Here is a 288,358-nt window from a genome sequence, read left to right on the forward strand (position 1 = left end):
CCTACTGATCTGTGAAGCTGGTTGGACTGTAAGCCACAGTGGGACACCAGGACTGAACCTGAGGACAACTTAGCACACAAATGAATGTAACATTGAAGTAGTGGCTCTGCTTCAACATTCAGTGTCATTTGTACCCCTGTCTGCACTGCTCATCAATAATTGTCAGGATCTGATTACAATTTAAGGAGCAAAGTCCACAGATATAAGGTGAAACAAAATCAAAATGTTAAAAGAAAGTTGATTGTTTAAAACACATTTCTGAATTTCTTCTAAATGCAAATATCATACTAGAACAACTTTCTAAATGCAAAATAAGAAATGCTAAACCAGTAGATTGATGTGACCCACTGATTTGTGAAACTGGTTGGAATGAAAGCCCCAGTGGGGCACCAGAACTGAACTTGGGAACCCCTGATGTAGAGTTTATCATCTGTAGTTATTTTGGCAGACATGATTTAATTTGGGGGATGCCATATGTAGGATTTCCTAGTTTTTATCACACACTAATGTATACTTCAGCTTCATTTCCGTTTCTGTAATGGACATTGAGGAGCATTCTATTGTTCTTTCATTTTCCAATAACCTATGTATGCTTTTATCATTTTGAGCTGCCTAACTTCTTATTAAAGTATAATATAGCAATAAATAATTCATAAATTTTGTAAACCACTTATGTAATGCAAGCTTATGGGGCATATAATCCAATGCAGAAAAGTAATACGTGATGGTGGCACGGTGGCACAGTGGGGAGTGCTGCTACCTCACAGCTCCAGGACCCCCCAGGGTTCGATCCCCAGTTTATAAAACTCTCCGTGGGTGTTATGCATTGTCCCCATGTCCCTGTCTATTTTTTGACTGGTGACTCTAAGCATGCAATTAGTGTCAACAGAGAAGGACATGAAGGACTGGTTAATACCTGCTTTATACTTTATTTGTCCTCAAAGGGAAATTAAAATGACTTTGTTCCCAGTGCTACTGGAAATGGCTTTGGCTCCCTGTAACCTTGGAATAAACTACGCAGATTACTAGCCAGATAAATAATAAATTCCAGTGGTCTGCATCAAAATCCTCCTCTGCAAAAAATACATTGTACTTTATAGATTTAGGTGTGCTGAATCCATTTCTGAAATTGGAATTTCTTTACCACAAACATTTCTGCCATATATTGGATTCAGTGAAAAAGGCCATTTTGATTTTTCAAAAATTCATTACATTTGTTTTATGGCATAAGTATTTTTTATGCTCAGAATATTATTTGAAATACATTGTGACCTGAAAAATGTCAGTCTTCCTCATTCTTAGTGTTAGTTGAGGTGTAAACAACCCAAAGTCAAGTATTTGCTACACATTTTCTACTCTTTTTTTTTTTCTCACTATTATACCTTCAAAATATCCAGGGATTTATATTTAGAAGGTTAGAAAGATGCCCTTTATTTGTGCAGAAGAGAGAAAGTTGTTATTTAGATGGTTTCTACAGAAATATGTATGGTCAGGTTGTAGCATCCATTGTCTTGATCAAGTAACAGATAAGCAATCAGTAAAAGAACACAAAGCCTTCCTTTACGGAAAAAAGTGTGTGCCAAAATCTACAAGGAACGAGTTGAGGAGCTTCTCTTTCCTACCTAGCACTTGGGTGCAACATGTCCATCCATCCATCCATTGTCCAACCCGCTGAATCCGAACACAGGGTCACGGGGGTCTGCTGGAGCCAATCCCAGCCAACACAGGGCACAAGGCAGGAACCAATCCTGGGCAGGGTGCCAACCCACCGCAGGACACACACAAACACACCCACACACCAAGCACACACTAGGGCCAATTTAGAATCGCCAATCCACCTAACCTGCATGTCTTTGGACTGTGGGAGGAAACCGGAGCGCCCGGAGGAAACCCACGCAGACACGGGGAGAACATGCAAACTCCACGCAGGGAGGACCTGGGAAGCGAACCCGGGTCCCCAGGTCTCCCAACTGCGAGGCAGCAGCGCTACCCACTGCGCCACTGTGCCGCCCTGCAACATGTCTTTAAAATTTAATTTCCTACACTCTCATTTGGAATTTTTCCCCAAGAACAAGGAAGTGGTCTTTGATGAACATGGGAACTTCGTTCAAAATGGAGAGACGCGATAGTGGAAAGTGCAGTGAGTCTCTTAGCAGACATGTGCTGGGAATTACAATGTGAAAAACCTTTGGAGGATTATAAGAGAGAAACAAAAAACTACTTTTTGTAAATAATTGTATTAAAAAGAATTATATGTGTAATTTATATTTTTTTAAGTCTAAATAAGCTTTAAAATATTGTACTTTTATGTGACTACATTTTGTAAATAATTCTATTTAAAACAATTATATGTGTCATTTATGATTTTGTTAAGTCTAAACAGTTAATTTTACAAATATTTACTTTTGTTCTATCAAAAACTTGATGTGATAGAATAATTTTGTTACCAAATTTGGATTCAGCGCACCCAAATCTGTGAAGAACACCTATAGCTTCTTTGTTTTACAGACCAGTGTTATTGGGATATCTAAGCCCACATGTCATCTTTTTCCACAATGGCGGGTTCATTTGCAGCATAATGTAAGGTTTTATACTTTCCATTTTGAGTGAAGGACAGTCAAAAAGGATATTCTATACTAAACATGGCTTCTTTCTTTCCATTTCAGTCAGTGTTTTTATGCTTACCCTTAGATGAGGATATATGCACTCCTCAGCTGACTCTCTGGGAAAATGGCTTGTGATCATCTAGCCTAGAATACAAATGCATAGAAACAAGGCGGGGGGATTGAGGACCTGTTTGTGCAACCACTGTCTGGCTTAAAAATAACATTGGCAGCAATGGAAGCTGATAGCATATGGAATTAAATTCAGGACTTGCTTGCCCACAGACAATCCAGACATGAATCTTGTGAGAGCCCTGCACAATGACCAGCATCGGTGAAGAAGACATTGAGGCGATTGTCTGCTCCAAGCTGCTTGGAAAACGATGGCAGCACAGCTGGCAGACTGTTTGTAAGAAAACCGTGAGGAGGCTAACTTTGTGGAAGACAGGGAGGTGGCCGACTGCTTTGATTGGCTCTAGATGGGATCATCTACCTATCAGAGCTTTTATAATATCATATTTTTTTTCTCTGAATGTTATATTCTATTTTATACTGCGGCAGAAGTGCTGCACATCTGCGAAACTAACTACTGACTGGTCTTGATTGTGATGTGCATATGAGTGCTCCTATGGTGTTTCCACTTGTGCGGAATCAATCAATAAAATAAACAATTCTGAGTAATTAAGGAATACAATTAAGAGTGTTATCCTAAATGGCAGCTGTGTTAACATATTCAGGTGAAAATTATTTCAGTTCTTTTTTGTCACTCTTTAAGCAAGCATCAACGTAATTTTTCCCATAAAGGTGCAATATGCGCATTCTGTTATACTTTACATAAGAAAATGGTACTATTGTTGTCATATTTTAAATTTTGTCATACTATCAGCCTTTACTACATTTGATTAACGTATATATATGTTTTTTTTAGCTTCAATCATTTACAGTAAATGCAAAATTTGAATCGATCCACTCAAGGCAGTATAAGCAAGTACTTTCATCCGCGCATTGAAGAACAAATCAATAGCTCCAAGAAAAATCAAAAAAAAAAAAAATTCCATTGGATTAAAAAAGACATTACAAAGTAAGTGTGCGCTATAAAGTACAGTACATAATTACACTGAGAAGATATAAAAGACAAAGCCAGTTAACCCTTTGTAAATATGTCAAACATGTACTGTAATAGGCATTTTCTGTCCCTGATACAAATGTTGTGATTTGAAAAGCAGTGGCAGTTTACAGTATCACACTTTTAATGTTGAAGCACTCCGTATGTGCTGCAAAATGAAAACCTCTCTCACAGTTTGTGTGACACCCTTGGCAGTAGGTAAATCAAGGACAATTCTACTTTCATACAGTCAAAACCACATTTACTGTTCATGCTGTACATCTGTTTATCAGTATCGGAGGTGCAACACCGCTCTGCACATACGTTCCTAAAAAGGCACAACATTTTCCAGGCCATTCTAATATTTCTTTGAGTTCATTTCTAAATTCCACTTTAGGCTGAACATTTTTTTTTCCTAACTCTGTGAAACAGATGGACTTATCTTTATTTTTCCGAGACCTTTAAAGTAAATTAGTTTCAGTTCGGTCTGTTCGTTTTACTGCTAACAGCAGGTCTTCAACAAACAATGCAGGGAAGTCAGCTTTCCTCCTGGCCCCCTTCTTGCTCGGATGCTGGGTGCTGGTCTGAAGACGTGGTGGTGCTTCTCTCAGCATCATCTCCTTCACCTTGTGAACAAAATCAAAACTAATTGAGTACATTTTAGCATGGCAAAAAAGGAGAAATCACACATTATTAATAAACACATTTATATTTATATATTTCTGTGCATTCTATCAATTTTCCACCTTTGATTTCATGACCCATCTCAGTATAATTGACAGAAAGGAAGACACCAGCCTCTTTGCTTGTAATGAGCAAACAGAACTATGATGCCCTGTGCAATGGAACCACTTATACTGACTCGGACTCCCGGCATCTGGAGTCATAAAAGAACGGATCAGTGGTGAAGAGAAATGAGACACAAATATTTTGTGAAAAACAAAATATAGACAAATTACTTACAAGAAAATATAATTACAGTATATAAACAGCTCACTGCAAGAACATGAATAAAAATAAGCAAAAATAAATGCAGAGGCTATATATTGTAGCGATCCTTTGAAGGAACAACACAGGACACCAGGTAAGCATTAGTGGATGCTGGAGCACTTTACTTTAATTATGCAACGCCATCCCAAACGCGGTTTCACTCTTGTCAGCCCGATGCTAAGGTCCCGGATACACCATCAAAGCAAGAAAATTACTAGCGCCTATGGCCTCACTCACTGCTCAAGCTAGCACTGTTCTTCACCGATCTCTCACTATTCTGTCTCCACTATCCACTAGAATCTCTTGTGCTACTCAGCCACTAGATCTTCTTGTGCCCCTGGGCCCCTCCCCCTCGACATTTGCCGTTATTTTGTCTTATATCTGAAAGGCTGCAGTTCAAATGCTTCTTTTCTGCTCGTGCTGTGGAAGCACAGGGAGGGGAAGCCCAGCCCAGTTGCACCACATTAATTAAAGTGGCTCCAAATCATAGGTGATGAAAAAGAAGAAAGACAAAAGGAATCTTCTTCCTCCTTCCGCTAACACAGTTCATGAAAGGACAGATAGCAAAGCAATCAAAAATCAAAAAGTGAAATAAACAGCCACAAAAGTAATCTCTCGATTATATCAAAAAATCTTGGGACGAGACTTTTTCAGAGAGACGAGACGTGACTTTCTCAGAGAGACACTTTCACGTCCCGCGAGAAAAAGAGTAGATGACAAAGTAGAACGTCGTAAAGAATTCAAAAACGTTGGTGCGATACACATGAAGAGCAGGTTAGAGATAATGGAAGTACGAAAATTCGAAAGTCTCCAAAAAATGATAGTAAAGATCGCAATAGCACAAACAAACAAAATTATTACTCCGTGAAACAACGGAACAGCGAAAAGAGATCGAATATATTGTTCAGATTTAAACTTTAAGTCAGAGACTTGTAGATCGTCTAATTCATGTTGCCATCAGGGAAAAGCAGTGTTTCTTCCTAATGAAGAGGCGTATGCGCGAGAATTAAAAGATTTGCTGTTTGGTGAAAGTGAAATCCACATACGCTGTCACGCTTGGATCACAGAGTTGCACAGATACACAGGAGATTTTAGAGACATTATTCAAACACTTCAAACAAACATAAGTCTCTTTCAGGAGTGAATCGAGCTCCGTATGTAGTCAGAAGGGACAGTTCTGTCTCTCATTTAAAATAATAGAAAATCTCCCTCTTCATAGGGGAGCGCCTCGGAAGCAGGACCCCTCACAGGAGCAGAGGATGTCTGGGGGACAAGAGAGACAAGGCAGTGAGACAAAGAACAGCTGCTGTTTAGGCTTTTAAATATTTGAAGTGCCGCGCAAGATGCAGATCAAGCGGAATGATAGCAGCAGCAAGCCAGGAGCTGATCGAGCAAAGAGGAGGTAAAAAAAAAACTATTTTATTTCCCATTGTATCATCGTTTAACAGGGGGTTTCGGAGGAGCTACCGCCTTTCCATGGGGTGCGTTCAGCCCCCTCTTCACAACATGAGCGGCAGAGACACGAAGTGGCTGGCGCGTAGCGCAGGTGGGAGTTAGGGGGTTTGGCGAGCGAAGCAAGCAGGAGGAAAAACCCTCCTGTTACTGCGCCAAACACTAACGTAGCTCCATTTTTCTCACCAGAATGACAAAAGACAAACTCAGCTGGTAGCTCTTCTGTTTTATACTCAGACCAAGGCCTGAGTATAAACAGTCCCATTAAACTTCTGCCATCCTTTGCTAATCATCAAAGAGATTGCAATGTCACTGTCACATAACCTTCTTAGCAGGTGAATGCATTCTATATCTTTATATCATCATTCATGCATGCATACATGAGAAGTACTACTTCTCTCAGGTCAATTTTCATCAACTTCTCCTGGGACCTGAACTTACAATCGGTGTATGTGCCCTGTCCTTGCCAGTAAATATGTGAACTACACCGACTAAGTGGACATTCTTTCTTCTGCAGCAGCAGGGAAATTTTACTCAGGGTACTTGCTACCCAGTAGGCCTCCAAAACTCACATGAAGGCTGAGTGTCCCTCCACCTGAAGCAGGACCTTGTATAGCTGCCCAGCTGTTTCTTCCTTTTCAACACCACCTCAGTTACCCAAGGTAGGTGCTGCATCAATAATTATACATGGAAAGCAAATCTATAAATAATTAATGCTCAACAAAACTTAGGCCCTAAAAACTATGGTTTTTCTCAGGTTTTATCTATAAACTTGAATGCTAAGCCTATCACGGCTGTATATCTGAAATACGAATTGATGAGCTCATGCATTGGGATGCCAGTGATCACATGGTAGCAGTACACAACACAACCAGATAAATAAATAAAGAAGATTACGACAGTGAAATCAGAGAAAAAAAGCCTAACAGACAACATAATTGATGGTCTAGCACACACATATATAGGTTACATGAGCATCTTGACAGAGAAGTAAACTGAGAGAAGGGTAATAAAGTCAAGTAGAACTAAAAGCCTTCCTGAACAGATGAGTTTTGAGTTGTTTTTTAAAAGAATTCATGGAGTCAGCTGACCTGATTAATTTTGGTAGGTCATTCCAGAGTCTGGGCGCTATACAGCTGAAGGCCCTGTCACCCATGGAGTGTAGATTAGTGTGGGGTACAACAATATTACCAGAATCAGAGGACCTTAGTGGGCGGGCAGGCACATAGTGATGGAGAAGGTCACTGATGTAGTTTGGCGCAAGGTTATTTAGGGCTTTGTAGGTTATTAGTAGGATTTTATATTCGATTCTGTAAGACACAGGGAGCCAGTGAAGACGGAGCAGGATGGGTGTCATGTGCTCACTCCTGCTGGTTCGAGTAAGGACTCTTGCAGCTGAGTTTTGAATAAGCTGGAGCTGTGATATAAAATTAGAAGGGGCACCTGACAGTAGGGAATTGCAATAATCGATGCAGGATGTGATAAAAGCATGGACAAGTTTCTCAGCGTTAGAAAAGGAGAGGAAGGAGCGAACACGGGATATGTTACGGAGGTGAAAGTAAGAAAGTTTCTTAATGTGATTTATGTGGGCAGAATAAGAGAGAGAGGAATCAAAAATGACACCAAGAGGGCAGAGGACAGAGCCCTGAGGAACTCCTTGTGTGACTGGCACTGAGCTGGATCTGCTGTTGCCAAGACTAACAAACTCTCACCTGTCAGTCAGATAGGACTTGAACCACTGGAGGGCAGTGCCAGAGATACCCAGCATGTTCTCCATTCTGGACAGTAGAATGTCATGTCTGACAGTGTGCTGCACTGAGGTCTAATAGTATTAATATGCTGGTTTGTCCAGAGTCTGCTGCCATAAGCAAATCATTGGTTACCCGTAGCAGAGCAGTTTCACAGCTGTGCCGTGCCCTGAAACCAGACTGAAAGGGTTCCATCAAGTTATTAGAGGTCAAGTAATTGGTGAGTTGGGAAGCTACAACATGCTTGAGAACTTTTGACAAGAAAGGTAAGTGGGAAATAGGCCAGAAATTGTTAAGATTGTCAGCATCAAGACCAGACTTTTTTAACATTGGGGTAACAGAAGCAATTTTAAAAGTGAGCGATACAAACCCAGTGTCGAGGGATGAGTTTATTATTGTTGTAACAGTCGGGATTATGGCATGAAGGCAGGATTTAAGTAGTGTGCTGGGGATGGGGTCCAGTACAGAAGTAGTCAGTCTCATCTTACAAAGCAGGTCATTAACAAAAGCAGATGTGACTGGTGAGAACTTAGAGAAGGAGCTGGATGGAGTGGGAAAACAGGGAGAGATATAAACAGATGATGTATTTATGTTAGTTGAATTATTTAGATCGTTAATTTTGTTACGGAAAAAGTGGAGGAATTCCTCACAGACTTCAGTAGAAGAAGTAGTTGGGCCAGATGTGGGTTCGAGTAGTTTATTAACTACAGAGAACAAAACCCTTGGGTTACTTAATGATACGTGATTCATTTTTCTACCTTTGTGGATCTCCAGCTGCAAATATATTTATATATATATATATATATATATATATATATATATATATATATATATATATATATATATATATATATATATACAGTACATATACACATATACACCTACTATATATACTGTGCATAACATATATATTTGTTATTATGACTAGATGTTCAGTAACCTTATGCTTTTGATCCGTGGCTAGAAGCTCTCCCTGAATCTACTGGTGTGTGTACCACTGGCTTTGTACCACTTGCTGAAAGGCTGGAGTGAAAAAAGTGACTGTGCAGGATGGTTGACCTCTTTAATAATCCTCCACAGATTTTTATTATTTTGAGCCAAACAGGTGCCATATTTTTTCCTCTTTTGTCATTATTGTGTATGTGCTAAGAGATACCAGTTGAGTATTTTCCTGTTACTATATATACATATGGCTAGAAACCAAAGAAGCATTAAAACAATGGCACAGTAGACAACACCACTGCCTCTTTGTGACTGGGGCCCATGTTCTACTGTGGTCTGTGTCATTTTGGGAGATAAACTGTCCGTGCTCCTTGTGTTCATGTGTATTTTCCTCACACTGTCCAAGAACACGCTCACGTGCAAGTGTGTATTTGTGAGTGTGTTTTTGTATGGTTTGCAAAGGAGTGGGTGCCCATTGAGGGTTGTTTCATGTCAGCTCCCATTGTGTTAGAAAAGTCTTTTTTTACTTGCAATCCAAACATGAATGATGTAAACATGTCAAAAATGGTAAAGGGTTTCCAGGACATACACACCATTAAGATAGCACAGAGAGGATGAGATCCCTTGGGGTACTTCTAGATGGCATACAAAAATTGTGAGAGGGAGAGAAAAAGAGACCTGTACCTTAAAGAAGAGAACAATTCAAATAGGAATGCCAATGTGGAAAGACAGAAGCTGCTTGCTTGAGTATGGGGTGTAAAGGAAACCAGTACAACCAATGGAGTGCAGTGGATTGGGTAGAAGTATGCAATGTTCACTTTGGACGCTTGAGGGCAAGCAACCCAGATGATATTAGGAATGATAGACACTCTGATTAGAACATGGGACAAAGGAGAGCTAACAGAAGGTTGCAATAACTTTGTGGTAGGTTCTATTGAGGAGCACCTTCTCCTATAGGCCTAGTTCATTTTTGCATGGGACCACCTCTGACTGCGTTGTCTTATAATGCTATCAGGTCACCTAAAACAAAAGGTACTAACCAACCTGTCAGGTGCTTTTCTTAATGAGAGATAGGAAGAAATGTCAAGATCCGTTATAAAGCTGTTATCAATCTCACTCTACATATTATACCCAGTGTATTGAACCCTAGGGACCGCTAATAGCACACTGCCTGTCTTTTATCTTCAAACCTTTACTTCAACCCACCTTTAACATCAATAGAGTACAACACCTGAGTGTGCTCAAGTGCCTTTAAAGGAGTGCAGCAGGACAAGAAAAGGACAGTCCTGCACTATGCTACACTGAATGATAATAATCTATTTTTAAGCTTTAACATGTAAATATATTTATTTGCATTAAAACTAATAGCAGTAGATATACGGCGATACACAGAAGCATACAACCTGGTGCTCTAAGTCTTCATTCAGTCCAAGCAGAAGTGGTAAGATGCTGGATCTTAAGAGGCATCCTCTATTCTTGCTGGTTATGTGTTCTCAAACAAAGCAAGGATATAGTGAGCAAAGGAGAGAGGAATCTTTGGTAGTTTTAAAACAGCAGCTGAAATAGATGGGAAATCTGGTCCCTCCAGTATTAGCTCAGGCCTTCTCTCACCCAAACAAGATATACACATACCCATAGCACACTCTGGTAGCACAGCATGTTGGCATTAACAATTCCAGTTTCTAACAGCACATGAAAATGCTTCTTACATTGGTTTCACCAGAAGGCTGAAGGTTAGTTTTCTGAGATTCTCTGGTAAATAAACTCTAAAATCCTGCTTAGTGTTTCCAACTCACCCAGCAAACACTGAACTTCTGTTCATTGACCAGACTTGAGACAAAGAAGCCAAAAGGTCTCATACTTGAACAGTTCGAAATATCTCCTGTACGCTATAGAAATGAGGGCCTGGCAAAAAGTGACCCAGAGAGAATTTTTAAAACTGCTTTAACGCAGACAAGAAATGTACAGTAACATAATGCAAGTTGTGTTTTTGTGCAATATTTAGCTTGTTAATACTGACCTTTTTTAGCAAGATCAAGCTCTGATAATTTCAATGACAAGTCCTCGGTGTCTGTTTCACTTGAAGACCCAAGAATGTCATGCAGGGCATTCCTTCTTCCTGTTCTTCCAGATGCAATGAAATCTGCATATGTAGACTCAACATCAGTCATTGCTGAGACGTTTCAACATAGCAGTACCTGTAAATAAGGTCAAAATGAAAAATTGTATGATTTTTTTTTCAGTGAGACTTGATTTGATATACTTTATTAATCTCTAAGGAGGAAATTGTCTTTTCACATGACCTTTTTGGAGACAGAGCATTGGTTCAGCCATTGTACAGCACCCCAGAGCAATTTTTCAGGTTAAGGGCCTAACGGAGGTGATACGTTCTTCTTCAATTACTAGTAAATTATGACTTTGAACTATACACAACAATGGAGTATGTTGAATAGTCATCTTACCAATATATGCTCTTACTGTAGAAAAAAATTCATTGTCCAATAATTTGAGATTTGTTAGTCACTTTTCCAAGTAAATAAATGTAGATAAAGCTGCTTGTCTTTGCTAGTTCATAATCTATATTATATAATGCAAAGCTGGCTGACTGACTCACTAATTCATCAACAAAAACACTCCTTCCCATCTGCTTAAAGAGCTAAAATTTGGCAGGATGGTATGTCCAGGGCAGTAGGTATTCACTAGGAAAGACCATTTCGATATATCAATATTCAGGGGTAACCCCCAAAATGTAAAAAATTCTTAGCCTGATTTGATTGAAATTTGGTGATGTTACAGAAAAAAGAAAATTAGCCAAGCAGTGTTTTAGTATTTGTTGATAATTATTAATATTATGCTAACATACCAGCTCTGCAAGGGGCCTCATGGTGGGGCAGTGGTAGCGCTGCTACCTCGCAGGTAGGAGACCCGGGTTCACTTCCCGGGTCCTCCCTGCGTAGAGTTTGCATGTTCTCCGCGTGTCTGCGTGGGTTTCCTCCAGGTGCTCCCACAGTCCAAAGACATGCAGGTTAGGTGGATTGGCGATTCCAAATTGGCCCTAGTAGGTGCTTGGTGTGTGTGTGTGTGTGTGTGTGTGTCCTGCGGTGGATTGGTTCCTGTCCTGTGCCCTGTGTTGGCTGGGATTAGCTCCAGCAGACCCCCATGACCCGGTGTTTGGATTCAGCGGGTTGGAAAATGGATGGATGGACAAGCTCTGCATTGTGCTGAAAGTGGGTGGACGATCAATTGAAAAATGGGTGGTGTCCTGGACAAGAGAAAAGAGACATGACTACATTTGGTGTGTACAGTGAAACTTAAAACCAAAGAAGAAAGTCTGATGAAGCTCAAAGGTTAGCAAGCGCGCTATAACTCTCCAGTGCGGGTGTCATGTGCTGTGGTTGTGAGCGTAAGTGTGGCTTTACAGGAAGCAGAAAGGGAGAGAGAGAGAGAAGTAGAGGTGGAAGTGATGCCCTCAGATCCATGACCAGCCAGGAGCAACACAGTAGCATAGTGAGTAGGGTAGAGGCTTCACAGGCTTAACCACCGATCTATTGCGCCCAGTCTCTGATCATTTTCTCAATTAAATACATGAGCAAATAGTGTTAAGCCCCTGATCTTTATACAATATAGCCCCTTATGAATATTACACCATTATATAACTATGTGCGAAAGCCCAAAAGAATACCAACCCTCCCTCTCTTCAATTAATATACAAGTAACAGTAAGGGCTAAGACATTGATACCTGTACATTGTAAAAAATGCTCCTGGATTTCAAGGATTTAAACTTGGTGGGTCCCTTACAAGCTACTCCATTGAAACATATTGTATATTGGAATCCATAGACTTTGGAATGGAACTCTCCCTCTGAAATGTTTTATATTTACTTGCATTGAATGGAGATGCTCTACCATCCACTCCTCTCTCAAAATTCACATCTGCATACTTTAGAGGAAGAGGGCCCTCAATCATTTAAGAAGCCACCAAAACATAGTACCCACAGTTATCTTCTTCTATTTCAAGCACTAGAGAAAACAGCCCCAACAATAAAAACATCCAAATCATTGCTTAGGTCACCTAAACAACCAGCCTGTAAACATCATTGCTGTTTGTTAGAAGTTACAGTAAAATGTGATTCCCTATTAGCACTTTATTCTCTGAATATTATTATAGCAAAATAAAATACAAGCTTGAACATGCAACTGAATAAAAACACAAAAAAATACTTGACTGAACGACATTAAGCAAAAGAAAATTGTAAACAACTAATGAGGATAATACTATGTACTCAAATTTCACAATATTCCTACTGATTACCTGTTTCAGTTCAAAAGAATACACCCTCCTGTGTTTTACAATGACCATCAAAAAAAGCCAAGTCACTAGGAAAAGCAGAAACTGGTCTGATGCAGGAATGTTTTACTCCTGTGCAGTAGTCCAATGACCTAATAAAATTATTATTATTTCACTAGGGAGCTCCGCCTCCTGCTCGCTTCGCTTGCCCACCCCCAGGTTTGGTTTACCAGATAAACAATTGAAAGAGACTGTTATTTTCATGGGAATTGTTACGTATGCATTATTTTCACTTTTACTTTAAAACTTTAGTAAAAACAATATTTGGAATGAACTTTTCTTCAAGATCACATTGAATTTTGATTCTGTGTTTGGACTTACGTTGTGACAACGCAACGTATAACTGCCTGTGAGTGAATATCGTTTCTTTCTCTCTAATAAATAAAGCAGCTTTTTCGAATGTTTGTCCATGCTCTTTCTTCTTCGCTTTGTCGTTTACGTATCATCAAGAACATATAAAATGATTGTCCTGATAAAATTTATAAGAGCTGAGAGTGCAGGAAGTGTGTCTGCCAAAAACATTCATACAACCTAGGTTAGATGACCGTGATCTTGTTTGAAAATATTTGTAAGTAGGGCGTGACTTGAAAGAATCTCAAGTTAAAAAGTCTCCATCTCACGGGACTTCATAACACGCCAACATTTTTGGAATCTTTTAATTCTCGCTGGAAACACAAATTAGACGATCTAGAAGTGTCCGACTTAAAGTTTAAATCTGAACAATGTATTCGATCTCTTTTCGCTATTCCGTTATTTCACCGAGTAATAATTTCCGTTTGTTTGCGGTAATGCGATCTTTACTATCCTTTTTTGAGACTTTCGAATTTTCGTACTTCCATTACCTCTAACCTGCTCTGCATGTGTAGCGCGCCAACATTTTTAAATTCTTTATGACGTTCTACTTTGTCATCTACTCTTTGTCCTTTATTTCCGGCCCCGGGCGTGGTTAAATCTCTTTCTCGCAGGACATTTAAGTGTCTCTCTGAGAAAATCATGTCTCGTCTTCTTCCAAGATTTTTTTTTTAATAGAGAGATATTTGTCTGGCACCTTTATCAAAGATGACATTTCAGATACAATTGGTTTAATTTCTTTAATTTGTCCAATTGGAGCACCGGCAGGTGAAGCAACTTGTTCATGGTCACACAGTTTCGCTACCAGGATTTGAACCCACATCCTCAGGGTAAAATCCTAGGATCAAAGCTGCGCCACACTGCCTTCCAATAAAATCAGTCCTTGGTTAATGACAAATATTCTATACCAAAAGCACTTAGTTGGATAGTACTTCTGATACATCCAATTAACCAATGGTGCCATAACTGAGGCCCACTGTCTTAGGAAATTTCATGGGCAAAGCCAGATAACACAACTATAAAATATAATTTTGATCAGGTTACAAGATACTTTTTTTTCCTAGACCTATATTTTAAAGACACTCCTGATCATTGGTAGCCATAGGTGAGGAACACTGAATAGTCTTCATACACATATTAAACTACATGTTAAATAACAAGACTGGAGGTATAAGAGAATTTAGATTTTTAATAAATTTGCAAACCTTTCTGAAAACATGTTTTCACTTTGTCATTATGGGTGTTGAGTTTAGACTGATGGTCAAAAATGCAAAATTATCCATTTAAAAATAAATCCACCATACAATAAAGTGTACAGAAAGTGAAGGGGTCTGAAAACGTTCAATGTACATAGGAAAAAATGTGGTTAGGACTGCTAAAGGGTTAGAAAACGAGATCAGGATGATCAGTAAACCAACAACGAAAGGAACAAGACATGAATAAAGAGTCAAAGGCAAAAAAAACAAAAACAAAACCTGATGCTAACACCTACTAGGAAGTAAAGCTACCAACACAAGAGAGAATTTCAAGATGTTGTGTATCCACCGAGGGACAACCCATTGTGCAACCACCACCACATTTAAAGTGTTATTTCCGTGATGTCATCAGGGCAACAGTCATGGTCACGTGAAGCATCTAAAATGTCTCATGAAAACAAACAAAATAGAGACAGAAATAAAGCTAAACTTTGTCAAAAGAATCAAAGTGAAAAATAAATTGGAAAATCAGAACCCTAATAGCCAATAAAAAAAAACTCACAAAACATGCCAAAATAAACACATTAAAGGTGTTAAATATCACAGGAGTCCCAAGTGGTGTGTTGCCGGTTGAGTATAAAGTAGGAGATGTCTCTGAACATATTGAGAGGCCCCTTACTGTTCATGTCAAAACAAATCATGTTGTTCAAAACTTATAGTGCAGGACAGAGGGGCACTGTGACAGTCCAGGTCAGGTCCACCTTTCCTGGTTGCTTCCAGGAGCCTCTTGAACCACTGATAACATACCTGAGGACGAGCTGGGCAAATGAGATCACACAGCCAGCAACGGTTTGGTGCAAAGTGTTTTGTACTTTTATTTAAAAAAAAAAAAACAAGCAAACACTGTCCCAAGAGTGCAGTGCAGGTCTTCTTCATAATAAATAAATAATTCACTATAAAAGCAGTGTCCATGTGCAGGTTATCCAAATAAATATTCCAAATAAAAAGAATTACAGCAGGAAACCATTCTAAAAACATAAAATCCCAGGGGCATCTTATTATCTCCTCAGCTTACCCCAGATGGGATCCTGCAGCCAGAGGAGAAGTCCTTCTGTCAGGCACAGCCAACCTTTTCACTGACTCGAGCCCCGGCCGCTGTCAAAGGCACCCAACAGGGCGCTATGCCTCACCTCACTCCTCCAACTCCTGCTGTCACTCCTCGGCTTTACACAAGAACCCTCCTGAGCAACGATCACTCCAGCTACCACAAGATGATTAATTGAAGTGACCCTCTTCGGCCTCCACAAGCGTCAACCATGCGCTCCTTGTCTGGGCTCTCTACCCATCTGCCTACCTCCTTTCTACAGCATGCTAGGATCACCCAATCCTTCTGCCTATGGCCTTCTTTTCTTTCAACCTCTGTCTCTCTTTTCTCTCTTTCTTTTTTCTCCCCATTTTTTTTATATAGGCTCCCTTTATAGCCCCATTTGGGTGCAGGTGCTGTCCTCCACCTGTGAAAGACCCGCTCATATTTGCACATGAATACGCGATCAGCCAAGCACTCCAATCAACCTGCTCCGGGACTCGATTATTTATTAAAATCATGCTTTGCCACAGACCTCTTATCACAAGCACACATTTAAGGAACACTTTTAGGAACAGACTGGGTCTGTACCTTCCAGATGATGATGGAAGATGATGGACACTGATACTCTGTACTGAGAAAGAGTGCAATCAGATTAGACAAACGAGAGGATGTGAAAGGAAAGCCTTAAGACATGTTAGGTTTACAAGCTCAGAAACTGATAGTAATATTAATGAATATGTTCAAGGTGGGAAAACTTACAATAAAATGCACAAATATCCAAAGAATCAGTCATTAGGAAAAAAAAAACAACCACTGAATCGGTGTAGTAATTAAAATTTTGGTATCTTTCAGTGAGCTTATGAGAAGCTAAGAAATATAAACAAGGAGGCCTCAACTCGAAGTGTTACAAATTCTTCTCATTTTCATGCATTGATAAATTTCCAAAACTAAAAACTAACAGTTTCGGTTGTCTTCATCAGGCTCCTTCTTAACTACTTTAAAGCTTTGTACTGACCTGAACTTTTCCGTCCATCCGCCTGATCAAAAGTAAACAGCTTCAGGCAGATTTCTCCCGAGTGATTCTCTCTGACACTTGTATTATATTACATGGCAGATCCAATCGTGTTTTGTTCTTTTGTGCTCTTATGTTTCGAGCCAAGTTTAAAGTTCTGCATAAAAAAAATAGACTAAAAGTTGACAGCTTAGAGCGTGCACAGGTATAATAATCGTGCACTTCTAAAATTGTGACTTATATTTAAGGGATTGGTTTAGCTTAATTCTTGTACAGACATTACTTTTTTATGTTACTGCTGGCATCTCCCACAATCCAGTGCTCATTTCTATTTCGGGACGATGGTATCACCCCCTTTCTCAGCCCCGACAGCTGTCTCCATAAGTATGCTTCAGACCCTGAAAACAGCAAAGCTTCCATAGCAAGCTTCAGCTAAAATGGACACCAAATGCCTCTTTTTAGGACTGATGGTAAAACACAATATACTGTTATCATTTCATATGAAAAGACACTCCTTATCTAAACGCTGATTTTTCAGTGGTTGGCACAATTTACAATCTCTGACACTCTGACACCTAGATCAAGAAATATGTGCCGAAAAAAGCTGTGATTATGAATGTTGAAAACAGTTTTTGCAATCCTTTATATATAAGCTCAATCATGGGAAAAAGAAAGTGCACCCTCCTTAAGTTCTGTGATTTTATTAATTGGGGTCTACATCACAACTGTTTTATCATCACTGATTTTTATAAACAGAGAAATCTAAACTCTGGTGACACATACAACATGAAGGATAGCGCTTTGAGTACTGAGAAAAGCGCTATATAAATGTAATGAATTAATGAATTAATGAATTAATTAATTAACAGATTCCAATAAGTTGTTTTTTTCCCCAAATAAATAAGCAAATTTATATTTTAGCAACCACCTTTTTAGATACAATTTTATTAAATTGTCCCCAGGGGGTAATTCGTTTTTTTCTAGAAGCTCTTTAAATAAATATATACATACATACATACATAAAATAACAGATAAATAAAAAATATTTATTATATTATTTATTATATTTTTAATATTGATATATGTACTGTTTATATTATTATTTAATATATATATGGTCTACAGAAGGAATGTTTCACTCATGGCCAGTTGTATCAAGCAAAAAAGTAAATAAATAAATATTGCATGCAGAAAAACATTCAATTAGTTACATAGTATTTGTGATACATCTGATTAACCAACAGTACTATAATTGAAGCCCATTGTCTTAGGAAAAATTCCCAGGTGAAGTCAGGTAACAAAGCTGATAAAGTTATAAAATAAAACCTACAGATTTCTAATTTTGTGCAAAAGACGACCTTTTGCATTTTGTGAATTTTCTTTTTTTCCAAGTAAATTCACACAAGCAGCTGCAGCTTATTCTGTCAGAACTGACTAAAAACAAGCCAGCAAATGGGATTTAACAGGTAATGCTAGGGAACACTCATACACACACGCATGCACACACAGGCGCACACCCACGCATACACGCGCGCGCATGCACACACAACTTATAGGTGGCAGCCACTAAATGGGATTTAATGGACAACGCTAGGGAACACTCATACACACACGCACACACACACACACATAACTTATAGGTGGCAATTATCCTTACATCTGAATAAAAGTTAATTCTACCCATACTCCCAGCTATACTTTTTCATGCTTTAAAACACAGAATACAAATTGTCAAAAGCACAACTTTAAAAGAATATATAATTATCAGAAAAGACATCTGAATAACTCATCATAGGTGCAGTACGATTAATTTAATGATAAATACATGCTTTAAGTTAAGTACATAATTACAGTCAAATCAAATGTAATTCCAAGACAACTCCACCTTTATTAATGCCTACAGTATTAGGTTAATAATAAATATAAATCACATACTTTATACATAAGAGCTAAAACAATAATTATGTTATCTGTTTTACCTTTTCTATAGAAACCTGATATTCTTAAGGTTTGTATTATTGTTCAATGAGTTTTAAACCCATAGAGTAGCGGCGATTAATTCTACTTAATAGGAGACCTGTGTGGAACTTGACGGCAGGGCACGTCATCCCTCCAAGCTCTCTGCAATCATTTTGAATGGCTGAGGAATATGGCAGTTTCAACTCGAGCTGCCCACCTCTTTGTGTCAGTTCTTTTCAGTGGGATGAGACAGTATCGATCGACTACAAGCTTCAGCCTGTTAAAATGACCAATGTTGTCTGCCTGCAAAGACAACTGCGGAAAAACTTCATTGTCCAGATGTGCAAAGCTAATACAGAGGGAGATCTGTGCACACAGACTCAAGGTTGTCATGGCTGCCCAAGGTGCACCAATCAAGTACTGACTTTAAGGGATGAATACTTTTGTGCTTTATACTTGTAGTTAATTTAGATCATTTTCACACCACGCCAGTTTTGACCCGTCAGTCTAACTCACCCACATTGTTTTCAGGATGTGGAAACAAACTGAAGTACCCAATGTAACCCCAAAAAGGAAGATAGAAAGAACATGAAAACTCAACTGAAACAGTGACTAGGTTGGGCCTTGAACCCAGTTTCCTTTAGCTGTGAGGCAGCACTGAAGTCCCCAAATTGATGAACAAGTACTGACGACAGAAAATGGTGACAACACCATAAAAACACCACAATAACTCCAAGGAGAATTATCTATACTATTCCATTAGATACTCCAAATCTGAATGAATGGGAGATAACTGGAAAGTGTGTCGTAGGATTAAAAAGGCTGGTGAGCTCTACTCAAGAAGGGCTTAGAATGACTCAGAAGAATTTCCAGAAATTGCAAGCTACTTGCCTACAAGATAAAAAGAAAAGCCAGTCAAAGATCACGCCATTGATTCCCACACAATTTAAACATCAACAGGAGCAGAAAGCACTGTATAGACTAAAAGGAATGCTTATGAGGGTCTGCATTAGAAAGACAATTTTTAATCATCATGAGAAGAGCTATTTCTTTAACATGTCCACAAAATAATGTGTACTGAATGTTTTGGAAATTATTATTATTTGTGAAACAGGAACAATTGTCATTTTAGAAATACTTAAAAAAATGATTGTGGCCAGGTGCAGGAATGACAGGTTGCAGAAAGGAGGAATAGATGGGACACCAACTGGGTCATCCCAGTTAATTGAATGTCGAAAGTCCAAGAAAAACACGCTTCTTGGCGTCTGTAATATGGGCAAAAAATGGGCAAATAACAACAAAAGTATTCGGTTCTTTGCCATAAAATTGAAGGTCATTTACTAGAGCCTTATCATGGTGGGTCTCTTTGTTTGCCTCCTTCCAGGCAGCCGTGCTTTTTATATCACACAAACCAGAAGGTGTGGTGCTAAATGCCCTCATTGGGTGGTTTCTTGGAACTACAAAGAGAGAAGGAGAAGAAAATGTTAGTGACAGCGCCCCCCTCACTCTGGTGGGTCATCACATACCTCGATTGAGCCCGAGAGGAGATGCTGTGACACACATGAGTGATGCAATACATACGGAACATGAAGCAAAGTTGGAAGAACAGAAATAAGAGTGAATAGATAGATGTGTGGAACATTGCAGATTGAGAGGAAGACAAAGAACGAATTAAGAGAAGGACATGGAGTGGAGATGACTGGAGTTGTGCTGAGGAGAAACAACTAAGGTGTTTTGCACCTGTGGAGCAAAGGGCAGAGGTGAAAAGGTTGGGGCCAAGAAAGTGACCAAAGAAGATGTGGTTGGAGGTGGTGTCAGACAATATGAAAATAATGGATCTCATGCCCTGGACTGTGGATAGTGGAGAAAAAAGACATGAGGGGCAATCAGCTAACATGGCTAAACCCAGAAAATGGCAGTTAATCGGGTGATGAAGATGATAATGTTGATGAGACTGACGCTGCATTGGACAACAGAACTATATATCTAAACTTATGGCCAGACGATTCTCCAGGAGCTTTTTAACAGAGACAGAGACAGCCATGATCAGTTTCTTTTGAATTAGGTAGAGTACAATACTCTGGAAATACACTTCAATAAGATGGCATTGACCCTAAGAATATTACAGCCATTGTTTTTCTAGTTTTAAGATATTTTTTAGCTTTAGTTTTTAATTTTATTAAATTTTATTTATTATTTCTTATTTATTATCCATCCATCCATCCATCCATCCATTATCTAACCCGTTATATCCTAACTACAGAGTCACGGGGGACTGCTGGAGCCAATCCCAGCCAACACAGGGCGCAAAGCAGGAAACAAACCGAGGGCAGGGCGCCAACCCACCGCAGGGCGCGCGCACACACACACACACACACACACCAAGCACACAATAGGGACAATTTAGAATCGCCAATGCACCTAACCTGCATGTCTTTGGACTATGGGAGGAAACTCTTATTTATTAATAAGTTTTTATTTAGCATTAGTTTTCTGACATTTTCTAATTTTAGTTTTTATTTGGTTATTTATTTTTTATTTAAATTTGTGTTAACTTTTAGGTTTTGTCACATTTTATTAGTTTTGTATTACTCCTCAAAATTAGATTAAATTAGATAAACTTTATTAATCCCAAGGGTAAATTCAGATTCATACGGCAGCAGAAACATAAAAAACAAGGATACTGACACTTGGGACAAATAATATAGTCAATAAATCAATCGATTGACAAATAAATAACTAAATATCATATAAGGATGTCCAGATGAAGCATTGAACTACCTGACAGCAGTGGGCAGAAAAGACCCCCAGAGGTGCTTGTTAGCACAACGTGGTAGAATGAGCCTGTGGCTGATGGAGCAGGATTTCCTGTTAATTTTGTTCAGACCTTGTGCTTCTTTTCACCTCAAGTTGCTTCCCCATGAGACTGCAGTCTGGTACACCACACTGGCTGCTATGGATTGACAGAACATTTCCAGCAGTTTGCTGAACACATCAAAAGACCCGAGTCTCCTTATCAAGTACTGTGCTCAGGTATTTCTTGAGCAGCACCACTGTGTTGTCAGACCAGTACAGTTTGTTGTTTATGTGAATATTTTGCACGGTTTTCTTTATAGTTGTCAGATAATGTGTCATTCATATTGAACCTGCTAACTTAATACATACAGTTTTACTATCTATGACAGAACTAAATTTTCATATGATATCATGACAGGTAAGGTCTTCCACTATACTAAAAAAATGCAAGAATCAAATAACAAGTGTGCTTTGTTGCTTTAATCCGCAACAAGTTTAAGCAAATGGTTATTCAATTTCAAAAACATTTTACATTTTTATTTTTGAAATCCCCCTAGAGAGCAGGAAGATCACCACACACATACACTTTTGTCATATTTATTTTTGATATTTCCTGATGTCGACTATATTTCATCTACCTATTTCAAAAATTTCAAAGTGTATTTATTTTCAGGGAATTCTAACTTTGCTTATTTTTAGAAATAATGTTGAAGTCACTACTTGAACAATGCTGATAAGAGTAACAGCAGAAATAGAGATGAACAATTTTCTGTGTGTATACTGTAGCTCTGCAAGCATATTATTTACACTAAATACTGAACTTCTGTTATAGCAACACCTCAGATCATTCACTCAATGAGGAACATGCAAAATCTGGCAGGCTCCCTTGGAGCATAAACTGGGAGGATGTAACTACACGCATAGAAATAAGCAGATTTCTGCAATTGAAAGTGGTTGATGAAACACTGCGAATATCCAGTGCAAATGTTTGACCGGATGGACTGGCCTACCGACTGGGACAGAGTGTGAAATCTTACCCAGTCAGGAGGCCATAGTGGATGGAGTATGTACTGTAAGTGGAGGTGCAACCTGGTCAGGATAACTCTAAGTTCCTATCCTAGTCAGGACAATCATATAATGAATGGATGAGGAGAGGCTGGCTATCAGAGACAGTTTATCCCTCAGGACAAAAGGTGGCAGTGTTACTCTGGCATAGCCCCAGTTTGGATCATGCAGGGCTACATGGTGCCTGTAGTTCAGAAAGGCAACTCTGTCGGGATCCCTGGGTGTCACAAGAGGGTGCTGCTAGGAGAAGGTCGCTCTACTTTGGGGAGCTTCCTCATGACCTGGAAGTGCTTCCATCACACTACGCCGTGACATCAGAAGTACTCTCTGGTACAACATAAAAGGAGCCATCTCACGCCACTTGACTAGTCAGAGTCGAAAGGCAGTCGGCAACACTCAAAGGTGGAATGGGAGGAGAGAAAAGGGAGACACTTGTTTTGATTATAATTGTGGTTAGTGATTACTGTGCATTTGGTGACTTATTTATAGTAAAATACTTTATTTGAACCCAGGACTGTATGGAATACTATTGTGTTTGATGTTTGGGGCTCAGTGGCACCCCTTGTGGCCACACCAGCTATAAAACAATATCTGAACACACAGTCAGTCCAGATACACATCGGGAGAACATGCAAACTCTGTACAGACTCTGATGGCACTAAGTAATAATAATAATAATAATAATAATAAGACACTTTATTTATATAGCACCTTTCCCATGCACAAACAACTACACAATATTCAAAGGAATATAGTAGGAATAAAATCAAAGATAAATTTAATAACACAGGTTACAAACTAATATCAAACATTACACACCAATACATATTTGAAAGTGTACAATTACATGTAGCAATATAAATACTGATGTTACAATCACCCACAATGAGGATAAGGAACAATTAATAGAATTAGTGCTGATTTTGTTATCAGTTTTACAGCCATACGGTCAGATGGAGTTTCCTCAGTCTGAGTTGCAAACTCCTGAGGTTTTTTGTTTTGTTTTTGTTTTCATGTGACATATCATGATTGCAGTTTGCAATGAATCACACGCTTCTAGTGCTTTACTACCGATGAGCCGTATGCTAAGCAAGGCAACGTTAGATGAAGAAGTTTATTCTAATACTATCCACTGTGACCAAATCCCAGACAAAATAAAGCCCAAACACACTTTATGCTCACACTTTATTGAGCCGACACACCATCTTCACAAGATCAAAAACCAAAAACACAGTAAGCACAATTCTCCTTCCTCCTCCAAGAGCGTTGCCATCCTGACTCCGACTCTGACTCTATTCAAGTGAGGCATCGGGTTTCCTTTTAAACTGCTTCCAGTATCCTGTCCAGGTCATCCAGAGTATGTCCCAGTTGTATGGAAACCAGGGAAGTACTCCCTCGGCAGTTCTCTCTGGTGGTCCCCAAAGACCCCGATAGGGCTGCATTTCCAGACTTGAACTCCCATGCCACCCTGCGGGTGTTCTGATCGGGTTTAACTCAGAGGGACCGTATAGGGGAATGATCTGCTCCTGGTAAGCCTGTTCACCTGCTCTTTCCATTATGGCCTCCTGTTCTTCCTCTCTGGCACTTGCCTGGTAAAGACAGGTAATAGTATAAATGTAAAAATATTTAATATCTCTTGCCCTTGCCCTCAGAATCCACATATGTTTGAATCTCTCTTTATCCTACTCCCTCTCTCCTTATGAGGTTCCTCAGAGGTCTATTCTTGGCCCTATTTTATTTTCCATCTATATGCCTCCTCTAGGTTCTTTAATTAAAAACCACAGTATGTCTTTCCACTGCTACGCTGATGACACCCAAATTTATTTACCACTTAAAAACAGCTCTGTATAGTCTCTATTAAAATGTTTGGGTGACATCAAGAGCTAGATATCCTTCAATTCTTGCTGGCTCTCTCACAGTCTGTCCACCGGTCACAAGGTCAAACACTCATTTGTTTATTGAAATGGATGACAAAGAAGAGTCAAACTTGTAAGGGATGGTGAGAGACCAGTCTGTAACTCTTCAGGTGGAAGAAAATTATACACATTTTCAATTTACACACAGGCTTTAACTTGGCCAGAAATTAAATTAAAATCCAAATAACCTAACCCATGTTATGGCTATGTTCTGAAACTATCTTGTTGAATTATTAGAAATTTTCTAGATGCTGTTTTGTCAATCATTTACTTTACCACAACCAAAATCTTGACTTTCTCAGAGGCATCTGTGACGGACAACCTTGCCCCAGCCGGGATGCCCCTGTATCAGGAGGACTGAAGGAGAGACTATTTTCTAGGCATTACCGTCCCCAGAACACTAGAAGGCTTGCTCTACGACCACAGGTTTGGAGCTTGGAAGCTCCACCATGCTGGGGTCCGAGGCCACCGCCAGAGGGTGCTTGGACCTGGTTGGAGCCTTGTATTGCAGCACTTCCACCATACCTGGAAGTGCTGCCGGACTCCATTCAACCAGCACCTGGAGCACTTCCGGATGACTCATAAAAGGAGTCAACAGCCACTAGCTCCAGAGGCCACAGTTGGGTGGAAGAGGACAAAGCTTGCAGAGGAGGAGTGGCGGCGTGTAAAGGCGAAAGGAAGAAAAGAACCTGGGGTTCTTTATTGAAGAGCTGTCCTGTAAGGGTGGGAAGCAGGGGGAAGCTGTTCCCACATTTAAAAATAAAGGTATGTTGCACCTGCACTTGTGTCCATGCCTGTCTGTGTTAGGTAGGGTATATGGTACGCCCCCTGGTAGGCCACACATCCTGTTTCCAGTAAGGTAGGAACAAACATTAATAGACAGAACCACAGTGAAGGAGGATTCGTCCAGCAATGCCCACCTGTGTTTGAAACATTAAAGTAATAAAAGGTCTCCACCACAGCATGTACAGATTATTGATTACATGATCCTTTGAACGGCCCTATTACTGAAAGCCCAGGAAGCGTGCTCTGCAGCAAAATGGCACTGATCTTATATCCTTCCTGTACTCCAGCAGTCCCCAAGCTAAACAAACAGAGTTATAAAAAAATAAATAAGTCCACTGAATACTAAATCTCTTTGTATTTTCAGAAATGCAAAAAAATAATTTTTGATATTTTAGGATTCAATATTTAATACGAAGTTTCCTATTATATCTTGTTGGACATATTATATAATTCAGTAAGATCTTTTGCGGCCATCCAGAGTAGTGATATGCTAGCATGGTATCTCAAGCTAGTTAACAGCAACTTTACTTCAGGATGCCCACCTTCTGTTTATGCAGAATAGGGTACAGAATTATTTGTGATTTTGCTTATTCTCATTTCCTACTCATTTTTTTAGTGTGTGTGCACTTTATAGATTTGAGTATTAATGTATGGTCTCATTTCCTCCGGGCGCTCCGGTTTCCTCCCACAGTCCAAAGACATGCAGGTTAGGTGCATTGGTGATTCTAAATTGGCCCTAGTGTGTGCTTGGTGTGTGGGTGTGTTTGTGTGTGTCCTGCGGTGGGGTGGCACCATGCCCAGGATTGTTTCCTGCCTTTTGCCCTGTGTTGGCTGGGATTGGCTCCAGCAGACCCCCGTGACCCTGTTCGGATTCAGCGGGTTGGAAAATGGATGGATGGATGGATGTATGGTCTAGTTTCCTCCAGGTGCTCCAATTTCCTCCCACAGTCCAAAGACATGCAGGTTAGGTGCATTGGTGATTCTAAATTGTCCCTTGTGTGTGCTTGGTGTGTGGATGTGTGTGTGTGTCCTGTGGTGGGCTGGCACTCTGCCCGGGGTTTGTTTCCTGCCTTGCGCCCTGTGTTGGCTGGGATTGGCTCCAGCAGACCCCTGTGACCCAGTAGTTAGGATATAGCAGGTTGGATACTGGATGGATGGATGTATGGTCTATCTGTTGTATCCATAAAACAGACAAAAAAAAAAAAACTAATTTCCTAATTTATACATTTTTATGACATATTAGGGACCTACTCATTTAAGGTCACACCGGTTATGGCACAGGGGACAGAATCAGAATTGGCTGATGTTAAGAGTGGTGCTCTGCAGGGGTCAATGCTAGTGCCACCACCACTTTTAATAGATATAAATGATTTGGATAGGAATATAAATGACAAGCTGGTTAAGTGTGCAGCTGGTACTAAACTAGGTGGATTGGCAGATATTCTGGAATCCACTGAATCATTACAGAGGGAGTTGTACAGCATACAGGCTTGGGCAGACTTGTGGCCTATGAAATGCAATGTCAGTAAAAATAAAGTATTATACGTAGGAAGTAAAAAAAGTTAGGTCTGAATACACAATGGGCGGTCAGTAAATCGAGAGTACTACTTTATGAGAAGGACTTAGGAGTCATAGTGGGCTCGACACTATCAACTTCCAGACAGTGCTCAGAAGCCATTAAGAAGACAAACAGAATGTGAGGTTATATAGCGCCTTGATGTGTGGAGTACAAGTCCAAGGAGGTTCTGCTCAACCTTTATAATGCACTGGTGAAGCCTCATCTGGAGTACTGTGTGCAGTTTTGGACCCCATGTTACAAAAAGGACATAGCAGCACTAGAAAAGGTCCAGAGAAGAGCGACTAGGCTGATTCCAGGGCTACAGGGGTTGAATTATGAGGAAAGGTTAAAAGAGCTGAGCCTTTACAGTTTAAGCAAAAGAAGATTAAGAGGTGACATGAGTAAAGTGTTTAAATTATGAAGGGAATTAGTCCAGTGGATTGAGACTGTGACTTTAAAATACACTCATCAAGAACAAAGGGACACAGTTGGAAACTTGCTAAGGGTAAATCTTGCACAAACATTTCAAAGTTTTTCTTCACACAGAGAACTTTAGGCACTTGGAATAAGCTACCAATTACGGTGGTGGCCAGTAGGACTTTAGGAACTTTCAAAACTTGACTCGATGTTATTTTAGAAGAATTAAGTGGATAGGACTGGCGAGGTTGTTTTGCTGAATGGCCGGTTCTCATCTAGATTGTTCTAATGTTCTAATTTTTTTTAAGAGCACATCGCGACCCTGTTCAGGACGAAGCAGATTAGAAAATGACTGACTGACATATGAGTTTGTTCTCTAAATATAAAAAAAAATGTAATCCTTCAAGTAAATTCATGATCCTGACATAGTTTTATGAATTAATCTAATGAACATTCAACCTCTATATCAAGATGTTTGAAGATTCTTTTCCATGTGACACACAAAATAAGTTTATAGTATTTTGGAAATGAATGTCTTTAAAAGTGAATTCTTTGAATGCTTATAGCTCAATTACTGCAGGACTTTTATGCAAGTTTAACTGGGTAGGAAAAATAAGTATCAGTCTTCATCAGTCGAAATCCTAAAATAAACTAATAAACTAAATTACATGAATTAAAACCATTCATTACTATAGCAAGGGAGGAAAAACATTACATATGATATTTAGCTTTCTTTTCAGAGCTGTTGTAAAACATACATGGGGCTAGAAAGACTCCTTTCTCGCTCCTCGTCTGTGCTTAAGTTCAAGTCACGTATTTTTGTGCCAAAATAAAATGTACAGTATTCATGACAGCATGACCACCATTAAAGATTTCTTGCATTTTTCTACTTTCATTATCATTCCTATTAATACGACTAAAGACATTTTGCTGAAATTAATTTTTTATACTAGTGCAATAATTCCCTACCTCTTTATCTTCAACATTATTGTTGCATTTACTTTACATAAACTTGAATTATATTAGATAAAAACAAGTGATAGGCAAAATCCTCACTGGAAAAGAAAACACTTGGTACTTATCTGGTGTAAATCATCTTAGTTCAGGCATGCTGAATAAGAAATAACAATGACTAATGTTTTGGCTAGGGAGAAATGCTTCCTTGCCATAATGAAATAGTTTACTGTGGCAAAGATTTATTAAAAATGTTCTACAGACGTCCAGTACAACATTTCTAGAATTTGTTCATGAAGGCCTTCTTCTTCCACAGACGTTTTAAGGGGTGCGCTTACTACATCATGTCATGTGAAGTCAAGTTTATTGTAAAATGAAATCCATACTTCAATGCCTCATCAAAAAGTTAACAAAAAATATAGTACACAAAAAATACATATAAATAGAGCTATTCAAAGTGACTTACAAATCACAAGTACAAATTATGATTAAATCCATTATAACTTTCACCCATTCCATGTCATCTTAAGTGACAGGAACAGAGGGCTTGGGGTGCTAGGTCAGCAGAGTAATACTTTAAGCTAGTTAAAATAAGTAAATAGACAAATTAATAAAAATAAATAGAGTAAAAAAAGAGGGGAGAGAATCTGCTTCCTCAATTAAAATGCTTATTCTAAAATGTTATTAATTAGTTCCTGCCAGGTTTTGAAAAAGTTTTGTACAGATCCTCCAAGTGAGAATTTGATTTTTTCCAATTTCAAATATTAAATAACATCAGTTACCCACTGACTTTAAAAAGGAGAGTTAGGATTCTTCCATCTGAGCAAGATAAGTCTATGTGTCAATAGTGTAGTAAAGGTAATTACAGTTTGTTTGTCCTTCTCCACTTTAAGCCCCTCTGTGAGCCCACCAAACACAGCCGTTAGCGGATTAGGAGGGATTGTGACACCAAGGCTGTCTGCAAGGCGTTTAAAGATTTTGGTCGAGAATGATGTCAGTTTGGAGCAGGCCCAAAACATGTGACCCAGTGAGGCACGAACTTGATTGCAAAGTTTGCAGGTTGGATTTTGCCCTGGAAACATTTTGGACAATTTTAAACGAGACAGTTGCACTCGATATATAATTTTGAGTTGAATAACTGTATGCTTTGCGCATATGGAGCTCGAGTGAATTCTGTGCATGGCTACCTTTCACTCCTTTTCTGAGATGTTGAGTGAGAGATCCTTTTCCCACTGTACTCTGGAATCTTTGAAAGGGAGGGACAGTAAGAAGTTTTTATATATTATTGAGATGCTGTCTGAGTCCTCGAGACTGAGAAATATTTCTTCCAGAATAGAGGTAATAATAATAATTCATTACATTTATATAGCGCTTTTCTCAGTACTCAAAGCGCTATCCACACAGGGAGGAACCGGGAAGCGAACCCACAATCTTCCACAGTCTCCTTACTGCAAAGCAGCAGCACTACCACTGCGCCACCTGTGATAGGTGAGGGAAATTGAGCAGGTTTTGTTTAACAAAGTTTCTAATTTGAAGGTAGTGAAAGAAATGTGTTACTGGAAAGTTAAATTTGGAGTGTAATTGTCCGTAGGATGCAAAGACGTTGTCTGCGTACAGATCTCTAAGTGATTTAATCCCGAATGTTTTCCAGACATTCAAAACTGCATACGTTTGACAGGGTGGACAAAGGTGGTTCTCACGCAGAGGTGCCACAGAAAAAAGCTTCTCTTTCATAAATGTAGTTTATAGGCAGATGGCTGCAGGAAGTTCAAGGATATGGAGTGGGTTAGAAATTGTATAAGAGAGTGGAACGCATCCTGACGGGTTTGTCTATGTGAGAGGTAGGTGATAAAATGCAGTTGAATACTGCAGAATTGTGGTTTTCTGATTTCAAGAAGTTGCCCAAGGCCCTGACAGTAGACATTAGTGGGGGTTAAAGATAAAAATAAGAAATTAAACCTAGATAACTAGCAGCTTAATAACGCCTACCTGTGCCCATTGAATTCTTCTGAATGTTATACTATATTTCTACTGGCAGATTCCAACAATTTCTATGAGATACAGACTAAATGAAACACCTTATTCTCTAGGCCACACCAGCTGCAATACCGTAAGCTTGCTTCCTTCAGTTGAACATGTAAAGGCAACAAACAGGAGCTGTAGATGTTAGTGCTAAAGCAAAAAGGAAGTGCCACACAGCTCTTGTTGTAAACATCTTGAATGTGGAAAAATACTGACTGGGAGCAATGTCTGTCTTCATCTTATTGAACTATATAAGAGTGTACTAAATGCTTCTAAAGGCTAATAAATAATTACCAGCTCCCAAAATACCATAACGTTATATTATAATTGTACTTTGTAAACACAATGTTATGACATTTTGTGAGATAGTGAAAGATCAGAAATTGAAAAAACTTAGGCATAGTTATAGTCAGGACAAGCAGAGAGTCAGAGCCGGGAAATTGTAAATGAAAGGCAAACAAAATCAAGAGAGGGAGAAATGAGAGCTGAAAGTGAAAAGTCAAAAAGAAAGGCGAAACAAAAAGCAAACTTGGTAATAAAGCTATCTGAGCTCCAGTTTTCAAAAGTTTTCCACCAACAGATAATGTAAACTGAAACCATCGGCTTATTTATATCACCACTTCCGTGACGTCATGAAAAATGATGATCACGGTCAGAGGACATATCCAAAATAAGTTGACTAAACAAAGAAAAAAAACTGAAACAAAAAAACACCTCAGAAAGAGAATTTTCAAAATAAAAAGCCCCATTAATAACTGGTTTCCTGGGTTAGATTAGCTAGTAACTTATTTACCTCAATATCTCATGTCAAGTGCATTTTAAATAAAATTTTGAAAGTATCCAACAAGTCCATTTCTTTGGATTTCTGTAATGCATTCTTGTATCCAGCAAATATCATATCTAGTGTCCTAGTATACAATTGAATTGCCATTAACTTCCATCATTGTCCTTGAACATTTTTTTCACTCATTTATTATAAAGGGGTAGTTAAGGTCAATATCATTTACAAAACACACGACATATGCTGTAACTGAGATCATAAGCATATTATCCGAGGCATTAAAAAGCACTAAAATCTTTGGAAAGAAGATACTCACTGGTCAATATGAATCAATCCATACACTTTTAAGGAGCAGCATAAGACCGCATGGTATGAAATGAGGCAATGACAGCCTAAGAATGGCATGGGAATGTCACGCATCAGCGAAATGCAAATGTGCGTATGTGAAAGGATTCATTGTACTTTACTTCAACAAAAATATGATCTGAACAAAAGAATAGCTCACCAAGACATACCACAGCTATGATTTCAATATTTGCCTGTTACAGAAAAATTAGAAAACAGCATTACATGCTTGAAAATGTGTTTTTGCAACCACTCTTTACATTAGATGTCACCTTGTTGGACTTGGTGGACTGAATGGTCTTCTCTTGTTTATCAGATTTCATGAGTTCTTATGTACCTTTCCTGGTACTCAGAGGCCAAAAAACATTTAGCAATTCAACACAATGTACAGAGTGATTTATATCAGAGTGATTTATATCTATATCTTTTTTCTGTATATACTGTATTTATTTATATACAGTATATATATATATATATATATATATACTGTATATATATATATATATATATGTATGTATACAGTATCTTAATACATAATTCGCCAGTCTCCTCACTCACTCACTCACGTCTGTCCGAAGCTGAATGCGCAGTTGCCTTCTGCGCACGTCGCCTTCTGTGCATGTCCGAAGTCGAATGCACAGTCGCCTTCTGCGCAGCTGCCCGAAAAACCTTATGAGACCGACATCGCGGCAGGCGGTGGATTTATGGCCATGAAAATTCAAAGAGAAAGACGACTACGGCCGTGAAAATTCAAAGAGAAAGACGACTACGAGCGTGAAAATTCAAAGAGAAAGGCGACTACGTCCGTGAAAATTCAAAGAGAAAGGTGACTTCGACCGACATCCAACCCCAACATCGTGGGAGGCGGCGGATTTACGGCCGCAAAAATTCAAAGAGAAAGGTGACTTCGATTAAAGCTCTAGAGGCCTGAAAGGCGATTTCGACTACAGCTCAAGGCCTAATTACACATTCATTCAATACACCTATATCAGGTTTGTGATGCTTATACTTATTATATATTATACTATTCCACTCGTGCCCGTTTCATCTTACGTTGTCGAAACGGGCTCTTTGTCTAGTATATATATATAGTTGTGCTCATAAGTTTACATAACCTGGCGGAATTTGTAAGATGTGTACCATACTTTAAAGAAAAGATGACTGACTAGGCAAAACATATTTCATTTACTTTTAAAGGAATCCAAACTAAACTATAAGGCATCACAGAATAGCACAACCATTTAACAAAACATAGTAATAAGGAAAATAATGAGATGGTCCCTGTTCAGAAGTTTGCATACCTTTAGTTCTTACTACTGTTTATTGCCTCCTTTAGCATCAATGATGGCATGCAGTCTTTTGTGATAGTGTTGGATGAGGCCCTTGATTTTTTCAGGTGGTAGACCAGCCCATTCTTTTTGGAAAAAAGCCTCCAGGTCCTGCACCTTCACTGTTTTCTGCTGTAGCCACTGGAGGGTCAACTTGGCAGAGACCTATTAACATCAGTAATCCATTCCTATTTCACAAATCTGTTACCATCTATTCACGGTTATTTATCAAACCTGTTACGGTTCTAAACAAATAAAGGTTCTTTCTCAATCTTCCATGTGGAAGGATCTTTTGAGAACCCAAAATGATTCTCCTATGGCAATGCTGTGAAAAACCACTTTAGTTCCTTTATATTTAAAGTCGATTTCAAACTTAGTCTATATGGAGCAAATTTTTTAAACTCTAGTTCAATTTTTCTGAAAGTTCAATTCATTTAGGTAGATATGAACATGCCAATCGCACTCAAATGTGGACCAAAACAACCAGACCAAGAACATTTGGTGGTACCCTGGAGTGGTTCACATGAGGTATTACGGTAATCCAACATACTATGCATTATGGGGTCAGAATTAGGGAATTTCATTCACAGTATAATGAGTCAAGAGTTAGCACAGAGCATTAAAAATCAACAAAAAGGTAAAAATATATAAGCAAATCTGTACAAATATGACACAATTTACATAAACAACTACATAATTACCAGTCAATCAGAGCAACCCTACCACCTGATTTAGACTCATAGCCTCTTGTAAGCGTGATTATACAGCAGTTAACAAAAAAAGTGTAAATTCACTTGTGCTCAGGTCACTCAAAACACATACAGAGGTGACGAGAAACAACCAACAGTGAACTGTGAGGCTGACAATCAAACCCCTTAATCTTATACCATGGAGTTGGGTTGACCTCTTTTTGAGGGTGATGTAGATAAGGAGGAACACTAATTTTCACATGCAGTATGTAGTAAATGTTCATCAAACATTTCAAAGTGAACATCATTAACAAATAGTAATAAGAATTAGGACAGTAGACATGTGATCTGAGATAAACTAAACTGATGTTACGTTCATATGGTGGCTACTGGGGGGTAAATACACAACATCATACAGTTAATCGAAAGTCGCCATCTGATATGCCTACTGTCATAAAACTGAAGCACATCACTGTTTGACCTCAGCAGAGCTTGTTGTACACTCGCCCATATGAAAGGTGCCCTTCTTGTACCATGCTTAGTAGCACATACTTTTCAAGTATTTTTCCACATATTCAGTAACAGTTGCTTATAGAACTGTGTTTGGTAAATAAAGAAAATAATTATGGAAAATACAGAGTTCCTCAAACACAACCCTACTTGTTATACTTTTTTTCACAGGAAAAAAGTGTTTCTGCCCAATGAATGAAGTTTACAACATGCCAATGGGGTGTTTATCGATATGTTTAGTTTAAATGAAAGTTTGCAGTGTGAAATGCAACCAAACTAACTGGAAATTGAAACAAAGGAATAAATCATCACCTGATTCAGAACAAAGCAGATTGACTAGGAGTGTGAAAATGCATTTAAAGTGTAAATCACCCACACCACATTTCAAGGTGGTCTGAAACAGACAGTGAACACATTTAACACAAATATGAATGCAAATTCCTTTTATATCCACATACAACAAACATATAATTAGAAGCTGATCTGAAATATGACACTGGATATCCATCAGGTCACAATGTTAACACTGGAGATACGTTATAATACCTGATGCAATGTACTCTGAATACATTATACCCAGATATAATCTGATTTACAGTGCAGGTACCAAATGTATGTTGAAGCTAGGTTCTTTGGAAAATAAACATGGCCAGAGACAAACTACTTAAGAACATTACTCCATTCACTCAAGGCATCTAATGACACTGGTCACAATTAAGAGGACAGAGGTCACGTAACATAGCAGTGATGTTACTTCAGGCAGTGAACCACGTCAGCCTAAGGGAAAAAACAAAATTTGTGCGGCTGTCATTTTATCTAAAACTGAGTATTATTTATGAGAAATACTTCCATTTTTATTAGGGATGCTCCAATCAGGCTTTTAAAGGCCTATACTGATTACCAATTTCATGTTACTTGATTGACTGATTCCAATTTTTTTCCTTTATCCCTTTAAAAAACATTTTACACTAAGTGTTATGTCCTATATTAAAGTGTTAATTTTAGTGTTTTTTTTAATTAAACTATAGACCACAGGTTTTAACTGTTCTTTTTTTATTAACAGAATTAATTCTGTAGGTCTTACTGTTCAATTAAATAAAATTTCCTTATAATACATACTTAAAAAATACACAAAAAATATTTATCCATAATACATATGGCACAAAAGAAAAGAAAATACTTCACATAATTACAAGCTGTCATATTGTTTAAAATTTTCTGTAATATACTTATCTGAAATAATGTTTAATTGAAAAAGGTAGTTTTCACTATTTCATACAACCAAATCATTGATATTAGCAATTAAACACTGCTTAAATGTAAATATATATGTGCTTATAAATTTTAATCCTTTTAAATCATTAATTGCACTAATGCTGTTTGCTGTTAAAATATACATTTACGACATTTATACGGGTGTGTTTTTTTGTTCTGTGTATCTACCAGACATTTGTAATTCTTGAGGTTTAATTATAAATATGGAGTACCATTTTAATCACATGGTAATTGTTTTTTATGACACAGTAACAAATAATAAACACAGTACAAATCTTTACAAAAGTCTCTTGCTTACTAAGCAGAAATTTCAAATATGTCTTTATCTTTTTTTTTCAATTAAAAGCGTAAGCTGCTGCATATTAAATACGCTTGCTGTCCAAAATCAAATGGTGTCCATTTTAATTTAAAGGACAAAATAAAAAGGCAAGAAACGCTACTTTAATGAATTCAGACCATCTCCAATTCCTTTTTCTCAGTTTATTACTCCACTTTCTTTAATGTAAGGGCTATTCCAATCATCTCCTGTTCTCTGATAAAACAAGCTACCACTCACTGCTCTTTGTTTACACTGCAGGAAGTTTGCTGCAAAAAAATAAATAAGAGAGAGAGATGCACACTTAAGTAGCCCTCGTTTTGCACACTGGTTCAACTATTGTAATACCATGCATACAGCTAAATTACTATAATGCTTAGAAATGAAGGAAATATCAGTTTTTGTGATCGGCCAATTTACTGACCTCTGATCGAGTCTTTTTTTAGTAAAAATCGGTCATTTTAGATCAGCGGTCAATCGTTCAGAACATCCCTAATTATTATATATATTTTTGGGTGCCTTTTCCTAACATTGGAGTACACCCACATCAGGCCAATTTAGGAATGTCAATCAACGTAATCCACCCTTCTTTGGGCATTGGGAGGAAAATTTTAGCATGCAGATGAAACACATACAGACACAATGAGAATGTGCAAACACTATACAGACCATGGGTAGGCTTGGAAATCAGATGCAGAAAGAGATAATCACTGCATTGCTGTGCTGCACACTTTTTTTTGCAGTATGCCATGGTATGATCAAGAATACAAATACAAATATACTGTAATATGAAGTGCGGGGGCCTCTTTCAGAATTGCACTATATACTATACTAACAAGTATACCAAAACCAATGAATTTCCCTGGATAGTTATACATAGTGGCATTTTAAATTACCTAGATGCCCCTCTTATTCTAAATTCTGGGCTATTAACTCCAAAAATAAAGAATTGTATGTCTTAATTCAACTAATAAAGCATGATTCAGATTATTAGAAAAAAGGGCGAATTTGGAAGCTGGAAGGTCCATAAAAATGATTGGATGCCTAGTTTTTTTAATAATTTCTTAAAAAATATTCAAGGGTTCTGTATTTATCAAATGTTTGTATCTAAATTTCATGTTCTAAATTTCCATTAACTGTAACCCTGAATCCTGTAATGTTGACTCAGTCATTGAGAAACGGTTCAAACATAGACTATGCTTTTACTCAAACGTTGTGAAATGCCATGGCCAGCCTGATTACCATTATTGTGTTTAAACACACTAACCCATGCATTCACCTCTCAAGTTGCTAGCAACCCATAATGTCATGTTGACAGCTCTCATGGGGTCATATGATACAGCATGGATACAGTTCCCAAGGTATGTCTCTGTAGGACAAAGTGGGCATTGCATTCCCCATTCTGTTAGGCTTTAGTGGAACACCAGACCTGTAAGGCAGCAGATTTAGCAGACATCCAGCTGCTATCCACTTGCATTTAAGTGACTGAACTCCAACTTGTCCCAGAATCTGCCTAGACTTCATCTAATAACAAAGATGCAAATTACAGTTGAACTGACATCTTTGCAGAAGCCACTCTGCAGACGTCTTGGGCCAAAAGGTACAAAATAGACAAAAGCAAGAACAAAAAGCTGTAAATCAATGAATGACAACTCTAATAGACAGAAGAACTTGCCAACATTGATGTTGTAACTGGAAGTGACTTTAATCCAGTCATGAGATGTTCCAACACTCATCCCATCTGGGTAATTCAGGACACCTCTGGATCTCTCAGGTTGTTCACTCATTGGCATCCCAACAACACTCTGCCCAGGGCATTCCTGAGCACACTCTCCAAAAGTAACTGCAAATCTCTGAAACAATCTCTCTGAAATTAAAATCTGATGAGCTGCTCATTCTCTCTTTGGGAAGCTGAAATGAATAAATGGATTCAGTCTGCCAAGCCAAAGCTGCCTTCCAGTAGCCTTTACTTGAAGAAGGAAACTTCAGCATCTAAACTCTTATGCCAGATAGAGTAATGGTTTTCCTAATGAAGGTGCAGATGACACAGCAAAGGGCCTAACTGCAAAAAGCAAGCTGAGGAAGCAGCATCACAGAACACCACAAACATGGAGCAAAGAGAAAAAGTACACACAAAAGAATCCTCCACTTAAACCCAATACAGCTACAAAACAACAACTCCATAAAACATCATACATCACCTTCACTTAAACCTATTTATCTGTGCCAAGATAAATCAGAAATCTAAATTGTAAGTAAACAGCTAGACTCTTTATGTTATATGTTCATCGGTCTAGTCTGACTGTGTTCTGACTTATATGTCAATATATATATATATATATATATACAGTACACCCCCAAAATTTGTGGGGGTTACATTCCTAGAGCACCCACGAATTGTGAAAAACTTCAAATTTTGGATGTGGTTAAAAATATGCCTATTTTTATAGTTTAAACCCTAAATATGCCCCCAAAGCACTTTAATTTCATTTCAAACTCAGCTTAATGCATTACCTAAATAAAAAGAAAGTAAAGCTAAACCCGTATACTGCACAGTACTGTACTGCTATGTCTCCCACAGTGCTAGAATGTAAAATACCAATGTTGCCACTATATGTACTGTAATTCATGCAAGCGCATTTTCATTGCCAGAAGCCTTAGAAGGTGCAGGGTGTTTCGACGGCATCTTGGGGCTTTAAATCTTAAACTGCCACATACTTGGGAGTTAATGCATCCCTGGACACCAAATACTTTTTTTGCTGCACTTCAAGTAAACGCCACAATTCACAAAGAAAAAGTTACATTTTAATGGAACACTTTTTTCATGCAAAGAGCATCACAATTACTGCAACACTGATCATTTTACACACTGCTAATGAACTGTAAAAACTATTTAAAAAACTACTGGAACAATATGTACATGGTACAACTGACGCCATGGATGAAATCACTGAGCTAACTGCGCTTGAACTGGCTGCATGCAAGCACACAGAGGTAAGCGCTGATGCTGGCAGGCTATAGTGCCCAGAGACAGTCAGGCTACAGTGCTGAGGGTGTCATGCTTGGGTCACAGAGTTGCACAGAATCACAGGAGATTGTAGAGACAGGAACTTTATTCATACACTTCAAACAAACATGTTTCTTTCAGAAGTAAAACAAGCTCAGTATGCAGTTAGTTATCGATTAAAAGAATAGGCAAACATCTTAGGGGAGCACAACTGGAGTGGGACCCCCAACAGGAGCAGCAGATGTCTGGGGGAGGAGAGAGAAATGAAGCAATCAGCCAAAAATGACACGTGCTGTTCAGGCTTTTAAGTAAGCATAGTGTCGTGCGAGAAGTATATCACATGACACAGCAGCCGCAAGTAATCCCAGCAAGTAAGGGAGCAATGCGAAGATAGTCTATGAGCGTTTTTAAGAGGGTTTTTTTGAGGAGCGTCTGTGTCTTCTAGGGGTGCCTTCAGCCCCCTGCTCACAAGGGGCTGGCAGTGGTCATGAGCTGGCTGGTCAACGAATGTACAGCACTGACTGATCAGCTCCTGTGTGCTCGCAAATGCAACTGGGAAATGGTTGCGGCAGTTTAAGGGTTAAGGGGAATTTAACGGAAAACACAAGAACACTCAGCTGGAGATGCATCACACAGTCAATGAGCAGCAAGAAGAAATGAATAACGCTGTAGTGGTCCGGTGCCACTAAGATTCACACTGTCAAGAAGACGGCGATTAATTTATTTTTATGGTGGACATTCCAGGGACGCACCCAGTCTTTGCCGGACCCGCACGCACTCACAAACAGAGACAAAAACTAAGCAAACCGGTAATCAAACAGCAAATAAAGAATGCAATGAAAACAAATAAAATAAATGAAAACAACGATACCACCCCTGTTCCCCTTACAGTGATCACACATTTAATACAACAAAGCACAAACAAAACACACAGAGTAAATCATGAAAAACTTTCATGAAAAACTGAAACGGATGAAATGTAATGATGAAAATAGATAATCCAGAGATCTGCACGTTGAATGGGAATATAAAGATAGTCCTACCGCTAGTTCCTGAAATGGTGAAGACGGGTGAATGGGTTCAGGAGCGCTCCTTTCTTTGCAGAATGGCCATGAATCCACTTACAGTCCTCATATACACAGGCAGATGGCAGACAATCCAGAAGCACAAAACGATCCAAGACAAAACGAATAAGTACAGGTAAACCAACAGAAGGCAGGCAGACAGGAACTTGTAACACAAATTACAAAAACTTTTTTTTTGCTTTTGGTAACCAGCCCCCTTTTTAAAAGCCGCGCTGACATCCTTTGACCCCAACAGCCCCAGCACCCTCAGCAGAAGACCAATCAGAGCCACTGCAGGGACTGCCGGGAGTTTCAGTTTCAAATTCTTTTGGCTACTTTCATCATCCCAAGATACGTTTTCCAATACAGTTGCTTCCTGGTCTCTCTACAGTGCAGTATCGCCACGATAAAAGCTACAAAAATTGCGGAGGATATTTGCGGTTTCCGCTAATAATTATTAGATAGGTTCCAAGGAAAAATCCACGAATGACTGAGGCCACGAACTCTGAACCGCAACTTCGTGGGGGTCTACTGTGTGTGTGTGTGTGTGCGTGTGTGCATGTGTGTGTGTGTGTGTGTGTATATATATATATATATATATATATATATATATATATATATATATATATATATATATATACAGTTATGATATTTCTATAATCCTTGTGTTTAACAAAAAATTGTATCATTCCGTTTCTTAAAACAAGTGTGCTTCAGTTACCTTGATATCAGACTAAAGGCAGGAGATCACCTCCTACTGCAGACAAAGGTAAGGTAATAAAGTAGGAGTCTTACCAAATTATTTAATCAATTACTGGCATTGTAACAAGGCAGAACTAATAATTAATTAACTGAGCAACATTTCTTACCTTTATTATAACTGTCTCTGGGTGGCAAGTTAAAATTCACTTTCCATCCATCCATCCATCCATCCATTTTCCAACCCGCTGAATCCGAACACAGGGTCACGGGCGTCTGCTGGAGCCAATCCCAGCCAACACAGGGCACAAGGCAGGAACCAATCCTGGGCAGGGTGTCAACCCACCGCAGCAAACTCAGATCTGTGAGGCACAGCAAAGCTGCTGCGTTCTAAGAAGCAAATCTTAGCATGCTAAGCCACGGAAACTAAATTCACTTTCCATTTCCAATATTTATTGGCATCCCTATGGGTGGCAATGATAAATCACACTCTCTCTCCTACACTCCATACTATTCATTCACAACAATTTAATTAAAAAAATATGCCAAAATAGTTTAAAATTATTTTATTATGAAAATGTATTTACCTAAACCAAATCGGTAAAGTGTCTGTATTTTTACATGCACAATTTAGGTGCTTTATTTATAAAGAACACTCAAACAAAACATGCTTTTTACAAAGTTGTTCTGTATTTTTATATGTTTGTTACAGTGACATTTCCATTTTGTCACATATTATGGAGGTATTTACAAGTTTTTTAGGGGTAAGAGATAAAAGAAATGTCACAACATGACATAGCACAGCAAACCTTTGAAAGAGTTCTGTTGCCAATGCCGGAGGATGAGTCAGAGAGTGACAAGGAAGCAGACATAATCTTAGCTAGTCGGTACCACAATCCCGTGAATTCAGTCATCTAATCTGGCATACCTAACAAATGTGTCTGTGACTGGCTGGGATAAAATCGAACAGGTTTGATTTCCTTTTCGGTCACAGGGGCAGGCTCTTTGTGTGTGAGAGATGAGAACCCATGAGAATTCAGCCAGCAGTACAATGCAGAGAAAGTTGCGACGAGGAGGCTGAACACACCACAGCCATTAACCCTTCACAAAACACCAATACATCGCTGGCTCCATCAGTAAGCACAAGGACTGTGGATCTCACACATAGAAAAAAGTTTATATGTTTGATGTTTTTTTTTTACGTTTTCCATTCCATAACAGAATGGAAAAAAAGAAATAAAGGGTGGAGATTGCTGCTGAACTCACTGCGACTGTTAACACTTCGAACAGCACCGGCTCCGTCACACAGAATGCTATTGGCTGTCAGAAAACAAGAGCAAGCACAACTGTTCTGGACAATCACTGCTCAGTTGGTAAATGTGACATGGTGCAGCAACTGCGGCTGTCCATGAGAAAAAGTTGTGTAATGTGACATAGGCTTAAGCAAGTACAATAATACAGGAATATATGGAGAGATTGTTTTAATCCATCCTCTGAGTCTTCTCTTAACTTTTCATTTTTAGATCTATGTCTCTTAATCATTCCTTAAAATATTATATCCTTCCATATGGTTGCTCAGCTCTAAATACTTTCTAATGCCAGTATATTCCTGTCATATGTAAGTGGCCACAGCTGCACAAAGTATTCAAAATGTGGCCGCACATGTGCAGCATACTGTATATTGTACTTGGACTCAACTGGCTAGATTAGTAATCTCACCAAATGATAGAAACCAGAAACCTATTTTCCATTTTTAACCATGTCTGAATGTTCATATTGCAAGAATAATAGACCCTCAAGTAATCCTAGATGTTTGCTCTTACATAGCATCAGCATGTAGTAAATCAGGAAAGATTGAATAGAAATGACAATAAGATAACAGGCTAATGACAGAACTATTTCTAACAAGCAGGAGCAGGAGACCTCCTTGACAAAGGCCTTTTTGGAAAGAGATGTGGTCAAATGTATAAAAATTGTCTGTAACAATTAACGTTGGCAATGGGGGAAATTTTTACCTAACAGTAAGAAAATGATTAATGAATCCATTATTTTTTTCCCTGGTGGCCACAACAGATTGAGAAAACTTTAGCCACATATGGTCCTGCAAAAGATTTTTAAGGATGCGTGCACACCGAGATTCCTTTATACTCTGATCAGCCACAGCATTAAAACCAATGGCCGGTGAAGTGAACAACATTGATTATCTTGTTACAATGGTGCCTGTCAAGGGGTGGGATACTAGGCAGCAAGAGAACAGTCAGTTCTTGGAGATGATGTGTTGGAAGAAGAAGGAAAAACAGGCAATTATAAGGATGTGAGAAACTTCGAGAAGGACCAAATTGTGATTGCTCATCTGATTAATCCCATTTTCTTCTGGGTCATGTAGACAGCTAGGTGGGTGTGCGTCTTTTACCTGGAGAAGAGATGAATGCAGGATGCACTATGGGAAGAAGGCGAACCAATGAAAGCAGTGTGATGCTATGAGCAGTGTTCTGCTGGGAAACATGTGGATGTTATTTTGACACGTATGACCTACCTAAAGTTTGTTGCAGACCACATACACCCCTTCATGGCAACAGTATTCCCTGATGGTAGTGTCCTCCTTCACCCTGCTAAACTGCAAAAAATATTCAGGAATGGCTTGAAGAACATGACAAAGAGTTCGAAGTGTTGACTTTGCCTCCAAATTCCCCAGATCTCAATCTAATCGAGCATTTGAGGGATGCGCTGGGAAAACAAGTTCCATCCATGAAGGCCCACTGAACAACTTACAGGACTTAAAGGATCTGCTGCTAGTGTCTCAGTGCCAGATACCACAGGACACCCTCAGAGGTCTTATGGAGTCCAGACCTCAACTGGTCAGAGCACAAGGGGGACCTAAACAATATTAGGCAGGTGGTTTTATCGTTGTGGCTGATTGTTATATGTAAACTATTGTATATGCAGTATTCCATACATAGTACTGAATGTGATAGATAGATAGATAGATAGATAGATAGATAGATAGATAGATAGATAGATAGATAGATAGATAGATAGATAGATAGATAGATAGATAGATAGATAGATAGATAGATAGATAGATAGATAGATAGATAGATAGATAGATAGATAGATAGATAGATACTTTATTAATCCCAAAGGGAAATTCACATACTCCGGCAGCAGCATATTGATAAAAAACAATATTCAATTAAAGAGTGATAAAAATGCAGGTATAACAAACAATAACTTTATATAATGTTAACGTTTACCCCCCCCCGGTGGAATTGAAGAGTCACATAGTGTGGGGGAGGAACGATCTCCTCAGTCTGTCAGTGGAGCAGGACGGTGACAGCAGTCTGTTGCTGAAGCTGCTCCTCTGTCTGGAGATGATACTGTTCAGTGGATGCAGTGGATTCTCCATGATTGACAGGAGCCTGCTCAGTGCCCGTCACTCTGCCACGGATGTCAAACTGATATGCTCCGTGCCTACAATAGAGTATGTCATCCTCACCAGTTTGTCCAGGCATGAGGCGTCCCTCTTTTTTATGCTGCCTCCGCAGCACACCACCGCATAGAAGAGGGCGCTCACCACAACCGTCTGATAGAACATCTGCAGCATCTTATTGCAGATGTTGAAAGACGCCAGCCTTCTAAGGAAGTATAGTCGGCTCTATCCTCTCTTGCACAGAGAATCAGTATTGGCAGTCCAGTCCAATTTATAATCCAGCTGCACTCCCAGGTATTTATAGGTCTGAACCCTCTGCACACAGTCACCTCTGGTGATCACAGGGTCCACGAGGGGCATAGGCCTCCTAAAATCCACCACCAGCTCCTTGACAAACTTACACATGGCAAAGAAATGAGAAAAATACTGTTTTTAAGAAGTTAAAATGTTTCAGCATCCAGCCTGGCCCAACAGAGGTTTATGGAATCCAGAGCCTATACTGATAGCTTCATGCACATGGCAGTAACCCACTGTGGCCGGAATTCCAGCCCAATGTAGGGCACACTCTCTCCCACACCTCCATTTACTCACATCAGACTAACTTAACCTTGCAATGTAACGTAATAAGCACGGCTATAAAACGTGAAAGGAAACCAACCAAAAAACAGGGGCAACGAGTAAACTCCTTCCAGCCATTAAACTAGTGCAGAATGTCTCTCTTTATTATTGTAGAGTGAATAGGTAACAATTTCAGACAATGCCTCCACATGCAAAATGGGGCAAACCTGATATTTGTGTAAGTATAAGTATATTGTGCATCATTTATTATGAAATGGCTGGGTGGTGCTTCATTACGTTGCTTGGTTACATACCTGGCGTCCTGGATTTGAAAATCACAACTGCTCATTGTCTTTGTGGATTTTGGAAGTTCTCCCTTTTGTCGGTCAGTTTTTCTCCACTCACTCCGATTTTCCTCAAATGTCCCCAAAGACATTCAGTATTAAGGAGACCTTGTGTGGATATTCACCAGAGACAGCCCTAAGATAGACTGGCGCTCTGTCTAGAGTTGGTTCCTGTCTTGCATATACTGTTGCCAGGATTGTCTTCCACCCTCGATGGCTCAGTTTATTGAAGTACCAAATCACACACATGTAGCCCCACAGGACCAGTTTAGATTCACCAGTTAACTTAACCTGCACATCTTTGGAAATAACGGGAGAAAATCGGACAGGAACTGAGGAAAACACAAGCACATTGTGAGAAACAGATAATGAGGGAGTGTGGGATACCAACCCAAATTCTCGACCTGTGAGGTGCCAGTACTGCCCACAGTGCCACCCTGCTGAATAAAACTACTTTTTCAAATTGCTGCCACACTTCTCATATTGCTGCCTTTCTAGTTTGAGGTGAGAAATGAGCCAAACCTCAACGGAAATCCACAAACTCTCACTTTAATAAACTAGCACTCAGTGCACTGCATTAAGGTCTAAGCCACTTCTGGCTCACAGAGCATCGTGAATGTCTTCCTTCTTTTCACTGTCCCTTGAGCTTTATACCAAGTAGACAATGCTTCATTCAAGATGGAAAGGCAGGAGAGGAGTTCATTAACAGCTGCTATCCATTTACTAGTTTTACAGTCGGAAAAATCAATAAAGATGCCATTTGGCTACTCTGTACTTTTAATGAATTCTACATTTTCATGCCAGTGACACAGTGGTTAGCACTTCTGCCTCATGCATTCAGCCTTGTGGCTTTAAATCAAGTATCTCCCTCCAGTACTCTAGTTTTCCTCCCACATTTCCACAGATGTACTTGTTACCTTCCCTGGCAATTCTACAGTGGCCTTGCTGGTGTCTGTGTGAGAGGCTAAGCTCTTTTGGGTAGACTGGCACTCTATCTACAGGAGGGTTCTGCCTTGTGCCCACTACCACCAAGCTAGGCCTCAGCTTCCAGTCAACATGAACTGGATTCTATGTTATTTTCAGGCCCTCAACAAAAGCATGTTTCCATTTATATGCCCTTCTTACGTCTAGTGCAGTGTATACCTCCCGAGAAGCATCACAAAACGCTTTACAATATGACAATACAGGAGAGATTTTCAGACTGGGTTCTCAAGAACCCTGGTTGGTTGTTGCTTCTTGAGGCCAGACCTTACTTTCTGACCTGCTTAACCCAATTCAGAGTAGTGTAGAGCCATGGTCTGTTCCAACAACAAGGAGCACAAGGTTGCACCTAAACTTGGTCATAGCACCAGTCCATCGTTGGGCACACTTAGTCACCCATTTACAATTGCTTATTTGTGAAAATTTAAAGTCATCATGCAAGGAGACAGTCCTGAAATAAGTACACATTGAGGTACAAGTAGGGAATGTGCAAAGTCAGTACAGGCAGAGATTAGGCAGGCTAAGATTTGGACCAAAATCATATGAGTTATGAGACAGAAGGCCCAACGGCTGGGCCACTAGACCTCCAGACCCCAACCACACCATCGCCTCCCTCTCTCCAGCTGTGAGGCCACACCACAGAATACAGCAGCATTATGTTAAGATTAAACAGATAAATAAAATACGATTAAAGATACATTTCTTTTGACTAATGTCTTTAATATAAGCTGTATCGGACTATATTTCTTAGAGACGTAAAACACAAACTGCAATGCATGCCTGGCTTTTCTGAGACTAGGCCATCTAATTAGGTACAAAGTTCAATTAACAACAGGCACCGGCCTCTAAGTGATAAATGGGTTGAAATGACAACCAGAAGACACATGGGGACTTTATGAACCAGAATTAAAAACTCTAGCAATACATTCAAACAAAATTAAATGTGAGCCACAAATAGAATCAGAACCACAGTATTTATAGGCACAATGAGGAGTATGGAATAAGGGTCATGAAGAGCAAGCAGTAAAGGAAACTGAGAAATGAGCTGAAACAAAACCAGCATGGTGAGCCAATGGAGTCATTTAACTTGAATACATCAGCTTTTAGATAGATAGATATGAAAGGCACTATATGATAGATAGATAGATAGATAGATAGATAGATAGATAGATAGATAGATAGATAGATAGATAGATAGATAGATAGATAGATAGATAGATAGATAGATATGAAAGGCACTATATGATAGATAGATAGATAGATAGATAGATAGATAGATAGATAGATAGATAGATAGATAGATAGATAGATAGATAGATAGATAGATAGATAGATAGATATGAAAGGCACTATATGATAGATAGATAGATAGATAGATAGATAGATAGATAGATAGATAGATAGATAGATAGATAGATAGATATGAAAGGCACTATATGATAGATAGATAGATAGATAGATAGATAGATAGATAGATAGATAGATAGATAGATAGATAGATAGATAGATAGATAGATAGATAGATAAATATGAAAGGCACTATATGATAGATAGATAGATAGATAGATAGATAGATAGATAGATAGATAGATAGATAGATAGATAGATAGATAGATATGAAAGGCACTAGATATAGATAGATAGATAGATAGATAGATAGATAGATAGATAGATAGATAGATAGATAGATAGATAGATAGATAGATAGATAGATAGATAGATATGAAAGGCACTATATGATAGATAGATAGATAGATAGATAGATAGATAGATAGATAGATAGATAGATAGATAGATAGATAGATAGATAGATAGATAGATAGATAGATATGACAGTGAGTGAGTGAGTGAGTGAGTGAGTGAGTGAGTGAGTGAGTGAGTGAGTGAGTGAGTGAGTGAGTTAATCAGTTGATCCATGAACCTATTGATAAAATGACAGCTGTGAAGGGCACTGCACAACTGATGGATATTAAGTGGTGAAGGCACTATATTGATCAATCAATAGACAGATTTCAAGACTAATGAGTCTGAAATGCATCTTTCTATATCTATTAAAATGACATGTCTAATTAAAGTATATCCAAAAGCCCTTCCATTTTTGTGGAGTGGAGAATTTTCCAGTTGCCTTACCAGGCATCATCCCAAACTGAAATCTTCTGAATAAGGCCCAAACTAATTTGTGAGCTCTAAAAGGAAACAGCTCCACTGAAATATATATCAAGAGACAGCACATGTATCTCAGTAACAGCAATACGGATTTTTTCTTCCGCTTTTTTTTTATTTTCGATTATTTAAAGATACATTTCAGCACTTTATTAATAACCCTACTGAGCCCAACAAAGGACGGGTCGCCTATAGTACAAAACACGTCTCTACTCAGCAAAAGCTTTTCATCAAACGACATCGGGGCATTTGGCTCAGGCTCGGCTTCTGCCTCAAATCTCGAGAGTCGCTCTTCTGTGCTCATGCAGTGCTCAGTATGGCCTACAGCAGTAAGACATCTGCATTTCCACGCTGTTTCCTGGTTTCAGAACGGTGCAACCTTTCCAGTGGTAGGCACTATCAAATCAAGACTTTCTTTTTTTCAGGCTGACACAAGATTATAATCACACGACTATGGTACCGCGGTGACCCGCACACCTAACCTGAAAGCCCGTTTGCGAATTTATAGAAAATCGATTTGACTCGTGACATGCGACTACCGAGGAACTGGAGTATCTTCACGTCAAACCGCAGGTACAGTTAAATGGGAAGAGAGAACAATCAGATGCAACAGCAGAAGTGCCACACAAAGAAAAAACGAATCCCCCCGCCTCACACTCTGTTCCTCCCTCCACATACATATATACACACACCCAAAGCCCATCGCCGCACGCGTGCAGGTAACTTCAGATAAGACTCACCTGTGCACTGATGCGTTAGATCTTTGCGTGCGGCTCGTGAGTATTTACATTGTGCGAAAGCCGGGGGACGAAGAACGCGGCAACAAAGGCGCGTTACATCATTTCAGATAAAGGCAGCCTCTTTTTTTCTTCATTCATTTGTCAGACGTTGTTCCTGATATGCGATCCAGAATTAATTATTGACGGCGGACTGAGTCTATCAGGTCCGATGCTCCTTTGTTGCTGCCACCGCCGAGATCTGTAATCACTGAAACGGAGGAAAGAAAGCAACCCCCGCTCGTCAAGCGCGCTGTCCTCTCCGCATCAGGAATCCATCCTTAGCAACTGCTTTCCTGCCTTCCCAGTGATGTCATGCCGGATTCCGCTCTCGGTTTTCTATCGCACATTTGTGGCACAAGAGTGCATTTCTTTCTTTATATGTTTGGCTCAGGAGATACTGGGGCTGAAGTTCTCGGAACGGATTAAAAATGCGTGTAGGTCCACCTGAATTGAGAAGCAGTAATACAAAAGACCACGATACGACCTCTCGATGACTTCAGCGCTTTCAGACATAGGTGGTATGCTATGAAGGATGAAAGGGAAAAATAAAGAACAACAAAGAGAGAGAGAGTTATTGGGAAATCAAGTTTATCGAATTGCACTCAGCCTTTCACGGAAACTAACATGTTTTGGCCGTTAAAATCCAAATTAGAATGAAGAGTGTCCAGATCCTCTAAGTGCAAAACTGGGTTCAAGCCACACGAACCTGAAGTTGCTACGTTTTTTATTCCAGTCAACCACTTGTTCTTATTCACACAGCCGGCTTGTGCAAACCAAATACTTACTGAACGTTAATAGAAGGACAAAATGTTGTGCATTTTTTTGTGTTAATTTGCATCACTAAACTTGATTGATTAGTTGGGGAAAAAATCAATATTCCACATTTTAAACCTGCACCTGTAAAAAGGGAGTTACATCATGTCGAGCCAAGACTGTTGCCTTTGCCCAGCTCAACGTGGGCATCTGGATGAAACTGATTGGAAACGATGACTCACTTCCATACCTAAGGGGATAAACTGTGATTGTAAAGGCACTTATAAAAGATTAAGTGGTGTTGGACCACCCTAATATTCAGACAGATGCCTTTCTTAAGATGCAGTTGGGTTTTGCCTGGCCCAACATGGGTACCTGGGTAACATTGACTGGCAAATTTGATATATTATACTCTTACATCTAATGAATAATATTTACTGTGAATTTTAATGTGCACTGCCAAACAGATAAATGCTAAATATAACAAATTTGCCAGTCAATTTTACTCAGTTGCCCATTTTGGGCTTGGTAAAGCTCAATGGTATCTTTACAAAGGCATCTGTTTTTCTCAAAACTAAAAATTTGGTGGCCCAACAGTGCATTTCATGATAACATGCGGTGTTCAAACATGGCATTTAGTCTGTTGGCCAAAAAATGTAATTTTAGTGCCATTAGACCACAGAACCTTCTTCCAGCTAACAAAGTTTCCCATGTGTCTTCAGCTCAGATGTCATGCGTATTTTTTTATGTGATTTTTATTTGCCCCTCCCATAAAGCTGTGACTGCATGGCAAAGCACCCGGGCAACAGTTGCTGTGAGTCCAGTTTCATCACTGTAGCTTGTAACTCCTTCAGTGTCCTCAGAGGTCTCTTGGTGGCCTCCCTCATTGGTCTTCTTTTTCTTGCACCATCACTCAGTTTATGTGGATGGCCCACTCTAGCAGATTTACAGCTGTGCCATACTCTTTCATTGCCTTCATTCATATATATATATATATATATATATATATATATATATATATATATATATATATATATATATATATATACAGTATATATATATATATATATATATACAGTATATATATATATATATATATATATATATATATATATATATATATATATATATATATATATTCATGGCATTCGAAGTCTGTGTCACAATCTGATTGTATGGGTGGTTACCTATCAGGTAACGCTTGTGGTTGGCCAGCAATCTGCTAACATCCGCCACGGTGCCCTCAGTTTGTGAAGAGCAGATCATAGAATGGTTGAAATAGTTAACTGTCAAATAAATGCAAAGAGTATGCGACACGTGTTTCGCCCTCATTCTGGGCTCATCAGGTGTACACACTCCACTGCACTCCCTCTCGGGAATCGAACCTCGGACATCAGCGCCAGAGGCGATGCCCCTAACGTTGCGCCACGGCGTGTGGTTCGTTTATTTGACAGCATGTAGATCGGGGTAATTACATTCATTGCATTCGAAGTCTGTGTCACAATCTGATTGTATGGGTGGTTACCTATCAGGTAACGCTTGTGGTTGGCCAGCAATCTGCTAACATCCGCCATGGTGCCCTCAGTTTGTGAAGAGCAGATCATAGAATGGTTGAAATAGTTTACTGTCAAATAAATGCAAAGAGTAGGTAACGAGGTGACGTCCGAGGTTCGATTCCCGAGAGGGAGTGCAGTGGAGTTTGTACGCCTGATGAGCCCAGAATGAGGGCGAAACACGTGTCGCGTACTCTTTACATTTATTTGACAGTAAACTATTTCAACCATATATATATATATATATATATATATATATATATATATATATATATACAGTATATATATATACAGTATATATATATATATATATATATATATATATATATATACAGTATATATATATATATATATATATATATATATATATATATGTATAGCTATATATATATATATATATATATATATATATATATATATATGTATGCCATAATATGTATATATATATATATATATGTATATGTATAGTATATATATATATATATATATATATATATATATATATATATATATATATATATATATATATATATATATATATAATAAGAAATTTATTTAACAAAGATGCCTTCAAAGTACCCCTTGCACCTTGAGATATAATCATGGGTGAGCGAACAATCCTGTTAGACAAACCCTTTATAGTGTATGAATATATAAAAGCATATTTTGTAGTGATGTGCAAAACGGTTCTTTTTAGTGATTTGACTCATTTCGTTCAGCTCAAATGATTCTAATCTTTGAATCCCTGATTCGTTCACTTCAAAAACAACAACAATGTATATTCTAGTTTAAACTCTAAACAGCAATGTATATTCTACGTTAAACTCTAAACAACAATGTATATTCTAGTTTAAACTCTAAACAGCAATGTATATTCTACGTTAAACTCTAAACAACAATGTATATTCTACGTTAAACTCTAGATTAGTATCATAACTGTGTAACAACTTTAACCACCAAACAATACAAACAATCTAAAAAACAAGAAACAAAATAATTCACATGTAATAATAATAATTCTAGTAATAGTAAAATAATAATAATAATCTTTGTTGAATTTTGACAATAAATACAATTTCAACAATAGAAAAAAAACAATCATACAATTAAAACTTTAGAATAGTGCACACATCACAATAAAACTGTGAGAACATTGAACTAAATAAAATTATTTTCAGTTTTGGATTGATCTCTCACAATTTCCTTCTTTAATATCTTGTCCTTTCTGATGCAATCTGTCGCACATATATAATCAGTGAACTGAACTGCGATTCAATGTACTGCAATTCTCTTGTCTGCATGAGCTGATTCTTTTGGTGAACTAGTTCAGCAGTTTGTTCAGTACATGAACTGATTCTGATTCAGTGTACTGTGCTGCGAACTTGCAGTGGCTCTCCAGATCAGTAGGGGGCATACTGGTTCATTCTGTCAGTCAGTCAGTGTACATACTGAGATGGTCATATTCACGCAGTCAGAGTGATCTGATCAATGGGAGGTGCCTGGTGTCAGCTACCAAGTCAGTCATTGGCTAGTTGTCGTCATGACTATTTTGCTGAAACAGTTTAGTGATAGGCTCTTTCCCAAAGACAGCAACAATTTTAGTGAAGTTAAGATGATAGCTACAGACTGTTACAGAATGCTATATACAGTAAAATGTAGGATGCACTGCACATGCCTCGAAAAGATTTGTTCTTTAATGTCAGTGAACCAATATGTTCGTTCAGAAACCAAGTCTAGTACAAAAGAACTAGTTTGTTCGTTCACTGCACATCACTAATATTTAGTGTAGAGCTGATAACATGTTAATCTAATATAATTAAATGTCCATTGTCAAGCTTGTGTCACAAAGTTGCACAGGAGACTGGAAAAGGGATCAGGTTTCCAAGAACAAAATCTTTATTGCTGAACTGGCAGGTACAAGCAAAAGACCTTATTCAGAAGGGGTTTGTCAACAGCAGAAAAGCACACAGGTTAGAGATTTCAAATGTGGTGGTCCAGCTCCCCTCTCCAGGTCAAAAGAACACAAAGTCCTCCTCATCAAGCTGGTTCAACAGCTCGGAAGCAGCGACTGGAGTAGACACAGTCTGGGGGAGAGAGGACAGCATAGTGATCCGTTAGGTTGGTTGGGGTTCAGTTTTTGAAATGTTCTAAACCTTGTGCGAGAAGCATGTTGCGTGGTAAGCCTGATCCTGCAAATAGGACAGGTAAGAGTGTGTTTGTTTCTCAATTAAATACTGTTTTAGAGGGAGTTTCTGAAGGGCAGCTGTGTTTCTTTGCCATAGGTTTACTGTTTAACAGAGAGACAGCTCACAGTTAAGAGTGTAAGATATGTGTCCCTGGTGGCACTACATGGGAGGAAAAATGGAGCTGGGGAACTACTGAACTGCACATGAGCAACAGTTATGGGCAACTAAAACATCGGCGACATCAGTCACACTATATATAGGACAATAGATCCTCCTGTATTAGGTTTCATAGAGAGATACCTGAGGCCTCCTGCTGAAGGTTTGGGGCTAGCTTAGGGGTCACAATACTAGACTGAACTCATCCCACTAAGAGCAGTTAGAAAAAAGGCAATATAACTGAAAAGCTTAATTGACTGAAAACGTTACATAAAGGTACACTTGGATAATTTCTTGTCTCCATCCCATGACTTGTGCCTTTCAATCTTCTTTTTACAAAGTAGCTAGAAGTGTTTTTTTGTCTACATTGTGTAGGTTAGGCCACCATATTGACTCGCCATAAGTTGGACCTTCCACATATAGTCAGGCCCATTTATACGATAATCAACTGAAACAGACAGATGATAAAACAGGGAGATTCACTTGAAAGAGGCCCCAAATATTCTGTAATAACTCTCGCTAGGACAAAGTAATCTGAACAAAACAACATGCAATGTGCTCCTCAGTATATGGAGCTTTGAACAAGCCGGGATGCCCCTGCACCGGAGCGATGAGGTAGGCGCCGGACAGTCGTTGCAACATTTGACCTCCGTTTGCAGCTTTTGGGTGCATATCGCCCGTACCACTTTACTCAGTCACTCAACTTCTCATCAGGATGGTGGTGTACAATATTGAGCAGCACGTCTTCATGGTACAAAGCTATTGGGTCACCAATTCATTTAAGCAATGTCAGAATCAACTGGATGATAGTGAGTTAATGGAAGGTTACTTCCAGCAAGACGGAGTAACGTGTCACACATTGGCAAGGAGCATGGCAGAAATTGAGTCCTTCTTCGGCAACAGGGTAATTTCAAAGTTGGCTTTGGCCACCACTGTCACCAGATCTGACACCACCAGACCTTCCTTTGGGGTATGCTCAAAGGAAAAGTCTATCGGAACAAGCCTTGCACTGTGGAAGATTTGAAGGAACATATCCAATGTGAAATTGCTGCTATTCCGCCCAAGACACTTGCCGATACATTCAGGAACATGGAGCGCCACGTCGAAACATGTCTGGCAGAAAATGGAAACCACTTCCAGCATCATATGTAATGCAATCAATTACACATATGTCAAGGTATATAGTGTATTTTTTTGGTTCAGATTGCTTCATCCTAAAGGGAGTTACAACCGAATATTTGGGGCCTCTTTCGAGTGAATCTCCCTGTAATAACAATAATGAAGTACATGTAAACTGTGCTTTTCTTGCTACTGAAAGCTCTTTAAATAGACAGAGGGTAACCACTTCATCTACTAGGCAGGCAATGTGGTGCAGTGGTTAAGGCTTTGCACTTCAAACCCTGAGGATATGGGTTCAAATCCTGATGCTGAGTGACCCAGAGCAAGTCATCTCACCTACCTGTGCTCCAATTGTAAAAAGAGAAGAGATGTAACCAATTGTATCTCAAATGTTTTAAGTCATTTTGGATAAAGGCAACGGCCAAATAAATAAATGTTAATGTAAAGCTGCTACCATAGCGTAACATCCACCCGGATGATGTGACACCAGCCATTCTTGTGCCAGTATGCTCACCACACATTAGCTATTAGGTGGTGTTGTGATTTGAAATTTTGCATACAAGTTGATAAATATTCTGTATGTCTTTATTTGTAACTTAGACAAAGTAATGTAATATTAGTGTTACATTATAGATAATAACAGCAGTGGTTTGATGGTTTAAGAACCCTGTGACGATGCGGGTTCCCATTCAGCTTCTAGAAGCCCTTGAACCCGACACCGTCGGTAATGTCACTGATGAGCTAGGCAGTGAGGCATGACAATGAAGCAAGGGGATGGTGCAAAAGTGCCAGGTACTTTTATTTAAAACAACAACAAAAAACAACTGTTCAAATAAATAAGTGCAGTGTCTCAAAATCTTTTAAATAAATAATCCATAAAAACGGGTGAAAGGTGGAGGTTAAAAAACATAATAGAAAAAAAACAATCCTTTAAATCAACAAGGTTAAAACAATGGCATGAAGCAGTCACTTTAAAAAATCCAAAGCACGGTGTGACTTCTCTAACGCTGGCAACTCTTCTGCTTCTCCCTTCTGGGCCCCGCAGCAGGGAGTCGCCCAACTGGCAAAATGCAGCTCCATCAATATAGGTCCAGTAGTCCTCCGATCCCAGGCTATGTCGGGCTCCATCCGAACCGAGACTTGGGTTCTTTCCCCAGCGGCCAGGGTGCTCACGCTGGGGCTCAACCAGCCTAAAGCCTCCACGACTGCCGCTGCCTTTTGACAGCCAGTCATCTTCATCACCGGTCACTCCAGCTCCTTGATCGCTCAGCTGGAGCGACCGCTTCCTTCAGCCCTACCTAGTGTCGGCCTAACACTCTTTGTTGGGGCTCTCCTTCTAGCTGCATCTGCTCAATCGAGCCTGTTCTCGCTCTCTTTCTCTCTCACTCTCGCACACACGATATCCTCTCCCTGCTTCCTCTTCCCTGAAACCTCTGTCTCTTTCTTTCTTTTTTTTCATTATCTCTTTATCCTTCCCACAAGCCGCCTCACGCTTCTATATATCGTGGGGACATGGATCAGCTGTGGCAATCAGCAGCTCCCGGGAACAATTTTGGATGCGGACGACTCCTCACCTGTGCACTTAAGTGACAACCGCCCGCATCACGAATTCCCCAGAAACCGCTCGGCCACACACACACACCACGCCCCCTCGCTAAGCCGCGAGTGCGGCGATTATTTAGTTTAAAAGTGGCCTTTTTGTTGTGAGCTGTGGACCCGCTACACCACAAACCCCTTCCCCCCTTTTAGGAATGAGTCTCTTTGTAATTTTACAACAGGGTTGGGGGAAGTGCCTCAAACAAGTTTGACCAATATGTCTCTGCTAAAGTCTCTCAATCAACCCCCATAGGAAAGCCAGACTGCCTAACTGGCAAGCTTCATGGAGGTAGGTGAGAAGGTGTTCTGTGCCCCATTGGTCTGAAGTATGGCTGTTTGGAACTGGCTTGTATCAGACCCCTTTAAGTACCACACCGCTCTATTGGCTCTAGGGGTTGGAACCTATAAATTTGTTTGCTTTACCTCACTCTCTCTCTCTCTTATCAAAATGATGAAAGACCATCACACATCATGAACTGAAAAGGACAACACAATGAAGAGCACAGCTCGGCAGCCATATTGAGACAGGCATGAGGCCTGCTCTGAAGAAAGCTGACCACAAATGATGCCTTAACTAGAGACATTTTAAGTAACTAACAAGTTTGTGTGCCGCCTGAAACTACACATCACCATTTATCAGGTTGTATGGTTGCCAATCTTCAAATGTACTTTGCATATTGTTATTATTTATGAATATTATCAATAATACATTAATTAAAGTGTAACTTAACTCCTGCTTGTCTTTTACTATACCGAATTGCCTGAGGTTATAAATGTAGAAGGGAAGGTTGGGAGAAGTTATATGGTACAGTACCTTATAAACAGTGGTAAGTCTGTGAGATCTGAGGCATTCTTTCAAAGGCTAAATATTAATAATACAAAAGGGGAAAGTAGAGTAAAATATTACTCTACCGAGACAAAACAGGTAGTGAAGGAGTAAGAGACTTAGCCAATTAGAGACAGGGGGTGATTAGGGGTCAAGAATGGATGAGGCCAAAATGGGCAATTTAGCCAGAACATCAGGAAACACCCTACTCAGTGATGCCCAGGGATCACTAATGACCACACACAGAGTCAGGACCTTGGTTTTTCATCTCATCCAAATGAAGGTGCCAATTTTTACAACACAGTGTCCTTGTCACTGCACTGGGGCATAAAGACCCCTTACAGATCAGAGGGTAAGCACCCCCTGCTGTCTTCACCAACACCTCTTCCAGTAGCAATCCAAACTATTCTTAAATGGTCTCCCATCCGAGTAGTGGTCAGGCCTGAACTTACTCAATTTTCAGTGGGTGACATCTTCTGAAGTACATGTGGCATGGCTGCTGAACTCCATTGAGTTAATTCTCTACAACCATAAGGCTGTGCCAGTGATGATTTAGGGTGTCATATTAAAGGGTGCAAATGCTTATGAAATCAATTGTTTTGTATTTTCCATTTGCGATTAATCAACAGACATCTGTTTCACTTTGACATTAAAGAGTATTTTTTATTTACTTTCTTAATTCATCCATCCATCCATCCATCCATTTTCCAACCCGCTGAATCCGAACACAGGGTCACGGGGGTCTGCTGGAGCCAAACCCAGCCAACACAGGGCACAAGGCAGGAACCAATCCCGGGCAGGGTGCCAACCCACCGCAGACTTTCTTAATCCCTGAGGGGAAATTGTGTTTTCTGCATGACCTTTGGAGGTCAGTCATTGTACAGCACCTCTCCAGCAAGTTTCAGATTAAGGGGTTTTGAACCAGCAACCTTCTAGATGCCAGTGCAGATACTTAGTCACACAGGTACCACCCTATCAAATTAAATCAACTGTGATTCAATGTTGTGTGACAATAAAATCTGAAAGCTTGCAATTGGGTGAAAACTTTTTCTAGGCACTGTATATACAAAAACCCAAGTGATGCTGAACGTAGCTGACGTCCAAAAGGCTAACCACAAGATGGACCTTCCACATTCAGGTGCATTTATGCCACAGTCAGTTGAAACTCCTTGACTAGAGACAGGTGATCTAAATTGAACTAATCATGCGATTTCTAAAAATAATTGGCTACAGCAGTGATGTACAGTCATATGAAAAAGTTTAGGAACCCCTCTTAATTCTTTGGATTTTTGTTTATCATTGGCTGAGCTTTCAAAGTAGAAACTTCCTTTTAGTATATGACATGCCTTATGGGAACAGTAGTATTTCAGCAGTGACATTAAGTTTATTGGATTAACAGAAAATATGCAATATGTATCATAACAAAATTAGACAGGTGCATAAATTTGGGCACCCCAACAGAGATATGACATCAATACTTAGTTGAGCCTCCTTTTGCTAATATAACAGCCTCTAGACGCTGTCCTCCTATAGCCTTTGATGAGTGTCTGGATTCTGGATGGAGGTATTTCTGACAATTCTTCCATACAAAATCTCTTCAGTTCAGTTAAATCTGATGGCTGCCGAACATGGACAGCCTGCTTCAAATCATCCCATAGATTTTCGATGATATTCAAGTCAGGGGACTGTGACGGCCATTCCAGAACATTGTACTTCTCCCTCTGCATGAATGCCTTTGTAGATTTCGAGATGTGTTTTGGGTCATTGTCTTGTTGGAATATCCAACCCCTGCATAACTTCAACTTTGTGACTGATGCTTGACCATTATCCTGAAGAATGTGTTGATATTGGGTTGAATTCATCCGACCCTCAACTTTAACAAGGGCCCCAGTCCCTGAACTAGCCACACAGCCCCACAACATAATGGAACCTCCATCAAATTTGACAGTAGGTAGCAGGTGTTTTACTTGGAATGCAAAGTGCTTTTTGTTATGACCAAAGAACTCAATTTTTGTCTCATCAGTCCAAAGCACTTTGCTCTAAAATGAATCTGGCTTGTCTAAATAAGCATTTGCATACAACAAGCGACTCTGTTTGTGGCGTGAGTGCAGAAAGGGCTTCTTTCTCATCACCCTGCCATACAGATGTTCTTTGTGCAAATTGCACTGAATTGTAGAACGATGTACAGATACACCATCTGCAGCAAGATGTTCTTGCAGGTCGTTGGAGGTGATCTGTGGGTTGTCTGTAACCATTCTCACAATCCTGTGCATATGCCGCTCCTGTATTTTTCTTGGCCTGTCAGACCTGCTGGGTTTAACAGCAGCTGTGCCTGTGGCCTTCCATTTCCTGATTCCTTTCCTTACAGTTGAAACTGACAGTTTAAACCTCTGAGATAGCTTTTTGTAGCCTTCTCTTAAACCAGGAGACTGAACAATCTTTGTTTTCAGATCTTTTGAGAGTTGCTTTGAGGATCACATGCTGTCACTCTTCAGAGGAGAGTCAAAGGGAAGCACAACTTGCAATTGACCACCTTAAATACCTTTTCTCATGATTGGACATATCTGTCTATGACATTCAAGGCTTAACAAGCTAATCCAACCAATTTGGTGTTGCAAGTAATCAGCATTGAGCAGTTACAGGCATTCAAATCAGCAAAATTACAAGGGGACCCACATTTTTGCACAGACAGTTTTTCACATTTGATTTAATTTCATACAACTAAATACTGCTTCACTAAAAATCTTTGTTCGGAAAACATCGCAGTACTCAGATGTTCCTAGGAAATGAAAGACATACCACTGTTATCTTTTTTGTTGAAGGGAGAGTCAATTATTATGCAGGCTGAGAGGGGTTCCCAAACTTTTTCATATGACTGTATTAAAAAGGGTAAATACTTATGCAATCAGTTATTTTATGTTTTATATTTGTGATTCATTTAGACCACTTTACAGAAATCTGTCTTCACTTCGACATTACAGAATTGTTTTCTGGTGATCATTGTCAAAAGGCCAAATTAAATTCACTGCAATTCAATGTTGCAGAACAATAAAATCTAAAAACCTCCAAATGCGTTAATACTTTTAATCTACACACACACACACACACACACGCATACACACACACACACACACACACAAATCTCAGCACTTACACGGTTCACTTTTGAGTGGTAACTTAACCCAAGCTACATTATGTGGATATGAGGAAGGAAAACTGGAATACCCAACTGAAAAGCCACCCAAATCAAGGAGTAATTGCTAATTCCATGGGGATAACAAAATCGAAGACTGAATCTGTGAGGCTCTCACACTAACCACTGCACCACCACCATGACACCCATAAAATATGGTGCTTCGCTAAATCGTTGAACCCCTGGGTGGACTTTAAATGTTCTTAACCCATTCAGCTTGAAGGACTCCACTTTCTTCCCCCAAACCACTGACAGAGTTTCAGATTGACTGATGACTTTGAAATGGCTGCTGTTTATGTGTTTTATTATACCAGGTTATGGACTGCAATTCTGTCGTGCTGAGCTCCTGTTAACCGTGGTTATCTACTCTGATTCATATTCTAAAACTAGAAGGATGTTTTTTTTGAGATACTGTGTATCTCATTTTCTCCTCCACCTCTCATTGGCAACCTTGATCTGCCCAAACCCAGGTGTTCTGCTCAGTCAGTCATTCCTTGTTTTATATTGGACCTTTAACATCATGCACTATTGCCAGCCCTGTAACTAAGTGGAGCGGGATAGGAAAACTCTCACAAGCCTGACAGCTTCATCTGGAAATTTTCAAAAATGTTGCACCATCAGTACATTTCGGCTTTGCATTTAAAATATTGATGACACTCACCTTCATCTGTATTTTGCCATCTGGATCATATCATGGTATAAAGCAATGCCTGAAAAAGCAAGCATGTCATTGCACTTGATGCATCGGCCAACAAAGCATCTTGAGTCGTGTATTGCTCCTAAACTGTTATGCCCTTCTGCACAACACAATCTGTCATTTAGTGTGACCTATTCATCTTATTCCCCAGACACTTCCATCATAATGGCAGTGGGAAGGGACTCTTTATCTCTTTCTTGTCTCAGAAACCTTTTTTGAGTAACTTGAAGTTTTCTTGAGATATATTTTTTTTAAATACATAAAGTGAATAAAATGAAATTCACTTCCTCAGAGGAACAGTTCAAGATTTCTTTCTTAGAATTTGTTATCCTAAAACAGATTTACTGTTATTTTCTTCTATATGAGGAATCATGTTGGGCCTTCTTCCAAATAGCTCTCCAATGTAGGGAAGGGACAGGAGGCTGTGTGTTTTCTTTTAGTTTGTTGGATTTTATTTTTGCGAATGTTTCTTTGTTTTTTCCTCTTTTATTGGGCACAATGCTTGTACTGCAATTATGCTCGTGAGAGTTTATCTTTAACTTTATTGTGTGTTAAGGCTATGGACATTACACTTAATTCCAAGACATTGATAGTTATGAACTGAGGATGGACCAGGGCGAGTGGACAGACAAACTTAAATGAATGGCAGTTTATTTAAAATAATGACAATTCAGGTGCAAAAATAAAAAAAAAACTGTACATTTCTATAGTCTATAAATAGCAATTACAATTATTTCTATAGCACATTTTCATACTATAGTTCAAAAAATAAGTCCAATAAAACCATGTCATAAAAATCAGTGCCCTTGGGTGCTTCTAAACAAATGAGAATAAATAAATTAAAAATCACTGTTCTTCTGCTTGACAGTCAGTACTTCTTTGTCAGGATGCCCCTCTAGATGCACCAGCGCAGCCCATGACATACCCGCCTGCCACCTCTGCTGGTCACCACAGCTCCTCCAGGGCACCTTGCACTCTCCACACTCATTCCTATAGCCTCTCTCCATCTGTGCTCCCTTGTTCAGAATACACGGACTTGACCACACACTGGAACCTCCACTCAGTCATCGTCCCTGCTCCCATTAAAACTGCTTAACAGAGCCAATGCAGCCTGTGCTGTTCCCAAAAGTCTAAAATGCCCAAAGTCTAAAATGAGTAATCACTTTCTGTGTTTTAGTTTCTCATTTTCTCCTCTCCAGCACCAATCCACCCCCTTTAATGCGGCTTGGCTTGCAGAAGGCACTCACTAATTCTCCATTTTCCATGAAAACTCAAAATCCAAAACATTTCTCAGCCAACACTACCAACCACGTGGGGCAAATAATATGTTAAAAAAATTATTATTGGGTTGAGTACTTATGAATTTGCAAATAAAGTTTTAAAACAATAAATTATTCTTATAAATGTCCAACCTTAAATTTTGTAATTTGTATTATTCTTTAGAACATTAGAACAAATTACGAGATTAGCCCATCGTAGTTCACCAGTGTGCCCTCACCAAGCTCTTGCAAAACAACATCAATTCAAGCTTTGAAGATCCTCAAGTTACTGCTGTCTGCCACATGGTTTGGTGACTTATTTAATCCATCCATCCATTTTCCAACCCGCTGAAACCGAACACCGAGTCACGGGGGTCTGCTGGAGCCAATCCCAGCCAACACAGGGCACAATGCAGGAATCAATCCCGGGCAGGGTGCCAACCCACCGCAGGACACACACAAACACACCAAGCACACACTAGGGCCAATTTAGAATTGCCAATCCACCTAACCTGCATGTCTTTGGGAGGAAACCCACACAGACACGGGGAGAACATGCAAACTCCATGCAGGGAGGACCCGGGAAGCAAACCCAGGTCTTCTAACTGCGAGGCAGCAGCACTACCACTGCGCCACCGTGCCGCCCATGACTTATTTAATGCAACTATGAATGCTGATATAAAGAAAAACCTTCTACCATTTCTTTGAAATGTATTCTTGATTTTAAAACACTGTACTAATTCCATCATAATTTTGAACACTTCAATCGTGTCACCTTTACTTGCATAAAAGTTCAAATCAATTTTTTCCTCATAGTTCCTATTCTTCAGTCCTGGAATCAGCCCTGTTGCTCTTCTCTAGACTTTCTCTAGTGTTGTTAAGTCTTTTTTGCAAGATGGAGACCAAAATACTACAGATGAAGCCTCATTAATGTGTTCAAAAGCTTGAGCATAACATGTACTATACACACTAACCTAAATAACCCTTACTAACCTAAATAACACCTTCTTTATGGCTTCTCTACACTGTCTGGACATAGAGAGAGAAAATTATTTATCCCTAGGGGGATTTGGCTTTTTGCAGAAGCTCTTTAAACAGATAGATAGATAGATAGATAGATAGATAGATAGATAGATAGATAGATAGATAGATAGATAGATAGATAGATAGATAGATAGATAGATAGATAGATAGATAGATAGACATTAAGGCCTGAGTACACACCAGAATGATTAAAAGAGAAGAAAATTAAAAGGAAAGAAAAACATCTGCCTTGGCTGTCCCAGTCCCAGTGAGGCTTTATGCAGGTGTAATGCCTTTTGTTATAAAAGAGTCCTAGTAGCATTTCTTGACACATTTCTGCTGAATAATTTGTTGGCTGAAAGTCCTCAGTGTTGGTGTGTCAGAGAGGGGATGTACAGCATTGTTCATAATGGCAATCAGTTTTGTTTTCATTCTCTCCTTTGCTACGACCTCCAGGGGGGTCCACAGAGCATCCTATAACTGAGCCTGACCTTTTAATTCGCTTCTTCATTTGGTGATCCTCTCTTGAAGAGATGTTACCAGCCCAGCACACCACAGTGTAAATAATCACATTGGTCCTCACAGAGATGTATAAGGACCAATGCAGTCTCATATGGAAAAAGAGCTTGCTTTGTCCTTTCTTATTTAGTTCCTCTGTGTTCTGAGACCAGTCCAACTTGACATTGATGCAGACCTCCAAGTACTTGCGGGAGCACACACCACCTCTACATCCACACCTTGAATAGTGACCAGACACAGAGTCTCATCGGTGTGGTGAAAAGTCAATAACCAGTTCCTTTATTTTGCAGATGTTAAGATACAGACAATTCTCTATGCTCCAAGAAACAAAGTTCTCAACCTGACTCCTTTACTCTGTCCCATCTCCCTTATTATACCTCATAAGTGCAGAATCATCTGAGAATGTCTGCATGTTTCATGGACTGGTGTTATATTTATAGTCAGAGGTGTACAGAGTAAATAGAAAACAAAACGGGACTATTCCTCTTGATGCTCCAGTGTTGCTCACATCCATATCAGAAACACAGACCTTGAGCCACACAAACTGTGACCTGCCCAACGCGTAGTCCATTATCCAGGACACCATAGGCTCATCCATCTGCATATGTCTGAGTTTACCCCATAACAGCAATGGCTGAATGGTACTGAAGCCTCTGGAAAAATCAAAAACAGAATTCTCATAGTTCTGCCAGGTTTGTCCAGGTTAGAATAAGCTTTCTGGAGCAGTCTGATAATTGTATCTTCCACATCCAATCTTTGTCCAATAGGGCATCTGCAGTGGGTTCAGGTGGTCTACCATAAGACCACCCATATAGTCCAGGACCAGCTTCTCAAAGGTCTTTAAGTGCCACTGGTCTGTAGTCATTAGGTGAAGAGTCGTTTGCACATCTTTGGCAGAGAAACAATGCAGAAAGTTTTTCCACAGCTGCAGCTGTTTCTGAAGCCTTAGGGACAGATTGAATAGGTGACAGAATAATGAAGAGTCCAGTATGACTCCTGGGTCCTTTATACAGTATAAGGTCTACTTCTAATAATAATTAATTTTATTTATAAGCACCTTTCACCAAATTCAAGGACACTGGACATAAGTAAGTTAAAACAAAACATAAACAGATACCTAAATAAATATACCACAACCCCCAACAGGAAAAGCTGTTTTGGAAGATTAGATGAGATAAGATAAATAAATAAGAAAACGCAGAATATAATATAATTCTGTTAGGGCATAAAAGTCCGTTTAAAATGAGAAGTGTTTAAATTAGTTTTAACCGCAGCAATTGTAGAAGACGTTCGAATTCAGTTTTTCACTTCCAGAACCTTAAATATTGCCTTATTAAATGTTAGAGCATAAACCAACAAAATGTTTTCCATCAACAATCTTATTAGTGATAGGAAAATCAATTCTATTGCATTAAGTGAAACATGGCTTAGCTCTGATGGTGAGGTTGTTCTAATCCAATCTGCGCCTCCGAATTACAGCTTTACTCATGCAGATTGCCAAGGAAAGAAAGGAGGCAGTTTAGCAAACATTTACTCGAGCCGGTTAAAGTGTAAAGATGTTGGCCTTGGTACAATCAAGTCTTTTGAGTATCTTGAGTTTCTCAGTCTCTAGTAATGTCCATATATAGACCTCCTAAATATACAGCGTCATTCTTTGAGGAATTCTCAGATTTAGTGTCAATTATAATTAACAGCTATGACAGATTCCTAATAGTTGGAGACTTTAATTTTCATATCGATAACACTGGTATACAGTGATTTTGATACCAACGATGTCTGAACGGTTTTATATTAAGTTTATGGTGCTGATTAAGAATATGACTTTGGTTTTGCCAGATTGGCTCTAGTTTCTGAGATATTTAATAGTGTCACAATAACAAACATGAGACATTGCGAAGGGTTGGGGCAGCCACCCATTTAATAGTTCCCGGCTGCAAAATTGATTCAAAAATAGCGACATGTTTATTCAACAGAGTCCACAACAGAACTGATTCTCTTCAGGCAATATGGCGGCTTTAAAGGCAAGCAAAGGAAGTGATGTCATCAGCACTGGAACCGGAAGGGACGTCATTGGCTGCCCCAGAGCCGGGCGGGATTTCCCTAGATAGATAGATAGATAGATAGATAGATAGATAGATAGATAGATAGATAGATAGATAGATAGATAGATAGATAGATAGATAGATAGATAGATAGATAGATAGATAGATAGATAGATAGATAGATAGATAGATACTTTATTAATCCCAGGGGGAAATTCACATACTCCAGCAGCAAAAAATATTAAATTAAAGAGTAATAAAAAATGCAGGTAAAAAACAGACAATAACTTGAATAATATTCAACGTTTACCCCCTCTGGTGGAATTGAAGAGTCGCATAGTTTGGGGGAGGAATGATCTTCTCAGTCTGTCAGTGGAGCAGGACAGTGACAGCAGTCTGTCGCTGAAACTGCTCCTCTGTCTGGAGATGACACTGTTTAATGGATGTAGTGGATTCTCCATAATTGATAGGAGCCTGCTGAGTGCCCGTTGCTCTGCTATGGATGTCAAACCGTCCAGCTCTATACCAACCTAGACTGGTCTGCAAAAGATTAAGAGGGAAAGTTAGTGCACTTCGCCACCCCCTGGTCTGGCATGGAATTACATGTATTCAAGCCCTTTGGCTGTCTCCAAAACACACGTGTGTGACAATAGTTAATTAATTAATTAACGCAACACGTTTGAAAAGCATTCAGAATTGCTAGAATATTTTTATTTTAGTTACAACTAGTAAGTAAACAGTCTAACATCATACAAAAAATAAATTAAAAATAGCTAACAGTGCCAGGAATAAATTAATGTATGATTTGATTAATTAATACAATATTAATTAGTTATTATTGTCAATGCTTCAAAAAACACTGCTTATGCGATTTCGTTTTATGTGTGTCATCAGGACAATCACGTTTGAGACTCCAATAGTAGTCTGCCATCATGTGTATGTCCCATCTGCCTTGATATCTCTCCTCCATCACCTTCATATCCTGGTGGAACCTCTTGCCTTGTTCCTCGCTGAATTCTCCAAGGTTATCTGGAAATCTGTTTAAATGGCTATGGAGATAGTGCATTTTTATGCTCATATTAACTCCCAAATTTCTGAAGTTAGCAAACATATCTTGCACCAGTTCTTCATAATTGTCTGCTCTGTGATTACCCAAGTAGTTCTTCACAACAGAGACAAAACTCTTCCAGGCCGAAACCTCAGTGTCATTCACGCATTTGATAAAATTGGAATCGTTCATGAGTTTACAAATCTGAGGACCATCAAAGATTCCAGCTTTTAGTTTTTCCATGCTCAGTCCAGGGAATGATCTACAAATGTACTTGAAGCAATTACCTATTTTGTCCAAAGCCCTAACAAATTGCTTCATCGATCCTAGCTTGGGAGAATGATTTTGTTCTTGCCCACCAGCGGCTTGTTGATAATATTCGCAGCACCAACAATCATTTCTTCCCTTGTAGGCCATACCACTTTTGTCCAATGATCTTGCTTTGCCCTGCTATACCAGAGACACGTGAAGCATGGGTATTTTGTGTAAGCAAGAAGTTCACCATCTTCAGATCAACACAAATTGACCACCGATGTTCATGATAACGGATTTTCTGTAATACGATTTTTACATTTTCATATTCTTCTTTAAGTTTTGTTGAGTGAGCAATGAGAAGAGACGCATAACGGTTACCATTGTGCAAGAGAACACATTTCAAGCTTCTAATGGAGCTGTCTATAAAAAGCCGCCAGTCTTCTGGTCATCCCATTTGAAGTACAATTCCTGGGATATCATTGCAGTATACAAGTTCTTCCTCTTGGTTGAAATATGGGAGAAGCCTCTCTTGTCTTCATTCATTAAGTCTGGACGCTAAAAGTTCAGATTCTTGCTTGGACAGATGTAAGTCTCAAATCAGGTCATTGAGTTCTTTTTGGCTTAATGGTTGAGGCGTCGAAGAGCTTCCCTCAATTTCACTTCCACTGCTACTACCTGCCATACACTCCAATCCCTGCCTCTCTTCAGAGTCTGACAGTGACTGGTTTGGTAGTCTGGTAAACACTGGTATGGGAGCGTCATTGCCATGTGGAATAGGTCATCTTGCTGATTCGAAATCAGGATAATCCCACCGAGCTTTCTTATAACGATTAAAGCCTTTAATCTTTACAACACAAAAATAACAATCGTCATGGTGGTTTTTCGGTTCTCTCCATACCATTGCCACACCAAAGTTTAAACTTTTTCTTTCACCTTTTGTCCACTGTCGTAGGTGCTCCACACATGTTTTGCAAACCATATGTGGAGTCCAAGACTTATCCTGGTCTCCAAGCTGTACTCCAAAATAAGCCAGGTATACTCGATGCACAAAGTCTGTGATATTTCTTCTTTGTTTTTCAACCATGTACTCTCCACAGATGTAGCAGATACATCAGGATTGTTGATGCAGGCTCTTCATGATGAAGTCATAATTTTTACATGTATTTATGTACTTATTAAGACCAAACTTTTTGGGTATAAACCAAGACTAGATTGACAAACTTATACTGTAGCTGACTTCTTTCCTCTGCAAATTCACAGTTGAATTCTGGCTTCAAAATGTCGCTTTTATAGCATTGTAGGCCTACAAATTGAAATACAAAATAATTATATGGGATATTTCATTACCTAAGACACTGTTAAAGAGTCAAAAGACAGACCAAAAGCTATTGCATTTGTTATCACACACAAGTCGCATTGGAGGAATGCATTATTTTCATGGATGTTCATTATTTCAAAAACTAGAACCAATTCAGAAATGTAATGGGATTTTTGAATTCAGCACCCTCAAAATACCCTAAATCCATTCAAAAAACCTTGGCACCTGAAAAAAAAAATTTTTTTTGTAGACCTGTGTAATCAGTGTGACCCGAAAGCAAAAGAATTCATGAACCTCCTGCTCTCTTTTGATCTGAGCCAGCACGTTAGTCAGCTAACACACAAAGGTGGGCACACGCTGGATTTAGTGATTACTAAAGAATTTAAAGTTGATGTGAGGAAAATCGTGGATATCGAGGTTTATCAGACCATTTTCTCTTACAATTTAATATAGAAATACTGACAGATAAAATGAATGAGAAGCATATTGTCAAAAAACGCTTCTTTGATTCATCTGCAGCTTCAAAGTTTATAAACATTTTAAGCAACCAGTCTGTTTGTAGTGCTTACTACAATAGTGATAATAATGTAAATAGCAAGGTGGCAAATTATAATGTTAAAGTGAGAGCTGCCACTGACATAGTCACACCTGAAAAGACAGTTAAAAAATCCTCCAGCACTGTTACACCATGGAACACTCAAAGAGTGTCTGATTTAAAGAAAGCATGCCAGAGAGCTGAGCGTAAATGGAGGAAAACTAAATTGATTATCCACTATGAGATATTGAAGGCTAAAATAGCAGAATACAACAACATAGTCTGTCTTGAGAGGTGGTGCTATTTCTCTAAAACTATAAATAATAATGCTAGTAATCCGAGAGTTTTATTCTCTACTATTGATCGTTTGCTAAACCCAGGTCACTCAATGGAATGCCTCCGAAAAACTTCCAGTGAAACTTGTGAGGCTTTTGCTATATTTTTTAATCACAAAATTAATGATATTAGAAATAATATAGTACACCCCCTCCCCAATACTGATCCTCTTAAACCCCGGTATTCCATTTTAAGCAAATTAAATTCTTTCACCAGGATAGATTTACCCAATTTCTATAAAATAATTTCTCAACTAAGACTCTCCTCCTGCGTCCTTGACCCAATACCAACAAGTTGTTTCAAAGAAGTATCTGATGTGCTAACGGAGAGTGTTCTTGACATAGTAAATTCATCATAACATGACATATGACATGACATAAAGTCAGTCATCATGCAGCTAAATGATCACCTGAATAAACATGCTATTCTTGATATGTTTCAGTCAGGTTTTAGAACAAATCACAGTACAGAAAATGCACTCCACTTGTTAAAGTAGTGAATGACTTGCAGGTAAATGCAGACAGAGGCCATATCTGTTCTCATCCTCTTAGATCTGAGTGCCGCATTCGATACCATTGATCACAATATTCTTATAAATCGCCTTAGGCAGTGGGTGGGCCTCTCTAGCAGTGTCTTAAATCGGTTTGAGTCCTATCTGGCAGGTAGAAAATTCTCTTGTTAGTTGTGGTAATTATACTTCAAAGGCACATGCTATTCTATAGGGTGTTCCACAAGGATCTATCCTGGGTCCACTGCTCTTTTCGATCTACATGCTTCCATTAAGTCAGATTATCTCAAGGCATAACGTAAGCTACCACAGCTATACTGACGACACACAACTGTATTTATCAATAGCGCCTGATGACCCCGACTCTCTTGTTTCACTGACACAATGTCTTACTTGTGTTTCTGAATGGATGAGTAGTAATTTTCTCAAACTAAATAAGGAGAAATCGAAAATCTTAGTGATTGGCAAAAATGGATATAATGAGGGTATTAGGATTAAAAGTCAAGATGGAGGTAAAGAATTTAGGGGTAATTATTGACTCTGACTTGAATTTTAAATCACGTATTAATCAGATAACAAGGACAGCATTTTTTCACTTAAGAAATATAGCAAAAGTTAGATCCCTTATAACTTTGAAAGATGCTGAAAAATTAGTTTACGCTTTTGTTTTTAGTCAACTAGATTACTGTAACACACTCCTCTCAGGACTACCCAAAAAAGATATCAATCGATTGCAACGAGTCCAGAATGCAGCTGCTAGAATCTTAACTAGGAAAAGAAAATCTGACCACATTTCTCCAGTTTTGATATCACTGCATCAGTTACCCGTGTCATTTAGAATTGACTTTAAAATACTGCTTATGGTTTACAAAACCTTAAATAATCTGCTCCATCTTATATTTCAGAATGCCTTTCACCTTACACTCCAAATCGTAACCTTAGATCTTCAAATGAGTGTCTGCTTAGAATTACAAGAGCTAAACCTAAAAGAAGTGGTGAGACTGCTTTCTGCTGTTATGCACGCAAATTTCTGGAATAGTTTACCAACAGAAATTCACCAGGCTAATACAGTGGAGCATTTTAAAACACTGCTGAAAACTCATTATTTTAACATGGCTTTCTCATAGCTTCATTTTAGTGTAACTCTGATATTCTGTAAATGCATTTATTTATCATTTTTTTCATGGCTCCAAAATCCATACTAACCCCTACTTTCTCTGCTGTTCCACCACCACCACCTGATCAAAGCACCGTGCAGTCCCTACATTGATGGGTTGAAGGCCAGGGGTCCACATGACCATCATCATCTAATTCTTCCATGTGAAGAATGAAAACCATGAGGACTGATTGAGGTCATTTATGTTAGGTACAATGCGCAGTGGGGGCTGGGTGGTCTCATGGCCTCAGAACCCCTGCAGATTTTGTTTTTTTCTCCAGCCCTCTGGATCTTTTTTTTTGTTTTTTCAGTCCTCCCTGACCATCAGACCTTATTGTATTCTTATTTTCCTAATTTGTTGATTTATTTATTTATTTTCTTTCTTCACCTTGTAAAGCACTTTGAGCTACTGTACATCATTTGTATGAAAACGTGCTATAGAAATAAATGTTGTTGTTGTTGTTGAATGCAGAAAGGTAAGGGATTCCATAACCTGGGAGCTGCAGTATTTAATGCTCAATCACCCAGTGACTTGTGTTTATTGTGGGGGGCAAGAAATATTTTTCCATCAGATAACAACATAGTACCTAATCCTGTAATGTGCTAGAAAGATGGCCGGGAACATTGCCATATACATGTTAGCTAAAGACGCTTGTAAGTGATTCAAAATTTAACAGGCAGCCAGTGCAAACACTTAGGTGAAACAGTGATATGTTCCCCTGGTTCACAGTGGGTCAGAGTTCTGGCTGCAAAGTTCTGTGCATTCAGTAATCTGTTTAGTACTTTTCTTAAAGCACCAAATATTAAAGCATTACAGTGATAAAGCTGAGGGGTGACAACAGCAAGAATTAGCATATCTGAGTGGAATGATAAGTAAGACAAGGTCTAAAATGTGAAATGTTCCTCAGCTAAAGGGAAGCACATCAGGTAACATTCTTAAAAAGAGACCCTAAGGATAAATTGGAAATTAAACTGACACCAGATGTTCTTGACCTCTGAAGAAGGAGATACAACTCAGCTGCTAATATGAATTCTAAGGTTTTGGACAGATTTAAGTAGATCCCTATCCCACAGTGGATTCAGAAAGAATTCGTATTGTTCTGTCATGGGAGGGTCCTAAGGTGACCCTATTCGACTTTATGCTTTTTATTATGTAGACCTTAACAGAAAGCCTCTTACCACACTGTCAGGTACTATAGTTCAAAATGTCCCCCTTCCTGTAACCTCAAGAAATTCGACAGACCACCACAACTGGCAATAGAACAGTTACACATTTATTCATGTATTATATATCAAATAGATAGTGCCATAAAACAAAAGCAAAATTAAGTATGAACATCATACAACCAGCAACTGCTAGATGTTAAGTCTTTTGCAGGCGGCCCACTTCTTGTGTTGCTTGAAGTGTCAGCCACAAGTCAGACCATTCTTGGACTGACTTTCCCCTTCTATCTTCTTCCATGATCAGCTTTTTACTGATCTCATAAAGCTAATCTAGATATGATGTGGTCATCCTGTCTCCAGGAAAACTTTGTCAAAACTTTGTGTCCGAAATGTACTTTCAGAGCTCATTTGCTTCTGCTATTCGACTCTGAAGGCTATAGTGAGGCATGCCTGTGTAATTTAGAAATGGTTATAAGAAGTGTTCTTGTTCCATCATCCAAAGTTCATATAAAACTAAAACATATTTCTTAAATCAGCTCGAGCTTCTGACATCAGAAAATGGAAGCCAACAGTGTAACATGTTTATATAACAACTTTTGAAATCATTGCAGTATGGCAGCAGTTATCAACAAAAACAAGCAATATCTTAGGCTTACAACGTAGCTGAGCTACCTAAATGAATTACCAGCTAATTCTTATGCAAATACCAAAGCATTAGTGAACAAAGAGGTAAAATTAAGTATCCACTTTTTGAACAGTACAAGTAAAGTTCTGCACATTTGTCCAACACAGACCCCTTCACTTGTTGCACATTTTGTTACGATGCAGCCTCGTGATAAATTCATTTTTCCCCGATTTCAATCAATGTGTCACAGTACACAGTTTCACTTAAATATGGAATAAAACATTTTGTATTTTGTCAGATATTGGGAAAATAAATTTTTAAAAGAACACATTTATTTGAATATATACATACTAATAAATGTCTTCCCAAAATTACCATAGAATATTAGTTTAACAATGGCATTGGAATTCTGAACTATTACCTCACTTTTTCTTAGAATGAATTGTATGAAGTGTTTTTTCCTTAATAATACAAAATGAACAGATCAAAGGATGTACTACACAGTGTGGAAAGACCAAACTCGGCACAGACAAGCAGACACCAATGTTCAACTTCACAACACGTTTATTTACAGAATATACAAAAGTCCAAGTCCCGAACACAACCCAGTGCCCCTGCACCACACACACTCAAGTCTTCTCCTAAGTCCTCTCTTCACCACCTCCACTCCTCTCCTCCGAGCTTTGTCCTCTTTCACCCGACTCCAGCTAAGGGGAGGCAGCCCCTTTTATCTCCACCCGGATGTGCTCCAGATGCCCCCGATGAGCTTCCTACGGCACTTCCTGGTGTTGCGGAAGTGCTGCATGAGCACCCGGAAGCACTCCAGGTGTCCCCGGTAATACTTCCACCAGCACCTCCGGGTGTGGTAGAAGTGCTGACATCCAGGGATGCACAATCTTCTGGGCACCCCCTGGCGGTGACCATGGGCCCCTATAGGGTTGAGCTTCCGTGCTCAGTTCTCGTGGCCCCCATACAAACCAGGGCGGCTGCACTCTTGTGGTCCGGGGGAAGCGTAATCCCTCTCCCGATCCCTCTAGGCACCCCGGCTGGCCTGCCACAACAGTTAATAAATTCTTCTTCATGCCGTTAAAAAAAATGAATACTTAAAAATAAGGTCAGTGTGTTATTATGAATACACATTGATTTTTGTAACTATAGCCTTGATTACAAAACACCATTATGAGTATCCTTTAACATCATACAGCTTAGAGTGTCCTGTAATAAGACCAACTGCTTCAATGAAGCACGTAATCAATAAGCTTTGAAACCTCCAGACCCCATGAAAGGAGACATTCTTTCTGAAAGAAAAAAAATCTCTCTATTTGGTTACATTTTACTTTATCAAATTCCTCACTCAATTTGGGAACTGAAGTACGACTGGAATTTTTTGTTCTGAACTCAGCACTGTGAAAAATGCATATATGGGCATCAAAAGACAAACTAATCCTAGCAACCCTACTAAAATGTGTCACCTACCATAGCAATCCACAAAGAAAGGTGACTGCGGTGTGGTTTTGACCTAGCATGGGAGACAGACAACAAGAGAAGGTTGACATATAGCTTGAAACAGGTAGAAGTTGCTACATAAAAAATGAAAAGTAAATTACAGTTCTTGGAACCAGAATATAATAAAAAAAAAAAAAAAACATGAATCATATTGAAAACATTGAGAGGATTACAACTCTTTAGCAAAAGGAAACACCAATTCTGAGCTACAGTAAGTCAAACATAAATCTTTGAAAAGTATCAGTGGGGGCAGAATTTTCAATTTTTTCTTACACCAGCAGAGTGTTGTGGTGAGAAATTTTGCCTATAAGTTGTGTGAGAGACGCCCACGTACTTTGCCCCACCGGGATGCCGCGAGAAGGGAAGGACTGGGAGAAGGGCAGTGTCTTCCCTGGAATGGAAGAAGGCAGCCACCCTGGGTTGTATGGGGGCCATGGACCTGGGGAGCTCAACCCTCTGGAGCGACGTGGCCACCGCCATGTGACGCCTGGGCAGCTCCGGAACTGGAGAAAGACTAATCTGATTCCAGGACTAACAGGTATGAGATATGATGAGAGGTTAAGGGAGTCAAACTGTTCAGTTTAAGAAATGGAGATTAAGAGGGGACATGAAACAATAACAGTTGGAAACTTGGGCAGATTTGAAAAAAAATATCAGGAAGTTTTTCTTCATGCAAAGAACCACAGAGACATGGATTAAATTACCAGGTAGTGTTCTGAAGAGCAGATCTTCAAGGACCTTCAAATCTCAACCTGATGTTATTTTCAACACTCTAGATCAGGGGTGGGTAGATTCAGTCCTGGATGGCCGCAGTGGCTGCAGGTTTTCGTTCCAACCCAATTGCTTAATAGAAGCCCTCAATGCTCAAGTAACACTTCTGCTTCACTTTAGTTGTCTTACTCGTTAAGATTGATTTTGAACCCTTATTGCTTATTTTAGTCTTAAACAGCCATATTCTTGGTTTTTAGTTGTTGCTTATTAGAAACTAGACAAAGAGCCTGTTTCGACAACGTAAGATGAAACAGGCACGAGTGCAATAGTAATAAGTATAAGCACCACAAACCTGATATAGGTGTATTGAATGAATGCGTAATTAGGTCTGGAGCTGTAGTCGAAATCGCCTTTCAGGCCTCTAGAGCTTTAATCGAAGTCGCCTTTCTCTTTGAATTTTTGCGGCCGTAAATCCACCGCCTGCCGCGATGTTGGTCGAAGTCGCCTTTCTCTTTGAATTTTCGCGGCCGTAAATCCACCGCCTGCCGCGATGTCGGTCTCGTAAGGTTTTTCGGGCAGCTGCGCAGAAGGCGACTGTGCATTCGGCTTCGGACGTGCACAGAAGGCGACTGTGCATTCGGCTTCGGACAGATGTGAATGAGTGAGTGAGTGAGTGAGTGAGTGAGTGAGTGAGTGAGTGAGTGAGTGAGTGAGTGAGTGAGTGAGTGAGTAGACTGGCGAATTATATATAAGATAAGATGCAAATTACAAAAGAAACCAGCATTTCTCCATTTAGCTTGTTTCCATTTACACTACTGTGTGTATTTATCATGCACTATTGCAGGGGTAGGCAACGTCGGTCCTGGTGAGCCGCAGTGGCTACAGGTTTTCATTCCAACCCAATTGCTTAATTAGAAACCAATCATTGCCAATCTCAGACCTTATTTAATTTTATGGCTTGTTAGTCTGTGCAATGTAAGGCTCTTATATCGTAGATTTTTTTTCCTTTCCAAGGATATCATCCAAATGATATGAAGCCTAAAACAGATCATTTTCAGTCTGTCACATTTTTCTATTAAGTGTTTTATTAAATCAAACAGTGCATGATGAACACACACAGATGTAATTGGAAAAAAGCTAGCTGGAGAACTGCTGGCTGCTTTGTCTTTTACATCTTATTGCTAATAAGGAGCAATTAAAACACTGAATGCAGCAGTTTAAGATTGAAATAAGCAATTAAGGTTGGAGAACCTTAACAAGCGAGACCACTAAAATGAAGCATCAAAATGTCACTTAAGCAATATGTGCTTCATCAGCAATAATTGAGTTCTCGTTAAGGAACTGGGTTGGAACAAAAACCTGCACATACTGTGGCACTCCAGGACCGACGTTGCCTACCCCTGCACTATTGGGTTTAATGAAATACTTGGAAGGAAAGCAAAGAGAAAAAAGTGAAGCACTGAGAATATCGTCTGTTTTAGACTTCAAATCATTTGGATGATATCCTTAGAAAGGAAAAAAAATCTAGGATATGAGAATGGCCTGACATAGCAGAGTTAAAGCACTAACAAGCCATGAAATTAAATAATTGACAAGGATTGTTTTTTAATTAAGCAACTGGGTTGGAACAAAAATCTGCAACCACTGCGGCCCTCCAGGACTGACTTTGCCCACCCGTGCTCTAGATGAATAAGATGGATGAGCTTGCTGGACTCATCACAATTTTCTAATGTTCTATCAAACATCAATTAATGTCTTCCAGTCTCTCTGACTTCCTTGCACAATCCAGGGACTTGCTGCCTGGTTGACTAGAGCAGGGGAGTCGCTTTCCAGTCCTTGAGGGCCGCATTGGCTGCAGGTTTAAATTCTAACCATCTTCCTAATTAGTTTTTGCTGCTAATTAACTTTTTTTTTGCCTTAGATTTAATTAACTTGACTCAGACCCCTTAGTTGTTTCTTTTTCCTTAATTAGCAGCCAAACAATAATGAGACACGAAACAAGCTGCCACATGAGCAGCTCACCTGTGCCCATCACACAATATCTGAAAATGAAGAAAGGTGATGGTCTCAGTAATGTTGATCTCTCGGGTCACCAAAACATTTTGACGATGTTCTTAGGAAAAACAGAAAATCAGCATTTTTGGAAATGTCTGCTATGGCAGAATGAGAGCAGCAACAAGGTGTGGAATTAAATAACGGGTTTAATTAACAGCAAGAATGGGCTTATCATTAAGAAACTGGTTGGAGTGAAATTGGCTGGAGTTTGAAGACCCAATTTAGCTGGTCATCTGTTGGCTCTATTCACGTCTCATTTCTTTTTGGCTGTCATTTAATGAAGAATCAATTCAGAGAATTGAATCCTTAAAAACAGAGCTACTAAAATAAAGGAAAAGGAGTTAATTAGCAGTGAAAACTGCTCACTTAGGAAAAGAGTTAGAACGAAAACCTGCAGCAACTGTGGCCCATCAGGACTGGAGTTCGACACCCCTGGACTAGAGGCTGTAAATGACCAAGCATTCAAAAGTCTGGGCATCATTGTGTCATGTTTTAGATTGATGTCTAACCTCTGTTCTCGAGTTTAACTGAAAGAAATAAGAAGCACTGAAAGTGTAAAATAATCTATTACAAAAACAAAGAAAATAAGGCTTTTTGAGCCACAACATTGAATTCAGGCAAAGTGACATTTTAGCACTTACTTTAATACTTTACGCTCACTAAGTGCAGACCTGAATGGAAATGACATGCAAATGTGTGTCTTTAATGGATATCAATATTAAAGTGTACTTCCTCTGTTTGTCCAGTAAATCGAACGGCTCCTTGAGGGGTATCAGTTGTTACACTGATGAATATCAGAGGCTTCAGAACACACTATAATCAAAGCCGATCTATTCAGCATCATGGCAGCTGCAGTGTTGTCTGTGTTACCAGAATGGGTAAGGTTTTTTGACATATTCTACTTTATTATTAGTAAAATCTGCTGGCAATATTTTAATACTATTGATTGAACAAATAACTAATCTGAAATTGAATAAATAGCTGTTTTGTCAAGAAATGTAAGGGTTGTATCCATATAGTACAGTAGTTTACTGAAGCTGATTAACAACTTATTTGTTGATTGAATTAATTAATAAGGTACATAATATTTGCAACAACGTAAAAAGCAATACTGTAAATGCTTAAAAGAAAAGTGTAAAACTGTCATACTAAAAGTTTTTATCTCCTTAGTCTTCTTTTTATTATTTAGAAGGTGCATTTAACCAAGGTGACTTGAAAAAACAAATCAAAATACATACAACACTAGAAAATGCAAAGTTAACTTGCAAAAGAGAACAAAAGAATGGTGTTATTGTAGATTGCAACCTTTATTTTATAGTTTTATTTTGTTTGTTTTTATATTGCTTATGAATATTCATGAATATCCATGCACATATATGTAGTAGTCTTTATAATATATACAATTACAAGGCTTTTATTTTAAAATGTTTCTGTCCTGTGATCTTCTTTGTTTTGAAGTTAATATTTGAAACCTGCATTTCATAATCAGAGTTGTGTAAATGTAAAAAAAACAGGATACATTTGCTTCCTAAACACAGTAGCTCTGTTGAATAATTGAATTTGATCCACAGATAATACAGGACAAATACATGCAGATACATACAGTACATGCCTGCATGCAGACACTAATCAAGTTGTCCTCTTAATGATATTTAAAGTGGATAAATGATAGATTGATATCCGGTATTTTTTTTCTTACATTGTTATTATAATTTAGCAACAGTCATAGCTTTTCTAAGGGGGTTAAGTCATCTTTTTCTTTCATTTATTTTCAAATGAATGCCAGGAACAGATATTACACCTTTATATTTTTTGAGAAACCGGACCCTCTTGGGCTTTGAAGTAATACATGGCCTTCATTAAATCCAGATTTTTATTTTGGGTTTAACAAAATTCCCAGAGATAGAATCACTGATGCATTATTTCTCATTTTCTTATCTTACTTATTTTGAATGATTTCTTTTATTAGAAGAAGCAAAGTTGTAGTCAATCTCAAAAAGACTGCTTTCCTCAAAATAAACCCTTTTTTTACTAAAGCCACATATGTAATTTTGGGGGTACCACATGCTGCACCCACCAGCGCTGGACTAAAAGCCAAAGACCATCCTTAATTAGGAACAGTCCACTGCAGTGTACATTCACGTACATACAGTTGCACAGGCAAATTTGGATTTGCAGACTAAGCTGAAATGTATTTGGGATTAGAAGACACTGGAATTGACATTTGGGAACTGCTGTTGCACTAATAGTTGTAAATATGGAGAAATTCAGTCTAAGTCTGTTTAATTATCTGATGACTTATAGATCTGACCAAACCCCTCCATACTTTGGTTAGAAGAACAATGGTAACACTTGTGAGAAATATGTCCTTTACAGGTTTTCATCTGTGTCTTCATGTTTTTGTTCAGGAATTCATTTTAAAGTAATAGTTGAGGATGAGTGACAGGCGTGAAGAAGTCCAAAAGTAAGTTGGAGTGCTAGCTCATTTATTACTGAAATAAAACTTGAAGATGAACAGGTGAAAGATGCTTCTTAAAAACCAAACTGGAGCTGGTCAGGCTTGGGGAGTGCTCCACTGTACAGAGGCTCAAGTCCAAAATGCTACACCTCCTTCCAGGGACATCCGGCTTTATACTGTCATGACCAGAAGGGTTGGGGATTCTCCTGATTAATTGCCCTTACTGGGCGTATTCTTGGGGACTGTGGAATGAAAAACAGATGATACCATTATAACGACAACACCCCCCTCTGACACCAGGGTAGTATTGCATACCTCAGGATAGCCCGGAAGGCGATCTTCTGACGCACATGCTTCACACAGTCATCCATTGCACTAATTCCATTAGTAATTTTAACCTTTACTGTGTCTTTGGGAAAAATCTGACCTGTTTTTGTGTTAGAAATCAGTAAATGCACCCAACATTTAATCTGTTCAGGATGGAACTTTGTAATTTGTCCTTCCTTTCACCCAAATTATACATTAAACAAGAAAAAAAAATCCCATAATTTGTACAGCTTCTAATGAATTTTTACCTTGCTGTGCCTTTCAGGTTAGGTTTGACCCCTCATGGACTTTAATAGATTTTCCACTGCATTTAGAGTAGTTTGTTTCTTCACAACCCATAAAAACCTCCTAAAATGGTATCTTTGCAGTTCAGAATTAAGAAGATTTCCAGGGCCTGCTACAGAGAAGCACCTCCATAGCATGTTGCTGCCACCAAAATGCGTTACTCTAGGGACTGTGTGTTGCTGATTGTGTGTTGCTGTGCAGTGTTCAAACATGGTGTTTAGTCTGATTTCCAGAACGCTCTGTTTTGGTCTCATCAGACCATAGAACCTTCTTCCAGCCAGGTGCCTTCTAACAAACTCTAGTCAAGATGTCAGGTGTATTTTTTGGAACAGTGCTTTTCCCGTTTCCACTCTCTCATAATGCTGTTTCCGGAGAAGCACCCTGGCCTACACAGTATCTCCAACCTTAGCTACTGTAGCTGAAAACTTCTTTAGTGTTCTCATAGGTCTCTTGGTGACCTCCCTCACTGGTCTTTGTCTTCTTACTCAATCACTAAGTTTATATGGACGGCCTGCTCTAGGCAGATTTACAGCTGTGTCATACTCCTTCCAGTTCCTAATGGGGTATCCATTGACTTGGATATCTTCTTGTCTTCGTCTTGTCTCAAACACTGTTTCACAAAGTTGCTTGGAGTGTTCTTGTGGCCTTCATTGTGTTTGTTAGGCCTCCATACTGACGCACTACAAGTTGGGCTTTCCCAATACAGGAGGACTTGTACGACAAAAAAACGAAACTCCAGACTGTTGATCTCCATTAAATTAACTGTTGTGACAGATAGGGACGCTCTCGACCCCTGAACCCACAGACAACACGTTCTGACACCAGGTAAAAGTCCAATAATTGATTTATTATAACAAAATGTGCACAAAGCACCTCCACCTCTACTGTATTCAATAATAAATCAATAAGCAATCCCAATAACAATAAACAAATCCTCCACTCCACCCAGCGGCTCTGTCACACTCCCTCCCAACTCCGGCTCAGCCTGCTGGGTTACCCACAGTCCTTTTTATAGTCCTTGACCCAGAAGTGCTTCTGTCCTTCACTTCCGGGTCAGATGAACTCTTCTTTTTCTTCAGCCCCGAAGGATTTCATTTCTTCTGTCCCCGTGACGAGGTAGTACTTCCGGGCTATAATAAAAACAGTTGTGCCTCCCTGCAGCGTCCCCTGACAGCCCCCATGGCATCCAGCAGGGCTGTGCAGCCGAACTCCATTGTCCATAATGCCCTGCGGGAATTCGGGGCACCTCTATGCTGCAGGGAGGACTCCCTCTAGTGGCCTGAGGGTGTTGGCCGGGATAAACTGCCGGCCATCCCTCACATTGTATAACTCCCAAACCCAATTGGATGCACCAGTGATGCTTTATGTCTGTCACATTAAAGGGTGTGAATACTTATATGATTAGTTTTTATGTTGTATATCTGTAATTAATTTGGACCGCTTTGTACAAATCTGTTTCACTTTGACATTAAACAGTCTTTTTCTGCTGATCAATATCAACAATACCACAGTGAATCAACTGTGATTAAATGTTGTGTGACAATGACAAGTAAAAAACTTCCAAAGGGGCTGAATATTTTTTATAGGCTCCATAGGAACAAAAACTCAAAGTGATGAGGAGCTTAGCTGTCTTCTGTAGGCTTTTGAAATTTCATCCATTGAAACTTGTTTTTTGCCATGGAAAGCTGTAATGGCTGCTCTGTGTTTCACAGTTACAAATAACAGACACTGGTAAGAGCACAAACTCATTTATTATGGTAATTCCATCCATCAATTTTTCTAACTTTGATTTTACCAGTAAGTGAACACAAGCAGCTGGAGGATCATCTATAAGGCAGTAATTAATCCTAAAGGAGAGAACAGTCTATCATGGGCACACACAAACACCAATACACAGTAATAGCAATGAAATTCACATTTGGAGATTAACCTGACATACTCATCTTTGTGATATGGAGGAAACTGGAGAATCTAGAGGAAACTCAAGCCACCATTACACAAACATGTGATCACTACATAGTGACTGGGCTGTGAACTGAGTCCAGGAAAAGAGCAGCACTAAACAAACTGGAACCATGATAGTCACCAGTCTATCCAGGCACCAAAGTCTACTCCTGCATACATCCACAATCTGTCAAATGGGAACAGTTTAGAGTTGCCATACACAATTTTTGAGACGTGGAAGCAAAGGAGAGAAAGAATCCCATGTAGACATGTCAGTGCCGTACAACAGAGTCTGAGCTGGGATTTAAACTCAGTCCTTAGGAGCAAGACTACCCACTCTGTCACATTAACAAACCTTCAGTTATTAATAATGGCAAAGATAATCAGGAGGAAACCTGGATTTCTTTACTACTAGTTATTAATCTTTTTTAAAATTCAAAAATACTTAATTATGAGGAAAGTTATGCTTAACTCAAATAAAATAAAGTGAAACTGGAAGGGGTTCAAAAATCCTTTCATCTTTAATGTAAGTGGTAATCTATTACTGCATTTCAAAGCAGTAATCTTACAGGGATTCATAGGTAATTGAATAATCTAGCTTTCATGCACAATGAAGAAATATTTGCAGGCATTCAGCCATGTTTTAGTCTGTGTTGGTGAACTATATGAAGTGAATCGAAATAATAACCACAAAACACCTGTTATTCAGTGAAATCAGTGATTCTTAACCTTTTTTTGAGTCACAGACCCTTTTAAGAATCTGATTAAAGCTATGGACCCCCTTCCCCAGTAATATTCCTATAAACATAACTTTGCATGCAATGAATATAATGTACTTCATTTACCAAGATTTGACTGTCTCATACATATATGACATATACAAAGTATTACTAAAGTTTAAAGTAACCAATCTAAAAAAACACTCATTTTTATGTAAAAAGTAATGGCCACTCATTATAATTATAAAATACAATCCTCTTGTGCAAATTAAAACAGATCTACTACTGCTATGTTTTCTACTACCATTACTACTACTACTACTATATCTACTCTAAATCAACATTACCAGGTTGTATAGTGAATATAAATGTTAAATTTTATCTGACCCTCACGGACACCCTGAAACCACCCAGACATGGACCCCCTAGTGATCCGTGAACTTCAGGTTAAGAACCTCGGAGTTAAATGATATTCTCAATTACTGTACAAGGAGCTTAAATATGTCATATCATAAGATGTTATGCGTGCAACTATAATCAGTCTCACTTAACTGAATTCAGGGTCACATGGGTTGTAGCTTACCCAGGCATTCTTTTGGCACAAAACAAAACCCAATCCTAGATATGGTGCCAGGCTGCCACAGGGCTCATTCTCCTACAAACACCCACACTCATTTGTTAGTGTTAGTTTGTATTTGATGTGTTTGCGATATATTGTATTATTTACCCAATACAACTCCAGGCAGCTCACACGCAGATAAGGAGCCTTGGCTTGAGCTGGGAGAACTTTTTGCCCGAGTTGATCTCCATCCAGGTGGGGGATGGGACAGCAGGCTGATTGCTGCTTGTGCTGATCGACACATTTACAAAACGAAAGACACTGATGGAAGGAATTTAAGGTGGGCCGGGATTATGAGTTTTTTTGTAGGCTTCAGGGATTCTAGTGTTATTTTAGTCATCGAATACACCTGAATGTTACACCATGTATACATTTTCTGACTTGCTTGTTTACTCTCTCTTCACCATTCCTTTATTAATGCTGCTATGCTATTTCTGTTAGGGCCAAAAAGAGAAGATTAATTTTCCAGAGAGATACCATAAGTGCAAGCATGATTAGGAGATGCAGTAACCTGCTTAGTTTAGGATTAAATGTGTTTAATCTCGAGCAGAGGAGACTGCGTGGTTACCTAATCCAGGTATTTAAAATCCTCAAAGGCATTGATAAAGCAGATACAGCTGAATTCTTTCAGCTTAACAGTGAGTCATGTACTCGAGGACATCAGTAGAAATTAAGGGAAAGTGCATTTAAGACTGAAGCCAGGAGCATTTCTTTACATGAAGAGTTGTGGGAAGCTGAACTACCGAGACATGTAATTGAAGAAGAAAGCTTGATAGCCGTCAAGGATAAGATCCATCCCTCCATCCATTTTCCAACCCGCTGAATCCGAACACAGGGTCATGGGGGTCTGCTGGAGCCAATCCCAGCCAACACAGGGCACAAGGCAGGAACCAATCCTGGGCAGGGTGCCAACCCACCGCAGGACACACACAAACACACCCACACACCAAGCACACACTAGGGCCAATTTAGAATCGCCAATCCACCTAACCTGCATGTCTTTGGACTGTGGGAGGAAACCGGAGCGCCCGGAGGAAACCCACGCAGACACGAGGAGAACATGCAAACTCCACGCAGGGAGGACCCAGGAAGCGAACCCGGGTCCCCAGGTCTCCCAACTGCGAGGCAGCAGCGCTACCCACTGCGCCACCATGCCGCCCCAAGGATAAGATATTGGAGCAATTTAGCAATTAGGTAAACAAACGAGCTCAGTGGACTGAATGGTTTCTCATTTGTCAAATTTCTTATGTTCTTACGTAAAAGGGACAAGCAAGTTCTAAGCCAAGAAACAGACTGGGAAGATAGTCAGAAAGCCGTTGTCAAAGCCAGTAAGTCAAAACACAGAAATTATAGTCAAAAAAGGTCCTAACTCTCTCTTATATGCACGTCATCGTTATTTGGTAGAGAATCCAAAACTTGCACATGAAGCAGCATGCACTGCCATATTTTATAGGTGAAGTGTCATCCAACCATCACTATGCAGAGACAATGAAAATTTATTCAGGCAAAGGTACCGTTTGCAGAGCTGCATCAAGTTATAATTCTATCATTTTTCCAAAGCAAATTATCCTAACCCCAATGACAGATTGTAACAATTACGGCTCATAGTTTTTATCACTTTCTATTTGCTTGCAGACAACACCCCTCTTCTGCAATGTTCCATGTTTGCTTTGCTCATGTTGCCCAACTGGGAGGAACTCCGTTATCACAAGGCTGCTGTACTCCTCTATCCTGTTGGTCTCCACCTTGATTGGTTTGATTTTTTCTCTGCCAGCAGTAGAAGAAAACATAAACAAGGTAAGACCATTCAACTTTTCATTTCCTTTTTTAGCTTCTGTTGAAAAGGTATACCTTTATAATAAGAGAAGCTGGATATTCTTCCATACCTAACTAGATAATGCAAAGAGTGATGTACTATCAAAGTTCACCGCTTGTCTTCTTGCAAATTAAATTTGGATGTGTCTTGTTTTTTTTCAAGACTGGGTGGTCTATAATTCAATTGCTGATTCACAGCTGAAGGTTTTCTATTTTCACTCCCAAGAGCATTTTCTAAGGGTGGTTTAATGGAAAATATGTTTTTAAAAAAAATAGATGTGTTTAGGAACATGGTGAGCATACAACTTGACAGCTTAACACATGGATTATCCATCCATCCAGCCATTTTCCAACCCACTGAATCCGAACACAGGGTCACGGGGGTCTGCTGGAGCCAATCCCAGCCAACACAGGGCACAAGGCAGGAACCAATCCCGGGCAGGGTGCCAACCCACCGCAGGACACACACAAACACACCCACACACCAAGCACACACTAGGGCCAATTTAGAATCGCCAATCCACCTAACCTGCATGTCATTGGACTGTGGGAGGAAACTGGAGTGCCCGGAGGAAACCCATGCAGACACAGGGAGAACATGCAAACTCCACGCAGGGAGGACCTGGGAAGCAAACCCGGGTCTCCTAACTGCGAGGCAGCAGCGCCACTGTGCCACCCCCACATAGATTATGCAACATTTTATGTTTTCCATGGATCATTTTGATACTATTTGCTGCTGTACAGCATTGATCAATTTAGATGCCTATTGCATCAAAAACTTTGTTATCTTCGTTCTCGCTGAAAACATTTGATGAAAATTTTTTCTTAGCCATCACTATAAACTATATGGTGTAATTCCATCCATTTTCCAACCCGCTGAATCCGAACACAGGGTCACGGGGGTCTGCTGGAGCCAATCCCAGCCAACACAGGGCACAAGGCAGGAACCAATCCAGGGCAGGGTGCCAACCCACCACAGTATATGGTGTAAGTAACATAGTATTCTTTTCAGGCCAGAAATTTGTTTTAATTTGCTCCACTGCTTTATCTGAACCAGTGTGTGTTTTAGCTTATTAATATACTGTATGTTTCAGTCATTTGGTGTATTATTTTAAATGTTTAAAGTCATGTCATGCCATGCCATTTTCTAACTCACTTAATCCAGACAGATGTTGTGGGGGTCTGAGGCCTATCCCAGCTAGCCTAGTGGACAAAGAAGGAACAAACCCTGGACAGGACGCCAGTTTATCGCAGGGTGAACACACACACACCAAACAGCCAATTAAACATTGCCAATTCACCTAACCTGCCTGTCTTTGGGCAGTGGGAGTAAACCCCTGCAGACACAGGGAGAACATGCAGACTCCACACAGGGAGGACCCAGGATGCAAACCCTTACTGTGAGGCAGCAGTGCTCCTACTGTGTGACTGTAAATGTTCAATGTTTAATTACAAACATAACCTTAATTGTTCTAGATCAGGAGTGTCGAACTCCAGGCCTGGAGGGCTGCAGTGGCTACAGGTTTTCATTCTAACCCTGTTTCTAATCAGTGACCAGTTTTCACTGCTAATTAACTTTTTTCCCCATCATTTTAATAGCCCTGTTAGAAGAGTTCAGCCCTCTGAATTGATTCCTTTCTTCATTAAATGACAGCCAAGCAGAAATGAGACCTGAAACGAGCCAACAGATGAGCAGCTAAACTGGGGCTTCAAACACCAACCAATTTTACTCCAATCTTAATGAGAAGGCCATTCTTGCTGTTAATTGAACCCGTTATTTAATTCCATGGCTTGTTGCTGCTCTCATTCTGCCACGGCACATATTTCGAAAACTGTTGTTTTTCTTTTTTTTCTAAGAGCAACTTCAAAATGTTTTGGTGACCTGAGAGATCAACCTTACCAAGACCATCACCTCATTTTAATTTCAGATATTGTGTGATGGGCACAGGTGAGCTGGTCATGTGGTGGCTTATTTTGTGTCTCATTATTGTTTGGCTGCTAATTAAGGAAAAAGAAACAACTATGGGGCCTGAGTCGACTTAATTAAAAGAAGTAATCGGCAGCAAAAACTGGTCACTAATTAAGAAGATGGTAAGAATGAAAACCTGCAGCCACTGCGTCCCTCCAGGACTAGAGTTCGACACCCCTGATCTAGATTTTATGAAGCACTTTGCTCATTCGTTGTTTTTAAATGTACTTTTGAAAAAAGATATGACCTGACTTGAGACTTACCATAGTCCTCTTTTTTTGGGTTATCCAGATGGTTTGTGTTAGAGGAAGTCCACTTCCAAACTGATTCAAAGCGTTGTCTTGCATTCTCCATTGCTTTACAACAGATCTTAGTCTGGTTTGGCGAATTTTCAGTGTTTTGGAAAGTTTCTTTTCTTCTTATTCATTTTCTGATTGGCCCTTTTAAACTACCCTATTTCAGATTCATTTTCTGTGTAATTTTTAATTTGTGAAGTTATATGGGCAGCATTGGCTACTTGCAGGAGATACTAGAGAAAGGTGTAACTTGACATTATGTGAAGAAACTCTCACTGCACACAGATAGATTCTAATTAAATAAGAAAGCGATTCCTATACCATGTGAGGATGCACGTCCCTTCACTGCAGTTTAGTTTTACTTGTGCCCTCACCAGTTCTCTGTGGGACAGTACAGGTTCGCTCTGTGGTGTCCTGTTGAATATAATTATGTGTGCCCTGTTAGTCATCAACCTTTGAAATAAAGATCAAAGAAATAGAATGTACCTGCATCCTTTCAGGTGCATATGAACACGATGTCAGTGGCAAAGGGATGAGGCATCTTGGGGTGATTTTGGACAGAGTTGGGAGTCTCTACTGGAAGGGTCCTCGGGGAGTTGTTCGTTTTTTTAGTGCCTCTTACGTGCTGTCACTAGTTTAAAAGTGTAAAGATTGGAAAGGTCTGCAAAGTTTTAAAAACTGCTTTTTTGCGGCTTTATTGAAGCGTGCAGGCTGGGGATTAAAATAGATACGTTTCGTCGAGCAGAGGGAGCAGGGCACAGAAGTTAGGAGCTGTTCGTGAGCACGCACCAGCGCCATCTCGTGAGCAGGGGCCTCATGTATAAACGGTGCATATGCACAGAAATCTTGCGTACAAACGTTTCCATGCTCAAATCGCAGTGTATAAAACCTAAACTTGGCGTAAAGCTACGCACATTTCCATGGTACCTCATACCCTGGCTTACGCAATTTCTCCGCTCAGTTTTGCAGACTGGCAGCACCCAGCGTCAAAGCAGTGCTACTGTTCCTGTGTGGTCACCCTTCTTTCTTAGACCCACATTCCTGACGCGGCTTTATAAATACACTGAAATTAACTGCATATTGTTTATTAGTGTAATGCACCTGATTGTAATTAACCTGCAGCAATATAATGGTCCAGGGAATAGCCATAGTATTCCAAATACCATAACTGCTTTAGCGTTGTAACTCTCACTGCATCTTCTTCTTCTTTCAGCTGCTCCCATTAAGGGTTGCCACAGTGGATCATCTTTTTCCATATTACTCTCACTGCACCACTCGGAGTATTTATATCACTGTATCTGAGTGGGGAATCACAGCAGCAGCTGATTGGAAAGAGAATTATCGGTATACAGCATGAAGCAGACGCTGCCTCAGCCATGGCAAAACGGTTCAAAGCCTTTCCTGTACGGAACTCGCGGTTCAGAAACAGTTTCATCCCAAGAACTATAAATGTTCTCAATCAAGTGCTCCTTGTAGAACTGTTACCTCACTGTTACCTTGCACTACAGTTATAAAATTGCACAACCTGCACCACTTTATAAAGCACGTATGATGACGATATCATTTTTAAGATGAAATGCAGCAAAATATATTGATTATAGTATACAGATAAAACTTTAACTTCATTTAAATAATCTGTATCGTTAATAATTAAACATGTGAGGACACGGTGCCGCAGTGCTAGCTAGTTTACGGATTGCTCCTGCCTTGCACTGTATTCTTGCTGGTGCTGACGTGACACTGGAAGGATAGACGGATAGAATAATTAAACATGTACTATGAAGATATTTCAATGTTCCTGAAACATTTTGAAGAATCGGCATTCTAAGCTTACAAATAGCTGATTGCGTGGCGATTGGGTATTTGGAAAAAGAAAAGTAAGGACAAGAATTGGAGGTTAGCATGTTTGAAAGAGACAGTACTTCTGTAATAAATAATTTCATCGAAGGTCGCGCATGGCGCAGCAAGCCTCTTGCGTGAGATATGAACAATCACTGCGCCACAGTGTTCCCATGTTTAATAACATGCTTTCATTCCTATCATCATGAAAAAGATATCACGTATACATCTCCGTATTTTAATTATTCAGAGAGCTGTAATATCACGAATGTAATGGATTCTGTGTCCTGTCGGAGAAAAAGAAAGAACGGAAGCACGTAGTGATTCACACACATAGAGCACATAGAAGATCAAACACAGAACAAAGCATTTAACGTGCTACTTTAGTTATGATGGGATTTGAGAAACTAGTAAATTAAACGATTTTAAGATGAAGTTTATGATGTTCTACTTTAATGACAAAATAAACTACGTGATTAAAGTGGAAATTTCAAGATTAAAGTTGACATTTCGTGCTTTTTTCCCACTGTGTGCCTATTATTTTTCTCTGTACCCTAATAAGCTTTCATATGACACTCAGACGGTGAGCTACGAGTCGCCTTTTCGAGAGGATCTGCCAGGAAAAAATGGTATAAACTTGCCCAATCTTTGTGTGTACAGCTTGTAGAGTCATAACCAAGTAGACTCAAACATATGATTGCTACCAAAGGTTCTTTTTCGAAGTACAGAATTAAAGGTCTGAATTCTTATATAAATGAGAGATTTCAGTTTTTGAGTATTAATAAATTTGTCAACCTTTCTGTAAACACATTTTCTCTTTGTCATTATGGGTTATAGAGTGAAAACCGATGGACAAAACTGGCCAGTTTTTCCTTTTGAAAGTACACCTATAGCACAATAAAGTGGGCAGAAAGTGAGGTGGTCTGAATCTACTGTGTGGGTGTGTATGCGTGTGCCCTGTGACAAACCAGTGACTTGTCCAGTGTTAGTTTATACTTTAGACCCAATACAGCTGGGATCGGCATCAGGTTCGAAACAGATGAACAAATTTGAAAATGGAGGGTTGTATCTTAAAAAATGAGCAGTAAATGAAATCGCTAAAATAATTGAGTGTCATAAATATTATGAATTCATTTTTTGTGATATGTTATCATTCTGTGTTAATTATTCAGTGATTATTTTTAATACTGCTGCATTCTTTTTCATTAAGGTCCCAGAATCGTGTAAAGGGAACACAACATGCACATTTCTGGTTGGGCAAAGAGTCATTTACCATATATTTTTTGGAATGGCCTTGTTTCACATGTTATTGTCAGGCCTGATGATCAATGTCAAAACCAGCAGGGATCACAGAGCAATGGTACATAATGGGTGAGTGTCCTTAACAGTTCATGCTATCCTTGACTATATAAAAATTTTATTTAGAAATTTAGGACCAGTAATGTCTTCTTTTATGACTGTGCTAACTGTAGATGACATAGCTTATTCAATCTAATAGATGACATACTTTGTTTCCGAATCTCTTTTATCATTATCTGGTACAAAAAGTATATCAGATGGTGTAGTATTCAAGTATCTAAAATAATTCATTGTACACCTAACCATGTATAGAAGCACTGTTTAGAAATAGTTATTCAATTTTTATGTGTCTGCTTATGAGAGTTGCTGGCTGACATAGTTGTAAAGGGTCATATAAGGAAATCAAAACTTGCATCAGCAACTTTTTCTTTATTCTAGTATCACTCGGACCTGAGTGTCCTTGGTGAATATGCCTGTCATGAAATTACCATGCTGAGGTTGCCTCCAATGTTCTTTAAAGCTATCTGATGTGGCTGTGGCCAGAGGCATGACCACGGGGGGGCTGGGGTGGGCACTTTTCCCCCAGAGACAAGCCGTGCTCTGTCCTGTCCAATGAAAACTCTGGAGAAGAATAATATTTGATTTTCAAAACTGAGTTGCTTTCCAATCGGCCCGTTTGAATTTGGGGTGTATCCGGCGAGTGTCTCCTCCACTAGACAGGCACCGTGCTGTTCACAGTTCACTTCGCCTCACATTTTGCAGCACGTTTTGAACCTGTTGACCGCATTCTTTAATTAAAACCGCGTATACGTTCCATTCTTCTTGTATTCTCTGATTGGTAACACCAAAGGCTATGCATAGGTGGCTTATTAAAAAGCAGACATCTTCAACCTCTGTCCATCCGCAAGCTGCTGGCCCAGCACTGCTGCTACCAACACGGAGCACGGCGCACCTGCGTCGGGAACTGAAAGTCCAAAAGATGTAGCTAAGCCTACACAATCCTCCAGCTCTGCGCCCGTGTCGGGTACTCCAAACCTCTGCCTTCAACAAAATATACAGTCCGGTCTGCCTGACTTAAATATGGATAGCCCATCCCAGCCCATTTTAATTAATTATCCCAAGCGCGCATTCAGAAAGACACTCAGATGTTTTAGTGCAAGCTGGTATCAGTCTCGACCATGGCTTGAATATTCTGCTATCCGTGATGGCAGCTTTTGCTTTGCCTGCCACATATTTATAGTTTCCAATTCGGACCGCGAGGACATATTCACCAAACACGGCTACACTAATTGGAAAAAAGCTCTAGAAAAAGACAGTGGCGACTTCCACAAACACGCGTCTAGTATCCCGCACATCAGAGCCATGTCTGCATCACAGCACTCATCATTGGTATGTCTTCAGCTTCATTCGAAAGCTCTTTCTCTACTTTGAACCTCATTCTCACTCCACTCTGCGGAACAATGCTGCATTCAAGAAGAGAAATTTAGTCATTCTGGCACATGAGAAAACATCACAGAAAATCTAGACATGAATAAATTTATTTCAGAATTTGCCAAGAGTGACCGCAGACTGGTCCTGTAGATAATATCCAGGTTAAACACTGGAAACTGATGTCCTATAGCCTCCCATGACTACAATAAGCCACGTTTCTGTTTTTTGCTCTCATATGTTGTATACATTTGACTTTATTGATATTTACCTTGTGGATGTAGTTCTATATTTGTTCACAAAAAATAATAATACAAGTTCCATTGCATCTGTTAATTTTATTGAACAATAGGTTATGATTTATGCCACAATTTCTGCTTTTATATCTATACTAATAAAAGGCAAAGCCCTCACTGACTGACTGACTCACTGACTGACTGACTCACTCATCACTAATTGTCCAACTTCCTGTGTAGGTAGAAGGCTGAAATTTGGCAGGCTCATTCCTTACAGCTTACTTACAAAAGTTAGGCAGGTTTCATTTCGAAATTGTACGCGTAATGGTCATAACTGGAACCTGTTTTTTGTCCATATACTCTAATGGAGGAGGCGGAGTCACGTATTGCATCATCACGTATTACGCCTCCTACGTAATCACGTGAACTAAAAACAAGGAAGAGATTTACAGCATGAGTCAAACGCGGGAACAAAGGTAAATGACGTTAATTGTTGAGTGTCTTTTAATACTGTGCAAGCATACATATTAACAGATGTGCAATTAAACGTGTGCATTTACGGGGTGATTTCTCAGGCTTAAAGCTCGAAGTGATCACTCGAGTGAAGGCAGCTTCACAAAAAAACAGATCCTTAACAAACTGTTATTGGTATATTTTACCTCAATTTTAAAAGGTTTTCTTTTCTTCTTAATAAAAATTTAAAAGCAGAACTTCGCTGGTGCGAACCGCGGGGTTTTGAGCGACTGACGCATACAGACATATTCATGAGTGCAGGTACTTCAGAAAGAAAGCACCGTGTAAACCTAAAGTTTAAATTAAGTTCATAGACCTACAAAAGGTTGCCATTGATTTCAGGCAAGATTGCTTTTCTCCTGTACAACTATACATTGCATTCTCAAGAGTGTGCTTGCACGGCTTGGCCATATTACAACCGGAGTGCTGAACTGACAAACTGGTATACAAGCAGAACAATCGTAAAAACAGGATTAAATAAAAAGGCTGCTTCCGTTGGCGAAGCAACGAAAAAGGAAGACCTTATATGACGTTCGTTTATAAAACAGCGGAGAGGCTGTGTGAAGTCAGCTACACAAAAAATACAGATCCTTAACAAATTGTTAGTGGTATATTTTACCTCAATTTAAAAAGGTTTTCTTTTCTTCTTAATAAAAATTTAAAAGCAGTACTTCGCCGGTGCCAAGCGCGGGGATTTCAGCGACTGACACATACAGATATATTCATGAGTGCAGGTACTATGGAAACAGAGCACCGTGTAAACCTAAAGTTTAAATTAAGTTCATAGACCTACAAAAGGTTGCCATTGATTTGAGGCAAGATTGCTTTTCTCCTGTACAACTATACGTTGCATTCTTAACAGTAAGCTTGCACAGCTTGGTCATATTCCAACCGGAGTGCTGAACTGACAATAGATATATATATATATATATATATATATATATATATATACATATATACATATATACATATATACACATATCTACATATACAGATATCTACATATAGCAAAATACCCGCGCTTCGCAGCGGAGAAGTAGTGTGTTAAAGAGGTTATGTAACTATATATATACATAAACATATATACATATATATACATATCTACATATACATATATATACATATACACAGCCACATATACATATATATATACATATACAAATTTTCATATCCACATATATATATATATATATATAATATATATAGATATAAATATAGACATACATATATACATACATACATTCACACATATATATATATATATATGTATATATATGTATATGTATATATATATATATATATATATATATATATATATATATATATATATATATATATACATATCTACTTATTGGCTCCTGTATTTAGGATATAGCGGGTTGGATAATGGATGGATGGACATCTGTATGCATAGCCCTATTTGCCCATTTTCATTTTTTTTTCTTTCTTCAATAATATTTCAGTAAACCCGGAGCTTGTCAGTTCAAATCCTGGTACTGACACCACTGTGTGACCCTGAGGAAGTCACTTCACCTGCCTGTGCTGCAAAAAAACAAAAGTAATGTAACAAATTGTACCTCAGATGTTGCAAGTTGCTGGAATAAAGGCATAAGTAAAATAGATAAATATGTATTATACACATAGGAACTATTAATTTATTTTCAGTTAAGTCATCTGCAGCAAACTTTTATAAATGAGGGTTTCTCATTTTTAGATTCTTCATTGACGTTTTCTCTTGGAGAGCTTTTTTCATTTCATTGAAAATTAAAGCAGCAGCTGCCAAAATATGTAGCTTTCTTATTAATTTTTCAACATTGTGTAAAATAAATGTATAAAGTAACATAAAAGGTTTAAATACTGGTTATCCTTTTACACTAAAATATTACTAAAGAGATACAAAAAAAGTAAAATGGATATGTTCTTTTTCTTTAAGGAGATTAAATATTACTGAAGAAAGAAAAAAAAAAATTAAACAGCCAAATGGGGCTATGCATACGAACTTAAAAGGTTTAAATAAAACAGAAATATATATTTTATTTTTGCTTGCTTAACTTGTGGAGGGTGTATCCTGTAGCAAAGCCCTAACTTTTTTCGTGAAAGCCCGTTTCAGTCAGTAAGTCTTAAAAAAAGGTGTAAAGATATTGACAATAAGCTAAGCAAACCCAGGAAGACATGGAATCGTTTAAATCAAGTATCATTACATCTTCCTTTCTTAAAGAGAAGTAAGGCAGTACTTATAAGCTTACATATTTATATATAGACATACATACATATATATATATATATCTATATCCGAAGCCGTGCAAGCACACTCTTGAGAATGCAACGTATAGTTGTACAGAAGAAAAGCAATCTTGCCTCAAATGAATGGCAACCTTTTGTAGGTCTATGAACTTAATTTAAACTTTAGGTTTACATGGTGCTTTCTTTCCGAAGTACCTGCACTCATGAATATGTCTGTATGTGTCAGTCGGTCAAATCCACGCTCTTCGCACCAGCAAAGTACCGCTTTTAAATTTTTATTAAGAAGAAAACAAAACCTTTTTAAATTGAGGGAAAATATACTAATAACAGTTTGTTAAGGATCTGTTTTTTTGTGAAGCTGCCTTCATTCGAGTGATCACTTCGACCTCACTTGGTGGCCAACTATAAGCGTTACCTGGTAGGTAACCACCCATACAATCAGATTGTGAATCAGACTACGAATGCCGTGAATGTAATTACCCCGATCTACATGTTGTCAAATAAATGAACCACATGCCGTGGAGCAATTTTAGGGGCTTTGCCTGTAGCGCTGACGTCCGAGGTTTGATTCCCGTAAGGGAGTGAAATGAGTGGCTGGTTACTTACCAGGTAATGCTTATGGTTGGCCAGCAAGAGAGGTAACATCAGCCACGGTGCCTTCAGTTGTGAGAAGCAGATCATAGAATGGTTGAAAATAGTTTACTGTCAAATAATGCAAAGAGTACGTGACACGTCTTTCCCCCTTATTCTTGGCTCATCAGGCGTACACACTCACTGCACTTGCTTACGGTAATCGAACCTCGGACGTCAGCGCTAGAGGGGCTTAGCAGCGGTGAAGTATTGCTTTTAAATTTTAATTAAGAACAAAAGAAAACCTCAGAGGTTTGATTCCCGTAAGGGAGTGAAGTGAGTGGCTGGTTACCTACCAGGTAACGCTTATAGTTGGCCAGCAAGTGACGTAACATCAGCCACGGTGCCTTCAGTTGTGAGAAGCAGATCATAGAATGATTGAAAATAGTTTTGCATTTACCTTTTTAGTAAAAGGCGAGCTTTTAAGCCTGAGAAATCACCCCGTAAATGCACACGTTTAATTGCACATGTGTTGATATGTATGCTTACACAGTATTAAAAGACAGTCAAAAATTAACGTCATTTACCTTCGTTCCCGCGTTTGACTCGTGCTGTAAATCTCTTCCTTGTTTTTAGTTCACGTGATTACGTAGGAGGCGTGATGACGCGATATGTGACTCCGCCTCCTCCATTAGAGTATATGGACAAAAAACATGTTCCAGTTATGACCATTACGCGTAGAATTTCGAAATGAAACCTGCCTAACTTTTGTAAGTAAGCTGTAAGGAATGAGCCTGCCAAATTTCAGCCTTCCACCTACACGGGAAGTTCGAGAATTAGTGATGAGTCAGTCAGTCAGTCAGTCAGTCAGTGAGTCAGTGAGGGCTTTGCCTTTTATTAATATGTATAGATAGATAGATAGATAGATAGATAGATAGATAGATAGATAGATAGATAGATAGATAGATAGATAGATAGATTATATATATATACAGTAATCCCTCCTCCATCGCGGGGGTTGCGTTCCAGAGCCACCCGCGAAATAAGAAAATCCGCGAAGTAGAAACCATATGTTTATATGGTTATTTTTATATTGTCATGCTTGGGTCACAGATTTGCGCAGAAACACAGGAGGTTGTAGAGAGACAGGAACGTTATTCAAACACTGCAAACAAACATTTGTCTCTTTTTCAAAAGTTTAAACTGTGCTCCATGACAAGACAGAGATGGATTTTCCAGGATTTTCTTATTTCGCGGGTGGCTCTGGAACGCAACCCCCGCGATGGAGGAGGGATTACTGTATATATGTATATATATATATATATATATATATATATATATATATATAGATAGATAGATAGATAGATATATGTGTATGTATGTAGATATGTAAATATGTATATGTATATATATGTGTCTGTATGTGTGTATATATTTATATATTTATATGTGTGTGTATGTATGTATGTGTGTATATGTATGTGTATATATATGTTGATATATGTATATATATGTGGATGTGTATATGTATATATATGTATACATGTAGATATGTGTATATGTAGATATGTATATATAAGTATATATGTTTATGTATATATATGTTTACATAACCTCTTTAACACACTACTTCTCCGCTGCGAACCGCGGGTATTTTGCTAGTGTTATATAAAACAATGTTGTTATTATTATTTGACCCCTCTACAAAAATGGGCATGGATGAACGGATGGATGGATATTTTTTGCCCCCCCTAGACAAGCCAAATGCCCACCCACACATGATGTTCTGGTCACACCTCTGGCTGTGGCTCTTTTTCTTAGAGATATATCACATGCACGACAGACCCAAAGCCCATTAACGTGGAGTAGGAAGTCCTCACCTCTAAGTCTTTGAGCACATATGACTTTTAGTTGGCCTTTGCAATGTATCTCACTGTCACAGTGGCGTGCAGCATTGAGCTTTCTGTGTCGCTTCCTGCCATGAGGCACACAGCTGTGTTGCTGCCTGGCATGACAAGGAACTGAAGCCCTCCGCTGTTCTGTTCCTGTTAGCATTGTGTGCTGCTGTTCTTTTCCTGTGGGTCATGGTGCCTGTCCATGTTGCTCCTTGCCATGATTCATGCAGCTTTGTCTATGAGTCAGAGCCCAATTTTGTGTTGCCTGGCCATGCAGTTCATGGCTTGTGTTGCACCTATCACGGTATAACATTTTGATTGAGTCCAAGATCAGGCTTCAAGGCCCAGGGGTTCATGAGTTTTTGCTTCACAGACAGACAACCCTTAGCATTTCATATATACTGTATATATATATATCCACTATATTGCCAAAAGTATTCGGATAACCCTCCAAATCATTGAATTCAGGTGTTCCAATCACTTCCATGGCCACAGGTGTATAAACCCAAGCACCTAGGTATGCAGACTGCTTCTACAAACATGTGTGAAAGAATGGGTCACTCTCAGGAGGTCAGTGAATTGAAGAGTGGTACCGTGATAGGATGCCACCTGTGCAATAAGTCAATTCTTGAAATTTCCTCGCTGCTAAATAATCCCTAGTCAACTGTCAGTGGTATTATAACAAAGTGGAAGCAACTGGGAACAACAGCAACTCAGTCATGAACTCAGTGGGCCACGTAAACTCACAGAGCGGAGACAGCACATGCTGAGGAGCACAGTGTGCAGAAGTCGCCGATTTTCTGCAGAGTCAATAGCTACAGACCTCCAACCATTGTGTGGCCTCCAGATTAGCTCAAGAGCAGTACGTAGAGAACTTCATGGAATGGGTTTCCATGGCCGAGCAGCTGCATTCAAGCCTTACATCACCAAGTGCAATACAAAGCATCGGATGCAGTGGTTTAAAGCACATCGCCACTGGACTCTAGAGCAGTGGAGACGTGTCCTTTGGAGTGACAAATCACGCTTCTCTGTCTGGCAATCCGATGGACAAGCATGGGTTTGGCTGTTGCAAGAAGAGCAGTATTTGCCTGACTGCATTGTGCCAAGTGTAAAGTTTGGTGGAGTGAGGGTTATGGTGTGGGGTTGTTATTCAGGAGTCGGGCTTAGCCGCTTAGTTCCAGTGAAAGGAATTCTTAATGCTTCAGCATATGGAGCCATTTTGAACAATTTCATGCTCCCAACTTTATGGGAACAGCTTGGGGATGGCCCCTTCCTGATCCAACATGACTGCACACCAATGCACAAAGCAAGGTATTTAAAGAAATGGATGAGCGAGTTTGGTGTGGAGGAACTTGACTGGCCAGCATAAAGCCCTGACCTCAACCTGACAAAACACCTTTAGGATGAATTGGAGCGGAGACTGCAAGCCGGGCCTTCTCATCCAACATCAGTGCCTGACCTCCCAAATGCTCTCCTGGAAGAATAGTGACAAATTCCCATAAACACACTCCTACACCTTGTGGAAAGCCTTCACAGAACAGTTGAAGCTGTTATAGCTGTAAAGGGTGGGCCAACTCCATAATAAAGCCTATGTATTAAGAATGGGATGTCATTAAAGTTCATGTGTGAGTAAAGGAAGGCGTCCCAATATTTTTGGCAATATATTGCAGATTATTCATTGTGTGATATAAGAATCAATTCCAGCAGCACTAGATATAGGAAAGGAAACAACCCTTTTTGATGAATTGCCATGTGTACCCAGACCAGCCATGCCATGTGGCTTATGTCTGCCCAGAGTCTTTGACAAGTAAGCTTTGTCTGGTACATCACCACTGACCAAACCACTGCAAATGGCTCATCTCGATCTACCAACGCAACAATTTTACTTTTTGGTCCTTCCACATTTTAGAGCTCCTCACCTTCACAGGTGGAGCCCAGCATCTCTCTACTGATTGCTATTATTTCTTTGGTCACTACTCAGACTTTGTGACCACAGATCAGGATAGGGATATAAAATGAGTGATAAATGAAAATCTTTGTTTGAAGTCTTACTTGTTTTTGTACATAGTTTTAAAACTGCAACTGTTCCATTATTTATTGTCAAAAGCCCCTCAATGCTCCCTTTTGACTCTCTTCACTTGAGGTAGCTGTCTACCACAACTAGAGGAGAACAGACACAGAAGATGATAATGGCAATTTATTTGTGAATGCCAGTTTTCTTCTTGATGACATCATACCAACATAAGAAGTAATCCAGTGCTCGCCTAACATTATTATGAGGATGGCATCATCTGTAGATAGCAGCAATCAAAAATTTGGTTCCCAAAACTGGCAAGTCCCCAAGCCGTTGTAATTATACAGATATAGTTATGAAAAGACCACCACAAAGATGATAAACAATCAAGATACTATATAAAAGCGGTCGGGATTGTCCTTCCGGCCCATGAGTGCAAAGCGTAGCGGTATTCCACTTATCACAGACTTACTACTTAGATAGATAGATACTTACTTGCGGCTTGCGGTACGAAGCGACGCAATGTGAGCAGAGTTCTGGTGCTCCCATCGTTCCCTTGCTTTTGTGTGCGTTCTTGGAGATTAGGTAGGCTATTTTTAGATTTGTATACAAAGAAATTTTGTTCTGCCTTACTTCTTCTAACTTGGTCACTTTATTAGCAGTCATTCATTGACTGTTCAGACACGACGAAAGGCGAAGCCCTCACTGACTCACTGACTGACTGACTGACTCACTCATCACTAATTCTCCAACTTCCCGTGTTAGGTAGAAGGCTGAAATTGGCAGGCTCATTCCTTACAGCTTACTTACAAAAGTTAAGCAGGTTTCATTTCAAAATTCTACACATAACGGTCATAACTGAATCCTACTTACTTACATACTGTATATACGTCCATAGCCTGCAGCTCGGTCGCCGTGTGAGGCGGGGTTGCGTCCTACGTCCCCCGGCCTCCCACGTAGATGGCTGCCTGCCTATATTGTGTCCCCCATCCCCACGCCTCCCAGGTAGTTGGCTGCCTGCCTATTTTACACATTTGGAGAACCGCCAATGCCTCTTAAACATCTTAGATTCACAGGTGACGATTTGAGTAGTGGACACTTTGATGTTTATGAATGTTTCAACTCTCAAAAGCTGGATGCGAAGTTATCGATGAAACCGTTTGTATGCTTACAACGCTTGACAGATGCCGAATGTCACTTCAACACAACAAGTCCTGCAAATACTAACATAATTGAAACAAACCATGAAACTCAAACCGATTATGACAGCAGCAATCCAAGCTGTTAGAAAACAGTAAAAAGGAGGCGTGTCAGACGTCATGGTACTGATGCAGCTAGACGGAAACAACTTTGTGACGCTGTCGCTAAATACTCGCACGCAAATCCACAAGTTAATAGAGCTTCTGTTTCTAGGTACGATCCCAATAATAAAAAGCGGCTTATACAAAAACAACAGGTTTGGCTCAAAAAACCCAATTGTGGATTTGCGTACGGCCACCGAAACTTTGTAATGGCACGAGACTTCAGGTCACATGTCTGCAAAAGAACCTAATTGAGGTAACTATTTTTACTGGCAGTGGCTCAGGGGAGAGCTTATATTCCTCGCATCCCCATCATACCCTCTGATCTCCGATTTCAATTCAAACGACTCGAATTTCCAGTAAGGCTCTGCTTTGCAATGACAATTAAGTCTAAGGGACAAACCCTACAAAAGGTTGGCATTGATTTGAGGCAAGATTGCTTTTCACATGGCCAACTGTACGTTGCATGCTCAACAGTAAGCTCAGTGCACAGCTTGGTCATATTACAACAGGAGGGCCGAAATGACAACGTGGTATACAAAGAGATCCTTAACAAATAATTATTTGTATATTTTCCCTCAGTTTAAAAATGTTTACTTTTCTTCTTAATAACAATTTTAAGGCAGTATTTCGCCGCTGCGAAGCACGGGTATTTTGCTAGTCTTAAATAATCAGATAACAGCTATTTTGATGTTTCATTGAAAAAAGGAAAGAATATTAGATAGTTGGAGGCCTTTTGCTAAGTAATGTATATAAAGAGGGTATTATCTACTAGGAGACCTTTGAGTTCAACAGGGGATATGGAGACAGTGGTGCTAATAGGAAGGCGTTATATTACAGTGGTTCAGAAAGTATTCACTCCCCTTCTACACTTTCTAAAGACATTATTATGTCTATTATTATTTACTTTTAAATTCATAAATTTGTAATTTTTGTCCATTAATCTACACTTAATAACCCATAATGACAAAGTGAGAAGATGTTTTCGGAAAGGTTTCCAAATTTAATAAAAATCAAAAACTGAAATCTTTCATTTATATTGGTACTCGGAGCCTAAGTCCAATGCTTTGGAGAACCCCATAAGCAGCAATAAACAGCTTCAAGTCTGCCTGGGTAAGTCTCTACAAGCTTTGCACATCTCTATTTTAGAAGTTAATCCCATTCATCCTGGCAGATCCTCTCAAGCTCCATTAGATTGGATAAGAAGAGTCTGCAAAACTGCCATTGTTAGCTCTCTCCACAGATGTTCTATGGTGTTTAAATCTGGACTTTGGTGGGGCTACTCAATAACAGTCAAATATTTCTCCCAAAGCCACTTCAGTGTTGTTTTGGTTGTATGCTTTGGACAGGACATTATCGTGCTGAAAGGTGAACCATCACCCCAGTGTGAGGCTGTGTGCACTCTGGAGCAGGTTTACTTTACAGACCTTCAAGGTATTTGGCTGCATTCAACCTTTCCATCAATTCGGACCAGTCTTCTTGTCCTTGCCGCTGACAACCTTATACCATGTTTGTTGCTACCACCATGCAACACTGTAGAGATGGTATGAGGAAGGTGATGAGCAGGTGCTGATAGTCCTGTCCATGCATTTTAATCAAAAGTGGCTTTCATCTAGCCAATCTACACCTGAGTGATGGAGTGCTACTGAGCTTTTCATCTTTCTGGCAGGTTCTTCCATTTCAGCAGAGGACTTTGTGAAGCTTTGTTAGAGTGACCATTGGGTTCTTGGACACCTTCTTGCCCACTTACTCAGTTTGGCCAGATAGCCAACTCTAGGGAGAGTCTTGGTTGTTCCAAACATCACAATTTTTGCTGTAGAAATGGTTTAATCCCTTCCCTGATCTATGCCTCACCACAATTTCATTGTAGGGGTCTTCCGAGAGTTCATTGGACTTCATGGCTTGGTGTTTGTCCTAACATGCATTGTAAATCATGGGACTTTACATATAGATGTGTGTGTCTTTCTAAACGATGTCCAATCAATTCAATTTGCCAGAGGTGGACACTCAACTTCTAGACACGCCTTGAGGAGAATTAAAGCAAACAGGATACACCCGACCATAATTAGGAGCGCCACTGCAAAGGGTCTGAATACCTCTATGCATGAGAGATTTCAGTTTTTGATTTTTAATCAATTCTCCAGTTTTTCTGAAGACATATTTTCACTTTGTCATTATGGGTTATCAAGTGTAGGTTAATGGGAAAAAATGGCAAATGTATCCATTTAAAAGCAGATATACAACACAATAAAGTATGCTGGACATGAAGGGGCCAGAATGGTTTCTGCATCCACTGTATATACAGGATTAGTTAAGCAGGAAGGAGGACCTACTGTACAGTTTCCCACATGTACAGTTAGGTCCATAAATATATGGACAGAGACAACCTTTTTCTAATTTTGGTTCTGTACATTACCACAATGAATTTTAAATGAAACAACTCAGATGCAGTTGAAGTGCAGACTATCAGCTTTAATTCAGTGGGGTGAACAAAACGGTTGCATAAAAATGTGACGCAACTAAAGCATTTTTTGAACACAATCCCTTCATTTCAGGGGCTCAAAAGTAACTGGACAAATTAAATAACTGGAAATAAAATGTTCATTTCTAATTCTTGGTTGAAAACCCTTTGCTGGCAATGACAGCCTGAAGTCTTGAACTCATGGACATCACCAGATGCTGGGTTTCCTCCTTTTTAATGCTCTGCCAGGCCTTTACTGCAGCGGCTTTCAGTTGCTGTTTGTTTGTGGGCCTTTCTGTCTGAAGTTTAGTCTTCAACAAGTGAAATGCATGCTCAATTGGGTTAAGATCAGGGGCCTCATGTATAACGCCGTGCGTAGAACTCACACTATAACATGGTGTAAGCACAAAAGCGGGATTGTGCGTACGCACAGAAAAATCCAGATGCAGGAATCTGTAGGTACGCAAACTTCCACGTTCTTACGCTACATAAATCCCGATCAGCGTGAAAAGTAACGCACGTGCACGCTCCTTCTGTCCCGCCCCAGCTCCTCCCAGAATTATGCCTCTTTGAATATGCAAATCAATATAAATAGCCCTTAAGCTCAGTCTTCTGTAAAAAGACAATGGGAAAAGCACTGGGGAAAATATAAGAATTTCAGCGAATACCAAGTGGAGGCAAAGGAAAAACGTACTATTTGTTGGTTTAAACAGTGGTATAATCAACCAAAGGAAGTTGATCGAGTGACAGAGTGTCAGAGAAACTCGAAAGCTCAAGTTCACAAAGTTGCACAGTGCCCGAAATAAAAAAAAAATCACATATCAAAGTCGCCGTGAAAAGGCGAGTCGTAGCCCACCGTCTGAGTGTCATATGAAAGCATATTAGGGTACGGACAAAAAAAATAGGCACACAGTGGGGAAAAAAGCACGAAATGTCAACTTTAATCTCGCAATTTCCACTTTAATCACGTAGTTTATTTTGCCATTAAAGCAGAACATCATAAACTACATCTTAAAATCGTTTAATTTACTAGTTTCTCAAATCCCATCGTAACTAAAGTAGCACGTTAAATGCTTTGTTCTGTATTTGATATTCTATGTGCTCTATGTGAGTGAATCACAACCTGCTTCTTAAACGGGCTTTCTCATTCTCTGACAGGACACATAATCCATTACATTCGTGATATTACAGCTCTCTGAATAATTAAAATACTGAGATGTATACGTGATATCTTTTTCATAATGATAGGAATGAAAGCATGTTATTAAACATAGGAACACGGTGGCGCAGTGCTTGTTCATGTCTCACGCAAGATGCTTGCTGCGCCATGCGTGACCTTCAATGAAATAATTTATTACAGCAGTACTGTCTCTTTCAAACGTACTAACCTCCAATTCCTGTCCTTACTTTTCTTTCTCCAAATACCCAATCGCCACACAATCAGCTCTGTAATAGACGTGAAGCCATTTGTAAGCTTAGAACGCCGATTCTTCAAAACTTTTAAGGAACATTGAAATATCTTCGTAGTACATGTTTAATTATTCTATCCGTCTATACTTCCAGTGTCGTGTCAGCACCAGCAAGAATACAACGCAATGCAGGAACACTCCCTGAACTAGCTAGCGCTGTGTCACCGTGTCCTCACATGTTTAATTATTAACAATACAGATTATTTAAATGAAATTAAAGTTTTATCTGTATAATATAATCAACATATTTTGCTGCATTTCATCTTAAAAATTATATCGTCATCATATGTAAATACGCGCTTTATAAAGTGGCGCAGGTTGTGCAATATTATAACTGTAGTGCAAGTTTACAGTGAGGTAATTGTACTTATAAGTACAAACAGTTCTACAAGGAGCACTTGATGGACTGATTGAGTGCATTTATAGTTCTTGGGTTGAAACTTTTTCTGAACCGCGAAGTCCGTACAGGGAGTCTCTGAAGCGTTTTGCCGTGGCTGAGGCAGCGTCTGCTTCATGCTGTATACCGATAATTCTCTTTCCAATAAGCTGCTGCTATGATTCCCCACTCAGATACAGTGATAGAAATACTCCGAGTGGTGCAGTGAGAGTAATATGGAAAAAGATGATCTGCTGTGGCAACCCTTAACGAGAGCAGCTGAAAGAAGAAGATGATGCAGTGAGAGTAACAACACTAAAGCAGTTATGGTATTTGGAATACTATGGCTATTCCCTGGACCATTATATTGCTGCAGGTTAATTGCAATCAGATGCATTACACTAATAAACAATATGCAGTTAATTTCAGTGTATTTATAAAGCTGTGTCAGGAATGTGGATCTAAGAAAGAAAGGGTGACCACACAGGAAGAGTAGCACTGCTTTGACGCTAGGTGCCGCCAGTCTGCAAAACCGAGCGGAGAAATTGCGTACGCCAGGGTATGAGGTACCATGGAAATGTATGTGGCTTTACACCAAGTTTAGGTTTTATACATCACGATTTCAGCGTGGAAACGTTCGTACGCAACATTTACATGAGACCCCAGGTGACTGACTTGGCCATTCAAGAATTTTCCACTTCTTTGCTTTAATAAACTCCTGGGTTGCTTTGGCTGTATGTTTTGGGTCATTGTCCATCTGTATCATGAAACGCCGCCCATTCAATTTGACCGCATTTAGCTGGATTTGAGCAGACAATATGTCTCTGAACACCTCAGAATTCATTCGGCTGCTTCTGTCCTGTTTCACATCATCAATAAACACTAGTGTCCCAGTGCCACTGGCAGCCATGCACGCCCAAGCCATCACACTGCCTCCACCGTGTTTTACAGATGATGTGGTATGCTTTGGATAATGAGCTGTTCCACGCCTTCTCCATACTTTTTTCTTGCCATCATTCTGGTAGAGGTTGATCTTGGTTTCATTTGTCCAAAGAATGTTTTTCCAGAACGGTGCTGGCTTTTTTAGATGTTCTTTAGCAAAGTCCAATCTAGCCTTTCTATTCTTGAGGCTTATGAGTGGCTTACACCTTGCAGTGCACCCTCTGTATTTACTTTCATGCCAGTCTTCTCTTTATGGTAGACTTGGATATCGATACGCCGACCCCCTGGAGAGTGTTGTTCACTTGGTTGGCTGTTGTGAAGGGGTTTCTCTTCACCATGGAAACAATTCTGCGATCATCCACCACTGTTGTCTTCTGTGGATGTCCAGGTCTTTTTGCATTGCTGAGTTCACCAGTGCTTGCTTTCTTTCTCATGATGTACCAAACTGTATATTTTGCCACTCGTAATATTGTAGCAATTTCTCGGATGGGTTTTTTCTGTTTTCGCAGCTTAAGCATGGCTTCTTTCACCTGCATGGAGAGCTCCTTTGACCGTATGTTGTCTGTTCACAGCAAAATCTTCCACATGCAAGCACCACACCTCAAATCAACTCCAGGCCTTGTATTTGCTTAATTGATAATGACATAACGACGGACTTGTCCACACCTGCCCATGAAATAGCTTTGAGTCAATTGTCCAATTACTTTTGAACCCCTGAAATGAAGGGATTGTGTTAAAAAAATGCTTTAGTTGCCTCACATTTTTATGCAATCATTTTGTTCACCCCACTGAATTAAATCTGAAAGTCTGCACTTCAACTGCATCTGAGTTGTTTCATTTAAAATTCATTGTGGTAATTTACAGAACCAAAATTAGTTGTCTCTGTCCAAATATTTATGGACCTAACTGTAGCTGCTGACTCTGGTGCTGAATTGGTAGTAATGAAAACAGAAATAAAGACAAAGAGACTAACCAGGAGATGAGAAAGAAAGAGATAATTAATGGAAAGTTAAAATCCAACAAATTAAGACTTATAAGAGACACACTAGTGGATAAACACAAAGGAGGATTGGACCTAATTGATTGCAAACAGGATGGTCCTGACCACAATTTGGAGTGCCACAGCAAAGAATCCAAATCTGAATCCACTTTATATACAGTATTATGCTGTTATGTTTTAATTTAATGCAAGTTGTATACTGTTAATGTGTTTATTGGTTTACACTGTTCAGTGTGTTTTTAGTTTATTGATAAAACTGTAGCAAATGCCCCGTAACATGTTCAGAACAAAGACGCGACAGGACAAAGAAGTGGTTGCAACAAAAGTTTACTCCTAACAGTGTAAAATAATACATGAATGAAAAACAACAAAGAAGAAAACTGAACAGGAAATATTTGCAATTACCTCTCATTGTTGTAGTCATGAGGAATATCCTAAATTGTTTGGTTCCCTATACAGAATCCTCCTCTCTGTCCACGCTTGCATCTCATCCTTATATACCACACCTTCCACACCTTCTCATCTCCCACTCCAAACCATCCGGAAACTCCCACTTACCCTTTCCAGCTCCTCTGTTCAGGGTACCACTCCTTTTCTTCCTTCTTACGTCAATCAGTTCTTTGACTGCATCTTCCACAGTGCTCTCCACCCTCCCCACTAGTCTCAACAGCCCTGTTGCGTGCTGCCAGAGGGAACAGCCGGCAGTACATATTACTATTCTGAGGGGCTTTTGCCTGACCCAGAATTGCTTCCTGCATGCAATTTTGTGGTACTGGAAATACTCCCAGGTCCAGCCTAAAAGGATCTGCCTCACCTATCACATGGAGTCTGAGTCGGGAAAGGAGGAGGACAAAGTTTGCCTAGGAAGTGTACAGAAGAAAGGAAAAATGAAAGAAAAGCAATTGTATTGGTGCTAATTTAAAGGAAAAAATAAACTGTGTGAAGGTATTTCTTTAAATATATATAAGCTTTTTGAACCCAGGGCCGTTGTTCCTGTAATTGTAGCTGGGGTTTGGGGATTTGTTATGCCCCCTACAGGCCTCTCATTAAAACAGCTGCCGATTAGGAATGACACTTGACTTATTGTTTGCTATTTTTGCCATTAATGGTCAATTTTTTAATAAAATTAAGAGAGCAATCTCCACAGAAAAAATGGTGTGATGGATGGCCAACAGCTCAACCTGGCCTGGATGCCCAAAGAATGGAAGGATGGGGTAAGGTAGATACTCTGGGACACTGCCTCCCCCAAGACGTTTGATGGTGATTTCCCTGCAGCATAGTGGTGCCCCAGATTCCTGCAGGGCACCATGGGATCTAGAGTTCGGCTTCACAGCTCTGCTGGGTACTGTGGATGCCATCAGGAGATGCTGCAGGAGGACCTGGGGACTTCTACTTTCTGAATAGCCTGGAAGTACTCCCAAGTCACGGGGGTGGATGTCCCAAAGTACTGGAGAAAAGTCAAGTTTTCCATCTGGGTCAAGATTCATATAAAGGATTGCTGTGAACCCAGTAAGCGAGCCGGAGTCAGGTGGAGGTGGACAAAGCTTGCTGGGAGGTGTGGAGGAGAAAGAGAAAGACACAGAGAAAGGAAAACGAAGAGTGTAATTGTTTATTACTTGTGGCTGTGGTGGTAGAGAGCAATGTGACAAAAGAAAAGAAATAAAAAGTGTTCTTGGTGCTTTTACCTCGTGTTGTTAGAGGAGCGACAGTGCCCTCAAGTGTCACAGTGGATTAAAAAGTAAATGAAAGTTAAGCATTAAAAATATTTCAAAAAATACAAATCAGTCAGTTTCCAACCTGCTATATCCTAACACAGAGTCACGAGGGTCTGCTGGAGTCAATCCCAGCCAGCACAGGGCACAAGGCAGGAACAAATCCTGGGCAGGGTGCCAGCCCACCGCAGGGCACACACACCCACACATCAAGCACACACTAGGGACAAGTTAGGATCGCCAATGCACCTAACCTGCATGTCTTTGGACAGTGGGAGGAAACCCACGCAGACACAGGGAGAACATGCAAACTCTTCACAGGGAGGACCCAGGAAGCGAACCCAGGTCTCCTAACTGCAAGGCAGCAGTGCTACCACTGCGCCACCTTGCTGCCACAAAAAATACAAATATTTCTTAATTTCATATAAATTTAAATCCAACGGTAGTGTACCTTTTTGAATACAAAATAAAAGAAGAAACTAAAAGGGCATCTGGCTAAACAATGAGATCAATTAGAAGTAAAAATGACTCACAAAAGGAAAACCCCAGGACTGAACTTGAGAATCTCTGCTTTAGAGGACGCCATTTGGGCATGTCACTCAATCAAAACAATGAAACATGAAGTCTTCACATTTGTCATTGAATACTACATCTGTTGTGACATGTGTGTATCTTAGTAATGTACTTTTCCTCAAATAAATGGTCATTAATTATTTATATGCAAGGTAATATTAGTAAATCATCTTTATAATTGCATTGTGTTTTAAATGCACTTTATTGATATTCTCGTTTTGTTATTTTGCTTGGTTCTAGGTTCTGGTTTTTTAAAGGTGCTGCGATTATAATTATATGTTCTGTGAGCTTCTGTATTCCAGAGGAGTTCTTCAGTAAAGGTACGTATAGTTCTGCCAGGCTGTTCCACATTCCACAAAGCATTTCAAGACGATATCTCAGTAGCAAACACGAAGAAAAATATCATCGTTCTTAGACATAATGCACTTTTGAGCAGTTCTACTGGAACACAATGAACTTGATATTTTTGGTATATTATATATATATATATATATATATATATATATATATATATATATATATATATATATATATATATATGGTTGAAATAGTTTACTGTCAAATAAATGCAAAGAGTACGCAACACGTGTTTCGCCCTCATTCTGGGCTCATCAGGCGTACAAACTCCACTGTACTCCCTCTCGGGAATCGAACCTCGGACGTCAGCGCCAGAGGCGATGCCCCTAACCACCCATACAATCAGATTGTGACACAGACTTCGAATGCCGTGAATGTAATTACCACGATCTACATGCTGTCAAATAAACGAACCATACGCCATGGTGCAACGTTAGGGGCATCGCCTCTGGCGCTGACGTCCGAGGTTCGATTCCCGAGAGGGAGTGCAGTGGAGTGTGTACGCCTGATGAGCCCAGAATGAGGGCGAAACACGTGTCGCGTACTCTTTGCATTTATTTGACAGTAAACTATTTCAACCATTCTATGATCTGCTCCTCACAAACTGAGGGCACCGTGGCGGATGTTAGCAGATTGCTGGCCAACCACAAGCGTTACCTGGTAGGTAACCACCCACACTATCAGATTGTGACTCAGACTACGAATGCCGTGAATATATATATATATATATATATATATATATATGTAATTTTTATATTTCATATTTTTATATAAACCTTATAGGTTTATATGAGACTTTTACAATAGAAGGAAACAAGAATTTTTTTTTTGCCAGTGCACTCCAATCAAAGAGCTCAATCTTGAATGAGACCCTAGACCTGGGCACTCAGTTACGGTCCTGGTGGTCCGCAGTGGCTGCTGGTTTTCGTTTCAATCAGCTTCATAATTAGATGCCAGGCCTAACAGATAATAAAACGTGGTATTTAATTATATGACATGTTAGGGCTTTTATTCTTCCAAGACAAAAAATGTATTTTATTGTTTTCTGAGAACTTTATTCATATGTTTTATGGTCCTTCCCTTCTCTCTCATTTATTTCAAAACATTGTATTAACACAGATTCTTCACGATGGAAGATTCTTCTTAAATGGAAGCACGTTAACTGGAGAGGTGCTGGTTTGTTTGTCACTTGCACCTCATTATTAATTGATGGCAATTGAACAAATCCTCATTATTAGTTGATGGCTGTTTAAAAAAGCAACAAAACAACTAAAACCTTAATGCCGCTATTTAACATTAAAAAAGGTAATTAAGGGTACTGATTTGTAACATGCATGTTAACAAAAGCTAAGCCTGTAGAACAGACTGCTTCATTAGTAAATAAATGGGTTCTGATTAGGAAACTGGCTAAAGCGAAAACCTGCAGCAACTGTGGAATGCCAGGATGTAACTGAGTGCCACTGCCATAGAATTTCATTGCCACTTGTTGATCATGTATTTGTATGTCTAGTAGTTCTTGCATTTAGTGACCTGCAACGGTTCTTTGATGATAATAAAAAAAGACGACAGCTAACCAGGTAAGTGATGTCCTCAACTACATTTCCAGCATGTTTCCTGATCCGTGATTCCTCCATCATTCATACAGATCCTCCACTTCCATTCTTACAATCTTTTCCACTGTTTGAATAACACGCTGCAGTTTATGTATCATGTGAACAGATTCATTGCCAAATCCATATTGTTTTGGAGAAAAGGGGGTTGCTTTCAATAACAGCTCTATAAAACTGTACCAACTGGGACAGGTTAAACTTTTTGACAGATAAGAGCAGTTATGGTTTTTATCCCTGTTCGGACTATGAGTGATAGGCGTCCCAAGAAATGTAAATGATTCCACCCTGTTGACTGTGACATCATTTAGAAGTAGTGTGTGTAGAAAATGAGTGTCTCCTAAGGTCTACAATCATTGCCACCATTTTTGAGGAATTCAAGTTAAGAATGTTGATGGTGCAGCGTCTGGCCTGTCGATCCATCTCCCTCTATTATGGCACCTTGTCCCCATCTGTGATTGGGCCGTTCAGAGTGGTGTCATCAGCAAATAGAAGAAATCCCTGAGGAGACCATGTGCTCAAGGTCAGGGTCCCCCAGTCTTCACTGTATGATGTCTGCTCCTTAGAAAGTCAGAGATCCAGAGACATGTGGCTTAGTCAGGCCTCGTTCTAAGAAGCTTGCTGAGGAAAATCTCTGGTATGATTGTAATTGATTCTTGATTGCAGTAATCTTGACTTTTGCAGATGGTGAGCCAACAAGCACCCCTTAAAGAATTGTTAAGACAGTATTGGAGAAGCTCAGGGGTGTACTCCTTGGTGACTTATATAACAACCTCTGCTTTCACCGTGAACATGAGTGGACATTTAAAGACCACCCCCACTCAAGTCCTGAGAATTGACTTATTTTCAGAGTCATCCTGGATTATTAAGCCCATAGCAATACTGTAAGTGAAAACATAAACAGTTTAAACATCCATCCATCATCCAACCCACTATATCCTAACTACAGGGTCATGGGGGTCCGCTGGAGCCAATCCCAGCCAACACAGGGCGCAAGGCAGGAAACAAATCGCGGGCAGGGCGCCAGCCCACTGCGGGGCATGCATGCACACACACACCCACACACCAAGTACACACTAGGGACAATTTAAAATCGCCAATGTATCTAACCTGCATGTCTTTGGACTGTGGGAGGAAACCGGAGCACCCGGAGGAAACCCACGCAGACACGGGGAGAACATGCAAACTCCACGCAGGGATGACCCAGGAAGTGAACCAGTTTAAACACATTTATATAATTACACAATGTATTGACAATGAAATCCTCTAAATGTGAATCAAACACAGTCTATAAATGATTTCTGTATATTTGTAGGCTCTTGAAAGTCTTTAGTAGAGCTAATTCTTTCACACTTCTGTTAATATGAAGTGGCCAAGCACTGCATTACTTAACATTCTTTCATTCAGTTACCTTAAAGTGATAAGATCTTTGAAGAGCTGTAGAGAAGCGCATGCTGTACATCTACAGAAGGCTCTGCCTACTTGTTACCTTGTCACTGTTGAACAATAAGAACATCATATTTTGACAATGCAGTAAAATATTGAGATTATTATATTAAAACCCAGTGTATAGTGGACACAACCATGAGCAAGCTGTCAACTTATGGAAGAAACAGAAGTCAGAGACACAGAGAGACAGAGAAAGACAGACAGACCAGTGTTAAGTTAAGAAAAATTATTTGTAGTCCAGCTACTCTATGTAATTTAGATTTGTCTTTGTGTATAACTAGATTTGTGTTCTATTTTATTTAATAAAAATTTCTCTTTTTACATGCTTATGGCATTTATAGTACAATATCTGCTTTGGGCACAGCTGAGAGTACCATTCATGATGAACCCAATTCCACTCATTCATTCTACTTGTACTAGGAAGGTGCTGCACCACATCAAGCAAAACATAATAAAAATAAATAAATTAAAAAATACCCCATTTTAGACAGTACCAAAATTTCCCACACTCAGAATGCAAATTTGATTAATTAAGAACAGGTAGCTGTGTTGTGTATTTTAGTAGCTAACAGTTTTGATAAACTTTGTATATGTAAGTGTATATGTTTGTGTGTAAACTTTCATACACTGCTAAACTGTTCATTCCCCCATTGCTGATGCGCCTTGCACTTTGCAGATTTCAAGTAGTCAGCCTTGTGTGCATCTCTACCGAAACTTGCTTGCTTCTGCCATCTAGTGGAAACTAGAGGACATTGTTTCCACTTAGACTGTTCTGCTGTGCTGTTTCTTAGATTACAAATGTCTGCAGGAACTCTGAAAAATGGCTAACAGCTTTAATTTATTAACAGACAGACTCATAATTAAGATTCCAGGCCCCTTAATTTCTTATTAATTGTTTAAAATGTTATGTCTAGTTGCCTTTCATTACATTTAATCTTACTTTAATTCATTTTTCTTTATTAGATTCAGTATTAAATACTTTCAGAACACAAAAAAAAAATTGTAAAATGTCTTTTAATATGTTACTACGAACTACAGTAACAATATTGTCTAATACAATGCATAGATTTCATTATTAATATATCCAACCACCTAATCTCCATCCTAAAACCTGCTGTTTTTTATTACCTTATTTTTAGTGGTAGTAGTTGTTATAGTGTTAGTGTTGTCAAAAGTGAAATATTTACTTCCATGTACATCTAACATGCAAGAAGTTGCCACAGTCCAGCACCATGATAAACAAAAATGTGTTTAAAAAAACGTTTGCACTTTTTCTTTCTTAAAAAATACCTTCGAAAGATCCTTTTGGTTTTGGGAATTTGCTTTTTATGTTTTTCTGTTATGATTTCTGGTTGACATTGGTGTTTAGCAGTCTTTCTGATTGACTTTCTGTTACAAATCCTTGCTTGTTTTCTGGTCATCTCATTAATTCTGGTTGCATTTTGGTGTCAGCCATAACATTTAAGCAGGATGACATGATTACTACTACGCTACACACATTCAGTTACACTGTCAACATCAGCTAAAGATTGATTGAAGTTTGTCAAACAGAGGACAGTGTCCTAAAATGGACAGTGGCGCAGTGGTAGTGCTGCTGTCTCACAGTTAGGAGAATCGGGTTCGCTTCCCGGGTCCTCCCTGTGTGGAGAGCGCTTTGAGTAGTAAGAAAAGAGCTATATAAATGTAAAGAATTATTATTATTAAAATGGACACCATACAGGAGCTCCTTCTTCTTTAATGGATTATCTCACAGATCAACTACTAAATTGATCAGCACACACACATACAGCAGCCTAAAACAACAAGCAAGTCTCACAAACATAATGTTTCAAAATAGTATATGGTTCCTATAATCCATTATATTATACTTTGCATAACTTAAAAAAGGGTCAAGTTAACATGTCTTTCTCTCTCTCTCTCTGTCTCTCTCAACACACACACACACATATATTATATATAAATAATTCAATGTCTGTCTCTCTGTCTGTATGTCTGTCCGCTTTTCACAAGAGAACTACCTAATGGATTTTGCAACTTCTCTCATCGCTCTAAGTATCATAGTTTGCTTGCTGTACTGATTTATTTGCGCGAATCCGAGAGACATGCAGTGGGCCGAGGGGTGTGTTCCTTACCTCTGCTTAGCTAGTGAATAAGAGAACTACTTAATGGATTTAGATCAAGTTTTTTTATAATTTATTTGAACATTCTAGTTGATTTTGTGATTTCTTTCATCACGCTAACAATCATAGTTCACATCCAAGAGCGATATATTTGCTCATGCGCAGCCTCGGGGTGTGTTCCTTACCTCCGCTTAGCTAGCGAATGAAAGAACTACTTAACAGATTTAGATCGGGTTTTTTTCTATAATTTGCTGGCTGAGGGGAGGAAGAATCACGACGTCAGGAGAGCTGTGGAGGGCCCTCCTCACTATCCTTTTTCACTAATATGTGAGCGGAGCCGCGGAGCATGGCTAGTATTCAATAAAATTGTATGCTTGGAAAGTTTAAAAGAGCCTAGGAATGCTTTGTCAGAATGTTTCAGTTATCTGCTTTGTGATTAGAGCATCTTATTACAATTTTATGTGATGAAAGCTTAAAGAAAAGCTTAAAATGGAAGCATATTCATTTTGAGTAATACTTGTTATTTTTTTTCCAGCTTTATTTATCATCGGTGCTGCTGGAGCCCTTAGTTTTGTTCTCATTCAGCTTGTGGTTCTGATTGATGTTGGATATTTTTTGAACCTGATATGGGAGAAAAAGACAACGGAAGGGGGTTCACGATGCTGGCATATCGGTAGGTAAGACTTATAATACACCTGGGTGTCTATGAAACATTCAAAGAAAGAATTATCGAATTATTCAGCTGACTCAGTGGCACAGTTGTTTGTGTTGTTATCTAACAGCTCAAGAGCCCTGCCTTCATTTCCAAGATGAAGCACGGTTTGTGTGGACCCCACAGGTTTTCTCCAGATGCTCTGATTGCCTTCCGTATTCCAAACACATTTAATTTAGGCAAAATGATGCCTGCAAACTGGAGCAGTATGAGTTAATGTAAGCAAGGGTTATCCTGTGCTGGGCTGACTTGCTAACTTGCATCTAATGCAGACCGTATAGTCTTAGGCTTCTAATGACCCTGAAAATGAAAATTGGATGAAAGGTAAAATTACAATGAAACCAAAATTTGTTGAGCTTCTAAGTAAATCTAAATGACAGTCATAGAACAAAAGCGCAAAATGTTGTGTCAGTTTATTCAGCATATAGCCTTGATGTTATATGCAAACTCCATTTCATAGAGCTTTGAAATGAAACACAGAGGTCCAAACAATTTCAGTGATCTGTCCTCTGTCATAGTAGTAGAATGTGAAAGAATTATCTTGAATATTCAAGACTTTGGAACTACATTTCCTCTCTTACATGGGTAACCTTGTTGGTTAAGTCACTTTGAGAATGTTAAGTCATCATACATTGTTATTTTATTCTGCTGAACGTTCCGTTTAGGGTGGCACAGTGGTGGAGCTGCTGCCTCGCAGTAAGGAGACCAGGGTTTATGTCCAGGGTCCTCCCTGTGTGGAGTTTGCATGCTCTCTCCATGCCTGTGTGGGTTTCCCCCGGGTGCTCCAGTTTCCTCCGACAGTCCAAAGACATGCAGGCTTGTTGAATTGACATTTCTAAACTGGCCCTGTGTGGGATATTGATGTAATCAGTCAGGAGGCAGAGGTCGTTGTGAGGAAAGGGGGGAGGAGGAAAGGAAGGGGAACGAGGAGGAGTGAATAAAGCTAAGGAAGAACTGACTACATTGCATGGTCCATTTATTTCAGCAATATATAACACCCTGGTGTGTGTGTTTGCCCTGCGATGGACTGGCACCCTGCCCAGGGTTTGTTCCCCGCCCTGTACTACCTTGGATAGCCTCCAGCAGACCTCCACAACCCTGTTTAGGACTAAGCGGGTTAGGAAATGACTGACTGACTTTCTATTAAATCACTAAGATTTTAAATGAATACTCCACCCAAAAATATTTTTTATGTTACTTACCCCATGTATACTAATGGCCATAAAAAAATGTAATCTTATGTTTTCCTACAGAACGAGAGAAAACAGTTTATGATACAACAGAACCTAATGGTAACCCAAGCTAAGCAGCAGCAAATGATGTGAAAAACATTCATGGAAAACAGAAAACATTTACACATTACTCGTGTCACATAATCCACATGTTTGTTATCCAGCTGAATGCATTCCCAGAATTCTGTGCTTAACCAGACTCTCCCCCTCATTCATTTGTCAAGAGTCCTGTCTTCAGGAGTAAACAAGGCAGAGTACAGGCAATGTCAAAGAGTGCTCGGCACCAGGTTAAGGTGATTAACAAAAGACTGCATTTAATCATCAAATCAAAACGTTAAACCTCCAAAATAAAAAATAAAAAAACCTTGAAAGTAAACTGCAACTTTCCTGCTGATGCATTCTGAGAAAATGGCACTTTCTTTAAAGATGGCTGCCATTACCATGTGACAATGCCTCCTTGATGTCACATTCACTTAGACTAGTGGTTCCCAACCTTTTCTATGCCCCGTACCCCTAGAAAATGTTTGATTTATGCACACACGCCCCTACAATAGTAATGTCACATTTAAAAATAAAGAAGTCAAATTTGTAATTTTTGAACTTAAAATTGAACCACATACAGTACTGAGGTTGAACAAATTGAAATAAAGAATAAGATTTTAACTCTTTAAAATTGAAATATAAATTGAGCAATTTACTTTTATAAATCTCAATAACCTTGTAAATGTGTCTCCCCATGAAGCTTAGACTGATGATCCGGGGGTTGGCGTATCCTGCTATGCATCAAGCACCACAAGTAAATGATACACAATCAACGATTGAGGGGTTTAAGGGCGTAGAAACTACAATGAAGCAATGGGTGCTGGCGCGCCTCTAAGCAATGAAACATACCTGTAGTTGACGAGCTTTATTCATCGATAACACCTGCATTGCAGTTCAAAAACTGATGTGCCGCACGGTTAAAATTGCTGCACTACTAACAGGATCACTAGCAACAGAGATAGGCTGAGTGTAAACAGCAGGTTTTGCATCTAATTCAGTCTGCTTTGTCTTCCCCTGACAAAAATCTCATCAAACCTCAATATCAGTGATATTTCACGATCAGGGCCTGCACAAAAATTAACACTAGACATCACCGTTCTCTATTGATCATGGTAAGGTCCAATTCCCATTTTCTTAAAAAAACATATTCACAATTTTTTCAAAACTTGGCAGGATTTAATCAATATTATTTTAGAATAAGAGAATTAACTATTATTGCATTTAACTCCCTTCTCCATCTCTTATTTATATAGATATTTACTTCTCCCCTTCTTTTGTCTAATGTTGCCTTATTAAAAAGCTTAAAGAAATTTTCCTTTAGCTAAGCTCTCCTTCTCAGGGGTGGGGTTTGATTTGTTTTCAAATTTGTTGGATTATAAATTGATCTGTTTGTATGGAATGATTACAATGAAAATTAATAAAATAAAAAAAAATAAACAAAAAAAAAAAAACATATTCACCTTCACGAACAAGCAAGGAACCCGCGAGAACGTGCATTTCTGCAGCTGATTCATAAGGGACAATTGTGCAGCAATACTTGATTCTTTACATATCATAGACCAAGAGCACTAACTAATACAGTAAATGACCTACAAGTGACAGCACTCACCAAGACACTGATTGCACCATGATAAAGTCGGACCATACATCTTCCTCTTTGTCGCAACAGTTGGGATCCCCTGACCTAGACAATGTGTGATGTCATTCATTCTCAAAGGTGAACTCCTACTCCTCGCTAGGTGTGGGTGTAGGATTCTTCATAAATACTACTCATTTCCAGTTCTGGGATTGGAGAGGTTCTTATCCCTGTCAGACATTTAGTGCAATTCCTAGGAGTAATTCTGAGATTCTTGATAAATATGGGCACTGACTCCCATATTCTTTCTCATCTCCCTTTTCAATGCATCCCATTAGTGCAGAACCATCAGAGAATTTCTGCAAGTGACATGACCTGCTGTTATATTTATAGTTGGAGGTGTACAGAATGAAGAGAAAGGGAGACAGGACTGTTGCTTGTGGTACTCCAGTGTTGCTCACATCTACATCAGAGACACAGTTCTTAAGCCTCACAAACCTGGGAACTATTATTATTATGATTATAAGCAAACATAAATATATCTTTAAATACCATTACAATAATACAATAGAAATTTGAAACAAGATGTTAATAGATGGTCCTCCACATCTTACTTTAACCAGAAGCATCAGTCTCCTCAAAATGAAGATGCTCCCATCCCAAATCTCCAATATCTCTTTCAGAGCCCCCGTCTATGTATATTAGCAAATCATTCTTTAATAAATTGGACTCAATTGTATCATTGTTTATTGGGAATTCAAAAAGGTCATGCATTTAAAGGACAACATTACAGGGATCTGAACATGAAGGCAATCTGACATTATCTAACTTTCAATTCTATTACTGTGCTGTCATTATGGTCATGACAAAATATTAAAAATTGTCAGAAGGCCACAAAACTACACCTGCTTGGCTAGCCATGGAAAGGAAAACTTGTAAATCTTTGATGTATGTGTTAATCTGTGCTGCAGCCAACACTACCATCAATCTACCAGTAACCCAGTGGTCCATAATTTAATAAAGATATGGCACCAATATATGAAATGTTTTAAAGCAGATAACCTTTTCTCTGTTGTATCTGTTGCTCCTATGTGTGATAATCACTTATTTCTGCCTTTTTAACCTATGCTGCATTCAATGGAAAGTACTAAAGCTGTGATATTTAGGAATTTGTATATTAATAACATATTTGCATCTTTTGAATTATGTCCTAAACATGTTCCAGTTACAACACTATTGTTTATATATAATTTTATAAACTTTGCTAAGAGTAATCTACCTGGCTTCCACCATATTTCACTATACCCACCCGTGAGGTGAACCTGGTTAGTCTGGATGAAGATGTAAACTCTATCTCCAGACTGTATAACAAAAAAAATCTTAAGGAATTTACCTCTTAGTGGTCCAAGGCAACAATGGGAATGGAATCTCTCAATCTGAATTTCAGAAATGGAATGGAATTTAGCCATTCATAAAATATGTTCTTGTTCAGTAGTTCTTAAACTGTGGGGTGGGCCCCCCTAGGGGGGTGCGAAGTAATAAAAAGGGGAGCGCGAGATGTGAAAAAAAGAAAACAAGAATCGAAAATATGAAAAATACATCTATTGAAACCAAAACAAATTAACTTAAACTACATTCTGATACTAGAAAAATATAGAGTTAGATAAATGTCGATAAAAGTTAAGTAGGTATAATAAAATATGCCTCTGTGATATATCATTAATTAAAAAAGAACAAATTGGTATTAGTGGGCTCCTCTCAAAAAAACATTAGGGGGGCATGATTAAAACTGTTATGAAAACTTGGGTCGCAAATACTTAAAGGTTGAGAAATGCTGTTCTTGTTCAATATGTCCCAAACATGCCATAATTTAGTTAAAAACAGCTTCACATATATCTCTTCTAAATTCCCTAAAATGTACCCAAGGACAAGATCCAGCCTATGACGGATGTCATCAAGTCCCCACATTGTTAGGCTGTATGTTCTGGGCAAAAATATTTCTCAGATAACCTTGGACTTAAAATAACTGCTAACACATTAAAAACAATATTTGGAGTAATAGAATAAGGGATACAAGTTTGTTTAAAAAAAAATGCTTTATCATTTTTGCAGTTGTATCCTGTATAAGGAATCATTTTAGATAGGGAACATCTTGTTCCAACACATTACATTGTGAATAATTAATACAGATCACTCCAAAAAGAGAGAGCCTGTACTAGCTGCGAGATGAGGTCCAACCAAGCACTGAATGGAGGGGGGATTGGGGTATGAATACTTTCTGTTTCTGAAATGAAAACTGTAAAAGGCGCCATATAGCGCCCGACCCGGCACAGACTCAGGCAGAGGCACGTTCTTAAATAAAACAGTTTTTTATTTCTCTTCAGCCGTGGGGCACGCCTTCCCCGTGTCCCACAGGCCCAACACAGTCCCAAATACACTCACTGCAAACACAAACCACACTTCTTCTCTCCACCTCAGCACCACCACTCCTCCACAGGCTTAGTCCTCCTCCTCCCGACTCTGGCTCTCTGAGTGGTGGTGGCTGGCCCTTTTTATATCCCACCCGGAAGCGGTCCAGGTGCTTGGACACCTGGTCCTAATTGCCCTTCCGGGTGGGGCTGAAGGTATGACCAGCCAGGCTGCTGACTCCACGCAGCTCCCCCTGGCGGCCATCCGAGCCCCCAACCAGGCTGTGGAGGACTCCATCTCCCATGGAGCCATGCGCTGGGCTGGGGAATCAGGGAGGCTGGCACCAAGTGTCCCGGGGGAGGTACTGAACAGTCCATGGCTGCTCCCCGGGAACAGATGTAGGAGAGGCGTCCCTGCCGGGCATGGGACCCGGCTGTCCTTTACAAAACTTTCAGTGGTTGATTTACAAAAAAAAAAAATTACCCAGGAAAATGATTGTGATTGTTTTTTGAGCAAGCCAAGACAAGTTGGGGAGCAGCCACTGGTACAGTGCATTGCCACACCCACAACACAATGAAACAGCTCGGGATCCCGGTTGGCAACCCCCCAGGCAGACACGCGGTCCAGTCCCACCCTCCAGAAATGACCCTCTATCTGCCACAGCCAGGTGTTACGTGGGCGACCCCTTGGCCTGGTCCACCCACTCAGATCCCCAACAAAGAGGATCCTATGAGCTGGATCACCCTCTGGGAATCGCCCCACATGGCCGACACTCCCTCACAATGCAGGTAATGTGACTCATTCGGGACTCCATGAGCAACCGCTCAATCGACACAAAGTCAAACCAACGGCACCCAAGGATTTTCCAGAGAGACACAGTACCAAAGGAGTCCAGTCTTCATCTCAGGTCACTGGATAGCGTCCATGTCTCGCAACCATATAGCAAGACAGGAAGCACCAGGACTCTAAACATTTGGACCTTTCATCCTTTTGCAAAGATATCAAGAGCGCCACACACCCCTTTCCAGTGACCTCATGACCCCCCATGTTCTCCCAATCCATCTACTGACTTCATAGGAAGAGTCACCAGAGACATGAATGTCACTGCCAAGGTAAGTAAACCTCTCAACAAGATCAACACTCGCTCCGCAAACAGACAGACTGCTGATGGTTGTGTCCAAGAGGTCATTAAAGGCCTGGATGTTGGTTTTTATCCAGGACACTCGCAAGCACAGACACTCAGACTCCTCACTCAGTCTCTTGAGAGCTCCGATCAGAGCCTCCATTGACTCCGCGAAAATCACAGCATTGTCAATAAAGTCAAGATCAGTGAATCTTTCTTCACCAACAGATGCCCCGCAGCTGCTGGACCCCACGACCTTGCCCAACACCCAGTTCATACAAGCATTGAACAGAGTAGGAGCAGAACACACCCCTGATGAACCCCAGAATCAACTGGGAAAAACACAGATGGCGAGTCCGGAACCAACCAACCAACCAACCATGACAGAAGAACATGAATTATTTTCAGAACAACTGCATTTTTAGCATCCCTGAAACAAGCTAGAGAACACCAATCCCTTTAAGGTGAAAGGTTGCTTCTGAGGGAGAAAGGCAATGAGGTGAAGAGCACAACTAGACTTTTATAATTGTAGAATCTCAGTTTTTTTTTTTTGTACAAAAAATACCATAGATACATATTATTTATCATCAAAAGACTTTTGGGGAGACCTCTCCTGAAAACGTAAACCCTTTCAATCAACTGTACACATTCCTTTTAATGTGGACCAAGAACATAATGTTTAATCTGTGTCGCTAATTTAGTTGGCTTAGTCTTACAGTACCAGCCTTTTGATAATTACAGTTCACACAATGCACCTGCACTCAGGACTGTGGTCCACTACCTTCTATCAGTAGCTCCCTCAGACATCACCCAGATATGACTGTCTCTGTAGCCTTCCTGATGGAGACGTCTCACCTTACCCCTAATTGTCCTGGCTCGGAAAGCAACATGGTTCTCAGCCACCAACAGTAGAATAGAGCAAACATATAAGAAGGGATGCCGGTTTAATAAAGTTTCAAAATTTATGCATTATTCAAATAGCTGGTACCTTAAACAAAAACAAATAAAGCTGGTAGAGTTGTTTTCATTCTTCCAAGCAGGTCTGTTCTTGTGTTGCTGTTACATGGAGCTTCAGTTGTGATTTAAACCTTTTGCAGTTTGACTTACCCTCCTACTCTTCTGTCTGATGAGCTCATTAGTCAAATCTTATATACTGTAGCTTTACTTGGGTGTGGTTCTGTTAATAAGGCAACTTTGACACTGTCTGAAGTTCATTAAACTAAAGTCATGTTTCTAAAATGTCTGACATCAGAACAGCAAGCTTAAGTGTTGCCAGGTCTGACAATTTCCTTCCTAATTGGGCTATTTTTGATTAGCATTCACAGGAAAAAATGGGCTTTTGTGGGTTTCTTGGGCTACTATTTTTAAAAACAATGCAGTATTTTGTGCTATATTTTCTCTTCCACTGCATTTGTACCATGTTTTCATCCATCTGATACCCTTTCCCCTTCTATTTGCTTGTGTATAAGTTAAATATCATTGTGAGACCTCCAAGGACAAACTCTGCATTTTGTGGAGTTATATATCCATTCTATCACTCTGAAATATCTCTGAGTGGGGCTTCCACACGTGTTTTTCGATGGTATCCCTCTCGGTCTCAGCACCACATTCTGCTTTCCAATGTAACATTTTGGGGGGTTTTTTTGGTTTAAATTCTCTTTTTAAGCTGTCCTGAGGCGATTAAATTTTTCAAAGACATGGCAACCTTGAGAGGCTTGTTTAACTTAGAAACAGCTTATAAGACCATACATACATTATGGTAGCAGTTATGTATTATACATTTTTTATCTTCCATTTTCTAATCATATCTAAGATGTTTATTTCCAATTTGTAAATCTTTACATTTATTTGAAATAAACTTCGTCTACCTCATGTCTTTCGAAGTATAAATTATGTCACTTAGATTAGACACAGAACTGAAAAACAAAACCTTGGCTGGGATGGTAGAGTGCACTCATAGGAACACTGATAGTGCGACGCTATTGATTTATAAATTAGCCTAGTATTAAGTAAGACCTGAGACGAAGACTGGACATCTTCGGTACTGTGTCCCTTCACAGAACCTCTGGGTACCGCTGGTTTGACTTTGTGTCGAATGAGCAGTTGCTCATGGAGTCCCAAATGAGGCACATTACCTGCATTGTGAAGGAGTGTCAGTCATGTGGTGTGATTTCCTGAGGTTGATCCAGCTTGCAGGATCCTCATTGTTGAGGACCTGAGTGGCTGGACCAGGCCAAGGGGACTCCCGGGTAACACTTGGCTGTGGCAGATAGAGGGTCATTTCTGGAGGGCGGGACTGCCTGGGCGGTTGCCAACCGGGATCCTGAACTGTTTCGTCGTGTGGTGGGTACAGAAACGCACTGTACCAGTGCATGCTCCCCAACCTGAACCTAGTATTCACAGGCAGGAATCCTGCGTAACTGTAGAAATCTTGGGGAAGTATGAGAGCATCTACGAACACCTCCCACATGCGACCAGTAACACTAGATAATGAAAAGTTTGCTTCAAACACTTTTGGGTGTATTTTATGGATTTTGGCCTACTGATCACATTTGAATTTTTTTTATCATGTATCATTTTATTGAGATTGCCAAATTATGTGATTTGCACTCATAAGTATACATGCACAGCACAATAACTACAAATGGAAAGTCAGCATTGATCTAGAAGAAGTAGCACTGCTATTAGGATTGGAGCTTGGGTCTCCCAGGTCCTGCTGTTTCATTTGCAAATGGGACAGCCATGCTAAAGAGTCTCATTACATTAAAAAGAACTGGACACTCAATAAACATTCAGTTCCACAGTAGAAAATTGTGACACGTAAACCACTTATCAACCCAACAAAGATATTTCCCATCCTCTTGCAAAAGGGTTGAGCAAGGAGGGTGAAGGATTTTGAAATTTGAGACACATGCTTCCATGAATAACTGATGGCAAGATAAGGGAGTTATTTTTGTTGGTCCACAAATCTGACACATCATCAATGTCAAGTAGTTTGAAGATCTGCTAGTGGGGAGTGGAAGAAATCACACGGAAGACATTTTAGGATGTTGTTGAGAATTTTCTCAGCGACTGCAGTGGATCAAAATATGTCAAGCTGGTATGATGTACTTACTTTGACTTACTTGGTAAATTAACATGCTTCTAGAATACAAAACAATGAAGTGCAGTCAGTTGGTCAGTCATTGTCTAACCCGCTTAGTCCTGAACAGGGTCACGGGTTACTGCTGGAGCCTATCCCAGCTAGCACAGGGCACAAGGCAGGAACAAACCATGGACATGGTGCCAGTCTATCACAGGGTGAATACACACACATACCAACCACACACTAAGATCTCCAGTTCACCTAACCTGCAGGTCTTTGGACTGTGAGAGGAAACCAGAGCACCTGGGGCAAACCCATGCAGATATGGGCAGAACATGCAAACTCCATGCATGAAAGGCCCAGGACACAAACCCTGCTCTTCTCACTGTAAGGCATCAATGCTACCACTGTGACACTATAATGAAGTGCAATGCATCACAAAAGATTAATTTTCTACATTTACAGTTGGACTTCTTTATGGCTAATCTTGGTACAGTCAGTAATGATCATAGTTAAAGGTTTCACCAAAACTTTGCAACGAAGGGCAAATGGAATCCATTAATCCATAGGACAAGCATCAGGTGCTGAGCACAAATGAAAATCTGCAGCAAAAGATTTTTAACTCACTTGAACTAATGCAATGGGTCAGCATCATTAGCTGATTAAACTGCTACATTCAATAAAAGTTCATTGTAGGTTTTTCCAAATTTCTGCCTGATATAGCTAATCTGAAATTATATTTGTCTTTATCTTGAAAATGTTTTCAAAATGTTTTCAAAAAAACAAAATTTTTTTTTTAGAAGCAGCACTTTTGAAAAAATGTTTTACCCAGCATAATCAAACTGTTCCCTAAAGCTGTGTAGCATCAACCACTGAGCCATTCATTTCTGAACTATGGTGATAATAAAAGTTTTAGGGCTGACTACATAACATAACATTTTCAAACCAGTTTAGGATCACATGACAATGGCGCTAATCCTGGCAGCACTGGGTCCAACCGAACAGCCCTGGATAATGTGCCAGTCCATCTCCAGGACCTCGCACGCACACATCCATATTCACACAGAAGGATAATTCAACTCAATAACTGGGGAGGTGGGAAGGAAACTGGAGAAACTGGGAGAAGGAGCACACTAGGCACCGACACTGATCAGACATAGCTAATTGTACATCTCTGCCTCTTTTGGTATTATTGTCTAAAATTATAGTTTGACTGGAGCTGTCATGGTCACCAGTTAATTGTTACTGCCTAATGTGTAAATGTGCATATTTAATTTAGCCATTTTGAATCTGCCAGTTGTGCATACAGCCCAGCTGTGAAATTGCTGCTGACAGATGGCATATAGTCCTTGTCAGGAGACAGACGCAGCATTAGAGTAACACTTGAGAATGGCTGTGAAAGTGTAATGGATCCCCCTTTGCTCGTTCTAAATGGCATGCATGTTTTGTTATTCAATATGCTGCCATTGTTTGCCTTTTACTGTTGAAAAGCTATTAACTTAGCCAAAGATTTTAACCTTTTTTTTTAATGACTTTCAAAGGCATTGACTTTAACCCGGAGGTACTGATTAGCATGCAGAGCTAAATTTTCATTTTACAAACATTTGCAGATTGCGTGACTTGTTCTGTTTGTTCGGCTAAGCATTCAGCCAGTCCCATTTATTCTTAATTAGAAGGCAATAAAATGATGGTGTAATTAATAATGGAGAAATACAGGACTTCCCTTTATGGCAGCAGTTTTCTCGGTCACCACAGGAGGTCACACTAAGCACATGAAACACAAGGCACAGCACTAGTGCAGTGCTCAAGAAAGAGCTGGCTAATTCATATTTAACAGGCCTAGAGTGTGCATCTAAAAACTGAACTCTGAACAGAATTAGTCACTGACACCTCGGTCATGAGTAGGCAGCATGGTATAGTTTTGGACTGAATCTTTCGCCACAATGTGTGACACCGTGTGATCCTCAGGAATTAGCATACATTTCTTTTCTATTATTATTATTATTATTATTATTATTATTATTATTATTATTATATATTCATCTTACTAGATCAGGATGTCGCTAATCAAAAATATACACTTACTGATCAAATTATTAGGAGCTCCTCTACATCTGCCTGTCCATGCAATCATCTAATCAGCCAATCATGTGGCAGCAACACAATGCATAACATCATTCACTGATGCACTTATTCCACTGCTGCCTGTTTATTTGGTATTGCGGCTTAGTGACGATGCTAACGCACTGTAAAGCCCATGGATGCTGGTTCAGTTCTCACCATTGACTCTCACTACTAGATAAAAGCTGGAGAATGTGAATTTCCCATTGGGATTAATAAAGTATCTATCTATCTATCTATCTATCTATCTATCTATCTATCTATCTATCTATCTATCTATCTATCTATCTATCTATCTATCTATCTATCTATCTAAAAAGTGACAGCTACTCAGATAAATGCAAATTTACTGAAACTATATGCATCTTCTCAGGAACTGCTCTTGTCAATAGTTAATTGCACTCATTATCATTATTCTTTTCTAATTGTTTGTTTTACAGCAGTGCTGGCAGCTACCTGTCTCAATTACTTGCTCTCCTTAGTCACTGCCATCATTTGTTTCATCTTCTATGCTTCTGGTTCCTGCATTCAGAAAACCTTCTTCATTATCTTCAACAGCCTAATTTGTGTTTTAGCTTCCATAATATCACTTCACCCAAAGGTTCAGGTAAGACTTTTTGTTTTTAAATACATTGTTTTTTACTAATATTAACTACAAAATATCCAGGTGCCCTTATTAGTCTTGTGTAGCAAGACATGCTTTGTGTGACATTAAAATGGCACAAGACCTTCACACAAATCTTATCTGTGTTATCTATCACTAGACGAGTAAGAGATTCACTATAGGTGGACACTAAAGCCACTAATTTATTCTAAATTGTTATGATAGTTTCATTTTATTTTAATTTTCCACATATGTATCAAACTAAATTGAAGAGTTGATTTTTACCAGATAAAATTAAACTTGGTCTTAATTTTTACTATAAAGTGTCCAAAAACATACGTTCCTTACTGTCATCAGCTTTTAGTATTCCTAGTCCTGAAAATTAGATTCCCTATACTGAGAAATACCGGTTCAGTGTTTGAATTTTTGGTAAATTATCAAAAATTTCTAAAATCCTGTTTCTGCTTGGGAATTCTGTGGTATTGAGTGTTGCTTGATGTGGTGGGATAATGAGTATAAATGATTTTATCACATGGCTGTAACATAACAAAATGGGTGCAAAGTGAATCCTTTCTGAATCCACTGTATATTAATCAGAAATTTACAAATTCTTTCTCTTTATTCATTTTCTAATTTATGTTGTGGACCACCCAGGCTGGCACCGCCAGCTGAACCCGACACAGACAAGCTCAAGGCAGATACATTGGTTTTTATTTTCTTTTTCCTCGTGGGAAACGCCTCCCCCCATTTCCCATGCTTACAACACAGTCCCAGCACAAGCACAGCACAAACACAATAGTCTTCTCTCTCTTTTCCTTCTCTTCCACTCCTTGGGTCAAGCTTAGTCTCCCTCCTCCTGACTCTGGCTCCCAGAGTAATGGCTGCTGGCTCCTTTTATAAGGCACCCGGAAGTGCGCCAGGTGCTTGATGACTCATTTCCGGCAGCACTTCCCGGTGTGGTGGAAGAACTGCCCATAACGACTTGGCAGCTCCTGTTGCAGCACCCCCTGGAGGCGACTGCAGATCCCAACAGGGCTGCACCAAACTCCAACTCCCATGAAGACCTGCGGGAGTCTGAGGCACCGCTGCAACCCAGGGGGGTTGCCATCTAGCGTCCCGGGGAAGGTAATGCTTTAGACACGCTTGATCCCTCGGTCCTCCCAGCATGGAGGCATCCCAGCTGGGTTACAATGTGTTTTTTATGTGACATTTTCTCACTGAATTATGAAAATTAACGATCAATGTGGCAAAAAACACAGAATGACGAAAGGCTGGTCACCAGAAATATCGAAAGAGGATCTGGAGTGCAGCAAACATTTATATGTGTTTCATGGAGATTATTCAGTGATTTGTTTTTATTTTGTTTTTTAAGGTTTTTATTATCACATGAATATGTCTACATTTCTTAAAAATATAAATCTTATACTACTGATCTTTACTAAGTGCAAAATATCAAGAAAATAAAGCAGAGCAAATTAAACACTGAGATCAGCTAGGTATAAATTGACTCTCTGCTTGTAAAACTCATATTGATAAAATCTGCAGCCTCAGGAGTCCTCGGTACTTGGATTGGAAACCACTGTACTTGTGGTATCTAGCGACCATGACGGCGAGCCCCCATGGCATCACAAGCACTAAAGAGAAAGTCCCCCCCTGCTCTCAGAGTCTGATCATCTTACTGTATTCCTGACTCCTGCATAGAGTCCACTCACTGTGCGGATCAAACCAATAACAAGGTCAGTCACTACTTGGCCAGAGACTGCTGGTGCTGAACGTCAGGTCTATTTTTCATGAACTGATTGGGCCCTGTTTGATCAGGACACTAAGGAGGGCTCCTAGGTAGACTTAGAGAAATATACCTCTTCTGTACTTCCCTCCATAAGGTGCTATGTTGAAGCTTTTTATGAGACAAAAAACCGTCCGTACTTATTCAAACCAGAAGCCCTACTGCCTACTACTGAAGGGAAGATTTTTTTTGTGATTTTTAATCTTTTATTTGCCATATACAATTTCATATATTAGGAATTTGTCATTTCTTGTGTACCCCAACTTACTCTCCAGAGAGTTTCTGGGGTCAGAGCGCAGGGTCAGCTATTTGTACAGCACCACTGGAACAAATGCAGGTTAATGGCCTTGCTCTAGGGCCCAATAGAGTAGCATTTCTCCTGTCACTGCCGGAATGTGAACCGGCAACCTTTGAGTTACCAGCACAGATCCTTTAGACAGAGACACTGCATATACAGTAAGTCTGGTGATGCAGCACAGCAAGGTCCAACGTAAGAAGGGGCATAGCGACTGCCAAACACAGCTACAGCCACCAAACAACAGAAAATTATTTCCTTGACAATACAGATCCTCAACACATGTATCAAGGAATCCAAGCAGTTACTGACTATAAAAGCTTAAACATCTGTCCTCTAACCAGTGGCACTACCCTCTCTGTAGAGCTAAACAGCTTTTATGTTTGCTTCAATAACGTTAAACTGGAGCCTGCCACTGTACCCCTGTCCCCTTTTCCTTCGGTCAACCAGGTACTCCCCTTGTCCTGTTCAGAGGTGAGGACTTCACTGTTCTGAATAAAAAGTACACATAAAAACTGAACATCCTGACCGCATCCTGGGATGGGTTATTAGGGCATGTGCTGATCAGCAAGTTTCTAAAGATGTCTTTAATTTGTTGCTATCCATTTGAACGGTTCCCACATGCCTTAAAACTATTGTCCTTGTGTAAATGACTATTGAACCATTGCTCTTACACCAATTATAATGAAATGTTTTCAAATGATCATCATGTTCTACATCAAAGCAAGCATCCCTGTCATGCTTGAGCAGTTCCAGTATGCTTATTGTTCAAACAGGTCAGTGGAGGAAGCCATATCTATCACACTTCACTCCTCTTTGACTCAGGTAGATGTACAAAACAGCTATAATAATAATAATAATTCATTACATTTATATAGCTATGTCAGGATGACTATAGTTCTGCATTTAATTCAATCATCCCCTCCAATTTGGTCAACAAACTTCATTCCTTAGGTATAAATACAATGCAACGGACACCAGATTTTATGTTAGGTTGGGTAGACATACATCTTCAACCTTGTTTTTGAGTACGGGTGCACCACAGGGCTGTGTCCTGAGCTCCTTCTTGTATTTTCTCTTCCCCCATGACTTTGTCCCTGTTCACAAATCTAACATAATCATTAAATTTGTGGATAACACCACTGTCGTGAACAAAGTTCCAAACAGCAGTGAGATGGCAAAAATGGAAGTTCAGCAGCTAGCAGCACTAGAGCACAAATAACTGTCTAGCTACAAACATCTCAGAGACTAAGCACCTGATCTTGGCGTCTATAAAATGTACACCCATCCCCATCGGCATCAGTGGAGCTGAAGGTGTCTGACATTAAGTTCTTTAGCACTTACATTTCTAGAGAATCTAACATGGACAACTAATAACACCTCCTTGGTAAAGAACGCTCAGTAACACCTTCATTTCTTAAGGGGGTTAAAAAAGGGCCCAGTTGTCCTCTAAATTGCTTTCCAACTTTTACTGTAGAGAGAATCCAAACCTGATGTGTTACTGTGTGGTTTGGCAACTGCACAGTTGCTGATCAGAAGGCCCAGCAGAGCATTGTCAAAACTGTAGACCATATCACTAGCATCCCACTTCCAGCGGTGTAGGACATCTACATTGGGGTCTGTATCACCACAAACTGTTTTCACTCCTTCCCTTAGAGGTGCCTCCAGGCCCGATCTTGTACACTTCTAGCTTGTTTCCCAGGACTATGACATTGTTAAATTCTCAACAACTGCTTCATGTTTTGGAACTCTCTTTCTATTGACTACCCACCTGGTGTGCGCACATTTTTATGTTCTCACTTTTATATTTTTAGTTATTATTGTTGAAACTGTCTTTTTGGTTTTATTTTAGCACAAATTAATTTTTGTTGTGCACATACTCTGGCACAGTACATTGACAGTAAAGCTAAAGTGAATTGAATCAAATTGAGTTGAATTTATTTACTCCGTTTTTATGACATCAGTTGTATTTACAGTGAACTGCCACTTTTGTACTTTTTCCATGTAAAATGTTGTAAATGGAGAAAGTTATAAAATTAAAATAAATAAGTAAATCGGAAGTTCCTAGTGGTTTTAAAACAATATTGAGTTGAGGTATAAGTGTATTAAGTAGCTTGTTCACTATTAGATTCCAGAACCTTTATTTATAAAGTACCACAGAATTACTCCCTATGTCTGACTAGGATAGGAATTTTTCCTGCCTCAGAGTAGGACATGAGAAATAATTTTTAACTGTCCTATATCCACTCCAAACAAGGAGCAGGAGTACACATTTGATAATTCGTGACATCATGATTTTAAGGCACACCAAGCTACAAAACACTCATGATGACATGTTATAGTTTTCTGATACTAATGCAAAAGCTTCACTTCTTCTGGCTGCTCCCATTAGGGGTTGCCACAGCAGATCATCTTCTTCCATATCTTTCTGTCTTCTGCATCTTGCTCTGTCACACCCATCACCTGCATGTCCTCTCTCACCACATCCATAAACCTCTTCTTAGGCCTTCATCTTATTCTCTTGCCTGGCATCTCTATCCTTAGCATCCTTCTCCCAATATACCCAGCATCTCTCCTCTGCACATGTCCAAACCAACGCAATCTTGCCTCTCTGACTTTGTCTCCCAACTGTCCAACTTGAGCTGACCCTCTAATGTACTCATTTCTAATCCTCATCACACCCAATGCAAATCTTGGCATCTTTAACTCTGCTACCTCCAGCTCTGTCTCCTACTTTCTGGTCAATGCCACCGTCTCCAACCCATATAACATAGCTGGTCTCACTACTGTCCTGTAGACCTTCCCTTTCACTCTTGCTGATACCCGTCTGTCACAAATTACTCCTGACACTCTTCTCCACCCATTCCACCCTGCCTGCACTCTCTTTTTCACCTCTCTTCCACAATCTCCATTACTCTGTACTGTTGATCCCAAGTATTTAAACTCATCCACCTTCGCCGAATCTACTCCCTACATCCTCACCATTCCACTGACCTCCCTCTCATTCACACACATGTATTCTGTCTTGTTCCTACTGACCTTCATTCCTCTCCTCTCCAGAGTATATCTCAACCTTTCCAGGATCCCCTCAACCTGCTCCCTACTATCGCTACAGATCACAACGTCATCAGCAAACATCATAGTCCAAGGGGACTCCTGTCTATTCTCCTCTGTCAACCTGTCCATCACCATTGCAAATAAGAAAGGGCTCAGAGCCAATCCCTGATGTAATCTCACCTCCACCTTGAATGCATCCGTCACTCCTACTGCAGACCTCACCACAGTCACACTTCCCTTGTACATATCCTGCCCAACTCATACATTCTTCTCTGCCACTCCCGACTTCCTCATATAATACCACAACTCGTGGCACCCTGTCAAATGCTTTCTCCAGGTCCACAAAGACAATGCAACTCCTTCTGGCCTTCTCTCTGCTTCTCCATCAACACCCTCAGAACAAACATTGCATCTGTGGTGCTCTTTCCGGCATGAAACCATACTGCTGCTCACTAATCATCACCTCATTTCTTAACCTAGCTTCCACTACTCTTTCCCATAACTTCATGCTGTGGCTCATCAATTTTATCCCCCTATAGTTACTACAGCTCTGTACATCCCCTTTTTTCTTAAAAATCGGTACCAGTACACTTCTTCTCCACTCCTCAGGCATCCTGTCGATTTCCAGGGGATGCACAATCCAGTGTGTTTCTTCATGCCAGTCCCAAACCCGGATAAATGGGGAGTGTTACATCAGGAAGGGCATCCAGTGTAAAATTTTGCCAGATCAATATGCAAAAAACTTGGGGCAATTTTCTTTATGTACATGCCAATTTGCAATGAATGCAGCTTACTTTAACATTACCTCACATGGATTAGTGGACAAATATAAATCTGCACATTGCCTCATGTGTTGTAAGGGAGTTTGTTGCAAAATTCAAGAAATAGCTGATTGTGATTTACCTAAATCATTATTATTGCAAGACTGCCTTTTCCTGGTGGCCAGTTCAAAAGTCACAAGAGAACCTCAATAAATCGAAATATGTCTCACCAGATGGAGAACTGTATAAAATCTCGCGTTAAAGATAATAAAGAGACAAGTCCCACAATAATTTTACAAAACAGCATATTTATTTATAAGAAAAGAAAATATGAGAAAGTCTCAAAAGAGCAAAAGGAGTTGCCAAAATGCAATCCTATCCAACAATATCGCAAACACAATCCAAAAGAAGAATCCAGTAACCAGAGTGGAAAAAGTCAACAATTAGTAATTAGAATTAAAGACCATACCTTAAGTACAATAACACCACCAAACTTCATGAGAAAGAATTCAAATGAACCGCTCAGGCTTTCTTTATGGTCTGGTGGTAGTTCCTAGCAGTGATGGACAGGGTAGTCCCAGCCCTTGGTGTTCCACTCCCAAAACACACTATTGATTAGATCCTGTCATATTTTAAAAAAAGTTTTGAACAGATCCTCTGAGTGAGAATTTGATTTTTTCCAGTTTAAAATAGTATAGGACATCAGTTACCCAGTGACTTAAAAGTTGTGGAGTGGGATTCTTCCAGTTGAGCAAGATAAGTTTACATGCTAGTAGTGAGGTAAACACAATTATGATTTGTTTGTCCTTTTCTCCTTTAAGCCCATCTGGGAGGGCACCAAACACAGCTGTTAATGGGTTCAGAGTGACTGTGACACTAAGGCTGTCTGATAGGCTTTCAAAGATTTTTGTCCAAAATGATGTTAATTTGGTGAACGCCTATACCATGTGGCCTACTGAGGCTAGAGCCAGATTGCAACATTCACAGGTTGAATCTTGCACTGGAAACATGTTGGATTGTTTTATTCAAGATAAACACGCTCAATGGAATATTTTAAGTTGAATAATTGAGCATTTTGGGCATATAGGGCTAGGTTGTATTCTGTGCATGGCTGCCTTCCACTCCTTTTCTGAAATGTTAAGTGAAAGTTCTTTTCCCCATTGCACCCTGGGATCTTTGAAAGGAAGGGACTTTAAAATGCTTTTATAAATTGCAGAGATTCTACCCGAGTCTTCAAGACTGATCAATATTTCTTCTGAAATAGAAATAGGTGGAAGGTGAGGAAAACTGGGCAGGTTCATTTTAACAAAGTTTCTATCTTGAAAGTAATGGAAACATTTTGATGATGAGAAGTTAAATGTGAAGCTTAATTACTCTTATGATGCAAAAACATTATCGATGTACAGGTCTCTAAATGTTTTAATCCCAGAAATTTTCCAAATATTAAATACTGTGCATGTTTGAGAAGGTGGAAACGAGTGGTTGTCATGTAGAGGTGCAACAAATAAAAGCTTTGCTGTCTTAAATTGCTTCCTGCATTGGTTCCATATTCTGAGATAATGAAGGGCAATTGGATTATTAGTGTATTTGCAATAATTTGTATTTACTGGAGCACAGAGTAGGCAATATAAAGAAGTAATGCAAGATTTTAATTCTATTGTGGACCATCGATTTCTGTTAATCTCAGAGTATTTATGGCCATTATATTTGTCACCCAGTAATAAAATTGAAAGTCAAGTAGTGCCATGCCCCCTTCTGCTCTAGGTCATTGTAGAGTCACCCTTTGAATGCATGGATGTTTCAGATTCCAAATAAATGAGGTTATGATTCGATCAAATTTTTTTTAAAAAGATATGTTGATGTAAATGGGGATGGTTTGAAAGAGAAAAAGAAGCTTGGGAAGGATTTTCATCTTAACATTTTTAAGAGCATATAATGCTCAAGGCAGTATTCTGCTCCCATCTAGTGGATGAAATAACATCATACTGCAAATATTCATCCATCCATTATCCAACCTGCTGAATCCAAACACAGGGTCACGGGGGTCTGCTGGAGCCAATCCCAGCCAACACAGGGCACAAGGCAGGAACCAATCCCGGGCAGGGTGCCAACCCACCGCAGATACTGCAAGTAAGTCATGAATATTTTGATACGTTATGCCACTCTTAGTTAACTCAACAATATTCATGAGTGGGGCGGAGCCTTGAACCAAAGCACAATGGCATGTAAATGAGAGGCTATAAAGTCAGTTTTAGAACAAACTGAAACTGAATTAAACAATGGTAATGACAATGTGAATTGGTCATCAGGCACTGACACAGATAGTGGAACTGATGCATACAGCACTGTAAAACTGAACCGCCGTGATATGCCTAGTGAATTTCCTAGTGAATCTGTGAATTTCCCTTGGGATTAATAAAGTATCTATCTATCTATCTATCTATCTATCTATCTATCTATCTATCTATCTATCTATCTATCTATCTATCTATCTATCTATCTATCTATCTATCTATCTATCTATCTATCTATCTATCTATCTATCTAGTGACTAGAGTCACGTAATGCTGCAACGTTGTGTAGTATCTACAGTACATGTCAAAAAGGCAAAATGATTTCCATAAAGTAGAAAGTAAAAAAAAAGCATTAGCACCCTAAGCACTGTCCATAATGCAGCAACTGTCAATGTTCATGTCAGGAAAATGATGTGGAAGTCGCTAAGCCTTGCATTGTTGTAGCCTACTTGTATAATAACACAACGGACGCATCACTCGTGTGGATCAGTCGTTGACATTCTACCTTCTCATGCTCAAGCAACAGAAAAAATATTATAAGAAAAGTGCGCACAGAAACACGCTTGTATTGTCCCCATGGTGACGTCAAGCTGTGCATTGTTGACCATTTCAAAACATGTCACACGAAAGATGTGTTCTAAATCTGTATCAGTACAGCAGTAGACATTTCGGTATTTACATGGTTCTGTTAACGTAATAACATTTTTAATTGTTAAAATAAAAATTCTACATTTTTGTCTTATTTTTCTGGGGATAAACATAATACAGTGGAACCTCGGTTCATGAACGTCTCAGTACACGTACAACTCGGTTTACGACCACAACGTTCGCCAAACTTTTGCCTCGGTTCACGACCACACACTCGGTATACGAACAAGCCAGTTTCCCTTTCGGTTTGTGCGTGCCGATGATTTCCGCACCTGTTGCATTGTTCTCGGTCAGACGTGCGTGCTTGCACATGCGTGCGTGCTTTCGCTGTGAACTGTTTGTGCTCTATTTCATTTCTCTTCCGGTTCGTACGCGCCAATTACTGTATTTAAGCACGTGTTCAGCTTCTTCCTGTTCATTGTTCTCAGTCAGACGTGTGTGCTTTACCTGTGAACTCTTTGTGCTCTACAGTATTTCGTGTGCTTTTGCAGTTAACCATGGCTTCTAAGCAAGTGAAGAGTGGTGAGAAGAAAGTGTTGCAATGTTACTTTTCTCTTTTTTTCAAATGTTTATTTTTTTCCATGTGCTTAAAACTCATTTAAAAAGACTGTTTACAGCGATCGGGTTGTAATGCTATTAGCGTGAACTCCTGCAATGTTACTGTCTTGGTTGACTTTTAAATAAAGTTCAGATTTGTTCAAATGTTCCTTTTTTTTCCCCCTGTGCTTAAAACTCATTAAAAAAAAAAAAGTGTTTATACAACGATAGGATTGTAAGGCTATAGCACGAACTGCTGCAATGTTACAGAGAGAGAGAGGGGGCTCGCGTGCTTCTGAGAGACAGAGGGGGAGGGGGCTCAAGTGCTGCTGAGAGAGAGAGAGAGGTGGGGGGGCTGGGGAGGCTCGCGTGCTGCTGAGAGAGAGAGAGAGAGAGAGCCTGCGCATACAGCTGAGCAGGGAGCCTGGGTGTTTGTGTCAGTGTTATTCAATGTTTTTACATTAGTTTACACCATAGAATACACAGTGTAATCGTAATTAACTATATTTGTGCTTAAAGATCTTTAAAAAAATATATTTACATACAGTTTGTACGGTCTGGAATGGATTAATTGTATTTACATACATACAATCCTATGGGAGAAATTGCTTCAGTTCACGACCAAATCAGTTTACGACCAGAGGTTTGGAACGAATTATGGTCGTGAACCGAGGTTCCACTGTAGTAAGGAGGCTACTGACGCTGATTTTTTAATATTTTGACCTCCTTGACATCATTCTGAGTAGGTGAAGCCTACTTTAATTCATATAATAAACCCAAACCAGAGCTTAAGATGCTTTTATTTTTGTAAATGGGCACATCTGCTGCACTAGCCGAGCCATTTCAAAAGCTGGATCTTTCATTTGTCGTATACATGACTGTTTTTCTTCTGCACGGGTGTTTGATAGAGAGGGGTTGTTTATGTAATACTAGTTAACAATTTATACATCTGTTAAAGAGTTAGCTGCTCTTGTTGCTCAGAGTAATATGGATTCAAATGTAATGTAGTGTAGACATAACTAAAGTATAGATTCAGAAAGTTAACTTGAGTAGGCTTATCTTTGTAATATGTTATGGCAACAAGAATTACAGAATGGTTATACAGTAAGAAAATAAGACGCTGAATTGCATTTTAAAGTGAAATAATAATTTTACAATTGCAGCTATTATTGTCTTTCCATTATTTTGAACTTCAGATCAAAAATCTGACATTAGACTAAAATATATCATAATATAAAGAGGAGGTGCAGCAAGCACTTCCAGTTGGCCTGATGTGCAGTGATCCTCTCAAACTGTAATGAATAATCCAGATGGAAAAGACAGGTAATGTGCACATTGTTAACAGAAGGTTGAATGTTTTAGAAAACAGAATTCTTAATGCACTGCACCTGCACAGCCTGGAAAAATAGGTTAATAATCTGCACCTGTTCCAAGACAGGCAATTTGCAAATGTTTTATAAAAGGGCAATTTATTAAGATTTCAGTCTGTCGACTGGATTTGGAACAGACATTTGGGGAGAAGCAACATATTATACAAGGCTGAATGGTGAAACTGGACTTGTTTTAGTTTTGAAAAGTTTAACTATAAAGTTTCTGGTCTTTTTTTTTTCCTTAGCTGAATAAATATTTATTTTTCTCTTAGGTTATTCCTCTCTGATAAAAATCTTTTTCTTTTATTCTACTTACAATACTGCTCATTTCTGTTAACATAACAGAACCATACTTTTTAAAATTTGGAAAAATGATCAGTGCTTGGGGCGGCACGATGGCGCAGTGGTAGCGCTGCTGCCTCGCAGTAAGGAGACCTGGGTTCGCTTCCCGGGTCCTCCATGCATGGAGTTTGCATGTTCTCCCCGTGTCTGCATGGGTTTTCTCCCACAGTCCAAAGACATGCAGGTTAGGTGCATTGGCGATCCTAAATTGTCCCTAGTGAGTGCCTAGTGTGTGGGTGTGTGTGTGTGGGAGCCCTGCGGTTGGCTGGCAGCCTGCCTGGGATTTCTTCCTGCCTTGCACCCTGTGTTGGCTGGGATTGTCTCCAGCAGACCCCCGTGACCCTGTAGTTAGGATACAGCAGGTTGGATAATGACTGACTGACTGATCAGTGCTTTTCATTTTTTTCTGCATCCCAGTTGCCACAGATGACAGAGGAGAGTCACCAACAACAACAGCCATAATTACGTACGGTCAAATGGAGACAGCTCCCTGGGGCCATGCATTCCACCTTTACACAGGATGGCAAAATCCTTCTGGTGGAACTCCCATTGGTACAACTGCAAGATGTTGGAACACTGGGATGTGTAGTCCACAGATACAACTCTGTTGGGGTACTTGGGGGCTGCCATGGGGGGGTTCAGGGAAATACTGCCCCTACTTTGGGTGGCTTCCGCCTGACCCAGAAACCCTTATGCCATGCAATGTGGTAGCACCAGCAGTGCTCCTGGGTCCAGAATAAAAAGAGCTTCATCACCTACATCTGGGAGTCGGAGTTGGGAGGAAGAAGACAACAACCACCAGGAGGCATTAGAAAAGGAAGGATTGCATTGTTGTGACTGGAGAAACAAGACCCATGGAAATGTAGTTTGTTTAATAAAAATATGTTCACTGGAACCCAGACTGTCTGTGTGTAGTTGTGTCTGGGGTTTTGGGGCTCAATGATGCCCCCTACAGGCCACAATCTATATAACAAAATAACAATATGATAGCTGCACAGTGCCTTTAGAAAGTGCTCAGGCTACTTTACTTTTTACACCCTTGTGCTGAAAGTATTTAAATTATTTTTTACCCTCAGCAAGCAACACTCATTACTCCAGAATGACAATGTGAAAGCAAGACTTTAAAAATGTTTGCATATTAATTAAAAATTAAAAAAAACAAAATTGGAAATATCACATTTACACAAGTATTCAGACTCCTCTCTCAATACAGAGTTGGAGCCGTGATTCGAGCCTGGAGTCTTCTTTGTCTGACATGACAAGCTTTGAGTTAGGGGATTTTCTGCCGTTCTTCTCTGTAGAGCCTCTCAAGCTCTGTCAAGTTGGATGGAGACTGTCAGTGAACAGCTATTTGCAGGTCTTTCTATAAACATTTGAATATGTTCAAGTCAAGGCTCTGGCTGGGCAATTCAAGAAAGTTCTCAGAATTGTCCCAAAGGCACACCTATGCTGTCTTGACTTTGTGCTAAGTATCATGGTCCTGCTGGGAGGTGAACCTTCAGTGTAGTCTGAGGTCTGGAGCACTATGGAGCAGGTTTTCATTGAGGATATCTAAGTGTTTTGCTTCATTCAGCTTTCCCTGACTAGTCTGCCAGTTCCTGCTGGTTAACAGCAAACCCACAGCATGATGCTGCCAAAACCATGTTTGATCACTGAAATGGTATTGCGGGGGTGATGAGTGGTGCCTGGTTTCTTTGAGATGTGATGCTTAGAATTGAGGTCAGACAGTTTACTCAGTACTTCATTGAAACCCCTTTGGCAGAGATTATAGCCTCGAGTGTTCTTGGATATGAATCAATAAGCTTCACACACCTGGATTCAAGGATTTTCTGCCGTTCTTTTCTAGAAATCCTCTTGAGTTCTGTCCCATCAGCGAACAGTATTTTCAGATGTTTGATTGGTTTTTGAGTCCAGGCAACTCAAGGACATTCAAGTCTTGTCCCTAAGCCACTTCTTTTTTTTTTCTATTTTAAAATATGTTTATTGATTCTAATTAGAAATGAGTAACATTCCATACAGTCAAGACAAACGTAACAAATCAAAGAAAAATTCGATCCCCACCCAAGAGAGAGAGAGAGAGAGGAGCCAGCAACTGAAGCTGCTCTATAAAAGGAGCAAGAATAAGAAGGGTATCCTTTCCCCCAAAATGTAGCTTATTTTTAAATGTTATTGATTAGATCCTGCCATATTTTTAAAAAAAAGTTAAATCCTCTAAGTGAGAATTAGATTTTTTCCAATTTCAAGTAGTATATAACATCAGTTACCCATTGACTCAAGAGCGGTAGGGTGGGATTCTTCCAGCTGAGCAAGATAGGTCTATGTACTAGAGTGAGGTAAAGGAAATGACAATTTGTTTGTCCTTCTTCACTTTAAGGCCGTCTGGGAGTATTGGGTTAGGAGTGATTGTGATGCCAAGGCTGTCTGATAGGCATGCAAAGATTTTTGTCCAAAATGTTGTTAATTTGGTGCACCCCTAAGCCAGTTCTATACTGTCTTTGCTTTGAGCTAAGGGTCATGGTCCTGTTGGAAGGCTCTGGAGTGGTTTTCATTAAGGATATATCTGTATTTTGCACAGGTTAAGCTTTCCCTGCTGCCATGACGATGCTGGTGTGGTATTGAACAGTGATGAGTGGTGCCCAGTTTCCTCCAGATTTGACAATAATCTTGGTTTCATCAGACCAGAGAATCTTGTTTTTCGCACTCTGAGAGTCCTATAGGTGATTCCTAAGTCCAAATGGGTTTCCATTTGTCTTTTACTAAGGAGATGCTTCTGCCTGGGGACTCTATCATAAATTTCCAGACCGGTGGAGCATTGTGATGATGGTTGTCCTTCCGGAAGTTTCTCCCATCTCCACACAGTTTCACTGGAGCTTGAATTGGTCAGGTGTCTTTACCAAGGCCATTCTACCACAATTGAACAGTTTAGTTGGGCAAAGACTCGTGGTTGTTCCAAACTTCTTCCATTTAAGAACTATGAAGGCATCTGTATCCATTCCAGCGCTGCAGGAATTTTTGTAGCCTTTGCTAGATCTGTGCCTCAACACAATCCTCTCTCTTAAGCTTTGCAGAGAGTTCTTTTGACCCAATGGCTTGATTTTTGATGAACTGAGGGGCTTTTTTTAGACAATCAGGCCTATCAATTGAATTGACCACAGATGGACTCAAACATGGTATAAAAACAATGGGAGAAGTGACGTTAACATTTTGAATCCCTATTTCATTAAACAGTACTCCTAACCTTATTACAAAAACTCTTATAATTATATCTATGAGTGCAGTGAAAACTGCAAGTATATATATATTTCACTTTTCATTAGGTTTATTAAAGCTTTCACTCTTTAAACACAAGGCCACGGTAGTGGTTTTGAATATTTTATGTCATGGAATATTTTATATCAATCAGTCTAAAATGAACAGATGAATATTTATTAGTCTTTCTTCCATAAATTTTTTTACTGATTGGTTCTTTTCTTTTATAATGTTCCATATTGTAAGTGATTAACTGTAGTAAGAAACATTTGCCATTACAACACATGAATCAAAACAAGATCATCAATCCATTTGTCGGACTGTTTGCACCTAGCCAATCATTTGTCTCCTTTTTCCATAACACACGGTCACAATTCTTTTCCGGATAGATCAGCTTCATCCCTTAGCTGGGAACCACTTCAGTTTGTGTTTGTTTCTCATGCATTACAGGTAAGGCAGAAGTCTTTCTCTTTTGCAGTTTGAAAATGGCCTTTGCCTCTTTTTGAGACGTCTTTTCCTGAACTTAATGGATTTGACTTCTTATTAGTGTTCTTTAAAACATTTCCTTTTCTGTCTTGTAGTTATTTTTGGATGATAACTGAACTAAATTTTGCAATACTGTAAGCCTCATTTTTGTGGCCTGGTTCCCTACTCCCATTGACCTTGCTGCCACTAATTGTGTAGTTTTGTGGGGTCAGGCATTCTTGAATGAGAATGCAAGTCTGGGGACGACTCGCTAAAAAGTTTGAATTAGCAGCAAAATCCGCCACGGAAAAGGCTCTGCCTACAGATTTCATCCTAAAAATCAATCCCAATTTCTTCTAGTCTGTGCACTTAAAACATTAAGGGTTGCAGCGTTCCATTTCTACTCATACTGTATATTAGACAGTTATGTAAAGTAACTATGGAACAACAGGGAGAGAGTTAAAGAAACTGAACAAAACTCTTGACCCTGAGAGAATATAGAAATCAAAATTTGCTGTTATGAATTCAAAATTTCACTACCTGAAGCTTAATTATTCATTTATATACTCTCACTGGCCATTTTATTAGGTATACCTGTTCAACTGCTTTTAACGGAAATATCAAATCAGCCAGTCACATCACAGCAACTCAATGTGTATGTAGACATTGTCAAGACAACCTGCTGAAGTTCAAACCAGATATCAGAATGCACAAGAAAGGGGACTGAAGTGACTTTGAAAGTGGCATGGTTGTTGGTACCAGATGGGCTGGTTGGAGTATTTCAGAAACTGCTAATCCACAGGGATTTTCACACAAACCATCTCAAGGGTTGACAGAGAATGGTTAGAAAAAGGGAAAAATAATCCAGTGAGCAGCAGTTGTCTGGGTGAAAATGCTTTGTTGATGCCAGAGGTCAGAGGAGAATGGCCAGACAGGTTTGAGCTGTTAGTAAGGCAACAGTAACTCAAATCGTTACAACCAAGGTATGCAGAAGAGCATCTCTGAATGCACAACATGTCAAACCTTGAAGCAGATGGGCTGCCACAGCAGGAGACTGAAGCTACAGCTACAAAATTGGACAATAGAAGATTGGAAAAATGTTGCCTGGTATGATAAGTCTTGATTTCTGCTGTGATATTTGGATGGTAGGGTCAGAATTTGGCATCAACATCGTCAAAGCATGGATTCGTTCTGCGTTTTTCAGGATGTTGGTGGTGGTGTAATGGTATGGGAGATATTTTTTGGCACACTTTGGGCCCCTTAGTACCAATTGAGCATTGTTTAAATGCCACAGCCTACTTGAGAATTGTTACTGACCATGTCTATCCCTTTATGAACGCAGTGTACCCATCTTCTGGTGGCTACTTCCAGCAGGACAACACACCATGTCACAAAGCTCAAATCATCTCAAACTGTTTTTTTGAACATGACAATGAGTTTATTGTACTCAAATGGCCTCCTCAGTCACCACATTTGAGATTTGGTGGTACAAGAGATTTGCATCATGGATCTGCAGCAACTGTGTGATATCAATACGGATGAAAATCCCAGAGGAATGTTTTCAGCACCTTGTTGAATCTATGTCAGAATGTAAGATTAATGGCAGTTCTGAAGGGAAAAGGGGGTCCAACCCGGTACTAGCAAGGTGTACCTAATAAAGTGGCTGGTGAGTGTATGTTGCTGTCATTTTGGCTAATGCATCACTACATGAGATAAGAGCAGCAAATAGTATTTAGAGTAACATTGTGGTCTGTATATATTTATATATGCCATGTGTTAAAACACTGCAACCATGTTCAGGTATGCCATGTTTAGCATTTCCAGTTAGTCAGTAATGTTAACTTACTTGAATAGGCTGCTCTGGATGAGTGGGTTAGGAAGATGGATGGATGTTAACATACTTTTGCCTTGTGGTAAACCTTCTGTTTTTACTTTCATGAAGTCTTCTTTTAATTATAGACTTTAGCAATGATAGGCCCACCTTCCAGTGAGTGTTCTTTGGTTTAGATAAATGTTGTAAAAGGAGTTGTTTCGCCAAGAAAAGAATACTGTAATCACCCAGCACAGTTGTCTTCCATGGCTATCTAGGACTTCTGGTGTTGCTGAGTTCACCAGTGTGTTCCTTCTCTTTAAGAATGTACCAGATGGTTGACTTGACCACTTCTGGTGTTTCTGCTATCTCTCTAAAGGGTCTGATTTTGTTTTCTCTGCCTAATGATGTCCTGTTTTTACTTGTATAGACAGCTCTTTGGACGTCATATTGAGAGTTCACAGTGACCACTTCCAAATGCAAATTCCACACTTGGAATCAATTCCAGACCTTGACCTTTTATCTGCTTAATAATGAATTAAATAATGAGGGAACTGCTCACATCTTCCTATGTAACAGCGTGTCAGTCAATTTTCCAAATACTTTTGAGCTGCTGAAAATGGGGCTCATTGTATGGCTCATACAATATTTCTGTTAAACCCTTTGAATTAATGCTGAAAGTCTACACATCAGTCATGTAATTATTATTTTATTTCATGTGGTGGTGTCTAGAGCTAAAATTATGAAAATTGCATCACTGTCCAAATACTTATGGACCTAACTGTAGTTACCATTGACTGTGGTAATACTATCATAACGGAGTAACAGACACCACATTCAGCCGGCGGCACTGCATTGTTCACATTTACCACTAGCTTTTACAAAAGGTTTTTCCTTTACTTCAGTTTGTGTTTATCTGTAACAGGCTACAGTACCATATGTTTAACAGAGGTCTTTTTAGCAGATTTCCTAGTCTTAGAAGGTCTTGCCATCTGGACCACAGGCTTGCTGTCCTTCGGACCACATTAACAAGCACACCATTACTCTTTATTGTTTAAATCACCTCCCCTACTCAACCTGCACATTGGACTTGTTTAGAATTTTCAAACTAAGTGAGTCATCTCATTCTTCCCACACACTTTTAAGTAAGATTCACTCATACTTGTTTTAGGTCTGTGCTGCTAGTGGTTGTATGACCTGCTCATGCTCAAGTTGCTAATGAAAACCATTGTGCCATCTTTTTAATTGTATAAAACCATGGGGTGGTGTTCATTATAGAAAAAGACCAATGTGATAAAGGTTTGTTTGAGTGCCTTAGAGAAATCATATTCTGTTAACCTTAATTCATTATCCACGTATAGTTCTGTCAGTATGCCTTCTCCTTCCAGATCATTCATAAGGTCTACCAATTGTGCACATAGATAGATAGATAGATAGATAGATAGATAGATAGATAGATAGATAGATAGATAGATAGATAGATAGATAGATAGATAGATAGATAGATAGATAGATAGATAGATAGATAGATAGATAGATAGATAGATAGATAGATAGATAGATAGATAGATAGATCTTTATTTGTCAAAAATGGAAATTTACATTTTGCAGAAGCCCATGAAATACAGAATTATTACACCAAACCTAAGCTACAACCCTCCTCAAATACAAACAAAAAAGTACAGAAAATAAAGACATTTGACTTGGTTAATTATAAGAGAACAGTCACAGCAATGAAATATAAAGGCATATTGCCACTGGTATAAAGTTACATAGTTTGTTTTCTGAAATTCCTCAAAGCTATTGTGTCAGATGTGCAGCTTTGTTTATAATGGCCATGAGGTTTTCCTTAATTCTTTCCTCCACTTCTTCCCACAGTGGGTTAAGAGTGCATCCCTTAACTGACCCTTCCTTCGTATTAGCTTATTGATTCGGTGGGCCTCTCCTATCGTGATGATACTAGCCCAGGACACTACAACAAAGAAAATCTTACTGGCCATTGCAAAGTTATAGAACATGTGAAGGATGTCACTACCCATTTTAAAGCAACACAGCCTCCTGAGAAAAACAAAAAACACCCTGCTCTACCTTTTCTTACATAGCTCTTCTGTATTAATTGACCCATTATTCCCTTTGCACCAAGAAACAAAGGTCTTCACCTAAATCCTATACTTTGTCTCATAGTTTGGTCAACACATGTGCAAGCTCTTCTCCTACATGAACTTCAGTTATGGATCTGACGGTGTGGATCTAAAAGAGAGACTCTATTTTGGATGTCTCTATTTGACTGCTTGCCACCAATTCTGCCTAGGAGTGCAATATACCCTTAGGCCGGCCCTGGTTAGATGATATTAGAAGGCACTAGAGGACTCCTCACTGTTCTGCCTGTTTTATATAAGTGCAACTAAGTCTTGGCTGTTATGGTAATAATAAATGCATTATTTGGTGCCATCTCTGTGCTACTTTCTTGCATGTGTTTATGTAAACCCAGTGTTAAAAATTTAAAATGCTGAACTTGACCTTCTTAAAAATCCCTCATTTACCATTTGTTTCCAAAGATACAAAGTTATCATGTTTATGTCGATGACAGCCAGATTTATCCAAGTGTTAAAAGGGTTGTTCATCAAAGATCACCTGTTCACACCTCGCCTTTAAAAATGAAATGTTGATAGAGGATAAATTCTAAAATCTGTACTTCAATAAAAGAAACTCCATCCTGATTGGCACTAAACCCAAACTTAACAAAACAAACTTATTTTTTTTTACTTTAGGTCATGATAACAACATATACTCATCTACCCATCCATTTTCCACCGCTTATCTGCGTCCAGGTCACAAGGACAGCAGTGTAAGCAAAGATGCCCAAGTGTCTTTTTGTCCCATCATGTCTTCCAACACGTTTGTGGGGATACCGAGGAGTTTCCAGCCCAGCTGGGAAATAAAATCTCTCCAGTGTGTCCTTGGTCTACCCGGAGATCTCCTCTGAGTTGGATATGCCTGAAACACCACCGCAGGGAGGTGTCCAGAAGGCATCCTAATCAGATGCCCAAACCACTTCAACTGGCTCCTTTCCATACCCTCTACTGATGTGAATAACGTTGTCTTCTGACTTTCTTATTCATCTCCCATAAATCATACCTGGGAAATGTCATTCTTTCACCTCTGCACTGTTTCAGTTTTCATATCTAACCAATTCTAAAAGCCTGTCCATACGTTCATTTCATGCTGACTTGACCTCATTAACTGTTTTATGGCCATTTTAATCAGTTACTTTATCAACAACTAGCTCAGAACTCTGCATCAAGTGTCATCGCTCAGACTTGCTGCAGTGAGCACATAAGGCCTGTTCTGTTCAGTCTCTCCAGTTTCTTTTAGAGGTGTATCTGGCCTTATGCTGGACCACCTGCATCACTATGCTCCAGTCCACAAAAGTGGGCAGTTTTGTTGTGCCCATAACTAACCTGTGTTTTATAGGCGATGGATCCTTCAATTATATTAAAGCCAGAGTGGAATGACCTCAATAAAATAATAAGATCTGCTCTCTCCTTTCACTTCTTGAAAGGCGGCTCAAGGCACATCTCTGTAGGGCGTTGCTACCCTACAGAGTAATATGTTCCCAGAATTGCTAAGATGTATTGTGGTATCACATTCTCTCTTCTGCAATTTACTGTGTAGAGAAACATTTCGTTTGAAGTGGCCCACTCTTTTATATGCACCTGCCTTCTAACTTCACTATTCCCCTCAAGCTCTTTACTAACTTTCTTATTAGTTCTCCAACCAAATAGGAAACTTTTTTCCCCCCTTACTTTTTCTACCGAGTAAAATTAGTCATTGCTGGTCTCGTTACATTACATATTGCAATCATTTTTCTTTGTAAATAAACTTATTTCATCAAGGCCACAGGCTATAGATATCATTAATTTTTCTAAGGCTTTTTTAATGCGGTGCATTATGATTTCTTCTCTTTCTTCTATATTGCAGTACAGGAGGTGCCTAAGCCTTAGGGTCATGTGCATGATATATAGAAAATGAGGGTTTTCAATCTGTCATAATGTGAAAAATTTGTAGTACATGTGTATCTGTTCTGTGTGAATATATATTTGTGCTAATATTCACCACTTTTATACTTGTCTTAAGCCTTTCATTCTCTTCTTTTTATAAAAAAAAGTAGTGGTCTGTTTCAAATATATCACTCTTTGGACAATGACTATTAAAAGAATGTGCAGAAGCATAAAACGCAAGATGTATGTAGGTCTAATCAATTTTTTATTGTATTGCAGATACAATTAAAAACACAAGTGTAGTACAGTCATCTATTTTTATTCCAGGTTTATCAAGCACAAGATCAAGGGCAGGCTGAACATTTCCAGTCATCACTCCATCACTCAGCAGACGCAAGCCCATTAATGGCCAGTGAGAGTGAAAACATGAGCTTCATGAACACAGGGATAAATGCAGACTTGGCATAAATGATGATCAAATGAGTATATTTAGTTAACCCAACCTGTGTTACATATTAATATTTACAGCATTCAAAAATTTTTATTTTATTTTATTGTAGAATCAAATTTTGGCAGCGGCCAGCAGGGCGGCCATGTGGCGCATGTGTACGGGTGCCATTCTCGTCCCTACCACCTTCACCGTCACTTCCCCTTCATATCTTAAATCATTCTTGAGGCAGATTGAAGACTTAAGTGCCGGTTTAAGTGAAAAAATAAGGAAAACTTACTAAATAAATGCAACACAAACACTGACTTAATCAGTTTTAAAGCGAAAGATGCCGACAAAAGAAGAGAGGAAGCGGGCCGCTAGGGTAGAAAAAAGAAGAGCTGCTCAGGAAACAGCAAGTGCATCAACCTCTGAGCAAATGAGTTGCTAAACGTACTGAGAAAGAGGATGAAAACTAGGAATGCTCAAGTCAAGTGTATTCACTGCATGTTATTGTGCAGTGCGCCGTTACTGATATTTTATTTAACATTACATCTCGGGCACAAAATTCTTCCAACAATATACGAAGGACGTTCAAAAAGTTTCCACACATTTTTTAACTCTATTAAGAATTTCAAAAACAAACGACATCACTTTTCTACATAGTCACCTTCGTTTGTGATGCAGTTTTCCCAGCGTTCCCAGCAACTTTTTAATGCCCAATTACTACTCCTCCAACCTTCACCGTTTCCAGCAAAAATATGAAAATGAAAAAACTTTTTGAACGTCCCTCCTATCTGAGAACATAGCTTCCAACATTTTAAATTTGTTATAAAAACATATACCAGGTGCTCAGGTTGTAATGTTAAATAAAATATTTTTGAAAGTTGTAAATATTAATGTGTAATAGAGGTTAGGTTAGCTAAATATGCTAATTTGACAATAGACCTTGCTACTAATTGGTAGTCTGATTGAACCTTTGCAGGTGGTTTAGTGTTGAATCCTGATCGTGTCATCATCTAACATTGCTAACCAATGCATCCTCATGTCACACAAGTACAGAAAATAATTCATTAATTATTCTAAACATTGTTGCCACTCTCTGCCCCTTCAGTCCTAACACTAAAGAGCCAGTTCTCCCTAATCTTGCAGTAATGCTACCAGAAGGTCCCATTAGTAAAAATGAATTGTAAAGTACACACCAGATGTGTTTCAGTCCATGTGTTGCCCTAGGCTAATAAAACTGTACTCAGACTGTAGGTAACAGGGGCTCAACTTCAATTTTTGGCTAATATAGTGTTTATTTTTTCGTTTGACTGTTCAAATTAATTTTGCAAGTAATGCTAATTCAGTATGAATGTGTAAAGTCTACCCTGAATGGGCAAAATTAATACTATCCTAGTTCATCAGACAGATGTAACCTAATAGACAACCTACGTAAATGCCAGCGAAAGTGGATTCATGAAGTATTCAGATCCCTTCACTTTCTGCACACTTTATGGTGTTGTAGATTTAACCAAAAATAGATACATTTGCCATTTTTGGGCATCAGTCTACATACTGTAACCCATTTTCAGAAAGGTTTGCAAATTTATTTAAAATCAAAAACTGAAATCCCTCATTAATAGAAATATTCAGATGGATTACTGTGGCACTCCAAATTGTGGTCAGGTGAACCCTGTTTGCTTTAATTCTCCTTGAGACTGGAATCTACCTGTGAGAAGTTGAAATGATTGGACATCGTTTAGAAAGGCACACACGTGTATATATAAAGTCACACAATTCACACTGCATGTCAGAACAAAACCAATCTATGAAGTCCAAGGAAGTGTCTTCCATGATCATATTATAGTGAGGCTTAGATCAGGGAGAGTGAATAAAACCATTTCCATCTACATGGTTGCACACATATATGCATATATATATACATATCTTTATATATATACCATCCAATGTCTGTCTGTATGTCTGTTCACTTTTCACAAGAGAACTTCTTAATGGATTCAGATCAGGTTTTTTTCTATAATTTGCTTGAATATTCCGGTTGATTTTGCGACTTCTCTCATTCCGCTATGTATCATAGTTCGCTTGCGATACCGATTTATTTGTGTGAATCCGAAAGACACGTAGTGGGCTGCTGGGGGGACTTCCTCATTCATGTGCCAGCCTCGAGGCGTTCCTTACCTCTGCTTAGCTAGTGAACAAGAGAACTACTTAACGGATTTAGATTGGGTTTTTTTCTATAATTTGCTTGAATATTCCGGTTGATTTTGCGACTTCTCTCATTCCGCTATGTATCATAGTTCGCTTGCGATACCGATTTATTTGTGTGAATCCGAAAGACACGTAGTGGGCTGCTGGGGGGACTTCCTCATTCATGTGCCAGCCTCGAGGCGTTCCTTACCTCCGCTTAGCTAGTGAACAAGAGAACTACTTAACGGATTTAGATTGGGTTTTTTTCTATAATTTGCTTGAATAGTCCAGTTGATTTTGCGACTCTCACCATGCAAAGAATCATAGTTTGCTTGCAGGAGAGATATATTTGTGCTAATCTGAGACAGAGGCGTGACGTCTGAAGAAGGGAGCCGCGAGCAGGGCTTTCCTCACTGTCCTGTTTCACTACTACAAGGGACGAGCCATTGGGGGAAGCAGCTAGTATATATATATATATATATATATATATATATATATATATATATATATATTGTAAAAGGCGCTATATAGCGCCCGACCCGGCACAGACTCAGGCAGAGGCACGTACTTAAATAAAATGCACTTTATTTCTTCTTCAGCCATGGGGCACGCCTTCCCCGTGTCCCACAGGCCCAACACAGTCCCAAAAGCACTTCAAATACAACAACTCACTTCTCTCTATCCACCTCAGCACCACCACCACTCCTCCTTAGGCTTAGTCCTCCTCCTCCCGACTCTGGCTCTTCGAGTGGTGGTGGCTGGCCTTTTTATACCCCACCCGGATGTAGTCCAGGTGCTTGGTCACCTGGGCCTAATTGCATTTCCGGGTGGGCTGAGGAATTGACCAGCCGGGCTGGTAAGTCCACGCAGCTCCCCCTGGCGGCCATCCAAGCCCCCAACCAGGCCCTGGAGGACTCCATGTCCCATGGAGCCTTGCGCCAGGTTGGGGAATCATCGTCCACCAAGCAGGCTGCCACCAAGCGTCCCGGGGGAGGTACTGAGCTGCCCATGGTGGCTCCCACGGAATAGATGCAGCAGGGGCGTCCCTGCCGGGCATGGGACCCGGCTGTCCTTCACAATATATATAAATATATATATGGTGAGACTGTATTACCCCCTCCAGCTACGATGTGGACTGAAACTCTGTTAGAATAGTTGGAACTGGTTGTCTGCTGCTGGTTCAACTGCAACATTTCTGTCGCCTGATGGTTGATATGGGGAACATTTAAAACCAGCCGCTGACCTGGTGATGTACTGGCTTTCTGTAGTCTCTCCTCCACAGTGCACCTGCTTGATGAAGGAGGCTATCTGTTCCTTTAATCTGAAGAAAGGAGCTAATCCAGGATGACTGTCATCTTAACTGCTTGCTGTGTGTTCGAGTGCTGATGTGACAGCTCCTGTTTAAATAAATGTTGAGATTGTTCATGTCTGCACAACAATTAAGCTGATTTTTTTGGAAACCTCGACTCGCCTCCTTCTCTCTTGTGCCTTGCGATGTGTAAGTCACAAACTTGCACAAGAGAGAGGGAGGTGAGAAATACATATATCTCTAACAACAATATGAACAAGTGCAAATACGAAGAGTGTCATCAGTCAAGTCACAGGTGGTGGTGAACAACAGAGGACGATGTGTATGGAGCTGTAACAAATATTTTAATGTAAGCCCATTGGAGGAATGTGTAAACCTTGAATTAAATCAGCCTTTAGCAGTGTGTTCAAAGCCTACATCTTCAGTCCGGTTGCTGTTTCAATTTTATTTGCTACATTTCTGTCTCCTATGCTACAGAAGGTATTGTTATTATTGGATTTTTATTGATGTTGTAACATATAACCTTTTGGCCCCAACAAGTGATTTATACATTCAAAAATGGTCAAAACACCTCCACAAAGCTAATACTAAATGATGGAAAAAGCAAAATGACAATAATTCATGATAGATTACAGGAAAGGTATAGGTGTTCCCTGGATATTCACAGTTCTTGAATGCACTAAAGGATGAAAGGCATAGCTTTGAAACAACTAAGGCATAACAAAAAATCTGAGTATTGCTGTTACATCTAAGATCATCTAGATTGCAACACTACATCAGAATGTATCGATTTTGTGGTGAAATGTAAAGTTGGTCTTGAGAACACTATGGATTAGCTGATATATGATTTATAACTTGTCTCTGAAAAAGGCTTGAGATTCAGTTGCTCATTTCAAAGCAAATGTAGTTAAAACACAAAGAAACTCATGTACCTGAATTAGAAGGCTGACAAACGTAAGCATAGTTAGGAAACAAAATTAAACATTTACCAAACCACAATGGCTGAAAGTGTATAGAAAAGCTGTTTTTTGATTCTGTCAATGCATTTTTCAGATAAATAGATGAAAATAGAAATAATGTTTAGAACACTGACAAATAAGAAATCAAAACTACTGTGCCGTAATTTCTCCAACATTAGAAGCATGAGGTTTATAAATGTTTGCAGTAAACTGGACATTATACTGAGCCCATAACAGCAAAATCGGCCACTAGGCAGTAACTAGCTCTTCACATAGTGAAAACTAATAATAACTTTTTAAAAATATTGTTTAGTTAATTTTCCAAAAATTACACATCACTGAGATCTGAGTGTAATGCATACCTATTCATTTTTGTAACTCCCAGTTGTTAACAGTTATGGACAAATTGATAAAAATGTAATGCATACAGCAGAAACATATAGTAGGCCTATGTAAAATTTAGTAGAAAGAGATAAGGAGATGAGTTTGTATAGAGAGTGGGAAAAATAATTTCTTTTAATTGCGGCAATAGCTTTTTGGAAATGGTAAGAGCAGGAAAACAACTGATGGAATTGTCTATTGTGTACAATATCACTTCTGAGAGCAGTCTTCTCATTAGTCTTCAGACATCTGATAAATGGCGAAGGGAGCCTTGTAAAGGGAAACTGTGGCAAATGAAAATGAATGTAAGTAAATGTGAGGTTATTACAAGTAAGAAGTAAAAATGATAGATATGAATACACTAAGGGAGGTCTAAAACCTGAACATGCCTCTTATGAGAAGGGCCAGGGAGACATAGTGGACTCATAACTATCTACATCCAGACAGTGTACAGAATAGATGAAGAAAGCTAATAGGATGTTTGGTTATATATCAGGATGTGTGGAGTATAAATCAACGTAGAATATGCTTAAGTTATATAACACACTAGTAAGGCTTCATCTGGGCTGCGATGCTCAGTTTCGGTCTCCATATTACAAAAAAAGACAAAGCAGAGTTAGAGAAAGCCCAGAGAAGAACAGCTTGGTTGATTCAAGGACTAAGGACTTTGAGAGCAAGGCTGAGAGGTGATTAGTAGAGGACAGATTGAAGTTTAGTTGAACCTTTTCTAGTTTAAACAATTGGAGATTTAAGAGGATAAATGATTGAAGTGTTTCCAATTAAGAAATGAATTAGTGCAGCAGTTTCCAGTTGTTAGTTTAAAATTAATTCTACAACAAGATCACTGTTTGGGGTCACTGTTGGAATCACCTTAAGGGCACATTTTGTATAAATGCTAGAAAGTTTTTCTTCACACAAGGAACTATAGGCAAGTGGAATAAATTACCAAGGTTGTGAGGTGGAAAGAAGGAGTTTAGAGAACTTCACATGTTATTTTGGACAATTTAGGTGAATATGATGGATGACCTCTTGGACTGGATGACCTGTCCCACCTTTTCTAATAGTCTAAAATCTGTGGTGGGGTTCCAGTAGGCAGAGAAGTAGGCAGAGCCAGTTGGGGGTCACAGTTCTTTGTCTGTTCTGACAACATAGGAGCTGTAAATGAAAAAAAAACTTCACTGGTCTCTTCTCTAACTCTTCCATGTTCCCTTCAGTGGGATCCCAGTAAGCTCAATCAGATGATAATGTCTTTGGCAGGTAATAATGTGTGTGTAGTGTAGCCAGGAAAGCCATTCACAGCTCACTGTGAGTAGATAGATAGATAGATAGATAGATAGATAGATAGATAGATAGATAGATAGATAGATAGATAGATAGATAGATAGATAGATAGATAGATAGATAGATAGATAGATGCTTGTTTATTTAAAAATTCAAAGTTTTAATGATTTGTTTTCCTTCATTTAAATCCAAACTTACACACTAATTAAACAAAATGTTTAAAGTAGACTGAGCTGCATTTCTTCTTTGTGCTTTTGCTACTCTATATTTACAAGTGAATTGTTCTTTGATACTACATAAATATAGTATGAAGTGAAAATCTCAATACTTTTCTTCTTTCTCTCCTGAATAGGAACTACAAAGTGGGTCTGGTCTTCTTCAGTCTTCACTGATCACACTGTATGTTTTATATCTCACCTGGTCAGCAATGACAAATATGCCAGGTAACAATATCTTTGATAAATATTTTAATATAAAACAGGGATGTTGCTAATTTTCCATGTCTTTTCATGATAAATGGGATTTAAAAGTTAATCTAGTCATAGATTCTGTTACTCCAAAATAATTACATTAGGATGTGGTTCCATTTTAATACATAGGCAGTGCCACTATCAGTAGTGTTTTGAGATGTTCTGTATTTTCATTGTTACAATTTTATTTTAAAAAATCGGTGCATGTGATCCATGAAGAAGGTCCTTTTATGAGAACCTGACTTCAATTAAATATTGACTGTTGTGCATTGTTTGGGACTTCACTACATTAGGGAATGGATTCTATTTCAGTATCTGGCCCGTTTAGTATGTGTATGAAGTTTGCACATCTTCTTTACACTCTGGTTTCTTCTCACATCCCAAAGAACCACATATTAGTTAGCATGAGAACTGTAAATAAGCTTAGTATGAGAAAGTCTGCTTGATTGTGTGCATGTGCCCTACATTACAATGACATCTCACCCAAGGCTGACTTTTATCCCGAGTGCAATGCTGTTTGGGTAGGCTACAGGCCCCTATATTCCCATACAGGAATAAATAGCTTCAGAAAGCTGATGGATATTTTATCTTCTTCTTCTTCTTTCGGCTGCTCCTGTTAGGTGTTGCCACAGCAGATCATCTTTTTCCATTTCCTTCTGTCCTTGTCATCTTGTTCTGTTACACCCATCACCTGCATGTCCTCTCTCACCACATCCCTAAACCTTCTCTTAGGACTTCCTCTTTTCCTCTTCCCTGGCAGCTCTATCCTCAATATCCTTCTCCCAATATACCCAGTATCTCTCCTCTGCACATGTCCAAACCAACGTAATCTCGCCTCTCTGACTTTGTCTCCCAACCGTCCAACCTGATCTGACCCTCTAATGTACTCATTTCTAATCCTGTCCATCCTTGTCACACCCAATGCAAATAAATCTTAGCATCTTTAACTCTGCCACCTCCAGCTCTGTCTCTTGCTTTCTGGTCAGTGCCACCATCTCCAGCCCATATAACATAGCTGGTCTCACTACCGTCCTGTAGACCTTCTCTTTCACTCTTTTACTGATACCTGTCTGTCACAAATTACTCCTGACACTCTTCCCCACCCATTCTACGCTCTCTCTCTCTCTCTCTCTCTCTCTCTCTCTCTGTATATATATATATATATATAATGGGATATGGCTGGCCATCCATCCCAGCCAATACCCCTTGGCTGCCAGATGGAGCCCTCCCTGCAGCATGAAGGTGCCCCAAATGCCAGCAGGGCATCATGGACAATGGAGTCTCTATTCACAACCCTGCTGGATACCGTGGGGGCCGCCAGAGAATGCTACAGGGAGGCTCAAGGATTTGTATTTCCCCTATAACCCGGAAGTATGTCTTAGTTGCAGCGACAGAGGAAATGACATACTTCCACCTGACCCGGAAGTGCTGGGTAATCACATGGACTGAAGGATCAGAAGCACTTCTGGGTCAAAGACTTTAAAAGGACTCTGGGAAACCCCAGCAGAGTTGGGAGGAAGGGTGACTGAGCTGCTGGGACGTGTGGAGGATTATTGATTGTTATGATTTTGTATTGATTATTAATAGTTTATTGAAGTATAGTGGAGGTGGAGGTGCTTTGTGCACTGTATTATCATAATAAAACCATTATTTGGACTTTTATCTGGTGTCTGGTGTCTGATCTGAGGGTTCAAGGGGATGACAGCCCCCCTATCTGTCACAATATATACTGTATATAAATATATATATATATATATATATATATATATATATATATATATATATATATATATATATATATATATATATATATATATATATGTATATGTATATATGTATATGTATACTGTATGTATACTGTATATTAAATGCAACAACATATGAACAAATGTAGATAGATAGATAGATAGATAGATAGATAGATAGATAGATAGATAGATAGATAGATAGATAGATAGATAGATAGATTAATTGATTACACTTATTTAGCCTCCAGGGGAAATCTGGCATTTTACAAGAGCTCAATAAATACAAATTTAAATAAACATTGTAATAAAAATGCCCAACCATGCTAAAGATAAAAAGAACAATTATAGTCATAGTGAGGCACTTGGTATGAAGCAGCTCCAGTAGCTTTGGCTCCAAGTCCTCAATGCTAGTGTGTGAAAGACAGAACGTGCTTCATTCTTCATAATGGTTGTCAGTTTTGTTTTTATTCTCTCCTCTGGTACCATCTGCAGCAGGACAACAGTGCATACCATATCTGGCACTACCAACAATCTGAATCAGATTGTTGATTCAGTGAGCCTCTCCTGAAGTGATATTTCCAGTCCAGCACACCACAGCATAGAAAATCACATTGGCCATCACAGAGTTGTAGAAGATGCAAAGAATGTCACTTTTAACATTAAAAGAGCAGAGTGTCCAAAGAAAAAAGGAGACAGGACTGTTCCCTGTGGTGCTCCAGTGTTGCTCACATCCGTATTAGAAACACAGTCCTTGAGTCTCACAAACTGCGGTCTGCCTGACCTTAGGTTCATCCACCTGCATGTCTCTGAGTTTACCCCTTAAGAGGGATGGCTGGATGGTATTGAAGGTGCTGAAGAAATCAAAAACCATAATCCTCCCAGTCCTGCCAGGTTTACCATCACAAAAAAAAAAAAAAAATCACAGTATCAAAGACATACAACCACCACTTCCAGATACACAACAACATGCTGCATTGTGGGTTGAATGTTGTTTGGCTATGTGGAGTGATACGATCATAGTCTGTACTACTTTAGGAATTTTGAAGGCTCGCAAAATGTGTTTTTCTCATTTTTGTTTTCTCTGCCAGTGGGCCACTCATAGGTTGCTTCTGGGCCGCATGTAGCCCGTGGGCCACCTTTTGAATCGACCAGCTATACAATGTTTGGTAAAGTGCAGTAAAGTCTTCCCCATTAAATAAATACCGTATATACTTGCGTTTAAGTTGTCCCGCAGATAGGTTGGGACTTGATTTTATCGTATAATTTCTGGTATTTTATAATGTCGGTTGTATAAGTCGAATGTGGAAAACTCACGCTATTGGTCCAATAGATTGTTATATGCTAACACCCACCTGAGAGTAACCACGGAGCACACAGCCTCTTTTTTCTATGTTGGTGCGGCAATGAGCTGTATCAGCGTGTGCTCCTAACCTCTCTCCATGTCTATTGCACCTACGTGACCACACAGTAATACCCGAACTATTCCGAAGCAACGTTTGCACTGATTTGTGTTCTCTGTATCTCACACCCTCATACACCTTTATCGTAAGAGGATCCCTTATCTACGATGGAGTGTCCAATCAGAAGAAAATACGAACCTGGTTTTAAATTGAACATCGTTGAAGTGGTGAAAGAAATTGGAAACTGTGCTGCTGCAACAAAATTTGATGCGTCTGAAAAAGTGATGCGAGATTGGAGGAGGGAAGAAGATGTAAAAAAAAATATTTAAGTGTCGCATTTTTGAACGGGTGTGTAAGTCAGAGTCTGATTTTATGATCGATTTTTTGGGTTTCAAGACCCGACTTATACGTGAGTATATACTGTACATTAACCCATAATAAAAGCAAGTACTCTGTTGGGGTTAAAAGTGACAATAAATAATCATTGAATAGTTAATCAAAATGGTATAAACCCAAGGTTGAAATATTCAGGATAAGTCTTTTTAAAATTATTTATGAGCCTCTGTGTTTCCCTTCTAAAACTGATGTCTCCTCTGCTTAGACTTTAAGGACCATCAAAATTAAATTAATAAGTAAAGCTAACATGCATACAAAGTCTGTAGCTGGCTACAAATTACTGTAATGAACTGAAGATTCAATAATCTTATATTTTTAGAAGAAAAGTGCAACACAGAGAGAACTGGGAACAATGAGGAAATTTTGGACTTGGATGTACTTTCTGGGAATGAAACTGCACTTGTATCAGATACCTCAGAAATGAGTAGAAAGTGGAGCGTGCAAAGTATAGCTGGTCTGCCTATCTTCATTGTTTGTCTTTTCTATCTGAGGTAAGTTGCTATTTGCTTAAACTATACTTGATATAACTTGGTGATCATCTAACATGAACAAAGTGAAATTTAAAATGCTCAGATATATTAATGTTATGTACTTATTTATGTATTTATTAATACTAATCACGCTACTGTCAAACCTGTTATTGTCTAAAGGGCCAACTTTTTGCAGATGATAGCAACTTCAATTCCATTCCTTACAGCTTAGCTCCTGTTTGCTTGGAATGATTGTGCCACTCTTCTTCTCTCTTATAAAATTACTTTAAACTTCTCTCTCATCTGACCAATCTACCAGGAACTCCTGTCATTCCATTTTGACTTCTGCCAAGAAAGGCCAGCCCTGGCTAAGGCACTACGTTACTTTTATGTGGCTGTTACTGCATTTTCAAGACTGACAGTTAATGATGGATCACTGGTTGAAATGCAAGACGTTGAAACACAAATTCACATTTGAATATTCACATTTTTCTCATTAAGTCCTTAATAAAATAAAAGTGACAACTATGATAATCACATTAAGAAGTGACTGTTGACCATAGGTGGTCCATATCTTTGACTTGGGCAAATTAGTCCTCAGTCCAGAACACTATGGCAACAACTGGTCTAACTTTATGGAATACAATTTTATAAAAACATACTTTCAGGGAAATGACAATCTTAGCTCTTGTTACAATGTTGTTCAAATTTTCAGGTGCAACATCAAACTCATTATAAAACAGTCACACTCTTTTAATTAACAAAAGCCTTCAGAAAAGATGCAGATAATTTCTTTGGAAAAAGTGAATGTCTGTTAATGTGACTCCCCTATCCTGAAGGAAAACATCCCATTTTTACTTTCCAAAGGCCAAATTCCTCAGGACATGGACTGGACATGTGTCAGGAATGGACTGACGCTCCATTCTTGGTCCTTCATTTAACTTGTGTTTCAGTACAGAAATGGGTTGGTGTCCACCTTGGAGGTTGAGACACCTGATGTCATTGATGCAATGGATTAAAAGGTTGCCTGTGATTACCTTTCCTCATCTGAGTTTGCAGATAATTCAATAGAAATCTCTTTGTGGTTGTTGTCCTGCTCTTTATTAGTATAAATAGACTTCAGCCTTAATTTTTTGATTTGCAATTAGGCTTTGACAGCAGATACCATAGAATAGATTCTCAGGTAAGATCTTTATGTTTATATTTATTGATGTTTCTTTTATATATGACATTTCTCATTATGTGTATACTTTATTTGTGCCTTTTTGTCTTCCATTGTGACCCTTAGGATTAATAAAGTTTCTATCTATCTATCTATCTATCTATCTATCTATCTATCTATCTATCTATCTATCTATCTATCTATCTATCTATCTATCTATCTATCTATCTAATATTAACAATAATAAAATGTAATATGGATGTCCTACAGGAACCATATCCTTATAGTCTAACCTGTTTTTGGAAAATTAATAACTTTTAAGCCAAAAATGTGCTTTACTGTTTTTCAACTGAGCATTTACTACATATAAAAAGTGAAATAAACTGACTTTGAGAAGAACTGTGTTGAACTGCTTCTCTAAGGACAGAGTAGTAAAATATAGCAGGAATAATCTTTGAAAGTTTATCCAGTGGGGATAATAACTTTAACACTCATACCACTTTTAGTATTCCTTTGAATGTTAAACATATAACTATCAATACATAAAGTAAGTAAAATATATTATGACGTAGCATTCAGCATATTTTCATGAGATTTTGCTTGACTGAGCGTTTTGTATGATGACACTTCAGTTTAATGGGTTTTTGTACCAAAAAAAAATTGTTTGAAAAGCAAAAGAAGTATGACATCTTTAATTAGGTTCGTATTACAATGCTAATAAAAACCAGTAGTGACCAAGGGAATTGAAAAACAGATGTGCACAGGCATATTTTTACATTATTGCAGCCTCCGGAATGTATTTTTCTTGATAAAAATAATGTCAGGGAAGTATAATAAAGTGAGGATACAAATGATATGCATACGGTATATCTATATATATATGCATACTGTATATCTATCTATCTATCTATATATATATATATATATGTATGAATATATACTGTATATATATATCTCTATTATATTAAAAAAAATCAGAGATTTAACTACGCCTGGGGCCAGAAATAAAAGACAAAGAGTACATGACAAAGTAGAATGTCATAAAGAGGTTCAAAAACATTGTCGCGATACACATGCAGAGCAGGTTAGAGATTATAAAAGCACTAAAATTTGAAAGTCTCAAAAAAATGATAGTAAAGATCACATTAGCCCAAACAAATGAGAATTATTATTCGATGAAATAACAGAACAGCGAAAAGAGATCGAATATATTGTCGGAGACTTGTAGATCGTCTAGTTCGTGTTGCCATCAAGGAAAAGTTGTGTTTCTTCCCAATGAAGAGGCGTATCCGCAAGAAGTAAAAGATTTGTTGTTTGGTGAAATTGAAATCCACATACATGTGTGTGTGTGTGTGTGTATGTGTGTCTAAATCTGTGTGTATATATATATATATATATATATATATATATATATATATATATATATATATATATATATATATATATAATATACTAGTCATTAAGCCCGTTATAATAACGAGCGCTAGAACAGTAGTAGGAACAGTCTATATTAAATGGCAAGGGACCTTGACCTCATTCTGTTTGTTGGTCGTATTTTTCTTTGTCTTTCAGCCTTTCTTTTGTTGATGTTTACTTGCTGAGCTGACCGTTCTTTGTGGGCTGCCGCCGTGTATTGTGTGTCTTTAATTTTCTGTGACAGTAATACTGTCTTGTACGGCTGCTGTCTTGTACGTCTGCTGGCTTGTACGTTCGTAATATACCTTTAATTTTCTCCGGCGGTAATACAGGCGTACGCGTCAGTAATATGCCTTTAATTTTCTCTGTCAGTAATACTGGCTTGTATGTGGCTGTAATATGCGTCACTGTATTGTGTACCTTTAATTTCCTCTCACAGTAATACTGGTTTGTATTTCTGTAAAACACCTCTAACTTTCTCTGACAGTAATATCACGCATCGCACCATGCCCCGCGCACTTCACCAGAAGACACACACACACGGAAACCTGGACGCAAACAGGGATTTTATTAAAGAGGATATATATATATATATATATATATATATATATATACTGGCCAAGTAATAGAATAATTTAAAAATATTTCATCTCTCTTGCCCTACTACATTCAGCGGCTTTTCTTGTTATCCGTTGAGTCTGCACCTCTCTTGTCTAGTGCTCCCTCTGTCGAGTGAGTTCCCATAAAACCTGCTTCTCAGACTCAGTCATTTCATGGTTCCTTGCTCATCTCCTGTCCATTTTTATTCTTCCTATCTTTGAAGGTGACTGTCTGTGTGCCCCTTATCCCTTTACTCCACCTCATATGTCTTACATTCGCACTTCCTCTTTGATTTCATCACCAAAGACAAACTGACCAATCAGATCAGTGTTTCATTAGTTTCTGGATATAAAAATATGCTGTATAAAAAATAATGGAATGGCACACATGGGCTGGTATTCTGGCTAGCATTGAACAGAGACCTTTACACAGCTGGGATGCCAGTGCATTGGGAGGACCAGGTGAGGTAAGGACTGGTGAATATTTTCTCCCCCAGTACACTAGATGGCAGAATCCTTGGGTTAGCATTCCCGCAGGGCATACTGGGACCTGTAATCCCATGGTGCCAGACCTGTTGGGTCCTGTGGGGTCCACCAGGGAGAGCTGCCAGATTAACAATCCTCACTTTTTTGGCGTATGCAGCACAGCTTTCAAACCTGACCTGACCAGGAGTGAGTGTGTGTGCACCAGCTGGGTTTCTATCGCTTCTTTGTCAAATGACCTTTCCAAGCCAAATTATTTGTTAACAACAACATTCTGCTTTCGCGTGTAAGTGTAGAGAATAATTTTATTTTCAAAAAGGATTCCTCAATACTGTGTGTGACGTGACAGGTAAATTGTTGTTAACAAAATGCAAACAACCCGGCAAGCAGGCTGAAACATCTTTAACTTGTGATTCATGTCCTGGATGGTCCAGAAGATGCCTTAAATACAGGTTTTGCTGTAATTGTGTGTGTGAGTGTATGTGTCTCCGTAACAAATAAAAATACTTCTCATATTTCACCCTTGTCCGTGTCCTAAGCATGACTTTCCACTGTCAGTTACATTAGTATCTGAGGTTGTTATACTAATTTATTTTGTTTGTTTTTTTCATTAGTGTCATCGGTGCACAGTCAATGAGTAGTTTTCTGTAACAGTGGAGTTTTCTCTGGTTTTGTTTGCTTTTTTGTGATTTGATCTTATGCCATGATATAATATTTTTGCCTTGTTCAGTTTTGTCTTTTCTGTTTGCTCAATCCATGCACTTACTGTTTCACTAATTTAACTCACATTTAAGCGAGTGTTGCCGATGTCTTGGACTGTCCATTGAATTTCCAGTAAATCCAATCTGGTGAGCTATTCCATTTCTTAACTAGAGATGCCACTCAGGTACAGGCAGTAGAAATTTACAGCATTGACAGTGGCCATTGTCACATTTGACCTGTAGTGGTGAAACAAAAACAAAAGGGAGAATGCTATCATAATGTAGTAACTTGATCTCAAACAGAATTATGAGGGAGGAAGCCCTGGCCTTGAACCTTTGTCCCAAGGTGTTTTAAGGGAGCTACTGAAACAAAGGTACGTAATGTCAAACTTAAGAGTTGCTCAGAATTGAGTAGGCACTACGTAAGAACAGCAGGTACTGTGAGAGTATATAGTGAGTGTTTAGATAGCAGGAAAAACCACAGAAACAGCATCAAATATGACAAGTGATAAATAAAGGAGCGTGAGGGACACAGTATGCTGTGACAAAGCTTAGTAGCAATCAGAACAGAGACTTCCATGTCAAATATTAAAAACCAAGAGAGTTTGAGCCAGAGCCAGTCAATCCATTTGGCAATGTAGGAGCACCACGCCCTTCCTGAGTGGGCAGCATTACCTGCTGGGCACCATTTATGAAAGTAAAAGTGCATACACTCCATACACCAAGGGGCACACATGGAAAGTCCATGGAACTTATATGCACAAAGGGTACCATTTGTGCTACTGGAGGGGCGCATGTTTTGGACTGAGAGTGGACTACGAACTTTAGGTTTAGGTTTAGGTTTATTTGTCATATATAGGTTAACACAGGGTCAACATACAATGAAATGTGTATGACGAGAAAAACAAGTCACTCAGCCTAGATCCAATAAAGCTTAAAAAAAGATTACAAGTTAAAAATAGACAAGCCATATAAAATAAAATGTGTATGTTTTAAAAGAAGTTATAGAGCAATATGAGTTGAATGAACAGCAAGTACAAATGACAGTTATTGCACAGATAATGTTTTATAAGTACAGATGTATATTCCATAAAGTGCAGATGCATGTTCCAGTCAGTATTCTGAGTGTGTGCAGGTACAGTTTGTGTGTGAGTATTGCAATGTAGATGTAATGTAAGTGTATGTAAGTGTTCAGGTGTTGCTGTTGAGGAGTCGAATGGCCTGGTGGTAAAAGCTGTTCTTAAGTCTTGTAGTCCGAGCAGCCAGACTCCTGTATCGTCTGCCAGACGGTAACAAGGAGAACAGCTGGCGTGCTGGATGGCTGTGGTCCTTTATGATGCTGTTTGTCTTACGCAAGCATCGATGGAGGTAAATGTCTTCAATGGCAGGAAGACTCTTGCCCGTGATGTGCTCTGCTGCCTTCACCACTCTCTGTAGTGATTTCTGGCTGCTGGCAGAGCAGCTCCCATACCAGACGGTAATGAAGCCCATCAGCAGACTCTTGACCACACTCCTGTAAAAGTTTGAGGTGATGTTGGCATTCATGCCAAACTTCCTCAGCCTCCTCAGGAAGTAGAGCCGCTGGCGAGCTTCTTGACCACAGTGTCTATGTGAAGGGTCCACGAGAGATCCTTGGTGATGTTTACTCTGAGGAACTTGAAGCTGTTAACCCTTTCAACTTCTATGCCGCTGATGTAGATGGCCTGGTGTTCTCTGCCTTGTTGTTTTCGATAGTCCACAATCATCTCCTTGGTTTTGCTGACGTTAAGAGACAAGTTGTTATCTAGGCACCAATTACTCAATGCCAGCACCTCCTCTCTGTAGGCCGTCTCATCGTTGTCAGTGATAAGGCCTATGATGGTTGTGTCGTCTGCAAACTTGATGATGGTGTTTGTGCCGTGTTTTGCAACACAGTCATGGGTGAACAAGGAATACAAGAGGGGGCTAAGCACACAGCCCTGCGGTGCTCCTGTGTTTAAAATGAGTGATGAGGATGTGTGTTTGCCGACTTTCACCACCTGGGGCCTGTTTGTGAGGAAAGAGAAAATCCATCTGCAGATGGTCGTCCCCAACCCAAGGTCGTCAAGCTTCAAGACGAGTTTTGAGGGGATGATGGTGTTGAATGCCGAGCTGTAATCTATGAACAGCATTCTTACATATGTATTTCCTCTTTCCAGGTGGGTGAGGGCAGTGTTTATTGTTAGCGCAACGGCATCCTCTGTCGATCTGTTTGCTCTGTAAGCAAATTGGAGAGGATCCAGCGTGTCAGGGAGGGAGGAGCAGATGTAACCTTTGACTAGTTGCTCGAAACACTTCATAATGACCGATGTCAGTGCAACCGGGCGATAGTCATTCAGACAGGAGACCACCGGTTTCTTTGGGACAGGAATGATGGTGGATGCCTTGAAGGAAGTGGGGACCACTGACTGCCTCAGGGAGAGATTGAAAATGTTGGTGAACACACCTGCTAGCTGGTCAGCACACGCCCTGAGGGCACGGCCTGGGATGCCATCTGGTCCCGGAGCTTTGCGAGGATTGACCTTTTTGAAGGACCTTCTCACATCAGGGGCTTTGACCAGCACTGGTCTGAGCCTTCAATTATGTGTTTTGAAAAAAAAAAAGAGGAGGAAAAATATTTTAAAACATTATTCTGGCACCTAGTTATTTTCACAGCGTCAGGTACTTTGAGCTTGTTAAGGTAAAACAAAGAAGAAAATGGGAAAAACAATTTTAAAAATAGATCACAATAAACTAAAAATAAAAACACATCAGCAGGCTTCACTTCTTTCTCAGCCTACAGACTCATGGGCACTTTTGTCAAGCTACCAAAAAACTTAACTTGTTTTTCAGACACAGCCAGCTGGGTTTCTATCACTTCTTTGTCAAATGACCTTTCCAAACCACATTTTTTGTTAACAACAACATTCTGCTTTCGCGTGTAAAGCATAGTGAATAATTTTATTTTCAAACAGGATTCCTCACTACTGTGTGTGAAGTGACAGGTAAATTGTTGTTAACAAAATGCAAACAACCCGGCAAGCAGGCTGAAACATCTTTAACTTGTGATTCATGTCCTGGATGGTCCACAAGATGTCTTAAATACAGGTTTTGCTGTAATTGTTGTTGTTTATTAATCTTTATATCTTTGTGTTAGAATATACCAACTGCTCAGACATTAAATTAACTACACTTAAAATACAGACAGACTATTAATAAGTAAAACTAACAAACTGTATGTACTATGATTTTATGTTAGTCAGTCATTATCCAACCCGCAAACTCCATGCAGGGAGGACCCGGGAAGCAAACCCAGGTCTCCTTACTGTGAGGCAGCAGCGCTACCACTGATTTTATGTATACTGTTAAAAATTCCTGCGTCTCTGCAGATAATTTTTACAAATATTTGTTTTACACTACATTTAAGTAAGAATTTTACTATCTTTATACATAATATGCTACCATGGCTGTTCGTTTGTCTGTCCAGGATTTTAAATCACTTGTAGCTTGCAAACCGCTTGACCTATTGACCTGAAATTTGGTACACATATACTATGTGACGTTTACTATCCGCTTTTCGGGTGATGATTGACCTCCAAGGTTATTCCTCTTTTTATTTTTATTTTATTGTACAATCAACTCTCAGCAGCGGCCATTAGGGCCGTTCTCATCCCTACCACCTTCGCTGTCACTTCCTTTACCTTTTCATATCTTAAATCATTCTTGAGGCAGATTGAAGACTTAAGCGCCAACTAAAGTGAACAATTAAAGAAAACGTACTAAGTGATTGCAACACAAACACTGACTTAATCAGTTTTAACATGAAAAGATGCCGATGGAAGAAGAGAAGAAGCAGGCCGCTAGGGTGGAGAAAAGAAGAGCTGCTCAGGAAGCAGCAAACGCATCAACCTCTGAGCAAATGGATGGTAAATGTACAGAGAAAGAGGATGAAAACTAGGAATTCTCAAGTCAAGTGTATTCACTGCAGTGCGCTGTTACTGGTATTCCATATTTGAGAAAATACTACCACTACTGTTACTATTATTATGGCCAGAACTTTCTTTGCATTTAGATAGATAGATAGATAGATAGATAGATAGATAGATAGATAGATAGATAGATAGATAGATAGATAGATAGATAGATAGATAGATAGATAGATAGATAGATAGATAGATAGATAGATAGATAGATAGATAGATAGATAGATAGATAGATAGATAGGGTGAAACCCAACCTGATATACCAGACACAGAGGCACAAGTCCCAGCACTACGCAGGCTTTATTTACAGTTTGAAAGTCCCCACACAGCACTCATTTCCTTTCTCTCCTTGTCTCTTCTCGTCTCACTCCTCCCTCAAGCTTCGTCCTCCTACTCCCGACTCTGGCTTCCTGAGTTGTGGCAGCTGTCCCCTTTTATAGAGCACCTGGAAGTGCTCCAGCTGTTCCATGATCACCTTCCAGGTGTGATGGCAGCCCTGCAGAGGAGGGCTCAGCAGTTCTTCAGATGACCCCTGGGGGTGGCCATGGGCCCCAGCAGGGTTGAGCTTCCCTGCTCCGTGACACTGTAGCAAGCCAGGGGGGCTGCCCTCTGTCGTCCCATGCAAGCTCCTTCCCCCAATCCTTCCCTTACGGAGGTGTCCCAGCCGGGTAAGAATCCTGGCTGCCCATTACAATAGACAGATAGATATAACTTTATTTGTCCCAGAAGGAAATTTAGCCTTTTACAGAAGCTCTTTAAATACAAAAAATAGGTAAATAAGGAAATAAATATACACATACTTTGGTCTGAACACACACTGCAGTTACTATAAAGCAAGAAAATTTCAAAGGAAAGAAAAGTTCTTACTTGGTTGTCTTAGCCGCAATGAGGCATTATGCAGATGTATTGCTCTTGGTATAAAGGAGCCCCCATAGCGTTTCTTGACACACTTGTGCTGAGTGATTTGTTGGCTGAAAGTCCTCAGTGTTCTCGTGTCAGAGAGAGGATGATCAGCTTTGTTCACAGTGGCACTCAGCTTTGTTTTAATTCTCTCCTCCTCTACAACCTACACGGGGTCCAGAGTAAATCCTATAACTGAGCTTGACCTTTTAATTATCCTGGTGGTCTCCTATTAAAGTGATGTTACCGGCCCAGCTCACGACAGCATAGAAAATCCCTTTGGTCATCAAAGAGTTGTAGGATAGATAGATAGATAGATAGATAGATAGATAGATAGATAGATAGATAGATAGATAGATAGATAGATAGATAGATAGATAGATAGATAGATAGATAGATAGATAGATAGATAGATAGATAGATAGATAGATAGATAGATAGATAGATAGATAGATAGATAGATAGATAGATAGATAGATAGATAGATAGATAGATAGATACTTTATTAATCCCAAGGGGAAATTCACATACTCCAGCAGCAGTATATTGATAAAAAGTGTCCAGAATATGTGAAGGATGTCACTTACCTCATTAAAAGAACGCAGTTACCTAAGGAAAAAGAGTCTGCTCTGCTGTTTCTTATATAGTTCCTCTGTGTTACGAGGCCAATCCATCCTGTCATTAATGTGGACCCCCAAGTACTTGTAAGAGTTGACCACCTCAACATCCCTTCCGTGAATAGTGACTTGATATAGAGGTTTTGCTGATGTTAAGATACAGACAATTTCTCTTTGCACCAAGAAACAAACTTTTCCAGCTGACTCCTATACTCTGTATGCCCCCCTTATCAATACACCCCGTAAGTGCAGAATCACTTGAAATTTCTACAAGTGACGTGACCTGGTGTTATATTTATAGTTTGAGGTGTACAGAGTGAAGAGAAAAGGAGACAGGCCTGCTCCTGGCGGTGCTCCAGTGTTGTTCACACAGTCCTTGAGACACACAAACTGTGGTCTGCCTGACAGATAGTCCATTATCCAGGACACCACAGGTTCACCCACCTGCATATCTCTGAGTTTGCCCCATGGCTGGATGGTACTGAAGGCGCTGGAGAAATCAAAACACAGAATCCTCACAGTGATGCCAGCTTTGTTTAGGTGAGAGGTAAGCCTTGTAGAGCAGAAAAATCATTGCATCCTCCATTCCAATCTTTGTCCAACAGTGGGTCCAGGTGGTCTACCACAAGAGAACTCAAATAGTCCAGGATCAGCTTCTCAGAGGTCATCAAATTAATAATAATAATAATAGTAATTCATTACATTTACAGTTTATAGCGCTTTTCTCAGTACTCAAAGCGCTATCCACACAGGGAGGAACCGGGAAGCGAACCCACAATCTTCCACAGTCTCCTTACTGCAAAGCAGCAGCAAATTACAAAACAAATAGAAAAATAAAAGGTTTTGGAGTAAGCTTAGCATGGAAAGAAAATATTATGTTTATAACTTTTATTTACATTTATTGTTATCCTGTGACTCACTGCATACAACATAATAAGGTTTTCAGATACAGAAGTAAGCATATTAATTTGTCATTTTTTCTTTATCTGGAAGGACCTCAGGTGTGCAACATGATTTTATTCTCATTGGAGAAATAGCACAAATTTTAAAATAGATTAATATCGGGCAAAACAGAAAGTGCAAGAAATACAATAATATTAAAAACGGATTACTGCAGGACCAGTGAACATTCAGCAATGTAAGGAATGTTTATCTAAATATGTCAGTGTCAACAGCTGCAGCAAAGTATATGTTTGTAATGTAAAAAAATCTTAAAATAAGAACATATCATATAAACGTTAACAGCTTTGGGAAAGTTCACATATACAGTATAAAGTATCGAGTGTAAAAAGAGAAGTGTAAAAGAAACCTTATTTGGGTGGATGCCTCAAATAAAGAATGCAATACTTGTCTCTCTGAATATGTTCAGCTGATTCATCTCAAAAGCTGGCATAGTATCTAAATGTTAGATTTATTTTTACATGCTGATTACTTTTATACACAGTAAATGTAATGTCTTGCAGAAGTATTCTAACCCCTTACATTGCTGGTAATGTTGCTGGACTACAAATGGTACTTGTATGTTTTGAATTTTTATTTCAGATTCACATGTTTAAGAAAGAAAGCATCAGTAGATATTTTAAACTGAAAACTAAAACCTGCCGATTGAACTCCATATATTGACATTTACAGTGCAACAGAGCGCTGTAAAACACAATAGATATTATAGGTGATATGTAATAGATACATACATATGCATAATCTACTCTCTATATATCAAATCCATCCATTATCCAACTTGCTATTTCCTAACTACAGAGTCACGGGGGTCTGCTGGAGCCAATCCTAGCCAGCACAGGGCGCAAGGCAGGAACAAATCCCGGGCAGGGCGCCAGCCCACCACAGGGCACACACACCCACACTCCAAGCACACACTAGGGACAATTTAGAATCACCAATCCACCTAACCTGCATGTCTTTGGACTGTGGGAGGAAACCCACGCAGACACGGGGAGAACATGCCAACTCCACGCAGGGAGGACCTGGGAAGTGAACCCGGGTCTCCTAACTGCGAGGCAGCAGCGCTACCCACTGCGCCACTGTGCCGCCCATCATATGAATTCCATTTTAGTCATATATTTTCTATAATTGTGTATACACAGTATGCTAATTATGCTTTTGTACTTATTTATTTATTTCATTTTGTCAACGTCTCCCCAGAATTTCACTGTACTATGTACACATAGAAACAAACAGAATCTATCTGTTTGGGGTCAATCAAAAACAGAATTCTTAAATATTTTCTGAGGAATTTCAATAAGCTTTTACTAGTAAATCAGCTAATTTCTTGTACAGTAGGCACACATTTCTCACTGTGTCATCTCAAATGTGTATAAATGATGGACGGCTCTCACTGTGACCACGTGAGGGTGGTTGTGGGTGGCAGTGAGCTTTGTAGTGGCCTGATGACCCACACAGGGTCTGTGTCTGTCTTGTACCCAGTATTACTGTGGTGCCCAGCCTTCTGACCCTGTAAATGATAAGGTGGGTCAAGTTAACGGATGAATGGGTGTATTCTTATGATCCTGAATCTTCACAGGCTCATAATAAAATCACAATTTTTATTTATATTTTAGTTTACAAAGTGTTTATAAATTCATACTGGTAAATGTTTATATAAAATTATTCATCTAACCCTTTGTCTTTAATGATAGTGTATTGCATAGCTTTTTATATTTAACTTTTAACATGTAACAAAATCTAGCATTAATACTTGCAGTTTTGTACTGTATATGTTCAGGGCATTTTAGACATGCTAACACATTCTAGTGATTGATTTATCAAACGAAAATTTAGGATCTTAGAGGAACTCATTGGTGGCACCTTGGCAGTATGACAATGTAGTCACTTTGGAAATCTGGAACTTTCAATTTTTACATACGGCAGATAGATCATTACAATAAATTAAAGTTTGAAAGCAGTTGTGAACGCCTGACAGCCCTTTTAATCTCTTGTCCTATGGCTGCTGAAAGTGCTACACTTCCTTTTCTTGTTTCTTTGTTTAATCTGTTGTCAGTTATGACAGTTTAAACAAGAGACGTGTTTGGCGTCTTTGCCTGAGCTAAAGGTTTTGTTTTGCAGTTTGCTGGCAGCTAATGGTGATGAAAGATTACTCAGTGTTTAAACAAAAGAAGGCTTTTTGATTTTTTTTTAATTAAAATCTCTGTCATACAGTAAATGTTTATTTTTATATTAAACTTGTTTTTATCTTATACTTATCAACTGCTTTTTGTCTTTTCTTCTGTGTTATTTATATAGTATACTAAATATTCTACCCTGCTAATTATCTATCACTTGCCAGTGCTCAGCAGGCTTTTTATAGACATGCACATTCCAAGGCATTAATCGTATGTACTAATGAAAGGCATTGCATTTTTTACTCCAACGGATGGCGTATATAACTGACATTATAACCTAATAAAGGACATTTTTAATAGAAAAAAATGATAGGGAATACAAAAGACTGATAAAGGTAGTACAATATATTTTCTACAGTATGAGTTTGTTAACCATCCCTTTCCAAAACCATGGGCATTATTATGGAGTTGCCACTGACAACATGCAGCTATAACAGGCTCCACACCTCTAGGAAGGCAAGATTTGGAGTGTGTTTGTGCCCATTCAGCCTAAAGAGCATTTGTGAGGTCAGGTGCTGATGTTGGACAAGAAAGCCTGACAATCCACTTCATCCCAAAGGTGATCAGTAGGATTGAGGTCAGGGGTCACTTAAAGGCCACTCAAGATCCACCACACCTAACTAGTCCAACCACTATTATGGACCTGGCTTTGTGTAGGCTTGGTTATGGGACACCTGCTCGAGGTAGTAGTGGAGGAGAGAATGAGGACAAAACTGATAGCCATTATGACCGATGCTGCACATCGTCTCCCTGACACAAAAGCACTGAGGGCTTTTAGCCAATTCAGATGTTTTTTGTCTTCTTAATAAATGATGGTATTTCTTTATTATAATATTCATTTATTTATTGAGCTTCTGTAAAAAGTAAGACAAAAAAGTACATTGAGATTGAAACAGAATATCTATCTATCTATCTATCTATCTATCTATCTATCTATCTATCTATCTATCTATCTATCTATCTATCTATCTATCTATCTATCTATGACTTATGGGTCCTTCTCGTGGCAAACAAGGGCTTGCTGACATCAAAAGAACGGCAGCGACATCTGCTGAAAATGAAGCACATTGCTAAGGCCAACTGATCATTTTAATCGCAAACACAAGTCATACACTTCAGGCTCAAAAGAAAATCATACACAACCAAAGAATTGTAGGTACGGGCTACCTCTGCCATGCGGTTGGGCTTTGGTCATTTTCACAAACATGGTCACACATTATGGTTGACAGAAGAAAAACAATAGCAGCAACCTCTGCTGACACTGAAGGGCATTGCAAAGGCTAGCTGATTGCTTTTATTGAAAATGCATGTCATACACACAGAGTGCAAAACAGTCACACACACCAGGGCTTAAAAGAGTGACCAGGAGTGATGTGTTTCCTAAGATATACATGAACCACCTTTCTTTGAGGACCAGAGGTCCGAGTGTTTCCTAGTCAGTTATTTTTAATCATATATTACTATTACAAAAAACATTTTAAAGCAAATTGTGGCATCTGACTCTTTGATTAAATCACTAGAAAATGTTAAACCACACCAGCTTTCAAAGCAGTCTTAGAACACACCTGAATGTTATGCCATGCCTGCATTTTCTTTTCTGTTAAAAAATCTTTATGGTTAAATAACCCTTTTAGGATTTAAGACCACATACAATGGCATTAGTTAGTGTAAAGCTACCACTAACCACTTTGAAACATTAAAACGATATTTGGAAATAAACATTGAAATGTAGGTTAAAAATTTTTTGTCATACTGTGTTTTGAGCATTTTGTGAGTTCGATATTTTAAAGATATCTAATATATTTTAAAGTCTAAAATATTAGATTGATTTTCCAGTGTGTCAAGAGTAGTATTTCATATTTTCATCAGACAACAGAAACAACATAAAATGGAGTCTTTTTGTAAAGTTCAAGAAAAAGAAAAGAGCACAAAAACATTAGAAATGCAGTACAGTTTGATTTTTTCTGCATCACTTCTTGCAACTGCATTTTTTTCCTTTTTTCTCACTTTATAGTAAACATAGAGAGAGCTGTTATTACAAATTGAATTCAAAATGTGTCCTGTGCATTCACTAGAATAACGTTTTACTTGGAAAGTATGCTTTAGGTTTGACAGGGCATATATTTACATACTGGAAATACACAAGCACATTCCCATCACGTCCCAGACGGCACACAATTTTAGAGCACTTTTGTTTCTTCTAATTTTTATCAAAATAACCTGTGCCACCTCTAATTTTCAGTACTAAACAAACACTTTTTCTGATTTCTTTATGGGCATTCTCATCAGCTTACTGCCTCTCTGCATTTTTACCTCGTACCTTTATAATTTGCTTTTTCGTGTCTATATCTATATAGTTTTCTGCGTAAAGCTGCCTACTGGTTTAGATCTTGAAAATCTAGGTCACTTGATTAATCTGATTTTTTTTGTCCTAAAAAAGTCATTTTAGCCATGTATTTACACAAACCTGGAAGAAGAATTACTGTACCGTAAATATTGTGTGCTTTTATGATGAAGCATGTGGCTACGGTACCTTTTTCACAAATAGTCACCTACCTAAAGAAATGAAAATACCCAAGGAGAAGAAAATCATTTGTTATATACTAATATATAGTTATTTAAATATTTACATGTCATTATTTAAAAAATGTATCATTTTATATCTATATTCTTATATTTAAATAGAACTCTCCTTTGGGAATGTATTTAACTAACTGTATATATACTTCAACAACAACAATAATAATAATAATACTAATAATAATAATTTTATTTATATACAAAGACAAAACAACAGAAGTTTATCTATCTATCTATCTATCTATCTATCTATCTATCTATCTATCTATCTATCTATCTATCTATCTATCTATCTATCTATCTATCTATCTATCTGTCTATCTATCTATCTATCTATCTATCTATCCTGTTAACTATACTAAACTATCTATCTATCTATCTATCTATCTATCTATCTATCTATCTATCTATCTATCTATCTATCTATCTATCTATCTATCTATCTATCTATCTATCTATCTATCTATCTATCTATCTATCTATCTATCTATCTATCTATCGTGCTTTTTATGTCAGTCTATCTATCAGTCTGCCTAGTAACCTCTGTGGTCGTGCTAGTGCCCCTTATCCATTAACAGGGATATCTCCTGATTGTGGAAGATGTTTTTAAATTTGCTTTTTTAGATCAGATTGATAGGTGGCAGAACTGAGACTCCTTAAGCTGTATGTGTGTATGTAGTTTCCGCTTACCTTTTATACTTGTAAATAACAGATGGCCTGATGGTAGAGTAGCCCATTCAACAAGGAAATGGGACTCAGGGCAGTTAGGGACACCTGAAGCCAGTGGAGGAGAATATAGGATAATAAGTTTAGGGTTCTAGAGGCTAGTTTTATTTAATACATCATTTTTAATAGAATATGGTTGGAAATGTATGTAATTCCTAAACTTTGTAAAAAGTGTTACCTGCCTGGGGTGCAAGAATTTTTGATATCACTTACATAGTGTTGATTATTCTTCTTTTGTTTATTTAGTCATCCCATGTCCTACAAAACATAATATCAAGATAAAACAAGGATTGAGGCAAGACTCAGACCACGGTATGGCTGACTTGCAGTGGGAGACGCTGCCACATCTGCATTATTTCCCACCTGCCTTAGACTAGAATTAAGATAAGATAAGATAAGATAAGATAAGATAAGATAAGATAAGATAAGATAAGATAAGATAAGATAAGATAAGATAAGACAGACAGACAGACAGACAGACAGACAGACAGACAGACAGACAGACAGACAGACAGACAGACAGACAGACAGACAGACAGACAGACAGACAGACAGACAGATAGATAGATAGATAGATAGATAGATAGATAGATAGATAGATAGATAGATAGATAGATAGATAGTCTCTTCTCCTCTCACTCCTCCCTCAAGCTTCGTCCTCCTACTCCCGACTCTGGCTTCCTGAGTTGTGGCAGCTGTCCCCTTTTATAGAGCACCCGGAAGTGCGCCAGCTGTTCCATGATCACCTTCCAGGTGTGATGGCAGCCCTGCAGAGGAGGGCTCAGCAGTTCTCCAGATGCCCCCTGGGGGTGGCCATGGGCCCCAGCAGGGTTCAGCTTCCCTGTAGCAAGCCAGGGGGGCTGCCCTCTGTTGTCCCAGGGGAGGTATTGCCCCATGCAATAGGTGCAGTCGACTCAGTGTGAGACATAAGAGTTAAATAAGAGTTATTATCTCAGTTTTCTCTGATTTTTTTTTCAATTTGCTTTTAGTGAGGGTGGATTTTTCAGGCCTTCAGTGCCATGAGATTGATCTGTTGAGGATAACTGGTTTTCCTTAGGTTGTCTGTAAGCAGCCAATAATTTCATACCAGTCAGTTGGTGAGTCAATCAGGGATGTGTAGCTTTACATAGAAGTCAAGTAAAGTCATGTTTATTGTTACGTGCACACAGTATGGTGAAATTCATACTTGAATGTCTCCTCTGAACTGTTGATCCAAATACAAGAAATAAATAACTAGAAGAGTACTTAGCATGAAACATACTGTATGATTAATATATAATAACATGCTAAGGTCTGTGCCTGTGTGTCCAGTCCCTACAAGCAATCTGATTGGTTAGTTTGGCTTTGATGATACAATCCTAAGAGGAAATGCAAGTGTAAGACACACAAGAAGGAGTAAAGGTGCAGGAGGCACACTGAGAGTCACCCTCAAAGATGACAAGTATAACAGTAGACAGGCGACGAGCAAGGCACCTCAAAATGACAAAGTCTGTGAAGCAGGCTTTATGGAGACTTGCACAAGATTGGGAGTGTTGAGCAAGAGAGGTTCAGACACATAAGGATACCAATGAAAGGAGCCGAAGTTACACCTAGGGCAAGAGGAGTCAAATATTTTTAATTTTTTTCTGTTACCTGTCTTCAATAAGTAATGGGCTAGCATTAGGTAATTTACAATATAAACAATATGTAAGTTTAAGTGTTATATATTTAAACACACTGTTTGTCATGTTACTATATTGGAACACTTATGACTGACTATTTTGCACCTTTACAACTTGCAGATAGAAACTGTCCCTTAATCTACTGAGTACCAACGGTCCTGTACAGTTTGCCAGAAAGGAGAAACGTTAGAAAAGTTATGATGATAACAAGCCATTTAGCCCAACAAACTTGTCCATTCTATTCACCTAGATTGTCTAAAATCAAATCAAATTGAGATTTCAGTGTTCCTGAAGGCCCATTCACAACCACACTACTTGGTAATTTATTTCATTTGTGTGAAATCTGCATTTAACAAGTTTACAAACAGATCCCTGTGTTCTTGTTGCAGAATTTATTTTAAAGTAACAGTTGGATCCACTATACTGTTCCTTTTATAAATTTAAACACTTCAGTTATGTGCCTTCTTAATCTCCGTTTGTTTAAACTGAAAAAGTTCAACTCTTTTAATCTAGACTCACAACTCATACCTTTAAGTCCCAGAATCAGTCTCGTCGCTCTTCTCTGGATTTTCTCTAGCTCTGCTACAGTATGTGTTTTGTATAATATGGAGACTGAAATTGAACACAGTACTCCATTTTAGGTCTCCCCAGTATGTTATTGTAATTTAAGCATAACCCCCTTTGACTTGTACTCCATACCTCATGATAGATAATCTAACACCCTATTAGCTTTCTTGATCGCTGCTGAACACGGTAAGGATGTAGACAGGGATGAGCTCAATGTAACTCCTAGGTCCTTCTCAGAAGGGGTACTTTCAAGTCTCATGTGATTTCTCAGTTTTTTTATTTTTAATAAATGAATTTAATCCATTTTGGAATAAGGCTGTAACATAACAAAATGTGGAAAAAGTGATGCGCTGTGAGTACTTTCCGGATGCACTGTACTATCCAAGTGCATCTGTAACAGTTGAGCTGATTATACAGTACATTATCTGCCCTCACACCTAGTTTGGTGTCATCTGCAAAATTTTATTTTTTTATTGAGGTCTTTAATTATCTTGTTTGCCTTTCTCAGTTAGCGGGTACTGTATACAGTAAGTCAGCTGGGTGCCAGCCATATTATGTTCCACCTTATAACATATTGTGAGAGATCAGTTTTAGATATAAGAGTACAGACTGGTGGGAGGAAGGTCAAAAATGAAATTACATTAGAAGATATCACCCTCTTAATAGTTCAGTGTATGAAAGAAAATAGCTGAAAATGCCCACAATGAGCTTAAAGAACAAGGTGAAAATTCTGTCCTGCTGCTCAATATAATGGAAAGTGCAATAATGTTGATTAACTTTATCACCCAAATTATGACACACACTAAAGGAGTGAAGCTGTTAAATACTTAGTCTTCTTGAGCACAAGGAACTGCATTTATGAACAAAGCACTTTCAAAACTAGATAATTTTGAAAGAAAAGAAATGTTCTGTTAACATCATTAAGTCTGGTTGGTTAAAACAATAGCATTACTAGCAGATACTTGCAAAACGTAAACCTTCCAAAAAAAAATACACATTTACTTCAGAGCTGCAATACTGGAGAAATGGTGTGCCTGATTAGATAGATAGACAGCAAAGAAATAATGTTAGCTGAGCCGGTGCCATATCAGGATGGTGTGCACCCACATGGAGAAATGCAAACTAAAAACTAAAAATAAGAAAATAAGATAACAAAAAATCATAAAATAATAAAAATAAATAAGCAAAAAAATAAGAAAACAATGTCTAAGAGAATCAGGGCACTGTTGACCCTTTTAACATGTATTTCAATTACTGTAGATCTACTACTGTATGTGATAAAATACTAAGGTCTTTGTGTCCAGTCCCTCAAAGCAATCTGATTGGTCATTTTAGTTTTGGTGTGATTGGTCAGTAGGACTTTGGTGACATGAAGAAAGAGTAAGTGCTAGTGTGGAACGCATAAGGAGGACTAAACAGCACATGATAAAAGTATAAAACCAGACAGGAGGTGAAAAGATGCCTTGTAAATAATATCAGAGTCTTGGAAGCAGGCTGTATGGGAAAATGGTCAAGAAAGGGAGCGGTTCAGACACACACAGATACAGAGAAAAGACACTGAAAGAGCATGTAAAGCAAGAGATAGCAAAAACTTTGACAGGTATATAATTATAAATAATCTCTCTATTATAATAAAAAAATCTTGGGAGACGAGACTTTTTATCCTGTGACGAGATGTGATCTTTTGAAGAGAGACACGTTCACGTCCCGCGAGACGAGACTTTGTGCCAAGAGATTTAACCACACCCGGGGCCGGAAATAAAAGATAAAGAGTAGATGACAAAGTAGAACATCGTAAAGAATTCAAAAACGTTGGCGTGATACACATGCAGATCAAGTTAGAGATAATGGAAGTACAAAAATTCAATAGTCTCAAAAAATGATAGTATTCTGACGCTATACACAAGCAAAAGCAAAAGCGAGTTTCTGGCACCCACTTGGACTGTGTTAGCGAGGTTTATAGGTGTAATGGTAATGACTAAAAACTTCACGTGGTGGGCAATGGATGAGTTACAATAATGAGAATTGACGTGCATATCAGGAAACCAAAACACTGACACAACTTGGCTTGGGTCGCTGAACCACAGCAATGTGGTAGCAACCACCGCAGCATTTTGCCAGCAATACACTTTAACTATAAAAGTGGTCAGATAGAGGAAGAGGTGAAAATGGGAGGTTCTTTCTGTAGAGGAAAAGGACACCACAAGGGAAAGGGAAAGAGATTGTGTATGTACTAGTTCGTATTATTAAATAAAAACATGAAGTCTATGTTGATTACTTCGATTTGAACCCATCTCAGATGGATGACATGGTTAATTCGAGAGTAAAATGTCAACCAAATCCATCCATTCATTGATACCCTGGACCTGCTTGTCTAGATCAGGGGTTCTCAAACTGGATCCTGGGGACCCACTGTGGCTTCAGGTTTTTGCGCCAACCAGATTCGTAATCTGTGACAACACCTGATAACACTGATCTCAATTAATAAGCTGGTATTTTTTTCTCTTCTCCTATTCTACATTAAGAAAGAATGTAGAATACATTCTTTCTTAATGTAGAAAAGAATCATGCACAACAGCATGATTTATAAATTTATAAGACACTAGGGGGGCAAGCCCCCTGGCGCCTTTGGCGCTCAACCCCCAGTTGCGGCCAGTCTGCTGCTCGCGTTGTGAAGAGGGGGGCTGAACGCACCCCAAGGAGATGCGGTCGCTCCTCCGTAACCCCCTCTTTAACAGTGATACAATGGTTAACAAATACAGTTTTTTTTTACCTCCTCTTTGCTCGATCAGCTTCTGGCTTGCTGCTGCTGCTGTGACATGAAGCGTTTCAAACATTTAAAAGCCTGTACAGCAGCTGTCCTGCTCTTTGTCTTTTATTTCCAGCCCCAGGTGTGGTTAAATCTCTTGGCACAAAGTCTTGTCTCGCAGGACGTGAGTTCTTGATATTTTTTAGTTTTTAATTTAAAAATGGAATAAGAATCTGAAAATCTAACAACATTATGTTAAAGTGCGATACATTCTGAAAAGAATGATACCAAACATATATATGTAGGTTTTAAAAGAATTATTATTATTATTATTATTATTAAAATAAGCCCAATTTAAAGTGTGACAAATAATGTCACATAAAATCGTTGCACAAAATCATTGCATTTTTAGGCTTAGAATTTTATATGTATAGAGTATATTTAGAAATATTTCCGTTTTTGCTAAAGATTTAAATGCTTAACTCACTTTTGTTGCTTTCATTATATTTTGCCCTTTCTCTGTGCAGTTTTCCTCCTTCGTTGTATCTTATTAATGACAATTAAAAACGAGAAGAACAGACACCCAGGCAAATGACACTGAATCATGAAAGGCTGCAACTACTTTAGCGTTAGGCCCACTAATTAGATTACAATGGACAAATTAAACAAAAACAGAATGAAAATCAAGATGAAAATATTGTTAAAAAGAAATATATATATTATTTCCATATAATTGCTTAGTACATTTTAATGTTTTTTGTTTTTTTTTTACCAAACCTAGTTTTCCAATTTCTATACTGTTCCCAAAACACAGAATCTGGGAAATAACAGTTCACTTAATTAGCCCAGGATTCTAAGTAAAAACAGAAGCTGGTTGAAACAAAAACCTGCAGGCACAGAGGGTCCTCAGGACCGACGTTGAGAACCCCTGCTCTATATGAAGAGCAGCAAAGCCCAATTGCATGGCGATGGGTATATAACATGGTGAGCCACAGATTGTACTGAAGTCCATCAGATACAGTAGATTCAGGAAGTAGTCAGACCCACTCAGTTTTTTTCATTATTTTGCCTGTGCTAAAATTATTTAAATTCATTTTTCCCACATTAAGCAACATTTAATACCCCAGAATGAAAGTGAAGTGAAAACAGGATTATATAAATGTTAGCACCTTTATTAAAAAAAAAAATGAAATATGACATTGGCACAAGTGTTCAGATCCTTCGCCCAGCACTAGGTTGAAGCACCCTTGGCAGAGATTACATGCTGGAGTCTTCTTGGGTTTGGCGTGACAACCTTCTCTCACCCGGGTATTTTTCTACCATTCTTCAGATTCTCTCAAGCTCGGTCAAATTAGATGGAGAGTGTTGGTGGACATCTATTTTCAGGCCTTTCCAGGGATGTTCTCTTGGGTTTAAGTCTGGCCTCTGGCTGGACAGAGTTGTCCCTAAACCACACCTTGTGTTGTATTCGCTTTGTGCTTAGGTTCATTGTTCTGTTGGAAGGTGAAACTTGAGATCCAAATTGCTCTGAAGCAGGTTTTCATTAAGGAAATCACTCAATTTTACTCTGTTCTGCTTTCCTTCCAACCTGTCTAGTCTCCCAGTCCCTGCTGCTGAAAAACAACCCCACAGTATGATGCCGGCACCACCATACTTCACTGTTGGAATGGCATTGCGCAGGTAATGAGTGGTGCCTACTTTCCTTCAGATATGACACTAATGTTGGTTTCATCAGACCAAAGAATTTTGTTTCTCACTGTCTGAGAGTTCTTTAGGTGCCTTTTTGCAAGTGTCAAGTGGACCTCTATGTGTCTTTTACTACGGAGAGGCATCTGGCCAATCTATCATACAGCCTGGATCGGAGGAGTGTTGCAGTTATGCTTGTTTCTTCCATCTCCACTCAGGTTCTCTTGATCTCAGGCAGAGTGACCATTAAAATTCGTAGTCACCTCTCCTACCGGGAGCCTTGCCCAGGTGGCTAGCTGTTAGAAAAAGTTGTGGTAATTCCAGTATTAGTGCTTTTAAGAAGTATGATGGCAACTGCGGTCTTGGGAAACTTCAATACAGCAGGAATTTTTTTAGAGCTTTTCCAGATCTGTGCCTTGACACAGTCCTGTGTCTAAGTTCTGCAGGCAATTCTTTCAAACCTCATGGCTTGGCTTTTGCTTTGATACACATTGTCAAGTGTGGGACCTTCTCTAGACAGGTGTGTGCCTTTCTTAATCATGTTCACTCAAATGCACAGACCATAGGTAGATTCCAAACAAGGTGTAGAAACGTCTCAATGGTGATCATCAGAATGGGATGCATTTCAGCCAAATTTCAGGTGCCATACCAAAGGGTCTGAATATTTGTGTCAATATGATACCTCAGTTTTTTATTTTTAACTAGCTGTCCCCCGTGTGAAATAAGACAGCGAGCAGGGCTCTGCCCGGCTCCCTACTAGTGACATCACTCTTCCCCCTACCCTTTAGCGTGAATATATCGCTCTTGCAAGCACACTTTGATTATTAGCGTGATGAAAGAAGTCGCAAAATCAACCGGAATGTTCAAGCAAATTATAGAAAAAAATAGATCTAAATCCGTTAAGTAGTTGTCTTGTTCGCTAGCTAAGCAGATGTAAGATATGCCCCAAGGCTGGCATGTGAGTAAGGAGGGCCCCGCCACCCTCCCCTTGGCCCACTGAGTCTCTCACGGATTTTTGCAAATTTATTAAAAATAAAAAAAACTGAGAAAGCACATGTACATAAGTATTCACAGCCTTTGCCATGAAGCTCAAAATTGGTGCATCCTGTTTCCCCTGATCATCCTTGAGATGTTTCTGCAGCTTAACTGGAGTCCACCTGTGGTAAATTCAGTTGACTGGACATGATTTGGAAAGGCACACACCTGTCTATATAAGGTCCTACAGTTGACAGTTCATGTCAGAGAACAAACCAAGCATGAAGTCAAAGGAATTGTTTGTAGACCTCCAAGACAGGATTGTCTCAAGGCACAAATCTGGGGAAGGTTACAGAAAAATTTCTGCTGCTTTGAAGGTCCCAATGAGCACAGTGGCCTCCATCATCCGTATGTGGAAGAAGTTCGAAACCACCAGGACTCTTCCTAGAGCTGGCCGGCCATCGAAACTGAGCGATCGGGGGAGAAGGGCCTTAGTCAGGGAGGTGACCAAGAACCCGATGGTCACTCTGTCAGAGCTCCAGAGGTCCTCTGTGGAGAGAGGAGAACCTTCCAGAAGGACAACCATCTCTGCAGCAATCCACCAATCAGGCCTGTATGGTAGAGTGGCCAGACGGAAGCCACTCCTTAGTAAAAGACACATGGCAGCCCGCCTGGAGTTTGCCAAAAGGCACCTGAAGGACTCTCAGACCATGAGAAAGAAAATTCTCTGGTCTGATGAGACAAAGATTGAACTCTTTGGTGTGAATGCGAAGCGTCACGTTTGGAGGAAACCAGGCACCGCTCATCACCAGGCCAATACCATCCCTACAGTGAAGCATGGTGGTGGCAGCATCATGCCGTGGGGATGTTTTTCAGCGGCAGGGACTGGGAGACTAGTCAGGATAAAGGGAAAGATGACTGCAGCAATGTACAGAGACATCCTGGATGAAAACCTGCTCCAGAGCGCTCTTCACCTCAGACTGGGGCGACAGTTCATCTTTCAGCAGGACAACGACCCTAAGCACACAGCCAAGATATCAAAGGAGTGGCTTCAGGACAACTCTGTGAATGTCCTTGAGTGGCCCAGCCAGAGCCCAGACTTGAATCCAATTGAACATCTCTGGAGAGATCTTAAAATGGCTGTGCACCGACGCTTCCCATCCAACCTGATGGAGCTTGAGAGGTGCTGCAAAGAGGAATGGGCGAAACTGGCCAAGGATAGGTGTGCCAAGCTTGTGGCATCATATTCAACAAGACTTGAGGCTGTAATTGCTGCCAAAGGTGCATAGACAAAGTATTGAGCAAAGGCTGTGAATACTTATGTACATGGGATTTCTCAGTTTTTTTATTTTTAATAAATTTGCAAAAATCTCAAGTAAACTTTTTTTACATTGTCATTATGGGGTGTTGTGTGTAGAATTCTGAGGAAAAAAACAAATTTAATCCATTTTGGAATAAAGCTGTAACATAACAAAAGGTGGAAAAAGTGATGCGCTGTGAATACATTCCAGATGCACCGTATGTTGGATTTTATATATAGAGAAATAATTGAAAAACTTTCGGAAATCACAGGGAGAATGGTGGCTCTGAGGCTAGAGATCCACACTGGCAATAGGAAGGTAGCCGGTTCGAACCCCGCAAACGCCAGAAGTAACTTGAACAAGGCCCTTAACCTACAATTGACTCGTCCTGGGTAGGATAGATAGATAGATAGATAGATAGATAGATAGATAGATAGATAGATAGATAGATAGATAGATAGATAGATAGATAGATAGATACTTTATTAATGGAAATTCACATACTCCAGCAGCAGCATACTGATACAAAAAACAATATTAAATTAAAGAGTAATAAAAATGTAGGTTAAAACAGACAATAACTTTGTATAATGTTAACGTTTAACCCCCCCCCCCCCCCCCCCCCCCCCCAGGTGGAACTGAAGAGTCGCATAGTTTGGGGGAGGAACGATCTGCTCAGTCTGTCAGTGGAGCAGGATGGTGATAGCAGTCTGTCACTGAAGCTGCTCTTCTGTCTGGAGATGACACTGTTTAGTGGATGCAGTGGATTCTCCATAATTGATAGGAGTCTGCTCAGTGCCCGTCGCTCTGCCACGGATGTCAAACTGTCCAGCTCCATGCCTACAATAGAGCCTGCTTTCCTCACCAGTTTGTCCAGGCATGAGGCGTCCATCTTCTTAATGCTTCCTCCCCAGCACACCACCGCGTAGAAGAGGGCGCTCGCCACAACCGTCTGATAGAACATCTGCAGCATCTTATTGGAAGTCTAAGAAAGTATAACCGGCTCTGTCCTCTCTTGCACAGAGAATCAGTATTGGCAGTCCAGTCTAATTTATCATCCAGCTGCACTCCCAGATATTTATAGGTCTGCACCATCTGCACACAGTCACATCTGATAATCACAGGGTCCAGGAGGTGCCTGGGTCTCCTAAAATCCACCACCAGCTCCTTGGTTTTGCTGGTGTTCAGGTGTAGGTGGTTTGAGTCGCACCATTTAACAAAGTCCTTGATTAGGTTCCTGTACTCCTCCTCCTGCCCACTCCTGATGCAGCCCATGATAGCAGTGTCGTCAGCGAACTTTTACATGTGGCAGGACTCCAAGTTGTATTGGAAGTCCGATGTATATAGGCTGAACAGGACCGGAGAAAGTACAGTCCCCTGCGGCACTCCTGCATTGCTGACCACAATGTCAGACCTGCAGTTCCCGAGACGCACATACTGAGGTTTGTTTGTAAGATAGTCCACGATCCATGCCACCAGGTATGAATCTACTCCCATCTCTGTCAGCTTGACCCTAAGGAGCAGAGGTTGGATGGTGTTGAAGGCGCTAGAGAAGTCCAGAAACATAATTCTTACAGCACCACTGCCTCTGTCCAAGTGGGAGAGGGATCAGTGTAGCATATAGATGATGGCATCCTCCACTCCCACCTTCTCCTGGTATGCGAACTGCAGAGGGTCGAGGGCGTGGCATACCTGTGGCCTCAGGTGGTGAAGCAGCAGCTGCTCCATGGTCTTCATCACATGTGACGTCAGAGTGACAGGCCAGAAGTCGTTCAGCTCACTAGGACGTGATACCTTTGGGACTGGGGTGATACCAAAGCCTCGGGACTCTCCCCTGTTCCATGCTCAGGTTGAATGTTAATGTGCATCCATCCCTGCAAGCAGGTCAGCCAGTCACCATTAAAAAACTCACACTGTTTCAATGTGGTGCTGAGGTGTCACCCGTTGCACTCGGGTCCCATTCCAGGTGGTTCATCATGTGGTGGCTGCGGCATTGTGCTATCAGCGCATGCTCCCAACCTCCCTCTCTCTTTCTAAAATCCAGTTTTTACTTTTGGCAGTTTGTGGAATTGAGTGTTGCTTGATGTGTGAAAAATTCATTGAAACGATTTTAGCATAAGGCGTAACAAAATGTGAATAAGTGAAAGGGGTCTGAATATTGTCTATCCACTGTCTATCCAGCTACAGAGGGGAAACTCCACTAACAACATCAGTTGACTGTGGAAGGACACCAGAGTATCAATGGAAATCGCATGTAAGCTTGAAGAAATCATGCAAATGCCACATAAGGGGCATCGTAACCTAGGGGTCTGACGGGGCCAAGATTTCAACATCATATGCACGTCATATCAGCAATTCATCCATCCATTTCTAACCTGCTTATCCAGACTGCACTACAAAATTTGAAAAATCAAGGATCAATTGACAATAAAGAACAACGTCAGAGCAAATGTCCAAATGTTCTGCTGAAGCTGCTCTTTTTAACCGAGAAAACATTGTCTCGGTATTTCCTTTCTTTTTCTTTTAAAATCTAGCACCTTTGAAATGTTTAACTGATAATTACTGCTTCAAAGTAATATTGCTGTATAAATAAGGAGACACAATCCATCCCGCATTTATTTACATTTTTCAATGAAAACTGAACTGTCAGTCACTTTGCTTTTATTTTATGGAATAAAAATGGCCTAACAATGAAGGTAGCTGAGCAATTACAAAGAAATGGGAACTCGAAAATGTTAGCGAGTAAGTCAGGCAGAAAATTTCAGCCTTTTCTTTATCTCTGCTTCCTTGTAATGGTTTTGATGACATGAACTAGTTTTTATGTCTCATCACATACTGTATAAACTACCTCAGATATGCTGCATAATTTCTGTCACATCAAAGGTTATGTAGGTAATAAAAGTGGACTCCTTTTCTCCTATTCTGTAAACCAAAGTGGATTTTAAGCCAGGAGGTGCATAATCAATGTGAAAAGCAAGTGGCACAAAACAAGATAACACACTGAAGTGAAAAAAAATAAAGGTAAAACAATTCCTTTACGCCCCCCCACAACCCCATGTCACTTGTAAAAGTAACAATTTTTTCTACATTCATTTTAATTTATTCCTTTGTTTCCTATTGAAATGTTACAAATTTTCTATTGAAATGATATTAACAGTGGGGTTTTTTTTAAAACTCATAATTGTACTCAGCACTTTGTTTCCCTTGTAAATTTTAAACGTCAAATAAGATCTGCTGATGCTCATCGGTTATTTTTACAAGCTCTTTAATAGTCATAACAACGCCATCAAGTTCAGCGAGGAGAAATTTTCACAACTGCTGCATAATACAGTTATATTTAAAATCAGCAGGCAGACTATTCCTCTGTGGATTTCACTTATAGTTCATAGTGCTCTACATTATTTCTTCCATGTAAATTTGCATTGCTCTTTTTACGATGCCTTTCCCAGTAATATACACTTTTTTTATGTGAACAGGTACTGTATAGATAGGAGAGGGGATTGTTAACTGTGTTGTTTTGATATTTAAAAATGTATATATAATTATGCCATATAATTTCATAAAATTATATTTGACATTCGGGCGGCATGGTGGCGCAGTGGTAGCGCTGCTGCCTCGCAGTTAGGAGACTCAGGTTCGCTTCCCGGGTCCTCCCTGCGTGGAGTTTGCATGTTCTCCCCGTGTCTGCGGTTTCCTCCCACAGTCCAAAGACATGCAGGTTAGGTGGATTGGCAAACCTAAATTGGCCCTAGTGTGTGCTTGGTGTCTGGGTGTGTTTGTGTGTGTCCTGCGGTGGGTTGGCACCCTGCTCAGGATTGGTTCCTGCCTTGTGCCCTGTGTTGGCTGGGATTGGCTCCAGCAGACCCCCGTGACCCTGTGTTCGGATTCAGCGGGTTGGAAAATGGATGGATGGATGGATGTAATCCACATATAATTTTGCAAAATTACACCAATAGTTAACCAATAAAAGGTGTCATTTTGTTTAACTTCTCACTAAAATTACACCACAAAATTACACCTACTCCTTGTTTATTGAAGCTCAGAATGCACGCATTAGAATTTTTAGAAACGCAGACATTCAACATTTTTATGTCTTAGAAACAAGAAGACAAGTTAGATGGAAGGAAATTTGGGGCCCCAAAAAAGCAACAAGAATGAAGGGCTTGAGAGCCAGTGTTCAAGATGGTCCTTTTCTAGAGAGGTCTGTTCTATAAACTGCCAATTTCTAAATGCAAATCTAAATGCAAACCAGCTTCTGGTGGTGGCTATAAAAAGTATTCACCTTGTTGGAGGTTTTCACATTTTATTGCTATACAACATTGAATCACAATGGATTTCATTTGGCTTTTTTGACTTTGATCTACACAAGAAGACCCTTTAATGACAAAGTGAAAACAGATCTCTGCAAAGTGGCCTAAATTAATTATGAATCTGAGGCACAAAATAATGGATCATATAAGTATTCACCCCATTCAAGTCAGTTTGGCAGCCATGACAGCTCTGTGTGCACAGGTTTCTCTCTCTGTCAGCTTTACACATCTGCACACTGCCATTTCTCCCCATTCATTTTTACAAAACTGCTCAAACTCTTGTCGGGTTTCATGGGGATCCTGAGTGAACAGCCATTCTCAAGTCCAGCCACAAGTTCTAAATTGGATTGAGTTCTGTATTCTGACTCCCCCACTCCAGGACATTCACATTGTTGTTTTGAAGCCATTCCTGTGTAGCTTTGTTTTCATGCTTGGAGTTGTTGTCTTGCTAGAGAACAAAATCTTTACCTAAGGTTCAAGTTTCTTTCATACAGCATCAGGTTTTCTTCCAGGATTTTCCTTGTATTATCCATTTTTCCATCACAAGTATTTCAGGGCCTGCTGCAGAGTGTGAAAATAACAGGCCTTGACACAGGAAAAGGTTTTGGGCAACCAAATAAGGAGGCAAAAATTGATGAATTTTTAGTTCAGAAGTGTACTGGTTTGAGTCCATAACAGAACTGAGGAATGCAGGAGGTTGTCTGGTTTTTAAGTCAGGTTATGGGAAGTGACAACTTCGGGGCCGAAACTGTACGTGATGTTTTCAGGCCCAGAACCGAAAGTGACGTCTTTGGGGGGGTTTGCGGAACCAGAAGTGATGCCATCGGGGCCAGAACCAGAAGTGACACCATCAAATCCAGGCAGAATTTGTCGTGTTTGGTCTATAAAGATAACAGAGAAAGGGTTAGTGCACCCCGTCACCCTTGGTTCTTTAAACTGCCACCCATGCGCACTTGTGTGACAAGAGACATGTCATGATGCTGCCACCACCATGCTTTACTATGTGTTTTAAGAAATTTGCATTGTTTTACATGTGCCAAACATGACGTTTAGTCTGATGGTCAAAAAGCTCAATTTTGGTTTCATCAGACTGTAGAATGTTCTTCGAACTGACTTAAGAGTCTTCCATGAGCCTTCAGGCAAACTCTAGCTGAGATGTCATGTGTGCGTGTGTGTTTTTTTAACAGTGCCTTTCTCTTTGACACTCTCCCATAAAGCTGCAAGTGATGAAGATCCTGGACAACAGTTGTTATCTGCACAGTCTCTTCAATCTGAGTCAAGTAGCTTGTAACTCCTTAGAGTTCTCATTGGTCCCTTGATGGCCTCCTTCACTGTTCTTCATTAATTTTTGTTGACAGCCAGCTCTAGGCAGGTTTCCAGCTGTGTCACACTCTTTCCATTTCTTAATGATTGATTTAACTGAGGTCCAAGGGATATTTGGTGACTTGGATATTTCCTTATCTTCATCCTCTAACTTTTCAGTCCCTTTTTCAAGCTGTTGCTTGGAATATTCTCCTTTCTTCATTGTTTAGGTTATGTCACCATCTTGACTCACCTCAAGTTGGACCATCTACATTCAGGTGCATTTATACGACAAGCAATTGAAACCCCGAACAGCACCAGTCATGATTTACATGTGCCATATCGAAGGGGGCAAATATTTACATGATCAATTATTTTATATTTTATAGTTGTAACTAATTTAGAACACTCTACAGATATCTCTTTTCATTGTGATATTTAGAGTTTTTTTTCTCTTGATAGTGTCAAAAAGCCAGATTAAATCCACTGTTGTGTGGTTCAATGTTGTATAACAATAAAATGAGGAAACTTTCATGGGGTTGGATACTTTTCATAGACACTGTTGTGGTATGGCATACCAAGGGTCCATGGCCGATTAGAGAAGGTGCAGGATTTTGGTTTACAGTACTGCAGCTCAGACACGCAAGTGTGGCTACATACGGGAGAGATTGTGTATCCACAGAGTGCTTAATGCGGGAGGAATTGGCTGGTTAATTGTTCATATTTATGAGTGTGATCGGCACAGCCATCCCTCATTGGTGCTCTGTGGATCATTAATGAAACATATGCACTTGCAGGGCTCTAAAAAGGTCTGAGTAAGTCAGAAAAGGGTGAAGAGAAAAGAAAAAGAATACCAGAGGACGAAAAATCAAGGAAAGATGGAGAGAGCAAAATCAGGTGGGGTGGAAGGATCTGTGTGTTTTGGGATACCCCACAATGGAGCAAGAGGAATGGCACTCCAGGAGAGGATTTTACTTGTTGAGTAGTCAAAGCAAGGGAGATTGTGGGGTCTGAGGGTCCTGTGTGTACCAATTGAGGTGGCAGGATAAGATTTCAGGACTCGGAGTGTGGCTGGGACAGGGGCCAGATTACAGACCACTTTCGCCTGTGTCTCAGCCCTACTGAGCAGACCTCAAGGGTTAGCAGGGGAGACGAGACTGGGAGAGAGAGAGAAAAGCACCGGGGACAAGATGGAGGGAAAGCTAAATCTGACTGTAATGTTATTCCTGGTTTTAATTTTATTTTTCAATTTAGATTTATCCATTGGTTTTCCTCACCTTACTATTGTGTTTATAGATGACTATTTGAACTGCACCACACTTTTAGACACTGATTGTAGTTGATGATAAATATTTTCAACCGATAAGTGCTGTGTCCTCACTTGCTCTAGTCCATCCTTAGTTATGACTTTCGATGTCCTGGGAGGAGGAAGAGACTAATGGCAAGGCTATGGAAGAGTTGGTCTTAAGGGGCATTACAATGTCATATGTCTTCTGGAGGCATCCTTATACACTTTAGGGGTAGAATGGGAAGGCAGATTAAAAGATATTTGTAACTCTTAATCTATATAAAACTAAGACAGAACTTTTCAAGCTCTATTAGAGTGACTATTGGGTTCTTGGTCACCACCTTCATCAATTCCCCACTTGCCCAGTTACTCAGTTTGGCTGGACTGTCAACTCTAGAAAGAGCCCTGGTGGCTCCAATCTTCTTCCATTTCACAATTATTGTGGCCACGGTGCTCCTGGGGACCCTCAAAGCTTTAGATTTTTTTATACCCTTATTTTGATTTATGCCTTACCACAATTTGATCACAGAGGTCTATAGACACTTTTATGGACTTCATGGCTTGATTTTTGTCCTGACATGCAGTGTGAATTGTGGGACCCTCTATACATAGGTACACGTGTGCCTTCCTAAATAATGTCCAATCAATTTGGTTTGCCACAGGTGGACTCCAGTCACGTTCTAGATACATCTCAAGGAGGGTTAAAGCAAACTCAATACACCTGACCACAATCTGGGGTGACACAGCAAAGGGTCTGAATAATTAGATGAATGAAAGGTTTCCGTTATTGATTCTTGAATAATTTTGCAAACCTTTCTGAAAATATGTTTTCATTTTGTCACTATGGGTTATTGAGTTTAGACTGATGGGCGAAAATGGCATATTCATTCATTTAAAACGAAATCTACAACACAACAAAGTGTGTTGAAAATGAAAGGGTCTGAATACTTTCTGAATCCACTCTGGATGTCTCTGGAAACGGGTCGCAATGCTTTGAGCCTGCACTCAATTGAACTGAATTTCTGCCTTGAAGCCCAAAGCCGACAAATGAGTCTCCTCACCCCCATTTACCCCAAATTTGATGAAACACGTTTAAGGATGGTTGGACATCATTGATTTTTCTTGTCTCTGCAGTATCAGACCATCGGGGAGAAGAGCAATCAGAGAAATAAGGCAACCCACCTCTGACCAGATGGCCTTGGAAGAAGTTTCCACAGATAGTTCATCCTTCCAGGAAGGCTGTGAAGAGGTCCACCGATTCCAAGACAATGAGCAAGATTCTGTCCAATACAGTTACTCATTTTTTCATATCTTGCTGTTTCTAGCTTCATTGTATTCCATGATGATGCTGACAAACTGGGACAGGTATGTCACTAATATAAAACACACTTCCTTTGTCTATTTTTTATTATTATTTCCAAAGAATGTATTTTTTTTTATATGTTATGGTTTCATGGGTAGCAGCTAAGATACACTTTAAGGATTGAAGCCACAAAACAGACAATAAAACCATTCAGCCACTTGGAATATACAAATAGGAGCCCTGCTTTTTATGGCTCAAGCAAGGAAATATCTGTTCGAGAGTATCTACAATATACTGAGTCCTACTCGAAAGCCAAATGTTAATTCTGCATTATTGCTTCTACAAAACAGAAATAAAAGAACTGAAATTGTCAAGGTCACTGCTACTTTCATCAGACAATATCATAGATTGTGGCAGGAAATTTCTAGAAGTGAACACTAGGGTCTTTCTGCTCAGCAATTAGAACAAGCAGCTATTGACAATCTTTGGGTAGTTTACTCTTTTTCCTATTTAGTGCAAACTATATAAATCCATACCTATTTGGCTTGATATTTGCTATTAAACTCTAAATCCCATTCTCCAGTTCTTGAGCTCATTTGAATCTTCTGAGGATTGCTTTCTGTGTACATCCTAAGTCAGGGATATTCAACAAAGATGATAAAGTTTACACACAAGAACAAAAGCCATAAAGGAAAATTCTGTCATAACATACTATATAGTAATTACTTCTGTAGTGTTCCTTTGGTTGTGCCACTTTGTAGCTTTCTTCTAAGACCAACATATATCATCCTGTTTGTCCATCACATATAAATCTGGACCGGAGTTGGGGACCCCTGAACTAAATGGAGATACAGAAAGAAAGGACAACATAATCATGAGAATGTGAAACACTAAATGCCAGGAATTTACAAAAGGTTACATAAAACATCAGGAATTAGAGACAGAAGGTCCAACATAATAATAAATACTATAGCCAGATAGCCAGGGAGGAGAGGAAAACAAAAACTCAGGCTGGATGGATTCTGGAGAAAAGGTCAAAAGACCACCAATCCCCCATTGGGCATTCTGTAGTATATAAATGTGTAGGCGTTAGCAGGATGCTCTTCTGGAGCTCCATATTCACCTTCCTACCATCGCAGAGGGCTGCAGCATTTCTGAGTCAGGTGCCAGTGAGGCATATTGCCACCAAAAAGTACTGGAAAAAAGGACAGCAAACAAAAGTAGAAATTAGTGAGCTGCCTATAAAAAATAGCATTTTATACGTGAAAGAAACACAACCTCCCCCCAACTATGAGAGAATGCTTGTAGTCTCTTAAGAGATCTCAAAAAGCCCAATTAAAGGACTGAAGTGTTCAAATGTATTGGCCTGGTTATCTCTTCACGGTACAGCTTTCCAGATTTTCTGTCATAAAAACAAAATGCCTGCTTGCCAATTCTTCATTCCAATGACGACTGCTCTGTTATCTTCATTTGCATTTGCTGCTATTTCTTCTCCTCTAATGGTTTCTTCCACTAGATACAAGAGCAGCATAATGCAATCCCATCAACCATCAGACCACAAAACCATCACCTAATACAGAAACTCATTCAAACAAGAAAAACATCTTGCTGATCTGAATATGTACTTCTCATTTCTTTGGTCTGCTTTTCATTAGTCCAGTTAGTGTTCTGTTTTTTTTTTATTTTTATTGCAGCTTAGAGATTTTCCCTAATTGTCTTTGCAGCTTGTTTTCCTCATCTTCTCTATTTCCACAAGGTAACATCTTCCAGATGATCAATGTAAAAATGTCTTTGGTTCCACCCTCCAAAACCGCCCTGTTGACCTTTTCATTATCTTCATCACATTTTTAATTTTATGCTTGCAATGATTAGCTAAAATAAATTTTGTTTGTAATGTGTAATGTGTGTTAAATTATACACAAAAGACACTGAAATATTTAGTGTAATTGGGAAAGTATTTTGAAAGGATTTACTAGTGTAATAGTTTAATACCAACATTTATTACAAGCGCTGAATGGCAATAAAAAATAGTAAGAATACAGTTACTTTATGTAGTTCATTATAATGTACGTCAACAAGTGGTTTTCCAGCTGCCCTGAGGTGCTCGGACCAATCACACATAACTTACCAATAAGACTTAATTTGCATGCAGGCCTGGCTTAATGTAATCGCCTTTCCAGAACAAAGAAACAATATAGTGTCCTGTGTACCCTTTTAATTTAGCTTAGCTAACACAGACATTTGATGAATGAAAGGCATTGACTTGCCAAGCAGTCCACTAACACAAAACAGGCCCCAAATCCTTTTGTAATGAGGCTGAGCATATTATTTTGATTGTCACAAGTTGAAATATGTCCCCACTACTTTCTGAAAATCATTATACAGCAATTGATAAAGTCCCATCCAATTTTTGGATGAAATATTCAGTTAGGATTCAACTGTTCAGCCCTTACCTGGATGCCCCACCAAACACAGCCCCATGTCTGATCAATGGAAAAGAGTAGCCATGCCCCATGACATTGTGATTTGTCTTGTGAAAGTGTCCACAAATGGTTCTTTAACCTGTAAAGTTCTTTATATATTGGTGGACACGTTAATACTGGAAATGCCTAAATTATTAGCCTTGATTTATGTGTACCTCCTGCAGTACTTATCTGTTTCACATTCAGACATCATTAGAACATTAGAAGACTCTAGACGAGAACAGGCCATTCAGCCCAACAAAGCTTGCCAGTCCTATCCACTTATTTCTTCCAAAATAACATCAAGTCGAGTTTTGAAAGTCCCTAAAGTCTTACTGTCTACCACACTACTTGGTAGCTTATTCCAAGTCTATCGTTCTTTGTGTAAAGAAAAACTTCCTAATGTTTGTGCGAAATTTACTCTTAACAAGTTTCCAACTGTGTCCCCGTGTTCTTGATTAACTCATTTTTAAGTCACAGTCTTGATCCACTGTACTAATTCCCTTCATAATTTTAAACACTTCAATCATGTCACTTCTTAATCTTCTTTTGCTTAAACTGTAAAGGCTCAGCTCTTTTAATATATCCTCATAATTCATCCCCTGTAACCCTGGAATCACCCTAGTTGCTCTTCTCTGGACCTTTCTAGTGCTACTATGTCCTTTTTGTAGCCTGGAGACCCAAACTGCACACAGTACTCAAGATGAGGCCTCACCAGTGCATTATAAAGGTTGAGCAGAACCTCCTGTGACTTGTACTCCACACATCGTGCTATATAATGTGACATTCTGTTTGCCTTCTTAATGGCTTCTGAACACTGTCAGGAAGTCGATAGCTTAGAGTCCACTATGACTCCTAAATCCTTCTCATAAGGTGTACTCTCGATTTTCAGACTGCCCCTTTGTGTATTCAAACCTAACATTTTTACTTTGTATGTGTAATCCTTTACATTTACTGACATTAAATTTCATCTGCCACAAATCTGCCGGAGCCTGTATGCTATCCAAGTCCTTCTGTAATGATATAACGGATTCCAAATTATCTGCTAATCCACCTATCTTGGTATCATCTGCAAACTTAACCAGCTTGTTACTTATATTCCTATCTAAATAATTTAGATATATTAAAAATAGCAGCGGCCCTAGCACTGACCACTGTGGAACATCACTCTTAACATCGGCCAGTTCTGAAGAGGTTCCCCGCACCATCACCGTCTGCTTCCTGTGACTAAAATATCAAACACAATAGAGGCCATGGGCCTGTCACTGCCTCTCAGCGGGATAGAGATAAAATAAAAAGCAACTTCAGAACACCTTAGCAAGGGCCAAGGACCTATCAACTCTTTCTATGAAAGGACTGCATTTTAGAATACCTTAGCAAAGGCCACGAGCCACTTCAAAAGCTCCACTCCTGTTGTAATTCCCAGATTATTACCATAGAAAAAGCTGCACAAATCAAACAGACAAATATGGCCAAAGCCGACAACCTTGGCTTCAAAACTATAGCAGGAGCCAGACGCTGGCTACCTGATCATTACCTCTGAAAGGGCTGCAAAATTCTAACAGAATGGGCACAGTTGGCACCTGAACAAACATGCAAGACATACTCCGATAAGGCCTGATGACTACCTTTAAAAGAGTTAAACAAAACATAAATTGCTCTAACAAGCACACTTGGAAAATTTGTATCAGTAAAGAAGGCATGTTTCAGTTAGGAACTATTTAGACTTTAAATTAATTGTTACTTATGTTTATTTGCAAAGAAAGTGGAAGTAAATATAATGAAAAAAGAGACGACCTAAGGAGTGAGCCTACAGGGACATCGTTGCAAACAGTTTCAGTCGATGAGTATTCATTTGCAGTATTAACCTGCATGGTTCACTTGGTTCAGTATGAAGTTAACCACGAAGGCCTACATAATTCTCAAGGCAATTCAATATACTTTGTGGTCAACTGTGTTAAAAGTAGCAGAGAGATCCAACAGCACCAAAACAGCATCATCCACACAATTGGTAGCAATCAACAGATCATTTCAAATCTGCAGGAGGGCTAACTCGTGATCTAAATTTCTCCATGATATTATTACTGTCAAGAATTGACAACAACTGTGATAAAACCACTTCTCGTGTATTTTCGAAATAAAGGATAGCTTGTTAAAATTGGCAGATAGCTATTACAACTACTTTGATCAAGCCCCTATTTCTTGAGGATTGGTTGAACCACAGCATGCTTAAAACAAGCAGGAACCAACCCTGAAGCTAAACTTGCATTAATAATGGACAGTATACTGGGGCCAATGATGGCAGAGGTGGGTGGGAACAACATCAAGAGATAATGAAGTGGGACTTATGGCTGGGACAATCTCCCCTAGAGCAGTAAGGTTTAGCATAGGTTATATGCTATATTGAGGTTGCTGATCATGAATAAGATGCCATTTTGATATTTGATTCTTTACTGGTGGTCCTAGCTCTCTAAGAGCTGCTCCCAGAAGGTTACAAATGGCCAAATTTACACATCAGCATGTAGGGTATCATTTCAGACTTATTTCAAGGTTAGCAATAATGAATTTGATGTTATTTTGGATTTTGATCCTTTTCTAGGCATCTAGCCCACTGTGGACCTCTATCAGTGGGTGAATGACAAATTTCCATAAATTTTTTAAACTTTAAACATTGAACATGAAGCACACATTTTAATATTTCAATTAAATAATGCAGCTATTTTTATTTATTATGTACTTTTGCCTAACAAAGTTAATACTTACATTTCTTATGAACACCCCAAATTTGGGCAGCTTTTGCTAATTCAGTCTTTCATTTTTATTAAAAAATGTGAAACAATTCACATCTCAGCTAATATTTAGCTCAAAACAATATTTTACAACATTGGCTACAATGCTTTTAATTTTCCAAACATATTGGTGAACAAAAAGCTAATTAAGCAAGCGTTCAGTCTGCAGACAGAGAGTAAATAATTGGTTTAATTGCAAACCTGCTGATGCAAGGGCTCTCTGGTACTGAAGTTGCCCATCCTTGTCCTAATATAAGCCATGTCTTATAATCGAAGACCATTTATTTCATGAGGCTATGCATCAGAGCCACCGTTTCATTGTTCCTTTTGTTTTTATATTTCTGCTGTAAAAGGATGCCATAATAGCAATTCTATCATCTACTCTCTTCTTGAATGAGTTATTCCAGCCTACTGTTTCTATTGTGGTGGTGGGATACTTCATGCATTCTTAATTTAAATCCAATTTCACTTTAGACATCTTTTTGTATATTCATCAGAACTAATTATTTCCACTTTGCCCCATCTGTTTTAGATCTAAAGTAAAGAGCCCTGGCATGTATCCAACTGTTAAGCACTCATTATACCGTCATGAATGCAGTAGCCACTCTAATGTTACTTTAACAAGAAATACTAATTTTATTAATTCTCATATCTTGCAATGTTATAATTTGAGAGATCTTCTAGCATAATGTAATGCTTAATTGAGGTTTAGCAGAAAATCAATAAAAAATATTTTGATTCAACAAAGTAGCTCTTCAATTTTAACCTCAATATGTTGAGCAGAAGCTGTTCTCGTTTTGTTTCTCTGCTATTACATTTGAAACGGCATGCCAACTGAAAGTCCTCCCTTATGTTATTTCCCCTCTCATGCCCTCTCTTTTTGATAAGATAGAGTAAGGATTGTTTAGCACAGCTGTGGTTGTTGTCAAGGCAGAAAAACAATTTTACTAAAGAGTTTATGGACAGCCTTTTAAGTAGTTTTATGTCAGTGGTTGTATTGAACTGGGGCATGTACTGTAATGTCAGTCGAGTTACTGTAGACTTCACAGTGTTCTTAGACCTTGTGGGACATAATTGGCCCTACCTTGATGATTCTGTTCCTCTTTAGTTCCTTTTTAAAGATGCTGAAGTTATACTTTAAGTCAGGGCTGTCCATTCAACATAACTATAACTCATACAGTGCCGTTTGTAATGTTTGGTACGAAGACACATTTTTACTTGATTTATCCCTCTGCTCCACAGTTTAAAATTACAAATCAAACAATTCAGACTTGTGATTAAAGTGCACATTGCAGTCTTTCATTTTAGGGAATTTGCCTACATTTTGGTCACACGATATACAAATGACAACTCCTTTTATACACAGTTCCCCCATTTCTTGGCACCTTAGGTGTTTGTGAATCATCAGGAGTGTTTCATGGCTTCATAAGATACCTCGGCTTGCTTCTACCCTTTGGAGTCTGTAGTTGCCAATGAAAGTCAAAGAAGCCATTATGAGGCTGAAAAACAAGAACAAACAACATTGACCTACCAGTATTCATAAATGGACTGGTAGGCCAATAAAGACCTCCACCGTTGATGATGGAAGAATCGTCACTCTGGTAAAGAAAAAGCCCCAAATGCCTGTCCAGCAGGTCATAAACAGTCTCCTGGAGGCAGTTGTATGTGTGTCAGAGATGACTATCCACAGAAGACTTCATGAACAGAAATACAGTGGCCACACTGTAAGATGCAAACCACTAAAAACAGGATTGCAGATCACAGTTTGAGAAAAAAGCCCTTAAAAGAGCCATCAGAATTCTGGAAAAAGGTCTTGTTGACAGACGAGATAAAGATAAGCCTCCATCAGAATGATGGCAAGAGCAAAGTGTGGAGTCTACAAGAAACTGCCCAAGATCCAAAGCAGACCACCTCATCTGTTAAACATGGTGCTGGGGGTGTTATGGCTTAGGCATGTATGGCCGCCGCAGGTCTTGACACACTTCTCTTTATTAAGGATGTATCTGCTGACTGCATTGACACAATGAATTCTGAGGTGTATAGTGTGATATATGGCCGGCAGTTTATCCCGGCCAATACCCCCAAGCCGCCAGATGGAGCCCTCCCTGCAACGTGGAGGTGCCCCGAATTCCAGCAGGGTATCATGGACCTTGGAGTTTTTCTTCACACCCCTGCTGGATACAGTGGGGACTGCCAGGGGACGCTGCAAGGAGGAACAGGGAATTGTATTTTCCATATAGCCCGGAAGTACTTCCTAGTCACGGGGACGGAAGAAATGATGTACTTCTGGGCTGAAGAAAAATAAGAGTTTTGATCTGACCCAGAAGTGCTAGGAAGTCACATGGACTGAGGGACAGAGGCATTACCAGGTCAGGGACTATAAAAGGACTGTGGGAGATCCCATCAGTGAGCTGAGTTGGGAGGAAGGGTGACTGAGCTGCTAGGAGTGGAGGATTGTGAATTGTATTATTGATTATTGAGTATTGTGGAGTGTAGATACTTTGTGCACATTATTGTTATAATAAATTCATTATTGGACTTTTATCTGGTGTCTGACATGTGGTCTGAGGGTTCAAGGGGACGACAGCGCCCCCAATCTGTCACAACAGAAACATCTGCTCAAGTTCCAGTAAATGCCTCCAAACTCATTGTACAACAAGATGATGACCCCAAACATACTGCTAAGGCAACACAGCTAAATTATGGAGAAATCTTGACTGGGAAAGCCAGTCACCCGATTTAAATCCAGCTAAACATGTCTTCCATATGCTGAAGAGAAAACGTAAGGGAATAAGCCTCCAAAACAAGAAAGAGCTGAAGATGGTTGCATTACAAGATTGACGGAGCATCACCAGAGAAAATCCTCAGCACCTGGTGATGTCTATGAATCACAGACTTCAAGCAGTCACTGCATGCAAGGGATATGCAACAAAGTACTAAATATGACATCTTTAATAGACCTGCCATTGCTTGTCCTGAAATTGGGGGAACTGTGTAGTAAACGTGTTGTCATTTCTGCATGACAGGACCAAAATGTATGCAGATACCCTTAAATGAAAGTCTGCAATGTGCTCTTTAATCACATCTAAATTATCAGATTTGTCATTTTAAACTGTGGAGAAGTGGGGTAAAACAATAAAGGAAAATGCGTCTTTGTCCAAAACATTATGGAGGGGCACTGTATGTGCCTTTGAATTGGCATGTGTTTGGCAAAACCATCCAAATTGTTAGCATTATAGTGATGTATATTCCGAAACAACTGAGTTTTTACATTTGCCATTTGCACTATCGTTTCTTGTTCTGTTAGTCTGTTATGTCATTAGCTTCAGTGCTCTGTAGGTGTTTTGCATCCAATGTGTTCAGTATACAGTGGATTCAGAAAGTATTCAGACCCCTTCTCTTTCTGTACACTTTATTCTGAAGTATATTTAATTTTAAATTGACAAATTTGCCATTTTTGCAGATTAGTCTACTCAGAATAACTAATGACAAAGTGAAATTTTTATTAGAAAGGTTTGCAAATTTGTTTAAAAATCAAAAACTGAAATCCTTCATTCATATAAGTATTCAGATCCTCTGCTATCGCACACCATTATTGTGATCAGGTGCATCCTGCTGGCTTTAATTCTCCTTGAGATGTGTCCAGAACTTTATTGGAGTCCACCTGTGGCAAATGACATTGATTGGACGTCACATAGAAAGGCGCACATCTATGGATAGTAGGTCCACAATTCACACTGCTTGTCGGGACAAAAATCAAATCATGATGTCCACGACCTCCTTGATATGATTGTGGTGGGTCATAGATCAGGGTGCGGGTTTAAAACCAATGAAAGCTTTGTGTGTCCCCAGGATAACAGTAGACTCAATAATTGTGAAATGGAAGATGTTTGGCCAAACTGAGTAATCGGGCAAGAAGTGCCTAATAGTCACTCTTCAGAGCTTCAGAAGTCCTCCAATGAGATTGTATAACCTGTTGGTAGGATGACCATCTCAGCAGCAATGTAGTGTTTGTGGCGGAGTAGCTAGACAGAAGCCAATCCTAACTAAAAGGCATATGACGGCATTTAAGGGACTCTGACAGGATGAGGACAAAGATTCTCTGATCCAATGAGACAAAAATTGAACTCTTTTGGGCAGAACTCTAAGCAATACATCTGGTGAAGAATAGTCACTGCTCATCATCTTCCTATTACCATTCCTATGGTTAAGCATGGTCACGACAGCATCATGCACTGGGGTGGCTTCTTAGCATCAGGGAAAGGAAGACTGGTCAGAACTGAGGAAAGGATGAAAGCAGCCAAATACAGAAATGACCTTGAAAAAAATCTGTGAAGATTGCATATGACCTTAAACTGGGGTGATGGTTCACCTTTTAGTCAAAGAATTCAGGCAAGACAGTAGTGGGGCTAATACTAATAATAATTCATTACATTTATATAGCGCTTTTCTCACTACTCAAAGCGCTATCCACACAGGGAGGAACTGGGAAGTGAACCCACAATCTTCCACAGTCTCCACCTGAAGCAGTAACTCTTGGCCGACTGGAAGCCAGACACATAAAGAAGTCAGAATCAAGGGAAGGATTTACTCAGCGAAATACAAAGTGGTCTCTAAAGAAAACCTCCAGAGTGCATGGGATCTCAGACTGTGGCAACAGTTCACCCTTCAGCTTGACAATGAATCAACACATACAACAACAACAACATTTATTTATACAGCGCATTTTCATATAAATGATGTAAGTCAATGTGTTCTACAAGATGAAGAGAGAAAAAAGAAAAATATAAAAATAAGATTAGGCAATACTAAGTAACAAAGAATACAGCCAAGACAACGTTGGAGTTGGATGTCCTTGAGTGGTCGAGCCAAAGCCCACACTTAAACCCCAAAGAGCATTTGTGGAAAGAACTGAAGATAACAGTTTACAGACAATTCCCATCCACTTTAACATAGAGGGTCTGAACACTTACATGAATGAGAGATTTTTGATTTTTAATTAATTTGTAAAATGTTATGAAAACATGTTTTCCCTTTGTCATTATGGGTTACTGAGTGTAGATGAATGGCCAAAATTTAAATCTACAACACAATAAAATGTGCAAAAAGTGAAGGGGTCTGAATTTTTTCTGAATCCACTGTATGTGCATGTATAAATATATATTACGTATTGTGACCGGCGGCAAGAACGCAGTCAGGAGACAGGGAGAAAAGTTTGGGTAATACCCCAGTAACTCTGTTTAATTGAGATGTAAAGCACAAAGAAAGCCAAAATAATGTAAAATAATGTTCTTAAGGCACAACTCAAAAGGTGCCAAAACCACATCCTTATCTTTTCTCACTCTGTCAGTTGCATTGTGCTCAGCTCCTGATTGTTTCAAAGGCGCCACCTTTCTGGTTTACCGCTTTTTATTGGGAAGTGATCAGGAGGGGGAGGGACTTGTTTGTGATGTCACAGCCAGTCACATGAGCGCTAACTGGGCATCATCTCCAGGCTGTGGAAAAAAAAGAGGATATTGTTAGAAACAGCACCCCCTCTTGCCCTGGAGTGGTAGTGTTTACCTCAGTCGAGCTTGTCAGGGGATGCCTGGGCAAGCATATGTGACAATATATATATTGTAGATGTCACACGGGCTGCACGGACATCCCGGTCAGGAAAGTAAGCAGACCCGAAAGGAAGAAATGGACGGACAGCCCCTATAGAAGCAGAGAGATCGCAAGGGAACTGTTATTCCCCCAGCACACTAGATGGCAGCAGTCCAGACATCCCCACCCAGTGGGAAGCCAGCAGGGCATGCCAGGAAATGTATAATGACAGGGCAGCCCTGCTGGGGTCACGGGGTGCCGCAAGAGGGCGTTCCAGGGAAACAAGCTCCCTGCTCAAATAATGGACTTCCATGTAACCTGGAAGTACTTCCTTCGGGCACTTGCCCTGGCACTGGACGTACTCCTGTGTCTGTAATAAAAGGGACCGCACTCCCTTACACAGGCAGGTCAGAGCTGGGTGGTAGAGAGGCAACACTTGACTGGAGGAGGGCAGTGTGGTGGTGAGAGAAAAGACCAGTGTTTTATGCGTATTGGTGATATTTTCTGAAGTATTTAAATAAAACCTTCGTTTATTTTTGATAAAGGACTGTGTTTGATAATCGTGTTGGGGTTTGGGGCTCACTGATGCCTGGGGTTTATCACAATATATACAGAAGACAATATAAAATGAATAACCGAAATATTCTCAAATAATTTATAAAAATAAAACAAATGCATAATCAAAAACAAACTATACAAAATATTACTTAAAAGAAGACAAAATGATTAAACAAAACTAAATGAGCCAGAGATGAGACCATGGCTCTTTCCTAACATCTTCTATAACTGTGCCATCATACCTTTAATGACGGAGATCATCCCTACCTGAGGGCTCTAAAGGGATGATATTTGAATAAGTTTTATAAACACTCACTGTGTTTAAAATGCTCACCAGCACAGAACAGCATTTTGAGAACCCACTGCACATTCAATAAGAAACAAGCTTGCTCCATGACACTGAAGTCGCAAAGACAGTTTTGAAGTTAAGCAAAGACAAACTGCAAATGTTTTGATCAAGCTTTTAATGTATCAGACAATAAAGCAATTATTAAACCTCTTGATTTTATTTCAAAGTTTAAAATACACATACTTGATATACAGTATAAGAATAGCTGCTTGGGTTTGCATTTATTTAATAATGAAGCTACTTAGAAACTACAGGCCCAGCACTTTGTATTCTTGTGGGACTTTAATGATGATTTGAAGCATCTGCTTCTGCAGATGTGAAAAAGCTCTCAAACACAGCTCTGGAAAATGAAGGTAAAAGACTACTTTTGAAACAAAAAACGTTTGATACAGATTTCCTTGTTCATCTGATTGATGACTAGCTGATTTGTACAGACTGGCGTTTTGGAGAGAAACCAGCATACAACGTTTCCTGCGTTGCTGGGCTTTTGGCCTTTGCATCAAATAAAGCATTCGTCTTATTCCACAAGACTGAAGACTTTGCAGGATTGCAAGAATTTCATCATTTGCAGTGGCTGCCCTAAAACAAAAAAGGCATACCTAATATATGTAACACATCTCAAGCGAGTGATCCTGTTAGAAAGTGGGCTGAATGAGTGTATAAGCGGTCTAAAGAGGCACTCGTACAGTTCAACTAGCTGGAAAGGCTGGCTGCTGAAACAAATAGCGAGGTCAGACTTTGCATCCCTGGAATGGCGGTGAAGTGTTTGCTCTTCCTGAGCGTGCCACTACACTCATGTATAGAACTCAAGTGTTGCCCTCCCTTTGTTAGCTGGGATAAATGATTGTAAGAATAACAAATAACTACATGCTTATTTAATTATAATGTACAGAGTAATCGATAACCTGAATGACAAGACATGACCAGGAACAGATGATGCACATACAGTAACAAGGAAGGGTCTGATGAGCTCCAAAGGAGCTACTCTGGAGAATAGACAACCCACCTTCATGACAGCACATACATATGAAATAGGACCCAAAAGAAACGTAATTGTAAAACTTACAGAAATTCCTCTTCAGCCACCTTCAAAATATTCTCTTGTCCCAGCGCTTCGACTGTTTCCTGTGTTCCTCTTTTGTTACCATGTCTAAAGCCTTTTGCATTTTTTCCTTTACTTCTTCCATAGTAGCAAATCTTCTTCCCTTCAGTCTCAATTTTAAATTCAGGAACAAAAAGAAGATACAGGGAGTGAGATGTGGTGAATACACACTGTGGTGAAGAAACAACTACATCATTCATCAGAAGAACACAATGCTGTGGATGGCAGGGTTGCATTGAGGCCTCTACTCTCCAAGGAGAACATTGTTTTCTATCTAATATTTGCTAAAGAGCACGTGGATAAGCCAGAAGGCTATTGGAAGAACGTTCTGAGGACCAGATAATAGGACTATTACAACCACTGCATTGCAGCATACGAATCTTATCCCATCTGTGAAACGTGTTGCTGGCAGTATCATTGTTTGGGCCTTCTTTGCTGATCCTGGACCAGAACAAAGTGCTATCATTGATGGAAGTATGAATTTTGATTTGTACTAGCAGATTTTACAGGAGAATGTCAGGGTTTCTCTCCTTGAACCAAAACTGAAGTTGACCATGCAGCGTGACAAAGACCATAAACACACAAGTCATTCTACAAAAATATAGTTAAAGCAGAAGAGAATCCACACTTTGGAATGGCCAAGTCAAAGTCCTGACCTCAAAGCCACAGAAATGTTGTGGAAGGAGCTGAAGCAAGCAAAGGAACGCAGTAAACTTCCTCCAAGCCAATGTGCAGGGCTAATCAACAGTTGCAGTGAGACGGGAGGTCACACCACTTACTGAAAGCAAAGATTCACACACAAATATATATTGTTTGTGCAATTTGTTTAATTGGGCTCTCTTCATCTAGTTTTAGGACTTACATGAAAATCTAATCATGTTTTAAGTCATATTTATACAAAATACAGAAAATTGAAAAGGATTCACAAACTTTCTAGCACCACTGTAATCAAAATAACAAATTAATATTCAGATGTCTGTAATGTGTGTTCCCTTTCATGTTATTCCTTCCTTTTCAACAAAACAAGTAATTGGTTTAATTTCTGTCCTGATGTGACAGTTAATGTCACTAAATTACAATGTCACATTATTAAGAAGCCTGTTTAATCTATCGATCTATCTATCTATCTATCTATTATATAGTGCCTTTTATCTATCTATCTATCTATCTATAGTGCCTTCTGTCCTTCTCTGTCTGTATGTCTGTCTCCTAAAAGCCAGTTTTGTGATCATCAACCATCATGTTTAAGAAACATAAAATGCTTTGAACCTTCATTTAAATAAGGAAAAATCTTAAAACAGATAATCTGCTTAGGAAAAGTTGTTTTTGTTTCTGAAGTAGAGAGTTTCAATAAACAATTGCTCATTTAAAAATAAATAACTAAGAAATACAGCTGTTCATTATTAGACAAGTGACCTGGGACACATGAATCCACTAAAGCAGGACTAATTAGCAGAAAAGTACAAACAATTGTCTGTTGCCTGCATCACATCCTTTCATGTCGAGAGGATTCCATGTTGCAGACAAATAATAACTGATGTGCGGCATCCTTATTCAGCTTGTTAACAGCATGCATTCTAATGGCTGTCTGAAAGGCTCCTTCCAGTCTATTGTAATTTCAGGTTTACAGCTGAGAATCACTGATGGTTAAGTTTCAACTTCATCGAGCAAGTGCACACTGTCATTCTAATCAAGAGCGTGCAGCAGTCTTTGCCTGGGGTAGAGTTTCATCGTAGGAAGTAAAATAACTCCAGGTGTCATATCATGATCTTTGAGATCAAGGATGCCTGTAATTAGACCATGACATTAAATGGCAAAGCGATGTCTATAATGAGGGTAGAAGGCAGATTTATAGCGAATAATTCACATTTTTTTATGGAATAGATACCTCTGGAGATCTTTTTTTTGTGCATTGACACAAGGTCTTTATTATTTATAGTGTTATAGTCTTTACATCAACACATTTAAGAAATTTAAATTAATTTGTCGAAAATATGCAATAATGCTGCACTGTCAGGAGGTGAGATATAGCAACCAGGCAAAGGGATAACTGCATAATATAAAAATAGAAAGAAGAACATTGTACGAAAATGACTGGTAGTAATTAATATCCATTAGTAAATATGCGTCAAACCCTTCCTCTAGATAAGCGGGCTTGGAAGATGGATGGATGGATGGATGAATGGAATATGAGCATTTATTTTGATAATGGGATAAAAAAAGTATAGATTTTAATTACAAGACATTTATAATTACAATAGAAAGAAACAAAAGGCTATCCAATAGCTAGCATTTCCCAGTAGCTCATCTTGCTTTTTCCTTAATAGATGGTAAGATATACTTTACAGTTAACAAGTTAGAGCACCTAACTCCTACCTATCCCAAGTATTATAACAAAGTAATCCCTGCTATTTCTTTTTAATTGACTTCCCCATCTTCAGATGTTAATTTCTATTGAGGAGCTTCATCTCCTAAACCATAGATATTCAGTGGTTGATATGCCAGACGTATTATCCAGGATAATCTACAGGATGGCAGCTTGGGAAAAGTCCACCTGCTTTTTTAGTTCCCATAGAACCTCCTGAATTGCCTGTTGAAAAGGAGGGAATTTGGTAACCTATTAGTACTGGGTCGACCAGATCAGAAGATGCACATATGGCAAGGAAGTTGCAGAGAAAATCTAAAGATTAGGGAAAATAATTTCAAAACTGAAGTGCCAAATCATGAATGATTTTGAAAGAGTGAATTTAGCAACTGGGGAACGCGATTATACCAAAGCCAAGACACTAGCTAAAAAAAAAGGAACTTGAGGGTAGTTATAAGTCGATTAGCACAAGACACTAAACAATCGCTAAGAACTCGTTGTTTGAGGATATAACCTGTAAATTCAGGCTCAGCACGCAATGCCACCTGAGGTTATAGAGCAAGGCATTTGTGATGAGGAGCATGGTGGCTTCTGGGAGGCAGTCCCTAGTAAAAGTGCAGCAGATCCTAGCAACACATTTACAAAATGGCAATGTGACACACTCAGGATGAAACAGTGAAAGAATTTTCTCTGGTTCATAACTACATTTTTCATACAAAGTGCTCAAGTGTTAATATTCCCAGAGTTTAAAGCTGTCTAGAAGATCTTGAACGAACAACAAGAAAAAAATGATTTAAGATTGGAAAAAGTGTCTCAGTTCACAACAGTGATACAGGGACCAACATCCATTAATCCATGAATTCAAACTGAGGCTAAAAGACTTCAGATTTGGCCAAGTTTCATATTATGGGGTTAGGCTGGAGTTGGTGTGGAAGGCAGGAGGTCTGTTTATCTCTCATTATCCCCAGCAGAATGCACCTGGTGGCCATGGCACACGTAAACAACAATGACATATCTGGTCCAGCATTCACGTCATCTTCATTGAGGGATTTGAATGCTGATTTATCTCACAAAAAGTAGTCAAAGTGTCTAACCAGCCCACTGAGTGGGTGACGTTAAGACACTGTGGTGAGCAAAAACATCCAGATTCAGCTTCAAAAAATCAAAACCCATGCCTGGTTTTCTGTCTGTTCTCCACGTATCTGTAAGGTTTTTTTGTTCAGATATGTCACTTCTCCTTCCATATCCTAATGATGTGTATTTTAGGTTGACGGGTGACTCTAAATTGGCACTTTCTAAGTATGGGTGTGTAGTTGAGCCAGCATGTGTCATACTGGCCACACACTCAGGTTTGGTCCCTGGCTTATTTCCAGTACTGTTAGGACCAGCTCTGGCCTTCATCCAAAGTAATTTACAAATCATAAATGTTTAGAACCTTTTTGTTGAATCATGAATTATTTGTAACCCTGTATGTATGTGTAACCTTTTCACAAAATGTGTTATATAATCCTTTTAGGTGCTTCTTTGTGATTGGTGGGCAAGAAATGCCCTTAAACGATACCTTAGAGCAGGGGTCTCCAATACGTTGCTCGCAAGCTATCGGTAGCGCGCAACCCCTTTCCAAGTAGCTCACCAAAGGGTTAATGAATCCTTCATAAATTTGAAAACTTGATTAGTCAAATTAGGGGTGGGCGATCTTTCCAAAAAGTCATATCACGATCCTTTTAACACAAAATCACGATCCACAATCTGAATTTCAATCTATCTTTCCAATGTGGCATACACTTAAGAGAATACCTGGACTCAAACTCATCAAGACCTAAGTAACACTTCATTTTAAATATCAAACAAAGTTGAATTCAATTGTTCTCTTGTTCGCTAGCGGAGTTAAGGAACACACCCCAAAGCTGGTGAATGGGTGAGGAAGGCTCCTCCCTTCGGCCCACTGAGTGGATCTTGGATTCGCACAAATAAATTGGTACCGCTAGCAAACTCTGATATATAGCGAAATGAGAGAAGTCACAAAATCAACTGGAATGTTCAAGCAAATTATAGAAAAAAAAAACAGATCTAAATTCGTTAAGTAGTTCTCTCATGAAAAGCGGACAGACATACAGACAGAGAGACAGACATTGGATATTATATACAGTAATCCCTCACTTATCGTGGGAGATAGGTTCCAAGGCCGATAACTGAATTTCCGCGAAGTAGGGACACTATATTTATTTAATTATTTAACGTGTATTTGGACGTTTTTAAACCCTCCCTGTATTGTTTACAACCCACCATTTACTCTATTAAAAACAGGGACAACTGATAAGCAATATGAAATCGGTAGATAAGTTTACACTTACTGTATAGCGAAGTACACGTAGCAGCTTGTAGGCGGTCATGACGTCGTCGACCTTGTTGCAAAGATTCCTAAAGCAGATTCCATCCAGACTACTGCCTTATCACGTCCACTTGCAACTCGTTTTGCACCCTGGTTAAAGGACACTGCGGCCGTAGATCTTATATGCTTTTCGTCCTTTTTAAATAAAGAGAATCGATGTCCTGCAGCGGTGTAGCTGTTCCCTTCCTTCAACATATCCAAAACTTTTACTTTTTCTGCAATCATTTGCATCTTCTGTTGGTGCTTGGACACGGCCCCTGAAGCATTAGCACGCTAATGATGAATGAGTGAGATGAGACTTCCTGGTTAATGCAACACTCCGTCGCTGAGCCAATCAGCAGCACACAGGAACTTAACTGCGTGCTCTGATTGGGTAGCTTCTCAGCCATCCACCAATAGCATCTCTTGTATGAAATCAACTGGGCAAACCAACTGAGGAAGCAAGTAAACAGACCCATTGTCCGCAGAAACCCGCGAAGCAGCGAAAAATCCGCGTTATGTATTTAGATATGCTTACATATAAAATCCGCGAAGTCGTGAATCCGCGAAAAGTGAACCGCGAAGTAGCGAGGGATTACTGTATTACCAGTAACGGCGCACTGCACAATTACGTGCAGTGAATACACTTGACTTGAGCACTCATAGTTTTCATCCTCTTTCTCTGTACGTTTACCATTCGTTTGCTCAGAAGTTGATGTGCTTGCTGCTTCCTGAGCAGCTCTTCTTTACTCCACCCTAGCGGCCCCCTGCTTCTCTTCTTTCGTCGGCATCTTTTCACGTTAAAACTGATTAAGTTAGTTTTTGTGTTGCAATTACTTAGTACGTTCTCTTTAATTTTTCACTTAATCTGGCACTTAAGTCATCAATCTGCCTCAAGAATGATTAGCGAAAGTGGTAGGGAATGACAACGGCGCTCGTACGCATGCTGCGCGCTGCCGAGAGTTGATTCTACAATAAAATAAAATAAAAAGAGTAATAAAATCATCACCCCGAAAGCGGATAGTAGACGTCACGTAGTATATGTGTACCAAATTACAAGACAATAGGTGAAACGGTTTGCGAGCTGCAGGTGACTTAAACTCCTGGACAGCGGAGGCGTGACCACGGGGGGGCTGGGGTGGGCACTGCCCCCCCCCCCAGAGACAAGCCGTGTCCACCCTGCGAAATGCTCTCTCTGTCCAATGAAAACTCTGGAGAAGAATAACATTTGATTTTCGAAACTGAGTTGCTTTCCAATTGTCCCGTTTGAATTTGGGTGGAATCCGTCAGTGACTCCTACACTAGACAGGCACCGTGCTGCTTACAGCTCACTTCGCCGCACATTTTGCAGTACGTTTTGAACCTATTGACCGCATTCTTTAATTAAAACAGCATTAACGTTCCATTCTTCTTTCATTTTCTGGTTGGTAACACCAAAGGCTATGCATAGGTGGCTTATTAAAAAGCAGACATCATCAACCTCTGTCCCTCCGCTAGCTGCTGGCTCCACGGTTGAGCCCAGCACCGCTGCTACCAACACGGAGCACAGCGCACCCACGTCGGGAACTGAAAGTCCAAAAGATGTGGCTAAGCCTACACAATCCTCCAGCTCTGCGCCCGTGTCGGGTACTCCAAACCTCTGCCTTCAACAAAATATACAGTCCGGTCTGCCTGACTTAAATATGGATAGTCCATCCCAGCCCATTTTAATTAATTATCCCAAGCGCGCATTCGGAAAGACACTCAGATATTTTAGTGCAAGCTGGTATCAGACTCGACCATGGCTTGAATATTCTGTTGTCCATGATGCCAGCTTTTACTTTGCCTGCCGCAAATTTAGTTTTTCCAATTCTGACCGCGGGGACATATTCACCAAACACGGCTACACTAATTGGTAAAAAGCTCTAGAAAAAGACAGTGGCGGCTTCCACAAACACGCGTCTAGTATCCTGCACGACAGAGCCATGTCTGCATGGCAAGAGTATCGGCGCCGGGCAGAGACGGGTGAAAGCATAGTTCAACTACTGGGTCCAACCCAGATAGAAAAGAATAGATATTATATGAAAAGCATTGGGGATGGCGTTCAGCACCTTGCAGTCAATGAACTGGCAGTGCGTGGTCACAATCACGAAGGTGGGGAGGAGGGACTTTTCCTTAAGTTCTTTGATTACACAATCAAAAAAGATGCCAAACTTGCAGAAATTGTAAAATACATCCCAGACAACGCAAAATACACATCCAATGTAATTCAAAATGAAATAATTGAGCCTCTTGCCAAAATGGTGGCAAAAGATATCAGGACAAAAATATGAAAAAGCTGATTTTACATTAAAAGTGATGGTACCAGGGACCGTTGTAACATTGAGAATTTGTATGTAGTGACTGGATTTGTCCAGAACTCCATCCCTGAAGAACACCTGATTGGCTCTCACATGTTGTATACATTTGACTTTATTGATATTTACCTTGTAGATGTAATTCTATATTTGTTCACAAAAAAATAATAATACAAGTTCCATTGCCTCTGTTAATTTTATTGAACAATAGGTTATGATTTATGCCACAATTTTTGCTTTTATATGTTATATAAAACTATGTTGTTATTATTATTTGACCCCCCTACAAAAATGGGGTTGGATAGATGGATATTTTTTGCCCCCCCCCCCCCCCCCCCAGACAAGCCAAATGCCCACCCACACATGATGTTCTGGTCACACCTCTGCTGGACAGACAAACGAACAGCCACGGTAACGTATTATAGAAGAAGATATATTAGTAAACCTTCAAAATAATGTGCAGTTAAAGTCTCAACAGCATTTCTGGAGTTTAGTAGAGCCAGATAACTATAAGAATCTTTACCAAGATGCTCTGAAAATATTTGCTTCGTTTGGGTCTCCATACCCCTGTGAGTCTGACATGAATGTCATGAAATCAAAGTTCAGAACAAGACTGACAGACGAACATTTAAATGACCCCAGAAGAGTGAACCAAAGTGGCTCCACTCCACCAGACACTTCTCTTGTTGATTCCATGCAGTGCCAGTCATCTGACTAAGTAAAAAACACATCACACATGTAACTGGACATGTGAATAAAGTGACACGGTGACATGGAACAAAATGACAAATTAATAAGTAAGTAATATCTGTATATTTGTAATTGTATTGTTTTGTTTTGACATCATTCATCCATCCATTATCCAACCCGCTATATCCTAACACAGGGTCACGGGGGTCTGCTGGAGCTAATCCCAGCCAACACAGGGCACAAGGCAGGAACCAATGTTTTAATTCAACAGTGTGAGATACACTAGAAAATGCATACAGACATACAAAATGCACTTGCAGGTGAACTAAATATTTTTTGTGATGTTTTAATGCAAAATGTGAGTTGTGGACACCAACATCTTGTAAATGTTCAGGCAAAACAAGCTTATTCAGTTTGTTTGGGTTGAAATAAGCTATGAGAATAAACGTTGGAAAACATTTTCATTCTGTAAAAGTAGCTCTCAGGGGAAAAAAGGTTGGAGACCCCTGCCTTAGAGTTTTAAACGTGTGTTACATGCACACCCTGCAATATTCACCCCTGAGAACCTCAACACTAACAGGCCGCACACTTCTGGGGGCTACGGCTTACAGTCAGTGACATTTCCTTTCGGCCTCACCCCGTTTTCCACCACTGTGAGGCCTGAACAGAGGGGCTTCCTTGTGTACCTGCAGAACTGGGATTAGGGAGGAAAACAACCTCTAACCCCTTGGTGACTGCCAATGTCAGGGAACACCAGGTAGATTCAATGAGGTAGAAACAAACTGCATTTCCCCTTCGCCTGTATGTGTTCATTTTGCAGAGAAACCAGACATATCAAACAGTAGGGGTTAAATGAAATGATACAACCTGAATGATTGAAATCAACGTCCGCACAGCAAGCTTCACGTCAGGTGGTTCACCTTCAGCAGTTACAGAGTCTTTTGCTGTCTTTTCTTCTGAAGGCAGCTGAGCTAGGATGCCACTGTAAGTGGCAAGCATAAAGGATCGTTTTTGATAATTTCCAAGTGGAAGTTATTTCTTCATAAACATTCTAGATGTGCATTAGCCATACAAAATTGTTTTCTAAAGTTATTTGCTTTCTATAAACTAAAAAAAAAATATATATATATCTTGCGGGCGGCACAGTGGTGCAGTGGTAGTGCTGCTATTCGTAGTTAGGAGACCCGGGTTCGCTTCCCAGGTCCTCCCTGCGTGGAGTTTGCATTTTCTCCCGTTGTCTGCGTGGGTTTCCTCCGGGTGCTCCGGTTTCCTCCCACAGTCCAAAGACGTGCAGGTTAGGTGCATTGGCGATTCTTAATTGTGCTTGGTGTGGGTTGGCGCCCTGCCCGGGTTTGTTTCCTGCCTTGCACCCTGTATTGGCTGGGATTGGCTCCAACAGACCCTTGTGTTAGGATATAGCGGGTTGAACACTGACTGACATATATCTTGCCTCAATTGTGCTTTACATTGCCAGGTATGGAGTCTGAAGGAAAAGTTTACAAACTTTACAAAACGAGTATTGATCTGCGTCTTGCGATTACAAACACATTGCAAAATAGTTTATATCTGTCATTTTTGATCCCCAGTATTATGAGATTCCATCATTTTAAGAGAAGACCAGCTGTGCAACACTTTGTGCTTGTTTATACTTCACGCTCAGAACGCATCATGGCTGCCACGCATTCCCAGCATTCATTTGACGCGTCATCCTCAGAAATTAACGCGCCGCGTGCGCAAGTTGCAGTACCAGAAAAAAGACGGGGGGTGCAGTGTTCTAAAAGTTGGAATGTGACGCCAGAGTCTCTGTTTACTATCTAAATGTGACAGAAAGCCGCTTTGGGGATGCTACAGGATCGATGTGTGTGCTTCGATGTTTGATGAATGGTTCGATGTTGTGAAACAAAATGCCAAAATACAAATGCATTTGTGGTGCTTTTATATTCAAGCGTCGCATATTCCCCATCGTAATGACACGATACATTTTAAAAGTCTCACATGCCATCTTCTGTGCCTTCTCTTTTTTTTTTGCACTTTCACAGCAGCACCAGAATGTACGGCAGTGTATTTGAACCACAGAGAAAAATAATAAGGATGTGGTGAAAAGGTCTATTTTGTGATTAAAGTGGATATTTCAGCTTTAATCTCAAAATGTAGAACTTTAACCTCGTAGTTTACTTTATCATTAAAGTAGACCGTAGTAAACATCATCTTAAAACTAACCCAGTTGTTAATCGCCATGTGCTTCTGGGGCTTCCTCCTGACCTGACAGCAGCAATCGCCACACAGAGCACGTTACATTTATGATATTCCAGCTCTCTGCACTTTTAGAATCCTTAGATTTCTACTTGATATCACCTTCATGATGAAATGCATTAAAGTATATATGTTACATTTTACAGATAAGTCATTAACTTGGTTTAAATAGTAAATACTGATAATAACTACACATGTGGGGGCAGCATGGTCTGCCTCGCTGGGAGTCGCGTCCCTGGTGTTCCCTGCCTGGAGTTTGCATGTTTTCCTGGTGGGTTTCCACAGTGTGCTACAGTTTCCTTCCAAAGACATAAAGGTTTGAGGATTTGGTGACCTAAAATGACACCAGTGTATCCGTGTGTGCTTGTGTTCACCTTGCGATGAGCTGATGCCCCCTCCAGGGATTGTTTCTGCTTCGCCCCCGATGCCAGCTGGAATGGGTGCATATCTGGATTGATGGATTTAATCATTAAACATCCTTTTCAGAGATATTGCGGCAAGGTGTCCTCGGTATTTAATGGGTGTTTCAGGCAATTCTCAACACAGCAAAGCTGAACCTGTTCTCACCGTGATGATATCTCACACTGCCACCTGGCGGAAACTTCCAGATTTACGTAAAGTATGCACGCAAGTATGAACAGTACAATGCTTGTGTAGCAGTAGCGTTCGTGTCACGTGAAGTATAAACTTGGCCTAAGTCTTCCTGCACAACAACCTTTCATTTCCCCTGAACAATGTTTCCTCCTAACAGATCAAGTCACGGTAAACTTTTTGTGCCACGTGGTTGTTTTTCGAAATTGTATCCTTACCACCTAAAAAAATAGTACCAGGAATATGCCATAAAACGATTATTTCCAGATCCCTTTTGTTGTCACAATCATGTGTCAGAAACATGGAAGGCGCGGATCAATACTCGGCGACTGTCTTGGCCTGAAAAAAAGGATGTTTTTGGTATATTTTTAAACTTTTCCTCTGTGCCACATACCTCCATTGGGCAAGCAATTTTTTTATTTCTAGAAAGTGTTTAACTTTAGAATACAATTTTGTCTGATAAATGTATATACAGTATCTTTGTAAAGTTTGCAAAAAGTTCGACTTGAGAAGTACGAAACGTATCATTTAACAACAGATTAGGCAAAACGGGATGACATGGGGGGTTTGGGGTGGGGGGTCACATAGCTGATATAAAACAAAATCTGCATCATGCTAAAATTGGACAACTGCATCACAGGTCACTGAGACCACCCTGATTATTACCAGGTAGCAGCAAAGATTCACAGTCACTAATTAGAAACAGGCCAAATCACATACTTTATGTCTCCTTACAAGCAAACAACTGTTTTATCTCAGTTTAAAGCTTATACAATCTATATAGTCATGGCACTTGTGGACCACCAGGGAGCTTACCGCTCCTCAAACCCCGACACAGACTGGTTGAGACACAAGTTCAAAACAGCAAATCTTTATTCTTTAGTGGGGAAGGGTCTTCCTCTTGGTCCCCACTTCATAACACAGTACAAAGCACCAAATACAAGTAAACACAGTCCTTTCTTTCTTCTTCTCGCTCCCTCTCTCTTCTTTCCCTTCATTCTTCCTCACAAGCTTTGCCCTCCACTGCCCGACTCTGGCTCCCTGATTGGTGGTGAGGTGGCTCCTTTTATAGCACACCCGGAAGTGTTCCAGGTGTTTCTTGACCTTCTGCACTTCCGGATGTGGTGGAAGAGGTTCCTCCAAGGACCCAGCTGCACCTACAGCACCCCCTGGTGGCAAACATGGAGCCCTACCAGGCTGCTTTAAACTACAAGTCCCGTCAGGCCCTGTGGGAATCCATGGTGCTGTAGCAACCCAGGGACGCTGCCCCTCTAGCATCTCGGGGGAGATAACGTCTCCCTCGGTCCTTCCACCAAGCCGGCGTCCCGGCAGGGTAATGGTCCTGGCCATCCGTCACACACTATACAAGCATTTGACTCATCAGCCCTCAGATTGTTCCTTATCTAACATCTAACATGCCCACTGCTAACATCTGGCCTAACAATACTTGCCTACACCTGAAATGCCAAATACAACTTTGGTTACAATGTTAGCCTTTCTATAATGAGCTTGACATTTCTGTTTACATATTTTATTCACATAAAACCTGCAACTCATCTAAATAATCCTATACTAGAAACCACACGGTCTTCCCATGATCAAGGTTCTAACCCAGCAGTTTGAGGGTATCAGTAGGATGCCATGCTTGACACGCAGTGGAAGACTGAGCTGTCATTCTTCTTCTTTTCATCAGGTTCTGCAATATGCTTCACACTCAGCAGATGTTGATGCTCTTCTTTTTTTGTCACCTTTTCGATCAGTTTGCCATGAGAAAGACACAAACCCTAATAACTCTGTGGAGCCACATGTTTTACTTCACCAGTCTGAATCATATTATAAGCTTTCAATTAAGCTATCAAGATCAAGGTTTAGCCCTAGTGGTTCAGATGGACACAACACATTTCCTCTTGTTAGTTTTACTGCTGGACGACGTATTTAAATAAAAGACTACTGCAAGTATGGACAACACAAAATGGCGAAGTCAGCATAGGCGTGTAGCCATGTTTTGTTTTCAATAAAACATAGATAATTTATGTAAAACATAGAGATGATAGCTTGCGATTTCAGCCAATAACACAGTCAAGTCAGTGATTGATGCAAGCCAGACATCTTCACCTTTTTAAGCAATGTCTGCCAGACAGAGGACGCAACACCATGTCCTCCTTTTGCTGGATGTCTTGTAACCCTAGGTGTAGGTCAATATAAACTTTGTAAATTGTAGCATATAGTGCACTCCATGGTGACTTCCCTCCCATTGTTCTTTACATCAAGAACCTCTTTTAAAGCAGTGTAACCCCTTGTTCGCTAATTCGGGATCGCATGGTGAAGTCCCAAGGTCATGCTGGTGACAAATACTAGAAAAAATGACATAAAGAACGAGTCATGCTTAGAACATTATACTATCCTTTGCAGATTCATCCACCATTCATCCACACTATTAATATTTGATTTCACATCCTGACACAAGATTGTCTGTTCATACTCTTACATTAAATGCTGCCCATGCGGTATCCCACATTTGTCTTGAACTTCAGTAAGATGTGCCCATGAGGGGAAAGATGATACAAATTCAGAAATGGAAGGTCCATGATACCAGCTGCTTTGCTCAAAAGTATCTATTTAATGTGAAATCTAAAGAAAATAATTTTCTTTTCCTTACAGTGTGATGTCTGCATCCAGATAGGTAAACGTTAACAGTTTTGAAATATTTATAAAGCTTAGCTCTACAGAGTGCAACATTGTTTTAGTTAGAGCATTAGCTAATAGCACAGCATTGTACGAATTAATAAACTAAAGGAACGAAGGCCCTCAGTTTTGATCCTGGTAATATGCCAGCACTAAATCTACACATATTGTGGTGGACCCCCACTTACCCCACTGCTATGAGGATTTAAATTCTGTGTGATTTTATACCCAGCCTAATATTTTTGTTCAAATAGGCAGGCTGTTGCCTCCTAAGAACCCAAGATTCTGGCCACATTTCATTTGTGAGCTAAACTGAACTGGAATCTGCGTTTAACCAGGTGAGGAAAACAAGCCACTGAAGCAGAAAAAAGGTTAAAAGCAATCGTTAAGACTTTCAAGATTCAATCCAGCCAGTGCTGGGGACCTTCACACTATTACAATTGGTAGTGTGATGAAAAACCGCAATCAACTGGGATCAAAAGGTATTACTGCTTGTGTTGTTTAACATAATTGGGTCAGTTTCAGCCTATCCCGCTTTGAATTCCAAGTGTGCTAATACTTATGATGCATTGTCTCCACAGCCCTAAATCAGACTTGGCAGTCATGCCAAGCAGTTGGCTTCTAGCCTGGATGAAGATTAGCTCTGTATGGATCTGCCTGGTTCTCTTCATGTGGACGCTCGTGGCTCCGATTATTCTCGGCAGGGTGGATCTGTCCTGTAAACCTGTGTAGGAGTGCCTGCAACGCTGGACTCTCAACATGCACAAGGGATTTGATGAATAAGTACATACTGATAGCTACTCTAAGAATGCATGTAATAAATGAGGCTACTAGCACTGTCTTTCATCTTGTGGTCAGATATGTGTTATTTCTTCTCTTCTATATGTTAAACAAATCAAGTATTGTAAAACTGTGTAGATAAAAAAGGCATACATTGAAATAAAACTAACATTTTAAAGATAAATTGTCTCATGAAGACGCCTTAAGGAAAAGACATGCTGTACTGCAGGTGACTATGCATAGTGCAAACACAACTTTACACTGGAGCCTCTCACATATAAATTATTTGACATAGGAAGTAAAGCCATTAAGAAGGCTAACAGAATGTTTGGTTATATAGCACCCTGATGTGTAGAGTACAAGTCCAAGGAGGTTATGCTGAAGCTTTATAACACACTGGTGAGGCCTCATCTGGACTACTGTGTGCAGTTTTGGTCTCCTGGGTAGTGGTGAGAAGTCAAGCAAAATGACACCTTTTATTGGCTAAATGAAAAGATTACAATATGCAAGCTTTTGAGGCAACTCAGGCCCCTTCTTCAGGCAAGATGGAATATACAGAATCTGGAGTTCCCTGTGTTTATATATACACTAGGACAAATAACAATATTGGAAAACCTTTAAGTGAGACATCTTAGGTGTACAAAATTAATAGACCTCTCCAGGCTAAGATTCATTTAGCAAGAGAGGAGAACAATGTGTGGTCAAGACCTTTGGATGAGTCTTTTGAAGTTTCTGATGAGTTTTTCCTTACAATGTGGGTCTGGAGTCAAGTTGTCTGTGTCAGTGCGAGAGATGCAAACAATCCTCATATCTGGCCATAAAACTCTTGTCTCTATTCAAACCATGTTGTAATGTGTTCAATTTTAGCATGAGTTTGACTTCCCATTCTTTTCTTTCTTGCTGTGTTCTGAAGTTGCCCATAAGCCCTCACAGTGTCCATAGCTATTGAAGTGGGCTCCTACAGGAACATCTCTGTTGCCATGATGCATGTAGAACTTGTGTAAGTTCATTCTTTGGTGGAGTGATTGTCTCCAGGGTACAAAAAGGACATAGCTGTATGCAGATTCCAGGGCTACACAAAAAGTTAAAGAGCTGAGCCTTTCCAGTTTAAGTAAAAGGAGATTAGGAGCTGACATGACTGAAGTGTTTAACATTATAAAGGGAATTAAAATGGTGGATTGAGACTGTGATTTTAAAATGAATTCATCAAGAATATGGGGACACAGATGAAAACTTTTGCACAAACATTAAATTCTTCTTCACACAGGAAACCATAGATACATGGAATAAGCTATCTGGTAGTGTGGTACACAGTAGGACTTTAGGGACCTTCAAAACTCGACTTAATATAATTTTAGAAGAACTAAGTGTAGTACTAGGGTGTTGTACCGTGTTAGCCATTATGAATGTAGAGAAAAGCCAAGCAAAATGACACCTTTTATTGGCTAACTAGAAAGATTACAATATGCAAGCTTTCGAGGCAACTCAGGCCCCTTCTTCAGGCAAGATGTAATACAGAAACTGAAGTTTCCTATGTTTATATACACACTCTAGGACAAGAAACAACATTGGTAAATCTTTAAATGAGAGATTTTGTATGTAAAAAATTAATAGATTCATTCAGGCTAGGGTTAATTTAGCAAGAGAGAAAAGAACAATGTATTGTCAAGATCTCTGGATAAGATAACTGTCCAACAAAGTCTTTTGAAGTTTGTAATGAGTTTTTCAAAACAATGTGGGTCTGTAGACAGGTTGTCTGTCATTCTGAGAGATGTAAACAATCCTCATATCTGGCCATAAAACTCTTGTCTTTATTCAATCCATGTTGTAATGTATTAAATTTTAGCATGAGTTTAACTTCCCATTCTTTTCTCTCTTGCTGTGTTTTGAAGTTGCCCATAAGCACTGTGACCTTAAAGTCCTTCTCACAGTGTCCATGGCTGTTGAAGTGGGCCGCCACAGGAACATCTGTGTTGCCATGTTTAATGTGGAACCTGTGTAAGTTCATTCTCTGGCGGAGTGTTTGTCCAGTTTCTCCCACATAGAGTGCAGTGTCAGGACATTTCATGCAGAAAATTAGGTAGACTACATTAGATGATCTGCAGGAAAATGATCCCTTGATGTGATGTTCGAGTCGGCAGTGTGGTATAACTATACGGTCTGTATCATAGATGTGGGCACATGTTTTGCATCTTTTCTGTAGGCATGGAGATGTGCCATTTTCTGTTGGTTCATTTAGGGAGCCTCGGACAATTAATTGTTGAAGGTTTGGTGGTTGTCTGTATGCCAGGAGGGGAGGTTCAGGAAATACATTTTTCAGTGTTTGGTCATTGTTTAGTATTGGCTGAAGTTCTTTTATAATTTTCGAAGTGTTTCAAGATGTGGGTTGTAGGTGACAACAAGGGGGATGCGATCCTTGTTGTCTTTGTTTTTATATTCCAGAAGGTTGTCTCTGGGTATGGCAGTAGCTCTTCTTATTTGAGTGTCTGTTGTTTTCGGGGTGTAACCTTGTTTGATGAAATCTTGTCTGAAGAACTAAGTGGATAGAATTGGTGAGCTTTGTTGAGATGAATGGCCTGCTCTCGTCTATTTTTCCTTTCTTTTTTTGGTCCCTAGCTGGCATCCAGCCGAGGGCATCCTTGGAGCCAGTATGCTGCTGCGGGTGCCAATGGATCTCGGATTTCAGATACAAGTCAGTGTTTAGTAGACGCACCTACTCTACATCCAGCTGTGACTTTATGTGCACAAGTCTCTCACTATCAGCTCTGCACATCTGCACACTGCCATTGTTCCTCATTCTTCTTTGCAAAGCTGCTCAGGCTCTTTCAGGATGAATGAGGATTTCAAGTCCAGCCACAAATTCTCAGTCGATATGACATATGCATATGGACTCTGACTCGTCCACTCCAGGTCATTCATGTTGTTGTTTTTAAGCCATTCCTGTGCAGCTTTGGCTTTATGCTTTGGAATCTTCTCCCAAGGCAGGGACTTCTTGTGGACTACACCAGTTTTTCCTCCAGAATTTCCCAGTTCTCCCTCACAAACTTTCCAAGGCCTGCTGCAAAGAAGCATCCATACAGCATGTTGCTGCAACTCCCATGCTTCACAGTGAACATGGTGTAGTTTTGGTAATCTGCATTTTAACGAGGCGTTAATAATAATAATAATAAGTTGCATTTATAGAGCACCTTTCACAAACCCAAGGTCGCTTTACATACAGAGTAAAAAAAATAAAAATTACACACAAGACAAGTTTGTAGAAGAGGAAAGTTTTCAGTTGAGATGTAAAGGTGGAAAAAGAGGAGAGCAATCTCGGAGAGACTGAGGAAGAGAGTTCCAGAGTTGAGGAGCCTTATAACACTAAAGGAGCAGCCTCCCAGGGTGGAGAGTCTGGAGCGTGGGATAGTAAGGAGATTACTGAGAGAGCGACAAGTAGTGTACGGAGCTAGGAGCTGAGTGAGGTAAAGGAGGGCAAGGTTATGTAGGGCTTTGAAGGTGAGAAGCAGAATCTTGAATTTAATCCTTGATGGAACCAGTAACCAGTGAAGCTGGGAGGGAACAGGGGAGATGTGAACAAAATGCTTTGTGTGGGCGAGGACTCTGGCTGTGGAGTTCTGAATGTACTGCTGATCGAAAAGCTCCATTTTTTGGTCTCACCAGACCATAGACCCTTTTTCCAGTTGACTTCAGACTCTCATTTGTGCCTTCTGACAAATTCTAATCGAGGTATCATGTGCATTTTATTCACCATTGGCTTTCACATTGCCATAAAGGTGTGACTGGTGAAGCACCAGATGTTGTCTGCACAGTCTCTCAGATCTCATTCACTGTAACTTGTAACTCCTTTGCAGTTCTCAGAGGTCTCTTGGGGGTTGCTAGTCTTCTTCTTGTACCATCACTCAGTTTTGCGGATGGCCTTCTCTACAGATTGACAGCTCGTCTGTATTCTTTCCATATCTTCATGATTGATTTAAGTGTTCATAACACGAGTCAGTGTGGGGTTTGTAAAGAATGTCCTGTAAATTGCATAATTTGCAGACTAAAATTGTTTGTATGGGCTTAAGTGACTAAAGCAGATTTGGCTATGTGCTGATGGAGAAGGGTGGTATGAAAATGGCACTGTGTTGTGTTTATTTCAGTTACTTTTTCGTTCGTACAGTATACAACTAGAAACATCTTAAATCTGGAATGCTAGCATACTATTTTGATTTTGAATGCTAACATCCATATGAATTCATGGCAGTTCATTCAGCACATCCCTTAATGGACACACTCACTTAGTTACTTTTTCTGATTTATACCTGGTCTTTCGCTTTTCAACCTTTCTACCAAAGTTTGTCACCTTCTGGCACCACTGTCAGTGTAGATGGAGTCCATATATTTGTTTGCTTCCTTTTTAAATGGACTGTGGCAGACCCCAAAACTAACCCACACAGTACATAAAACTTTGCATAACACAGTTTGATATTACACTTTACTTTAATAATAATAATAATAATAATTCATCCTAAGAGTCAAAAGCCAAAACTAAAATCTTCTTTCATAATGACACCCATTACAATAACAACAAATATAAAATAGTAAATCAAATGTTACATTCATTGATGTTCAGTGTAATACAATAAATACCAATATTGCAAACCGTGGTGTCTTGTAATAAATATACACGCCAATTCTGCAACTTTGAATGGTCTCTCGTTCTACCAGATTAATTCTGTATAACATCTGCAAGGTCAGACCATAATGGATGGCACATACAACAGAACTTCTAGCCCAGGCTTTGGTCTTGTCACATCTCGACTACTGCAAAGTTCAAATCTGCAGAGTAGTCAATGGATCAGCACCTACAAAATTATTATGGATACATTATTACAGTATATACTGTATATGGAGGCACTCAGGAGGTCCTAGTGAGCAGTGTGTAGTAGGTGGCATCAAATCTCAATCCAGACTATTATCATGTGTAGCTCCTAGCTGATTGAAGTTGATGGAAGAAGCTGCCCACCTTTATCTGACTAGTTGACTCCCTTAGTGTTAAAGAAGTGCTTGAAGACTCTCTGTCTAATTGATAATGGCTTTATTACATTCTTGTAACAAAGGAAAGATTAACTAGTTTAAAATTCTTCATTAGTGATGATCAATTCTGTAAGCTTTTCCTGTAACACTTTTTCCTAAAAAGTCCACCAGACTGATAGATAGATCGAACTTTATTTGTTCCCAGGAGGAGATTTGGCTTTTTACAGAAGCTCTTTAAATAAATAAATACATAAATAGGTAGACAGAGAAATAATACATACATACATACATACATACATACATACATACATACATACATACATACATACATACATACATACATACATACATACATAAAAGTACACAGACAATTTTGTCTGACCATAATCTAGAATGCCTGTAAAGAAAGAAAGATAAAAAGAAAGAAAAATTCTGACTTGTCAATCCCAGTGAGGCATTCTGCAGACATATTGCTTTTGGTCTAAAGCAGCCCCCATAGCATTTCTTGACACACTTCTATGGAGTAATTTGTTGGCTTTAAGTCCTCACTCTTAATGTGTCTCAGAGAGGATGTGCAGCATTGTTCACAATGGCACTCAGTTTTGTTTTAATTCCCTCCTTTGCTATAACCTCTAGGGGGTTCCAGAGTGTTTCCCATAACTGAGCCTGCCCTTTTAATTTGCTTATTGCTTCGGTGGGCCTCTCTTGAAGTGATGCTACCAGCCCAGTGCACCACAGCGTAGAACTTTGTACTGACCATCACAGAGTTACAGAAGATGTGAAGGATGTCACTTCCCACATTAAATGAACGGCATCTCCTACTCAACTATGTTGACCTCTTTACAAGTCACTGCTAAGTAAATAAGTGTAAATATAAACGTTTAACAAAAATCACTGTACTCCCTGTCAATTAGATGTTCTAATAAAATACAAGAATGTCCAGTTCATTAAACAGTATTACAGTTTGTAGTAGTAGATAAGCGATGATGAATAGCATCTAAATAAATTACAAGCAATCTTCAGAATGCTCTTGATTAGCGAAATTCATATTCCACATCCTGTAGACCTCCTTAATTTTTAAAGTCAAGTTCACAAAGACCTTGTGCAATGTCCTTTTCTTGACTATAATTCCCTTTCCTACATTACCAAATGATGCATGTGTAGCAGCAGTGCTGCAGTGTGATAGTGTTCATAGAAAGCATCAAATCACTAAGAGAAATTAAGGTCATGAACAAAGCCACAACCCTAAAAAAACAACTAAACAATAAATAAAATTAAATTTCAACAAAGGAAAATATGGATAAAGTATTCAAAATGATCTAACACCTCTGTTTTATGGAAGAAGGAATTGAATGAAGCTCTAAAACTGTTATGCATTATATAAAGTAATTGACAGGCAGCATGAGATATGGAGGACATCTTATGACCCATAACCGAGTTACAGAGGTGGACATCAAGTGTGTTCCAAATCTGTATGCTTTGAAAAATCAGCTTAAATCCAAAAATGATGAAAATTCATTATGTTAGCATTGTTATTATCCTTTCAAATAAAATTTTAACTTCTGTTTTTTACTTTTATAATTTAACATATACATATCAAGTATCTTAAATAAAAATAAATAGTAAATATTTCATTGGTGGTTCTTTTGATTCAGTAAATACATACTCAGTCAACTGATTTGTTGCATTTTGCTGTTTACCTTTTGGTTGATCTTAAGAGTATTTAGATATTGTCCTCGGGGCCATCAACAGTTCATTTTGTCCCAGGAAAATTAAAAAAGTAAACTAAATGAGTTTGTTGTTCCATGCAACTAAATTTCCATCCATCCAATAATAAACTCCTTAGCGCTACATATGTTCACCCCAGGGAAAACGAGGCAAAAAATGTTGAATTTTTTTCAACAAGAAAAAAATATTATAACGTGCAACAGAAATGTGTCAACATAAAGGGTGTCCAGTGTCCACTGCGTACTGATGCAGGTTTAGTACAGGTTTGAAACAGTCCATGAAGCGCAGTCTAAAGTTGTAATCGGGACTGTACAAGCATTTTTCTTTGCGGACTTTTCCTGTAATATTTTTTTCTGTTGTTTGGACATTAGCAGGTAGAATATCATGGCCTGCTCGGCACAATCGACGCACCTCTTGTGTTAATGCTGGCAATCACAGCGCAAGGTCTAATGACTTCCACGTTTCCCCTGACAGAAGCATTGACAGTTGCTGCATTGTGAACTGTGCTTTGGAGGCTGACATATTGATTGTCCTTGCACTTGATCACAATTATTTTGTTTTTTGTTTTGCAGCTACTGTCACACCATTCTGAAGTTCATGTGACCAAATTCACCAGATTTACCATGGCGGTTTGGTCATACAGTGCTGTATCATGCATCAGTTTTTACTTTCCATGTCAACGTCTGATGCCCGATTCACATCATCCTCATTATAACTCCATTTAAGCAATGGTTCAGTTTCAAAAACATCAGGTCAAGTTTCTAATTTGCCTTGAGTCCTACTCTCCACCACACTACCTGATAATGTATTCCATGTTTCTATGGTTATCTGTGTGAAGACAAACTTTCTAATGTTTGTGAGAATTTTACTCTGTGCACACTTCCAACTGTGCCTCTCTGTTCTTGCTGAAGTCATTTTAAAGTAACAGCCTGGCTGCACTCTACTAATTCCTTAAAAAACGTTAATCTTGTCACCTCTTAATCTCTGTTAACTTAAACCAGAAAGGTTCAACTCCTTCCTTATAGCTCATATCTCTCAGTCCACCTTCATTTATTGTGTCATGGACATAGTGGAGTGTTGCTGTGTTGGTTCCAGCAGACCCCCATGACCCTGTAGTTAGGATATAGCAGGTTTGATAATGGATGGATGGATGGAAGCTGTGGTGGTTGTCCCTCTGGGTGTTTCTCCTGTCTCCACACAGTTTCTCTGGAGCTGAGTCAGAGTGATCATCGGGTTCTTGGTCACCTCTCAACAAAGTCCTTCTCCCCTGATTGCTCTGTTTGGTCGGGTAGCCAGGAATGGTTGTTCCAAACTTCTTCCATTTAAAAATTATGGAGCTCACTGAGAAATTGTTGTAGCCTTCCCCAAATCTGAGCCTTGACACAATCCAGTCTCTGAGCTCTTTGACCTCATGGTTTGATTTTTCCTCTGGCACATATTGTCAAGTGTGGGACCTTCTATAAAACATTGTGAACCTTTCCTAATCATGTCTACTCAATTGAACTGATCTCTAGTGGACTCCAAGCAAGATGTAGAAACATCTCATCAATAATCAATGGGTTGCACCTGAGCCGTAACAAATGTCTAAATACTTGCGTCCAAATGATATTTCAGTTTTTTTCTTTTTCATAATTTAGCTAAAATTTCTCATATGTTTTTTGTTTTGTCATTCTGGGGAATTGAGGGTTGCTTGTTGAGGAAACAAAGAATTAAATGATCAGAGCACAAGGCTGCAACATAACAAAATGTGAAAAAAGTGAATATCTTCTGAAGGCACTGTATCTGTCTATTGTTATTTTTTTACAGCTATAATGCTTTCAGAATTATATTCACAAGATGATGGGGTACAACCATCTGTTGAAAATATCTGCCAAACAGTTCATGGAATAATATTATGTTTAGTCTGTTTCACCTTTCCTGAAGGTATTTACTGCATTACTGGAACAAAATCCCTAGGAATGAGATATTAGCTATTTCAATTCAGTTTTATGTCAGCTATGTGACAAATAACAGCTTGGCTATACGCAGTAAGTTATTTCAATGACTGAAGTTACACTTTGTTGAAATTACTGACATTGACCAAAGCTGCTTTGCTTGTTTTGATACTTTTCTGTTACATTTGTTACTACCTTATTTTTTTGTGTTTTCGAATTTGTACTTATAGGCCCTGAATAAAAAACAGTTGTAGACCTGAATACAAATTGCAGTCTAAGACAAAGCTGTAGTAGACAAAAGCAAAGCAAACAGCATAATTTACTATGTGTGACGTATGGCTGGGATGCCATCATAATGGAAAGACCTTGGTTTTCCCCAGAGTGCTAAATGGCAGCTCCTCTGGGTTGCAGTGGCATCTCAGATTCCCACAGGGCTCCATGAGAGTTGGAGTTTGGCACAGCCCAGGTGGGTTCTGTGAGGGCCGCCAGGGGGAGCTGCAGAGCCCTACTTTTGTTGGGCTTCCACCACACTTGGGAGTGCTTCCGGATCTTACTAACAAGCCAACTGGAGTACTTCCATGGTGCAGCATAAAAGGAGCCGCCTGCTTCCTGAGGGTACCTAGAGTCGGGAGAAGGAGGACGATGACTATGCTTGCCGGTGATGGAGTGGAAGGATAAAGAAGAGAAGAAAACAACTGTATGCTTTATTATCTGTGCTGATTGGTGCTTTTGTACTGTGCATTAGTGGGAAATTATATGGTAAGCGTTTCCCACTGAATAAAGCCTTTGTGTATGCTGGACTCATGCTTGGAGTCTGTTTGTGTCAAGTTGTGATATGCCCTCACATAAGGCCACATAATCCTTTGAAAAAAGCTTTGTCATGGCCCCACACTAAATAGTATCTCTAAAGTTAGTGCTTGCCATCAGAAATAACTTCTGAAACTGGATTTTATGTTGGTTAACAGGCTGTAACCAAAAAGCAAATAGCAAAGAGTATACTAAAGATACTGAATATACCTTTAGAAGTATGTAGTGTTACTTGAAGGAATACTCCGTTGATATGTTACTTGCCTCATTTTTTGTGTAGTGAGGACAAAATCAAAACCATTTAATGTTGAGTTTTATTAAAGAATAGAGACAAAAAAGTGTATGATATAATGCAAGTCAATGGTAACAAATGGTGTGCAACAGCAAACAATGTGAAAAATGTCCATGGTAAAAAATAATCTTACATAATTTATGTTGCATAATCCACATGTCAGTTATCCAGCCATTTGCTCTTTGCATGCAAGACACATGCAATTTTTGGTAAAATATTGTTAAAAATGTAGATACTATTGAAAAAAATCAGTGCACGTCATAAACAGGAAATGCATTCACATGAGACTGTGCTTATGAACTGGCGATTTAACCACTGTGAAATGCAAAACTCACTATTTCAGTGTCCTTTTCTGCATCCGCATAACGTACCTAATCTGTGCCACACTAGTAAATATTCATATCCCCATGAGGGAGTGCAGTCCATTTTTTTAAAAACGTAACATGTTACATATTTTTCACACAATGACACACTAAAGGCAAAAAGGCACACAATCTGTAAGACAGAGCAGAAAAAATGTGAAAACCAGTAAATCCATGTGTAAAACAATACACTCACAATCAACTCCAAACAACTTCAATGCACCCCTACCCAGACTTAAACTGCCAACTTACCAATTAGTTAAACAAATGAACTTGATGGACTAAATGGTATCCTCTCATTGGTCAAATTTCTTATGTACTTATGTAACACTAGCTGTGTAAGTCTGTGCTGTAAAAAGCCCGGGGTCCTAGAAACTATTGAAATAGTCAATAGTCAATTGAGATGTCAGGTACTTGAAAGGAACTACTCTGGGCATCTTTCTACCATCAGGAGCATTTATTTTGCCAATGTGCTCACATCGTTTGTACATTAGCGGCAGGAGGAAAAGTAAAAGTGATACCGTTTTGCCGATGTTAGCGGCTAAGTGACTTTGTCTTTCTTCGGAGGTTTCGTTTTGCTGACATGCTTGCCTCACTTGTGTTATTAGCAGCTAAGTGAGTTTTCTGTTTCCTTGGATGTGGAGCCCTTACCCCGACTCCACCTCTCACTTCCAGGCCGGACAGACACACACACACACTTCCACGTGTAGATGTGTATATATAAGACAAGGAATAGGTTCACATTTTTAGAGATGTACATACAGTAATTACAAACATAACAGAACTAATTTTGCAACATGAAAAAAATTCAAATACAACAAAAAACAGAAAATGAATAGAAGCCAGGGAATAACACACAGGAAATCTCAGTAGATAGAAATTTAGTCACCACTGCCAAACAACGGCCCTCCCTCTGCTGTTACATATCAGGCGGCTTATCCTAGTTGTGGATAGGCACACTTTCAGTGTATCTTCATTTTTACTAGAGATCTTTGATCAAATACTAAGTGACAGGCAGTTACATTTAGAACTAGTGTGTCGGAAACTCTTTCAGGCAAGAATGAAACATCCTTTTTCTTGAGCTTAAAGGGTGAAATTTGCTGGAAGTAAAACGCAATTTACTTCATAAATATTTTTGAAACAGTGAATTCAATTTCAAACAAATAGTTTTGCTTATCACTAATTTTATAGATCTGGAACAAATTCCTGAGAAACCTTATACATTTTAAAAGGTATTGGATTTAGGTAAATGTTTCATGGATTCTATGGTCTCCTGTAATTGGTTAAACTTCTTATGTTCTTATTTTTACAAGAGTAAAATTTAATGTATTATACAAGTATTGAATTAATGATTTTCAGTGTTTTTTATTTACATAAAAGAATCAGTATTGGTGTTCAGGGATCAGTCTCTCAATGCAGTTGCCTTCAACCGCTGCCTAAAACACAATTCTGTTGACCTTTATGACTGTAAACCTCCAGCTTGTGCACAAAAGGGCAAACAAAGAATCTTTGTAAATAATGAATTTATTTGACAAAAATAGAAAGTACCGCAAAAAATGCTCAAAAGGCAAAAAACAAGAGACATAAAGTAGTTGCCTGAAATGTAATCCTACAGCAAACAAGCTCCAAAACATTAATCCAGAACCACACTCTTTAATTCGAACCAAGAAAGTCAGAGAAATCAGAAAAATCAAAAGAAAATAACAATACTCACAATAACTCCAAAGAACAGATAGGAGTGATATCAGGGTGGTCCTGACTCCTAGGGCTTAACCAACAAAATACAAGAAATGGAGGTGTGGGGAAAGTGACAAAATACAATTATGAACATGAAAGAAAATACATAAAGATATGAAGAATAAGCATTTAAAAATTAAAACAAAACAATATACTTTGGATAAAAATAGGATAGGAAGATGAATGTTTGAGACTTTGTCTTTGAATATTCTGTTAAATAAAAAATAATAATAATAATTAGGTCCTGCGGTGGGTTGGCACCCTGCCCAGGATTGTTTCCTGCCTTGTGCCCTGTGTTGGCTGGGATTGGCTCCAGCAGACCCCCGTGACCCTGTGTTCGGATTCAGCGGGTTGGAAAATGGATGGATGGAATAATAATTAGCTTTAGTAAATAGGTAGCACTTTCTGCTCTATTAAAGTAAATGGTAGAGAGTTTGCGCCCTCTTGTGGGAATATTTAGAATTATGAGAGTAGGTTGACTTCCCTGGCTGTTCTGGTCAAATGATGTCCTGCTTAGTTGCATCACACTTTTTATCACGGACAAGCAAGAGAGATCTGAGGAGGAACATGCCAAGTTGTCTGCCTACCTAAGGTAAAGTCATCTCTGATGGAGGATTGCAGAAATCGTCGGGTAAAGGGGTCATCAGATTGGCTGTCTCAGCTGTGGAATGGCCAATGGGGGAGGCAGCTTGATAGCTGAGGTCTCCAAGATTCCAAATCGTATTATGGGATATCATCTACTGTTGAATTCTGCTCTGTACTTGTAATATTTCTATTGCACTATTATATTGTATTGAGGATTTCTTGTGTTCTGTTCTGTGTATTGTATTGTATTGACCCCCTTTTTTTTTGACACCCACTGCACACCCAATCTACCTGGAAGGGGGTCTCTCTTTGAACTGCCTTTCCCAAGGTTTCTTCCAATTTTTCCCTACAAAGGTTTTTTTTGGGGAGTTTTTCCTTGTCTTCTTAGAGAGTCAAGGCTGGGGGTTGTCAAGAGCCAGGGCCTGTTAAAGCTCATTGTGCCACTCCTTGTGTGATTTTGGGCAATACAAAAATAAATTGTATTGTATTGTAGTGGCACTGTAAGTCATATGACAATGGAGGCAATGGGGCACCATCATCAGAGTTCCAAAGGGTGTTGCTGAGATGCTTGCTATTCTGAGGAAAGACAAGGGACATCTATTTTTCCAACTGATTCTAATTGTATTGTATGTCTTTTTTATTGAACATAAGTACTGCATGCCTGATGAGTCTGTTTTGCACATTAACTCTTGTTTTGAAATAAATATCCACCTTTGCAATTTTGACACCTTAAACTCTGTAGTCTCCTCACTTGTCTTTGTCCATTCTCGGTTATGCATTTCTAGATGTCCCAGCAGGAATGGTGCCCATGGCTATGGGCATCGTCAAACAATCAAACAATGCCGGACAATCTTTATTCCCTTCTGTTGTTTAAGCTGCAAATAATACAAATGCCTGAGGTATTCTCCCTATCATTTTAACTTTGAAATGTACTTACAGGTAGTCCCCAGGTTATGGACACCCGACTTACAACATACGAATGGGGCCTCAGCTGCGACGCATGCGCCTCAGTAACTGCCGCTCCGTCATCTTCGGCCCGGGGACTCTGTAAGTGGTGGAGGGGGTCAATTTCGCTGCTCGCACAGTGTAGTGTCCGTCTGGCGGCTCCCGCGGGTAAGCGGTTTCACTGCCTGCCCCCTGCTGCAAGTGGTGACCCTGTTGTGGCTGAACTGAGGCCATTGAGGGTGAACGGGGAGGCGAGGGGTAGCATTGTAGTGTGCCTTGGATGGCTGCGTGTTGAATGGGGGCGGTGGTGCGGTGGGACGCTGTAGGCAGCATACTGTAGTGGAGGTGACTGTGATGTGGGCTGGTGATGAACTGCCCCTCGCTGCCCCCATTCATTCTCAACAGCAAGCCTGCTTGTACTGTTACGCACATAGCAGGAAAGTTGTCTCTTGTCAGTACAGGGTGGTCCAGATCTAATTCTGCAGATCCAGATCGTCTGGATGACTTTGATTTATGCGGGGACGATTCCAGTTCGGCGCGAAGACGATTATTCGTGTCATCAGTTCACACACTTCTCGATGGTCCGGGATTTTTGGGGTGATTTTCTGTGTAATGAACTGAGTAAATTCTAGCGTAATGAAAATTGCATAATTAGATCTGGACCACCCTCTACATCAGACGTGTTGACGACTGGTGCCTAATCTGCTGTGATAGCGTGTACAGTGCTGTACAGAAGAGCTCATCTTAACCTTTTGTCTTCACCCTTCAAGAATGTCTCTTAAACACAAATCTGATGCAAGTGCTGGTGCTACAGTAAAGAAGAGAAAAACCATCACCATGGAAAATAAAGTAGAAATAATAAAAAGGTCAGAGAGAGGTGAAACTCCATCATTCATTGGCAGAGCACTTGGTTACAGTCGGTCAACAATAACATTTATTAAAGTAATGTACCTGTTCCGACTTACATATAAATTCAACTTAAGTACAAACCTACAGTCCCTATCTCGTACGTAACCCGGGGCCTGTCTGTATTGTGTTTTAGCCCAGTGTCAGTATGGAAAGCTTCATTACTTCAACATGAGTCTTTAAGGGAAAAGGTTTCAGAATAGCTTAAGCGACTGGAAAACACAAAACATAGGAGTTCAAAATCATACAGAAATGCATTTTTTATTTATTTTCAAGAGTTCTGAGTCACAAAACATGTTCTGTACTGATATTCACTTCATCACAGCATTGTCTTTCAAGCCAGTGTTGTTGATGCATAATGAAATGGAAGACAAGTATACAGAGAAAAGGCTATGATAGGGTACATTTAAAGGTACATTTAAAGAAAAGATTAGTAGATGAGTCCAAAACATTGGAGGTAAAACATCCAGGGCAGACCTCCAAGCCGTCATTACATACTTAAATGGACAACTGTGACAAAGCACACCATATCTTCAAATACTGTACAAATGCTGGCTATCCAACATCTCTCTTACATAACACAAACCGAAATCATAGATATTTCTTGGTTAATCGACCGTTCATAACACAGAAAGGCTGTGATAGATTTGTGCTTATTTATTATCCACATGGCAACTGAAAAAACTATGCAGGTGCAAAAACATTTTACCTATAAATGCATTTGTATCATCCGACCGTCTACGTGTTAATCAGATCTGGACTGCGGCGAAACACACCTTTTGTCTCCTGGTCCACAAATGGTCTACAATGCACTGTGAAGAACTAAAACAAAGCTAGGTGCTGGGGATGAATAATCAGTGTTTCAGATATGGTTGCCTGACCTTTATAATAGTTTTGTTAGGAAACTGTCAAAATTAGTTAAAAAAATGAAAGACTTATTGTATCCTTTAGGGGATAAGAGTAGGACATTTTAAAGAAAACCACCTCTAATTGTGAGGCTATTTCACACCAGCCACCGCATAATTCAAAAGGAGCTCCTGGGCTGATGGCATTAATTAGTGACAGATTGCACCAGAATGCGGACTGTGGTGTAATATGAGTGACAGACTGTTAAAAACTGCCCGCGTGAATAAAATGGTGGATGCATTATTAATTGAAGCTTTATGGCGGAGAAACAAGTGAAATAATTTGACTGCAAAAACCTCACCCTCTGAATTTCTCCGGGAAATGTAGTGCAATTATGTATGAGCTGCTAAGCATTTGTGTCTAGCTTCCAAGTTTGCAGAAATGACTTATTAATTCATTTCCACACGCGTGGTGTGCATGTGCAAGCCCAGTGTTACCATCAACCTGCACAGCTTTGGGACATCACTGGCACGACGGGCACAACTTGAAACAAATGTGCTAAATGCAAGGCTCTCTGCTAGATGTGTAGTAATTAATTTATACTTTTAACATAAAATATATGTGCAATTAGCAGCTATATTGTTTTTTTCTGGAAAACTTTAATGTTGATATCCCTAATTCTGGTGTGTTACTCCTGATTGCTTGTGCTAATGGAAGCTACAGCATCTGGAATAACGGCAATATATTTCCCTCCAGCTATGTTTAATATTGGTAACCACCCAGTCCCAAATAAAGCTATATTTCTCTATACAATTTTCAATGATACATGTGTTGATCCTGCTTTCTTGAATAAACTGTTTCCAGGCAGATTTCGATATTATTTATATTTATTAGCACATAATATGACAATTTTTTCTATTTATCTGTCAACTCCAACAAAAATACATAAATCAAAAATATAGCAATGCAGACACTAACAAGATATAATTATTGTAGGGTCTGTCCCCGTTGCCAATAAATATAATTACATTGCAGCATATTGCTCATATTAGGTCAAACTTTGCATAATGGTACCTCATGACTTTTAAGCAATATGAAAACAGATTTTTCAGAAATGCAATCTTTTCACATTTCCTGTCTCCAATACATAATGTTCTTATAACACCAGGACTTTTTTTTTCTCCTTTTTTATGGTACATCAGTCAACTTATGTGACAGATAAAATGTCTTTCTTGTTTCCTGTTGTTGCCTCATGAATACTCTCTGCAACCTTTCTCTCTGAAATGTTTACTGTCAGCTCTGAGGCTTGCTCACATCTAATGCAAGATTAAACATTAGTTTTATATATTAACAAGTGATTGCGCCTAAAATAAAACATGAGTTTGTGTTGTTATTTATTTATTTATTTTCCTTGTTTGCTTTGGGATTTTTTTTTTTTTTTTTGGAAGCGCATAAGAAGTATGATTTCTGTTTTCTTGAGCAAAAGAATGTAAAACAATCTTTATTTCCTTATGTTGTTTAACCTGTAAATAATAACAATGCCTGAAGTATTCCTCTTATCATTTTAACTTTGGAATTAACTAATTGTTTTTCAGCCCAGTATTAGAATGGAGAGCTTCATTACTTACACCCGAGTCTTAACGTGAAAAGGTGTTAAAATAGCTGGGGCACAAGCGACTGGGGTACACAAAATAAAGGAGTTCAAACTCTATGTTTGTTTTTATTTTGTATTTTCAATAAGTCTGGGTCATGGCATGTGTTCGGTCGTGATATTCAATTCATCACAGCATTGCCTTTCAAACCGGTGTTGTTGTTCACAATGAGATGACAGATAATAACGCAGAAATAAAGCTATAATACTGTACATTTAAAGAAATGAGCCCAAAACATTCCTGGAAAAACATCCAGTGGAGATCCCCAAGCTGCCATTACATACTTAAACGGACAACCGTGACAGAGCACACCTGAGCTCAAGCCACCCCGTTTGCATGGTGGCGTGTGCCTTTAATGCAGCAGCCAATTTACTTAAAGAAATATGATCTCCTGACACAAATATTAAATGCAAATGTGAACACAAGAGCAGAGATACCAGCCCGAAGTGTTGATTAAAAATAATAAAAGAAGAGGCAAAAATGGTGCACCTCATTTTCCCGAAGGTCAAAGGTGAAAGTAGTCAAGCCATCAATCAATATGCAAATGCCGACAGCAGTGTTTTCAGCGGATTTCAAGCTGTCCTGAGGTTTCCAACAATTAGGCAGCAGGGTCATTTTTATTCCCTAACTAAGAACAGTAATGAGATAAAGCAGAGCTATAAATGGAAATTGCACTTGCACTGTCGTATTTAATCCAATCTGACTGTAGCACAGGTGGCTATGGGGAGGATCCTCTACAACGTATTTGTGAACATTCATTAAGTTCTTTCTTTATTTCATTTAGATAAGAAGATCTCAAAGGTGGTATGATGAAATAATTGTTAATGGTGCAGCCTCTTAGCTCCAAGGACCATTCTTGACTTGGTCAGTGCCTGTGTGCAGTGTACACTTTTCCCCGTGTCAAAGTCCAGTTGGCACCAGGTACTCTGGTTTTACTCCCAAAACGCACGCTTGATGACACAATATGAATTAATGAGCATGGCCTGTGAAAGACCCAGTGCTCGCCTGTATTTATCAAGTGTCTCAGAATTTCTCCTAGGAATTGCAGTAAATGTCTAACTCGGATAAGAACTCGTCCTACGCCAGAGTACAAAATAAGAAGTAGTTATGAAGCATCCTACACCTACTCCCAGCACAGAGTGGGAGGTCATTTCTGAGAATGAACGACGGCACCCAAACCACAAAATGCCACTTATGAAGATGTTTTGTGATTCCAAGGAAAGAGTGATTATGTTTTGTAGTTTACTGTTACTAAAGGTAAGATTTCGCTACAAATATAATAATAATAATATTTAAAGAAATAGGAGAAGGAGAGGAAGAAGGAAAACATAATAAGGTAGGATATTGTGCTAAGCTAATTGTTGCCATTTCACAACAACATTAATTATAATAGCGCAACGAGCACTGAGACAGAAAGGCCGAGACACATATATGATATTAGAGGTAAGCCAGATATCAGGCACATTTATTCAACAATGAATGATCCATAGCCATCCTTTCAGAAGAATCACCTTCCCCTGTTATTGCCATGAGAAATTCCTTATAAAGTAGCAGTCACTGAAACTAGCTATGGCTATTCTGGCTCTGTTTCTGAAGTTGTGTTCACTCTTCCAGCATTCCTAATTATCTTCCATCTTCTATCTCTGTGATATCCCCCCGGTTTTCTGTGAGACTCTTATTTTTCCAATGCCTCAGGAATATTTGCCTGTCTTCTTGAACCTTCCTGAGCTTGTAAAGTGTAACATTAACGTTCCAGTGGTTTGTGGCGTACCTGTGTCACATTCCACTGTCACTCACCCATCAAGCTTCACTTATCTTCAGGGTAATATGCTGGCTACTATAATACAGTCTGGATCCATGACCACCTGTGATATCACATGTGATTGACATATATGCGTGATCATCCATACTTGGGACAATGATTTATTATTTGTGTGCCAATCTGCATGAATGTCCTTAGCTAGAGTGGTAGGCAAATGTATAAATCTACTTAATATCTCACACATTGTGAGGGCGTTTAAAGTTTGGTGCGAAATTCGAGAAGTGGTTAGTTGTGCCATGAACAGTTTTGAATGACTGTGGAATTAGTTTGGGTTTTAATGACTCTGATCAATACAAAAAGACTATTTAATGTCAAAATGAAAACAGATTTGATTTTTGAAGGTCCATTAAGTCCTATTGTATATCACATGAATTGACAATTATAGCCAGGTATTTAGGTTGTCTTTGTGAAGAAAAACTGTTGAACAGTTTTAGATAGATAGATAGATAGATAGATAGATAGATAGATAGATAGATAGATAGATAGATAGATAGATAGATAGATAGATAGATAGATAGATAGATAGATAGATAGATAGATAGATAGATAGATAGATAGATAGATAGATAGATAGATAGATAGATAGGTACTTTTTCCCAAGGGGAAATTCACATACTCCAGCAGCAGCATACTGATAAAGAACAATATTAAATTAAAGAGTGATAACAATGCATGTATACAGACAGACAACAACTTTGTATAATTTTAACGTTTACCCCCCCGGGTGGAATTGAAGAGTCGCATAGTGTGGGGGAGGAACGATCTCCTCAGTCTGTCAGTGGAGCAGGACAGTGACAGCAGTCTGTTGCTGAAGCTGCTCCTCTGTCTGGTGATGATCCTGTTCAGTGGATGCAGTGGATTCTCCATTATTGACAGGAGCCTGCTCAGCGCCCGTCGCTCTGCCACGGATGTCAAACTGTCCAGCTCTGTGCCTACAATAGAGCCTGCCTTCCTCACCAGTGTTTTTTACAAAAGTTACTCATAACAAGTTTCCACCTGTGTCCCTGTGTTCCTGTTGTAGAATGTATTTTAATGCAATAGCCAAATCCCCTTTACTATTTTCTTTCATAATGTTACTCATGTCACCTCTTATTCTCTTTTCAAACTGAAAAGATTTAATTATTTCAACCTTTCCTCATAACTCATACTTTGAGCTCTGAAATTGGCCTCATCACTCTTTTCTTGGGCTTTCTCTAGCGCTGGTATGTCTTTTTTGTAGCCCTCAGACCAAAACTGCACACAGTAGCCATACCACCTTCTCTTCAGAACAGGTAAGCGACCTGAAGCTAAGCATGTATGGGCCCAGCCAGTAATTGGATGGGAGACCATCCAGGAAATGCTTAAGTTGCTGCTGGAAGAAGAGTTGGTGAGGGCAGCAGGGGGTGAATACCCTGTAGCCTGTTTGTGGGTCCTATTGCTCTGCTGCAGTGATGGAGACAACGTGCTATGAACATGGAATTGTCCTTTGGGTGAAACCTAAAACTGAGGTCCTGACTCTCTGTGGTCATTAAAGATCCCTGGGTGGTATCTTTTGAAAAGAGTAGGCTGTATCCTGATGTCCTGGCCAAATTGTCCGTCACGGCCTCATCCATTCTGGTCCCCTAATTGTCCCCTGTCTGTGATTGGCTAATTGTCTTTCTCACTCCTTCATCACCTAATAGCTAATATGTGGTGAGCTTACTAGTACAAAAATGGCCGCCATCGCATCATTTAGGTGGATGCTACATGTTGTTGTTGGTAAAAGTGGTTCCCTCTGTTTATGAAAAGCAATTTGAGTAGTGAGAAGAGCGCTATATAAATGTAATTTATTATTATTATTCTTATTATTACAGTACTCTGATGTGTTACAAATCGTAAGCATAACCTCCTTTGACTTGTACTCTACATACTGTGCTATAGAACCTAACATTCCATTAGTGTTCTCAATGGCATATGTACTGTACAATGTCTTGATGTTGATAGTGATTAGTCCATTATGAATTCTAGGTTCATCTTACAAGGTGTATTTTAAAGTTTCAAATGTTGCATATTGTATTCAAATATAACATTTACACTTCACTTATTTACAGTATATTATTGCTTTTTTACAATTTCAAAAGACAATAGCCTTCAGTTATAGTACAGTCAGTAAATCAGGTGTAAAAGAAGCACTATGCAATTAACAAAGTACTTTTCGGTATACAATATCTGTAGACTTTTTATCTAATGCTAATATTATTAGCAGGCAGTGTGGAGTAATGACTAATACTTCAGAGAGCTTGATGGGTTCAAATCCTGCAAATGAAACTATATGACTGAAAGCAAGTCACTTCACCTGCCTGTGATTTTGGGGTATTTAGTTCTTCTATTGTATGGGTTGTTTTTATCCCTAAATATTGATATATCATCAGAAACGTACTGGCCTAGATGTGCCAACCTGCCAAATTTCAGTTTTTTAACTTAATGGGATGATGAGTGACTGAGTCAAAATGGCCATACATCCTGTCATTTTTAGGATTTTCGTTTTAAATGATCTATGGTGTTAGCCTGGTGCATCTCTCTTGGTAACATGATTTTTGCAAAAAGTTGCCTCACTCCTTCTTTTATACTTAGCTCTTGGATAATAATCATACAATTGTTATAAGATCTAAGGTTATGACTTGGAATGTAGGGGGACAGGCACTTCAACAAATTAAAAAAAAAACAAATCAAAAAATATAGGAAGGAGCAAAATTATTTAAAGCTTTATATACTACTATTAGTAGTATTTTAAAGTCATTTCTAAAGGACACGGGTAACCAATGTAACAATGCTAAAACTTGTGATATGTGTTCAGATTTTCTTTAACTGGGTAAAATTCTTGCTGCTAAATTCTGAATTAACTGCAACCGTTTGATGTCTTTCTTAGGTAGTCCTGTTCGGAATGCATTACAACAATCTAGTTGACTAAAAACAAAAGAGTGAGTTGACGTCTCAACATCTTGCAATGTTATACGAGTTCTAAGCATTGTAATGTTCCAACCCCTTACACCCTGGGGGCATTTTTCAGCAATCTCCAACCGAAAGGGGAGGGGTGCCCAAAAATAAAGCCTTATATTTAAAAAAATACAGGCTGGACTGCCAATTTTTCACTAAAACCTGACAGATCATTTCTCAAATGTAATAGAGTCTGTATTTGTGTCAAATTTAAACATTCCTTTACTTAGAAAATGCTGCTAAACTAAGAGAAAAAAAACAGGTGCTCAAAGAAATATTTTTAAATTTTGCTTTCTGATGCAGTATATCTCATGTACAAGTAATGTCATGGCATTTTTTTCACCTCTGAGGCATTCCCAGACATGTCAACTGTACCTTTCTAAAGTTTCATTTTGCTAACATGAAGAAATAAATACCATATATACTTATATTTAAGTTCTTCCGTGGATAAGTCAGGACTTGATTTTACCGTATAATTTCTAGTATTTTATAATGTCGGTTGTATAAGTCGAATGCAGAAAACTCACGCTATTGGTCCAAGAGATTATGATATGCTAACGCCCACCTGAAAGAGTAACCAAGGAGCACACTGCTTTTTTTCCTATGTGGGTGCGGTAATGTGCCGTATCAGCGTGTGCTCCTAACCTCTCTCTCTCTCTCTCTATTGTGCCTACATGACCACACGGCAAAGCCCGAACTATTCTGAAGCAACGTTTGCACTGTTTTGTGTTTTATGTATCTCACACCCTCATACACCTTTATCATAAGAGCATCCCTTATCTACAATGGAGCGTTCGATCAGAACAAAATATGAACTGGTTTTAAATTAAACATCATTGAATTAGTGAAAGAAATTGGTAACTGTGCTGCTGCAACAAAATTCGATGCGTCTGAGAAACTGATGCGAGATTAGAGGAAGCAAGAAGATGTACAAAAAAAAATTAAATGTTGCATTTTTGAATGGGCGTACAAGTTGGGGTCTGATTTTACGATCAATTTTTCAGGTTTCAACCCCAACTTATACATGAGTATATATGGTAGTTACAGTATTTGGCACCATTGGTCCCCGATCCCCAATCCAAAACCTCTCCAGGTTCAGAACAATTTTATTGCACATAAAACAGCGAATCAAATAAATACTCTGAGCCTCATCCCCTAATGCACTCTTACACCTAAGTACCCCCCCCACCCCACCTACACATTTACATGAAACTATTTATGAATTTTTTATATTTCTTCATTATGCATGCCATCAGCTGTGTTTCATTTCATCCATGTATGGACATCTATGTATCATTGGAGATGTCACAGTCACTGCCATCCAATGGTATAAAGTTTGAAAGTGTGTGACCTATTGAGTCAGAGCTAATAACCCGGAAATGTGAAGCGGTACTCAAAGTTGGCCTTATGCCTACTCTTATTTGATGGATATCTCATGATCAATGCATCGTACGAAAATGTTCTTGGACTTGTTTTGATCCAGACAATCTACTGAAAGCACTAATGTGTCACTTGTAGATATTTGCTGTTGTTTTGTGAAGTTACATGCGAGAGCACAAAAAACACCAGAAGAGCAGCGCAAACGTTGTTTCTGCTTTTCAGCTTATAGCTTGCATTTGCTCGGTCGGTGGGAAGGTTCACTTGCAAACAAGGTATTGTTTGTGTTGGTGTGTGGCATAGTTCACCTGTATGGCATGGAGAAAGACTTTTAAATGATCGCTCAGCCCGGTACCAGGCCATCAGGGTGTATAGCTACATAGCTACATGAAAAAATGCAGTCATAGTAATCTAGTTAATGAATTTACACTGAAGGAATATTTTGCCATGTCTGTGATTCCTTTGCATAATAATACCCCTCGGATCATCTCTGTCTCAACCCAGCAACCACAAACTGCAGGCAGTACATCTTAGCAATAATGGAGTTTGTCATGTAAAAATCACAAAATGGGAGGGTTTGGCATTCAAATTTCCACCTTTTTTTGAGCGTGTGCCATCCAGGCTCTCCTGAAGTATAATGTACCACCTCCCCAGCCAAAGCAAGGAGGGGTGCTGTCACTAACTTTGTTACGTTTTTCTGCCTCCACAGCTCCAAGAAAACGCCCACTGAGAGTAACTGACTTGTAAGGAAATTCCCGTACAGCCGCACATCTGCCTTTGACCCAAGCTAACTGAATCTAAAAGGCTCCAAGAAGAAAAGGACCCACTCAGAAGAGCAACAATGACTTTAAGGGAAAGGTACCTGTATTTGCTGTCTGCAGAGCCATTGCTCGTTACTTTATTTTCTGTTTCAAAGAATTAAATGAGACATGTATTTGATCATCTCCTGTGATGTTCTGTTGGTTAGTCCAGGGCTGGGTTATCTGGGGCATCTGGGATGGGCTTTGGGCACAACTGATGCTAAAGTTCAATTAAACTATGGCAAGCCAAATTAACATTTAGAGATATCTCAAAATGAATTTTATGATATCTGGAAATGCATTTTAGATATCTCAAATTGAATTATAGATATCTAAAAATACATCTATTTTAAGATATCTAAAAAGAATTGTATGATATCTCAAACAGATTTCAAGATATCTTGAAGTGATATGCTGTACATTTTCAGATATCTGAAATGCATTTCAAGATATCTTAAATGCAATTTGAGATATCTTGAAATATGTTCATGTGCATTTTGAGATATCTCAAATACATTTCAAGATATCTTAAAATACATCTGCAGGCATTTTGAGATATCTGAAATACATTTTCAGATATCTTAAAATAGCTTTCTGCACATTTCAAGATATCTCAAATACATTTTCAGATATCTTAAAGTAACTTCCTGTGTATTTCAAGATATCTCAAATACATTTTCAGATATCTTAAAATCACTTCCTGTAAAATTTCTTATACTTTCAATGGAACTTCCTGCCTATTTTAAGATATCTTGAAATGCATTTAAGATATTTTGAAATGCACAGGAAGTGATTTTGAGATATCATGAAATGTATTTGAGATATCTTGAAATGTGCAGGAAGTTATTTTAAGATATCTTGAAATGTATTTGAGATATCTTGAAATGTGCAGGAAGTCATTTTAAGATATCTTGAAATGTATTTTAGATATCTTGAAATGTGCAGGAAGTCATTTTAAGATATCTGAAAATGCATTTCAGATATCTCAAAATGAATTTGGGATATCTTAAAATGAGAAGGAAGTTATTTTAAGATATCTCGAAATATAATTTAGATATCTTAAAAAGCATTTAAGATATCTTGAAATTCATTGTTGTTTCAGATATCTGAAATACATTTTTAGATATCTAAAATTAATTTCATGATATCTTAAAATGGGTCTCTGCTCTATTTCAGATATCTAACAATGTATTTCAAGATATCTAAAATTGTATTTCAAGATATCTAAAATGCATTTTAAGATATCTTTGAAAGGACACTCAATTATTTCAAGATATCTCAATAGCACTTTCAGATATCTACAATACAATTTAAGATATCTCAAATACATTTCCAGATATCTCAAAACAGCTTCCTGTCCATTTTCAGATATCTCAAATACATTTTCAGATATCTCAACATCACTTCCTGCTCATTTCAAGATATCTCAAATACATTTTAAGATATCTTATAATAAACAAGAAGTCCCATTGAAATAATAGGCAGTTTTACAGGAAATGATTTTGAGATATCTTGAAATGCATTTAAGATATCTTAAAATGCATGAAATGTCAATTTAAGATATCTGAAAATTCATTTGAGATATCTTGAAATACAGACACAATTATTTTGAGATATCTGAAACTGTATTTGAGATATCTTGAAATGCATTTGAGATATCCCGAAATGTATCGCAGATATCTTAAAATGTAAAGGAAAGTATTTTAAGATATCTCAAAGCGAGTTTCAGATATCTTATAAAGTAAATTACATTTTAAGATATCCGAAATTCATTTTGAGATATCTCTAAATGTTAATTTGGCTTGCCATAATTAAACAGATGTAGCGAACAAACTACAGGTTAAATCCCATTATAGTAAATACCAAAGTAATAACATTTTCAGAATAAGAAATAATTTAACAAGTTAACAAACATAATTAAAAAGATAATAATGCAATGCAAAAAATACCTAATGCCTCTCCTACACTTTCCGCACTGAGTCTGTGGAACGCTGCAACAGGCTGTCTGAAAAAGAGAGACAGTCTATTGCAAAATTTCCGGTCTCGGGTAGGCTCCCAACTAGGAGCGACATCATACAAATAACTGAGTTCTGAGTCAGTACTCCACCGAGATTCTACGTCGGTAGTTGTGTTGTGTGCAGATACCATACTCTTTCAGTTTCATAGCACTTTTTAAAGTTTTCTTTGAGATGAACGCAAAAAAAAAAGAGCAACAGAAAAATTAACAATCCTAGAAAAAGTTGATTCCGGAATGAAGAAAAATTATACGGTGAAAGCATTTTGGAATCACGCCTTCTGTATTTTCATGCCTGTATTTCTATAAAAAAAAAAGTTACATCTAACATCATGTTTTCATTCTGTGCTCATACCTGTATTTCTATTTAAAATACATTTAACATCTTGTTTTCATTCTGTATTTATACGTGGTTTTCTAATAAAAAATAAAAAGTTACATCTAATGTCTCATTTTCTGTACTTTCATACCTATATTTCTATATAAAAAAGTTATATCTAATGTCTCATTTTCAAATAAAATATTTTTTGCGGTTTAACAAGCGCTGTTTTTTATCCAGATATTGTTAAGCTTTGGTCACAGAGTTGCACGAGAGACAGGAAAATACAGTCTCAAGACTTCATTCAAAATAGGAGCTGTTAGGAGCCGCAGCACAGGCGATCAGTCTGTTTTAGCTTCCATCTTCATGATTACAAGAGCATCAGTGGCTCAGAATCACTACTATGGCAGACGCAGTCTGGAGAAGACAAATCAGGAGAGTGTGAGGAAGAGCAGATCAAAGCCTGGTGTTAAATGTTAACCATCGTGTGATAAGCATGGTACACAGTAACCCTGATCCTTCAGGGGACAAGCAGTTGCTTTGCTCTCGGTCTACTGTCTACTAGACACAGAAGAGCAGCTACGGAGCTGTCCTTGCACCGCTGCCGCTTGAGATGGTGAATCGCAGGAGGCTCCAGTCACAATACTATGCATATTTTCCCCTTATTCTTTGTAACAAACTTTCCGTTATAACGAAATATTTTTATGGTCCTGTGAGTTTCGTTATAATGGGATTCCACCTGTATAAAGTTAGGTCTCATTGATCAGGGGTTGCCAAACAGTACACACTGCCTTCACTGAATAATTTAATTGGGTTCACTAGCAGATTTGTTTGGCTAAAGTTTCCGACTACTGTAAATATATTTAAGGAAAAGACAATTCTATGCAGTCTTCTGATTTCTGACTTAGAGTAATGGAATTTTCTGGTTAGAGCATTAAAACAATCCAGATGAGAACACTCCATTCAGCCCAAACAAAGCTTGCCAATCCTATCCACTTAATTCTTCCAAAATAACATCAGGTTGAGTTTTGAAAGTCCCTAAAGACCTACTGTCTACCACACTACTTAGTAGCTTATTCTATGTGTCTATGCGTGTCAATGTGAAAAAAGGTCCTAATGTTTGAGCAAAATTTACTCTTAATATATTTCTAACTGTGTATCTGTGTTTATGATGAACTAATTTTAAAAAATAGTCTCGATCCACTGGACTAATTGTCTTCATAATTTTAAACACTTCACTCATGTCTCTTCTTAATCTTCTTTTGCTTAAATTAATAAAGCTCTGTTGTTTAAATCTTTCCTCATAACTCATTCTCTGTAGCCTTGGATTCAGCCCAGTCACTCTTCTCTGGACCTTTTCTAGTGCTGCTATGTCCTTTTTGTAGTCTGGAGACCAAAAACTGTATATAGTACTCCAGATGACCCCTAATCAGTGGGTTATAACTAGGGGGATATATAACCTAACAATCTGTTAACCATCTTAATGACATCTGAACACTGTCGGGAAGTCGATAGCTTAGAGTCCACTACGACTCCTAAGTCCTTCTCATAAGGTATACTTTCGATTTTCAGACCTCCCATTGCGTATTCAAACCCAACATGTTTACATCCTACATGTAATACTTTACATTTACTTACATTAAATTTCATCTGCCAAAAATCTACCCAAGCCTGTATGCTGTCCAGGTCCCTCTATAATGACTTAATGGATTCCAGATTATGTTCCAATCCACCTCGTTTGGTATCAGCTGCAAACGTAACCAACTTGTTACTTATATTCACATCCAAGTCATTTATATACAGTATATCAAAAATAGCAGGGGGTGCAGGGGGCTGGAGTTTATTTTGTCTGAATTCCAGTACCTTATATGGCACACAAATCACTCACCCACAGTCACTTATGCAGAGTTACTTACTGACTTAAATTACACAATCACTTGCATGTGGGAGGAAAAAAGAAAGTGAAAAAAACCCACACAGGCAGTGGCTCGCCTAGGATTTGAAACCAATCCATTGGAACTGTACGGCTCGTGAATAAGTCTTGATTTAACAGGGACATTCCCTTAAATGAAGAAACTGGTCATGTTGAAATGAATGTTAACTACTGCACTGTTCTTTTTCACTCAATAAATATTCCCTCAGTCAAAATTCTTTCAGTACTCCTTTTTATTGCACTCCCAATCTCTCATTTGTTTTCTACTTCTTTTTCCTAAATCACTTAATTTCCTTATTCAGACCAGTAGAATACGTCCACGCATTAGTTAATGTGTTCTCAGATATTAAAAAGTCATTTAAAATGATGAAATGTGAGCTTCAAGGGACATGTCTCTTAAGAATGGTTTAAATTAAAGATAACATTATGAACCGAAAGAAATTCAACAGACAATTGTTTAATGGGCAAATCCCAAAATGAACTATTATCGACCATGAAAAACACCTTTATTAAGAAAATTTAATCGTACGTTTAAATTATTATTGCTGCCCATCTTCAAAGACAGTAAAATACATTTAAAACTTTTGCGTGATTTGAACATAGGAGCAAGCAAAGATTCAGTTGTTTTATAGATGTTGGGCTGTGGTTTGATTTCTGGCTGGGGTACCTCTGTGTTTGCATTCTAAGGATTGCGATCACTTCAGTGGCGGAGTGGTGGCTCTGAGGCTAGGGATCTGCACTGGCAATCGGATGGTTGCCGGTTTGATTCCCGTAAATGCCAATAGGGACTGTGCTCTGTTGGGCCCTTGAGCAAGGCCCTTAACCTGCAATTGCCTGAGTGCTTTGAGTAGTGAGAAAAGCGCTATATAAATGCAAAGAATTATTACTTTAATGGGTTCACAAAGACTAACTGATGGCAGACACACATGCATAGTCAGATTTTCTAATCTGTCACATGAGAGCTTAAAGGCTCGGATAACGGACACAACAGGGCGTTGTGGCTAACATTTTTTCTCTTCCTCCCTCTGCAGACCAGAAGATTAACAGATTTACCACCCATGACGTCAAGTCTGGTGTCTGTCCACCTCTTCCTGCCAGAAGTCTTTAACAACGGAAGCTCTATGTTGAGTAGTCTGTTTGGAAACTTACGTCTGCAATGACTTTTTTCTTTTTCTTTAATGCATTTATAACCCGCATTTTGTTTGAATTATATGGGGTTTGCCTATGGGTACCCCAACTCTTCACAGTTGTCGGTGTTCTTTCTTACAGCTGACAGCTAGTGAAGAAGAGGTTAAGCATGTGCATAACATGTAATCAAGTGAAAAGAAATGAACAGATGTTGCATTTATATTTTCATATGAATTTAATCCTGCATGTGCTGAGGGGTATATTTACTCTGCCGAGTTTAGGGGTTATAGTGTACCAGTAATCATTATAGCAACACTGGGTGTAAGTCAGGACGCAAACATAGACGGTACTCCAGTTCGCTGCTTTGCTCGTTCTCACAACTAATAAGAAGAGTGTTCTGTATGCGATCCAGTAACAGAAACCTACAAACAAAGTATCTGTTTACTTTTAATATAGTTATTTGTTACAGATATTTTAAAACAGTGTGATCTGGGGATGCAGTGGGCAATATTCATACCTGGGGGGCTAGGGTTTGGGATGGAAAAAAGATATACTTTGTTATACTTTGTTAATCCCAGCGCGGGAGCTGTCTTTTTGCATGATATTTACGGATCAGAGTACTATCATACAGCATCCCTGCAATTTTCAGGTTAAGTGTCTTGCTCCAGGGCCCAACAGAGTAGGATCCCTTCTGGGATTTGAACCCACAAGCTTCCAGATTACAGTGCAGAATCTCAGCCACCACTCCGCCATTGTGTTAAAACCAGTAATCATATGCAGTTAAGCACACTCACAAATACCAATCAATACACAAACGCATGAGCTGACCATGCAAACCCCATACAGTTGAGGCTGTGCTACCACTCTTCCTATATGTTAAAGCATATGTACTAAATTTATTAAACTTTAACTTCATTAAAACTAAATGTATACCTATTGCTTTTGTACCGTTATTGTCACTTGATTGCAAGCTATGTGTGTAGGTCACCTCTCCCTCAGTAGCGGTTGCTAGACACTTGAAACATGCATGTGCAAGACAACACCTAGATTTTTTTTTTCTTTTCTAGTTTCTATGAGCTGCTTCACTCCTGGCTTATCTCACATGAAGAGGAAGTGACTGCCTGTAAAAACACGTCAAAAATGTTCAAAAAGTATCGGCCACGCTAATTGATGGTATTCTTGACATAGTAAACTTGTCATTAGATACGGGGGTCTTCCCAGACTGTCTTAAGACTGCTGTAGTTAAACCCCTACTGAAGAAAAATAATCTCGACTCCTCAGCTTTTGAAAATTTTAGACCTATTTCTAACCTGCCTTTCTTAAGTAAAATTCTAGAGAAGGCAGTCATTATGCAGCTTAATGATCACCTCAATAAACATGCCATTCTGGATAAGTTTCAGTCGGGTTTCAGAAAAAATCACAGTACAGAAACTGGACTCGTTAAAGTAGTAAATGACTTAGATCTGAGTGCTGCATTTGATACCATTGATCACAATATTCTTAGAAATTGCCTTAGTCAATGGGTGGACCTCTTTGGCAGTGTCTTAAATTGGTTTGAATCCTACCTGGCAGGTAGAAAATTCTTTGTTAGTTGTGGTAATTATACTTCAACGACACATGATATTCTATATGGTGTTCCACAAGGCTCTATCCTGGGTCTGCTGCTCTTTTTGATTTACGTGCTTCCGTTAGGTCAGATTATCTCGGGGCATAACATGAACTACCACAGCTATGCTGATGACACACAACTGTATTTATCAATAGCGCCTGATGACCCCGACTCTCTTGATTCACTGACACAATGTCTCACTTGTGTTTCTGATTGGATGAGTAGTAATTTTCTCAAACTAAATAAAGAGAAAACAGAAATTTTAGTGATTGGCAATAATGGATATAATGAGGTTATTAGAAATAAACTTGATGCAGAGGATTAAAAGTCGAGACGGAGGTAAAGAATTTAGGGGTAACTATTGACTCTGACCTGAATTTTAAATCACATATTAATCAGATTACTATGACAGCATTTTTTTACTTAAGAAATATAGCAAAAGTTAGACCTGTTATAACATTGCAAGATGTTGAAAAATTAGTTTACGCTTTTGTTTTCAGTTGATTAGATTATTGTAACACACTTCTCTCAGGACTACCCAAAAAAGACATCAATCAATTGCAATGAGTGCAGAATGGAGCTGCTAGAATCTTAACTAGGAAAATAAAATCTTCATCACCCTAGTTTTGATGTCATTACACTGGTTACTTGTGTCATTCAGAATTGACTTTAGAATACTGCTTATGGTTTACAAAGCCTTAAATAATCTCAATTTATCTTATATTTCGGAATGTCTTACACCTTACACTCCAAACCGTAACCTTAGATCTTCAAATGAGTGTCTGCTTTGAATTCCAAGAGCTAAACTTAAAAGAAGTGGTGAGGTGGCCTTCTGCTGTTATGCACCTAAAATCTGGAATAGCTTGTCAATAGGAATTCGCCAAGCTATTACAGTGGAGCACTTTAAAAAACTGCTGAAAACACATTACTTTAACATGGCTTTCTCATAGCTTCATCTTAGTTAAATCCTGATGTTCTGTATATTCAATTAATTATCATTATTATTCATGGTGGCTCCAAAATCCGTACTAACCCCTACTTTCTCTTCTTTTCTTTTTCCGGTTCTCTGTGGTGACGATCTGCGCCACCACCACCTAATCAAAGTACCATGATGTCCTTGCATTGATGGAATAAAGGCCAGAAGTCCACGTGACCGTCATCATCAAGTTCTTCCATGAGAACCCTGAATACTATAAGGACTAATTGAGGTAATTTATGTTAGGTAGAATGCCTAGAGGGGGCTGGGTGGTCGCGTAGACTGGAACCCTTGAATATTTTATTTTTTTCTATTTTTTGTTTTTTTCTGTCCTCCCTGGCCATCGGACCTTACTTTTATTCTATGTTAATTAGTATTGCCTAATTTTAATAATTTATTTGTCTTTTTTCTCTTTCTTCATCATGTAAAGCACTTTCAGCTACATTGTATGAAAATGATCACAATGCAGAAGTTTTATAAACTGTCCGCTGCTAATACACTTACATGTGAATAGTGTCATTGAAAATAATGGCAAATAACATTACAAGTGGTTTAGGGGCATTCTGGTGTAGCGCTAAAATGCTAGACAAATGCTTGGGTGCCAATGATAATGACTTTGATAGTTTCTTGTTATTAAGAAAAGAAAACTGCTGTTGCTTTGATTTAGGCTTTTCACTTTTGATGGATAATTTTGTGGCATTTTTCTGTAATACTCGTTTCAAAACAGTCCCCAGACTAGATATTTACATGATTATTGACTACTTTATTGTCCCATTGGATAAAAGCATCTGCTAAGTGAATACATGTAATTATAAATGTTATAAAACATGCCCAGCCTATAGCCCAGTTATCTCAAGGCCTGGATGGGACCAGCACACCTCTGCATGACCTTCTGCATTCATGGCTTAAATTTGTGCTTAGTAGTCTGTTAAGACACATTTTACCAACCTGATCAACAAACTGGATTTTTCTTTCAGGAACCAAACATTTTTTTTCATAACTCCTGGTGTTCATCTTACATCGTGTTTTCTGTGATTCCAAGTGATGTTCGCAGGACATCAACACAAATCCTTACAGAATGATTTGAAATCTTTAAAAATGACAAAATGATTAATGAAACCCTGGTGCCAAGTAAGCATTCAGTGTGGACATTGGACTCTACCAAGGTTTCATCTTGCCTATGCTTCTATTATGATTTTCATGTATGGAATATTAGTTCACAGCTGACCCACAGCCTGGAGTCTGCTCCTAGAAAGAGAGATTAGATAATGCTGGATCTCAGAATGAATCCTGACTTGTTATATTGTGATTTAGGAATAGATTAGCAACATTCAGAACATTGGCTCACACAATCCTGGATGGATTGATCTGGATTTATGCACATTTATGGAAAAATTCACAAGCTCTTATTCATCGAGCACTGAACAACCAATCAACATTGGACTACAAGTCAGGTGCTGATGGCAGTGTATTAAGATTATCAGCATGTCCTCCAAATGAAGGGCACCACAGCAGCCACAGCTTCCAAGAAAAGGTAGATGGGGTGAAGGAATATCACAGAATGAAAGAATGCGTAAAAGCAATCAGCCAAATGAACTACAATACCATACAGGAGTCACATTGTTGTCTCATTCCATTGCAAAGCCCCAAATCAAGACAATACGTTTAGGCATATTGGGTATACAGTAGGTGTCCACTGAAGTGAAGAGTATTTAGAGGTTTTTCTTTAAAAGGTGAGAGACTTAGAGAAGGGGGGGAGTTGGGCAGCTTGTTCCACCAGCCAGTCTGTTGTCGTTTATTATTTTTTTAGAAATGCTGCAGCCTTTGAAACTTGATTGCCTTACCGGTTACTTTATGGAATTCCACTTTGATGCTGGTTATTTATTTCTGTCTCAGGAGGACAACCCATGTGTGTGTGTGTGTGTGTGTGTGGAGACATCGCTTCAAAGTTGGCACAATTTTATGATTGCTTTGTCGATCTCTGTGGTATCTTCAATGCTATGAAGAAAACTGCCCTTTATAAAAAAATTTAAAAAATGAAGGGGAATGTCTGTGATTTGCAACAACATCAGCTCAAAGCCACCGTGTTACACTGATTGTGTCATGTTTTACAAGGTTGCAGAAAATTAAGCAGTAGGATGTAAAATATTAATATTCATGCAAGTACTTTTCTAGGCATGCCACAATGTCTGATTGCAGTCTGATTACACTTCTCTTGGCAGAATCTGGCAAATCTTGTGCTGCTATGTCTATTGTTCATACAGGAAGGGGCTCAGCATTTTCAACATTTCATCAGCTTTTTTGCTTCTTAAATAGTGCAGCTGGGATCAATATTTCTGACAGGACATTTACTGCCTTTGACCTTATGATTGGATGCTCTGTCCCTTAATTTTTGAGGCTGTTAATCCTTCATGTTAAACCTATTTGTAAGTTAGTTTCAGAGCATTGGTTGCTCCAGTAACTGAGGCGGATTTCATTAAATCTTTCTTTCTAGAAAAGGCAAATCCTGATCCCATTTCATAAAGCAGAATTAGCAAGTTATCCACTTGTTTGACCTCACATTTCACATAATTCTGGCTTAATCTGTTTGAAAAAAAGCATGTTTGGCTAAGTCCGGGTTTTCCGGAATGGAATTTTTGAATTCTGACTTACTTTAACCAGATTTCATACTCATCTTACTTTCTGGAACAGACTCCTGTTCTTATGTCTAATGTCATAAATTAAACTTTCTTTATGCACAGATTCATTCTAGATATGTTTAGTCAAGTTTTATTGGATTTTTTTTTTATTGTTGTATAAAGATTTTTTTCTGACATTATTATGATGCTATTTTGAGGGGTTTGTTTTGGTCAGATGCTGCCATTTTGATGCACTGTAGTATGGTCACAGCCATGTTGTTTATATTTAGGACATGGAATCAGAAAATCATAATTTTAGGGTATCAGACCATCTTAAAAAACAATCTTTACCTTTTCTTTTGAAAAATGGTATATTTTCCGTTTCTGAACATCTACCTTTGTTTTTGTACTTCTGCTTTGATTAATGATTTTCCAGGCTTGACAATCTGACTGTTTAATAACTAATCAAGAAGAGTAGAAAGGAAGTTGAATTGGATCAGGAAAGGGTCCGCAGCATGTCCCCATCTTTGTTCACAGGACTAGAGAGTTTCCAGAAATCTGCTGTTTCCTGCCTAAATGGCTACTGGCCCTCTGTATTCACCTCCATGGTGATGAAAGGTCTAAAGAAACAGGTCATGGTCCACATTAACCACAACACCCTTGCTAACATGACTCTATTACAATTTGCAAACCAGCATATCAGATTTGTGGATGATGCCAGCTCCCTCACTGCTCTGCAACATTTGGAAAGGAAAAACTCCTATGTCATGATGCTGCTCACTGACTACAGTTCTGCCTTTAATACAGTTGTGCCCTCCAGCCTGGTGTTAAAGTTCAGAGGCCTTGGTCTGAGCAGCTCCTTCTGTGGCTGAGTGTTTGTCTTTTTTTTTTTTTGTTCTTTATTTCGCCTTATACGATTTCTCGTATTAGGAATTTGTTAGTTTTCGCATACCCCTTGGGGTCAGAGTGCAGGGTCAGCCATTGTACAGCGCCCCTGGAGCAATTACAGGTTAAGGGGCTTGCTCAAGGGCCCAGCAGAGTAGGATCTCTTTTGGCAGTGACGGGGATTCAAACCGGCAACCTTCAGGATACCTGCGCAGATCCTTAGCCTCAGAGCCAACACTCCACCCTTTCTGACAAATAGGCCCCAGTGAGGAAAGTGAGGACTAGCAACAGGAACATCTCCACTCTGTTCAACCACATTGGCATTCCAAAAAGCTGCTCCATCAGCCCACTGTTATATAGTCCATTAACATATGACTGTGTAGCAAAGCATGAGGGCAACAGCATCATCAAGTCTGTGGACGATACCACAGTGACAATGATGATGATGTTGCCTACAGTAGGGACATAAAAGACCTGACTGAATGTTGTCAAGAAAACATCCTATCTCTGAATCTGGACCAAACAAAGGAGGTCATTGTTGACGTGGGAAGAACAAAAGCTGTTACGCTCCACTCCACATCAATGTTCAGACATTTAGCAGCTTCAGGTTCCTGGGTGTCCATCGACTGCCTTCCATGGTCTATCAACACTTGCAAAAGGCTTGACAAAGGCTCTCTTTCTTGAGGAGGCTAAGAGCTTTGGGGTGGGAACCAAAATACTGGTGAACTGGTAAAGATTAATTTGGGCTGACTTTCTACACTTTCATATCATATACTTCAGCAGATGTCTGAGGAGGGCTAAAGTCAACATTTTTAATGACAGCCATTCAGTTCATCCCCTGTTTTCAATTTTTTCTTCTGAGAAACCCTTACTGGAGCCTCACCACCTGCTCCACCCACTTCATGGACAACTTCTTCTCCCAGATCATAAGGTTACTTATTTGCTCTTGGATTTAGTAGGCTTATTTTGTATCTACATATGATGTTGCTGAAATAAAAATCAGCAGCTCCAGTAACAAGGTCATGATCCTCTTCCAGAAAAGAGTGGTTTGCTCTCTTCATTTAAAGAGTAGTCAAAAGCCCTGACCTCACCACTATTAAATCCCTTTGTGATGAATTGGATACAGATTGCAAGCCAAGTCTTCTAGTCCAATATCAGTACCTGGACCTCACAAATGCTCTTTAAGCTGAATGGGCACAAATTCCCACAGAGACATTACAAAATCCTGTGGAAAGCCTTCATAGAAGAGTGAAGGCTTTTATAGCTGCAAAGAAGGGCCAACTCCATATTAATGCCCATAGTTTTGGGATAGGATGTCCAACTGACTTGTGTAGGTCTGATGGTCAGGTGTCCATAAACTTTTGGCCATGTGGTGTATGTTGCAATTGAATGGTACCTTGTATGCCTAAAATAACGACTTCCATATATATCATTATTGGAATGTCACTGGCATAACTTAAATCATAAATTCCTTATATTGTAAGTTACAAATACATTACATAACTTTCCTTCTACATTCTAATCTACATAATCTGAGGTCTGAAGTCTTTTCTAGCAGTATTAGGCACAACTAGGTGAAGGGAATAAATCTGAGTCAATTACTTACACTCATTCATGTACCCATCCTCATTCATATTTGACGATTGTGCATTGGGACTTTCTCTGTGGATTGCCTTTTTAGACAAATCCTTATGTCTTTCTCTTGCTCAGTTGAGCATTTTTGCTTAACTTTTCCTATATTTGTTAATAAGTCTCTCAGTTTATAAACATTTCTTGTTTGATCTTTTGTGCACAAGCCAGAGGTTTATGGTAATCCTCTCCTCTCCTTGTGGGCCGTTTTCTTTATTTTAGGACATTTGTAGTGTTTTTTTTTTTTGACAGCACTCCTTGTTTAGGGTCTGTTAGGCTAAAAGATGACTGGTCATGGTTCTAAATAAGGTGAACTGGGTGCTTGGGATCGGTTTTCTTTGGAGTCTCCTCCCAAGGCACAGGCTTTATGTACACTGTGTCGGTTTTTCCTTTGTGATTTGCTTATGTATGCTGCATTCATTTTACCCTCACAAGCCATCCAAGGCCTGATGCAGAAAAGAATCCTTACTGCCCCTCCTGGTGACCTCCTTCACTTATGTTCTTCTTACATGACCACTCAGTTTTTGCGTATGACCTGCTCTCGACAGATTTAGAGCTGTGCCATGTTCTTTCCATTCCATATTGATTGATTTAACTGAACGTTGATATTTTGTTTTCTCCATTCCCTGACTTGTGCTTTTCACTGAGTTGCCTGGAGTCTTCTTTTGTCTTCATTGTGTAGGTCAGACCACCATACTGTCTCACCAAATGTTGGCCTTTCTGCATTCTGCAGGACCTTACAATTATTCTATGTTAACTAATGTTATCTTATTTTAATTTCTTACTTTGTCTTTTATTTTTCTTTTCTTTATTATGTAAAGCACTTTGAGCTACTTTTTTTGTATGAAAATGTGCTATATAAATAAATGCTGTTGTTGATATTTATACCCCAATTAACTGAAACCTCAAATAACTGATCTCCATTGAACTAATTCTGGGACTTCTAAAAGCAACTGGCTGCATCAGTCATGAGGTAGGTGTGTCGCTAAAGGAGATGAATATTTATGATGTCTGTTATTTTGTATTTTAGATTTGTAAGTAATTTAAGTAACTTTGCAGTGATCTTTTTTTACTTTAACATTAAAGAGCATTTTTCTGTTTTTCAGTGTGAAAAAAGTCAAATTAATTTGACCGTGATTCAATGTTACAAAACAAGAAAATATGAAAACTTCCAAGGGAGTGAATACTTTCATTACTGGCACTGTATTTGTGGGTCAGATATCTGATATACATTGTTAGGCTAACTAAAAGAAGACACTGCGATAATTATAGATTATTATTGCTCCATCACTTTATTAATATTAACACGCAAAAAAAAGAAGACAAAAAATGTTCAGTGACTTGTGACCGCATTTTTAATTTCTTTTGGAGGCACTGTTCAGCAGTGTTAATAAATGTAGACATTACATTTCTTTAAACAATACTTAGTCACAATAATGGTCCTTAATTTAAAAACAAATAGGATTTCTTTATTTATATGTGAAATCAAAATACTTTGAATGCTTTATTTATTTATTAATGAGTTTTCTAATATATCTCTAATGAACAAAATGTATACCATTAGCTGTATAATACAATCAAACAATGAGCACAGGCCTTGCTGATGAGGGTCTGTTATGAGCTACATGTATAAGGAGGTTTATGCAACTCCACAACAATCAAATGGATATTTCACTCTGACCTGTGATGCCTCATTCATGAGGAGGAAGGACATTTGACGCCATTAAGCTTTAGACTATGGAGGATTCTTCCATCATCGAATAAAAATATTTTTGATTGAAGTAAGTTTATAGAATGTAATATATGTCTTTTTTTCTAAAAATATACACAACCTCTTTAACTGGTATCCATCATTTAATTTGAGACAAATGTTAAATTGTAAGTTTAAACTTTGAAATGAAGCCTAATTTTTAAAGGTTTGGATTTACCCCAAAACTGTAAATAGCACATGATTGCTGCAGTACTGTAGATATATAGTGTAAAAATTTCTGAAAATGTTTGACTAAATTAAAACTTCGGTCTTAAAATAATGTTGCTTACAGTTTTTGCATTAAATACAGGCTGCTGCTTCTTCTTTTTGATATGCCCTTTATCTGTTTCTTTTTTGCCCGACTGCATGAAACTGACAACACTGTGAAATCAATTCGGTTCAAAGCCTCTGGTAACGTTTCACTCCACAATGTTTCATTTCAGGCCACCTTCAGCTGTCTATTGTGGAATCTACAACTTCATCCCAAGCAAGTTAAGACAATGAAAATAATCTCAGGGACTGCTCCTGCCTTGCACCCTATGCTTGCCAGTTAGGCTCCAGCTCCCCCACGACCCTGCCCAGGATTAAGCAGGCTTAGAAAATGGCATGGTATGGCACAATGAAATAAAACTAGAGTTTGTGCAAGTACAATCTAATATAATCTCTTCAAAAGTATTCAGGTAGAACTGGTAACAAGTTTTAAATGTACTGGGGCTTATTCCAGTAATAAGCATCATTCGGTCTTATTCAAATTTTAAATTAACTCAACTTTGCGAGCATCAGTGTGAGAATGAGTGTGCCATGTGATCGACTAGCTATGTCTCACATTGTGCCAATTTCTGCCTACTGTACTAAAATCTATCTATCTGTCTATCTATCTATCTATCTATCTATCTAGTGACTAGAGTCACGTAATGCTGCAACGTTGTGAAGTATCTACAGTGCATGTCAAAAAGGCAAAATGATTTCCATAAAGTATAAGTAAAAAAAAAAAGCATTAGCACCCTAAGCACTGTCCATAATGCAGTAACTGTCAATGTTCATGTCAGGAAAATGTGGAAGTCGCTAAGCCTTGCATTGTGGTAGCCTACTTGTATAATAACACAACGGATGCATCACTCGTGTGGATCAGTCGTTCACATTCTACCTTCTCATGCTTAAGCAACAGAAAAAATATTATAACCATTTCAAAACATGTCATATTATGACCATTTCAAAACATGTCACACGAAAGACATGTTCTAAATCTGCGTCAGTACAGCAGTAGACATTTCGGTATTTACATGGTTCTGTTAACGTAATAACATTTTTAAATGTTAAAATAAAAATTCTACATTTTTGTCTTGTTTTTCTGGGGGTAAACATAATAGTAAGGAGGCTACTGACACTGATTTTTTATATTTTGGCCTCCTTGACATCATTCTGAGTAGGTGAAGCCTACTTAAATCCATACCATAAACCCAAACCAGAGTTTAAGATGCTTTTATTTTTGTAAATGGGCACATCTGCTGCACTAGCCGAGCCATTTCAAAAGCTGGATCTTTAGTAGTGTTTGGAGACAATGGTACTGGAAATTCTTTGATGTGGAATCAGTTCTGTATGGTTGTGGGTGTGGGTGTGAGTGGTACACGTAACTGGGAATTACAGTGAATGGGAGTGGTGTTTTGAGATTATGGATCTGGAAATTACAGGGAATTCTTATCCACTCTACTGACATCCACAATTATTCCCAGTCAAGTACACGTCTTTACCTGAAAACAGCGTCAGATCGGGGGTTTGGGGGGGCAGGGAGGTGTTGTGGGAGAATAAAACGTGAGTGTGAGAATAAAACTGAAAAAAAAACAGCTAACTTTGATAAGTACTATAAATTTACAGCGGCTGTAACAGACGCAAATCAAATGTATGTTTTTATTGTATGATATTAACAGTAAGAGCAGCTCACTACTCAAAATGGTAAATTTGGGAAGCAGCTGATATCGAAACCACTACCTCTTGATTGGAAGGCAGCAGTTCTTAGCATTGCACCACGCAAGCTGTCATATCAACCACCTACCATAACTTTTTCTTCGGTTAAATTCTTGAATAAAAGTGCACTTGTTTTGTTATACTTGTACCTTTTGTGAAAGTATTTATTTCATATTTGTATTTCAGGCTTCACATATTATACATTTCATGTCTACATTTTGTCAATTATTACTAAAACATGAAAAACGTTTCTGTGTTAACTACGTTTTTACATAGATTATTGATGACACTGAACACACATGAAATGTATGTATTCCAAAAGACAATGTACTTTTTTACCCTGTAAAGCTCCAGCACTGAGAGCTGAGAGCTAAACACTGAGCACTGAGAAACTTCTTTGTGAATTGAACTGCGGCGGTGGGCGAGGGGATGGGATACCAGGCTGCTTGCTGCTTATCGACACATTTACAGGACAAAAGACGCTAACGGAGAGGTGAGAAAGGATTTAAGGTGGGCCGGATTTACGAGTTTTCTCGTAGGCTCTGGTAATTCTAGTGTTAAGGCCTCTATCCTCCATAGCTGATGTCCAATGTTCTCTCTAAGCTGAGCGCATGAGCGATTGCTCACACGAATTCAGAGCGTCGCTCATACTTCCCGCACGATCGCTCATTCCGACGGCGTCGCTCATACTTATTACATGATCGCTCACTCCGACCGTCGGAGTTGGTGCTCATAAATTTTTGGCTTAAACAATATGTCGCTCATAAACAATGTTTTTTGCTCACTATATGCTACTCCTTAGAGGGAACATTGCTCATGTCTTGACCTATGGTTCTCTGAAAGGTTCTGCTACTTGATATCTTGAGCCTTTAGTTTCTCCATATGTCTCTTCAAAAGTCTTCCTTCTGCCTGTCTGCTAACCTTCCCACCTCTTGCCAGACATGACAAGACTGAACAATACTTCTCCCATCTTGGTCCAAACCTGTGGAATGATCTCCTTTGTGTGTTCGAGTCGCACCCAATTAACAAATATTTCAAGGGTCTCTGCAAATACACCCTTTTCATTAAATATTTTGGAACTGCTTAGTGTCTCTTCTACTAGATAGCTGCTGTTGTACTGACCCTAGATTCTGAGTTTTGTCTTAGTCTAGTTGTAGGTGTAATTATGTAGAAGTTCTAATCCCTCCTGTTTATTTTTTTATCTTGTTCTCTGATGTTTTTGGTTTTGCACCTTCTAATCACTTGTATATATTTTACCTCACTTTATAAGTCTCTTTGGATAAATGTGTCTGCTAAAAAAACAATAATAATAACAATAATAATAAAAACAGTAAAAATCCCAACTTACCTGTCATTGTTGCTTCCATCTCAAGAACCTGTCAGACGATGAAGATCCTGCAACAATGGAGTTCAAAGACTCAGTTATTCAACCCTAATTCTGTTCTATTGGTCTGTTCATGAAGCTCCATCAGTGGACACATTCAAGCCTCAACTAAAGACTCCCCTCCCTTTATAACGCTGTTCTTCTTGGTCCACATTCTTTAACATCTGTACTAATCCTGCTACTGCTATACTGTCATCTCAAGCTGTTGATCTGCTCCATCATGTTATTCTATTGTTCTTTGTTTATTTACATGTTAGCTTTTATCTGTACCAAAGTTTTTGTTTATTAAACACCCTTTGGTGTGATGTAATTTCTTTTCTGATGGCAAATGGTGTTATATAAATTCAAGACTGAGTGAGCTATACTCTGCCACCTACATGTCCAGAATAAGCCTGTCAGAGTGTAACATTTCACATTAATATCCAATAAATCATTGTTAAACCACATTTTATTTTAACTTTCACTTTGATCCATCTATAAAGATTTTTAGAAAAAAAAACAAAAGCAGAGGTTATTTCAGGACTCAGAAAATAAAAAAACGATATCCACAACCCTTAATAAACACCAGGAGACGGCACTTCAGGCAGCCCAATGAGGGTTTCTCTTTGTTATAAAATGTACTCTTGAAGAACCACAAGGGCGCACTGCTGCCTTATATAAAAGGGCCCAATGCTATCAATATGCATGCTGTGTCTCCCTCCAGGCTCTGCGGAATAAATATTATAAACAGAATATTAATCTGTTACAATGTTGCCTAATGACTATTCAAACCCATTTACTGGAGATATGGTATAAAAAAATACCTGTTTTAAATAACCAACAATACCAAATTGGATATGACTTTATCTTAGCAGATTTTATTAGAAACTACCCACAACCTTGTGTCTGTGAGGCTAATTGCTTTTGTACTTAGCCCTTTTACAAGAGATGAACACACTGATTGTACTTAGGGTGGTAATATTTTTAAATCCTTAACCTAAGCGCAAATTACAAATAACTCATTATGCTACATTTCATGCATCTTAATGGTTATTCTACAAAGAAATATATAGAAATTAATTTTATTTAGCTGCAAGATTTTATAGGAGTGTGGCAAAATGATGGTGTGGAATGTCCTGCTGCCTCATGGATCCAGCATCAGCCTTTCTGTTGGTGTGGACTTTGCACTTTGTCTTCCTGCACCTGCATTTGTTTTCTTCTCTGTACTTCAGTTGTTGTACCTCATCCTCAAGAGCATGCTGGATACGCATTTCCAAATTTGCCCATGTGTGTGTGCATGTGCATATGAGTGGACATTGGTCTGGGCTGTTTTCGGCCTTGCACCCAGTGCTGCTGGGATAGTGTGTAGCCCCTAAGAAAGGCTTAGGTGGGGTTTTGAGAGTGTCACATTATGACTGGCACCAGTCCATCTCAGGCCCCACTAATGCACAAACGAGTTTAGTTTATATCACCAATGACCTTGACATGCATGTCTTTGGAATGTAGGAGGAAAACCAAAGTGCATTAAAATCCATGCAAACATAGATCAGGGCTGACAGGGCTAAATAATAATATTTTTGCCACTCCCTGTCTCACTAGACATGAGACTACATTAAATCCACATCCTCTTTAATAAAATCCCTGTGTGTGTGTCTTCTGGTGAAGTGCGCATGCGCGGGGCACGGTGCGATGCGCGATATTACTGTCAGAGAAAGTTACAGGCATTTTACGGAAATACAAACCAGTATTACTGCGAGAGGAAATTAAAGGTACACAATACAGTGACGCATATTACAGCCACATACAAGCCAGTATTACTGTCAGAGAAAATTAAAGGCATATTACGGACATACAAGCCAACAGACGTACAAGACAGTATTACTGTCACAGAAACTTAAAGACACACAATACACAGCGGCGGCCCACGAAGAACGGTCAGCTCAGCAAGTAAACATCAACAAAAGAAAGGCTGAAAGACAAAGAAAAATACGACCAACAAAAAGAATGAGGTCAAAGTCCCTTGCCATTTAATATAGATTGTTCCTACTAATGTTTATGCACTACTGTTCTAGCGCCCGTTATTGTAACGGGCTTAATGACTAGTACTGTATAATATATTTTGTGATACAGGCTTCACAACACAGTACTCTCACGATACCCACAATATATTGTAAAAATGAGCAAAATTAGAAATAAATAAGCAAATAATATACAGTGGGTCCTCGAGTTACAATGTCTCGACATATGATGTTTCGAGTTTGCAACGCTCATTCCCATGAAAACTTTAAAAAATTGAGACGTGAGTGTTTCGGCTTACGCCGTTAGCGTCATACTTACAGACTACGTGGGCGAACTAGTTTGGTTGTGTGCGGCGGAAGAATACGCTGTAACACGCCGTATAAGTGAGGGAGTTGGCAAACTAGTTTGGTTGAGCGCGGAGGAAGTGCTCACTTTGTTTGGCTACTTTGTGGCCCTTATCATGGCTCCTAAATGAAAGTCAGAGTCTTCAGATGGTGGTGCTTTGAAGAAGAGGAAAGCCATCACGATGGAAGTGATATTAGACATTGTAAAGAGATCAGAAGGATTAAAGGTAAAGAATTTTTTTTACACTCATTTTTTTGTAATTTTTTCTGTTACTACAGTACAGTGTACAGTACAGTATATTTATGTCCTTTTCCTTTTTCTGTGGCTTAGTTGTGTTTTTGTATTATAAATTATAATTTTGCAAATGTGTTACGATAGGTAAGTGACTTAGGCTAGGGTGTGTTTCGACTTACACCAAAATTCGGGTTACATCACTGTTGTAGGAACAGAACTGTGTTGTAACCCGAGGACCCCCTGTATACTATTATTGGAAAAAATGGAAAATATAAGCTTAAAAACAATAAATCACATAAAATATCAGAGAAGTCAGGAGACTGAAGCGTTTATTAATTGTGTTGGGGTCAAGTACCACAAGGGGAATGTACCAGACAACGTGAAGCCACCTGATTGACAGCAAACTTTCTAGAAGTATTCTGTCTGTTCTACATCTACTGTATCTAGGCCCATGCATCCTGTGCCACGAGGGTCTAGAGTTGAGGTCCAGTAGCAGGAGGTGATGGCAAATTGCATCGTATGAGGAAGACCTCGGATGCATGACAGGAGCCGGATGGAAGAGCCAAATTACTGAATGGATGAGGAGGCAGGAGTTGCAAGTACTGATGATTCATGTGTGGATAGCAAAGATACACGTCAGCAGGTGTGTGACGTGAGAACATCTAGTGACCGCCCAGAATGTGCATGCTGATGAGAAAATGTGAGGTAAGGTTCAACGTATTCCAGGGTTCAGTAGTGTATTTTTTGTTTTGAGCGGAGTTCCCTGTGGCAATAAACAGCAGGTGAAATTTGAAAAGGTGGACAAGAACTTAGTGATCAGCCAGTTTTGTGTTAAACAAAAAATACACCCAACTGTCTAGAGCCCAAATCTGCACATTCATAGTGTATGTGTATATGTGGTACCACTTTTCTCTGCCATCACACTCGTATAGATTCCTCATTGGTTCAGCTTGATTAAAGAAATGTTTCTTATTGAATGTTACAATTGTGAAATTTAATTTCAAACAAAAGTCATCTGTTTAGCTCATCCTGTGCAATTCTGTAAATACTTTAGCACAGTAAAACAGTTGTGCAAGCTAAAACAGCCTCCTGCTCTTTTAATTAAATACATATGCTAAACTTAAGAGGCATTTAACAGACATTGTACGCAATTGTGGCTGACCTCTTAATCACATTCTGGGTATAATAAGAAATTCTACAAATTACTTGTACATACAGTAATCAATCAATACAAAATACGATATGTGAAAATCTGGAATATGAATGACAATAACAAGCATGGACCTGTAGTTTGAGCTTCACAATACGTTAAAATAAAAACATTTTTAACTTTTTAAGGTTGTATGAAAATAAAGAACCAGATGTATATGTAATTCTTAAGATTCATAATTAACTCATTTTCCATATTATTTTCTTGTAATGCTAAAAAATTCTGTTGCATGAAAATGAAGCAGTTATAAGTGTGGCCTGAGGCGGCTGCCTCGTCTCTTCACCCCAACTATCGGCCCTACTGGAGGTGAATGTAGAAACTGCACACTAATTGCACCTGAGTGCAAGATTTTTAGGATCAATCTTCCACAACAGGTTGAAGAAATTCTATTTTGCCATATTTAGCAAGATAATGAGTATCTTTTGTAGTATTGTAGCATCAGTGCCGATTGCCACAGTTGCTGTATTCTCTGATCTTTACATGGCTCTTTGAGGTGGCTCGCTATCCTTAAAAGGACTGCTCACCTTTTGCCACACTAGTTGGAAAAGCATGCAACTTGTGTGCAAGAGAGCAAGCGTATGCCACCAATAAATGGACATCTTACCTTGGGTTGATTCTTGTCTGGTGGTCAGTGATGCAAGGGAAGGTGTCATCTTCCCACAACCAATCAGATCTATAGAAGGATATGTAACTAAATTTTAAAGAAAAAAACAATGAAGTGAAAATTAGAAATAGAACATTTTGACTGTCAAGTTTTCATCAGTTTGTAAGTACTGTAGATAATAATATAATAATAACATTCCCTGCACCCATCTTTTATTATTGTGTCTAGAGCCTCCTGCATTTTTTGCTGGATTTTTTGCATGGTAGCAAATCTTCTTCACTTCAGCCTCAATTACAATTTTGAAAAATAAAAAGAAATCACAGGGAGTGAGATCTGGTGAACATGGGGAACGGGGAGGAACAACCACATTGTTTTGGGTCAAAAACTCTTTCACTGACAACTTGGTGTACGTGCAGGTGTGTAGACATGATACAAAATGCAGTTTTGGGTGCGTCACTTCTCCTGACTTTTTTTTGGTTATATTTTCCCATAGATGCTTCAGCAGTTCAGTGTAATGTTGAAATGGAGAACAAACCCTTTATTTGAGCAAGTCTGTCAAAAAATGAAGGCATCATTGTCTCAAGTCAAAAGTCACCAGAACGATTGTAGAATAAAGTCCAGAAATAAACACTTGCAGAAATAGGCACACAATAACTAGCAGTACATTCAGTAACGACACCCAACTCCCTTGCTATTGAATGATTCCAGAAATTTTGGGGGCCCTCCTTGTATATACACTTGTCATACAGTTTCTCCTATTTCTGCAAACATTTCCCATACTTATCTTTTGTTACTGTGTCTACAGTCTCCTGCATTTTTGGTGGATTTCTTCAATGGTAGCAAATCTTCATCTCAGTCATAATTTCAATTAACAGGCTGTGCATGGGAAACAAACTCTTTATGAACAAGTCTATTGATGTCAAAAAATGCCATCTTCATTGTCTTCTGAATATCTGCCATGGTGGCTTGGAGAAAAAATAAAATCACTGAAGTCACCTGGACTGATTAACTGGACTTGTAGGCACACAATATCTAGTAGTACATTCAATAACTAAACCCAACTCCTGGCTATTGACCAATTCTGGGAATGTTTGGGTCCTTCCTTGTATATACAGGTGAAAGAAGAAATAAAACTCAAGAAGACAAAAGTCTGAAAGCCTGGTTTTTAATTTCAAAGGAATGTGGAAGCAGAGTTTAATAATAACTTACTCTATTGTTTTTCTTTAAGCAGAGCCTTTGAATCTTTTTAACAGAACAAAGACCAATGAATGGGCCTATAATGAAGAAAACTATCATGTTCCCTAATATCTTGAAGAGATCCTCATTCCTCAGTCTCCAAATCTCCTTACTTGTACATCTTACTCTGTTTAGCTATACCACCTCTCAAATCTAAAAACAGAAAGCTCCCAGTGCCCATGAACTTGACCCTCACACTCTGATGTACCAGATATGTGACCGACTCTCTCTGCCTTCTTCTGGCATCAATTTATATCCTTTTTTTTAAATTGCTGTAGTGCATTTTCTCTTCAAAGGCTGCAGTATGTTAAGGGATAAGTGTTTCTGCCACTGTTTACAGACACTGTGAGTCCCTGAGGTTTATATACATCTGCCTTTTTATATCTGAGACACACAAAACATATAAACGGATTGTGAAATTTAGTCATCTCCATGTTTAAGTCTGCAAATTTAGCTTACTGACAAAGCTTCAGGGCAATAAAAAATTATACAGCATTTCTGTTATATTTCAGCCAAGGTTCCCCCCCGGCTGGTGTTCAAATGCCATTTTCATGTCTGTTTTGTTAAGTTTTGATTAAATCTGTTTATGGCAATATTGCTGGTCATTTAGTTTCTATGTATCTGTGTATCTTCCTTTATGTTCCATGTGTTTTTGGGTGGTCCACCAAGGACTTCCTGCCCATTACTGTCAAGGGACTACCCTCAGCCCTACAAAGACAGAAACAACCCATAGATCCTTACAGTTCATTCTTAATGATCTCGAGGTGTGGTGACTTTCTCTAGTTATTTTTATTGTGATTTTTGTGATTTTCTGGATTTTTTGGACCTCTGTGCCGTTTTTTAAGTATTTTTTGGATTTCTTATTGGGGCTGTGTTTACTTTTGGAATTGCCTTTTTTTGAAGGCATTGCCTTCTGTGTCTTTGTGCTCTTCAGAGCTTATTTTTGCTCAGCAGAGCTTTTGACAAATAAATATTTTTATTATAAAGATTCTACATTACCCTTTGTGCAACTAGATGGGTTTTTGATAGTATTTCCCCCTCTTGTGGGCATTTTTGGAATTTTTCAGGACTTTGTATGTTTAGGAAATCTCAAGTTCACAACAAATTTTACTTAAACTGAAGTCTTCTTTTCAAATCTATATGTTGAACCCTTTTTATTGTAATCTTTGTGACTAATTAAAAGAAAGTAAAAATGTGTTTACACACACACCATTTATTAATGGAGTGACTCAATCTAGGCTGATTATTTGCAGTATGGTGGTGAAGTGGTTTAGATGGAGCCCAGTAGTCAAATCCTGGTATGGCCATATCCTCCTTGTAGCTTGCTGAAAATACAACCAGTAATTTGCACATCACTATTATTTTATAATTTACATTTTTGATGTTTGTGTGATTTTAGCTTTTACTGGAAATGCTCAGTTTAATTTAAGCATACAAGACAAATATAAACATCTAGGGACCCCACCTCTAAACAAAATAGAAGATCAGGCACAAAATTACTGGTATAATTAAGAACTTGCCAGAATATTTTGATCTTGATTTTATTTTATAAAAACAATGAGAGTATGTGTATATATATATATATATATATATATATATATATATATATATATATATATATATATATATATATATATACATATATATATATATATATATATATATATAGTTGCACACGTGCACAAAATGGGGTAATTCCATGCCAGACCAGGGTGTGGCAGAGTGCTCTGATCCTTTCTCTTTTTCCTCTGCAGACCAACCACAGGACATTCCACCTGAGCCCGATGCCGCCACTTCCGGGTTCAATGACGTCACTCCCAGTTCCTGCCCTAATGACATTATTTCCCCTGACTGGGTTTAAACTGTCATATTGTGTCTGTCTCCTCAGTTCTTTTTTGAACTAATGTCTGTCAAGACCATTTGATCAAATCTTTGCTTTTATTCAAGTATACTGTGTGGCTGCCCCAAACCTTTTTGCTGTTTTGTTTGAATCATTTCACTATATTATACAGTATATGTGTATATAATTTTTGGGAGTTTTAGAGGTCAATGAATGAATTAGTTTTCTGAGTTGGACTTTATGAAGATGTTATTATTGAAATATGTCATGCCACAGGGCCATTTCATTTTTATTGTGGACACCAATATTGTTTACTGTTTGTAATGCAGGGTTGCCAGACTGTTGCTAGGCAGGATGACCGAGTGAGTGGGACATGTGACGTCATTAGTGCCACCATATAAAGGTCAGCATCATACACTTCTGGACTGTCAAAGTTTGTGGGTTAATCAAAGCTAAATAAAACCTTACACAAGGTATTACGATTATTTAAAGCTCTCTATGGTCATGTATTCTTTTCTGTTCTTCAGTTTCAATTTGCACCTTGCATTTTGGCATTGGTTGTGTGAAATATTCTGGTTACTGACTCTTTTGCTATGTTTCTCAATATTTGGTTTTTGTCACTTTGTTTATTTAACAGTTCAAAGGACTTGGAGTGTATGAGGAAAAAGAGTCTCTGGTGTGAGGCAACAGTTGAATTTTTGGGCAGAACTACAAGCACTATGTCTGGTGAAGACCAGGGACTGCTCATCACCTCCCTAATACCATCCTTACGGTAAAGTATGGTGGTGGTAACATCATGTTATGGGGATTCATCTCAGTGGCAGAAACAGGGAGACTCATCAGAGAGAATTTGAGGGAATGATGAATAGAGCCAAATACAGAAATGTCCTTGAAGAAAACCTGGTCTAGAATGCATGCAACCTCATACAAGGACATAGGTTCACCATTAAGCACAACAATAACCTGAAGCATACAAGCAACACAACCCTGGAATAGATTACAGACAAGTCTGAGTGCCCTTTAGGGAACCAGCCAAAGTCCAGGGCTCATTGAAAATCTGTGGAGAGACCTGAAGATGGCAGAGTACAGACACTTCCCGTCCAACCTAAAGGACTTTGAGAGGAATCTCCCAGGAAGAATGGGATGAACTACCTAAATCCAGGTGTGTAAAGCTTTTATAGACTTATCTGAGAAGACTCAAAGCTGGAATTATTGCCAAAGGACTTCTACAAATTACTTAATTATGGGTCTGAATGCTTATAAAAATGAGAAAATTCCATTTTTGATTTTTCAATAAATTTGCATATCATTGTGTTACTGAGTGTAGATTGATGGGCAAAAACGGTAAATATAGGTAGTACTATACAGTAGAACCTTGGTTCACGAACGTCTCGGTACACGTACAAATCGGTTTACGACCAAAACGTTCACCAAACTGTTGCCTCGGTTCACGACCACACACTCGGTATATGAACAAGCCAGTTTCCCTTTCGGTTTGTACATGTTCAGTCTCTCCCTGTGCATTTCCTGTGCAGCGAGCAAGAGAGGGAGAGCGAGAGTGCGTGACACACACACACGCACACACATGCAGCCCGAGAGAGACAGACACACACACAAAGGCAGCCTGAGAGAGAAAGAGAGCTGGATTCATAAGGTAGGAAGGCAGTTAAAGAATGCACTGGGCTTGATTTAGTTTTCACTTCTGTTTACAGCGATCAGTTTGTAGCGTGCATTATTGCAATGTTACTTTTCTTGGTGGTTTATTAAATTACGGATTTTTTCAAATGTTAATTTTTTTCCCTGTGCTTAAAACTCATTAAAAAAAAAGTGTTTTTAGCCAGCAGTTGGTAGCGCTATAGCGCAAACTATTGCAGTGTTAGTTTTATCTGTTGTTCAAGGTTTTCTCAGTGTTATTCAATGTTTTTATATTTAGTTTACTATTACGCTGTGCATTCTATGGTTTAATTAACTATATTTGTGCTTAAAAACTTAAAAAAATATATATTTACATACAGTTCGTATGGTCTGGAACGGATTAATTGTATTTACATACAATCCTAATGGGGAAATTGCTTCGGTTCATGACCAAATCAGTTTACGACCAGAGTTTTGGAAAAAATTATTGGTCGTGAACCGAGGTTCCACTGTACTTATAGGTTAAAAGTACAGTGAAAGTCTTGCTTCCATGTGTTAATCAACATGCATCAAGTTGCCACACTTTAGCATGACTCCTACATGAGAAATCTCAGAACAAAGTCTACAGTAGTATTATATACTATATAGTACCATATACAGTAGTAAAATATACATATATATAAAACAATAAAAATATTTAACATACTTAAAAGAATATGACAAAATGCAGTGTCCTGCAAACAATTTGGAATTTTTCAGTAATCTAAAATGTGAATTCTGAAAGTGAATATAAAATAAATCAAAGTGTGTTTGTGCTTTTTCTTTTTTTGTTTTCATTGAATTAATCTTTTTAGCTCAAGGGAGACTTTATGAGGAAATAAACTCATACGATTAACAAAATGAACATTGAGACACATTTATTTGAATAAAATGTGTACATTAGAGCTAAACCATAACTGGAGTGGGTCTTAAATTTAACTCCAAGACATTTTCATAATATATTATGCAAATGGACAATAAAGAAGAAAAATGTCTAATGCTGCACTCTGTCTACAAGATGCTCTCTGAATGTTTTGTTTTCTATGTGATTGTACTTGCCTGCTGTCTAAAATGCTAATTATTACAATAATAAATTAAATAAGAGAAAATACACCCAACACAAATCCAAGCTCATGAATAATAATTATATATGAGTAAAAAAAAACAATCCAGGGCTTATGACCTTCTTTTTTCAATGTTATTGAGAAGTGCAAACAATTAACATTAGTGCAGCTAAACCATAACCTCTTAATTAAGAACAAAGGCAACTTTCACATTGCACAAAAGCTTGTATTATATTTAATTTTTATTATAATTTACTTTTCTAACCCAGTATACTTCTTATTTTTTATCATTTAAAGTCTCCCTGCTATAAAGAATAGTAGATCATGTTGTTTAGTGATATTCTTTACAATGCAATAATTACATTATTACACTGTTTTGAAAATGACATCAATAAATATAACCTGAATAATATTTCTATGTATGTGATATTTTTGTAGGTATGTAGTTTTTCAAGTAACATACTGGGTTCCACATGAAATGATGCATTGTGTATTTAATTTTAATGTAAGAAATGGGTTAATGTGCAGATTATTTTATAGAATCTTATTTTCATAGTCATACATTTTTTGAATTTGCTGTTTCATCAAAAGACACAAGCACCAGGTCAGGAAACAATGCTATCAGATTTTTCAGTAAATCACAGGTTACCAATTCCATTCTCTAACATTGGGACAATGTAGAGATGTCAGTTAAGAAAAAGAGTTTTGTAAGATATTGTAAAAAACTGAAAAATGAAACAGAATGTGATTGATGGTCAAACTCCACTCAACTAAGTGGTAAGGGTACTACTCACTGCCCCTTCACTTTGTGTGTAAAATGCAATGCTGAATAACTAAAAATATAAAAGTAATACAGTAATTCTAAAAGGCAAATATTACTTGAAACAGTAAATATATATTTTAATATACAGTAAGTACACATTCAAAGTAATCATATGCATATACATATAATTTATTTTCAAGTAGATAGATAGATAGATAGATAGATAGATAGATAGATAGATAGATAGATAGATAGATAGATAGATAGATAGATAGATAGATAGATAGATAGATAGATAGATAGATAGATAGATAGATAGATATTATGGTCTGAACACACATTAGAATGACTAAAAAGAAAGGAAACTTCTGACTTGGCAGTCCCAGTCCCAGTGAGACATTATATTGTATTGTTGTTGGTATAAAGGAGCCCCAGTCGCAATTCTTGACACACTTCCGCTGAATGATTTGTTAGCTAAAAGTCCTCAGTGCTGGTGCGTCAGAGAGAGGATGTGCAGCATTTTTCATAGTGGTATTCAGTTTTGTTTTATTTCTTTCCTTCAATCCTAACTCCAAGTGGTCCAGAATGTGTCCCATAACTGAGTGTGTGGTTTTAATTCATTTTTTTTAAATCAGTGGGCCTCTCTTGAAGTGATGTTACCAGCCCAGCACACCATGGTTTAGAAAATCACACTGGCCATCACAGAGTTGCAGAAGATGTGAACGATGTCACTTCCCACAGTAATGGAATTTAGTCTCCTAAATAAAAAAACATATGCATTGTCTTTTCTTATATAGTTCCTCTGTATTATGAGACAATTACATCCTGTTACTAATGTGGACTTCCAAGTACTTGTAGGAGTGTACCCCCTCTTCATCCACTCCTTGAAGAGTGACTGGTTATAGAGACTGTTTGGTGCAGTAAAGGTCAATGATATTAAGAGGCAGACAATTCTCTTTGTACCAAGAAACAAAATATCTCCACCTAACTACTAAACTCTGCCTCATCCCATTTATTAATACACCCCATGAGTTCAGAATCATTGAGCATTTCTGCAAGTTACGTGACCTGGTGTTGTATTTATAGTGTGAGGTGTGCAGAGTGAAGATTAAAGGAGACAGGCCTGTTCCTTGTGGTGCTCCAGTGTTGCTCACATCTGTATCAGAGACACAGTCATTGAGCCTCACAAACCATTGTTTGCCTGACAGATCCATTATCCAGGACACCACAGGCTCATTCACCTGCATATCTCTGAGTTTACCCCTTAAAAGGGATGGCTGGATGGTATTGAAGGCACTTCATCGAAAAACATAATCCTCACCATGCTGCCAGCTTTGTCCATGTGTGAATAAGCCTTGTGAAACAGATAGATAATTGTATCTTCCACTCCTGTCTTTGTCCAAAAGGCAAACTGTAGTGGGTCCAGGTGGTCCACCACAAGAGGATTCCTGTAGTCCAGTACCAGTCATGATGTGAGATGTAAGTGCCACTGCTCTGTTGTCTTTAGGTAAAGAAGCACCCTGTCTATCTTTGGGGCAGGATTAATGCAGGATGTTTTCCACAGCAGTAGAACTTTCTGGAGCCTTAGTGACAGAGAACACCACAAAGTATCAGTTTCAGTAGTATACTGAAAATACGGAATTATCGGTCTATTGTCTGAGCTTTCTTAATTCAAGCAATGGATGGAGGAGAGTCAGAGCTTTAAAACTTTGTATTTTGACAGCTTTCAGTAACAAAATTAAAACAGTAGTAGCTAAAAAGGAAGACTCAAGTAGATGAAGTCTCTTAAGAAGATGGTGTCTGACCACGATTCCTTAAAATGAGCTGTGTATTCCATGGAACAAACCTTCAAACTAGGATGATTCTCCTTTCGTTCTGCATGATGCCCAATATTTGGTATTTGCCACACACACTACATGCTTTCAGATGTTTGACTTCCATCCTATGAAAATGAATTGGCTTGGGTTCCATCCATGGTGCTTCCTTATACATGGCTCTGGCTATTTTCCCCCTTTATAAACATCTGTCTATAATTTCTCTTGTTAATGGCTTCTCTGTAGGCAAATGTACCACTGATCTGCCCCTTTCTGATCTTTTGTCTTTGTTTTTGTTGTTTTGTTTTTTTGACAATCTTTTTTTGGAAGTGCTCCTTTTGGATTTTGAACTATTTAGAATGAATATTTCTTCTTAATAACATCATTTCAGCCTTTTCCATGGGTTCATTTTGATCCTCATTTTCATGGTGGTTTTTCAAGGTGCTTTGTGGGGGTGGCATATCAATCTATTTCCCTGTTTTAGTTCTGGTAAAGTGAGCACAGGTGGTGCATGGTTCTGGCTTTACTGATGAAGCGGACTGGTATGTACCAGACAGAATTACCAAATTAACTGTGTTCACCCAAAAAAATCAGAAAAACGGTACCTTTTGCAGCGACTGGCAATCAAGGGGAAGGCTGCATGGCATATTTTGCTGTAGGTTATTATTATTTTTGCTTGATCCAGAATCAAACATTCCATAGGCAGTGTTTTTAAGCTGTGTTCTGTGAAAACCCTAAGGAGCCATGAAGCCTTATTGCATTTCCACGAGTCATCAGCCCCGCATCTGCTGTAGCTACTGGAAAAAGTTGTGGCGAACAACAAGTAGTCACAATTTGATGCAACACAGATCTGATTTGACCAAAACCAGAAGACAGAACTCCAGCTGTCTGTCATGAGTTACCAAACATCTGTTGTATGAAGCGTGTAGGTTTTGTATTTGTCATCATGCATCATGTTGTGTGCATTTACTAAACCTAACATAATAATAGTAATATGGTTATGTTATTATGTATTTATTTTTTACCAATATGAGTAAACAACTGGAGTTAGATTTCTTTATTTTTTAATTACTATTACATGTGGATGTCCGCTGGTTTTCGCAAGGTCAGATTTTTAAAAAGACTTTGTGATGATCTGAGACCACAGATAATGGTATTTCTATCAAACAAAAACCATGACCTTGTCCAGTTCTTCAAAGACACAAATTGGAACATGAAATTGTGTAACATTGCAGACATACTTCAGCTTTTGAAAAAGTTTAACTTAACATTTAAGGAAACACATTTGACAGTTGTAAAAAAGTATAAAGTACAAAGATGAAAATGCAACATTGGATTCAAAGAACTGAAAACAACGTCTTTTGTAACTTCAAAACTTAACTGACCGAATGAATGAGGCAAAAAAGGGAAACGAAGATTATAGTTTTAACCAATAAAAATGTATTGTGATCAGTAATTTACAACATGTCAGAAGAGGGAAGTTGAGATTTTGGGAGGATTGATTCTGGACCCATTTAACTCTTTGAGTGCTGAATATTCTTTCCAAAAAATGCATTTTTCTGAAAAGCACCCAAAGCAAGCGTCTCACACATAAATCAACATAAAATATCAGTTGCTGGGTGTTGTAGCCACCAGTTTACAGTCCCTTGTGGCTCAGGTCGCTCATGGGCGGCATGACGGCTGGCAGGAATGTGTGGCAGGCTGGCAGCCAAGCTGTCTTTGCGAGGACGGCAGCAGTAGTCGCAGTCGCAGTGCATCCCAATCTGTTTTGTACCTCATGTCATTATGTGTGGGAGTCTTCACCTACGCAAACGTGTTCAGCACTACGATTAGCTGGGGTTCGATCAGCTGTTGACGGTACCTCGCTTTGTTTTTTTCGATCTCGATCTCCAAATCACTTGCAGCAAAATCAGAGTCCGACAAGTCAGAGTTTGATTCAGCGATAATATACAAAACATTGTCCAAGGAGTATTTTCCTTTGTGCATTCAATTCAATCTCTCGCCAGATATCAATGTCGTTTTTGTCGTTTGCTCTTCACTACTACCACAAGAGCAGGGAATCTCGGCCAAACCAACAAAGCTAACTTTCCCTCTAGCAAAGACAGTCAAACTAAAACATAATGGCGAGTTTTGTCACCATTTGCAGTAGCTTACTGCTCTCAACCCCTCCTGTTGACAGAAGTCAATATCCGCCCAGAAAGAGTTGATCTCAGTGAAGAAATAAACAATGATGTATCAACGAATAAGGAAGATATGTTAGATGATTTTTCCTCAGAAGACCATAGTGAAAATCATTGAAAATCATAGTGAATGTGGACCTTTAAATCAATAAGCTTTTAAGAGCCTACTCCAGTTGCTTCTACGTGCTAAAGGAAAAGTAAGTTGTCTACTGTCACTGCAAGGAAAAAAAAATATCAGAATAGGCTAAATACTGCATGACACCTACATTACATCTACATTTAACAATCCTTACAACATATATTCATAATTTGGGTCATACAATGACAGCACATCCTTTACATTTATATTTACATTTCATGCCTGAAAGTTTTTTTTTAATTTTGTCTGTTTTTCATAAGCATATACTGTATGTCTACTGTATATATTTATAAAGATTTGCTTGTTTAATATACTATCCACATAAGTTATGATTTGTAATTTCCGTTTTTTTTCATTTTCATAGGTGTTCCACAAATCAGACTTCTTGGTAAAGGATGCCGCAGTCCCACAACACTGCTTTATGTGGTCTCTAATCTAAGTGAGCCAAGAAAATATTCAACAGCCAGAGGCGCCAATCAGGGATATATATGAGGTTCAAGACTTACTAAGGTTAAAGGCCTTACTTGAGAGCATCTATATATTCTGTTATCCTCATTAGACTTCCGAAGTTGCTGCTGGTGTCCTTAAGAGGGGACATTTCTGAGTCGCTGCCTGCATTCCCTGCAGAGAGTGTTCCAAACTTGATACCCAGATCCTTAGGAAGATAGTGCACCTGAGATATTATCAGTGTCTCCATATTGGGGAAGGATCATTTCAGTAGGTCATTTTTCCTTAGTTGAGGGTCTTTGCAACTTTCTGTCATTGTTTTCAGGAGGGGGTGTACAGAGGTTCAGGTACTAAAGGCTCTAGTGAGTATGCAGAAGCACCGATGGCCATATAAAAGCTTGCCAGTGATCCAGTCGGGTATTTTCAGAGGTTCCAAGTCTTTCGCCCTGCAATCAGTAAAGGGAGTTCCAGTTGCCATTGCCATGATTCTAAGAGGAAGTGCTTCAGTGAGTCTACAGCAGTTTCAACTCCGGGAGGGTGTAATGCAGTGGCTTTGCTGCATTTCCAGGAGAAGTGTTTCAGTGTGTAATCGTACCTCCAAAAAATGGGCTTTTTAGCATCTCCAGCCTCATCTTCATGAGATGGAACCCTGGACTTACAGCTGTCTTCAGTAGCCATTCCAGCAATGCTGAAATGAAGAATAATCTTTTTTTAATATATTTTATATATTCATATTTGCTTTCCCTGTCTGATCTTTTTTTATGGTTTGTACAGTTGATTTTTTTCCACAACTTGAGCACTGAAGTCACAAAAAATGCTGATCCATTTGCCATCAAATAAAATCTCTTTTCTCTCTGGCATTCCATTGCATATTTTATTAATACTGAAATTTCACAAACTTGATGTTTTTTAACATTTTTGTTCAAGAATGAAGAAATTTTACAGGAATTTAGCGTGGGTTTCCATATGTGGTAACTTCTGGGATTTCTTTTGGCATGGAATCTGTTAATTGACATTTGACTCCTGCTTTGGTTTGCAGTTGTTTGTTAAGTATTTTACATTTCTAGTTGAATGTTAATTGTATTTATTTTAAAGTCAATTTTATGCTCAGTTTCATACTCTGTATAAACCATGCTTATGCTTTTTCTTATCACAGCACAATAATTAATCATGCTTTGTTGGACCGAATGGTCTGTTCTTGTGAAAGTTTTTTCTCATTTTCTAATTTCCAGCATTAGCGTCTGTATAATATTCTGGCAGCATTATACATCTTACATGGGTTGTAAAACAACAAGATGTTCCACCATTACTGGGTGAGTTTGAAGTGTCCTTGTTTTGGGTTGACAACTCGACTGGATTTAACGTGTGTTGCATTTTACTGGGGGTCTGTTCTGCTACTGGAGTGTCAGGCTCATCAAGGCCTGTATCTGCCTTCTCAGGAACAACTGCCATTGAGCCGGACTGAGCTACATCCCTCTTGGATTTAGTTTGAGCTTTCAGCATGTGTTTGGGACACATTTTGTGTTCTGAACCATGGGAACCTTTACTAGAAGTATTAAAATTCAGCATGCCTGTAAACTGAGATAAAAATATAAATAATATTGTTGGTTAAGAGGCCCACACTTGACACCTTGTCAAGGCCCATTCCAATTTTCCTGTCATATTGACAGAAAAGTGTTTGATGTTTTCTCTGTTGCTTTACAAATTACCCTTGAACTCTTTGACACGCAAGACATAATATAATTATTCTCTCTAATATGGTCTTGAAAAGTAGATGGGTACAGAATTTCTTTCAGGTGGTAAAGACTGTCAAATAGACCTCATCCAAGGTGATACTGGAGATATGCTTAACACTCCAGTCGTATACTTAGCTGGCACTAGTTCAGATTCTAAATTGCCATGTGTACAACAATACATTCATACACGCACTTGTTTGCATACTCCATCACAAACAAAAATTAAAAGGAATAGTAATGCAAATTATGAATTGGTTTCAACATTTTACAGACAGATTTGCCAGAATGTTTAATTATACGGGAATGATTATCACAGAAGAAGGATGGATATTACAAAGTGCCACTCAGAAGTCTTATTACATAAGTAAAGAAGCCATTTTTAAGTCTCAACATGAGGACACTTACATTCCTGCACTGCTTGTGAGAGGGTAGGAAAGAGGAAAAAGGTTATTAACTGTTTGACTGTAGTCCTCGATCATGTCGCCTACTTTCCTCTTGGCGTCAATCCGTGTAAAAAGGTAAATGTTATTTTCCAATAATGTCATATGCTCTCTTAACTATACTCTGCAAAGACTTACATTCAGAATCTGGACAGCTGCCATACCACACTATAAATTTATACAGTGGGACTGTCGGCATGCTGAACTCCAGAGCACCGTTGTATTTAACCCAGATAATAAGTGGGCTTGAAAATGGTATGGTATGGTTTATATCAAATCGCATCTCAGCCTTTTCGTGTAGTTCACTATTGAAACACACACCTGTGTAAATATGGAGAGGTTGATGTTGGATGAATGGAAAACATATCCTGTAGGTCAGGAAACTAGTATGCATGTCACTTGGATCTTTGAGACATCACACATTGTGTTTTTTTGTCTCATTGAATTATTGTATTATGAATACAAAATCTACAAATAAATTCACTGTTCCATATTTAGAATCCCAATTAGGAGCCTTAGATGCTGAAGTTACTTTCAGAGATGATGGGGTATTGTTTAGCAGAAAAGGCTTGAAGGTCTTGGCCATGTTAAACAATATGTCCCGACAAGCCTAGCATTTGAAAAGAGGATGAAACTATTACAATGTCTGCATTCAGTAACACAGTCGATGCAAAGGAAATCTTTCCTGATTGGATTACCACACAGTATAGATTATTAAATTAGCCAGTACACACACATCTTTATACAGCATCCTTAAAGAAAATACACAGAACAGTTTGAAATAATTAATTTCAAAATAACAGTTGCCTCTTATACTACATAACACAACACCCATTTACTGTTTATCTGTTCAACTATTTGGCTGAGAAGGGTTGGAGGTCATAGTTGGTGGTAAAGTGGCCCATCTTTTCAGTTCCAATGTTGAGTTTCTTGCAAGCAGATGAGATCAATGTTGGATTAGATACCCTTGGCTGTGGACAGGCTTTTATCTAAAGTGAGTCAGGGGTTTTTCCACCCTCTAGTTTCATTTTGTGTGCTTTTAAAGTTTGTTGTGATTGTTTTTCTGTGTTTTGAATGTTTTTCTCAGTGCCTGTGTTTTTTAGCACTTCATAACCCTTGTGGTTTATGCCAGCTATGTCAACTGCCATCATTTAATTGCTACCCTTTCGGTGGTATAAATGTTAACATCTGAGTAATAGAAGAACATAACAAGAGGAGACCATCCAGTCCATCAAGCTTGTTTGTTTGGTTAATAGCTAAATTGTCTCAATATGTCATTCAGATACTTTGCAAAGGTTGTTAAGGTTTCTGCTTCCACTACATGACTTGCTAGCTGTTCCAAATTTTTAGATAGATAGATAGATAGATAGATAGATAGATAGATAGATAGATAGATAGATAGATAGATAGATAGATAGATAGATAGATAGATAGATAGATAGATAGATAGATAGATAGATAGATAGATAGATAGATACTTTATTATTTACAACTCTTTGCATGAAAAAGTGCTTCCAGGCTTTGTCTTAAATTCATGTCTCCTCTATTTTTTACTGTTGTCCTCAAAATATGATTTGTGATTTAATTTAAAAGAATTCCGACAGATTTATTTAATTGAATTTTGGATATTAATGAATCCTTTTCACAAAATTCTTCTACAACTTTCTTTAGAAGGGTGGAAACTAAAAGGTGCTACACAGATAATTCTAGATGTAAATGTTTGTGGGTTTGTTTTTTTTTTTATCTCAAGTTTTTGGTCTGTGTTTCTGATTTGATGTATTCAACTTAACTCCTCAACAAAACCTTACAACTGATTTCTGAAATGTTCCTCCTGAAATCACAGCATCAACAATGAACAGTAGAGTTACAATGGTAATGCAATCTTGGTGCAGTTTCTTATAATGTTTGTGTTACAATTTTTACACTGTTGAATTATTTAGTGTGAGTTTAACACATTTTTGTCATTTTTTGTTTTGATTTAAAACTAATATTTTAAGTTTATTTGACATTTGCCCTGCTACTTTGTGCTTTTTTTCACTTTTGTATTCCAGCACCATTTTGTGTATTTTCAGAGGAACTACAGCTCATTTCCATGATGGTGTTGCATGGCTGTTGTATGATCTCCAAGTTAATCTTATTGTGATGTACTCTCTGAGTGCATATACTGTATATATATATATATGGATATAAAAGCCAAATACCATTGACTCACTCATCACAAAATCTCCCGAACCATGAGGACTTGAGACTTGAAATTTGGAATGTAGGTTACCCTTGGCCCATAGGTGCTCGCTAAGAAATTGTTTTAAAAATTTCGTCGCCCAAGCACAAAATTTCTTATAGTTTTTTAAACTTGTTTGTATGTCTGTCCGCTTTTCATGAGAGAACTACTTAACAGATTTAGATTGTTTTTTTTTTCTATAATTTGCTTGAACATTCCATTGATTTTCTGACTTTCTCATCGTGCTAAGTATCATAGTTCTCTTTCAGTACCAATTTATTAGTGTGAATCCGAGAGAGACTCGTCACGCTGCAGGGAGAGGGGCAGGTCCCTCCTTACTCACGCGTCTGCCCTGGGGGCCGTAACCTTAACTCCACTTAGTTAGCGAACGAGAGAACTACTTAACGGATTTAGATCTTTTTTTTCAATAATTTTCTTGAACATTCTGGTTGATTTTTTTGACTTCTCTCATTGCGCTAAGAATCATAGTTCGCTTGCAGGAGCGATATACAGTATTCACATTAATCCGAGACAGAGCCCTTGGGCTGAGGGGAAGGGGAAGAGTGACGTCAGCAGTAGAGAGCTGGGCGAGGCCCTCCTCACTGTCCTGTTTAACTAATATGCGGGCAAAGCCACGGGGGATGGCTAGTATATATATATATTGCAAGGGAGAGCTGGGATTCTTACCCAGCTGGTATGCCTCCATAATTAAAGGATCAGGGGAAGGAGCTTGCACAGGGCAATACCTCCCCCAGGGATGACAGAGTGCAGCCCCACTGGCATGCTACAGTACCACAGATTTGGAGCATGGAAGCTCAACCTTAATGGAACCCGTGACCACCACCAGGGGGCACAAGGAGAATGGCTGAGCCGCCCCCTGCAGGGCCACACCCAGAAGTGCGGCTGGAAGGAGATTGTGGAACACTTAGACCTCTTCCGGGTCCTCTATAAAAGGGCCGCCTTGCTCCACTCAGGGAGCCAGAGTCGGGAGGTGGAGGACGAAGCCCGAGGGAGGAGTGAAAGCAGAAGACACAAGGAGAAGAAAGGAACTGTGTATTTGGATTTTACTGGTGCTTATACAGTAATCCCTCGCTATATCGCGCTTCGCCTTTCGCGGCTTCACTCCATCGCGGATTTTATATGTAAGCATATTTAAATATATATCACAGATTTTTTGCTGGTTCACGGATTTCTGCGGACAATGGGTCTTTTAATTTCTGGTACATGCTTCCTCAGTTGGTTTGCCCAGTTGATTTCATACAAGGGACGCTATTGGCAGATGGCTGAGAAGCTACCCAGCTTACTTTTCTCTCTCTCTTGCGCTGACTTTCTCTGATCCTGACGTAGGGGGATTGAGCAGGGGGGCTGTTCGCACACCTAGACGATACGGACGTTCGTCTAAAAATGCTGAAAGATTATCTTCACGTTGCTGTCTTTTGTGCAGCTGCTTCCTGAAACGACATACTGCACGGTGCTTCGCATACTTAAAAGCTCGAAGGGCACGTATTGATTTTTGATTGAAAAACAAACTCTGTCTCTCTCTATCTCTCTCTCTCTCTCTTTCTCTGCTCCTGACGGAGGGGGTGTGAGCTGCCGCCTTCAACAGCTTTGTGCCGCGGTGCTTCTCATACTTAAAAGCCAAACAGCCCCATTGATTTGTTTGCTTTTCTCTATCTCTGTGACATTATCTGCTCCTGACGCGCACTCCTTTGAAGAGGAAGATATGTTTGCATTCTTTTAATTGTGAGACGGAACTGTCATCTCTGTCTTGTCATGGAGCACAGTTTAAACTTTTGAAAAAGAGACAAATGTTTGTTTGCAGTGTTTGAATAACGTTCCTGTCTCTCTACAACCTCCTGTGTTTCTGCGCAAATCTGTGACCCAAGCATGACAATATAAAAATAACCATATAAACATATGGTTTCTACTTCGCAGATTTTCTTATTTCGCGGGTGGCTCTGGAACGCAACCCCGCGATGGAGGAGGGATTACTGTATGTACTGTGCTGTTGTGGGGAGTGAAGGAAAAGTGCTTCCGAACTGAAATGACACCTGTGTGTCCACAATATATATATATATATTGTGGTGCCCGGCGGGCATCCATGCCCGGTCGGGACACCTAGGAGGAGTGGAGGAGGGCTTGTGCCTCCTCCAGGACACGAGGGGGCGTCCTCCCTGGTGGCTTTGGGGACCACGGGTACGGAGCTTGGAAGCTCAGCCCTGTAGGGGCCCGTGGTCACTGCCAGGGGGCGCCCCAATGCCTTGGGAGTGTTGGCCCTCAGTACTTCCGCCACACCGGGAAGTACTGGGGGGAAGAGACTTGAGGGCACCCGGTGGACTTCCGGCTTCACCTTGGGAGCTTCCGCCACACAGGGGTGTGGCTACGGAGGCCCTAACGATGCACCTGGAGCCCATCCGGGGCACATAAAAGGGGCCGCCTCCCTCCAGTCAGGGCGAGAGTCGGGAGGAAGAAGACAAAGCGTGTTGGAGAGGAGTGGAGGCGGACCAGGAAGAGAAAAGGCATTGTGTTGTGGCCAGGACTTATAAAAGGGTGATTGGTGCTTTGGCACTGGGTTTGTGCACTAAGGACTTGTAAATATAATGTATAATAAACGTGTGTTGGGTGACATGAACGTGTCTGCCTGTCTGTGTCCGAGCCAGTCTCCACAATATATATATATATACATAGTGGCAGCATGGAACTGTCATTGTCCAAGTTTGTGGTCAAACTCTGCGATTCATTTTTTTGTGTTATCTTCCTGGTTAAAGACTCTTTGTAGTATAGCTTTCTGATTTTTTTGATATTTTGTTTTCTGACTTAGCCACCAATTTAAACAACATTTTAATTTCCCCCTCTAAATTAAACTGTTGCTGTTTCTTGTGGGCATATTACACCTTAAGATTTTTGCTAATTCACTGATGATCTTATAATTAGACTTCTTTTAATTTATTCAGTGGGTTGTATTAGTTGAAGGGCCTCTTTACTGCTGAGGGGATGGCACGGTTGGTATATGGAGGTGCAATGGGAATACTGTTGCACTATATTCTTGTGGAACTTAATAAGCTTATTAAGGAATGAAAACCTGGATATTTAGTTTAGTTTGCAAATTTTGGGTGTCACAGTGAAATTACTAATTTAATAAGTGAATAATGAAGACTACAATAGTATATTAACAATGTGGTTAGCACTGCTGCCCCACAGCTCAAGAGAACAAGGTTCAAACTCTTTTCTGGACATTGTCCGCATGTGTTTTCCTCTCCAGGTACTCTTGTTTACCTCCCACATCCAGAAGATACAAAGGGAGACCCAAAATTCCTGGAATCAGTCAATTTCACAGGAGTAGGGTATAGTGATTGAATTTGCCAATAGCTGACATTTGCCTGTAAGTCTGGTTAATCAGTCTGCCAAGTGTCAATTTTTTTTCTCTAAACCACCATGGCAGACAATGATGGTCACATTTTTTGACATTGGCAGACTAGCAAATCAACAATCTGTTCACGGACATCAAACTATTTATTAGTGACATTACGTCAACTGTTGATGGAAAAAAAGAAACAACTGTAGAAATAGTGCATACAAAACGTCATTTTGCACCAGGACAACGCACCTGCGCACACTCACTGCCAGTCCCTAATTTTTTCACACAAAAAAAAATGTGATTGTTACTTCACACCCCCACATTCACCAGACTTTATATCCTTTTTGTTACCGAAATTAAAATTGAGCCTCAAGTGAGGAAGATTTGCTACTATGGAAGAAATCTAGGAAACAAAATGAAGGAGGCTCTAGATTTGGTAAGAAAAGATGAGTAGAGGAAATGTTAACAGGAAATGGAGAAGCGCTGGGTGTAGCGTATTATTAGAAGAGAAGAGAATTTTGAAGGTGATTGTAAGTTTGAAAACAAATTAATTCTTTTTAATAATTCCAGGAATTTTTAAGTCCCTCCTCATACATGTTCGGGAGGATGAGTGATTCTAAATTGGCCTAATGTAAATGAGTGCACAGGTCTGCCTGAGTGGGCCTTTTACTAGGCCTGCACACCTTCCAGAGTTAGATCCTTCACGAGGTCTAATGTCACCAGGATAGGAACAAGGTCCCCATGACCCTGAATATGGTAAGTGGATTAAAAAATGGATTGATAACGTAGAGTGTTAAAAAGATTATAAAAAAAACAGATAACTATAGCAGTGTAACCAGTCAAGGCAGTGGTTGTGTCAATCAAAGCTGTCTGTTGGTCTCATGGGAGCCTCCATTTTTAACTGGGGTTTTAATATTGCAAACTGGGAAATGAATCATCAAGAAGCTTTTCATGAAATATAGGCTAACTGACATTCTGAGCTGTGAGATATTTTAAACAGTGGCAGACTACATAAATACTGAAGTACACACTAGCTGAAGAGCCTGATTCAAATTGGGTTTCCTGGAGACACACAGACAGTATCTTCATTTGCTTGAAACTTATCTCATACGAGAGAAAAAAGGCCCTGTGAGGTGGTTATTTTCTGATGCTTCATCGCAAAATGGCTTACAGGAATTATTATAAGTGGGCTCAGCTGTTACAAACCCACTCACAAATGTTATTTAAATTGAAGGTAATAAAGGAATTAGAGTGGATATGGAGGCTGTTTAGTGAGATCTTTAAAGTGCTGCGCTCTGTAACCTTAATGCAAAGATAACCTTATTCTTATGCTGCAACACTGCAATCAGGGATATGGCAGTCCACTTTCTCTTTAATTTTCTTTTGTTGCATTTTCATTTTGCCCGTTTGAGTTCACAACCCATCTTCTAGGAGCTCAGTCCTCATCCCCTGCAATCTTTTGATTCACTAATGAAAGAATCGATGCTAGCCAAATATTTTGAAATTTCAGTGATTATATTATTATTGTATGGACTGTATCAAGAGCCCTCTTCCAACCTCCACAGTGTAGTGGTCTTTGAAAGCCCTAAGGAAAATTTGAATTACAGAAATATTGATATGGAATATTAATAATAGATAGGCCGCTGGATGATAGAGAGAGAGATATTCTTGAACAGCACTGTTAACTAATAAGTACCAAATATTACACAGCCTCATGGCCTCTATTATTCAGAAACATAGGTAAATATTATTTTTGTAATAGGCACCTTGTCCAGCACTGGTTGCTGCTTGCAGGTCGATGTGGCCAGGAGAGGTTCTGGACACTTATGATCCTGAATTGAATTGAGCAGGGCTGATAACAGATGAATGAAAGATGGACTATTTTTCTTTGGGATCTGATTTTTCTATCACACTGTCCAGATAACCAAAGCTTATTTCTGGAACATCAGGTAGAAGGAGAAGCCTCCTTGAAATACTCTCTCAAACTCATTCAAACTGCCTTTTAGGATCTTTGGGATCTGGAAGAACAAAGTAGTGCTCAAGGGAAACCCAAACATACAGAGGAAGAGCAAACGTTACAGTATGTACTATGGATGGTCACAGACACTGAAATGCACTGCAGTCCTGCCATGTTCCACTTTGATTTTACTGTTTTATATTCCATCACAGATGTCAGTAGCAGGCTCTTTTTTCTGATTTATTATAAATTCCCATGACCCCCAAAATTATTTAGGCCTTATTTTAGGGAATTTTTTGAGGTCAAAGAATCTAATGGCCATAGCTATTAACAATACCTTTTAACAATTTAAAAAATAAGTTACACTGTTTCCTCAACTTTTTTGCCGTCTGTATTTGGCTGTGGTTTTTGTCACACATATTGAGCCTTGGTTGTTGTTTTTTGACTTCCTAGGTATGACCCACTGCTTGTTGCTGGCCTGATTTCTTTTATAGGTAAATCCCGCTGCTGTCCTATACTATCAGGACTCCAGTCTAAAACTACAGGTCAGCCTTCTGTCAAAGAAAGAAGCTCATAAGAACATAAGGTTCTGGAAACTCAGTGTAAAGATCGCCAGGGTGTATGACTGGTTGCAGGCAAAGTATGAAATATAGGACCTCCCGAAAGCCTGAAAATCAAAATTGAGAGGGTGGGCCTGAAAATTATATTTTAAAAACATGTTATGATGTTATAAATCACTCAGTGGCCATGACAGGGTTGGCAAGAAAAAATATAAGCTGTTTTATTTGAGCTTGCTTTATCCTCAGTGTAGTGGGGGTTTTTTTGTGCTTGTGTATGTTTAAAAAAATTCAAATGGAACAATGATAATATTCCAGAGAAGGAAATTTCTATTTCAAGTTTTGCCATTGTAGAGGTAAGCATTAGCAGGGGTGCGACAAGTGAGTTGCCAGCTTCTGCTCTCCCCGATAGAATTGCATATGTGTCATTAAAAGTGGCCACTCTGTGTGATGCTGGTCAGGAGTACAAGGTGGCCTGGCTTTTATTGGCAAATTTCATATATAGATAATTATAAATTCAACAGTAAGATTGTAATATTTCAGTACTCAGAAATCACTTGAGCACTAAATGAACCACCTGATTAGTTTTGGGTATTTTGAGCTCTGGTCGCAGGCCAATAGGTGATGTATGTTCCCCATAGAAAAGTAGTATATAAAATAATTGTTTTTTCCAAGTGTATGGTTTCATTTAACTGCTGCCAGGGAGCAAAAAATCAAGTCAAGCCTTTAAGAAGTATTGAATATATTATGAGGAGGTACAGAAGACAAATTCTGCTGAGTCCATATTGGTTTCTTGGCTTTGCAATGTAAAGCTAAGCAATAGGGCTGTAGTTTGTGTAAGAGATGTTCACTGTTGTCCACTAAAACACTTTACAAACTGCATAATGCTTAGATTTAGCACCTTATTAAATTTCCTTGGAAAATGGTTATGCCATATTGGACCATATTGAACCATTGAATTTTGAAACATGATTATAATTGTTCTTGAATACTGTATACAAGTAATTGTTAGGAATAAAGAGTGTAGCCATATAAGCTTCAAAGCTATTGACAATAATGCAGTATCAAGGCATGTGGATAGTCCAGGAAGCAATCCATCCAT

General features: G+C 39.1%; 2 protein-coding genes across 3 annotated transcripts; one reads left to right on the forward strand and one right to left on the reverse strand.

Moving 5' to 3' along the window:
• Positions 1-2,525: 2,525 nt before the first annotated feature.
• On the reverse strand, positions 2,526-49,315 carry pkia (cAMP-dependent protein kinase inhibitor alpha). Of its 2 annotated transcripts, none has more exons than XM_028803439.2 (3): positions 48,538-49,315; positions 10,861-11,038; positions 2,526-4,334 (listed from the first exon to the last, which is right to left on the reverse strand). In XM_028803439.2, the coding sequence occupies exons 2-3, from the start codon at positions 11,009-11,011 to the stop codon at positions 4,246-4,248; spliced, it is 240 nt and encodes a 79-aa protein (XP_028659272.1). In that variant the 5' UTR covers positions 11,012-11,038; positions 48,538-49,315; the 3' UTR covers positions 2,526-4,245. The 2 variants fall into 2 exon arrangements, with proteins under 2 accessions (XP_028659272.1, XP_028659270.1); XM_028803437.2 differs by lacking the exon at positions 48,538-49,315 and adding an exon at positions 16,838-16,999.
• A 24,982-nt stretch (positions 49,316-74,297) lies between these two features.
• On the forward strand, positions 74,298-219,417 carry LOC114653866 (serine incorporator 1-like). The gene is made up of 11 exons (XM_028804430.1): positions 74,298-74,487; positions 79,124-79,137; positions 84,703-84,864; positions 90,197-90,357; positions 109,260-109,339; positions 115,088-115,225; positions 127,293-127,459; positions 154,974-155,064; positions 158,955-159,126; positions 192,380-192,610; positions 219,267-219,417. The coding sequence occupies exons 1-11, from the start codon at positions 74,298-74,300 to the stop codon at positions 219,415-219,417; spliced, it is 1,557 nt and encodes a 518-aa protein (XP_028660263.1).
• Positions 219,418-288,358: the final 68,941 nt, after the last annotated feature.

The sequence above is a fragment of the Erpetoichthys calabaricus genome, chromosome 6 (assembly GCF_900747795.2).
Source record: "Erpetoichthys calabaricus chromosome 6, fErpCal1.3, whole genome shotgun sequence".
Classification (NCBI taxonomy): Eukaryota; Metazoa; Chordata; class Cladistia; order Polypteriformes; family Polypteridae; genus Erpetoichthys; species Erpetoichthys calabaricus.

Coding starts and splice junctions, on each gene's coding strand:
- pkia (XM_028803439.2), bottom strand. CDS start 11,011: ATGACTGATGTTGAGTCTACATATGCAGATTTCATTGCATCTGGAAGA. Junction 4,335..10,860: donor GCTTGATCTTGCTAAAAAAG/GTCAGTATTAAC, acceptor TTTGTTCACAAG/GTGAAGGAGATGATGCTGAG.
- LOC114653866 (XM_028804430.1), top strand. CDS start 74,298: ATGCCGCGAGAAGGGAAGGACTGGGAGAAGGGCAGTGTCTTCCCTGGA. Junction 115,226..127,292: donor TTCACGATGCTGGCATATCG/GTAGGTAAGACT, acceptor TTTGTTTTACAG/CAGTGCTGGCAGCTACCTGT. Junction 127,460..154,973: donor CACTTCACCCAAAGGTTCAG/GTAAGACTTTTT, acceptor TCTCCTGAATAG/GAACTACAAAGTGGGTCTGG.